At 55.4% G+C, this 251,468-nt stretch overlaps 8 protein-coding genes and 2 long non-coding RNA genes across 58 annotated transcripts; 2 read left to right on the forward strand and 8 right to left on the reverse strand.

Moving 5' to 3' along the window:
- Positions 1 to 16,646: 16,646 nt before the first annotated feature.
- Positions 16,647 to 21,566, reverse strand: HYAL2 (hyaluronidase 2). Of its 4 annotated transcripts, none has more exons than XM_005547225.3 (4): positions 21,474 to 21,566; positions 18,396 to 19,362; positions 17,788 to 17,877; positions 16,647 to 17,373 (listed from the first exon to the last, which is right to left on the reverse strand). In XM_005547225.3, exons 2-4 carry the CDS (start codon positions 19,314 to 19,316, stop codon positions 16,963 to 16,965), a joined length of 1,422 nt encoding a protein of 473 aa, XP_005547282.2. In that variant the 5' UTR covers positions 19,317 to 19,362; positions 21,474 to 21,566; the 3' UTR covers positions 16,647 to 16,962. The 4 variants fall into 4 exon arrangements, with proteins under 4 accessions (XP_005547282.2, XP_015301424.2, XP_005547283.2 ...); XM_015445938.2 differs by having other exon boundaries at positions 20,395 to 21,566; XM_005547226.4 differs by lacking the exon at positions 21,474 to 21,566 and adding an exon at positions 20,187 to 20,300.
- Positions 20,355 to 54,593, forward strand: CYB561D2 (cytochrome b561 family member D2). 4 transcript variants are annotated; one of them, XM_065540636.1, is made up of 4 exons: positions 20,355 to 20,523; positions 51,977 to 52,128; positions 52,575 to 52,612; positions 53,765 to 54,593. In XM_065540636.1, exons 2-4 carry the CDS (start codon positions 52,002 to 52,004, stop codon positions 54,266 to 54,268), a joined length of 669 nt encoding a protein of 222 aa, XP_065396708.1. In that variant the 5' UTR covers positions 20,355 to 20,523; positions 51,977 to 52,001; the 3' UTR covers positions 54,269 to 54,593. The 4 variants fall into 4 exon arrangements, with proteins under 4 accessions (XP_065396708.1, XP_005547267.1, XP_065396709.1 ...); XM_005547210.4 differs by lacking the exon at positions 20,355 to 20,523 and adding an exon at positions 51,445 to 51,554; XM_015445946.3 differs by lacking the exon at positions 20,355 to 20,523 and adding an exon at positions 51,734 to 51,854.
- TUSC2 (tumor suppressor 2, mitochondrial calcium regulator) lies at positions 23,727 to 27,274 on the reverse strand. 2 transcript variants are annotated; one of them, XM_074032302.1, is made up of 3 exons: positions 27,002 to 27,274; positions 25,194 to 25,286; positions 23,727 to 25,005 (listed from the first exon to the last, which is right to left on the reverse strand). In XM_074032302.1, exons 1-3 carry the CDS (start codon positions 27,145 to 27,147, stop codon positions 24,996 to 24,998), a joined length of 249 nt encoding a protein of 82 aa, XP_073888403.1. In that variant the 5' UTR covers positions 27,148 to 27,274; the 3' UTR covers positions 23,727 to 24,995. The 2 variants fall into 2 exon arrangements, with proteins under 2 accessions (XP_073888403.1, XP_045242148.1); XM_045386213.2 differs by having other exon boundaries at positions 25,166 to 25,286.
- RASSF1 (Ras association domain family member 1) lies at positions 29,482 to 40,874 on the reverse strand. 4 transcript variants are annotated; one of them, XM_074032295.1, is made up of 7 exons: positions 40,584 to 40,874; positions 37,928 to 38,034; positions 37,178 to 37,454; positions 31,747 to 31,851; positions 31,259 to 31,556; positions 31,034 to 31,149; positions 29,482 to 30,433 (listed from the first exon to the last, which is right to left on the reverse strand). In XM_074032295.1, exons 3-7 carry the CDS (start codon positions 37,322 to 37,324, stop codon positions 30,287 to 30,289), a joined length of 813 nt encoding a protein of 270 aa, XP_073888396.1. In that variant the 5' UTR covers positions 37,325 to 37,454; positions 37,928 to 38,034; positions 40,584 to 40,874; the 3' UTR covers positions 29,482 to 30,286. The 4 variants fall into 4 exon arrangements, with proteins under 4 accessions (XP_073888396.1, XP_005547278.2, XP_005547280.1 ...); XM_005547221.5 differs by lacking the exon at positions 37,178 to 37,454; XM_005547223.5 differs by lacking the exons at positions 37,178 to 37,454; positions 37,928 to 38,034.
- Positions 41,137 to 45,745, reverse strand: ZMYND10 (zinc finger MYND-type containing 10). Of its 5 annotated transcripts, XM_005547218.3 has the most exons (12): positions 45,512 to 45,745; positions 45,142 to 45,250; positions 43,762 to 43,878; positions 43,591 to 43,644; positions 43,335 to 43,472; positions 43,146 to 43,234; positions 42,946 to 43,046; positions 42,422 to 42,594; positions 42,040 to 42,165; positions 41,836 to 41,957; positions 41,599 to 41,724; positions 41,137 to 41,510 (listed from the first exon to the last, which is right to left on the reverse strand). In XM_005547218.3, exons 1-12 carry the CDS (start codon positions 45,601 to 45,603, stop codon positions 41,435 to 41,437), a joined length of 1,323 nt encoding a protein of 440 aa, XP_005547275.2. In that variant the 5' UTR covers positions 45,604 to 45,745; the 3' UTR covers positions 41,137 to 41,434. The 5 variants fall into 5 exon arrangements, 3 of the variants coding, with proteins under 3 accessions (XP_005547275.2, XP_045242147.1, XP_073888381.1); XR_012431204.1 differs by lacking the exon at positions 42,946 to 43,046; XM_045386212.1 differs by lacking the exon at positions 45,142 to 45,250.
- Positions 48,076 to 51,356, reverse strand: NPRL2 (NPR2 like, GATOR1 complex subunit). 26 transcript variants are annotated; one of them, XR_012431210.1, is made up of 11 exons: positions 51,150 to 51,356; positions 50,514 to 50,605; positions 50,248 to 50,416; positions 49,975 to 50,083; positions 49,464 to 49,600; positions 49,302 to 49,373; positions 49,118 to 49,154; positions 48,908 to 49,001; positions 48,715 to 48,832; positions 48,347 to 48,489; positions 48,076 to 48,261 (listed from the first exon to the last, which is right to left on the reverse strand). XR_012431210.1 is itself a non-coding variant. In XM_074032290.1 (11 exons), exons 5-11 carry the CDS (start codon positions 49,532 to 49,534, stop codon positions 48,194 to 48,196), a joined length of 654 nt encoding a protein of 217 aa, XP_073888391.1. In that variant the 5' UTR covers positions 49,535 to 49,600; positions 49,975 to 50,083; positions 50,248 to 50,411; positions 50,514 to 50,605; positions 51,150 to 51,356; the 3' UTR covers positions 48,076 to 48,193. The 26 variants fall into 26 exon arrangements, 15 of the variants coding, with proteins under 15 accessions (XP_073888391.1, XP_005547270.1, XP_073888393.1 ...); XR_012431207.1 differs by having other exon boundaries at positions 49,114 to 49,154; positions 49,276 to 49,373; XR_012431215.1 differs by having other exon boundaries at positions 49,251 to 49,373.
- A 679-nt stretch (positions 54,594 to 55,272) lies between the features above and the next one.
- On the reverse strand, positions 55,273 to 60,034 carry TMEM115 (transmembrane protein 115). Its single transcript, XM_005547227.4, has 2 exons — positions 58,727 to 60,034; positions 55,273 to 56,065 (listed from the first exon to the last, which is right to left on the reverse strand). The coding sequence occupies exons 1-2, from the start codon at positions 59,575 to 59,577 to the stop codon at positions 55,861 to 55,863; spliced, it is 1,056 nt and encodes a 351-aa protein (XP_005547284.1). The 5' UTR covers positions 59,578 to 60,034; the 3' UTR covers positions 55,273 to 55,860.
- A 3,230-nt stretch (positions 60,035 to 63,264) lies between these two features.
- On the reverse strand, positions 63,265 to 203,497 carry CACNA2D2 (calcium voltage-gated channel auxiliary subunit alpha2delta 2). Of its 10 annotated transcripts, none has more exons than XM_065540622.1 (40): positions 203,068 to 203,497; positions 176,745 to 176,826; positions 134,208 to 134,324; positions 121,289 to 121,429; positions 94,738 to 94,797; positions 88,254 to 88,298; positions 84,909 to 85,050; positions 81,738 to 81,869; positions 81,491 to 81,548; positions 80,711 to 80,761; positions 80,468 to 80,567; positions 80,175 to 80,333; positions 79,808 to 79,915; positions 79,631 to 79,709; positions 79,003 to 79,052; positions 78,727 to 78,816; positions 78,452 to 78,523; positions 78,187 to 78,261; positions 76,840 to 76,914; positions 76,689 to 76,760; positions 76,535 to 76,606; positions 76,370 to 76,431; positions 75,436 to 75,512; positions 73,811 to 73,831; positions 71,099 to 71,159; positions 68,610 to 68,707; positions 68,290 to 68,380; positions 68,120 to 68,182; positions 67,838 to 67,941; positions 67,457 to 67,555; positions 67,277 to 67,365; positions 67,026 to 67,073; positions 66,702 to 66,773; positions 66,446 to 66,598; positions 66,244 to 66,296; positions 66,068 to 66,123; positions 65,791 to 65,917; positions 65,534 to 65,643; positions 65,354 to 65,436; positions 63,265 to 65,272 (listed from the first exon to the last, which is right to left on the reverse strand). In XM_065540622.1, the coding sequence occupies exons 1-40, from the start codon at positions 203,280 to 203,282 to the stop codon at positions 65,132 to 65,134; spliced, it is 3,603 nt and encodes a 1,200-aa protein (XP_065396694.1). In that variant the 5' UTR covers positions 203,283 to 203,497; the 3' UTR covers positions 63,265 to 65,131. The 10 variants fall into 10 exon arrangements, with proteins under 10 accessions (XP_065396694.1, XP_045242137.2, XP_065396699.1 ...); XM_045386202.2 differs by having other exon boundaries at positions 67,026 to 67,076; XM_065540627.2 differs by lacking the exon at positions 203,068 to 203,497 and adding an exon at positions 202,658 to 202,798 and having other exon boundaries at positions 67,026 to 67,076.
- LOC102115073 (uncharacterized) lies at positions 65,134 to 68,669 on the forward strand. The gene is made up of 5 exons (XR_274660.4): positions 65,134 to 65,264; positions 65,553 to 66,374; positions 66,732 to 66,766; positions 67,881 to 67,965; positions 68,274 to 68,669. It is a non-coding gene; the product is annotated as an uncharacterized lncRNA (long non-coding RNA).
- LOC135969723 (uncharacterized) lies at positions 155,820 to 156,111 on the reverse strand. Its single transcript, XR_010585129.2, has 2 exons — positions 155,974 to 156,111; positions 155,820 to 155,884 (listed from the first exon to the last, which is right to left on the reverse strand). It is a non-coding gene; the product is annotated as an uncharacterized lncRNA (long non-coding RNA).
- Positions 203,498 to 251,468: the final 47,971 nt, after the last annotated feature.

Genomic DNA, 251,468 nt, shown 5'->3' on the forward strand with positions numbered 1-251,468 from the left:
ACCGTGCCACTGTGCTACTGTATTCCAGCCTGGGTGACAGAGAGCGACTCCGTCTAACAACAACAACAACAACATATATATCTATATCTATATCTATATCTATATCTATATATCTATATATATATATATATAGATATGGCTATAATCTTAGCACTTTGGGAGGCTGAGGTGGGAGAATTGCTTGAGCCCAGGAGTTCGAGACCAGCCTAGGCAACGTAGCAAGACCCCATCTCTACAAAAAAATTAAAAATTAGCTGGGCGTGGTGGTGTGTACCTGTAGTCCCAGCTACTTGGGACACTGAGGCAGGAGGATTGCTTGAGCCCAGGAGGTCATGTCTGGGTTACACTATTATATATTAATTATTAATATATTTATATTTATATTATTCTTCTGATTAAAAAAACATTTTTGTGGGCCCCTGAAATTACTGTGGCCCTAGGCCTTGGGTCTATTGTGCTTAGTGGATAAGTCATCCCTGTTGTAGGGACCTGTTTCTGAAAGGCACTATGTTCATGAAGTCAGGGCTGTGTCATCACCCTTTGTATATGTGCTGGGTCAGTGACTGTCTTTGTGAAGCCCTGTTTAGTGACCATCTGAGCCTCTGCACAAATTCCAGTGGCAAGTAGGTGTGAGTGTGGAACCCAGTGCCTGGGACTGGGTGTGTGTGAGCCCTGCTGTCTTGTGAGCATGAGACCCTGTGTTTGTGTGACCATGTGTATGAGCTGTCAGTGAGCACATGCTTGTTCATTCATTTGTGGTTTCACTTGTTCCATGTGTGAAAGGGAAATATCTTGGGCCCCTTCAAGCTGGGAACCGCTCAGAGCAAATCTGCCTTCCATTCTATTCAAGTCATCCTTTTGCTTACAGACATAGATGCATATTATGATTGCCTTCATTGCCTCTTTTGGAAAGACTTACCAGAAACTCCAAAGAATGCAACCATCTATCTCTCACCTGCCTGTGACCTGGAAGCCCCCAGTGGGTGGCCTTGCTTTGAGCTGTCTCCACCTCTCTAGAGAGAGCTTATGTACTTCTTTTTTGTTTTTCTGAGACATTGTCTCGCTCTGCAACCAGGCTGGAGTGCAGTGGCGTGATCTTGGCTTACTGCAACCTCTGCCTCCTCGGTTCAAGAGATTCTCCTGCCTCAGCCTCCAGAGTAGCTGGGACTACAGGTGCATGCCACCACATCCAGCTAATTTTTGTATTTCTTGTAGAGACAGGGTTTTACCATATTGGCCAACTGGCCTTGAACTCCTGACCTTGTGATCTGCCCGCCTCGGCCTCCCAAAGTGCTGGGATTACAGGCATGAGCCACAACACCTGGCTAATGTACTTCTTACGTATTGATAGATGTCTCATATGTCCCTAAAATGTATAAAACCAAGCCATGCCCGGACCACCTTGGGCACGTGTCATCAGGACTTCCTGAGGCTGTGTCTCGGATGCATCCTCAACCTCAGCAAAATAAACTTTCTAAATTAACTGAGAGCTGTCTCAGATTTTCTGGGTTCACATTTGGTAGCTATGGATGGATTCTGAGTGGAGATGTCCTTGACCTTTGACTAATTGCCTATCTATGCTAGGTACCAGCACGAGCTAACTTTATGGCTCAAACCAACAGGACGATTTGCTGAAGTCTGGGAGCACCCCCTCCAGAGAATCCTTGATCTCTCAAAATTTGGTTGAGATCTAAAGTTTATTTTGCTGTACAACTTTTTTTTTTTTTTTTTTTTGGAGTTTTACTTGCTCCCAAAAGGAAGGCAAGTTTTCCTGCTTCCATGATGACGGAAGGCAGGTAACTCCTTTATGGAGTTCAAGCTCACTTCCAACAGGAAAATTATTATTATTTTTTCCTACTTCTAGGATGGTAGAGAGCAGTCTACAGCCTGAGACCATCACTAGGTAAGAAACTGGATTGGGATTCTGCCTTGCAATTTCCTTTAAATGACTAAAGTTAGCATTTAACAGCCAGCTGGTGTTAATTTCTGCTTACACTTACAGCGCTCAGAAATCGTATACTTTGGCTGGGTGAGGTGGCTCACGCTTGTAATCCCAGCACTTTGGGACGCCGAGGTGGGTGGATCATGAGGTCAGGAGATCGAGACCATTCTGGCTAACATGGTGAAACCCCGTCTCTATTTTAAAAAAAATACAAAAAATTGGCTGGGCGCGGTGGCTCACGCCTGTAATCCCAGCACTTTGGGAGGCCGAGGCGGGCGGATCACAAGGTCAGGAGATCGAGACCACGGTGAAACCCCGTCTCTACTAAAAATACAAAAAATGAGCCAGGCGCAGTGGCGGGCGCCTGTAGTCCCAGCTACTCGGGAGGCTGGGGCAGGAGAATGGCGTGAACCCAGGAGGCGGAGCTTGCAGTGAGCCAGGATCGCGCCACTGCACTCCAGCTTGGGCGACAGAGCAAGACTCCGTCTCAAAAAAAAAAAAAAAAATACAAAAAATTAGCTGGGTGTGGTGGCGGGCGCCTGTAGTCCCAGCTACTCGGGAGGCTGAGGCAGGAGAATGGCATAAATAAACCCGGGAGGCGGAGCTTGCAGTGAGCCGAGATGGCACCACTGCACTCCAGCCTGGGTGACAGAGTGAGACTCTGTCTAAAAAAAAAAAAAAAAAAAGAAATCATATACTTTGTGTGATCATTGTTAATTTAGCAGCATTTTGTTCTAGCTGTAATATGGTAATAAGATTTTTTTTTTTTTTTTTTTTTTTTTTTGAGACGGAGTCTCGCTCTGTCGCCCAGGCTGGAGTGCAGTGGCCGGATCTCAGCTCACTGCAAGCTCCGCCTCCCGGGTTCACGCCATTCTCCGGCCTCAGCCTCCCGAGTAGCTGGGACTACAGGCGCCCGCCACCTCGCCCGGCTAGGTTTTTTTTTTTGTATTCTTAATAGAGACGGGGTTTCACCGTGTTAGCCAGGATGGTTTCGATCTCCTGACCTCGTGATCCGCCCGTCTCGGCCTCCCAAAGTGCTGGGATTACAGGCTTGAGCCACCGTGCCCGGCCGGTAATAAGATTTTTAAAAAGGCCAGGCACGGGGGCTCACGCCTGTAATCCCAGCACTTTGGGAGGCTGAGGTGGGTGGATCATGAGGTCAGGAGATCAAGACCATCTTGGCTAACACGGTGAAACCCCATCTCTACTAAAAATACAAAAATTAGCTGGGCGTGGTGGCAGGCACCTGTAGTCCCAGCTACTAGGGAGGCTGACGCAGGAGAATGGCGTGAACCTGGGAGGCGGAGCTTGCAGTGAGCCGAGATCACACCACTGCACTCCAGCCTGGGTGACAGAGCGAGACTGTCTCAAAAAAAAAGATTAAAAAAGGCCGGGCGCGGTGGCTCAAGCCTCTAATCCCAGCACTTTGGGAGGCCGAGACGGGCGGATCACAAGGTCTAGGAGATTGAGACGATCCTGGCTAACACGGTGAAACCCCGTCTCTACTAAAAAATACAAAAAACTAGCTGGGCGAGTTGGCGGGTGCCTGTAGTCCCAGCTACTTGGGAGGCTGAGGCAGGAGAATGGCGTAAACCCGGGAGGCGGAGCTTGCAGTGAGCTGAGATCTGGCCACTGCACTCCAGCCTGGGTGACAGAGCGAGACTCCATCTCAAAAAAAAAAAAAAAAAAAAAAAGATTAAAAAAATTTTTTTTTGGCTGGGAGCGGTGGCTCACACCAGTAATCCCAACACTATGGGAGGCCGAGGTGGGTGGGTCACCTGAAGTGGGGAGTTTGAGACCAACTTGGCCAACATGGTGAAACCTATCTCTACTAAAAATACAAAAATTAGCACGGCATGGTGGCAGGTGCCTGTAATCCCAGCTACTCAGGAGGCTGAGGCAGGAGAATTGCTTCAACCTGGGAGGCGGGGGTTGCAGTGAGCTGAGATCACGCTACTGCACTCCAGCCTTGGTGACAGAGCAAGACTCCATCTCAAAAACAACAACAACAACAACAAAAACACAAAAATTATCCAGGCATGGTGGCCCACACCTGTAATCCCAGCTATTCAGGAGGCTGAGGCAGGTGAATCACTTAGAAGGCGAAGGTTGCAGTGAACTGAGATTGTGCTACTGCCCTCTAGCCTGGGTGACAGAGCAAGATTCTGCTAGAAAAAAAAATAAGCCGGGCGCAGTGGCTCACACCTATAATCCTAGCACTTTGGGAGACCAAGGCGGGAGGATCATTTGAGGTCAGGAGTTTGAAACTAACCTGGCCAACATGGCGAAACCCTGTCTCTACTAAAAATACAAAAATTAGCCAGGCATGGTGGCGTGTGCCTGTAATCCCAGCTATTCAGGAGGCTGAGGCAGGAGAATAACTTGAACCTGGGAGGCAGAGGTTGCAGTGAGCTGAGATCATGCCACTGCACTCCAGCCTGGGTGACAGAGCGAGACTCGGTCTCAAAAAAATAAATAAATAAAACAATAAAACAAAATAAGTAAATAAGAAGGAGGGATGTTCAGAACAAATAGGAAAGTCCAACCATGTCATGAACAGTCACTGTAAGTCACAAAAAACCCAAAAACATTTTTTTTTTTGAGACAGAGTCTCGCTCTGTCACCCAGGCTGGAGTGCAGTGGCCAGATCTCGGCTCACTACAAGCTCCGCCTCCCAGGTTCACGCCATTCTCTTGCCTCAGCCTCCTGAGTAGCTGGGACTACAGGCACCTGCCACCACGCCTGGCTAATTTTTTTGTATTTTTAGTAGAGATGGGGTTTCACCATGTTAGCCAGGATGGTCTCGATCTCCTGACCTCGTGATCCACCTGCCTCGGCCTCCAGAAGTGCTGGGATTACAGGTGTGAGCCACCAAGCCGGGTCAAAAACCCAAAAACTTTTTTTTTTTTTTTGAGATGGAGTCTTGCTCTGTCGCCCAGGCTGGAGTGCAGTGACCGGATCTCAGCTCACTGCAAGCTCCGCCTCCCAGGTTTACGCCATTCTCCTGCCTCAGCCTCCCGAGTAGCTGGGACTATAGGCACCCGCCACCTCACCTGGCTAGTTTTTTGTATTTTTTAGTAGAGACGGTGTTTCACTGTGTTAGCCAGGATGGTCTTGATCTCCTGACCTTGTGATCCGCTTGTCTTGGCCTCCCAAAGTGCTGGGATTACAGGCTTGAGCCACTGCGCCCGGCCCCAAAAACTTTTATATAATCAAGTTGTCATATACTTTTTTTTTTCAGGGTAGAGTCTTGCTCTGTGGCCCAGGCTGGAGTGCTGTGGTGCAATCTTCACTCACTGCAACCTCTGCCTCCCGGGTTCAAGTGATTCTCCTGCCTCAGCCTCCCCAGTAGCTGGGATTACAGGCATGTGCCACCACACCTGGCTAATTTTTGTATTTTTAGTAGACATGGGGTTTCGCCATATTGGCTTGGCTGGTCTTGAACTCATGACCTCAGATGATCCTCCCACCTCAGCCTCCCAAAATGCTAGGATTACAGGCGTGAGCCACCATGTGAGGCCAAGTTGTCATATTATTATTAAGCTTTGGTTTGCTAAGGAAAAAAATACTGAGATAATTTTTTTTTTTTTTTTGAGATGGAGTCTTGCTGTGTCGCCCAGGCTGGAGTGCAGTGGCAGTGGTACGATCTCAGCTCACTGCAACCTCCGCCTCCTGGGTTCAAGTGATTCCTCTGCCTCAGCCTCCTGAATAGCTGGGATTATAGATGTCACCACCACACCCAGCTAATTTTTGTATTTTTAGTAGAGATGGGGTTTCACCATGTAGTTCAGGCTGGTCTGGAACTCCTGACCTTGTGATCCGCCCACCTTGGCCTGCCAAAATGCTGTGATTACAGGCATGAGCCACCATGCCTGTCCAAATTTTTTTTTTTTTTTTGAGATGGAGTTTTACTCTTGTTGCCCAGGCTGGAGTGCAATGGCACGATCTCGGCTCACTGCAACCTTCACCTCCCGGGTTCAAGCGATTCTCCTGCCTCAGCCTCCCTAGTAGCTGCGATTACAGGCATGTGCCACTGTGTCTGGCTAATTTTGTATTTTTAGTAGAGCCGGGGTCTCTCCATGTTGGGCAGGCTGGTCTTGAACTCCCGACCTCAGGTGATCTGCCCACCTTGGCCTCCCAAAGTGCTGGGATTACAGGCATGAGCCACTGCTCCTGGTCCAGATTAACAAGGTTTTCTTGAGGCATTAACAAACTCCTTAATAAAAGTTATAAAGGTTTTAAAAGGCTTATGGGCCGGGCGCGGTGGCTCACGCCTGTAATCCCAGCACTTTGGGAGGCCGAGGCGGGCGGATCACAAGGTCAGGAGATCGAGACCACAGTGAAACCCCGTCTCTACTAAAAATACAAAAAATTAGCCGGGCGCGGTTGTGGGCGCCTGTAGTCCCAGCTACTCGGGAGGCTGAGGCAGGAGAATGGCGGGAACCCGGGAGGCGGAGCTTGCAGTGAGCCGAGATCGCGCCACTGCACTCCAGCCTGGGGCACAGAGCAAGACTCCGTCTCAAAAAAAAAAAAAAAAAAAAAAAAAAAAAAGGCTTATGGAAGTTATATTTTATAACCAAGATTAAATTTCATATTTACAAAATTTTGAAAAACAAATTTAATTGGCTTTGTGCTGTTTTTACTAGGGTTTCTCATTTAGAAAATAAATCTCCTCTATCAGAGAATGAAGAGTTTTGCTTTTTTTGAAATCCTTGAGTTAACACTGTGGTTAAATAAATGACTTCACAATTACCTGTAATCCTACTTTGTAGTATCAAGGGTTTTAAACCTTTTATATTTGACAAACTTTCCAAAATCCAATTGTAAATTATGTCTTTTTCCAACCTAACTAATCCTTTAAGACATCAAGTTCCCTAAAGTCCAAAAAAAAGACATAATCTGGCTTATTTGGTATAAAAATTATACAGGAAGCATTGTCAAATATGAAATAGTGTTTGGTGCCGGACGTGGTGGCTCACGCCTGTAATGCCAGCACTTTGGGAGGCCGAGACAGGCAGATCACGAGGTCAGGAGATTGAGACCATCCTGGCTAACATGGTGAAACCCTATCTCTACTACAAATGCAAAAATTTAGCTGGGCGTGGTGGCGGGTGCCTGTAGTCCCAGCTACTCAGGAGGCTGAGGCAGGAGAATGGCGTGAACCTGGGAGGTGGAGCTTGCAGTGAGTGGAGATTGCGCCACTGCACTCCAGCCTGGGCAACAGAGCGAGACTCCGTCTCAAAAAAAAAAAAAAAAAAAAGAAATAGTGTTTGGTTTTCTTTGAGCTGTATTTGTATAAATATGTTATTGGTATGTGTTCCAAAATTATGGGAAACTCTTGTAATTCTAACTTAGTGTACATTATCAATAATAATCATAATTATGTTAAAATTATTGTGTGCCATAGAGGTAGCAAATTTCCTCCTCAATTTTTTCTTTTGACTATGGCTGCCTTAAAACTTTTTTTTCATCCATCGACAACTGTTGTCTTGTTTTGGTCCTGTTTAGAAGGTGGCTTTGTAATCAGCTATAAAACTCCAAAAGGCGGCTGGGCGCGGTGGCTCAAGCCTGTAATCCCAGCACTTTGGGAGGCCAAGACGGGCGGATCACGAAGTCAGGAGATCGAGACCATCCTGGCTAACCCGGTGAAACCCCGTCTCTACTAAAAATACAAAAAACTAGCCGGGCGAGGTGGTGGGCGCCTGTAGTCCCAACTACTCGGGAGGCTGAGGCAGGAGAATGGCGTGAACCCGGGAGGCGGAGCTTGCAGTGAGCTAAGATCCGGCCACTGCACTCCAGCCTGGGCGGCAGAGCGAGACTCCGTCTCAAAAAAAAAAAAAAAAAAAAAAACTCCAAAAGGTGCTCTTAAATGCAGGTTTCTGATAACTTTGGAGACTGTGACATCAGAATACAGGAAAAACTTTCAGGACTCATGGAGAGCTAAAATGTTCATGAGTATCAAGCAGAACAGGAATTAACTGCATGGAATGAACCAATCTCTTTGACTTTTTGCTTAAAATGTTTGCTAATCCTGCCAGGCACAGTGGCTCATGCCTGTAATCCCAGCACTTTGGGAGGCCAAGGCGGGCAGATCATGAGGTCAGAGGATCGAGACCATCCTGGCCAACATGGTAAAACCCATCTCTACTAAAAATACAAAAATTAGGCCAGGCGCGGTGGCTCACACCTGTAATCCCAGCACTCAGAGAGGCCAAGGCGGGTGGATCACAAGGTCAGGAGATCAAGACCATCCTGGCTAACACAGTAAAACCCCATCTCTACTAAAAAATACAAAAAAATTAGCCGGGCATAGTGGCAGGCGCCTGTAGTCCCACCTACTCCGGAGGCTGAGGCAGGAGAATGGCATGGCGTGTACCCGGGTGGCGGAGCTTACAGTGAGCAGATATTGCACTACTGCACTCCAGCACTCTAGCCTGGGTGACAGAGCGAGACTCCGTCTCAAAAAAAAAAAAAAGAAAAAATACAAAAATTAGCTGGGTGTAGTGGCGCATGCCTGTAATCCCAGCTACTCGGGAGGCTGAGGCATGAGAATTACTTGAACCCAGGAGGTGGAAATTGCAGTGAGCCGAGATCACGCCACTTTACTCCAGCCTGGCAACAGAGCATGACTCCGTCTCAAAAAACAAAACAAAACAGGTCAGGCGCGATGGCTCACGCCTGTAATCCCAGCACTTTGGGAGGCTGAGGTGGGCAGATCACCTGAGGATGCGAGTTTAAGACCAGCCTGACCAACATGGAGAAACCCCGTGTCTACTGAAAATGCAAAAATATTACCCAGGCGTGGTGGCATATGCCTGTAATCCCAGCTACTCAGGAGGTTGAGGCAGGAGAATCACTTGAACCCAGGAGGCAGAGATTGCAGTGAACCAAGATTGCGCCATTGCATTCCAGCCTGGGCAACAAGAGCAAAACTCTGTCTCAAAAAACAAAAAACAGTTTTCTGTTGAGCTATTGACAGCATTTTAAATTTTTTTTATTTTTTTGAGATGGAGTCTCGGTCTGTCGCCCAAGGTGGAGTGCAGTGGCACGATCTTGGCTCACTGCAAGCTCTGCCTCCTGAGTTCACGCCATTCTTCTGCCTCAGCCTCCTGAGTAGCTGGGACTACAGGCGACCGCCACCACACCAGGCTAATTTTTTTGTATTTTTAGTAGAGATGGGGATTCATCATGGTCTTGATCTCCTGACCTCATGATCCACCCGCCTCGGCCTCACACAGTGCTGGGATTACAGGTGTGAGTCACTGCGCCTGGCCAATTTTTAAATTTTTATTTTATTTTATTTATTTATGGGTTTTTTTTGAGATGGAGTCTTGCTGTGTTGTCCAGGCTGGAGTGCAGTGGCATGATCTCAGCTCACTGCAAGATCTGCCTCCTGGGTTCATGCCATTCTTCTGCCTGAGTCTCCCGAGTAGCTGGGACTACAGGTGTCTGCCACCAAGCCTGGCTAATTTTTTGTACTTTTAGTAGAGGGGTTTCACTCTGTTAGCCAGGATCGTTTCAATCTCCTGACCTCATGATCTGCCCACCTTGACCTCCCAAAGTGCTGGGATTACAGGTGTGAGCCACCGCCCCCAGCCTATTTTATTTATTTATTTATTTATTTATTTGAGATGGAGTCTTGCACTGTAGCCCAGGCTGGAGTGCAGTGGCACAATCTTGGCTCACTGCAAGCTCCGCCTCCCGGGTTCACACCATTCTCCTGCCTCAGCCTCCCGTGTAGCTGGGACTACAGGCCCCCACGACTATGCCCGGCTAATTTTTTTTGTATTTTTAGTAGAGACGGGGTTTCACCGTGTAAGCCAGGATGGTCTCGATCTCCTGACCTTGTGATCCGACCTTGTGATCTGCCTGCCTTGGCCTCCCAAAGTGTGGGGATTACAGGCATGAGCCACCGCGCCTGGCCTAATTTTGTTTTAGACGAAGTCTCACTCTGTTGGTCAGGCTGGAGTGCAATGGCACGATCTCGGCTCACTGCAACCTCTGGCTCCCGGGTTCAAGCGATTCTCCTGCCCCAGCCTCCCGAGTAGCTGGGATTACAGGTGCACGCTACTACACCTAGCTAATTTTTAAATTTTTAGTAGAGACAGCGTTTCAGCATGTTGTTCAGGATGTTCTCGAACTCCTGACCTCGTGATCTGCCCGCCTCAGCATCCCAAAGTGCTGGGATTACAGGCGTGAGCCACCGTGCCCGGCCGACAGCTTTTTTTTTTTTTTTTTTTGAGACGGAGTCTCGCTCTGTCGCCCAGGCTGGAGTGCAGTGGCCGGATCTCAGCTCACAGCAAGCTCCGCCTCCCCGGTTTACACCATTCTCCTGCCTCAGCCTCCCGAGTAGCTGGGACTACAGGCGCCCGCCACCTCGCCCGGCTAGTTTTTTGTATTTTTTAGTAGAGACGGGGTTTCACCGTATTAGCCAGGATGGTCTCGATTTCCTGACCTCGTGATCCGCCCGTCTCGGCCTCCCAAAGTGCTGGGATTACAGGCTTGAGCCACCGTGCCCGGCCGACAGCTTTTAACAATTTAGTATACTCCTATGAACAAAATTTGGAGCATATTTGTTTCTCTACCTGACTTCTCCAGAATTGGGAAACTATGTGTGAGTATTCTTAACTTATGGCAATACAGTTATTTGCATAACTGCAATAAGAATCTGTTTTCACCTGGCATGGTGGCTTACTCCTGTAATCCCAGCACTTTCGGAGGCCAAGGTGGGTGAATCACCTGAGGTTGGTAGTTCGAGACCAGCCTGGCCAACATGGCAAAACCCCATCTCTACTAAAAACACAAAAATTAGCTGGGCATGGTGGCACATGCCTGTAATCCCAGCTACTCAGAAGGCTGAGGCAGGAGAATTGCTTGAACCTGGGAAACGGAGGTTGCAGTAAGCCGAGATCGCACCATTGCACTCCAGCCTGGGCAACAAAGCAAGATTCCACCTCAAAAAAAAAAAAAAAAAAAAAAAAGAATCTGTTTTCATTTGTAACAGGACACAGTTGGAGGAATCCGTTATTTGACCAAGACTTTAACTGGAATGGTGTGCTTTCATTTAAGGAATCAAACTTAACTTACGGAGCCAATAAAGCCCTTGGGAAAATTGGCCTCCTATTTTGTGTACACAGTCCCTGTACAGGGTTTCTTACCTCTAGTAAGTAAAGAATGTCACTTTCTGGGGCCAGGAGCTGTGGCTCATGCTTGTAATCCCAGCACTTTGGGAGGCCAAAGTGGGCAGATCACCTGAGGTCAGGAGTTCAAGACTAGCCTGGCCAACATGGTGAAACCCCGTCTCTACTAAAAATACAAAAAATTATCTGGGCGTCGTGGTGGGTGCCTGTAATCTCAGGTACTCGGGAGGCTGAGGCAGTAGAATAGCTTGAACCCAGGAGGCGGAGGTTGCAGTGAGCCGAGATTGCACCACTGCACTCCAGCCTGGGCAACAAGAGCGAATCTCCATCTAAAAAAAAAAAGAAAAAAAAAAGGATGTCACTTTCTGACAGGCGCAGAGGCCCCAGGTTTATCTGTTTACGTTGCAACTTGAAAGGACAGGAAATTCCGCCCAACTCATGGGTATTTGATGGCACAAATCCATGGCTGGGCAGGGCTTTAAAAAGTCTTATCTGAGATTCCTCTTATGGAACAAAATAAATTATTCTTGCTGCACTGTATACAAATATTTAGGCCAAGTATAATAAGCAAACAAGTCATATCATGATTTGTCTTTAGTAAAATGGGAAATTGGAGAGAATAAAATTATGTTTCAAAACAAATGTACACCTGTTGTTAGATTCTAGTCTTAACTGTTTTTTTTTTTGTTTCCAATTTTTATGATTTTCTACAGTTTGGACTGAATTTTTCTTGGCTACAAGTCTTCAAAATAAAGTTTTCAATTTTTTTCTTTCTTTTTTTTTTTTTTCATTTTCCTAATTTGGAGTCACTGAAAACTAAGCTGTGGTTTCTTTCTTTTTTTTTTTTTGAGGTGGAGTCTCCCTTTGTCACCCAGGCTGGAGTGCAGTGGCGCAATCTCAGCTCACTGCAACCTACGCCTCCTAGGTTCAAGCGATTCTCCTGCCTCAGCCTCCAAAGTAGCTGGGACTACAGGCGCTTGCTACCATGCCTAGCTAATTTTTGTATTTTTAGTAGAGATGGGTTTCACCATATTGACCAGGCTGGTCTCGAACTCTTGACCTTGTGATCTGGCCGCCTCAGCCTCCCAAAGTGCTGGGAGTACAGGCGTAAGCCACCGCAGCCGGCCCTAGCTGTGGTTTCTTAAAAGCGTGTGAACTAAAGCCAGACAACTTACACTTCAGAAGAAAGTAACAGTAACCTGTTTACATACATAAGCCACTTTCATACCTGCCTACCAATGTATGGACTTCAGAGTAACGTGGCCTATATTTTTCCAGGATTTTTTTTTGGAGACAGAGTTTCACTCTTGTTGCCCAGGGTGGAGTGCAATGGCAGGATCTCAGCTCGCTGCAACCTCCACCTCCTTGGTTCAAGTGATTCTCCTGTCTCAGCCTCCCGAGTAGCTGGGATTACAGGCATGAGCCACTATGCCCAGCTAGTTTTTTGTATTTTCAGTACAGATAGAGTTTCTCCATGTTGGTCATGCTGTTCTCGAACTGCTGACTGCAGGTGATCTGCCCGCCTTGGCCTCCCAAATTGCTGGGATTACAAGCATGAACCACCCCGCCAGGCCTTGGATTGTTCTTTTGCTGTTTTTTTTTCTCCCTTCCTCCTCCCTATTTTTCTCTTCACTGCATGAGACTTTACAACCTGCTAAAAATGAGTTTTCAGGACCTACCTATCTAGCAATGAGAGATCAGATGAAACCTGAGACCAGATACTCATTTTCTTGCAAAATGCTTTCTCCAAAAGATTTTTAAAAAGAAAATGGGGTAAATGTGAAAGGAAAGTATCCTGGGCCTCTTCAAGCTAGGAACTGCTCAGGGCAAATCTGCCTCCCATTCTATTAAGGTCATCCTTTTGCTCACAGAGATGGATGCATATTCTGATTGCCTCCTTTGGAAAGACTTACCAGAAACTCAAAAGAATGCAACCATCTGTCTCTCACCTATCTGTGACCTGGAAGCCCCCAGTGCTTTGAGCCTGGGAGCCTTGATTTGAGCAGTCTCCCCCTTTCTTTCTGGAACTAATGTGCTTCTTACATAATGATTAATGTCTCATGTCTCCCTAAAATGTATAAAGCCAAGATGTGCCCCAACTGCCCTGGGCACTTGTCGTCAGTTCCTGAGGCTGTGTCACCGGCAAGTCCTCAACCTCGGCAAAATAAACTTTCTAAGTTAACTGAGACCTTTCTCAGATTTTGTGGGTTCACAGCTGATTCAGAAGCTGGTTATTGACACCTGCTACGTGCTTGGGCCCAGACTTGCCTGCCAGAGTGGGGTGAAGGAAACACCATGTCCCTGCCCAAGTGAAAGTGCTGCCTGGATCTGAGTCAAGTCTGAGACTGAGCCACTGCAGCCAGGCCACCCCTGGCACGGTGGCCACTGAAGCAGTGAAACTCACAGTTAACTACCATCTGGGCTTGGTCCTCCAGGCTGCCTGGGATAGAAAAGCTGACAGGGCTGAGGGAAAGAAGGGCCCAGGGTGCTGGGGACAGCATGAGACTTGTACACAGGATCAAGCCCCAGAAGTGGTGGCTGCTGATCCTGTTCAGGAAGCAGGGTCCCAGAGTGATGACCATGTAGGACCAGAGAGCCTGGCACAACTCTTGAGGGCTGAGGGAACAGAACATCAAGGCAGCCCCCGGCCCCTCTCCTCGAGGATTCATGCCACCTCCTGGTGCCCCCCAGAAACCTAGTGCTGCAGTTGGCACGATCCAGGCAACCACCAGGCCAGCATTCTCCAGCTGGCCTCAGTCCAAGGGAGAAGCTCTAATGGTGGAACCACAGGAAGAAGCCAAGGGTGCCTGAAACCCTCTTCCACCCCAGGGCCCTGCCCACAGGCCTGCTCCTACTGGGCTGGTCCAGTAGGATTGGTTCAAGTGGTGTGTGTGCGTGCATGTGTCTGGGGCCCATCAGCTTGATGGTCCAGTCCGGCCTGCTGTCTCTGGCTGTGCAACACTTCAGACCTCTGAGCCGCATCACTCCCCATTACTTTACTCCTACACACTCCCTGTCTTCCCCACAGGACAGTGCTGGCTCTCCCTGAGTTGCACTTTCCCTAGGACTGTCTTTTAGGTCCTCTGGGGGAAGAAATGGAGGTTCATAAAGGTTTATATGGAGGGGGTCACAGCTCGATGGGTACTGGTCACAGCTGTGCAGGGAAGGTCGCAGTTGTGGAGGAGTCACAGCTATTTGGAGAAGGTAACAGTGGTGTGGGGTCACACATGGGAGGGGTTACAGGTATGCAGGGGTCATAGCTAAGTGGGAAAGGTCACAGTGGTGTGGTCTGGATCACCTGTGTGTGTTGGGTGTGGGTGGGGTAGCTCAGAGGTATGCATGGTCACGTGTGTGGGGGAGGTCACAGGTGCAGGAAGTCACAGGTATGGGGGACAGGCCACAGCTCCTTTCTCCTTTCCTGCTCTCCCTTTGCTGAGCACCATTATCTTATTGTGGCAACTTTTTTTTTTGAGACAGAGTCTTGCTCTGTCACCCACGCTGGAGTTCAGTGGCGCAGTCTCCGCTCACTACAACCTCCTGGGGTCAAGTGATTCTTGTGTTTCAGCTGCCCAAGCAGCTGGGACTACAGATGTGCACAACCAAACCTAGCTAATTTTTTTTTTGAGATGGAGTCTCGCTCTGTCGCCTAGGTTGGAGTGCAGTGGCGTGATTTCGGCTCACTGCAACCTCCATCTCCCGGGTTCAAGTGATTCTCCTGCCTCAGCCTCCTGAGTAGCTGGGATTACAAGCAGGCACCACCATACCCGGCCAATTTTTGTATTTTCAGTAGAGATGGGGTTCACCACATTGGTCAGGCTGGTCTCTAATTCCCTGACCTTGTGATCCGCCTGCCTTGGCCTCCCAAAGTGCTGGGATTAGAGGCTGAGCCACTGCGCTCAGCCTGTCCAGCTAATTTTTGTATTTTTAGTAGAGGCAGGGTTTCAGCACATTGGCCAGGCAGGTCTCAAACTCTTGCCCTCAAGTGATCCACCTGCCTCAGCCTCCCAAAGTGCTGGAATTACAGGAGTGAGCCACCGCACCCAGCCCATCATTTTATTGACCAACACCTGAATCTTCTCTCCAGCCTGGCCTCCCCCACCATGGCCATGAACACCTGGGACTCCTCTACTTCTGTGTCCACCTCATTCTTCACTGCGTGAATTTACCACGTCACCTTTCCAGTGCTACCACCTCACTCTCTCCTCTCCATTCTCTACCCATTAGAGGTGAGGGAAGGATGTCTTTACAGTCTGGGTTGGCACTGGCTTGGCCGGGCTTGTTTCTGTCATCTGGCATCTTGGTCTTTGCATCTAGTGTACATCTACCTCTATTTTGTCACTCCCACAAGGACAGGGGTCTGTGTTGGTGTGGTTCACAGATGCATCACGGATGCATCCCCAGCACCTAGCCCAGCACAGGCACACTGCGTGCTCAGCGTTTACTGAATGAGTGAGGCAGTCTCCACCATTAGGCGAAGTCAGGCCTGGTGCTGTTCCAGGGCTGTCCCTCCTGCCTCTGTCCACAGCAGCCCCTAAGCCACACCCCAGCCGTGAACTGTTCACCTTCACCCTCTCCAGCTTCCTTTAGCCTCTGCCCAGGATTTGTTCCCGAGCATCGAGCTGCTGCCCTCACCTTTCAGAACCCAATGTGGGAAGCATCTCTAAGGGCACCACCCCTGCTCCCCTGCTGCTGGCTGCCCTGGCCACTCAATGGCTTCTTGAGTCTGTCTCCCCAGAGCCAGAGCCTCCTGAAGCAGGGCTGCGTGGTGAGTCATCACGGACATGGGCGGGACCCCAGGTGGGGGGTTGCTGGCTGAGGGGAGGGGCAGAATGCACTCCTGTCAGAGGCAGGGCTAGTGAAGCAGCTCAGAGCTGGTCTGGCAACTCCAGCTGCTCCTTCTTTCCTCAGGGACAATCAGAGACTAGCCATATTCTCTCACAGCCAGGACGGAGCAGACCTTAGAAGATGTTCCTGCTCCCAGGCCCAAGATACCACCTCCCAGCCCCATCAGGCATCTCCAGAATGGGACAGGGACTGAACCTCAGGATTCAGATCCCAATCCCCTGCCCACCTCCCACCACCAGATCCGAGGGAGGGCTGTGACCCTGATGAGAGGTGTATGTGGCTGGTGTCCACTGCCCTTGGGAGCAGGGACTGGAGGAGACACCCTTGCTTGTGGAACAGCAGGGAAGATCAAACGTTTCTCCCTGGGTTGGCAAGGAGGCTGGCACTGGTCCAGCTGAGAAGACAGGGGCAAGTGGCAGAAACACAATGAGCCCCGTCCCTCACACAAGGGCTGGGCCTGACTCCCTTGCAACCAATATGGAGAAAGCAAGGTCACTGGTGTTGGGATGGAATGTGGGTCCCCCCACTCCCAGTGACTCGTGCTCCAGCAGAACAGCTCCAGAGTGGGCAGCTCTGGGCCCCCAGTCTTGGTGAATACATCTTACACGAGAAGTCCCCAGCAGAGGGTTTCATAGAGACAGAGCTGAGCTCAAACCCCATGAGAGATTCTGGAATCTCTCACACACTCTAGCCCACATACAAAATCCAAGCAGAGAAGCAACTGTTTTATGTTTAATTTACAAAAGAGACCCCAAAATAATAATAATAAACTATCCAGGGCAAGAGAGTAGGGTCAGGTCCTCCCTAGCCCAGCTGTACCCTCCTTCCCCTCTGGCAGGGAGAGAAGGGGCCTCCCAGGGGACTTCCCCTCCCCCTTAGAACAGGGGGCTGCGAGCTGGTATGGATGCCCTCCTGGGCTTCGTGGGGGCTCTGCCCACTCCAGACTCCAGTTTGTCCACCCCCTGCAGGATCCTACATGCCTAAGAGAACCCTTGTGGTAGAGGCCAGCTTGCTGGGCAGCTAGGCAGGAGACCCCTACAAGGTCCAGGTAAAGGCCAGGGCTGCCAGAGCCAGCAGACTGGTGAGGTGGAACGCAGCCCAGGCCTCACTGGCACCCCCAGCTGCCTGCCTATGGTCCCACTGGCATTGCTCACCACTCCAGCCCAAGTAGCACTGGCAGCGGAAGTGTGTCTGCAGGTGGTCAAGGTCGGCCCAGCTGAGCTCCCCGACAGGTCGCAGCTGGGGTTCACCGGGTGTGTGGCTAGGCACTAGGCGGAAGCTGTTGGTGCTGAGATGCAGGAAGGTACTGGCACTGGGGTTGCGGCGCACACAGCGTCCGTGTCCATGGCACTGGGCCCGGCTGCAATATTGGGTGGCCCAGGACACATTGACCACGTAGGGGACCAGCAGCCGTGTCAGGTAATCCTTAAGATACTGGCAGGTCTCCTGGAGGCAGAAGCCAAGGACCACAGGTCAGGGTCAGTGACCTCAGCCCACAGGCCCAGATGGAAACTGTGTCCACACTGTGATGACTATGCCTTATTTTAACTGCACACATTTATACATTCAATCTGCACCTGAGCCACACAGTCCCTGCTCCTGACGAGAAGTGGGTGGGGGCAGAGACCGGAACCCTGTTGGGCAGATGGGGAAGGGCGGAACTCAACAGCTGTTCAGGAAAGCATTTCCTCTTTCCTGAGAGCAGGGTGGGGGTGATCTCCTTTTCTGTCGTGACCACGGATGCCTTGGGTGGGAGACAGACAAGGGGACTAGACTAGGAGTGCCCACCTGAGATTGGTAGCCAAATGCCCTCTCTGGTTGTCCCGTAGACTGAGCTCTAGCAGGGTGGGTCTCGCTTACCGTGCTTGTGGTGTACCCTGCGTCGCCCCAGAGGATGACACCAGCTGCGCCCAGGGCTGCACTCTCGCCAATGGTAGAGATGAGGTCCATCTATGCAGGAAAAGGGATGGTCACTGGGGAAGACTGAGCCCACGGGGTGAGAGGAACAGATGGGGAGGGCAGGCCCCAGCCTGTTTCAACCTACTGAACTCACAGCTCAACCCCCCTTTCACCTCCAGGCAGAGACTCATCTGTTTTGCTTCCTTTTTAAATGTTTAAGTCCATTTCCACCCCACTTTTGGGCCTCAGTTTCCCAAGCCAAGGCACACTTGAGCCTAGGTGCAGCTATCAAGATGGATTCCAAAGTTAGAAGGCCTGGGCCCCAGTCCCAGCTCTGCTCTGGATTTGCTGGGAAGCTTTGGGCAAACTTCTCAGCATCTCTGTGCCTCAATTGTTCTCATCTGAAAAATGGGGATAATGATGTCGCCCTTTCAGGTTACAGAGAGAATGATTTGAGGGAATGTGGAGCAGCCAATAAACTACAGATATAGTCCTATAGTGGCCCCTGATAACCCAAATGTGCAGTGGATCCTCAAGGAGGAAAAAGGCAGGGCCCTGGAGACACATACCTCACTAAGCCCCGTGAGCCTGCGGCTATAGGTGGGCCGTGTGAAGACGTAGACTGGGAGTGCATGGTTGGCATGGTGGGTTCGAGCCACACGAAGGGCCTCCTGAACACGGAAGCTCACAAAGTTGCGGCCATGGCGGGAGGAAGCAAGTGTCTCGTCCAGGTAGACAGACGGGAAGAGGGCCGTGCTCTCAGCCCACAGCCAGGCCAGCTGGTCATTGCGGGCCACCTCAACATCAGGACAGCGGCCTGTGTAGCTCTCCCAGTTCTGCACATAATCATGATTGTAGCAGTCAGGAAAGAGGTAGAAGCCCCAGAGGTGCCGGGGCCGCACTGCCTTGACATAACGCAGTGTCTCCAGCATGAACTGCTGTGCTGCGAACTCAAACTCATATTGTGCCTGTTTGACTATGCGGTCTGGAGGCCAGTCAGGGTGACGACTGGCCACCAGCTGGCGTGATGACCGGCGGTACACATCTTTGTCCTGCCAGTTGCGTACCCACACAGGTCGCCAGTCCTCCCAGTCGATGACTGCCAGCCCCTCAGACTCCTGTGTCCGAATGTAGTGCTCCACACGTTTCTGCAGCATCTTCCGGTGTGCCCAGAGGCTGACATTCTGTGGCACACCACCATGCACAGACCTTCCCGCGGAATCGAAGCGTGGATACAGGCCTAGACGGTCGCGGTAGAAGATGGTGATATTCTGGTTCACAAAACCCTCATTAGGTGAGGCCTGCACATCAAAGGCATTCAGGTCCAGTGGCACCTTGAGGCGTGGGCCACAGTCCTGTGTGGGCACATCCCACGCTACCACAAAGGGCCGGCCTGTGAAGATGGGTGGTGCTGTGGGCTTGAGCTCCATGGCCCATGCCACCGCCAGCACCAGGGCCAGTGTAACGGCGGGGCCTGGGCCTGCCCGCATGCTGGGGGCTGCAGGAGGTGTCACCTGCCTGGCACCAGCTCAGGAACTGGAAGAAGGGTGGGGGAAAACAAGTCAGTCTAGGGAATCCTGGAAGTGCCCCCCTCAAGCCCATCTATGCTCCCAAAGCCCATGCTGTGTGGGGGCACTGTGCTTTTGGCTGTAATAGGTTTGAGAGACCACAGGCCACTGCACGGCAGGCAAGGCACCCTGGGAACTCACTGCCAGAAACACACGGCTCCTTTGTGGAGCAGGTAGCCTACGACTCGGGAGAAATCTCTATTAGGTCTGTGACCCTTCTCAGAACTAAATAATCTAGGCTCACCAGAGTGAGCATGTACTGCATACCATCCACTACATGGTTTCAGAGAACCCTGAACCCCTGATGCCCACCCTGTACACCGTGAAGAACCCTTGATCCAGAGAAACTATAGCATTTGGGTAAAGCAGCGAACAGCTCATTCAGAGGATAGGAAGCTGGAAGGAACGCAGCTGCGAGGCTTCTATCCGTGTAACACCCGCCCGGCAGAAGAGTGAGGCTGTCCGGACTTTCGAGAGCTGACACTCTCCCGGCTTGGAGGAGGCCCCGCGGGGACAAAGGGGCAGCGGACCTCCCACGGCGGCGCCGGCCGACCGGCCCGTCCCTCCACCGCCACCGAGAATGCGCGCGCCCGCCTCCCCCGCCCGGCAGCTCAGGGCTAGAGCGCGCTCCGCCGGGTCTTTGTGCGGGACCCCGCCCCCGCCCCGCACGTGGGGCCAGCGCCCGGTCGGGTGGGGGTGGGGTTTGTGGGACGCCTCTCCGCGAGCACCCCCGGGGATTCAGGCCCCAGCCCAAGGGGAGAGAGCCGCCAGGTTTGCACCGCCCGCCCTCACCTCGCGCGGGGCGCCACCGGGACCCGCGCCAGGGACACCGCCATCCCGGGCCCAGCCCAGCCCAGCCCTCTCCGGCCGTTCGCCCAGGCGCGGCCCCGGCTCAGCGCCTCTGCTGGCTCCGCCCCTAGGCCCGCTGGCCCTTTAAGACTCCAGTGCGGAGGTGGGCCCGGGACTGGACTTGCGGCCGAGGCGGGAAGGTGTGTTTCACCTTTCTCGGTGCCGGTGCCGCGTTTCGGGCTCGAAGATCCCCAGGTCCTCTGCAGAGGAACGTAGCCACCCATCTGGGACCCTAATGGCCCTCTGAGCTGGGTTTTCTCTGGGAGTCTCAGCCACGAGCGTAAGTCAGCCTGAAATGTTCCCCCTGCAGCCCGAGGCCGGTGGTTCAGTCCTACCCGCTCCGCGGCGCTGCCAGCCCCTTAAAGAGACAGTGTGAGGGACGGGGCAGGGGGACGGGGAGAAAGGTGGGGGAAATGGGAGGAGGCGTTGTCCCGCTCGACCATCAGGAGGTGCTGCGGTACTCCGAGGTTGGCGGGGGGGCAGCAGCAGATCTGGCTCTGCACCCCCGAACGTAGACGCCAGCCATGGGGCCCCTTTGTGTGGAAAAAGGGACTTTGACCTGAGGCGACCTCTGGTCTCCTGGACAGTAATGCCCCGCCTCCCACGAATCAGGGGCCCCCTTGTCAGGTCCGCGGTGTAAAGGGAGGCCCCGCCCCCTGCAAGACTGAAGGAGGGGGCCAAGCACCGCTTCTTAGCACGCCCGGGAAGGGCCGAGGCAGTCGTTATCCTGGCAACCCGGCTGTAGGTCGCGGCGTGGCCAGTAGGGGTTGGGGCAGGGAAGCTCAGAGGGGTCTAGGAAGTTGGCCGCCCCCTCTCCCTGACTCGCATCAGGGAGGGCCAGTCATCCCTGGGATCCCGTCCTTTTCTGCCCGGTCTCTGAGGTCCTTTGGGAGCCCGGCTCCCTCTCAACCCCGAGGAGGCCCCCATCCCCTGCAGCAGTTTCTGGCTGTACCTCCAAGAAAGCCAGCAAGAGGGGTCTCCCAGGGCCTCCATCCCGTATCCAGCGACCCCTACGCTCCACCGGCCCCTCCCAGTGGGGGACAGGCTTAGAGCTGGACCCTGGCGAGCCCCGTGCGAAACCACATCGGCTCTTCCTACGTCCGCTCCCCAGTGCGAGACTCAGCTCCCCAAAGGGCCCACGTCTGCGCCACCAGCCCCTAACCCTCCCAGGCGCCAGGAGAGGGAGGGAGTGCTGTGGGGGTGCAGACCAGCCGTCTGCGCTGGGCTCACCTGTGTGGGAGTCCGTCGGCCCAGTCGGTCGGCGGCCTCCCTCCTTCCTGGGGTGAGCCTCTCCAGCTAGGCTACTTGCGCTAGCTGCTGCCCGTTGGGCAGCCCGTCGAGGACTTGATAAACCCCATTCCCTCCCATCCGCTCCCGCCTCCCATCCCAGCCCTTTCTCCTCACTTCCTGCTGCCCCCTGAGAGGAAAGGGCCAGGAACAGGCGCGGGGGAGGAGATCGCCTTGACCCTGTTTCCCTCCAGAATGCCCTGCTGGCTGGCTGCCCTCCCCACCCTTCCCCAGTAGGATCTGGTCCCACTAGCTGCGCCAGGTGACAGGAAGGCTATGGGCTCAGGATCAGGTGCCAATCTCCCCCACACCCACAGCTTCCAACACTAGGGAACCTCTTCACTCCTTCCCTAGGGTTGGGGCCCATCCTCAAATCCAGTAGGGTGTGAGAGGATGGGGTCAGGTGGTGGTGCTTTTGAGAGTCAAAATACTTGGGGTTGTTCAGCTGAGGGTCCCCCAGAGCAGGTGCCAAAGAAGGGAACTAGCCTTGGGAGGAGGGTCGGGGGGACTTCCAGTAGCTGAGTCCATTTTTTTTCCACTGAGAGCTTCCGCATCCTGTGTGACAGGACAATGTGTTGGTGTGACTGTGTGGGTTGGGAAGGAGGGGACCAGCTGGGAGGGTTCTGCTGAGTGCTTTCCTGCTGGAGTTCATCCCTGGGTGTATTTCAGAGTTCACTACACAGAGTAGGGGACTCCTTACAACATGGATGAGGAAAGGGGTATATTCCTCTGGGAGGGGTGTTCCTGTGGCTGGCCCTAGGGAGGACTGCAGCGAGGTTCCAGCAGACCTCTCCAGGGGTGCAGACAAATCTACCTACCCTCAAGTCACCCAGAGCCAACCCCTCAGCAACCCAATGGCCCAATGCCCAGGAGCCTCTCCCGCAACAGAAGGCTGTGTGAGGGTTAGGTGAATGCCCTGGAGTCTGGCCCTGAGGACCAAGGAGTCCATGACATGGTAGGGGAAGGTGCAGTGTCCCTGTACTGTGCTGGCTTCACAGGGGTCAGAGGCCTTGGAAGCTCCATGGGTGGGGACCCCTGGGGAAACAAAGGCTAGGCCAGACTGTCCCAGGGCAGGGACACTTCCTTAGGCAGCCAGCAGGAAGGAAGTGAGCACAGCCCAGCGGGAGAGAGTGAGGAAGTGCTGCCTGACCTCCATTGTTTCCAGTGTTGGGGTCAGCTGGGCAGGCCCAGCACAGGGAGTTCCCCCAGGCTGGGACGGTGGTGGTAGGAGATAGGATGCTATCTGGCATGGGAGAGTCCTGGGCCTTGAACAGCCAGTAGAGGGGGACCATGGAGGATGACAGGGCCTCATGTTTGGCATCCTATGGGGGGTATGGGGAGGCACCCCACAGAACTGCAAGTCCAGGCTGGATATGGTGATCCTGCTCTAGGCTTGACAAATTCAAACCTCCGAAAGACTGGCAAACCAACTCCCTACAGTCAGAAGCCTGTCCCTGAACTCTCTCCTCTCTAACTGGGAATTGGACTGATAGTCAAAGGCTAAGCCTAGCAGAGAATCTGCGTCATAGCAGCCCCTAAGAAGTGCAGGCAGAATGACCACAGTAGGCAGGCTGCAGGTGGTGACAAGATGGGGGCAACAGAGAGCAGGGGCAATACTGGTGGGCTGAGCCTTGCTTGCTGAAACATAAGACTGAGCTCATTCTCCTATGGTGTCCACAGGCAGGCCTCAGAGAAGGCACATGAGTTTGGGTTGCTGAGCCTGGCAGTAGGCCAAGGGTGTAGGGACACCTATCTGGCTGCTGTCCATTAAAGTTGGGCTTTTGAGGTCCATGGGGGTCAGGCCATGACCCCACTTAGGGTCAGCTGGCAATTCTGCAGCTAACACAGATATTCCAGAACTATCTGGGGTCACACTCTCTCACCTTAGGTCAGGCAGGTAGGGCCAATCCTCAGTGAAGTATCCCAGGGCCTTCTGATTCCAAGGGTCACCACCACATGGATCACAACAGATAAGTGAGTGCCCTCCCACCCTGCAGGAGGCCTGCAGTGAGGTCTGTGTGAACACACAGCCACCTGCTGGCCACAGCTGGGATGGCCACAAGCTGAGCTCAGACTTACCCTTGGGCTTTGCTGGTCATAGGGGGCCTGCCAGAGTCCTGTGCCAGGCCTACCTATTGAGCCCAGGTGGTAGTCTAGACACTGGGTGTCACAGCCCCACAGGATGCCACTCTCATGTGCAGGATCTACAAATCATTTTATTGAAATTGAACAAATAACACAACAGTCTTCCTAGGCTGGGGGCCATCTTCCCCAAGCCACTTCCCACATTCTAGAAGCACAGAGCTTGCACAGTACTTAAAAAAAAAAGTCACCTCTATATAGAAATCAGACTCTGCCACGACATCATCATGGACTATTTACAAACCTTCACATTATAAGTATTCCTTTTATGGTTTTTCTCTCCTTTCTTTCCCTACCCAGGGGCTCTAGTACTTTCCCTTGACTGATCCTGAAGGGGTGGCGGTTACTGTAAGGGAGGGGGTGGCAGGCTACTCATAACTACTGGCACCAGCCTTAGGGTGTTGTCCCTTACCACAAGGTGGTGAACAGTCCCCTCCCAATTGGAGGGGTGGAGGATTTGGTGCAAAGCCATGGGGATTAGACAGAATAGGTGGGTTGGAATAACTCCCCATAGGCACAAGCATCCACAGCATGTCCTGACCCCAGCCTGCACCCTCTCAATTCCTCAACTGGGGGTTTGGGGTGCAGGGGGAACAGTTAGTTGCAGTAGGGGGATCAGCCCAGCCCTGGGTAGAGGGAGAAGCCCCCACCCAGTCCCTACTCCTATCAATAGCCAGCAAACTGTCCATCCATCTGAAGGCGGGAACAAATGGCAGGTAGGTTGGAAGAATCAGGCTGGCACTGCCCCCAGCCTCTGTCCAACACAGGAGGAATCGAGGTAGCAAACGGCTGAAATGCTCTGACTAGGGGTTAAAAGGGAAGTGAAGGAAAGGAAGTTCCTACTTGTATACAGTGCCCACAGCCTAGGGGCTGGAAGAAGGCATACCTTGCTTGTAAAGTGCTGTAGCCTCTAGCAGGGCTAGGCCCCAGGCAAACTTGGAAGAAGGCAGACCAGGCAAGGAACCAGGTAACGGGCATTCCTGACTGTTATATGCCCTGCCGTGCTTCTTGCAGGGGTGGCTGGGGAGAGTGGGGTGCTAACTCTGCCATTAGCCTTCACCACCCACCAACCACCTCTTGTCCATACAAAAACCAACACCCAACTAATATTGCGGGACTGACCCGCTCACAGCTGAAGGTTATGGGCCAATGGAGTTTATTCAGGGTTGTGGCCCCAGCCCGGGCTCCTCAATGGAAGTCACACCTTGACTGAGCCTGGGAGTTTCTTGCTGGGGCAGGGGGTGCTTCCGTCTGCCACCTCTCAGGGTCACACCTCATAGAGGATCACAGGGAAATCCACGTGGATGCGGGGGGGATCCAGCTTCACGATGCCCTGCCATGGAAACAGAGGCTAGTGAGGGTCAGCGCAGGGCCTCTACTTCAGGAAGCTTCCTTGTGCCTCCCAGATCCCCCCTCACCATGACAACAGATCCCATCTGGGTCTACCTCCATACGCTTACTGTAGGCTCTGTGACCACTGCCCAGCCCCTCACCTGAGGAATCAGATTCTTATGCACTCGCCTCAGCTTGGCCCGCTTCTGCCCGTTCTTGGTGACGATTGTCTCCTCATAGAACTCGTGAGCGAGATCCCCATCCTCATCATAGAACATAGAGCTGCGCAGAGGGAGAGGGGAACAGGCTGGGTTGGAGCCCCACACCTAGGCATGGCAAATGTCACAGGCCACAGGGAGGTCTGTGGTCTTCCTAACTCAAGTGGGAAGAAAAGAGGATAATATGCCTGGAGAATCCTTTTTTAAAAAAATTTTTGCCGGGTGCGGTGGCTCACGCCTGTAATCCCAGCACTTTGGGAGGCTGAAGCAGGTGGATCACGAGGTCAGCAGATCGAGACCATCCTGGCTAACACAGTGAAACCCCGTCTCTACTAAAAATAACAAAAATTAGCAGGTCGTGATCGCGGGCGCCTGTAGTCTCAGCTACTTGGGAAGCTGAGGCAGGAGAATGGCGTGAACCCGGGAGGCGGAGCTTGCAGTGAGCTGAGATCGCGCCACGGCACTCCAGTCGCTTGGAGACAGTCTCACTCTGTCGCCCAGGCTGGAGTGCCGTGGCGCGATCTCAGCTCGCTGCAACCTCTGCCTCCCGGGTCCAAGCAACACTCGTGCCTCAGCCTCCCAAGTAATACTGGGACTACAGGCACGCACCACCACCCTGCTAATTTTTTGTATTTTAGTAGAGACGGGGTTTTACCATGTTGCTCTAGCTGGTGTCGAACTCAAGAACTCAGGCAATCCACCCGCGTTGACCTCCCAAAGTGCTAGGATTACAAGCGTGAGCCACCATGCCTGACATGCCTGGAGAATCCTTTGCCTGAGGTTTGGGGTCTACTAGAAGAAACTGGAAAGAGAGGTGATGGGTGGGCAGTGCTACTATGTCAGACCCCCAAGAAGAGAGGCCACACCAGAGCACACCATCCAGGCAGCCACCAAGGCCAGTTCTCATCATTGATTTGTTCAGCAAGGGCAGCCATTCTAATATCAGGCCTTTGCCCTCACCCAGGACTTCTAGAGTGGGCAGGGTGGTGGCCTGGGCATGTTGGTCTCACTGCAGAAGATGCTGCTGGCCCAGTGTCAAAGACTGAAATAGCAAATGCCTAAGCTAGGAAGGAGCCCAAAAGAATGAAGGCTGTGTCTCCCCTGACCCCACACCCCAGGTGGCTGGTGAATTGCCACTGTTGGGTCTTCCTGGTGTCTACAGCCAAATCTCCAGCACGGGGAGCGCCCATGTCCAGGAGCCCACTACAGCCAAGCCAATCTTGTACTCTTGTCCGGGCCTCTGGGAGACTGGGGTGGGGACTGGGTGGGTAGGTCAGCGCTCTGGATCTGGAGAACATAACTGGGTGAGGATCTTTTTCCTCAGCCTCACCCCCAGTACTGGGGCCTATCCCTGCTTTCCCAGCCATTACTCTGAGAGGTTCAGTCCCACTACTGTCAGGAAAAACAGCCTAAACAGAGGATCATTATCCCAATTGGGGGGAAAGGGAGGCTAGGAGCCTTCAGTATGCAGGCTGAGCCGGAAGGGATGAAAGGAAGAGATCCTGAGGTCTTATGGAGGCCCTAGCTTAGCTTTACCGTGCGGAAGGTCTGCCCAGTGACAAGCCTCAGGCCCACTCTTCCCTAGGGAGACTTCCAGAGTGGCCAGGCCGCCAGGAGACCACTACCCGGCTTTCTCCACCCCTAGCTCCAATGGGGCTCAAAATATGGGGGTCATCCTGGCTTGGCTGTAGTGGGGTACGGCGGTGGAAGTTCCCCCGTGGCGCGGGCCGCCTGGCCGCCTGCCTGTTCCCCCCGCCAGGGTGGAACCCATGCCCTTACCCGCGGCGCGTGAATACGAAGGGGGGCACAGCTCGGCCCCGAGGCCGCACCAAAGCTTGCTCAGCTCCTGCTGCCTCTGAGCCGCCGCCTCCGGCCGCCGAGGCGAAGGGCCACAGGCCCCGAGCTTTGGACCCGCTGGCGCCCATGTCAGGGCCGCCGGCGCATGGCGGGCCCCGCGGCCGCTCTGCTCACAGCGCAGTCCGCTCCACCATAACCTGCCCTAGCCGCTGCTAGCAAGTGCCGCCGCCGCCGCCGCCGCCTTCCGCAGGCTCTGCTGTCTCCACGGAAACCTCACTTCCGCTTCCGCACGCTGCCCCCTCTGATTGGCTGTTGCTCAAGGCGTGGGGACGGGACCAATGGGCGCCCTTAGATGCTGGGCATCCCAGCATGCGTTACGAGATCTTGGGTCCCAGCAAGCCGCGATCTGACCAGCTGTGACAGTTCCCACGGAGGAAAGTGGTGGCCGTGAGTCCTCCCGCTCTCTTGGGTGTATTTGGAGGCTCCAACGTCCCCCAACACCTGAGTTCAGGCCTAGCAGGCCTTCTCAACCACCAATCCTCAACCAGCACTTCAGGGCCTAAGGCCAGACCGCTGGGTGCCCATCTGGCTTCTATTTTCACAGCTGTATTTTTGCGATTGCCACGCTTATGTGAACTAACAAAGTTGAAGGAAAATTAAGGAACTGGCCAGATTCATATAGTTATATTCAGGTGTGAAGAACTTCGAATTCAGAGTTTTCAAACCCAGCAGAGTCCATGCTTTAATGAAAGCAAGAATTGTTTTTTTTTTTTTTTTGAGACAGAGTCTCGCTCTGTTACCCAGGCTGGAGTGCAGTGGCCGGATCTCAGTTCACTGCAAGCTCCGCCTCCCGGGTTTACGCCATTCTCCTGCCTCAGCCTCCCGAGTAGCTGGGACTGCAGGCGCCCGCCACCTTGCCCGGCTAGTTTTTTTTTGTATTTTTTAGTAGAGACGGGGTTTCACGGGGTTAGCCAGGATGGTCTCGATCTCCTGACCTCGTGATCCGCCCGTCTCGGCCTCCCAAAGTGCTGGGATTACAGGCTTGAGCCACCGCGCCCGGCTGAAAGCAAGAATTGTTAACAGCTATACCCTGGGTGCTATGAGCAGTGTCTGGTCCACGGTGGCAGCTCAGTATTTGGTGAAGGGGTTATGTCACACCTTCTCCCAGAGCGTGTGGTGTGTGTGTGTTGAAGGGATGGTTTCTCGTTTTGTTTTTTTTGTTTTGTTTTGTTTTTTTGAGATGGAGTTTCACTCTTGTTGCCCAGGATAATGTGCAGTGGCACGATCTCGGCTCGCTGCAGCTTCCACCTCCAGGGTTCAAGCAATTCTCCTGCCTCAGCCTCCCGAGTAGCTGGGATTACAGGCATTCACCACCATGCCAGGCTAATTTTTTTTTTTTTTTTGAGACGGAGTCTCGCTCTGTCGCTCGGGCTGGAGTGCAGTGGCCGGATCTCAGCTCACTGCAAGCTCCGCCTCCCGGGTTTACGCCATTCTCCCGCCTCAGCCTCCCGAGTAGCTGGGACTACAGGCGCCCGCCACCACGCCCAGCTAGTTTTTTGTCTTTTTTTTTAGTAGAGACGGGGTTTCACCGTGTTAGCCAGGATGGTCTCGATCTCCTGACCTCGTGATCCGCCCGTCTTGGCCTCCCAAAGTGCTGGGATTACAGGCTTGAGCCACTGCGCCCGGCCGCCTGGCTAATTTTTAAAAAAATTTTTAGTAGAGACAGGTTTCACCATGCTGGTCAGGCCGTCTTGAACCCCCAACCTCAGGTGATCCACCCGCCTTGGCCTCCCAAAGTGCTGAGATTACAGGCGTGAGCCACTGCGCCCGGCCTTTTTTTTTTTTTTTTTTTGAGATGGAGTCTTGCTCTATCGGAGTGCAGTGGTGTCATCTCCACTCACTGCAACCTCTGCCTGCCGTGTTCAAGTGATTCTCCTGCCTCAGCTTCCTGAGTAGCTGGGACTAGAGGTGCCCACCACCACGCCCAGCTAAATCTTTTGTATTTTTGGTAGAGATGGGGTTCGTCATGTTGGCCAGGCTTGCCTCGAACTGCTGGCCTCAAGTGATCTGCCCGCCTAGCCCACCCAAAGTGTTGGGATTACAGGTGTGAGCCACCATGCCTGGCCAGTTTCCCTGAGTTCTAACTGCAGTCCATTCTTGTCTCCACCACAACCTGAGCCCCAGGGAGCTGAGTGATGACTGAGTATATATGCATACTACATCTGCTTCACAGACTGGTCCATGGTGACTTTGCAAGACACCTGTGAGCCTGTCCATAACCCTTGGCAACTTCCGGCACCATGAGGGGCAACTGCAGCTCTCCACCTATAATAAAGAGTCCAGGCTGGGCAGGGTGGCTCACACCTGTAATCCCAACACTTTGGGAGGCCAAGTTGGGAGGATCCTGGGCAACACAGGGAGACTCATAAAAACTTTGTATGTATAAAAGATTCCAACAGTAGGAGGATCTTTAAATCTTTATTCAGCCAATTCCCTTAGGCCCCAGGCCCTGATGATGACTGTCACCCCTACCCCTTTCCCCACAGGAGGCATTCAGCTGAGGCCACCACACATTACATACATTCATACACTTCATGAAAAATACCTGAGGGAGAGACCCTGGCTTTGATTAGCAAATAAGGTATGAACCTGGGCCAGTGCCCACATTTACACAGACCCTGGCCCAGGGACATCCTCCTCATATGAGGCATTAAGGCACTTGATGCACTGTGAGCCAGCACTCCCTGACCTCAGGGTGTGTGAGGAGTTGGCACTGCAGAGAGAAACCAAGACTCTTCCTCAATGCCTGTCTTATTCTGAGCACCTACCCTTAGCTCTGATAAGGATATCCTGAGACCACATTCAAAATCCAAAACCTTTCCCCATAGATGAGGGCCCTCACCCCTGCAAACACGACCCTGTTCTGTTTGTAGCATCTCCAAGATTCTCACTTCTGAGACACAAATTGAGGAGACTTCTGTCTGCTCCACTCCTGCTGCAGGCCTGGAGCAGCTTCTCAGGGCAGCCCTGGCCCACCAAGGCCCAGTAATGAGGGGCAGAGGGGTGCAAGGGGTGCAGAGCCATACCCGGCTATACCCACAGGTGGACACAGGGGGCAAGCTCCTTCGCTGTTCTCTGGGCTCATTCCCCCAGCAGAGGAGAGCCTCCACGCACACTCATTCCACAGGCCCCACTGGCCCTGTCACACTCACACGGCATGCACTTGGTGCTGCCTGCTCTCCGCCTTCCACCTGGGGGTACAAGAGGTCACCCGAGGGGGCAGGCGTGCAGGGCCTCTTGGATCTTCTGGCGGCAATAGGAGTACTTCTGCAGGATCTGGCGGAGGTGCTCCTCCTCCTCCCGCTGCAGGATACGCAGGAAGTTATGTAATTCAGGCATGCTGAAGGCATCCCACTGCAAGGGGCGAAAGGGGAGTGTACAGGCTGCAGAAGGGATGGCCAAGTCAGCAGACCCTCCCCAGAGAAGACTAGCACCTTATGTTCACACAAGCTAGGACTAGGCTTTCTGATGTCAGGCTTTTGGCTGAATGATCTCTGCTAGGATCCCTGACAGCAGTTTGTATGGAAGATGGGCCCTACAAAATGGTCACCTTACTGAGGCAACCAAATCAGATGTTCCCCAATTACCTGTGGACAGGTCAGGCATATTCTAATTCCACTCCACAGGCCTAATACCTTGGAGCCAGAAAGCTTCCAGGTAAAAAGTCTGAAGGGGGCCTCCTCATGTCATTAGATGGACTCCTGCATCTCCAGATTTTCCACACCAGGAAAGACCAAAGCACCAAGACAATTCTTCCTGGCTTCTTGGGACAACCCTAGGCTTTGGCATGAGTGGTCTGGAAGCCTTTGCTTTAGTTACAATGCCTATACACTCCTGGAACTGTTTTGCAGGGCTTGTCCTCCAGCACAATTCCTCCTTCAAGCCTTACTGTAGCTATAGCCCATCAGTCCCATCTAGTGACAACCAAGAAACTAAGGAGAACTATGTACTCACGTTCACCTCCCCAGAGTCATTTTCCTTCAGGACGAAGCTCAGGGCCTTGTCACTGGGCCCTGCCAGGAGCCGCAGCCGCAGGGGCTGCTCATCATCCAACAGCTTCCGCAAGTACACTGTGAAGGGGAAGTAATGATCAGAGACAGGGCCAGCTGCTCAGCCCTTGCATGCACAGGTGCATGTGTATATACTCTCACATAGAGCAGGGTGGGGTGGGAATCCCACCTTGGCCATGACGCTCAGCCCGCTCAAAGAGTGCAAACTTGCGGGGGTCATCCACCACCAAGAACTTTCGCAGCAGGGCCTCAATGACTTCACGTGCCTTTGTGCGTGACAGCACATGCAGGTGCTTGACAGCATCCTTGGGCAGGTAAAAGGAAGTGCGGCGCCTGACACTTGTGCCCCGTCCTGGGCCCCGCCGGGCATCCTGCAAGGAGGGTGGCTTCTTGCTGGAGGGCACAGAGACAGGGCGCACCAGCTTCAGCTGAACCTTGATGAAGCCTGTGTAAGAACCATCCTTGTTCTAAAGAAATAGAGAAATCAAACGATAGTAGGTTCCAGGTGAGATGTCAGTCTACTTGGGGCTAGGCTGGGTATGCACAAATTACTGCTTGGGCCCACCCAAGAAAACCTCAGTTGTGACCCTCTGGGTATCAGGCACACAGCTGGGTACCTGTTCCTCCCCACACTCCTTTCCTGCACAGTCAACTCACCAAGCTCATGAAGAGGTTGCTATTGATCTGGGCATTGTACTCCTTGATCTTCTGCTCAATCTCAGCTTGAGAAAGGTCAGGTGTCTCCCACTCCACGGGCTCGTCCTGCAAGATGGGCCAGCATGGACACAGGGCCCTTGAGGAACCCAGAGCTTCTCTGAAAAATGGCCTCTGGGGCAGTCCTTAGAAACTGACTGCCTTTGGCCCCCCTGTCTCTGATGTATCTATACATAGCTGCCAGCTGGTGCCCACCCTGAACCCACTACTGCTCCTGGTTCTGCATGCTATGGGTGGATAAGGGAAAGGCAGAATCATTTGGCTTCTCTCTGCTGCCTGCCTAGGGCCTCAGCACTGAATGTAGCCCTAAGGATACCACAGAAGCAGGGGCAACTGAAGGAGCATGGCCAGGGGACAGGAACAGATGAGGGACTCTGAAGAGGGACTCTCATTTAAAGTAAAATCTGGCTGGGTGTGGTGGCTCACATCTGTAATCCCAGCATTTTGGGAGGCCAAGGTAGGAGGATCACTTGATCCTCAGGAGTTTGAGACCAGCTTGGGCAACATAGCAAGACCTCATCTCTACTAAAAAAAGAAAAAAACAATTAGCTGGGTGTGGTGGTGTGTGCCTGTAGTCCCAACTGCTCAGGAGGCTGAGGTGGGAGGATCGTTTGAGCCCTGGAGATTGCAGCTACAGTGAACTATTATTGTGTCATTGCACTCCAGCCTGGGGAACTGAGTGAGACCCTGCTTCAAAAAACAAAAAACTAAAACAGGCTGGGCATGCTGGCTCATGCCTGTAATTCCAGCACTTTGGGAGGCCAAGGCGGGTGGATCACCTGAGGTTGGGAGTTCGAGACCAGCCTGACCAACATGGAGAAACCCCGTCTCTACTAAAAATACAAAATTAGCCAGGCGTGGTGGCACATGCCTGTAATCCCAGCTACTTAGGAGGCTGGGACACGAGAATTGCTTGAACCCGGGAGGCGGAGGTGGCAGTGAACTGAGATCGCGCCATTGCACTCCAGCCTGGGCAACAAGAGCGAAACTTGGTCTCGGAAAAAAAAAAAAAATACAGTAAAATCACACCCCAATTGCACATTCTGATCACAGCACCCTAGTTGAGTTGGAGTGAGGGTTTGTCCTGGAGAAAGCAGCCCATTTTTATCCTCTGCCCCAGCACAGGGCCATGACCCACTGCAGGTGAGAAGAGTGGAGAGTGGTGCACATCAGTAGTCCAGCCACCAGTGGACAGAGTAGTACTTGGAGCCAGCTCTCCACGTCTCATACATAATGAGAAAAATCACTGTGACATGATGTTTAACCTTGACCCAAGCTGCACATAAAAGCAGCTTTAGGCCAGGCTCCAATCTGCCAGAGGTACACAGGCAGCTTCCTGGTGGGTTTCTGCACCTGCCAGTGCTGTCCGGGGATTTGGCCGAAAGATTTTTTTTTTTGAGACGAGGCCTCACTCTGTCGCTCAACCTGGAGCACAGTGGCTGGATCTTGGCTCACTGCAAGCTCTGCCTCCTGGGTTCAAGCGATTCTCCTGCCTCAGCCTCCCGAGTAGCTGGGACTACAGGCGCACGCCACAACACCACCCAGCTAATTTTTGTATTTTTAGTAGAGATGGGGTTTCACCACGTTGGCCAGGATGGTCTTGAACTCCGGAGACCTCAAGTGTTCCACCTGCCTTGGCCTCCCAAAGTGCTGGGATTACAGGCGTGAACCACTGAACCCGGCCCAAAGATTTTTAACTCCACCACTCACTCCCCATCTCATCTAGGGACTAGATTCTTGCCGGAAGGGTGGAGTGTGGGACAGGGCAGCCAGGCCTCTGAACTGACTTTCTTCTCCCAGACTCCCTTGGTTGGCCCCATTGCATCAGCCTAACTTCCTGTTGATGTCAGACAGGCCCTAGTTAGAATGGGAGTGTCACAGACACAGCTAAGCTCAGCACTGACCAATATTTTGTCCCAGAAGAATTCCCACAGGGTTTCCTGTAGAATGATCTTGTGCCCAGCCCAGGAGAGCCAGGGTTCTCCCTGACTCCGCCCTGAAGTCCCCTTAAGCGCTTAAACCATCTGATGGGGACAAATGGAGAGGACAGATGAGGGAGCAGGGTGGAGCCTTTTAGCAGAATGCTCCTCACCCAGAACCCGCTGCTATTCTGCAGCCAGCAAGGATGTGGGGCTGAGAACTGAGGCCAGGGCCTCACAGGAAAAAGGTAAAGGGGGAGGGGTGGGAACTGAAGCTCATTTGCTTCCCCAAGTATCCAAAGGTCTCCTGGATGGAGAACAGCATTGGAGTGAAAACCCCAGCACAAACCTTACTGGGGACAGTGGGCAACCTTGTCGGGTTAGTAAAAACAAATGGTGTGGCCCTGGAAAAAATGAGGGCCAGAGGCTATGAATAAAGCAGTGGATGTGTTTATTCAGTACACCAATGGGAAGAAGCACCCAGATGGGAGGAGTACTAGGGGTAGGAGAAATGCCAGGCAGATTCTAGTGCCAGGGCAAGAAGGAAGATCACTTTGTTTGCAGAACAGGGAGGGCACAGGGATGGCTCTGAGCTCCTACCTGAGAAAGCTTGCTCCTTCTTCCCTTCCTGGATGACCCAGGAGCCCTGGGTTGGGATGCAGTGACCTCATTTCCAGCCCCTTCCCTTCTGGAAATGAACCTCCCTATCTTCACTCAGAAAACAAGGGACTTGGACTAGAGGCACTACACAGCCCTTCCAGGATTCTAAAGGAGGAAGAGTTTCTTCTTCTGTTTCCAAAGTTGCCTGCTAGAAGAGGACTTCAACAGCCATCCCAGTTGGACGTATAGCAGGACCATGGAATTTCCCTTCTGCACCATAGGGACCCACCTTCCACTCTACCACTGTCCATGAAAACTGTTTTTGGTTTTGTTTTTTGAGACGGAATCTTGCTCTGTTGTCCAGGCTGGAGTGCAGTGGTGTGATCTTGGCTCACTGCAATCTCTGCCTCCTGGGTTCAGGCAATTCTCTGCCTCAGCCTCCCAAGTAGCTGGGATTACAGGTGCCTGCCACCAAACCTGGCTAATTTTTTGTATTTTTAGTTGAGATAGGGTTTCACCATTTTGGCCAGGCTGGTCTTGAACTCCTGACCTCGTGATCCACCCACCTCAGCTTCCCAAAGTGCTGGGATTAAAGGTGTGAGCCACTGTGCCCGGCCTAAAACTGATGGTTTTATTTTACATACGACTTGGGACTTCTCAGCCTCCTTTTCTTTCTTTCTTTCTTTTTTTTTTTTTTTTTTGACAGAGTCTTGCTCTCTCGTCCAGGCTGGAGTGCAGTGGCCCGATCTCGACTCACTGCAACGTCCATCTTCTGGGTTCAAGTGATTCTCCTGCCTCAGCTTCCCCAGTAGCTGGGATTACAGGTATACAACACCATGGTCAGCTAATTTTTTTGTATTTTCAGTAAAGACAGGGTTTTGCTATGTCGGCCTGGCTGGTCTTGAACTCTCGGCGTCAAGTGATACGCCTGCCTTGGCCTCCCAAAATGCTGAGATTACAGGCATGAGCCACCAAGCCCAGCCTTCTTTCTTTTTTTTTGAGACAGAGTCTTACCCTGTCACCCAGGCAGGAGTGCAGTGGCGCGATCTTGGCTGACTGCAACCTTTGCCTCCCGGTTCAAGTGATTCATAGTCTCCCAAGTAGCTAGGACTACAGGCACACACCACCATGTCCGGCTAATTTTTATATGTTTAGTAGAGACAGGGTTTCACCATGTTGGCCAGGCCGGCCTCGAATTCCTGATCACAAATGATCCGCCTGCCTCGGCCTCCCAAAGCATTGGCATTAGAGGTGTGAGCCACCGCACTTGGCTTCCTTTTCTATTTTTGAGACAGTCTCGCTCTGTCACTCAGGCTGGAGTGCATTGGCACGATCTTGGCTCACTGCAATCTCTGCCTCCCAGGTTCAAGTGATCCTCCTGCCTTACCCTCCCAAGTAGCTGGGATTACAGGTGTGTGCCTCCGTGGCTAGCCCTCCTTTTCTTTCTTTTTTTTTTTTTTTTGAGACGGAGTCTTGCTCTGTCACCCAGGCTGGAGTGCAGTGGCCCGATCTCGGCTCACTGCAAGCTCCGCCTCCCGGGTTCACGCCATTCTCCTGCCTCAGCCTCCCGAGTAGCTGGGACTACAGGCGCCCGCCACCTCGCCCGGCTAGTTTTTTTTTTTGTATTTTTTAGTAGAGACGGGGTTTCACCGTGTTAGCCAGGATGGTCTCGATCTCCTGACCTCGTGATCCACCCGTCTCGGCCTCCCAAAGTGCTGGGATTACAGGCTTGAGCCACCGCGCCCGGCCTAGCCCTCCTTTTCAATTGGTTAGTGTCTTGTGGTTTTCCCACCTTCCCACAGTGGAAAATGGCTCAGGACTGAGTGACATGAAGACAAGCCCAGGGGTTTACACTCAACCCTTGCACCCAAGCTCTGGGCTAAGATTTTGGGGTGCTGAGCACCACCCCTTTTGTAAGGAATTTTGTAAAATTTTATCCAAAGCATCACTCACAACTCCACTTTCTTCACTTAAATAAGGATTTCCGCCCCATTGCTGCCAGGCATACTGAGCTTCACATTCCCTATTTCTTTTTCCTGGTGCCTGGGCCTGGTTCTCTGAGCCTGGTGGTCACACCCATGGCATCTGGCACAGAGTTCTCTAATAATGGGGATACCTAGGAGGTTCCGAGACACCTTACAGTCCTGGGTTAGTAACCTGGATCTCTTTCCACCTCTTTAGGCATTTTATAATCTACCCTTCCCCCTTCTTGTGGGTAAAGTGCTCCTGAATGCTTATGGTCCAAAATAAGACTTCTTTCCTATCCTATTTCCTATTTCCAAATCTTTCTCCAGATCCACCCTAGAGGAAGGGATCAAAATGTTTCACATTCCAGCAGCTGGTGACAGGCCAGAACAGGGAAGAGGTGAGGGCTCAGCTGGCTCCGTAAAGGAGTGCAAATGGAGGAGCAGGATCTCTCTCTGCCTCTCAGTTTTCCTAAACATACTTCTCAATTCCTGGCGAGGACTCCTCCCTCTCCACTTCCTCCCCTAGTCTCCCCAAGGAGGGAGCAGGAGCATCTGAACGCGGAAATCGAGGTGCTAGTCCAGACTGCTCGGTCGGCTTTAGTCATAGCTTGATAATGCCCGGCTCAGGTCTACCACAAGCCACACAGCTGCTTTCCCTGTTCAACCTGTCTGTGACAGAAACCATGGGGGCCCAGGCAACCAGTATCGAGGCGGTGGAATCGGGGTCTTACACACGGTTCTGCGGGCAGGCCACCGGCCAGGACACGCGGGGAGCCACGTAGCCGGGAGGGTGGGGCTGCCCACCGACCCAGGACGCGGCAACGGACCGGGGAGGGCGGAGCTCCAGCAATCGCCTCCCGTCCCCCGCCGGCACCCCCGGGCTCCCACCTGGTCCCGGCGCGGCCTGCGCGCTAGCGAGGTTCGCGCGGTGAAGTACTGCTCGAGCTCCGAGTCCGAGTCCTCTTGGCTGCAGTAGCCACTGCTCGTCGTGCTGCTCCAGGTCATCTCGAAAGAAGGCGTCTCCGCCTCGCCCATCGCCGCACCCGCCCGTCCCCCTGGTCCCGCGCGTCCGTAGCCGCCAACCACCGCCCCGGTCGCGTGCGTGCGTGTACGCGTGTCAGTGTGCGCGTGCGCCCGGGCCAGCGCCGCGCCGCAACCGTTAAGACTGAAACGTAGATCGCCGGGATCTAGCTCTTGTGTCATTGGGGGAGGAACGCCGGGGCGGGGACACGCACACTTAGCCCCGAGGAATGACCTCATCGCTCCGGCAGCTCCACTCAGAGACCCCACCTACCACAGGGAACGGGGCGGGTGCCAGCGTCCGCGCAAGCGCACAAGGGTGGCCTCTGGCCGGAGGCGAGGGCGGGAAGGTGCGGGAAGTGCGCGTGCGCGGAGCCTGCGTCCGCCTTGGCCGGGGACTGCTAGCGGCTGGGGTCTGCTAGCAGCCAGTGGAGGCCTTGCGGAGCCGGCAATCCAGGCACCCCTCTCAGCCCTCGCTCAGAATTAGCCTCTCTCTGCCGCCGGGAAATCGGCACTTAGAACGCTCCTTGCGCGCAGCACCCAGGCAGTCTTCGAGAATGCCTGCGCTGTGGCCTGCCCGTCCTCGCCCTTCCCATACGCCCTCGGCCCCGCGCTCACCACGTTCGTGTCCCGCTCCACCGCGGGTTCCCAGCCCAGGTCCCGGGGCCCGCAGCAGTCCAGGCAGACGAGCGCGCGGCAGCGGTAGTGGCAGGTGAACTTGCAATCTGCAGAGAGGCCTAGCCGTGAGGCGGAGGAGCCCCAGGTCGGGGAAATGTCCGGGAGATTGAAGGGAAGCCCCAGGAAGAGGGCCGTTGCCCGCCAGGCTCCGCAGGCCCGGCTTCAGTGTTTTACCTCACACTGCTATGCGGACTTTAATGTTGGCCACCCTGGGTGTCTGGAAACCGGCCGGAAGGCCACAGCAGAGGCCTGCTCAACAGTTGGGATCTCTGTCGCCTAGCACAGAGCTTCCCCTTTCCTCATTGGCAATTAAAAAAAAAAAACCAAAAACCGGAGTCTTCCTTTTGTCACCCAGGCTGGAGTGCAATGGCGCGATTTCGGCTCGCTGCAACCTCCGCCTCCTGGGTTCAAGCGATTCTTCTGCCTCAGCCTCTCGAGTACCTGGAATTACAGGCGCCCGCCACCACGCCCCGCTAATTTTTGTATTTTTAGCAGAGACAGGGTTTCACCATGTTAGCCAGGCTGGTCTCAAACTCGTGACCTCAGGTGATCCACCCGCCTCGGCCTCCCAAAGTGCTGGGACTACAGGCGTGAGCCACCGCGCCCGGCCCTTCATTGGGAACTTCTATGGAATACATCTGCCCATTTACTTGAAGGAAAAACTAAACACCTTTAACCTACCTCTGCCCTCTGGTTGTCATCTGTCTGTACTCCCCTCAGACCAAAACATTGGTCTCTATACACTCTAATCCTTCGCCTTCACTCTCCCATCTACCCACTTCAGCCAGGCTTGCCTCTCCCTCCAGGAAACTGCCCAGGACAGGGTCCTCAGCCATCTATGTGCTGCCAAATGGAATGCAGTGTTCCATTCTCCATTCTCACCCACTCAGCATCATTTGAAGCTTGCTCCCTTTGACTCCCAGGGGCTACACTGCCAGTTTTCCTCCTACCCCCCTGCAGCTCCTGCTCAGCTCCTTTGCAGATTCTGACTCAACTTCCGTATCTCATGATGAAGTCTGGGCTCAGTCCTGATCGCTGGCCTGGTCTGTCTACACAATCTTCTGCCCCAGATCCACAGCTGAAACACTGACCTAAACCCTCAGATTAGATCCTCCGTGCCAGTACCTTCACTAGGATGTCTAAAAGACGTTTCAAGTGAACATGGCCAAAATTTAATTCCCTTTTCTTCCACCTCACTGCTACCCTTGCCCAGCTTCCTCTTTGCAGCAAAAATGGCCACTATGCTCCCGGTTACTGGAAACAAAAACCCAAACTTATCGTTGATTCCTCCCTTGTCTCTACCTCTGATAAACATGCCCAAATCATCCTGCTTCTTATCTCTATGGCCACTTTATTTCTCTTTGAGAATGCTGCAGTGTCCCAGCCTTTTTCTTCCTTCCTTCCTTCTTTCTTTTTTTTTTTTTTTTTTTGAGACAGTCTCAATCTGTCCCCAAGGCTGGAGAGCAGTGGCGTGATTTCAGCTCACTGCAACCTCCGCCTCCTGGGTTCAAGCAATTCTCCCACCTCAACCTCCTGAGTAGCTGGGATTACAGGCACCCGCCACCACGCCTGGCTAATTTTTTTGTATTTTTTAGTAGAGACAGGGTTTCACCATGTTGGCCAGGCTGGTCTTGAACTCCTGACCTCAGGTGATCCACCCGCCTTGGCCTTCCAAAGTACTGGAATTACAGGCCTGAGCCACCGTGCTCGGCCCTTGTTTATTCTTTGTATTCTGTCACAACTTTGTGCTCCCCCCAGCTGAATTTGTGATGTCCTCTTGTACCAGATGAGAGGGTCTCCATGCACATACAGACCTGGGACACCATCTATCCACTAGTTCCTAAATGGGTCAGAGCACTGATGCTCAACCCAGACTCCATGTTACAATAATGTGGGGATTTAAAAAAATTTACTGCTGCCTTGAGTCCACTCCCAGCAGCTGATTCAATGGGTCTGAGGTGGCATCCAGGCTAGAGGGTGGGAGGGCTGTAAAAGCGCCCCTGGTGATTCCAGCTGGTGTCTAGCTAGGGGAGAGCAACCTTTGCTTGCTGGCGATTCCCAGGGGTGCAGAAGGACTGCTGGGTGTGTGGCTGCCTTCCATATTTTAGCTTCTGATTCAAGGGTGTTTGCTAAATACTCAACAAAACTCCTGCTTGCAGGGGGCACACCCAAGGTTCTAACTTTTTCCAGGCTCCCTCCCATAGGTGGGTAACTTCCCTTCACCCCAAAGGTTCTGGAGGGGGTCACAGTGAGTGAATGTTTGAGAAGAGGCAAGCCTGGGAAGATGGACTCCGAGGACAGTAGGCACAAACCCTTTCTCAAGAAAGGCCAAGGCATTTTAAAGATAAGAAACTTGAAATCAGCATATTTTTACATATAAGCTGCCACCTCTGCTCATCTGTGCCCCATATACGAGTGGAGTGCGACAAGGGATAAACCATTTTCGCGCACTCTTCAGCGATGGGGCGAAAGTAACGGACCTAGTCCTCGGGAGCTGTCCCCACCGACCACCTCTGCCGCGACTTGACCCGCGGCGACGGCGCTGCCCCTTGGCTGCCCCTTCCGCTCTCGTAGGCGCGCGGGGCCCGCTACTCACGCGCGCACTGCAGGCCCTTGCGCACGACGCCCCAGATGAAGTCGCCACAGAGGTCGCACCACGTGTGCGTGGCGGGCCCCGCAGGCTGGAAGCGGTGGCCACGGCCCGGGACCAGCTGCCGTGCGGGGTTGCACGCGGTGCCCCGCGCGATGCGCAGCGCGTTGGCACGCTCCAGCCGGGTGCGGCCCTGCCCAGCGCGCCCAGCGGGTGCCAGCTCCCGCAGCTCAATGAGCTCAGGCTCCGCCGACATGGCCCAGTCGGGCCGGTGCTTCGCTGGCTTTGGGCGCTAGCAAGAGCGGGCCGGGCGGGGCCACAGGGCGGGCCCCGACGTCAGCACCGCCCCCAGGATCTAAGTTGGGAGGCGGGAAGGAGCTGAGGAGAGCCGTGCAATGGAAACCTGGGTGCGGGGACTCTGGGGCCCGAAGGCGGGGCTAGGCGCGCTCTCGCAGAGCCCCCGCCTTGCCCTTCCTTCCCTCCTTCGTCCGCTCCTCACACCCCACCCCGGATGGCCACAAAGACGGCGACCGCAAAGCACCACACGGAGATACCCGTGTTTCTGGAGGCCAGCTTTACTGTGCTAGAGGAAGAGGGTCCCCACATCCGGCCTTCGCCCTCCTGGCCCAGTTTGCTGAGGCAACGCACTTGGCCTGCCCACCAGGTGGGGCAGGAAGTCTCGAGCCTTCCCTTGGGGTGGGGAGGAGGGGGATGGGTCAGCAGCTTTACCGCTGGCTCTGCTCTCCACTGCGGAGACTGGGGCTCCGGCAGAGGCTGGACCGTGATCTTGAGGTTCAGGGGTGCATTCTGGGTGGATTCCCTTGGCATAGGTGGTTGGCCCTCAGCAACTGCAACCCTCATTTGGCTCTGTCACCCTGGGCTGCCAGGACACAAGTCTTTCCATGCTTTTCCCAGTGCTTGACTTGGCACTCCCTGCAGGCAGGTGGGTGTTGAGGAGGGCAGTGCATGTGGGGGATGTGGCAGTAGGACTTAGGGGTCCAAGGTCCTAGGATACCCTCACCTGCAGCAATACCACTCATTCTGGCATCGCGAGCAGCGCTTAGAAGCCTCTGCACTGCAGTAAGCACAGCGGGGCCGCTCTGGAGCCACTGCCTCTAGCACGTCCAGCCTGTAGGTCTCAGCCCACCTGGGGGAAAGTCAGGAAGGTCTGACTGGCCTTGGAAGGTGGGGGCATCCCTGCCCACATCCATGCCTCCTGCATCCCATCCACTCCTCCTGCCAGTTCCACAGGACTTACCTTTGTGCCTGCAGCCGCAGGTCCTGCTGTGAGGGGCTGAACACATGTTGGAGCTGGTGCTTGGCAATTGCCTGCCACTTGCCTCTGTTTTCTCGCTCCAGCCGCTCCCAGATTTCTGGGATCTAGGGAAAGGAGTGGAGAGTGGCAGGAAGGTGCTGGTAAAGTAGGACAGTGGTCCTGAGGAGCTAACTTTCCAGTGTCTACCTGTTCCAACACCAGGTCCTTCTTAGGGGGCTGGGTTTCAGTCAGGGCCAGATGGGCCAGGAAACTCTGCAAGTGGGCCAGGTTGGGCAGCTGGTCCAGTAGTGTGTCTGTGAGGAAGGCCCGAAGCTGCAAGAGTGTCCAGTGGAGGCCAGTGTGATGCAGGTGCTGGCCAGGGGGCCACGGAAAAGGAAGGGGCTGGGTTGGGCTGAGCATGCCTGTGGGGGTCCATGTCCCACTAGCTGGTGTGTCACCTGAGGCCCAAGGACTGAAAAGAGCACGGGGGTTGAGGTGGGTGGGCAAAGATAAACAGCAGGGACAGGGTCAGGGTAGGATGGGGAGGGCGGTGCTGGGGCTGTGGGGGCTGGTGCAGAGGGAGTCCGACCTTGAGTAGCTGTCCCTTGGCAAAACTTGTGAGGCAGTAGCGCGCCTGGGCCTCAGGGCTTAGCAGCAGGTTGTACAGGGCTATCCACACTTGCCCGTCCAACTTGCTCAGCTTTTGCTGCTCTGAGGGGGCCACAGTATGCCAACGGCTGCCCTCGAACTGCTGCAGCTTGCCTGGGGAGAGGAACCAGCACACTGGGTACAGGCATTGCATTCTCTTCAAGTGAGCCAGCTGTGGGGCCTGGGAGACTGACCACTGCCTGGGAATGGTGGGAGAACCTGGGCCACAGGACTTGCCCAGGCTATAATGCTGCTGACCCCAGAGCAGAGTGAGCCTCAGTAGTGGACACATGGGCCTGGCCTGCTGCAGAGCTCAGGTCTAGGCCACTCTTGGCTGAGGCATCCTGGTATCCTCAGATGGGCTTGGGGACGGGGTTTGTCTTCGTGTGTGCAAACTGCCCCCTCTATCAAAAAGATATCCTGAAGCAGTAGCCTGGGGCTTAGGCTGGTGTGGGAGGACCCTACCTCCTTCCCGCCGGTTCCAGGGACTATGCTCCAGCAGTTCCACCAGGAGGCAGGGCAGGTTGTGTGTGCTAAGCATACGGCTCAAGGTGCTGAGAGAGAGGCTAGGGGCAGGGACGTTGTGAAGGAGGTGAGCAGAGGCAGGCTACAGGCCCAGTCTTCCAGCCCTCCACGGTAGGCCCAGGCCCAGTCGGACTGCCCACCTGTCCACACAGTCTGTGATGTAGCGCAGTACTGAGAGGGCCTTCAGTGCAATCTCAAATTCCATCAGCTCTGCCTGCTTCTGCAGCTCCTGCGAGGTCACACAGTGTTCATGCTGGGCTACCCTTGCCTGTGCAGGCCTTGGGGAACCCAGACCTAGGCTTTCACAATCCTAGGTAACCTCAACCCACCTGCATGGGGTTGCTGTCCTGGGACCCCTCCCCTTCAGGGGGGCCACCACAGCCACTCCGGGCCACCAGCAGAATCAGTTTGCGGTGGCAATAGTCTACCAAGTCCAAGACAGTGTCTTCTGCTGACTCACACACCTCCTGGGGAAAGGGGGAGGGAAACTTTCTGTGTCTGATGCCCTCCCCACACAGATACAACCTCCCTTCCTGCCAGGCCCTGACCTGAAACTGTGGCCCATGGGCAGAGATAGTCCCTCACCTTGTGGAAGAACACTGTCTCCAAGAGGTTGATGATGGAGGCCTCGTGGTGCACCTGACAGACAAAGAGAGGGACAGGGCCTGTGGTAGGGATAGGGGCTACCAGCTCCCCTCCCCAGTCCAGAGCCCTCTGAAGGAGTGGGAGGAGGTATGAACCAGGGGCCCAGCTCACCACCATGTAGATGGGAAAGGTGTTCTGGGGCTTGAAGTCCTCCACCCTGCAGAGCACGGGGAACACCTTCTGCTTCCACATCTCCACTGCGATCAACTCCTCCACCAGTGTTGGGACCTTTGAAGGATGGGGTAAAGGACAGGGATGAGATGGGCCTACCTTTGCCTGGCAACCCTCCCATCCCCAGCTTGGCTCAGCTCAGCCCAGATCTCCCCAAACACTGCTGGGCCCCTAAACTATCCCAAACCCCATGGCTATCCTTCCTGACTTTTCTCTTGCATTTCGGACCTTCGTTTCCAGCTGCTCCCAACACCTCTGTGGATGTCCCTCATGCTTATGTGACTGGCTCCTGCCCAGTTCCCAGACTGCCTTGCCCTGCCTGCACCTGCCCCGTTATCCTCTCCCCGCCCATTCAGGCGTCCCTTTCAAGTCAGCCCTTCTGCTCATGCCCTCCCTCTTGTCCCTGTCCTGTGGTTCTCTAAGGCTCTTGTGTGCCTTTGGCCTCACTCTTACTCAGGACCCTTCACAGTGCCCTGTTCTTCTTATCCTATCCCCTTGTATGAGTTCCACCTTTCTCTTGCAAAGGAACTCTTTTTTTTTTTTTAGACAGAGTTTCACTCTTGTCACCAAGGCTGGAGTGCAGTGGCACGATCTCGGCTCTCTGTAACCTCTGTCTCCTAGGTTCAAGCGATTCTCCTGCCTCAGCCTCCCGAGTAGCTGGGATTACAGGTGTGCACCACCATGCTCAGCAAATTTTTGTATTTTTAGTAGAGGCAGGGTTTCACCATGTTGGTCAGGCTGGCCTTGCACTCCTGACCCCAGGTGATCCACCCGTCTTGGCCTCTCAAAGTGCTAGGATTACAGGCATGAGCCACCATGCCTGGCTTTTTTTTTTTTTTTTTTTTTTTTGGTCAATTGATATCTCAGGTCATCTGCTGGTGACACTCCCTGGTCCATGTTCCAGCCAGCCATCTCATTGGTTTCTAACTTTCCCCTCTCATGTTAGGAAGGCTGCCTCCTTCCATGCCAAAGTTCTACTTCCAGTTAAGTTATCTCCCCTCCCTCCTGCCCTCCCCACCCCCTCCCCAGCCTTACAGTCAATTCACAGATGCCTTTAGCATTTGGGCCTTCCCCTCGAAGCCTAAGCTGTTTTAGGACCTACAGCTTTCTCCCTAATCAACTCATGCCCTGTACCTAGCCTGGTGTGCCAGAGTCCTGTCCAACAGCGACACAAAATGAAACATGTAACACATTCCTCTCTCCCCTTCAGGGAGGACAGGTGTACCAGGCCAGAGGGGAAAAGCACACAGGGGACTCCTGAGGGTTAGAGTAGGTGAGGTATGGGGGAAGGCAGGAACCCTGCCTGTGACCTCGGGGTACCTTCCCATGGGTGACCAGCAGCTCCTGAATGGGCTCGCCCTGGCTGATTGTGGCATCGAGGATGGCTTGCATGTTCAGCTTCTCCAGGTTCTCGTGCTGCTGGTTCCACCTGCCTCAGAGGGTTGTGTAAGTGCATGTGGGTCCACGTGTGTGCATTTGGAGTGGGGATGGGGGCTGGATCCTATTGAAGCCTAACCTGATCCTGAGGGGACACAGGGGGCTCAGGAACAATTATATTCCTGTCTCGGAACACTCTGCTCCCCCATTTGGGAGCCCCTCCACACTGGGCAGCCCCTCCCCCCATGTCAGGCTCCAGCTCCCCCACTCAGGGACAATGACTCCGTGACTCCGCCTGACCCGGGTGCCTCACCCTTCGGAGCCCATCTCGCGTAGCGGGAAGCTGCGCAGACCCCGCACCAGCACTTCAGCTTCCCCGGGCAGCAGCAGTTCCAGGTCTCCCATATCGAGGCCGGGGTCCGGCGGATCCTGGGCAGCAGCCGGGGTGGGGATGCTGACACACTCGGGGACGACGGACCCCGACGGTGCCAAAGTCTGGGACAGGACAGTTGTGGGACGGTTGGGGAGCGTGAGTTCTCGCAGCCATGGAAACGGGTTAGCCGCGCCTGCGCAGTGCGGCTTGGGCTCCGCCCCTGGAGGTGGCTCGCGCCTAAATCCGGGCGGGTCTCCAGCCCGCCTCGCCTACGGGGCTGCCAATCGCCACAGTATTTGGATTCCCACAGCTTTCTCGCGATGTGGACCACGAGTCTCTCCTGAGCTCCAGTTCCTTGTGGTCTGGACTCTGCCCTCGGACGCCAAGTCGGCTTGCACGGGGATGGGGGTAACCCCGACCCCACGAGCTCCTCCTGCTGCTGCTGCGGCATCTTGACCCACCCGCTGCTCCACCTCCTCCTTATGGCTTCCTGATTCCTCTGTTTCTCGCGTCCCGGCTCCATTAGTTGGCTCCTGAAATACTGCCAGGGCGCACGACTTCTCTCCATCCTCCCTATGTCCAGACTGTCATCACCTGTCGTGGGTTAACTGCGGCAGCCTTTTCTGTAGACTTACTTCCACGCTTGATCCTCACGGACAGCCCCGGAGCCTTAAAAGTGTGTATCACGCCGGGCGCGGTGGCTCACGCCTGTAATCTCAACACTTTGGGAGGCCGAGGCGGGCAGATCACTTAAGGTCAGGAGTTTGAGACCAGCCTGGGCAACATGGTGAAACCCTGTCTCTATTAAAAGTACAAAAATTAGGCCGGGCGCGATGGCTCAAGCCTGTAATCCCAGCACTTTGGGAGGCCGAGACGGGCGGATCACGAGGTCAGGAGATCGAGACCATCCTGGCTAACACGGTGAAACCCCGTCTTTACTAAAAAATACAAAAAACTAGCCGGGCGAGGTGGCGGGCGCCTGTAGTCCCAGCTACTTGGGAGGCTGAGGCAGGAGAATGGCGTAAACCCGGGAGGCGGAGCTTGCAGTGAGCTGAGATCAGGCCACTGCACTCCAGCCTGGGCCACAGAGCGAGACTCCGTCTCAAAAAAAAAAAAAAAGTACAAAAATTAGACAGGTGTGGTAGCACACACCAGTTGTCCCAGCTACTCGGGAGACTGAGGCAGGAGAATCGCTTGAGCACAGGAGGCGGAGTTTGCAGTGAGGCAAGATTCCACCACTGCACTCCAGCTTGGACAACAAAGGGAGACTCTGTCTCAAAAAAAAAAAAAAAAAAAAAAAAAAAGTGTATAGGCATCATTCCCTCACATGAGAGGGGCTCTGCAACTACCTCTGGCCCTCAAAATGCTAGGTCGGGTGCTGCTTACCAGCAGCTCTGCAAGACCTACTTCTTGCCTGTCTTGTACCTCGGGACTTGGATTCTTTCCTCTCCTCCTTTCTTCCCTGGACCTACCTCATACATTCCAAAGAGGTTTTGCCTCAGGGTTTTGCACTTTGCCTGGAATACTCTTCCTTCAGGGCTCAGTTTACATCTCAGTATGGCCTTTCTTGGCCGTTTAATCCAGAGCAGTCCCTGCCTCCAACCCCCTTTTTTTTTTTTTTTTTTTTTTTTGAGAGTCTCAGTCTGTCACCCAGGCTGGAGTGCAGTGGTGTGGTCTCACTCACTGCAACTTTCACCTCCTGGGTTCAAGCCATTCTCTGCCTCAGCCTCCCAAGTAGCTGGGATTACAGGCACCCACCACACACGCGGTTTTTTGTATTTTTAGTAGAGACAGGGTTTCACCACCTTGGCCAGGCTGGTCTTGAACTCCTGACCTCGTGATCCACCTGCCTCGACCTCCCAACTCACTCTTGATCACATCTGTTCCTTTTTTTGAGATTGAGTCTCCTGTCACCTAGGCTGGAGTGCAGTGGCATGATCTCGGCTCACTGCAACCTCTGCCTCCCAGGTTCAAGTGATTCTCTTGCCTCAGCTTCCTGAGTAGCTGGGATTACAGGTGCGCACCACCACACCTGGCTAATTTTTTATATTTTTTTTAGTGGAGATGGGGTTTCACTATGTTGGCCAGGTTGTTCTTGACCATCTGACCTCAGGTGATCTACCCGTCTCAGCCTCCCGAAGTGCTGGGATTATAGGTATGAGCCACAGCACCCAGCTACATCTGTTTCTTTCTAGGTTTATTATTATTATTGAGATGGGGTCTTGCTCTATCACCCAGGCTGGGGTGCAGTGATGGGATCACAGCTAAATGTAGCCTCCAACTCCTGGCCTCAAGTGATCCCCCCACTTCAGCCTCCTGAGTAACTGGGGCTACAGGTGAGTCACCGCGACCAGACGATTTTTTTTTTTTTTTGTAATTAACCGGCACTTTTACTTGTCGATTGTCGGTCCTGCCCACCAGATGGCGATCTAGAGCACAGCTCGTAGCTATTTCATTCACCGCTGGGTCTCCGGTGGCTGGCCCAGAAGCAGCACTCAATAAAGGCTGTTTGAAATGGATGTCTTTATTTACAGAACTAAGAGTCAAGCTCTAGACAGTATGACAAGCCTCCTGGTAGGAGGGACTACCCACAGCAATGTGTCCATCCAGCCACCACCAGCCTCACTTCCAGCAGATGATAATGTTGGGGTCATTTTCAAGCCGCTCATCCAGCTCATGGTAGCTCATGCCTGGGTGGGGTGGTGGAGGAGAGGTCGGTGGCCTTGGCCTGGCCACCCTACCCTGACCCCACCCTGACTGCCCGCCTGCCTCCACCTGTCTTGCAGCAGATCTCGTCATAGCTGTGGCAGCCTGTATAAAGCCGGGCAGGGTGGCTCTGCTCTTCCCGAGACACCCGCACAGGATACTTCTGTAGTCGCCTGATGAGGTTCTTCATAAGCCCGAACTGGATCAGCTTCCTAGGGTGAGGATCAGAGGACAGAGGGGTGACGCCCTGGCCAGGCCTTCTCTCAGGCAGGCGAACCCTTTCCTGTAGTGTCCCTTCAATTTTGTCTTTGTAGCCCACCATCTCCAGGAAGCCTGCTTGGATTGGCAGTGCCCCATGACCCAGGGCTCCTGAGAGACATAAAGGGTCTAGCTTTCCTCAGGTAACTCCCAAATGCCCCAGCGAATTCTCCTCTGACCGTTCATCAACGTGCTGCAGCTGCTGGGGGTGGCGGCCAATGAGGTCTCGCACAGTAGTGCCAGGGCTCAGGCTGCAGTATAGCTGGAACACATCCCGGAGACTGGCCCTCTTGTGCCCTGTGGGTGCCAGGGATCAGTTCACCATGTGGCCCTGCCCTCCCCAAGATGGCTTCCCCCAGAGCCCACCACTACCTTGCTTGGTCACGTAGGATAGACATGCCTCCTGCAGGGACTTGTCATCTACCAGGTCCTGGACCTTGGGCGTTGGGCAGTATACATTGGAGTACTAGAGGGTAGCAGAAGGCATAGGGGCCTGAGTGAGGGGCTTGGGAAGGTGACACAGCCCTGGTCTGGTCCAGTCACATGGTCCACTCTCCACTTAACCAAACCCAACTCACCTACCTGGAGGATGGACACCAGTGTCACAACGCCATAGTACCTGAGAGAGAGAGTTGTGCTCAGCTTCTGAGGACCATGCCTTCCCAACCCTCACACCCAGGGCCCCTGAGCTCTTCCCTGGCTGGTGACCTTGTACCGGGTATGACTGTAGGCCCACTCACAGCAGGTTCTGGATAGCAATGCGCACCAGGTTGAGCTCCACGTCTGCCTCTGCTGAAATCTTCTGGACGTGGCGGAACCCATCAATGTAGGGCAGGATCTGGGCAGAGCAGGACAAGGTCAGAGGAACAGGATGAGGCCAGCGCTGTGGCCAGCCCCAGGTGATGATACCCAGGGAGGGATGGCATACTTGTTGTGTAGTGAGGTCCCACTGTGAGTTGAAGAAATCCTCCTTGTCTTTGGTAAAGACAGGTACATCATACTCCTGGGCCACCGGAGGGTCTGGCCGCTGCTCAATCACCTTCAAGTGGATGGTGTTGGACTCATCTGCAGGGGGTCCCATCCATATCCTCAGTGCCACTTCTTCCAAGAGGCCCTCAATTACCATCCAGGCCTCCCAGCATCCCTTGGGGCAAGCAGGTGCCTCTGGGTAGGGCTAATCTTTTTCTTTTTATGAAGTGAGAAACTGAGGCCCACAAAGAGGAAGGAATTGCCCAAGGGGCAGAGCTGGAGAGCTCCGCTTCCCCCCATCCCCAGTCCCAGCTCCCTCATGCATTGGACCCTGGACATGGGCACCTCAGCCCATGGCTATTTCCTGCCCACCAATGTGTTCATGAGTCTTGTCCTTCTCCCTGACTGGCTGGGCTCACTTTCCCATCTCTCCTCTACCCTTCTGCTGTCCTTGCAGAGGCTGGCCATACCAATGGGCAGAGTGCACCGGCCCGAGGCATTTAGCTCCTCCAGCAAGATGGTCATGATGGGCACCAACTTCTGCTTGCTCTCCTCCGTGGACACGAAGCTGCTCTCTAGCTAGATAGAGCATGGACAGCATGGTGGGCACATCCCAGGACCCCTGGCTGGTTGGCTGCCCTGAGTCCTGAGCTGGTTGCCAGGGTCTCAGGTTTGGGGGACTTAGGAGACATGGGAACACCTTCCCCAACTGTCCGTAAACCCAAGCCCATCTCATTGCAGACCTCTAGTGTGGTCAGATAGCCAGCCAGCTTTTTAACAATGGGCTCGAGGGCGCAGGTCTTGGCCTGGGCATCACACACGAAGCCCAGGTTGAAGAGGAGGGCATTGCGGCTGTACTTCTTGTGTTCGATGCACACAGGACAGCCGATCAGCTTCTTTTCCATGGCTGTGCTAGATAATTGGAACAGAGTCAGGCCCCCAAGCCTGTCCCTTCCTCCTCCTGGGACAACCCCTGCTGCCCACCGCTCACCCCGAGCTAGGGCCTCACACAGTGATAAGCTTGTTCTGCAGCTCTGGCTTGGTGATGATGTACACTTGGACTGTGTCAAACAGCTCTCGGGAGATGAAGTCTTCAGGGACCTGGGAAGGGGAGTGGCAATGGGCCCCTCAGTGGACATCTGTACTCGGTGTAGTACAAATGGTGACCTCCTCATGCCTCCCAAGCCCAAGTCCTCTTGTCCAGCGTTCCCCTCTCTCCCACCCACTCAGGCCTATTCTTTCTGTTTCCAAACACACGCTATGATCTCACCTCCTTCCTGGCTTCTGCATATTTGCTCGACCTGGAACACTTTCTCCTCCCTTATCTAAACTTCCTATGCATCATTTACTCTTCACTCAGTTCAGGGATACTCATGGGTCACCCACCTCACCTTCTGTGGGACCTGGAACCCCTCAACCGGATCCTTACAGCCCAATATCCTACAAACACTGTCAATGTGACGTATGTCTTCCCTGTCACACTGGGAGCCGGGGGGCCTGGGTCTGACTATCCTCTAGCCTCACAGTTGTCTGCGAATGAAGTAGCATGCCTGCGTACAGCACGGGAAACTACCGCCTTTAGGCAGCCTATTGAGCTCTCGAGAACGTCCCTCTCCCCGCCCAGTCCCGCAAGTCCGGGTGGCACCTGATAGGTGATCTTGGGTCCCAGAGTGGGGTGGAACTCGCTGAAGAATATGCATTCGATGCGGCAGCCGCTGCCCATGGCAATAGCCAGGCCCAGGCCCGTAGCTCCTCGTTCGTCGCGCAGGGGCGTCCCCACCTCCTGTGAACACTTGTCACAGACAGCCCCGAAGCCCGTGTCGCTGGGGCACGCAGGCTCGCGAATCCCTCTGCCTAGCGGCGCCTGCGCAGCCCGACTCAGAGGCGTGGCTGCTGGGGGGCTCGTCCCAGGAAGTCTTGGGTGCGTAGACGTCGCACCCGGAAGTAAAGCGGCTCCGCGACGGAGCGGAGGTGCGCGCTGCAGGGCCCGGAGTATCCCGCTTTCTTTGGAGGAAACAACCGCATCAGATCTGCGCTGCGGCTGAGGCAGGCAAGTCCCTAGCGTGGAGGGGCAGCATGCCCGCAGCACTTGGGGAGGCGGTGCGCTAAGGGATTCACGCTGTAACTGGGACCGCAGCAGGGAACTACAATTTCCATAGTGCCCCGCGCCTTCCCAGCGGGCTCTACTGCCGGCGACGGCGTGGTACACGCTGGGATTTGTAGTCTTACATGGCTTTTCGCATCCTACCTGGAAGGCGGGCCAGCGTTTGGTACCAGTTCAGATGAGTACACGCTGACAGGCCGCCGGCCCTCGACTGGCATGTTGTGATCATTCCTGGTGCTGGTCTTGGTACTGTTCTTTCCTATCATAACTTATTGGAAGAGGGTGGCATGCCTGCCTTGCAGCCTTTTCTCCAGTGAGGAGTGAAGAGTGGGCACCTGAGACCCTGGCCCTCGCTACTATGCTTTCAGGCTACAACCACTGGCACGGCTGACCATGGCCCTTTCTGCGGAGACCGAGTCACACATCTACCGAGCTCTGCGTACTGCTTCTGGAGCTGCCGCCCACCTTGTGGCCCTGGGCTTTACCATCTTTGTGGCTGTGCTTGCCAGGCCTGGCTCCAGTAAGTAGAATTCATAGCTGACTTCTGGGAAGGGAAGGGCCGCTTTTCCTGGGGAGGAAGGGCTGTGGGACTCCCGGTAACAGGCCTGGCTGGCTGAGGGAATTCGGTGCCGGAGCGATGAGTGGGGTGGAGCAGGTAGGTGTGGCCAGGGCACACAGAATTCCTGGTTTCTCTTTCCTCGTCTGGGTGCTCCCTTTGGCTGGTTCTCAGGAAGTGTAAGGGAAGGAGGGAGGACTGCCAGAGGAGTGGCAAAGCATGGCCTCTGATCCAGGAAGGGGCCAGGAAGAGGATAGGTGTGGGGTCAGCTTGTTGCAGAGCAAGAGGGGGCTCACAGTTTGGCAGCACCTCCTTGGGTGATGGGCCGCTGGTATTCCTCAACCCTTAAGGATTGGTATGGCTGGTTTCTTCTTGCCTCAGCCCCATGAGGCTTCCTCTTCTCATTCCAGGCCTGTTCTCCTGGCACCCGGTGCTTATGTCTCTGGCTGTAAGTAGTGGACCTGGGCAGTTCTTAGGGGTGGGAGCATGGGCATGGTTGGTGGCCCTGGCAGCCTCTGGATCTTTGTCTACATTTAATGTTTGTTTGGAAGAGTTGCATGCTCCAAATACTCCTGCCCATGGTATATATCTGAGACTTGAGGCCAGGCATGGTGGTGGCTCATGCCTGTAATCCCAGCACTTTGGGAGGCCGAGGCGGGCACATCACCTGAGGTCAGGAGATCGAGACCATCCTGGCTAACACGGTGAAACCCCGTCTCTACTAAAAATACAAAAAATTAGCCGGGCATGGTGGCACGCTCCTGTAGTCCCAGCTCGGGAGGAGAGGCAGGAGAATCACATGAACCCAGGAGATGGAAGTTGCAGTGAGCCAAGATTGCGCCACTGCACTCTAACCTAGGCGACAGTGCGAGGCTCCATCTCAAAAAAACCAAAAAACCAACCCCCCCACAAAAAAAAAAATTAGCTGGGTGTGGTGGCAGATGCCTGTAATCCCAGTTACTCAGGAGCCTGAGGCAGGAGAATCGCTTGAACCCAGAAGGCGGAGATTGCATTGAGCTGAGATCATGCCACTGCACTCCAGCCTGGGTGACAGAGACTATCTCCAAAAAAAAAAAAAAAAAAGACTTGAATCAGAGTAATTAAAACCCAGGTCAAATGGGTAAGGTTTGTCTAAGCACGAGGCTTCACCCACCTCTAGGTAGAAAGCTGAGACATTGCATTTTGATGTACTTCTGTCCCTTTTTAATTTCTGGTGATGCACCTAACTTTCCCTGAAATAGTGCACCCATGTGGCCAGCTTTTGCCAAGAAATTGTATCCAGCCCCACGTTAGGGAAACAAAGCTTGTGAATCATTTATAACTGCCACATCTCAAACCTTGTGTTTGCTTGGTAACACAGCACAGATGACATTTCAGACTGGCACCTAGGAGGAAGTGTGGAGATTATTCAGGGCACATATATCGTCCCAGATGGGGTTTTCCACTCTTGCCCCACCAAATGGATAGTCTTGTCAGTGGGGACAGAAAGAAAAAGGGGAATCAGCCCAGGACTCACTGGCAGCTGAGGGTTACATAAAGCCCTCTTCCCCTCTTCTGGGGCAGCACCCTCACTTGAGCTTCCCATCCCCTGTCTCCTCAGTTCTCCTTCCTGATGACCGAGGCACTACTGGTGTTTTCTCCTGAGAGTTCGCTGCTGCGCTCCCTCTCACGGAAGGGCCGAGCACGCTGCCACTGGGTGCTGCAGCTGCTGGCCCTGCTGTGTGCACTGCTGGGCCTCGGCCTTGTCATCCTCCACAAAGAGCAGCTTGGCAAAGCCCACCTGGCTACGCGGCATGGGCAGGCAGGGCTGCTGGCTGTGCTGTGGGCAGGGCTACAATGCTCAGGTGGGGTGGGGCTGCTCTACCCCAAGCTGCTGCCCCGATGGCCCCTGGCGAAGCTCAAGCTATACCATGCTACTTCTGGGCTGGTGGGCTACCTGCTGGGTAGTGCCAGCCTCTTGCTGGGCATGTGCTCACTCTGGTTCACTGCTTCTGTCACTGGTGCAGTCTGGTACCTGGCTGCACTATGCCCTGTCCTCACCAGCTTGGTCATTATGAACCAGGTGAGCAATGCCTACCTATACCGCAAGAGGATCCAACCATGAGCTCTTCCCAGCCTAGGGGAAGCCTGGATTTGCCCCTCCCTGTAGGAGCTGGGGCTAGGGACCTCTTGAACTCTCTCAGCTGAGTCAGGGGACACCTCAGGCACTGGGACAGTTGGGCATTTGGAGGCCCATATGTGAATTCCTGCTCCTCATGCTGGAGTGCCTCCCATTTCCTTCCCCTCTCTCCATCATCCCAGAGGAACTTATGCATCATGTGTCTGGATGAAGCTAGGTCTGCAAGACTGTCTCCCCTGCAAGGCAGCTCATACTTGTACTGTATGTCTAGAAATTTCAGGAGAGAAAAAAGTAAAAATTTTTATAAAAATGACTGAAAAGATTGATGAGAGAAGCAGCCCAGAGTTGGGGATGGTTCTTGTTAATGCCATCAGCATGGGAAAATGGGCAGCTGGGCAAGATGGGGACCCCTCCGATCCCTGGCTGTTCCCTATGGGGCTGAAGCTCTCCCAGCACACAAATCCCCAGGATCTAGCTGCTGAGCCTCCGAGGCCACTCTGGGCCCTGGCAGGCCCTAGAGCTGCAGCTGTGAATGGTACAGCTGTGTGTCCTTTCTGTCCCCCGGCTGTCCACTGTGCTGGAGTCTCCAGACTGTGAGGGTTAGATACATACAATAACAGGATGGGAGCTGGGGCTGAGTTGTCTCTAGAGGTGGCAAGCACTGAACATTCTGTCTTAGAGGTAAACCATGGATAAGAACAGCGCCTTATGATGGAGAGGCCCTTATTATCAGATCTAGGCAGGGACAGAAGGCCTCCCAGATAGGGGTTCGAAGGGAAAGAAAAAAGGAGTAAGAGTCTGAGGCAATAGCTCTTGGAAGGTTACTTGGCAGTGTGCATGTGGTGGTGGCGGTGGTGGGGAGCTGGGGCAATGGGCTTCTCTATCCAGGTGGAGTTACCATGGAGACAATCAAGTCCCTGTCTAACTTTGCAGTTGAACGTGATGAAGGGGCTGCACAAGGTGGCCTGACAAGAGCCCAGGAGTCATTCGTCAGAGAACTGCTTTATTGATACTGCGAGCCTGGGCTTGGCTGCCCACTCAAAGTGGTCCTGTAGAAAATACCTGGGAGCCGAAGCTGTTCTGGTCCAGAAGCAGTCACGGCCACAGCAGAGGGAAACAAATCCTGACAGGAACAGTCTTTCTGTGGATGGGCAGGGATGTGCAGCCCCAGGTCGGCTCCTGCATTTGCTGGGCCCCCAGAACATTTTTGGCAAATCCTTGCCTTGGCTCAGGGCTCTCGGCAACCAGTGTCAGATGTGAGGGCCGGCCCAGGAGCTGTGGCATCAGTGTCCCTGCAGCCACTTGCTTGGGGCTGCCAGCTGATGTACATTCTTACCTCAGATGAGGACCTGGACTGGCCGATGCCTCAGAGGCTCCAGGCCTGGCATAGTGGTTGTCTGGAGTTGGAACCAGGTAGCAGGAGTCCTGGGTAGTGTTGGCGAGAAACAGCAGAAGGCCATAGAAAGCCCCAGCAGGCCTTCTTCCCTCTCCTCAGAGCAGTCAGGTGCCCTGGAGTAGCTGAGAGGATGTCAAGGGGGGCTCAGGAGGGGAGGTGCCACACTCAAGGTGGTCTGGAGTTACAGCGTCGAGGGAGCTGCCTCGAAGGTGATTAGACTGGATTCTGGGGCAGCCCCCTTCCCTGGGGGTGTAGGAGCTTTGTCTGAGGGCAGGGGGCTGTCTACCTTGGCCCCAGACTCCTCTTCATCATCATCCATGCTGGGCCAGACGGACTGGTCCTCCACTCTCTTCAGCCGCTCATTGAGTGCCTTCAGGGCCAGTTGCCTGGGGCCAGAGGAGAGAGGACAGGTCACTCTGGGTTTGGCGTTGGGTCATGCTCTCTGCCCTTCTGCAGCAGGCTGACTCCTCACCGTACCACCTAGACTCCTCCCCCAGAATCCCATGTTTCCCCTTCACCATGCAGAGCCTGGGACTCCCCAGAGATTGGTTTAGGACCCACTCTGCCATCAGAATGATAACCCAAAGGCTCTAAGAGTCTTCCCTCCATAGCTGAGGCACCTCCAGGGTGAGAAGGTCAGCTGGGTGTCTGTCAGACTGCCCACCAGGCCAGCCACCAGGAATGGTTCTGAGGGAGGTATCTAAGGGTGGGTGGAACTAGTGCCCTAGGGCAGCTGGGTGGAACGGCAAGTTTTGGAGTTTCCAGGAGTTTCTGCCTGGGTGCGGGCATCACATCCAAGGGAAGGGTTATTAATTCTCCCCGTCTCCTGGTTAGGGGTATCTTGACCCTCCTGCCAAGGGTCAATGGGGAAGGCTGGAACTCAACACCTCCCTTGGCGCTCAGCCCAGGAAGCAGGGCCAACCTGGGTAAGTCTACCCATCCTAACTGATGCTAATATTCTCCCTCTCAGAAGAACCCCCAAAGCCACCAAGGCCCTTGTTAGAGCAGGGACTTTGAGGAGCCCTTGCAAGAGGAGAAGGAGAAACAGCCCACATGGGTAGGCACAGGCCAGAGCCTACTGCTTCCACAGGGTGTATCCTTAGGGGCCCCACTTTGAGGGCAGGTGGGAAAGTCCAACAGAAGAAGGTTTACACATGTGCTTGGGACCCTGGCTGACCAGAAGGTGGAGTGCCGCAGCTGCCAGGGAACCGTTTCAACAGTGACCACTGTGGACTCCTATGCCTCAGCCTCTCTGTGCCACCAATGTGGGGACAGCTCGTGTAGCCTTTCAGGTTCCAGCTGAGAACCAAAATCTACACCATGCCAGGGAACATGACAAGAGAGGCAACAAGGACACGGGTGTAGAAAGCCCTATCACACTTCCACCCTGCCCGTCAATCTCACATGTGACAAGTTGGCATAGACAGGACAGTCCTTCCCTGCTGCTACCCAGGCTCCCATCCTGGTGATGCCCTTGCCAGTTCCATCTAAAGCCTGCCAAGGCAGAGAGCGAGTGTCACACTAGTCACTTCCTCACAAGGACCAGAGAGACAGGAAACCCTGCCTCCCTCTCCTGGTAGCCCTTTGGAGTAGGGCGTGGCCATGCAGTCAGACGTCAAAGTGGCTGGAGGAATAATCCCCACCCCCATGTAAGCTAACAACCATAAGGCTATGCCAAGAACCCGCCTCTTGACCCTCCCTTCCTCCCCACCAACCTGCTTCCCCCCCATCCATTTTCTTGGGCCTGGGCAGAGGTTTTTGAATGTCCAGCCAACCCTAATAATCCAACACCTCTCTGTGGAGGAGAGGTCCCCACTGGCCTGGCGCCACCTGAATAGCTCTGGGGGACAGTTCAATTCCTACCAGGCCCAGCTCTCCTGGCCCCAACTTTAATACCAGCTAAGGTTAAGAGAGACTTCTGTCCTTAAGGCTTATCACCTATAAAGACCCAAGCTCTAGAGCCCAGAATTATGCTCTACAGCATGCTGTATATACTTTTCAACATCTACCACACCTTGGGTCCATAGTGATCTGTGGCCCTTCCCCAGCTGGAACTCCTTCAAGAAAGGAATGTGTCCCACACTCAATTCCACAGCCCAGTGGAGAGTAAATACAGGGATAACTGCAGCTAAATTCATAGAGCTTTCTGCCACGACCCCATTCACAGGTGAGCAAAAGCAGGAGCCTTGGCAATGCAAAGGACAAAGCCCGCCCCAGATTTTACTACTGAAGTAATTGCCTCAAAACACTCAATAATAATGTTGGAAATGGAGCTGTGGATCTTGTGAAAGCTGGGACCACTTTGCTGGCTCCACAGATCTGGGGGAGAGAGAGAGAGCTGAATTTAAAAAGACCCCTCCTGCCCTGGCCAAAGTGCATTTAGTGAAGAATTCAGCTGGGACTCCTGATGCTGTGGATGGCTTGGTTTATAGATAATGAAAGGGTCATCGCCACTCCCTGGTGTAGTCAGCAGGCTCCCTCAGTGGGTCATGTAGCCTGTGTCTGGTTTTGGTGACACATGCCTGCTGGAGACGGAGGTAAATGTGGCAATACCCCAAGCTTCCCTCTCGATAAATAAGTGGCAGAGAAGCACAGCATCTGAGTTAAAGCCCAGGAAGAGGACATAGCATTTGGAAACTGGAGTGGCCCAGATCACCTTTCGAGGACCCCAGGCCTCCTTCCCTTTCCCTTCCTCACAGGGAAAGTACCAGCAGGTTGCTTCTGGCTCCCAGGCCCAATGTCTAGGATTCTGAGATTCTGAGGCAAGGCCGGGGTTCTGTGTGCCTCCACTGGGCATTCACAGCACCAAAGGAAACTGCATTTCTTGAGACTTATTAGGTGGCCACAGTGGTGAGGAAAGTGCCTCGTGGACCCCAGACACCTAACTGCTGAGTTCCTCAAGGCCAAAGACTGATTTTATTTTTCCAGATCTGCCCCAACACCTGACTGTAGGTCTCCACCTATGTACGGCAAACACCTCAACAGATGGTATGTGACTCGACCAGTATGCTCCTAGCTTGACAAGATTTTGGAAAATTTCACAGTACCTTCTCCGCTCCGCGTCTTGAGGGTCTGTGCCTGGCAGGCTGATGGTGATGGAGGATGGGGCACCCACATCGTAGCGCTTCACCGTCTTCTGGCATATCTTTACCTTCACCAGAAGGCCGTGCACCAAGTTCGCCAGCAACCCCACCACAGGCTGCAGGATCTCAGGGAAGAAAGTGGCGAAAGCAAAATGGTCAGCCATGTCCCCTCGGCCCCGGCTGTGGCGCTGGTAGAAGCGAAGATACACCCAACTGGAGAGCAATCCGAAGCCATAGGAAGCCAGTGCTGGGCTCTGGAGCAGTGTGGCGAGCCGCAGCAGGAGCAGCAGTGCCAGCAGCAGCATGGGCATCACACTGACGCGCACCTGGGGCACTCGCAGGACCACACAGTCCCCCATGGTTTGCTTGAGTGCCACCAGGACACCACCTAGGAAGCCCAAGGCGCCGTGGATACGGACAGTGAACAAGTAGACCAGGTTGAAGGAAGCCATGTAGGTGAGGAGGTAGGCGAAGGCCCCCAGCAGCCCTACAGACACATTCACCACTGAGAAGAAGATGAGCAGCTCCAAGGCCCCCCAGAGGGGCTCCAGCAAACGCCCAGCCACCACCACCGTGGTCAGGCTGATGGCCACGTCCCACACATGCTGCTCCATCAGCCCATGGGTGGCCAGGGTCCAGATCCAGAAGTTGGGGGGAAAGAGGTAGCCCGGGGTGACCGCCAGGCAGCCTGTGTCCACGGCGAAGGAGAGCAGGTAGAGGAATAGTACCGCTGCACACAGAGCCTTCACCACCACGCTGGCGCTGGCCAGGATGGCCCCCAAGTGCTGGCGGGCGCCTGGCAGGGCACGTTGCATCTTCCCGGCGGCTGTAGACCTGAGGAAAGGGTCTGGTAGGCCAGGGGCCTCCCCGGGGCCTCGTCCCAGTCCGGCCCCGATGGGAGGCCCAGGCCCGGCCTAGTCACTGGCCTATGGCCCTGGTAAAGGATCCGCTTCCGATCGGGTGGGGTTCTGGTCCCGAGGGGCCGAGTCGGGCCTTGTCGCCGGGCCGCAGTGTAGGTCCCTCGCCCGGGACCTGAGGGAAGGCCCTGGACGGCTTCGGCACGCCCGCCTGCCCACCCTGTAGGCCCCGTGCCAGGCTAGCCTGGCTGGCGTTGATCTCAGGGCTGGGCCTCCTCCATCCACTCCGAGGCCCTTCGGTTCGCAAGGGGGCTGATGCCTAGTTCCGTACCCGAGTCAAGCCTGGTCAGCTCCCGCTGGGCCTGGCTCCTGGCTTCGACCGTACCTCTTTCTCGGGGGGCCGACAAACAGGGGTGCTGCGCCTGCGCGCCCCCGGCGGCCGCGGGCTGTTCTCTAAGCGCCTGTGTTCCGGCTCCTCTGCATGCTGGGATACGGAGTCCTTGGTTGCAGCCGGGGAAGAGTGGAACAGGGTTCTGGCTAGAACTACAAGTCCCAGGAGGCCATGCGCACGGATTGGTCCCGTCGTGGTGAGAGGGGACTGTGCTGGGACTTGTAGTTCTCAGGGACCGTTTCCGTCGGTTCTCAGGAGGTGGGAAGGGCTGAATTAGCATCTCTAACCCCTGAAAGCGGCGGTGGGGGTTCGGGAAGCAACACAGCTCTAGCGCCCACACTTGCTGAATTCCCTGGGAAGAGTAGCTCTATTTGTGCATGTACCTCTGAGCGAGTGTGTCCTTGTCTGCTGGCGTGTGGGTGTGTGTCACTGTGTGAGAAACAGAACCTCCGTGGTCTGTTGAATGGCACCTGACCCAGGCTGGAACCCTTGCTCTGCCTTGGCGGCTGTGTGGCATTGGTTAAGTTCCTGAACCTTTTTGAAACTCAGTTTCATGGACCGTAAAATATAGATGATGACATGATCTTCCTGTCCTAATAAGTGGAAAGGGGTGTAAAATGCCAGTCCACCCTGGGTACTCAGCGAGTGTTGCCCATGTTGCCTTTGTTTGGTTTCTCCCACTTGGAAACATTTTTTGTTATTTCACGTTGCCTTTTTTCCAAGTGAGGTGGGCCTGGAGCACGAACCTAGGACTCCCTCCGGCACACGGACGAGGCTGGGCTGCCCTCAGTGACCCTCCTCCCCACTAGAGACTTCTGATCACTGCGGAGGAAGAGAGGTCTCTCCACAAGCCTGGGCCAGAAGTGTTCTGGCCCCACTTCACGCCACAGTGGCTTCTGACAGTGGTTGTGTTCTGTGTCTTTTTTTTTTTTTTGTATATTGAGTTACTTAAAAAAAAAAACTGTACATATAGGCTGGACATGGTGGCTCATGCCTGTAATCCCAGCACTTTGGGAGGCCAAGGCGGGCGGATCACCTGAGGTCGGGAGTTCGAGACCAGCCTGACCAACATGGATAAACCCCGTCTCTACTAAAAATACAAAATTAGCCAGGCATGGTGGCACATGCCTGTAATCCCAGCTACTCGGGAAGCTGAGGCAGGAGAATCGCTTGAACCCGAGAGGCGGAGGTTGTGGTGAGCCGAGATCATGCCATTGCACTCCAGCCTGGGCAACAAGAGTGAAACTTTGTCTCAAAACAAAAAGCTGTACATATAATTAAAACAATTTTTGACAAAGTACTTTTATAAAGCACAGAATCCGTTCCTTTCAGCCACTGATTTCAGTGTGTGCCGAAGTGTGCATGGCCTACAGGTTACAAAGGGTGCTGATGCTTTTTTTTCTGGGGTCTGGGTTCCCACTGGTTGCCACATCAGGGTAAGGTTGCCAGTTTTAGCAAATCAAAATACAGGATGCTCAGTCAAATTTGAATTCCAGATAAACAATGAATAATCTTTGAGTATAATCATGTCCCCCCCCCTCTTTTTTTTTTTTTTTTGAGACAGGGTCTAGCTTTGTCCCAGGCTGGAGTGCAGTGGCACAATCATAGCTCACTGCCACCTCAAACTCCTGGACTGAAGGGATCCTCCAGCCTCAGCCTCCTGATTAGCTGGGACTACAAGCACACACTACTGTGCCCAGCTAATTTTTCAAAATTTTTTATTTTGTAGAGACATGGGCAGGGGTGGGGTGGCCATCTTACCCAGACTGGTCTTGTGAGCTCAAGCGATCCTGCTGCATCAGCCTCCCAAAGTGTTGGGATTACAGGCATTAACCACTGTGCCCAGCCCCCAGTTTTTCAGTATAGGTATGTCCCACACAATAGTTGAAACACATCCATACTAAAAACTCGTTCATGATCTGAAATTCAAAATTGGGTGTTCTGTATTTTATCCGACCACCCTATCCAAGATTGCAGGGGCTGTTGCAGGCCATGGGAGCTGTCTTGGGGGTTGTGGATTAGACATTGCTCTGCAGCAGACCCCTGCAGAGGAGTGACAAAAAAGTCCCCATCTTGGCTGCGGCCTGGAAGCCCCTTCATCTATTTAGCATCCAAGCCCCCCAACCCCTGGTGGCCAACTCCTCTCTAAAATCTTTGCTGGTTTTTAGCCTTCTCACCTGGGGGGAAAGGCTTTCTCCTCTTAGTTTGCTCCTCTGTGGTATGGGGATACACTAGTACCCACCCCAGAGATTGTGGTGAGGACTCAGCCAGGTGAGTAAAGAGTGAGCAGAGTGTTGGGAGGAGAGAGAGCACTGCGGTGGGAAGGCAGGGACACGTGTTCTGGTGGTAACAGGTTATAATTCTCTCCACATGAGAAGACTGTGAGGGTCACACTGACCAGGGTGAAGATGAATTTGGGCCTAAGCTTGAGCAGATTCACAAAAACGAAGTTTGGCCTATGGCTCCATTTTAAGCAGCTGCGGCCTCAAGCTCCTCTGGGCCAGGAGGGAGCCGTTGCTGCGCTTGTGGTCATGGCTTCTTGGAATAACAGGACTGGGTCCTCCAGCGCTCGGTAGGGACACTGGCCGGGTGCTCACTCATAGCTCTAGGCAGAGGACCTGTCAGGCCCTGGTGGTCTGACCAGACTGCCAGATTCACCTCCCCACTAAACCAGCATCTCTAATCTGTCTTCTTCCCTCCAGGGTCCTGGCTTTCAGGCTCTGGGAGGGTGTTTTGCTTTTTTTTCTCTGAGACAGTCTCGCTCTGTTGCCCAGGCTGGGGTGCGGTGGCACAATCTTGGCTCACTGCAACCTCCGCCTCTTGGGGTCAAGCAATTATCCTGCCTCAGCCTCCCAAGTAGCTGGGATTACACCATGCCTGGCTAATTTTTTTGTATTTTTAGTAGAGACAGGGTTTCACCATGTTGGCCAGGCTGGTCTCGAAAACCTGACCTCAAGTGATCTGCCCGCCTCGGCCTCCCGAAGTGCCAGGATTACAGGCGTGAGCCACCGCACCCAGCCTGTTTGGCTTGTCCTTAAAAGACAGCTTTTTGAGATGATATGAGACAAAGTATGTCAAGGGCCTGGCACCTGTTAACTGGTGGAAGCAAGTATCATGCCCTGTGGTTGCCAGGGACCTGGGCTACCATGGTCTTGACCCCCAGCAGAGCACTAAGTGAGACTCTGAGGTCTTGGCCAACTGTCTTCATAGCTACCCAGTCCTCACCCCCAGGCTGATACAGTGGATGGGAACCATTTGAAGTGAAAATATGAACATTATTTAATAACTGATCTTCTGTAATAAACCATTTGAAAATATTTTACAAGGAATCACACACACGGTATTTTACAAAGTTTCTTTTTTGTCGCTGTTGTTTTTCCGACTTGTCTGTACAAAATAGAACAACATAAAAAGGGCAGAGAAAAGGAAATGGCCCCCTAGTCCCCCAACCCAAGGTGAGGGGCAGCCAGGTCGGGTGGGTAATGAGAAGGATTAGACCCAGCTGGGGGTTAGACAGCTACCTGATGGGGATTGTTTTGTCTGTTTTTCTGTTTTTTAAACTTAAAATATATATTTTTCTGTATATGTTTATTTTTATATTCTCCATTGAGCACCTGACTACACTACAGTTACACGCACGCCCCTGAAGGACACAGCTGGCATCCAGGCCGGGTGCACATGGACACCCACCCTGGCACCGGCAGTGGGCATGGACCATACACACACACTGAGAAAGCGACAAGCAACATGACATTAATTAACGAAGCCATTAATTAATGCATCACCCTCCCCCCTCCTCCCAGTCCATCTGAGCCCCATCACTACATCCCCTTGCCCTCAGTTCCCCACTGGCCCCCAGGCTGGGATGCCTTTGGGGGAAATGACCAGAATGAATGGTGTGAAGAGCTGTGCCCAGGCCCACCTCTGTGTGTGCACAGTGTGTGTGTGTGTGTGTGTGTGTGTGTATGTTCAGCAGGGGAGGGGCAGTTTGGCCTCCTATGAGCAGGGAGCGTCTTTGTGGAAGTGGGAGGGAGATAGGGAGTGGGCACTGGCCTGAGTGTGTAAGGGCCAGATTGGGGGAAGGATGGCCCAGCCAGGAGAGACCAAGTCACCCCTGCTAAGGCAAAGGGTGATGTCTGGTGGGGGTTCCTCTGCCGAAAGGTGCAGGCAGTGGCATGTGGTCCCACTGAGGGCCTGACACTAGTGAGAAATGGTTACAATGCGCACCTGGAGAGGTGAGGGACACTTGGAGGACACTGGTGGTTAGGGGTGGGACAGAGGATTCTTCACCCCCTGCCCCAGCATTTGGCACTGTTTGACATTCAGCTTTAGAGATGGGAGGACCAGCCAAGCTGCAGCTCAGATTAGAGGCAGGTGGTAAGCAGGAGATGGAGTGTGCAGGTGCCAACCCTCCCACCAACCCCTCGCCCTGTGTAAGGCTTTGTAAGCCCCACCCCACCCCATAGTGTGTGTGTTTGTGCGTGTGCCCAGTGGGGTATGTCTGAGTCCAGTTTCCATCCTCAAGGTTCCAGGTGTTTATGGGGTAGTGTCTAAACTGGTATCACTGACTATCCTGACACCCAGTGGGTTTGGGGATGTGGCTGTAGGCCTGAAAGGGGGAGGAGCCCATGGGGGCTGCCCCAGAGCCTCTCTCCTGCTAGGATTTAAGCTGGGAGGCACAGGCTTCAAACTGGCCATCTCACCTTCCTCCACTATTCTCACAGAAACCAAGTTTGGGCTTGGGTGGGGCAGAGAGGCCGGGTCAGGAGTCCAGCTGAGGCAGGGTCCCCCCGCACATGAGCCTCTAGGCAGGGCAGCAGCAGAGGCCTGGTTTTGGCACCAGTGCGTGTGGCCTCCCTGTCCCATCCCACTGGGGGGTAGCCCAGCAAGGAAGAAGGGTCTGGGGACACTTGAACAGTTCAGAGGTGAGACGTGATTTGGGTGCCAAAGACCTGCGGCATCCCGCTTTGGGACTCCCCATCCCAAGGCGCAGACCAGACTCTCAGGGCCTGGCCAGCTCAGGTCCTTCAGTGAGGGAGGGATTAGGCCCTAAGGTGGGGAGTGTAGGGCAGGAGGGTGGGAAAGGCGAAGAGGTCAGGTGGGGTGGGGGGGGCGGGGCGCTCAGAGGCGGCGAGAGGCGTGGACGAGGACTTGAGGCTGCGGCCGGGGCGGCAGGCCCAGGAGGAGCAGCAGCTGCAGGGAGACCAGGACGCCCAGCGACGGCGGGAAGGAGGCCCCGCGGCCACAGTCTGAGGTATCTTCCTGCGGGGAGAGACAAGGAGCTGGTCGGCCTGGGCGCGCGCAAGGCCGAGGGACTTCGGGTCCACCGCCCCCTCTCCTCACCGTCGCGTTGTAGTCGAAGCAGATGTGCGGGCCTCTCCGGTATCGCGGTCTCTGCACTAGCTCACACTGCTCCGGGCCGTCCGCTGGGCATGGGTGGGGAGTCAAGGAGGCGGCGGCGGCAGGGAGAGGGCGCGCGGGGCATAAGGGGAGAGGGCGGCGGGGAGGGCGGGGGCAGGATACAGTGTGTCTCCTTCTGCAGCAGCCGGCCAGCCTCGCACTGGCTGCACAGCGGCTTCTCGGCCACCACGAAGAGAAGGTTGGTGTTGGTCAGTCTCTGCGCGTGAAACAGCCTGCGGGCAGCCCGGAAAGTCGGGCGTCGAGCTTGCCCCGCCACTGACCCGCCCCCGTACTGCGACCCCGCTCCTTCCATCCTCCCGAGCGTCTCGCCCCATTCACAGGCTCCGCCCCTGGCCTCTGGTCCCGCCCCACTGCCGCACCTGGAGCAGTTTCCGCAGTCGATGATGGCGTTGTAGGAGGCGTTTACCGAGCCGAAGTAGTACTGGGTCTGTTTCATGACGCAGCTGCTCTCGCGCGTCTCGGGGCTCCCCTCGGCCTCCGCGGGGTCTGCGAAGGCCCAGAGCGCCTCAGCTCCGCCCACAGACCCGGGCAAGGTCTCCGTCCTCCCTCAGTCGTAGGCCCCACCGTCCCCTTGGAGTCGTCTTTGCTCAGACTGGGGACCCGGACTTGAGGAGGCGCCTCCAAAGCCCTACCTACCTGCTTGGAACCAACTGTGGTAGATGAGGCCGTAGAGAAGCTGCTGGAACAGGGACCTGCAGGGCACGGAGAGGCGAGTGCAGGTGGTCAGCAGAGAACGATGCCGTGCCCTACTTCTCTTCTGAGCCCTACTGACCAGGGAGCATTTCTTTACCCACCTCCCGCTCAGGACTCACCAGGCGGCAGCAGAGGTCCACCAGGCCAGGTTAAGGAAGTCTGCAACGGTGGGCTGCAGTGGAGAGAGGGTCGTGGACTGCCACTGCTGCCCCTCGCCCTAGGTCACCCCCAGCTCTATCAAATATCAGAGGTAGGGGGTCATCTGTGGGCAGGTCTCCCAGTCCCCCCCCATCTCCAGTCCAGGCATCTCTGGGGACTCACCACAAAGACACCCCGGGGTGCAGCACCCAGGTTGCCAGGGGGCTGAGGGGCACAGGCTGCCTGATAGTCATAGGACTCCTTGCGGGTGTAGAAGGAGTTATTGTAGAGTGCCAGCATCAGGTTGGCATCCACCTCACTGAAGAACCTGCCCACCTGAGAATGCCAGGAGAAAGCCATGGTCACAGGGCTGGCAGTGCTACACCCCTAGAAGGCTCAAATCCCTACTCTCTTCTTCCACTCTGTTCCTGATCCTCACCTGGTCCCACTGATGGTTCTGGTTGGACAGCACCAGGAATCCTCCATCATCAATGAGGACACAGAGTAAGTCCTAAGAGGTAGGGAATGGGGAGGAAAATGGACTGGGGCTGGGCCCCAGACCTTCCGCCCCAGACCTTCCACCCCAGGCAGTCCAGTGGTTCAGAGTTGGGGGCATCACTCCCCCAGTCCTGGAAAGGCTGTGAAGTCAGGGTGGGGATGTTGAGACCCACAGGCCAAGGGATGTGCTGGGAGTCGCAGCTGGGACTAGGAAGTCTGAAAGTGGGATAAGCTAGGGTCCAGGGTAGGTTCAGGGCATACACACCTCATTGTTAACCTCGCAGTCCATCTCACAGTGGCTGTTGGGGCCGCACTGCTAGGCAGAGAGTGAGGACCGTAAGCCACCCACCAGTTTTCCTCCCTCCCATCACCTGTCATACATCCTGTTCCCCAGGCCATCTGCAGCTGCCCCTGCCTCCGTGTAGGTGTTGGAGCCAGAGCGGAGGGTTGGTAGGAGTTCCAGGGGACTCCAGGAAGGGCACTGCTGGGTTACTGCTCCCGCCCCTGCCCAAATACCTGCTGAGGCTGGTCTTGGTGGGTACGGTTGCTGGCTAGCACCTTGAACTTCTCAGCCCAAGCTTCTAGGTCCAGCTTGACGCCCACCACTTTGGGGGAGAGCAAGGGACCATCAGTGCTACCTGCCCAGGCAGTACCCTGTCCATTGCCTGTTTCCCCGCCTCTGTCCCAAGCATTCACCTGCTGGCCTCAGTGTGCGCCTCCCTAGGCTGAGCTCCACAGCTGTGCTGACGAGGATGCCCACGGTGTCATTCTCCAGCTCCAGAGGCCTCAACAGGGCTGGGGGTTGGGTGGGGAAGTCAGGAGTGGGGTCTGGCAGCCACACTGACCACTCTATGCTGGGCCCTACAAACCCAGGAGTCCAATCCAGGGATGACTCCAGCCCAAGCACCCAGCACTCAGGACAGTGTTTGGCACAGTCTATCCCTCTCCTCACGTCTGCCCTGCCCTCAGGCAGCCTTGTGTTGCAGAGGGGCCTCAGAGAGCAGAGCCCAGTTCTCTGAGCAGATAGGGAAGCTGAGGCTCCCTGCCTGCTACTGGGCACACTGGGGGGACACTCACCATCCTGGTGTGGGGGCTTGAAGACATAACCGTGGTTATCCAGGCTGCGGCGGTAGAAGCTGGCATTGAAGGGCTCAGGGTTCTCTGTCCAGTCCTCAGCTGCCCTGGAGCACCCAAGAGGCAGATTGGTAGGTAAGGGGTCGCTTGTCGGGGACCACAGGTGCAAGGAGGCCTCCACACCAGGACCTGTGTGGTCTCCACAGGTGCAAGGAGGCCTCTGGGTAGAACAGATGCAGGTTCCCTGGCAGGGGCAGGGTTTGGGTAGTGGGATAGGTCACTTACTTGTTGGGGAAGACTCGGGTGATGCCACCGTCTGTGGCAGCGAACACGGCCAGTAGGCTGTACCTGGGGGTGGCAGGAGGGTGGGGTCACAGGCCTGCCTTCTGCTGGGCAGGGCCAGGGCCTCCGGGCCCATCCCAGCCTTCTGCCCCCACAGGCTGGGTGATGCCTACGTGTTGAGATCCTGGTCCCTCCACACACGCTCTACCAGCTGCTGCGTGATGCCCGTGTCCAAGATCAGGTTGTGCAGAAGAAAGTTGTTGCCTGGAACAGGAGGGGAGGGCTGGGGGTGGGGGTGTCTTCTTGCAGCTCCCTGTCCACTCTCGCCCCCACCCTCAAGGCTCCACCAGGAGCCTCCTCCATGACCTGGCCCAGGCCCAGCCCTTAGCTTGTGCCTGCTTATTTCCACACCTCCCCGGCCTCTGGGTTCCTCTGGGCTGGCCCCATGCTGCCTGGGCACTGCCCAGAGCCACCTGCTCTGCCAGACACTCACACTGCTTGGAGTCTGGAGTCACTTTCTCCATGAGCTCAATAAAGTTTTTCAGGAACTCGGTGTTGTTGTCTGAAGCATTCAGGTCCTTGCAGTACTCTCTAGGGGTGGGGAGGGGCAAGAAGAGTGGGCTTACGGGGCTGGACAGGGCAATGGGGTCAAGGCTTCCCAACAGGCCCACCTGGCCATTCACTGAGAAGCCCAGGCCTCAGGGAGGGGCACGTGGGTTCTTCCTGGCTGCAGCTGCTACATGCCTGACAGGCTGCTGGGATCTGAGATGGGGCAGAGCTGACACAAGAATGAGGGTCGGCTGGGCGCGGTGGCTCAAGTCTGTAATCCCACCACTTTGGGAGGCCAAGACGGGTGGATCATGAGGTCAGGAGATTGAGACCAGCCTGGCTAACACGGTGAAACCTTGTCTCTACTAAAAAAATACAAAAAACTAGCGGGGCGAGGTGGCGGGCGCCTGTAGTCCCAGCTACTCAGGAGGCTGAGGCAGGAGAATGGCGTGAACCTGGGAGGCGGAGCTTGCAGTGAGCCGAGATCCGGCCACTGCACTCCAGTCTGGGCGACAGAGCAAGACTCCGTCTCAAAAAAAAAAAAAAAAAAATGAGGGTCTACTTCCTCCATTCAGGCAGCTTCTTTCTCCTGGGCATGGCTCTACAGAGCCTCCCATCTCTCTGGTGTAGCTGGACCCAGATAGTGCACCTGGGAAGCCCCAGGAAATGCCTGGCGGCCAGCTCATCCACCTGTATGCCCTAGAGCATTCCCATGGGCACCAGGTGGGACCCGGGTACAAACACTGGCTTTTTGTCAGCCTAAGACCCCACCCTGCCTCTTCCTGGCTATGTGCCTTTAGGTAACTCACTCATGCTCTCTGATACTCGCTTTTTTCATCATAGCACAGAGGGTGTCAGGAAGTCAGTGGGAACATGTGGGTCCTTGGACTGGCTGTTCCCTCTGCCTGGAATGCCCCTCCCCTCAAGACCCTCACTGCGTTCAGGCTCTGGGTCCAGAGAACATGGGGCTGTGGGGCGTGAGGGGGGTCTGCTTGGGCTTGCTGCCTAGGAAGTCTTGGGAGCAGTCCTTCTACTCTGATAGGTGGAGCTCTCTCTCTTGCCCGACCCCTCATTCATACCTCTGCCACCAGGGACCACTTCATTGTCCTATATGGCACTAACTGTGGGGTTTTTGAACATGTGCCACTTTCCCAGGCTGTGGTAGGGCTCGTGGCTTGGTAAGGGCATGTGGAACTGGGTCTCAGGCCCCACTCACTCCTTGGCCCCCAGGGCCTTTGTGCAGTGTACAGCCTGCACCTCTATGCCTAGAGGCCACACTGGACACACCCAGGGTGACACCCACACGACTGTGCTTGAGATACACCAAGTCACTTGCAGACTCTCCTGTACACACAGTATGCACATTCACATTTGTGGGGTACTTCATTCACTCACCCTCCACATATTTATTGAGCTCTCCCGAGCCACAGACACAGAAATGGCAAAAACAAATAGGGTCCCTGCCCTCAAGAGAGCTTTCTCGGGGGTCACGTGGGCCACACAGGCTTTTTCACACCTTCCCACATTCACTGACGCACAGAGCCACCCCCACATTTATGCTCAGACTCTTACATACGTACATGGTGACTCACAAATACATCTACAAAGAATCACAGAAAAACTGGGTGCATGCACATACGTGCACACACAAAGGTGAGGCATGTCCAGAGCCCCCGTGTGCTGCCTTCCAGTGACCCTGGGGTCTCTATCAGCTGCATCCACCCACCTGCCCTCATCCCAAGCCTGAGTCATGGAAGGGCTTCAGCACCCAGGGGACCCGGCCTCCCCAGATGTGGGCCAAAGGCAGAGGGTGTGTGCATGAGAACGTGTATGTACACATTGAGCATGCACTCCTGGATGGTCCAGGCCTGGGCCTGCTCTGGGCCCCGACTCCTCATCTGCTGGAGCAGCTCCTTAAAGCCCCTGCCCTCCTCCCCCCATCCCCCAAGTGAAGTACCACTTCTAGACCTGGCACTGCCGACAGGGGCTCTGGCTGACTCAGCCCCCAGACCCACATGAACACCGACTGACACAGGACAACGATGGGGTGTGGGGTTGGGGGGATGGGCAGGACACCACAAACCAGAGCAGCAGTTGCCTGGCAAGGGGTGGGCATGCCACAGACAGCCACCCCGGGGCGGGAAGGGCTCCTGCCTGGTTGCCTGGGAGGGCAGAGAAAGTCAGCAGATGAGTCTGGAGACTTCCTGCCCCGGCCTGGTGGGAGCTAGGGCCGTGAGGCCGCCGGCCACTGCTGCCTGGTGCGGTACATGGCCTGGGTATGCACACAGCCGTGCATACCGGGCAATGTATGGGGGCCGGGGGATGACACTGCACAGAATACAGTCACACAGAGCTCCAGGCAGCAGTGCAGGGGGTGGGGCCGGGGCGCTCAGGGTAGGGGAGGACACCTCAGCAAGGCCACACGCAAGCTACCTGGGAGCAATGAAAACATGTCCTTCAGACTCAAAGCTGCTGGGGAGCAGGAACTCAAAATCTGCAACAGAAACGGGGGGTTATCCGGCGGGGGCTGGGGAGGTGGGAGGCCAGGGGGCTCAGAGCTGACGGGGCTGGAAGGACAGGGGAGAGGGGGGCTGGAGGGAGGGGGAGACACCAGCAAAGAGGAAACCCGCCATTTCCATGTCCAGGAGCCAAAGAGAAGGGACGGGCAGGGAGGGTAGAGGGCCTGTGGAGACTACAGCATCGCAGGAGGAGGGCAGTTATAGCCAATATGTTGCCCGGGCCTGGTCCTCTGTTGGCAGTGAGTCCCTTGGCGTGGCTGTATATGCTTCCATACGGCTGTATAGCACATATACACGGACACACACACACACATATATATACACACACTGCTATATATATGCATGGTCTGGGGGAGGCGCCAGTCTCGCTCTTATCACATCCATAATGGAAAAAACCGCATGCTGAGCTTCCTTCGCCTCCAAAGAGACTTTGAGGAAGGGAATTGGCTTTTGGCTGCGGATTTTTATCTCTCTTTCTTTGCTGCAGCTGTTTGCGTTTTGGTAGGTCTTGCTTTTGTTCTGTGTCAGGCATCAACATGGCCAAACCGAGGGGGTTTCTCACGGGCACAAACAGTCCAACCAGAGACGGGCGGGGACAGCTGAGGGTATGCTGCAGTGCATTGTGGGGGGGCTGGTGGTCCTCCCTGGGCCAGGAGGTGAAGGGAGACCCTCAAAGTGCCAGGGACTGTTCCCACAGTGTGGGAAGAAAGTCTGGGGCGCTGGAAGGAGTGCTGCTGGAACCTGTGTACCTGCTTCCCTTGGCTGAGGGCGTGGAGATGGGCTGGGTCTCCATCCTTACTAAAACTTGTCTGGGCTCCAGGCAGCCATGGGGGATGCTAGGGCTCCAGAGAGGGCACAGGGCTGCTGTTGAGGCATCCCCAATTGGGCCTGTGCCCTGGGCTTATGAGCTGTGCATGTGTGTGTGAGTGAGCATGCATGCACTGAGTGTGTGTGTGTGTGCCCGAGTGTGACTATCTCTGTATGGGTTTGAGAGTGAACCTAAGGATGTGGCCGCTGGGGCTCCTCTATGGCCTTTCCCTGCCCAGCTGGACTGGCCACCTTGCTGGTCTGCACCTGGGAGGGGTCCCTCTGCTCTTGGCCTCACTGTGGGTGGTCCACCTTCTTAGCCTGTCTCCACTTCTGAGCTCTTTTGCTCCCAGGGCTTTATTTGTATAGAAGAGGGATTGTCCCTGCTCCCAAATACTCCCACAATGCACTGCAAGATTCTGGGGAGGGGGCACTTGGGGTGCTTGGAGGGGCTGGGCAGTCACTGGTTGGACTGTTCCTTCTGATAGGACTGTGAGGCAGGGTCTGGACACAAGCCAATGGGGAAGGGGTTGGGGGAAGAGGAGGAGGAGGAAAAAGAAAAAGGAGGGCGAAGGAGCAGGGAAGGAGACTATGCTATGTTGTCATTGTTACCAGGGCCCTGCATTTCTGGGGTCACTGGGTGGGATGTGGTAGGGTGGGGAGAAAAAGACAACTCAAGTCAGTGGGAGTAGGGCACATCCCCCACCCCCGCCCAGGCCATCGGAGGTGGCTCTGGCCCCTTTATCCCCTTTGCCCCTGGGCTTCTTGGGTGCCCCTGCTTCCAGGTCATGGGGACATCCCCTTGCCCCATCTCCATGCCCCATCTGCCCACGGGTTCCCTGGGAGAGGTGGTTCTCTGAGACCTTTGTAATGCTGTCCTCTCTCACTCCCCTTACTCTCTGCCAGGGTCTAGGGGTTCACTACTGTTCACTACCCACCCTTCTAGAAGTCTCCTTGGCTTAGGCACCCCAGCGTGCCAGAACCTTTCCTTTCATACCCAGCCTGATTTCCTCCAAACACCTTTGCTGGCTCTTAGAGTCTAGACAGATCCCATTCCATCCCTGTCCAGGCCCCTGGTCCCCAAAGCTGGCTTTATTTCCCCAGGGAAACAGCTTTTCCATACTGCCGAGCCACTCCAGGGCTTAGCAAAGCCTCTGGGAGCAGCGGGCTGGTGGGACACGGGGACGTCAGCACCTATGTCAGTGCCCAGGAGGCACAGGTCAGCCCTGCTCTTCAGTGGCCTAGGTGCCTGCCCTATGCTGCCCTTTGGCCCCAGCATCGGGGCGTGAGGCTTCCGAGCCTTCTGCCTCCCTTCTTGGAGGACTGCCAGCTTCTGGAGCTACTGCCAGAGGAGGGAGAGCTTCCTCAGAGTAGGCCTTGTGGGCTGGCCCTTTCCCACAGCTTCACATGAGCCCCACTAGGGGCTGATCTACCCCTGCATCTCAGGCCTCCTGCCCTGCTGAGTGGGAGGTGGTGGAGAAGCATCCAGGCTGTCCCTACTGTTGAGTTGTCTTGGAGGGACAGAGAAGGTAGGGGAGGCAGGGGCCTTCCCAGAGAGAGTGAGGGGTCCAAGGAAAGGGTGGGCCCTGAGAACACGCTGGAGAACACCCTGCAGGCAGGGCCAGAGGCACAGGCCACTGGCTCTCACAGGGGCTAAGGAATCAGAGGAAAGGCAAGAACTAGAGGAGCCAGGGGGATGCTGGGAGGGGGCCCTGGAGAGCAGGGGTTTGGCTGGTCCTGGGCAGGGAGGGGGGCAAGCAGGGGCGTGAGGGTGGGAGGGGTGGGGAGAGGAGGGTGCACTGGTTCTGAATATACTTGCCCTTCAGTTTGCTGATTGGCACTGGGACAGTCCACCAAGAGAGAAAGCGAGGAAAACAAAAACAACACAAACACAAAAACAAACGAAAAGGGGGAGGGAAAGGGGAGGGGCACAAACAATATTTTATTCAATGGCTGTTTGAATGAAAATATTGTGTCTCATCATCATACCGAAAGGAAACTTCTTGCAAAAAACGACATGAGAGAGAAAGAGAGAGCGAGAAAACTCAAAGGAGATGAGCCCCCAGTCGGCCAGGCAGGTGGGGGGCGCGCGGTGGGGCCGGAGCCCCAGCCTCCCTCCCAGTGGCCTCGGGCATGGTGGGCAGGCAGGGCCACAGGCTCTAGAGACTCTCTCAGGAGAGGCCCAGGATGAGCAGGGCATGCAGGGGTGAGCCACAGGCAGAGGACTGGGAGAGGCAGGGGAGGAAGGAGGGGGGCCAGGGAGAAAGCGGGGAGGGGGAGAGAGGAAGGGGGATGGGGAATGAAGGAGGGAGGAAAGAAGGTGAGGAGGGAGCCAGGAGGCAGAGCAGAGGGAGTGTGGGGAGTGGAACTGAGGGAGAGAAGGTGCTGGGGTGGGGAGAGCGGGAGGGAGGGAGAGTAGGGGAGAGAGAGAGAGGAGGTAAGCAGGAGAAAAAGGGAGATAGAGGAGATGCAGGGAGAAGAGAAGGAGGGAGACAGGGAAGAAGAGAGGACAGCACATAAGGGAGGGAGGTTGGATGCAGAGGGGAGAGAGGTAGGAGGTGAGAGGAGGAGGATGAGAGGGTAAGTGGGAACTGGGTGAGGATAGATGAGGAAAGAATGGAGAGGAGGGGGCAGAGAGAGAGAGAGAGGGACCATGGGAAGGGGGCACCATAGAGGGAGAGAGCTGAACAGGAAGAGGAAGAGGGGAGGGGAGGGAGAAAGAGGGGAGAGAAGGGGAAAAGGGGGGAGGGGGGAGGATGGGAAGGATGGGAGGGAGAGGAGGGGAAAGAGGGGGAGGAGAAGGGGAGGAAAGGAGGGGGAGGAGGGGAGGGGGGAGGTAAGGGGAAGAAGGAAGGAATTGAGGGGAGGGGGAGGAGGTGAAGGGAAGGGAGAGGAGGTGGGGGTAGGAAAAAGGAGGGGGAAGGTAAGGGGAGGGGAAAGGTAAGGGGAGGGGGAAGGTGGGGGGAGGAAAGAGGAGGGGGAAGGTAAGGGGAGGGGGAAGGTAAGGGGAGGGGGAAGGTGGGGGGAGGGGGGGTGGTGAGGATGGAGTAAGGGGAGGGGAGGGGAAAAAGGGGAAGGGAAGGGGAGGGGAAAGGGGAGGGGAAAGGGGGAAGGTAAGGGGAGGGGGTGTCTTCCAAGAATGCAGCCCCCAGGAGTGTGTGGGGCAGGCAGGCTAAGAAGGGAAGACACGGAGTAGGAGAAACCAAAAACAGCAACCTCAACAGAAACCATGAAAGAATGGCCTGGAACCGAATCTAAGAAAAGGCAAGCATGCAGATTTCCACAGACTTTCAAGGTGCCCCAGCCTGCGGGCACCTGAGGGTGGGCAGACTGGGCAGGAGGGACTGCCTCGCCGGCAACTGGCGCTGGCTGTGCTGCCTGGGGCCGGCCGGGGTGTGGGGCAGAGGCAGGGTGCAGGGTGCAGGCAGGGGCCGGGCCACTTACACTTGACCTGCAGGATCTGGTCACTGAGATTGGCTTGGAGGTAGAAGGTGCTGTAGGGTGGGAGCACCAGCCCCAGGCTGAGGGGGGAGAAGCGCGGGTCATGGCTGGGGGAGGCGGGCCACACTGGCACCCCCTCTCCATGGCCTTGGAGTTGGGCAGAGGTCCCAGCTGTGGCATCCCCTCCTCCCACCACCAGGGGCTCCTCTCCCTGCTTAGCTGCGGGAGGTTCATGGTCTAGGGGCTGGCACCCTGGAGGCTCTCCACTTCTCAAACTCTCCTGGAGGCCACCAGGCAACCAGCCCCAAAGCAAATCCGCACACCATCTCCCCTCCCAGCAGCCTCTCACAACAGCCCCCTGCCCAGCCAGCCTCCCTCTGACCCACAAGGGGCAGATGCTGCCGTGAGCTGGCTGCAGTGCCAGTGCTGCTGTGGGAGTGGGGTCACCAGCCCCCAGATACTCAAAGCCAGTGGAAAGCAGGGCTGGTGCAGATATGGCGGGGGGTGAGGGGTGGCAGTTGTGGGCTGGCATGGGCTGTAAGGATGCCCGGCATTTTGGGATGGACTAGCTGTGTGGGGCACGCAGAGGTCAGCCTGCACCGACCCAGCCTGACACACAAGGGACCCGCTCCGCCCTGAGGCTCTGAGGCAAGCTGAGAGCAGGCAGTGAACGTGCCAAAGGCAGTATCCTGGGTGCAGATGGCCGTAGTGATGAGGAGACTTTGGATGACCGTCCTGTGCTCTCAGACCTGCTGCTTGTTCCTTAAAGGCCAGGGAGTCTCTTGGCAGACTAAGCATCCCAGGGTGAGTAGTGAGCAGCCCTGGCCACTGGTCTCCCGCTGGGATGGTGGTCACAGTGGGAGAGGGAGGGGGCAGCTGGGCTCAGATTCTGGGGCCGCCCCACCCTCTCTGCCTGCCCAGCCCTGGCCTCACTTACCTGTAGTTAGTGCTCCTTATGGGCACCCAGGTGTAGTTCCGTGTCACCTCATCTATGTACCTCTGGGAGAGGAGGCTGGGTCAGGTACTCGGGCTAGCAGGCAGGGGGCAGTGGGGTAGGAGGGTGCCCACCCTGACTCCCTGGTCCCCAACCCTGCCTCCTTACCTCATCCAGGGACTTGACCAACGTTCTGATCTGCTTGTGGCCCTTGTTGCCATCAATCATGCTCCGACGGATCTGGAAGGGCCAGAGATGTGAGGGGCAGGGCCCCTACACTCCTGTGCTCTGTCCCCCACCCCTTTTCTCCTCCTCTCCTTACCTCTTCCTTGTTCTCATCCTCCAGCTCCGCATCTAGGAAGTCCAGAGTCACAGGCTCCCGGAAGTTGGTGGTCTGTTGGAGGCAGGGCGGGGAGTCAGAAGTCCCCATTGTAGAAGGTTTGCCCACCCTCCAGGTCACCCATCTGGCTCACCTGGGGCTTGAGATTGGGGTGCAGCAACACGTAGCCGTTCAGGTCAATGGCAAACACGTAGCCGTTGGCTCCAAGCTGGAGGCACAGATTGGGGGCTCAGGGTCTGGAGGGATGGGCTGGGGTTCCCTGGGCTCCAGAGTTCTTCCCTATTTGGTCTTCCAGCGCACTGAGAGATGCTGTTTGCCTGCCTTGGGCTAAGGGCCCCCCATGCCATGTGGCCCTAAGTCTGTCTCTTCAGCCAGGCCTGCAGGCGGGTTGCCCCTTGTGCACCAGCCCTTGCCAAGGCTAACTGGCATGTGGGCTGCTGCTCTGCAGTCCTCATCCTCTTCCCCTGATTCTTATGAGCTGTCAGTCAGCCTGACCTCTCTGCCTCCACTGGTCCCACAGGGCTGCTGCTTCTGTACCCCTGTGGCCGTCCTCTAGCCACTACTGCCCCTGATTTGTGCCTCGTCCTTGTTCCCATGTCAAGAGAGAGCAGCACGATGAGTGCACCCTTGGGAATCCTACCTGGGGCTTCCCTTCCGGGTGGAAGGGAAGTAGGAGTGAGACCAGGACCTAGCCCTTACCTCCCCTAGTCAGTTTCTTACTGTACCTGGAGGCCAACTGCCACAGCCCCTGCCCGCTCAGGACCAAGCAGGGGCTTTAGGGGGCTCAGGCTTAATGATGCTGTTGTACATACCACACCTCTCCCCATTCCACAGGCGAAGACGCAGACTCCCTGACCGCAGGCGCTGGGCCAGCCACATTGCCATCTTGCCCCTACCCTGGTTTATGATTGTTTTTCACCTTTGGGCCCTTGGCCAGAGAATTCCCTCTGCCTCCAATGTATGCCATCCCCTCCTTTCCTTTCTGCCCGGGACACTCCTACCTATGTGCATGCGCCAAGTCTGGCCTGCTGCCCATTACTATATGGCCATGAGCTAAGAATGGTTTTGTTTTTAAATGGTTAGAAAAAACATCAAAGGAAAAATTCTATTTTGTGACATGTGAAAATTATCTGAAATTCAAATATCAGTATCCACAAATAAAATTATATTGGAACATAGCCATGCCCATTTGTTTATGTTTTGTCTGTGGCTGCTTTTACAATACAACAGTGCAACCAAATAAGAGATGGGTATTTAAGTCTGCAAAGCCTAAAATATTCAGTCTGGCCCTTTACAGGAAGTTTGCCAACCCAAGGTCACCTTGCTCTAGACCCAAGGTCACCTCCTGGGGAAGCCTTCCCTGACCCCCTGAACTCAGAGGTCTCCGTGGAGGCGCTGTAATACCCATCAGTCTTCTCTGCTGAGCCTGCCTGCGTCCACATGGGAGGCAGGGTAGCCGGATGGGCGGGTGGATGCTCACCGTGTAGTTGGGGGTCAGCCTCTTGATGTCATTCAGAGCCACATCAATGCCCATCACGCCCAAGATCAGCTGGTTCTGGGAGCAGAAGCATGGGGGGCTCTGCAATGCGCTCAATTCCATGGGGAACCACCCTCCACAAGGCCTCAAGCTGCTCTCACAGGCAGTGTGAAGGCCTGCCCTGCCCCTCCTCCACCCCCAGACCTGCTGTGGGCGTGCCCATCCCTCTCCAGGCACACCCATAGCCCCGACCCTCCCCTTTCCTCACCTTCTTTTCCCCAGGGCCATCCTGTGTCAGATTGAAAACAGGGAGGGTCCCTGTTACCACCAACCCTAGTCCCTAAAGGGAGAGGAAGATGATGAAGTCACCTGTGGCCAGCACTGACCCCACCCTGAGTGTTCAGAGCAGGGGCTCAAGTGCAGGCCACCTCTTTCTCCTGTGCTTGGTTCACCCCCTAAGGGGGCCCTCCAGGGTCTTGACCTGTGGGCACATCCCTGGGGGAAGGGTGCCAGCCCCATCCCTTCCTTGCCCAGAGGCCTTACCAGTGCATCCTCATACACGTTGGTCCACTGCACCTGCTTGGCCTCCTTGCCTGCCAGCACCATGGGCCTGCCCAACACATCTAGATACTCCTGGGGAGGGGGCAGTGGTGGGGGTCATGAATGCCTTTCCCAGGCACTGCCTGTTCTGTCTCCCCAGGCATTGGGACTGTGCCCCAGCCACCGTGAGGGGGCGCCCTTGGTCCACAGCAGCCCATGGCACACAGCGTCCCTGCAGGGAAGCCAAGGACTGGGAGGAGGGGCCTCCCCCAGTCTTACCTGTGTGTTGATGCGGATGGCTCCGATGGAAGGGATCTCAAAATAGTAGCCTGTGAAGGAAGAAGAGGCAGAGGTGGGCCTGGCTGGCATTGCAGGACCCATGTGCAGAGGGCCCTGCCCCTGGGGTGTGTCTGCAGCCCTGCCTCGCCTCTTGGGCTCCTCTCTCTTTGGAGTCCTCTCCCTCTAGTGCTCCTGGCCTCTGCCCTGCCAAGGGCGGTGCTATGGAGAGGGAGTGAGTGCAGCAGTATCAGGAAGCACAGCAGGGGGCAGAGATGAGGAGGGAGGAGCCTGAGGTCTGAGGTCCCTCATTCTAGGGTGCAATGCTATTCAAAGTCCACCCAGCAGCCAGGCCCAAGTGCACAGAGAGATGGACGGACCAGCAAACAGATGCAGGAGTAGACAAGCTGGGGGACGGTTGGACAATGGACAGATGGACAAAAAGAGGCTCAGTCAGGTGGACACGTTAGCCTCCAGATAGAGTGAGGGACAGCCTCGTGGATGGGAGGAGGCCCTGTCTCGCAGCAGGTGAACACACAGCTGGACATATGGATGGACAGTTGAACAACATACGCAATCGACAAAAAGAAATGGCAGGCAGGCCCCTGACAGTGATGCACAGGGGAGGTACCTTTGTTAGCGCAGGCCATCCACTGCAGCGGTGTGACGTCGTAGTTATGCTGCCCCACGGAGAAAGTAAACACGCGCACCTGTGGGGGGTTTGAGGTTACTGCTGAGGCCACCAGGGGACAGCCCTCCCCTGTACTGGGCCAAGGTCAGGGTAGCCCCTGCCTCAGCTGAGCCTCACCGTCCGGTTTGGCCAATTGTACTTCTCAAAGACATCCTGCACGCGATCCTCGCCACCATCCGTGAACATCATGATCATCTTGTTGCAGTTGGCCCGAGTGATGTTGGACTGAGGGGAGTGAGGCGAAGGCAGGCAGCTCTCAGCCCCAGCTCTCAGCCCCAGCTCTCAGCCCTCCCTGGTCCAGGGGCAGGGCCTCCCTCCTGCAGTGAGCCTGGATCTCTGGCCCTCCTCCCCCATAGCATATGGTGCTATCTGTCCAAGCTGCCTGTTTGGTGCTAATGAGGCCATCCATCTTGATTTCCTGGGTGTCACCAAGCCTGGACCCTCTCCTCCCCCAGCCGCCCACTTGCCCACCCACAGGGCTCACGTTCTGCAGCTGGTCAAAGGCATACTCAAAGCCGGCCTTGTAGCCTGTGGTGCCCTTGGCCACCATGCCCTGCACAGCTTCCTTGAACACCTTCTTGTTGCGCACATTGGCCTGCACCAGGTGTGTGAAGCATGACACAGGCTGCGCCTTCTCGTTGAACTGCAGGAACAGCAGGGTGGTGACTGGCCTCAGGCTGGCCAGGGCAGGCAGCTATTGCATGGGGCTGGTGGTGGTCACAGGAGCAGGGCAGGTGGGGTGACCCATTTTGCCCTGTCTGCCACCTTGGCACTCACCGAGGCCACATTCACATAGTCGTCATCAGACAGCGTGTCCAGCATCTCGCAGACAGATGTCTTCATCAGCTTCAGGGTCAGGCCACTCACACTGCCACTCCTGGAGAGGTCAGGCAGGGGCCGTGGAGGAGCCAGGGGAACCTCAAGTGTTCTCCTGCCCATCCCCCATGATGTTCAGGGCAGCAGAGTCTAGCCCGTTGCCCGCCCCTGCCCCAGCCCCACTTGCCAGCACTGCTCACTCACACATCAACGATGATGACCATGTCCTTGGGCGATGAGGCCCCCTGGATATACCTGCCCAGGAGATGCCTCTGTTAGGGTAAGACCCACTGGGACCATGTGGGTCCTTCCTTCCGTCACACACATATTGACTCAATACATTTCTCCTGAGCATGCACTGTGTGGGCCAGGCAGGGTTCTAGGCACTGATGACACCACATTTAATGAAACAGACACAGTCCTTGCCCATGACATGAATGGTCTGGCTCCTCGGCAAGGAAAAAGTACCAGGGGTATATATGAGCAGGTGATCCCCAGAGGGGGCAGGAGCCACATTTCCTGGCTTCAGTGGCTTGTTGTGTTCTCTGCCTCAGGTTGGGGCCCCGAGGGCAGAGTCTAGCTGTGTGTGGGATGGCGCAGGTGCCAGGGAAGGATACTCATAGGGAGCTGCCGGAGGGGCAGAGCAGAGGGGAGGGGTATCTGCGGCTCAGACGGGTAGGGCAGGGGCTGGCCAACCCTATAGAGGCTACATCTGCCTTTGGGGACCCCCTCTGGTCCAATCTCTCTTCCAATCTCTCAGCCCTGAGTGGGTGGGGGTGCTGGGCAGTGGACGGGGGCATGACAGCTGGGAGGCCTGCCTGGGTGATGGGATCCATTTTCCAGTGGCAACGATGTGTGAAATGAAAATTGGATACAGCTGGCTGCGCCCTGCTAGGAGGCTTGGAAATGGGGAGGTGGGGGAGCAGGCAGGAAAGGTGGGGAGCTGAGGGGGTGTCCCTCCCCAGCTCCTTCTTGCTTGCTCACCAGGGTCTCCTTCGGACATCATACAGGTCGATCTTCTTGGGGGCTCGCCACGGGGTGGCTGAGGGAGGAGAGAAAGTGAGTGGGACCAGCAGGAAAGGGCTGACCTGGGTAGGCAGGCCTTGCAGAGGTGACTGGGCCACCACAGACTACAGGGCAGCCACTCCATCCCATGCCTCCAGGATGGGTGAGCTGGCAGATGGAGAAAGGAGGGGTGCTGGGCAGACAGGGGACAGGGGCTGGTACCTACCCGGGTAGTAGCGAGTGACTCCTGTGGCACTTCCGAAGACCTGCCACAGCAGCGTGGGGTCTTGCCTGCGGTTTTCCATGAACACATTCTCCAGGGCCTCTGTCCAGTTGAGCTCATTGAGGATGACGGTGGCTGGGGGGAAGCGGGGAGCTGGGGTGGGGAGCACCTGGGCTGTGTCTTGCCAAACCCACCACCACAACACTTATGCCCGTGCCCCACTCAGAATGCTCCACCTGTTCTCAGCCTATCCAGACCTTCCCTATTTCCCAGGGCCCAGCTGTGGCTGCCCCAGCTCCTCCAGGAAGACTTCCTGATCCTCACCCCTCCCAAGCTGTGAAAGGAACAGTTCAGCCTACTCTTCCTCCAGGCCCCGCATGAGTAGGCAGGGCAGCTGTGGCTGGTAGCTTCTGGAGAGGGGCTGCCCAGGTGGCAGGGTGCTGGGAGCTGGGAGCCCTCGGTCCAGCACGCTGCCTGGAGCTAGCGCTCGTCCCCCAGGAGCTCACCCATTCAGCATGCACTCCAGGCTGCAGCAACAAGAAAGCAATTAAGGGCCCGCTGATGGGGCTGGAATTATTCAGCTATTAAGGTACCTGATAAGCTGGAAGCCACTCAGCTCCATGATTAATCAACTGGGGCCAGAAGCAAGCAGGGGTGGGGGCGGGGGCTCTTAGAGGGGCAGGGGCGGTGCCAGATCCTGCTCCAACACAGGCACGTGTACTTGTACACGCATGCACACACGCACACAGCCTGCACCCCGCCAACAAGTACACCTGTGTCTAACCTGTGTGTTTCCAGCCAGATGGAACCCACCTGCCTAGCAACCCAGCTGCCACCATGGGCACGAGGGCACACACGCTCATGCCTACACACCACTCTGCACCTACAGGGGACACTCGTGGGTCCTGCTCACTACCCGCTACCATCAGTTACCCCATTCTCCCTTCCCCCCAACCCTTGTAGTTGCGCATGTGTGATCCCCTGTCCAGATCTATCCCTACACACACACACAGAACAAGGCTCCAATGGACTCCATCCTGCAGACCCTTCAACCTGGGCAGAGACCCAGGATGGTTTGAGCAGTACCCTCAACCCCCAACTCGGGGTGGCCCGATGTGTGTGTGTGACACATATTCTCATGTGTGCAGTGACCCTGTCCCTGGACACTTGGACAAAATGGCAGGAGCAGGACACAGCTGCTTCTGCCAGGCCTCTGTGCCTCCTTCCTCCTCCAGGGACATCCACCCTCTTTCTTCCCATGTAGAGCCCAGCCACTGTCACCCCGTACAGGGATCCCCATCAAAAATCTACCTCAAGTGAGAACCAGAGACCACCTTTAGCAGGCAGACAAAGGTAGAAAGCATGATTTACAATTCTCAAGCCTCTGCCCCAGCCCTGGGCACTGACACACTCCTGGGCACTCTCCTTCTGGCAGCCCCTCTGGAGCGTGGGGCCTCTGCTGTGTCTGCTGCCTGATCCTTGCCCCTGCTCCCACTCCCTTCGCTGTCTGTTCCTGTGGCTTCCCGTAACTGACCATAATGTGAAAACAAAACACATTTCGAGCATTGGCTGTGCTTATTGAACAGTATGTTATGGTCCTGTTTCTAATTTAGAAACTTAGTGAGTTGAACAATTTCTATTTTTCTCTCTAAGGAAAAAATAAAGCCAGGCCCTCCAGAGTTTCACAAAGTACTGTTTGCCCTGAGACAGTCTGCCCGGCAGGTCCCACCCCTCACTGTGCCTCAGTTTTCCCATCTGCACAATGACAAGCTTAGAGCAGAGGGGTGTCCCTGGTTCAGGTCAAGGGCCAAGAGGAGACCCCTGCTCTGCGTGGGCTGTCCATGCAGGTACCCGTGACCCCACACGCGCATACCCATACACGGCAAGGCACATTCATGCAAACACCCCTGCCCCCACCTGCAAAGGGCCTGCTATTCAGCCCCATGCGCACAGACCCGCACCCAGGTGCACATACTCTCAGATCACGCTGAGCTGGGAAAGGGGACCATGCCCCCTCAGGCAGGTGATTACAGATTTAATTAAAAGTGACACAGTAAATAAAAAACATATAAAATGCAATTTGTGTGGGTAGCGAGGGGTGACTGGAGAGGGCGGTGTGGCTCCTGTTTTAATTAGCATGCCTGCCTGTGATAGTGCCCCTCGACTGGCTCAGGCAGGTGGCCTGCGGGCAGCCTGCAGGGAGCAGGGGGGAGCATCCTTCCCCACCCTGGCCTGAGGCTGCCCGGAAGGCGTAGCTGACCCTGAGGTGGAGAGGGCCTCCCTGAGGACTCTGGGAATTCCCTGCATTCTAGAGCTGAGGCAGTGGCTCTGAGGCTTTTGAGTCCCAGCCCAGTGGGCTCCTTGGATTCCAAGGCTACTCTGTAGATGTTCATAAAACTATGTCAGAAACAACAGGCCTCAGTGCTTTCAATCCTGCTGCTGGAGCTCCCCATCCAGTGTTTGACTCTTGGCTTCCTCCCCCTTTACCTCCCAGGAGCTTCAGGAAGTTCCTCCTCATGTCTGACTCAAATCCTTCTAGCTATAGTGACCTCGTTTCCCCATTGTGTAAAACTGCCTTGTCCCTGGAGCTTGGACTGTCAACCACCCTCTTCCACATCCCCCTTCCCCACATCCCCAGCTCCTGGCTGCTCTTGGCAGGAAAACTTCCTACCTCCTTGGTTCTATGCCCAGGAGAAGTAGGGCAGTGTCATAGGGTTGGTATCTGTGAGGAGTGTTTTCCTGTCCCCCTGCCCTCCGTGTCCACCTGATGGGTTGCAGCTTCTCAACCACTTCTACTTGGGGGCAGGGAATGGGGAAGGGTGGTGAGGAGTTGCTTCAGGGGCAGGCGGGCACTCAGTCCCACATGTGGGGAATGGTGTGTGTGTATGTGCATTCGTGTGGGTGCCTGTGGACACGTGGGCAGGAGACCATGCATGCACAGGCATAGAGGCTCAGTGTTTTGCAACTTCTGAGTGTTAGGGTGAGGCTCTGCCTGTGAGTGCTTGATGCCCACAGGTGGGTGAATCTGAGAGGTGCACAGGAGTAATCTCAGGTGCAGGAGGCTGGAGGTAGATGGCACTGGCCTTCTGTCCCCAGGGACTCAAGAATGCCCTGGCAGTGGGCCTGCCCCCATGGCAGGTAGGATGGGCTGTCCCGATCGCTCTGCACACTCACAGCCTTTGTAGATGTCCGTGGGGATCTGTACAGCCGTGTATGAATAGTTGACCTTGTTCTTGAAGTTTGGGTCCTCGATGAAGTCCAGCCTTAGGGTGCTGGCCTTAGACCCCCTTTCCACATCCTCACTCTCAGGGTCGTCCTGCAGAAAGGGCAGCCCCCAGCAGTGTCAGGGGTTGTAAAGGCCTGCAAGTAGGGGCAGGGAGGGCCAGAGTCCAGGAGATAGGGGCATCTCAAAAAGAGGGACTATTGCAGTAGGAGACACAGATGGAGAGACACAGGGACAGATGGACACGGGGTTGGACCCCTCACCCAAGGGGCCTGTGACTCCCACTTCCTCCTGCCCACCCCACCCACCATCCCCACATTTGCTAAACCCAAATTCTAAAACCAAAACGAAACCAACCTCTTCTCCACATTCTTGAAAACCAATTAGGGAAGGAGGCAAATCATGGAGCCAGTCAGAAGGAGCGGGCTCCAGAATCTGCTTACAAGGATATGCCTTGTACAATGACAGGCAGGCCTCAGCAGTCCCTCCAGGAGCTCTGGGCCCCCACAGCCATCACTGGGCCCTGCCCAGCCCCTTCATGGAGTTCCTCTTGGAGCAGGGAGAGGGCCCTAGCCCTATCTAAGGCAGGGCACTATCCCCTGCAGCCTGACGGCTGTAGGGTCTGAGCTGGGGAGGCTAACCTGGGAGAGCTGGGCTGGGGGCTACCATTCAGACCTGCTGACCTCCAGAGGGAGGGTCTGTGGTGCCTGGTAGCAGCAGGACTGAAAGGGCCCCTGTTGATTTTCTAAAATGAGCCACAGCGGCCTGACAGGTGCCAATTATGGCATCTCACGGCCGGGCAGGCTGGGCATGCGCTGTACATCCCCGCCCACCATCACAGGCTGGCAGGAGTGGGTCTGTGACTAGTGTTGATGCCGCAGCCGATGGGAGTGGGGCAGGCTTGGGTGCAGGTGTGCAAGGGGGAGGGGAGGGAAGAAAGATGATGGTAGAGAGTGAAGGCAAAGAGGAAAAGCCAGACTGGGGAGTCAAGGGAAAGGAGGCTAAGGGTGGAGAGCAAAGCTAGGGGGCTTCCTAGGCTGGTAGGAGGGAATCATAAGCAGCTGAACACCCCATACGCTCCCTCACTGCCCCTCAAGGCCTCTGTGACCACCCTCAGCCCAGGCTTAGCTCATTCATTCTCCCCCATGGGTCCACGTGGGCTGACCCCCGCTGCCCACTATGACCTGGGCATGCTCCTCCCCTGTGTTTCTTCCTCTAGGCATTTGACCAAGCTGTGTCCAGTCTGGGGAAAGGGTGACCATGCCTCTCCACCCAGCCAGATGAGCTCTCCACACCCCAGGGGCACAGCTCTGAAGGGCCTGTGGCAGACACTCTTCATCTCTTTGAGGGTGGATTTTGTACAGCAGAATCCAAGCTGTCTGCTGCCCTCCCACTGCCCTTCTGCGGTGTGCCACCCGTCTGCCCACCCCTGGCACACCCTAGAAGCCCTCAGGTGCTGGGTAAAGCCAGGGCAGGCAGCTTTGGAACATGGAGGCCAGAGTGGGAGCGGCCGCCTGTGAGGCGTGCGCCACTCACGTTCCGCTCAGGAGGGGGAGGCGCGGGAGAAGAAAGCCCCCGAAATGTCAGCGGCAGATGAAGGGCACTAGAAAATGTAATCTCCCAACTTTCCCAACTAATGTGACATTTGGATTCTGTTCTGATAAGCTATCAGCTGGCAAACTTTTTCCTTCCTTTTCTTTCCCCCACCCCCACCTTCTGGCTGGTAATTTAAAAGTAAATGGTCTAGAAAGATCTCTAACTGTACCTCTGGCAAAGATTAAAAAAAACAGAGCAACACAACAAGCAGGGGAGTAGGAAAATGTGTGCGTGCTGTCATTTATACCAGGCGTTTGGCCTAGCTGACCCTAGTCTAGCCGGGCCCCAGAGTGAAGCTCCCTTGTCGGGCAATCTCTAGTCTCCCAACAGAAGTCCAAGAGGCTAGGGGCAAGGAGTCAATGATTTAGAGTGAGGGGCTGGGGCCCTGGATACAGTTGAGGCTGCTGGAGGTAGGTTCAGAGCATCCTAGTAGGGGCTGGGCACCAGGCTGGCCAAGAAGTCCCTCAGTGCCAACCCCCAGCCCAGGGGCTTTGTATGGTGGGCAACTATAGTCTCCTGGTTTATATTTAATGCCCTGATTGCTAAAATTACAGCCCGCTGCCAAGGGGGGTAAGGAATTAGATTCAGGGTCTAATTAAAGGTTCGTTCTTCATTTGAATTTCAGATTCCAGCTTTAATTTTAGCAACTTCTCTGGGAGCCACAGAGCTCAGCCAAGGGGAAGCACACCTGCTTGAGCCCACCCCGCTCTGTCTCGGGCCCTGTGCCCTCCTGTGGCTCTCCCAGGCCAGCCTGGTACTGCGGATCCTGCACAGGGATCCTTTCCAGCCTTCTCACCTCCTGGTGTCATTGGGTACCTCTCACTTGCCCCGGAAACCCACCAAGCCCGCAGGCTTGGAGAGGAAGACTGGATCTTGGGTCCTCCGAATCAGCAAGCAGTCCAGACACTATGCTGCTGTGACACCTCTGTTTACAGAGGGGACCGTCAGGTTCAACTATTTTTGCCTTAAAGTCAGGCAGAGGGTCTTGGGCCTTGACAAGCTCAGCAAACACTGTCTACTTCAAGTGCCCTACACCCTCAGACTCGTCTTCTCTACAGCCACCTCCCCTGCAAATAGTCATACAGCTTTCACACGAGTCTTCTGGTGACGGGGACCTCACTACCTCACAGGGCAGCCCAGGCGGACTTGAGCCAGTGAGTGATATGGAGGCAGAAGGGTGGTGTGGCTTTGGGCTCTCTGGTCAGTCCCAGTGCCACTACTTCTGAGGTGGGTGACCCCAGGTGAGCTCAGGGTCAGGGTCTGACGATGGGCCAGGCTGTGGGGTGCTTAGCACAGGGAAGGGAGCTGGCCTAACCTGGAAATGCACCTGGACATCAATGCATCCTGCTCACACCTGCTCACCTCCAGGAAGCCTTCCCAGCTGCTCCCTGTCTCCCTCCTCTCACTGCACTTAAGAGAGGCCCTCTCCATCTGGGACCTAAACTGCCCCATGCAGGGAGGGCCAAGCGCCTCACCACCTGCCCCACACTGCAGTCAAGTTCAGCCCACTAGTGCTCAGAGATGCAGCCCTGGAGGGGTCCGGACTTCTAGGGAGTTGTGGGAGGTGGACGATGGGGCCTGTGTCAGCACGGCTCTGCAGGGTTGAGCTCAGAATGCGTGGCGCTGAGTCCTAACATCCATTTTACAGCTGAGGCCACCAAGACCCAGCAAGGAGGTGTGGCTCAGGAGGGGGTGCTCACCAGCTCAGCGTCAGCCTTGGCGTCATAGTACACGATGTCTTCCTCCTGGTGGGGGGAGAGAGGCCTCAGCACTAGCTGCTCAGGGTCCCGAGACAGACAGGACTCCTAGCCTCAAGGCCTGCAATGGCACCCTTAGATTCCTTTGGGGCAGAGACTGTCCCTTTCCCCCACCCAGAGCCACCCTCCTGGAAGGGCTGGATGGGTCAGGGCTGGGAATGCAGCCAGGCCCATCTTCAGAGGCCCTGCACAGGCTCCAGGAGCATGCAGTACCCCTCAGCTGGAATTCCCTGGGCTTCCCTAACTCAGGGGCCAAGGGTCCTGGGTTGCAGCCTTCTAGGCTCTGTCTGCAGAGAGGCCGCTGAGGCAGCACCAGGGAGCGAGGAAGACAGAAAACAGAGCCGAGTTTGGGCAGGAGGGAAATAATGACTCGACGCTGCATCTTCCAATTTCTTCTATTAAAAAGCCTGCTCATTACGGGCATGTACTTATTAATTATCTGTGATTTGTTGTGAAATGCGAGGGGGTTTCCACAACAGGAGCGGGAGAAAACAAAGCCCGGCCCTGGCGCCTGCCTCCCGGTCCTCACCCGCCTGTGTGTGCCCCGCCCGTCCCTGGCCCATGTCTGCTTGCCAGTCGCCTGGGTTCTTGGCCATCTGTGCGTCATAATCACTGGCCGCCCCAGGGACCCGTAACACAAACGGGCTAATTTCATGTGTAATGATCTTTAATCAGAACCGAGCACGGCTGACAGAGGCCGCCAGAAGGTGAGCCCGGTGTCAGCCAAGTGCCACTGGCTCAGGAGGGGCTGCCACACTCTGCCCCCGTGGGCTTCAGGGCCACAACTCAGGACAGAGCCACTGTCCAAGTCACCCTCTCCAGGTGCTCCTCAGCCCTGTTCTGTACAGCAAAAACCTGCAGCGTGGCCCTGGTGGCCCCTTACTCACTCAGGGCTTGTTTCTTTGTGGTCTGCAGATGGGAGTGGTGACCAAGTCTGCTCCCCAGGGCCTGGCTGTGAAACAGCAGGCAGAGCCAGCCCTCACTCCACCAGGGCAGATGTTACCCTGGACACTCGCTTCCCAAGGCCCAGCTGGGGCTCACTCAGTGTGTGACCCCAGGACTAGACCACTCCCTCTCTGAGCCCCAGGCTCCCCAGACTCCCCAGGCAGGACTCTGGGAAGAGGCCTGGCTGTGGTGACTGCCCAGGGGCTGCGTCAGTACCTGGGACTGTTTCAGGGAACAGTCCTAGTCTGTCTCTCACCAGGGGTCTAGGGGCTGCAGGCCACCGGCTAAATGTGCAGGCTTAGTCCCAGCATTCTGGAATACTGACTGCATGCCTGGCACCACGAATGGGCAAGACCACAACTTCCAGAGGAACGTAAGACCAAAGGCGGCCCGAGAGTTCCAGCATCCGGGGCACCTGCCGCGTCTGGTGCTTTCTTACAGCAGCCCTATGACCCCATCAGTCAGACGCTTCGAGGGCAGGGAGAAGAAAGCCTTCGCACCCTGGCTCCAACCTGCCCTCCCAGTCTGTTGCCGACCTTGCCCACACCCACCACCCACCAGTGCAAGAAGACTGCGGCCCTGGTGGGCCTGGGGCGGGGGCGGAGGCCAGGCCCAAGCTGCAGGGGGCTCGGTCTTTCCCTGCGCCTGGCTCCAACCAAAGCGCGTAATGAAAGCTGACATTACATCAAACACAATAAGGAGTTTCAGTTGATGAAGATCATTCCTGAACACACAAACCCATTAAACTGAGGGAAAAAAATATCAATTCAACACACTCGCTGTGAAAAGAAAATGTGATTTGTTATCTAAAAGGGGGTTATAAACACAGCTCTGATGCTCTTTCCCTCCATAATGAAAACAGGCGGGTGCGGTGGGAGGACTGCAGATTACAACCTGGGGCCTCACTCACTTCTTAGGCAAACCTTCCACAAGGATGGGAAAGGACACAAGCGGGGGCTGGTCACTTGCAGCCCTCAGGAGCCCTGGGCTCCCCTCACAGGCTGTGGCTGGGACCTGCCTGCACCTGAGTCAACACTAGGCACCTCAGTGTTCACTGGGGCCACCTCTCCAGCTGCTCCAGGTGCTCCGCTTCTCTATTCTCCCGTTTCATGGTCTTAGTGGAACATCAGATATTGGTGGCGTCAAGGACATAGGGGGACATGTCACCCAGGAGGATTCTTAGCCCCCTGCAGATGACAGATGAGGCTCAGGATTCTGTATGGCCTCCCTGCCCCCCAGGGCTTGATGCATGTGGGAATGACCCCTCCCAGCCTCTCCTGCCTCTAGGAGGGCGAGACCATGCCCCTTCCTTGGTAAGAAGAGCATGGATGGTGGCACACAAGGTCATACATGTGAAAACATATCATAAATACATGTGACTGCTATGTATGAAGTGGTGTGGAGCTGGGGGTGTGGCAGGAGGGGGCCGTCAGGGTCAGGATGGGAGGGTCCCCGAGAAGGCCTCTGTCTGCTTGGGCCAACACAGTACCTGGGTTAAGCAACAAGGAGACAGTATTCTCTAGTGACTGAGTACAAGGGCCTCAGCAAAGAGTCCTGGCCTCAAATTCTGACCTGGACATGTGAGCTCTGGAATCCTGGGCAGTGAGTGAAGACTGAGGCTGAGCCAAAAAGGACCCAGCCTACTGGCTTGTCCCAGTGGCCCCCTGAGGAATTCCATGGGTCACCCCCGAGGAGGCAAGGCTGCCCAGTTAAATCATGCAGCCTCCATGAGGCTTCACCTCTGGGTCTCTATTTCCCCACTCGTAATATCCTCTGAGGGCGTGAAGAGAACAGGGAGCTGGGCCTCCCCAGGGGTAGGGACAACTCTGCCCATGAGTGAAAACCTTCTGTCTTTGCAACTCCACAGCCCAGAGGAGAGGCTGAGTGTGGAAGAGCCCCGGGTGGGGTGAAACGGGTGTCCCTAATGTCTGGGGTCCACTCCCCTGACATACCCTGTGTTACCTCATATTTTAGGGGCCATTTTGCCCAACTGGGCAGGAATTGGGGGAATCACCCACTCTGAACTCACACACATGCCCTCCCATGTGGACTTGGGTACACAGATAACAGGCGAGGGGCGGGGCAGGAGGGTCCATGTGACCCTTGTGTTGGTGACATACATTCTCCTTAGCAGGAGCCAAGCCCAAGAGAGGTGTGAGGAGGTTGGGTCTCAGGGAACAAGCTGAGGAAGTGAGCACGGGGTGAGCGGAGGAAGGGCAGTTGCCATCCGAGTTCAGTGCTTAGAAGGTGGCTGCCAAGGCCTGGCCAGACATGACTGCCGCCTGCCCACCAGCTGCCTGTGCATGCCCAGGCCAGCCACCCGCTGCACCAGTGAGGACGCTTGGCCTTCCTGCCCTGGCCTAGTGCCAGCTCAGCCCAGCCAAGAGGACGTTTTCTGAGACAGCCGTCTGTCGCTGGCTTGGCAGAGGCACGCAGGGGCCCTATGGTTGGGTCAGACCCTCAGGCCAGGAAGGCCACCTGTCCTGTCCAGCTGGCTCTTCCAGCCTGGACCAGCCCCCACACAGCCCTCCTTCTAGTCCCTAGGCAGAGCTCCGTCCACTCCCACCATCATGTTCCCCAGGGCAGGGTTGTGTCCTTCCCTTACACTTCCCAGGGGAGGGCTGTCTCTTCCATTCAACTCCCAGTGCATGGCTTTGTTTCCTGTAGGCCCTGGTGTTGGCACTGAGGCCCTGGGGCCAATGGTCACTCCCCCCTCCCCTACCCATGCCCTGGCCCAGCTCCTCCCTGGTGGTGGTTTCGGTGGCACACAGTGTTGGCATAGTATGGTGCTGGCACCAAGTGTGGTCTGGCAGGTGGCACCTCTTCATCTATCCTAAGCGTTATGGGCACCAGGGCACCTGCTGCCCGCCTGTGGGGGCATGTGAGGCATTGTCTGCTAATCAGGGCCATCGTTTCCCTAGTGTCCCAGGGTCTGGGTTGGCCAGGGACGAGGAAGGGGGATAGGAGTTTTACATCCAGGCATTGCCCTCTTGATCTCTTGTCCCAGCTCTGACCCTGCAGACTCCAGGATCCCCTACCCCCCAGGCTGAGGTCAGTGGAGTTGTGGGCATGTGGATATGGGTTATACCACTGATACCATTGTCTGTTCCTCAGAGGTTTGCACCTGGACCTGCTGTGTGCTGTCAACACAGGGACGGCCACACCCGGCTGATGGTGCAGTGGATTCCTGTCGCCACATGAGCCAAGCATATCCTCTGTGGCCAGAACAGTTGGGCACCATCCTCCCCATCTCAGAGGTAAGAAGACTGCTTCTGGTCACGCTGTCACTGCTGTGGGCAGTGGGGGCCGATCCTAGGGTTGGGGCTAGAAAAGGGAGTCCTAGGCAGAGATCTGGAGAGAGAGGCTTTGCACTGAAGGAGGGGTAGTTAAGGGCATTCCTAGGAAGAGGGCCTGAGTTTGAGGCTGGAATTGTGGCACAGGCCAGGTGCCTCTCCTGAGTGCTGGGGGAACATGGCTCCTTGTCTGTCATCTCCTGAAGGTCGTTGGAAGGATGTGGTTTCAGGGGTGGGTGGTGTGCCTGCAAGGGACAAAACAGCATCCCTTCCCAGCCTCAAGTCCCTGCACCTTCCCCTGGCATGGACAGCCCCTCCTGCAGCCACTGCTGCCAGCTCTCCCTGGCAGCCCAAGCATAGCTGGCTGGTGTTGGGCTCTTGGACACACCATTAGCATTGATGCCTTTCAGCCTGGCAGTTGTGGCAGCAGCAGTGCTTCCTGGGAGGAACAGTGACCCAGTAGATGGGAAGGAGGGAGGTGACTACAGCCCCACCCACCCTACCTGAGACACCAGTGGGATAGGCCAGCAGGCATCCAGCGGGATGTGGCAGGGAGGGAGAGGAACAAGGCCGGGCGCAGCTGGCCCTGTGGTCAGGGCTGCCTGTGGTCACACCCACAGCTAGGGGCACCTCAGGTCAAGCCAGGGGGAGAGGAGCAGCCAGGGCCCTTTACTGCCTCATCTCAGGACAGAAGTACTTAGGGCCCAAGGGCTGGTGTGGCCAGAGATGCGCCCATGCCATTAGCGGCTTGGCACCCATGTAGCCTGACATGTACAGTGATTCCTTCACACCCCAGAGCTGAGCTCACAGGCAGCACTGGCACCAGTCAGTCCTTTGCCAAATGGGGAAACTGAAGCCCTTGCCTGGGTCCCACAGGGACTGTGAGCAAGTAGCACTGGAGTAGCAGAGAGGGAGAGAAGGGTCAGTCCTGTCTCCTGGGGAAGGGGGGTTGGTTTAGGGAGTAACTAGCTCATTCATTTGTTTACCTTAGAAAATCACCTTTCATTTCTAATCTCATGTGAACTCCCTGAGGGCAGCACCCAGCACCTGCCAGGGGTAAACGAAGAATGCCACGGTGTGGGCAAGGTGAGACAGCTCAGCATGACCTGGGGGATGGGGACTGGGGAGGAACAGATTTAGAGCTTGGATCATAGGCATGAGCCCCTGACACCCGATAGCCGGCTGTGAATCTCTGCCACCAACAGGTAACCTCCGGTAGGTCTATCCACTCTGTGCTTCTATTTTCTTGTCAAATAGGGACAATAACCCCACTGCTTCCTAGAGCAGATGTGCCTGGCCCAGAGCTGGAGCGAGTCAAGTCTGCCACCCCCAGCCTGCCCCTCCCTGTGTTTAGCACAAGACTACTAGGAGGCGCGGCTCAGACACCCGAGCAGCTGTGGAGGACACAGGAGCCCTGCCAACTAGTCTGGTTCTCAAGGGTTACATCATCCTTGGCACTGGGGCTTCCTTGAATCCAGGAAGAGCCCTGCCTCCATCTGATGCTGGCTGGAGGGCAGGTGTATCTAGCCCCAGGCAAAATCAAATACAGCAAGGAACTGGCGAGGGCAACTCAGGCCTAGGCTGGGATGGGTGAGGCTCCCCTTCACTCCCCCATGCACTAGGCCCTCTGCGCTCAGCTTCTTGCATCTCTGCTCCAAGAAGCGAGCCTGAGCTCCTTCTGAGGTGGAAGGAGAGGCTTTTGTGACCATGGCAGCCCAGTCCCCTGAGCCCAGACTGAGGGCCTCCTGGGTGGACAGGTTGCTGTTCAGGGAAGTCAAGGAAGGAAAGTCGGGGAAGGGCATCTGGTCCCCTTTTCCCAGCATCTCCTGCAGGTCACTGTATTAAAGCCTCTGACAAGTCCTGAAGTCCAAAGGCCTCTGACCCAGGGTCTCTCCAAGAATCTGAACACCTTATCTGGGGAACACAGGGAACACCACTTTCAAGCAGCCTTCCCACTCACGGGTGACTCCGCAGCTCCTCTGGAGTGAATGTGGACTCATATCTCACTGTATGCCCAGCAGTGAGGGGCACCTGGAGCAGCTGCTGAATGTTGGACACAGACTTCTGGCTCTGTTCCACAGACCCCTCCGTGTCCCTCATGTGTCTGCGTAGCTCCCATCCCCCCGGCATTCACACCCACCCATGGATGGGCATGCCCTGAGTGCTGGGCAGGGTGCTGGGGCTCCTACCTTGATGTTGTCCTGCCAGCGGTGTGCTTTCTGGAAGTTCTCTGCAGCATCAGCCAGTCTCTAAGGGACAGAGCACAGGGAGGTCAGAGGCTGAGGAAGGCAGCCTGCCCTATGCCCACCCCAAAGCCTCTCCATCCCCAGCACTCCCTGGGGCCAGGCTGGACTGGGGACTCCCTTCCCCTCATCCTATGAGACCCTCAGAGATTCTCTGCCCCAGATACTCCCCAGCTTGCTGTGTGGGCACCTCCTTGACCACAGCTGGGTCCATGCAGGAAAGGTGAAGCCTGTGCAGTGACCCCAGTGGCATCTCCATGGGACTCCTTGTACTAAGCCAAGCCCCAGTGCCACTCTCTACCCCCCACACACTTGTATCACCCCAGTGCCAAGAGGAAGCTCCTCTGGAGCCAAGGTTGAGCTGCAAGTTAGAGAGTGCTTCGCCTTGCCCTGCCCTTCTGCCAGCTACCCAGAGCCCCACAGGAGGGGCCCACAGCCCACCCTGCCCACCCAGGCCCATGGTCCCTCTCCCAGAGTTCCTGAGCCCCTTCCCACAGGGCTCCCAAGCCCCCTCTCCATAAGAGCCTCTCCTGTTCTTTGGGGCTGGTTCCAGTGGCCTCTTGCAACAAAGCCCCTGTGCCTGAGAGCAGAATGTCCCTCAGGGCATAGCTGTGTGCCTGTCCATCCTACACCTGCCACTGGGCACACTGGGTGCCAGACTGCGCTGACTGGTGGAGGTGTGACAGGCCTGGTCCTGCCTCTCACAGCTCACAGGCACGACCTCGCAGAACCACCATGGCAGGAGAGGTTGAGGGGCAGGAGGCGCAGTGCTGTGGAGCTAGGGACCTCAGGGAAGGCTTGCTGGAGAAGGCACTGGGGCCTGGCCACCCTCTGGGCCTAAGCCCAGGTCACCCAGACATTCTTATTAGGTACTTTCTAAGGATCTCGTCTCTACAGGAAACCTTGGGGCCCCCAAGGATGGAACTGAGTCTGGCCCTGGGGGACTTCTGCAGAGCTGAAAGCAGTGGTGTCCTGTCAATCATAGTGACAACCATCACTATCAACTGGCCACCTACTGTACACCGAACCCTCCCCTGGCCAGTGACTCGTGTGCTGTGCACCTTGTACCATTCACAGTGTGCCTGGCGTGGGGCCATTGTGGCCCTCCTCAGATGAGGACGGCCAGGCACAGAGACGGCGAGCAGCCTGCCCAAGGTCACAAGGTGAGTCCGGCTCAGGCTGGGTCCTGGAGCCCAGCCCTCACCATTGCATTTGTCTTGCTCCGCCAATGACCGAGATCCAAGGACCAGCCTCTGTTGGGCCCGCCATGCCCAGTGAGGCGCGTGGCTCTGGTCTCTCACCCCACCCCACCCTGTCCCACGGTGGAGCAGGCGTGTCCCACCTCCAGGCCTACAGCCCTACTCAGAAGGTCCTGCCCCTTGGTATTCAGGACACCTCAACCCCATCTTTGAGTCCAGGCCTGATATGACATGTGGGCTCCGGAGGGGACGTCCTCCTAAAGCCTGTCAGCTGCCCATTAGGGAGAAGTGGGAGTCAGGTCATGGAGGCCGGCGTTTCCTCCTCTGAAGCATGGACTAGCAGGGCAGGCAGCAAGGTGGGGCCTCCTGTGGAGCTGTGGTCTCTGCTCTCCTGGGGCAGGGTGTCACACCCCCATAGTTAGAGTGGCTGTCCAGGGCCATCCCCAGTCTCATTGGGCCGGCTCCCCCTCCTCAGGCCAAGGACACTGAATGGTGGGGAGGCTATGAGGCTGGGGTCCCGGGAGCAGGGAGAGAAAGTGCCTCTTGGGGTCAAACCCTCTCACCCCACAGAGCTTGGCCCTCCTGGCCTCTGCTTCCCTCTCCTTTGTAGGCTCAGTCCTCTGTCCCCCACCACCCTTAATTGCAGGGCCTGCTTGGCTGGGACCCACACCCTCTTCTCTCCCCAGCCCAGCCTCACACTCCTAGGGTTTCGGGGGCCCCAGGTCTCTCTACTCCGTGACGCCTCCCATGTCTTGCCTCCAATCCTGGCCCTCCTGAGCTCCTGGACACTTCCCTGGAGTGACCCTCAGACCCACCTGAGCTCAGAGTGCCCTCTGGGGCAGGCCACCCACCCTGGCCCCTCTGCCTCCTCCATTCCACTCCTGGCATCCCTCACACCACCTCCTGTGCACCCCCAGCTCAGGCTCCGTCCTGCCTGGAACCTGTGTCCTCTCATCCTCGTCACCTATTCTCCACACAACACCTGGAGCCTTTTCTCCAAATATAGATCTGGTCATGTCACCATCCCCTGTGCTGAAACCCTTCAATGGCTCCCATTTCTCTGCACGTAAAAGGCACAACCTTCTCGAGGTCCTGTAGGGCCCACCAGACTCCTCTTCTTGCTTTTCAATCCTGGAGCCTCCTCTTGGCCTAAACCACAAATGCCCACCCACTGATCCCAAACCCAGGGATGGATGAGGTCCCCAATTCATAAGCCTGCAGTTCCCTTGTATAGAGGGCATTATTGTGTGACTTGTACGGTTCACAACACTTGTCACCAGAGTTAGTCGAGCACCTGCAGTACAGCAGGTGCTGGGCTCAGTACTTGGCCTGGAGGCTGTGTAAAGCCCGACGAGGCAGTGCGTGGGTCGAGCCTTTGTCATCACTGTGCCCCTCCTTCCTTACCTGGTGACCACTACCTTCCCAGGGACACCAAATCTTCCTCAGAGTGGGGCTCTGCTGAGGCCCCTGTCCTTCCCTGAGGTTGAGACTGGGGCAAAATGGGAGAAGCAGATGCAGTCTCTTGCCGCAGAAAAGCCAAAGGGTCGATGGGGCTGCAGATGCTACACTGACACTAGTGGGAGTCTCCAGGCTGAGCCATGACCCTGAGGAACTGTGTTCTCCTGCCCCTGCCTCTACTCCTGGCCAGGAGGTGCCAGCTCCTTCACCCTCTGAGGGCTCAGCTCTGACCGTGAAACCTCTGGGCCCCAAAACATGGGGCTACAGGCCCCTCTGGCTCCAGAGCCTAGCAGACAGGGCAAGGGAGACCCAGAGAGGGAGGCCCCAACCCCCAGCCTCCTTGAGCTCATGGAATCCCGTGGGCTCAAAGGCCTGGGTCAGCTCACTGACTCATGAATAACGGAGTCGTAATAGCCACAGCAAAAGGATTACTTTTAATCCTCAGTAACGATCAAGCCATTATTATTTTTTCGGTGTTACAGATCAATCAGTCCATCCCTGGGCACTGGACGTGTGGAAATTGCTAAACAGGCAGGCCCAGTGGTGGGGGAGGAAGGGCCGAGGCAGCTGGTGGGTGTAGTGGAGTGGGCAGGCTTCGGCCATGAGGTTCCATCAGGCCTGAGGATGAGAGGACTGGGACCACCCCTGGGGTGCATGAGGGACCCTGAGCAGAGATCAGAGCCTGGACCCTGGAGTCCCCGAGCCCTGGCCCGGGTTCAAAGTTTGACTTTCTAGGAGCAGGGTCTTCACCACTCTGGTCCTCAACATCCTGCCTATAAACTGGACATAGTAACTGCACCCACTCAGGGTGGCTAGGCTCTTGGCAGCCCTCTTCCTCCAACCCTCAGCAGCTGCACACAGGCAGCCAGTCCCCTGAGGTTTCTCTTGCTGGCTCTTGCCCAGCTCTGGGACCTCCTGCTATCTGTTCTTTCTGCCTGGTTAGCCCTATCAGACTGTGTTACCTCCCCTGGAAACTTCCTTTTAACTTTAACCAGCCCTCTGGACAAGGTGGGCTTCCCTCCCCTCTGCCAAGCAGGACGTGTCCTGAGGCAGGGATCTCCAAGCTTAGCTCCAACTGCCTGGCCCAGGCTGAGCACCCAGACCTTGGGCTCCTGTCCCCATAGAGCTGACAACAGTCAGGCCTGCTGAGGGCTGGCAGGGAGACCGTGCCCACCCTGCCCCACCCCTGGAGGTTCATCCCTCCTAGCACTTCCCTTCCACCTCTCCCTGGTCCTCCTGATGGTTTGGGGACAGGCTGGAAGGGGCAAGAAACTGAGGCCCAGAGGCGAGGGAAGAACCTATTAGGATACCACGCAGGGCAGGGACAGGGCGCCTCCCTGTCTCTGGAGTGCCTGCCTGTCTTGGGGAGATGCACTCCATTCCTAGCCCTGACCCCAAGTGCCTGGCCCCCTGGGAGCGATTCCTTGCTTGGGCTCTGGGTTCTGCTCCTGGAGCTGCCTGCAGTCTCTGGTTGCCCTGCTACCAGGCCCTACACATGCTGCTGCCTCCCAGGCCACTCCTGCCCAGACTCCTCTAGCTGCATCCACTTCCTGACCCTGACGCTCAGCGAACCCTCTTCCATGTCTGCTTTCCCCTTGAGCGCTGGGTTTGGTGGGTAAGTGTCTAGTGGCTGTCGAGTTTATGGTAACTTGGCCCTGGGCATACAGTAGGTGCACAATGAATGTCTGCTAAATGAAGATTGGGGTGTCTCTGGACCTGTGTAGAGGCCTGGGCTTGAGTCTGGCTCTGCCCAGCCAGTTGTGTGACCCCGGGTGTGTAGTTTAACCTCTCTGAGTCTATTTTCTTCAGCACATCCTGGGGGATAATGGCTACCTATGGCAATGCTATGAAGTCACTGATGGTGCCTTGTCTGGCCCGTGACGTCCCCATCATGACCAGGGTATTGGAGGGAACCTCAGTGGGACTGTTGAGTGGGGATGCTCACAGCCAAGTCCATCATGGTAACAGCAGGCATTTCAGAGGCAATTATCAGAGAGTTTCACTTAATCAATTTCCCTCAGCTCTGGGAACCGTTCTTACAGGAAAAGGCAAGAAAGAGGAGGACTGGTCATGCACTGGGCTGGGGACAACACTCCCCTGGGGAGCAGCCCCTGCACAGATACCTGCAAATCTCACTACATTAAACAGCTTTCAATTGCAGTGGGAGCTGAGACAGTCAAGAACCTGAGATCAGGGACCTGGGGCCAGGATGGGCACCCCTCAGAGCCCAACACCTGGGATAGGAAGGCCCCCTGCATGCTAGGAGGGGAGGGCCTTGGGTGATGGGGGGCTGGGGCTCTTGGGTGCTCTCACCCTCTTAGAGGGCCTGCTCACCCCCACCCCCAGGCTAGGGGCTCCCCACTTTTCCTTGGCCTACTCTCCTCACCAGCCCTCACCTGGGAGTCCCTCCATGCCCAGTGCTGGTGGCTCAGAAGGGTCTGAGGAGTAACTGCCCATCAAATAGGACTTTTTCTGCACAGCCCAGAGGGAAAGGCTGGAAGAGTTCTTTGGTCTTAATTAGTTATGGTTACTCCCACTTCCTAGAGGATATGAGAGGCTTAGAAGAAAAGGCCCTGAACCCATGGGGTGCAGGATGTTGAGATCTAGGGCAGTGAGGGCTGAGCCAGGCAGAGCTGTGATGGAGTGTGGGCTCCAGGGTGGAGGCTGGGGGTAGTATGCCCTGAGAATGCTGCTGAGGGCTGCAAGGAAGGAAGCAACGACAAGGTATCACCAGGTGTGGTCCAGTGCCTACCGTGGGTGAGGGCTTCACTGCTGCCTCCCCAGCAAGACTCACGAGAAGTAGATTCTCCTTCTCCCCTCCTTTTACAGCCGAGGGAATTGAGGCTCAAAGTATTAGTGTAGCTGCCCCAGACCCCTAGGGAGGAAGAGGGGGCATCAAACCCAGGTTCACCTGATGGTAAAGCCCAGCAGTGTTGGACAGTGACTGTCCCAGGGAAGGACCACCCCTGGCCAGGTGGGGGCCTGGCTGGTTGGGCTCAGGTCCCTCCTGCCACCCCTCAGAGTGGTCCCTTTGCCCTCCTAGGAGAGGGGATCAGTAACTGGCCTTCCAGCTATCCCTCTGAGTTGCCCCCACAAGCCTTGGTATCACTGGGTCCAGGCCACGGGAGGGGGAAAGTACCAGGATGCCCAGCAGCCCCTGCCTAGCCCAGCACTGGTCCCATTGCCACCCATCTTCCCTCCCCACCTGTGGGTCCTGCGTTAGCTGTGTATTGTGCACAGAAAGATACTAAATACAGATTTCCAATTTCCAGAGCTGTTATGGTCTAATGAGTAAATAATATACATATTTAAAACTGTCTAAAAACATATCTGCATAATTAAAATATCTGCATAATAATGAAGCAAGATGCAGCTCTGCAGGAGGGAGCTGAAGCCCCAGGGCTGACAGTAGGGACAGAAGTGCAGGTGGGGTCAGGGGGCCGTGGCTCTGTGGGCCTCTGCTGCTGCTGCTCCAGCCTTGAGCAGACATTTGTCTGTTCATCCACCTCCTGCTCCAAGCAGGTGCATCCACAGTCAGGGACCAGGAGAATCGCCACTTGGCCCTGTCCTGGCACCACTTGTGGTCTGAGGGAGGCTTTGTGTGGACAGACAGTGCCTGCTACGTGCATGATGGCCGCCTCAGCGACTTTGTGGCCCTCACACGATGTGCTCAGAGCTTTATGGACACAATCTCACTCACTACAACCTTCTGAGGGCAGGTCTTGCCCTGACCCCACATTTTGCTGGGTTCTGAGGCATGAAGAGAAATGTAGCAGGATGGGCAGCGAGGGTCAAGCAGGATCCGTGACTTACGCGCTGAGGGTGATGGAGACACGCCAGTGGCTGTGCTTTCCTGTCGGGTGCACTGCTGATATGCGTGCCTCCTGGGACAGGACAGGTGCCCAGCCTTACCCATCCCTCAAGGCCCCTTCCTTCGCCCCTTGGCTGCATCTACGCTGGACACACTTGGCTCCTGTCCCATCTGTATTTTTTCCTTAAAAATTTTGTTATAGTTTTTATTAATTAATTATTACAAGACAAGGTTGCTCTATGTTGCCCAGGCTGGTCTCAAACTCCTGACCTCAAGTGATCCTCCTGCCTCTGCCTCCCAAAGTGCTGAGATTACAGGCATGAGCCACCACGCCCAGCCCATGACACATCTTAAAGTTCAAACCTACTCTTTTTGTATTAACCATGTTTACAACTTAAAGATAAAATGACCACCAGAGCAATAAAAAACACTCAAACTCCAGACCACAATTCCAGCAAACAGAAGCCTGCAAAGAAAATAAACATTTCTGGCACAGAGGGTGCCTCAGGGGAAGGCTGGCATTGGAGGTCATTGCCGCTATTGGCAGCAACAGGCTCCCTGACCTTTTCCCTCACAGGACTCATGCGTCTTCTGCGAGTTGATAAAAAAAAAATTAGTAAAATGGATTTTTATTTATTTATTTTAAAAAGGTCAGAATCCATGTAACACGGAAAAACCCATTCGAGTTGTGGTCTCCCTCTGCAGCAGGGCGGCCGCCACTCCACCCGGGCCCAGGCGTGCTGGCTCCCTGTGGGCGCCATGAGCTTGGTAATCAGTGCCTGCACCCCCTCGGTCCAGCCTGGAAGGGGCAGGCTGTGCTTCAATTTCCTAGGAAAAATATGAAGAAATGAGGGGTGGCCTATGATGGAGATGCAGAGGGAACAACTGTGACCAGCCAGGGTGGGGAACCTGGTATCCCAGAGGCTGGAATTTCAGGTCAGACAGAATTTCCCAGAATATCCTGGGCTCCCAAAGATCCTTGCTATGTTGTATTTTGCCAAGAGAGGACACTTTAAAAAACTCCCACTCTCTCTCATTACTGTTATGTTACCAAAAAGTGAACATTTTATTTTTATTTTTATTTTTATTTTTGAGATGGAGTCTTGCTCTGTTGCCCAGGCTGGAGTGCAGTGGTGCGATCTCAGCTCAATGCAACCTCTGCCTCCCGAGTTCAAGCAATTGTCCTGCTTCAGCCTTCTGAGTAGCTGGGACTATAGGTGCCCACCACCACATTTGGCTAATTTTTGTATTTTTAGTTTCACCCTGCTGAAACAGGGTTTCACCATGTTGCCCAGGCTGATCTTGAACTCCTGACCTCAGGTCATCTGCCTGCCTTGGCCTCCCAAAGTGCTGGGATTACAGGTGTGAGCCCCTGCACCCGGCCAAAGTGGGCATTTTAATATCAAGAGGAGGAAGGCCATGAGCTCTGAGATCCCTTCCCAAGGAAGTAAACGAAGTGGCACTCACAGGTGCTAACAGGTATTCCACTGGCTTTCATTGCTTTTTTGCTTTAAACTGGAACCACAATCAATAAAGAGAAGGTCGGGTATGTCCTGGGATAGGAGCCAAATGTGTCCAGTGTGAACAGGGAGGGGGTGAGGAAAGGGGTCTCTGTGGCTGGGCTGAGCATTTGCAGAAACCAGCTTGAATTTACAGGCCAGTTTTCTGGAACTGGGCGTGAAACCCACCCTCTGGAGATTTCAACTCTGCAGCAGCAGGCTGAGTCAGAAGGAGGTGTGGGCGGATCTGGACAGCCGCATGCTGGAAGCTGCAGGAAAGGTCTGGCCTCAGGGCTGCAGGTCTCTGCCTTACCTAGTCCCCTGGTGAGCTCCCAGGTCTCCTGTTGAGCACTTGCAAGAGGTGCCCCAATGAGAAATAAATCAATACATGCAACAAACTGCTTCAGGTCCACATTTGGACTGTGGCTTCAGAACCCAGCTGTATGGAGGCACCTCACCCCCAAGGAACCCAAAGCTGAAGGCTACTCCAGGCTGCTGGGGCTCTTTCCAAGATACTGCCCTGCTCAGCCCCATCCCACAAGGGCTCAAATGGGTGGGAATCCACCAACCTAGCTGGCACCCCTCCTTAAACCCCAGCATGAAACTTATGCATCTCCACAGGTCAGTCAGTCCCTGGGAACCCAGGTGGAATTTCTCAGAATTTTGCCAGTTTTGTGTCAGTTTTCCTCCCTCTAAATTATGATCCATAATTCATCAACATTTCTCTCATCCTTAGAAAAAACCATGCAGATAGCATTGGGTGAGGGTACCCATACGGGGGCTGTCAGCCACTCTGGGCAGGGGAGCAGGGACACATCCTTATCTGAGTGCTCTCTGGAGCATGGTGCTGCATCCTGTCCCCTCGTCAGGCCCCATTCTAGAAATGTGTGTGGGCATGGGGGTGGGTGTTGAGTGTGACAGTGCCCTCCTTCCTTGTTCTGCCACAGAGGCCAAGGAACCCAAGTTCCTGGGGCTCAGCAATTGACCCACCACATAATTGGGGGAGCACTGCCCTCACCTCTCTGTACCTTGATCTCTCACTTATAACAGGGAGGGAACAAAACCCTGCCTGGGCCCCTCCCAGGGCTGCGAGGACATGGATGGAGAGCAGGGCATAGACAGGGAACAGGATGGGGACTCACTTTGGAAACTGAAGACAACTCCAGGTTCTGGGCTGCACCTTCCCTTACCTCACTCCAGGGGCCTCCTGACTGGTTCCCCCTCCCCCAAACTCAGCTTCTCTCTTGGGCCTTCTGAACTTGGCCTGACCTGTTTTCTTCTGCAGCTTGTGCCAACGGGCTGCCCTTCTCCTCAGCACCAACTTCGCCGAACATTTTGTTCATTACCCCACTGCGGCCCTGCTTGGCTTCCAGCCCCACTTCCGAGACCCCCTCCTTGCCTCGCTGACCAGACCTCTCCTGAGCCCACAACCCATCTTCAAACTCTCAACCCAAGCTGATTGGCACGAACTCATCTGCCCGGGCCCCCACACCTTCAGGTCTCCCCAACAAGTTCTGTGACCTGTCCGTGTTTCCTGGATGCCTGGACCACTCCTCCCTTCCTAACACTATCCTTTACCAGGCCCTGACAACCTCATCTCTCTTCCAACACACTGATCTTGAACTTTGCCTTCCTGCTATGCTGCAGTTCCAAAGCCTTGTTTGTGCTGCATCCCAAGCCTAGAGTGCCTTTTCTCATCCCCTCCCCTGGCCGGCTACTCCTCATCCTGTAGGAGTCACTGCTCTTCTGCCTCCTCCATGAATCCTGGTGCCCTGTAGGGCTGGGTTCCCAGAATTGCTCTGGGGTTTCCATCACTGCATGTACCTGACTCCCTCTCAGATGTGGTCCCTCAAAGGCAGGGACTTTATTCATGGATCTGTGTGGCCCCAGTGCTGGGCAAGCCAGCTCAGTGAGGAAGTGCTAAGTGACCTCGGGCTCCCATCACAGTCAAGAGGTCAGGGGGTGGATCAGGAGGTGCCCTTGGGGATATGCTGGTTTGGAGGCCCTGGGTCTCCTTGGGATAGAGATGGTAGAAACCAGGTCAGAAATGGTGCTGATGACAGAGAATAGGGATCCAAGATGGCATTGGGGGTGAAGGTGTAAGTGGGGTGAGGCTGAGTCTAAGTACAGGCCTCACTGTGTGCTCCATGAAGAGGCATCCGAGGGGCAGCCTCTGGGGTCTGAACTGCTGATGCCTGCTCTCCGGGACCACAACCCCACTCTAGACCTTGTGAAAATGTTACCCATTAGCCCCACTCAGCTGCTGCCAAGTCAGTAATAACATGGTTATTAGCATAAGCCCCCATGGCTCTGCTGGAATGAGAGGCAGAGGGTGGTAGACAGGAGTGCCTGAATTCCCAGGGAGCTCAGCACCCCTGCCCTGGTGCCAGATCAGTGCATTCTCCTGACATGCCCCAACATTCTCCTCTAAGAAGGCTGCTCAGATGCCTCTATGCTCCGCTGTGGCTCAGGGGCAGGACATGGGAGGGTGATGGTTCCCATGGGAAGAGGCTGATGTGACCCTCCTTCCTTCCTGTCAACTCTTGTTTACTGAGCACCTACTGTGCGCAGTAAACTGGCCTGAGGAGGTTAGTGAGCATTACAGACACAACCCTGCTCTTACATGGGGTGCCAGCAGTAAGTTCTTCTTTACATCTCACCTAACTTCTTCCCACTGCAATTCAGTCCCACTGTCTTGAGCAGAGAACTTGCTAGAGGCCTCTATAGGAAGAGCTGCCTGGGATGGCCCCATCACTGGAAGAATTTAGGGTGCTAGGAAGCTGCCCTGCATGGGAACGTATTCCCACCAGAAAGCTGAGAGTGAGACCCCACCCCAGCTAGAACAGGAGAGTCTGAGTCCCAGCCCAGCCTCCAAGCTCCCTTCCCACGATGTTATTTTTATACTTTTTCCTAAAACACAGCCTGAGCGGGCCCTTTTCGGCTCTATTAACATTAGGAATCTAATCAGTAATCAGGCAGCTCATAATTTTCTGATTAGCTTTGATTAGGCCCAACCTCAGGAGAAGGAGTGGGACAGTGAAGAGGGAGGTGGGGACAAAAGGGCCCTGAAATGTGCCGGAGGGGGCACTGGTTGGGCTTGGGGGAGAGGGCAGTGGAGAACAGCCCCTAGCCCCATTGTTGCCTGTTTTGGGGAAGGAACGCGGAATGGAGTCGTGGGTTGCACCAGGTCAAATGGGTTGCAGGGTCAGAGAGCAAGGGCAGCGGAGCAGGGTGGGGAGGGCAGAGCCCAGCCCACTTAAGCAGCAGGAACACCAGAACAGGTTGGCCCAAGACTTTCAGCACCATGGACAGAGGCAGGGAGGAGCGTCAGGGCTGGGTTTCGGCAATGACCTGGGTGTTACCTTGCCCAGGCCCCCTGGGTGGCACTCGAAGAATGATCCCAGGCATAACCTTGAGTAATGGTGACAGTGACAGAAGGGCAGGCCTGCTCAGTGGGCTGCAATATGTGACCTCGGATATGGAGAACTGGCCCTGGCCACTCTTACTAAACACACCATAGGCAGGGCCTGCCTTGACGATCATCCCTTCAAGGTGAAGACAATGAGGTCAGGGGCCCACTGGCCCCCCCGTACGAAGGGGGAGCTGAGGCCTGGAGGGACTGTCAGGCCACTGTACCATTAGGGACAGAGCCTGGACCCATACTGAGGCATCCCAGGCCAGGGCCAGATATCTCTCCTGTCTAAGGCCTGTTTGTGGCTTTTGCATCACATACTCAGATGGAGCCATGGTGCTGGCCAAGCCAGACCTCCTAGGCCTGCCACTCGTGGGCTCTGACCCCTGCTCGGACCCTGTTCCTGGTGACCATGAGGACTCTCCAAGCCCTACCCTCTATCAATTGCCCTTCCCCACAGATTCAGACTTCTTGTAGCCACATCCTGGAGCCCTATTCAGGTCAGAGTCAGAGTGGCTCTGCCCCTGCTCCTGGTCTGGGATCACAGGTCATCGCCCTTTGTCAGATGCAGCCATCCAGGTGACCGCTGATGAAATACACGAACCTGTTGGAGAAGACATGCACAGCTAATGCCATGCAAATTGGCACAGAGGCAATCAGCCTGACTCTAAAAGCTGCCCCACTGGCCGCAGGCTGGCTCATTGTCTTTTCTGTCAATTTGCATCTCATTACCCAGAAGGCTGTGCTCACTGGAGGTTAAAAGAAAAAAGCACCAAGCAAGCCCCACTGTGTCCTGCCTCCAGCGAGGGCACAGCCCATGAGTGGGACAGGGCTGCCTGGAGGATTGCCCCTTAGAGGTACACTCCACAGGGAGCCCCCATCAGCCCTATCACCCCCAACACCCACCATCAACATTATCCCTGCACCACCAGAATGCTACTCCATTCACCATCATCCCCATCATCACTGTTGTTCCCACTGCTTAACCAGCACCAATGTCCCCATGTTCACTGCCAATATTATTCCATCATCGTCAATGTTACTCCCATCACCATCAGCTCCCCATCACTACCTTCATCCCCATCATCACAGTCTTCACTTCCATCATCACCATCATCATCTACCACCATCAACTCCACTACCAATATCACCTCCATCACTACCTTTACCACCACTGTCACCACTACCACCATCACCCCACTGTGGTCACCTCTGCTAGCGCTCGCATCTCCTCGTCATCACCACTACCATTACTGTCCTCACTGCTACCTGCATCATCACCTCTGCATCCCTGAGAAGAGTCTGATGAAGAGACAGAGACAACTCATTCTTCACCTTTGTCTGCCCGTCGCCCTCCAGCATCATCAGAGGGTCGGGGAACTTGTAAACAAATGACTCAGTGACCAGAGAGCTCATAATCAACCTGGATATTGGTGCTTGAATCTAGGTACCTCAGGAGGAAAGCCCTCAACGCCCGGAGGTGAAATGGGTTCTTGTCCACTTTACCAGGGCCCCTGAAGAGACTGGGGCTTAGCTTACTCTCCTGGTTCTAGCAGGACCTGGGGCTGGGCAGACAGTGATCAGCAGCCACAGTACCCCGTGGGGCAGAGCCAGGAGCTGCATGTGTAATGCACAGAATTGATGCCATTCTCTGAATCCTGATAACCTCCTCTCTAACATGGGGCTTCTACTAGTCCCAGCCTCATAAGACTGTGGGGATGAAGGCAGACATGAGAGGAGAACAGTGAGCATCCAGGGCTGTTTCAAAGGGCACACAAACCCTATGGGAGAGAATTATGGTTAGGCTAAGCCAGGTGGGCTTTGGGAAAGGGAGCACTAGACAAAACTTGAAGGGCAAGGTCAGACGAAGGGGATAGGGGAAGTAACGCCCAGGGGGCTAAGATGTGGGGGTGGGAAGGAGGGTAGTGAAGGCCAGGGGAGCTGATGTGGGCCTTCGATTCTCCTGGGCCTCCCTGGACTCAGGGATTGGTGCAGTAGGTGTTTGTGTTTACGTGGCCAGGCCTCTTCATTTCATTATCTGTACCTTGCTTCACACACATGTTCCCACAAAGCCCCAACAAGCCCAATCATTATTCCCATTCCCCCAATGAGGTCACCAAGGCTCAGAGAGGGTGACTGACCCACCCAAGACTGCACAGTGGTCAAATGGCAGAGCTCAAACTGAATGCAGCTTCGTGCATGCCGGGGATGGGCTCTGACCACTCCCTGTGTCCCTGGGCAGCAAGGCAAGATATGAGGCTAGACCAAGACAAAACCAGGGCTCCCTGCACAGGTCATCCAGAAGAGTGGGAGCAGGAGCCAGACTCTTCCAGCTAGGCTGTCACTCTGCTGGATGTGGATGCTTGAGGCCCCACCCTGTCGCTGCCCACCAGCTTTGGGACACAAAGCCAGGCACTGGCTGGCCCGGGGGCGATGCTGAGGGCCCAGGCAGAGGTGACAGGCAGACAAAGGGCTGGGGGTGGTGGGCGGGGTAGGCACAGCCTGGCTGCCAGGTGGAAACGCCCAGGGTAAGAGCTACTCTGAATACTAGCTGCATCCTGCTGCTGCAATCAGCCTCGACACTTGGTTATTATGAGGAGTAAAGGCGGCCGGTGGGACAGCTGGAGCCGTGGTGACAACATTTAAGGCGTTTGTCAGAGCCGTGGGACACGGACTGCCAGGCGCTAATGGCTTCTGCTTGCTGCTGCCAAGTGAGAGGAGGGCGGGCCAGCGGAGGTGCCTTGCTCCTGCCTGGGCCCGGGCCCACCGCACACTGCACAGCCGCTCCACGACAGGTAGGGCCCACCTGGGCCTCACAGATGCCTAGCAACGGCCACAGAGCCATGGCACCAGCTGGAGAGGGCGGGGCAGCGGTCATATACACGTGCCTGCAATATTTGGGGCATCATTGCTGCCTCTCCCTTCATTCAGGCTGCAGTCTCTCTCCCCTGGGACAAGGGTCTGTTATCTACCACGCCATCTCCCAGGAAACAGACCCCTGAATCCCAGTTGGCTTAGCCCCCAACCTCCTCAGCCCTTTGGGCTGGACTTTCTGAGGGACAGACCCTTCTAGTGATGAATCCACACTGGATTCAGATCTACCCTGACTGAGTGATTTTAGCTTTCCTGGCCTCAGTTTTTCTCCCTGCAAAATGGAAAAATGACACCACCCACCCAGGCAGACTGGCCACATTAATGATAAAACAGAGGAACGCTGAAGTGCTGGCCACATGGAGGCCAACAGCACTTGGGCTCATGAGGAAGGGCTGGAGGTAGTCAGACAACACCCAGGAAGTGGGGTGTGGACCCTGGGGGCTACCTGAAGGAGGGGGCAGCCTGGAGAAGGAAGCAGAGCAAGCTGGAGGGAAGGTGCAGTGGTTTTCCAGGGAGAGGAGCCCCATGGCTGGTTGATCAAGTAGGGCTTTGAACAAAAAGTACTCCTGAAATACAAGGGTTGGCAAGGAATTCCTGCACCTGCAGAGCTCCTATAGGACCCAGCACCAGCACCGCCTGTGCTGCACATGGAGCTGTCATCACGGGCGATGCCACTGAGCACTTGCTGTGGCCAGCATCGCTCATTAATCCCTACAGCAGCCCCTGCAGAGCAGGTCCCATTTCTACACCATTTTGCAGATGAGGAAACTGAGTTCAGAGGTGGTTCCTCAGCTTGTCTGTGGCCACAGCTCTCTGAGGGCAGGGTGGAAGGTTAAACCTGGGCTATGTCATCAAGTCCCCCTCCCCTACTTGCTGATTAGCCCAGGAGACACCCTGAGCTCTCTCTGAGGAGGAAGTGGGCCTCTGGCTGGCTGTGGATCAGATACCGTGGAGTGGGAGACACTGTGTGGCTGGGGAGGGACCCAGCAGGCACGAGGAGACCTGAGCGGATCTGAGCTCTGCCTCAGATTCCCTCCACGATCTCAGAGCACTTATATTCCCATGTGACCCTGGAGTTCTTGCTACTTTCCCTAGGGCCCAGACTGAGGCCAGAGGAGGCAGGAGGGGTCCTTGAAGAAGGTAGGGAGTTGTGTACACCCTCCAAGGCCACCCAGGGAGCTCTGGCCCCCAAGAACCCTCTTCTACTTATGGTTAGCCTGCTGCCAGGCTCAGGTCAAGCCCACATGGCATCAGTGCTGGGGACACTGCAGTGGGTCAGTGTTGAGCCCAGTGACCCTTTGGGGGTGACTGTGCTTGGCCCTGCCTAGATCGAAGACTGTTGTCTGGAAAATGGGCTGGGAAGGGCAGAAACTCTGGGACAGGACCATCCCCCTAGAAGGCTGGGCAGACCCCAGGGGCCACTCTTGCATGGAAAGGCTGATAGAAGTTCTGCCGTGAGCCATCCTCACTCATTCTCACAGGTGAAGAAACCGAAGCTCTGTAGGAGAGGGATACCCTAGTTTGAGCAGGAGGCAGTGAGGCTAAGCATGGAGCATGCTCACCACCTTGGGGTTGGTGTCCCTTCCCCGAACCCACAGACCTGGGTATTCCCTGGGGTTGGGAGGGGGTGTTGTCTTTGTGCCCCAGAGTCAGCCCAGCCTCAGCCCACACAAGGTATGCAAGGCCTCTGGGCAACCTGATTCCCAGCCCACCGCTCTGCCTGGCCCAGGTCTGCCAGCCCACCCCTGGGTTAAGCTCTTTCCAGCACTCTGGAGTCCTATTTTGGTCCCCTGCCCCCAAGGCCACTCTGCTGCAGGACTCCTCCAAGGGAAAGGGGATAAGTGAGACCCCTGTGACTAGGCCTCTTGGGTGTCCACTGAGGGAGTTGTTCCAAATAAGGTGATGTCAGAGATCTGTGGCTTTAGTGGGGGTGAGTGAGGAGGTTTCTTCCATCTGACTTTGAGGTCAATAGCTTTGCAATCCTGTGGGTGGAGGGCCTGGAGTTAGAGGAGGAGGATGTATGTGTGTGTGCATATGCAAACACATGTGCACATGTGCAGACATGGGAAAGCACATCCATGCTGCCAACATGTGGTCAGGCACAGGTGCATATGGTGGCTGGGTCCTCGCTTTTCTTCCACCAACAACTTTAACATCCAGAACCCCCTCCTGAGGCACAGGCAGGGCAGGGCTGTTCCTGCTGGGGCTGTGTGTGGGGTGGCTCACAGGGCTGTGGCTCCAGGACCTATAGGCTCCACCACCTGCCCACTCATGCCTGGCCAAATGGATCTTCTTGGCTATGACCTGTCTGGCCCCCACCTAGGGGACCCCTCCTCAAATGTGCCCTTAATTTGTTCACTGCTTCACTTCCCTCCCAGCCCTCACACCAGCCTGTGATCATTTTGTTTTGTGTTATCTCAACCAACACCACAGTGTAGAATAAAAGGAAAGGGCCTCAGTCCCCAGGGCCTTTCTTCTTTCTGCTAGCATGTCCGTGGTCTATGTTCGGTACCAGAGACATAGGGTGACTCAGATCTGGCCCCACCAGGGTGGAGGGGAGGGGCTTCCGCTTGTCTCCATGCTCACTCTCCCCCACCTCCATTCCAGACACAGTGCAGCCAATACCAGGTTAGACCAAGGAAATCTTGTGCGCCAGCTCCCAATCGACCGTCCACCAGATGCTTTTGTGATTCCAGTTATCACTTATGGGTACCTGTTGTCCACATGTGACTGTCACAATCATAGCGGCACAAGGCTGGTGCTACTTAATGCATTTTTCAGAAGGAGGAGGCTCAAAACAATATAGTGAGTGCTCCAGGTCTACAAACCTGGCAGAAGGAGAACCTGGAGCCCACACCTAAGTCTGTTCAGCTGCTGAGCCCAGGCCTTCCACGCTGCAGCCTGAGATGGTCACACCTGTGTGACCAGGACTCCCAGCACTGCCAGCAGCCTCTGCCTGTGGCCCCTGGGAAAGAACGAATGGGGCTCTGAGGTTTGGGGAGAAGTGACATGCCCAGGGTCACACTACAGTCCAGGTGCCAGCTCCCCGACCCTGCTCCTAGCAAAGATGTATGGGCTGAGGGGCACCATCCTGGAAATCCCCCCAAACATCTTCCCGTGGCAAGCCACGCTGGGCTTCTCCTCTGGTTAGAACACAAAACACTGGGTAGATCTCCCTTGACTTTTGGGAGGCTTGGGGTGAGCCTATGGGCTCAGCTAGACCAAGTGCCTAGTCTGCAGGCTGCTCACCTCGGCCTCTGCCCCATCATTGTTATTCACATTTTGCATTTTTACTGGATGTGCTTTTGAGAAGGGCTATTGAATACTTTGCCAAATGAGTTGGGGAATCAGCCAAATTAAGCTATCTCTGCCCCCAAAGTCCACATCTGGGCAGGGTGGGTTGCCCTGTGAGGCTAGGCTGGCTGTGGGCCCTGCTCAGAGCCACTACCCCAACGGTGGGCATGCCAGCATCTGGCAGGCGCAGCCGTCTCCCTGGAAAACGAGACATTTCTTATTGAGATAACGAATCGCTCCATTTAGATCCAAATTAACCTCCCCCAATTACCCCATTTTCTACCACATTTCACCAGATCGAAATCCCCTTCTGCCTGCACAGTCATGTGCCCAGCCCCTCCTTGCTCCCAGGTCACGTGCATCTCAAAGCCATGGGCACTCAAACAGCTCTAGATGGCCAGCAGGTGCCTTTCCTCATTGGTCACGTTTTTCTTTTCTTTTTTTGGGGGGGGGGTGGGGAGGGGAAGGATAGGGTGAGGGAGGCTTGATACAGCTGCTGCTCTGAGGAGTGGGAATTTCTATTTTATTTTTCTAGCTCGTTCTTTGAAATAAGGATGCAATATGGGATCAATTTTTGATGACAGTGAAGTAAAAGGGGAAAATAGTAGCAATTTTCTCTTCTGAACATGCCCTATTTAATGGAAGGATGTCACCGTGGAATTCTATCCGGAGGAGAGAGGGCCTGGTTGTCAGGGACACATGGTCAGAGATGCCTGGCACCATCTCAGCCTGGGCACCCCCTCCCTGGTCTCCCAGTGCCATCTATTAGGGTGACTGCCAGGGCCTAGGACTTGGGACAGGGAGAGGCCGAGTCTCCATCTTCCCTCACCTGGCACAAGGGTGGACCCTTCCTGCCTTGTGCTCTGCTGGTCTCAGGCTGCAAGGGAGTCTAGAGCTAGGGCCCCAGGGAATCAGGGTTAATTAGGGTTATAAAATCCCACCCAGCTGCTGCTGCTGCTGCCACCTCTGTGTTAAACCTAGGAAGCAGAGCTGGTTGGGGTGCAGGGGGGTGGAGTATGAGGAGGGGGAGGGGACAGGCCTGAATCCTGAGCTGGCCAGGACTGGGGGCAGTCGGGGTACCTGGTCCCTTGTCTCAGAGCTCAGGAAGGAGAGATGGGGGTAAGAATAGGGCAGAAGTGAGGGTGTTCCTCAGTGGGGGTGGTTTTCAGAGAATACTGCAGGAGGAACTGTCGCCTCCTCTACCAACTGTCTCCAACCCCTGACCTTCAGCCCTGGGTCAGAGACCATTAACTGGAATTGGGCCATGGCTGTGTGGAGTCAGGAGGCCCCTGGACCAAGCACTGCAGGACTCTTGAGGCCTCTGCTGGGAGGGTGGGGATGCTTCCCTGTTGTAAGTTGCCCCAAGTGAGGTTGAGGTCCCTGGGCTGGCTGAGCATGGTGGCTCACCCCTGTAATCCCAGCACTTTGGGAGGCTGAGGTGGGTGGATCGCTTGAGGCCAGGAGTTTGAGACCAGCCTGACCAACATGGCGAAACCCCATCTCTACTAAAATTACATAAATTAGCCAGGCATAGTGACGCACGCCTGTAATCCCAGTTACTTGGGAGGATGAGGCAGGAGAGTCACTTGACTTTGGGAGACAGAGGTTGCAGTGAGCCGAGACCGTGCCACTGAATTCTAACCTGGGTGACAGATTGAGACTCCGTCTCAAAAAAAAAAAAAGTCTCCTCAGCTGAATGAAGCAGAAGCCAGTGTTTCAGCTGCCAGGGCCCCATTTCCCCCATGAAATTCACCCCCTAGTCAATTTGCCATGGAGCCCCCTGGAAACCTGGGACATCCCTGAAGTAGCTAAGCCAGTTTTGGCCCATCCCTTCTGACATCTAGTGCCCTCTGGCCATCTGTCTTCCAAGGCCTCCTCTACCTTGCAGTGCCGGGACAGAAATGAGTTAGATAGAACCACACCTCTGAGGCCCATGCAGCACAGCTACGGACATCTCATTCACAGATGCATGCAGTCATGTCAGGCAGCTCCAGACCCGCAAAAACAGCACACAGTCATGCTCAACCCCCACAGGCCCGCACAGAGCCCAAGGTTAGAGAGCCACCAAGCCACATGCCCGCACTGTGCAAGTGTGGCCAAGCCCAGGTATGGTCCTTACAGTGAACAGCTCCGGCTTCACACTGGGAGGAAACCACTGGGGTCTCTGTAGTCTTCTCATCCACAACCCGTGGACTCTCTAAACGCACAAGCAATTTGAGACCCCACAAGTACCTTCCAGAGTCCTCACCATGAAGTCAAAGCAGGGCTGGCAAGAGCAGACCCTGCTGCCTCCTCCAGGGTAAACCATGAAACAGAAACCAAGCGACAGGGCAGCCCCCCTTCCAAAACAATCACAGATCCTGGGAGGCCAGTGGAAGGGTGGCAGGCTGGGTCTCTCATCCCAGTGCCTGCCTAGCCCTGTTGACAGATGCTGCCCAAAGCTGCACCCACTACCGCCCTTCCTTCTTTGGCTGTGGCCAGGCCTCTGAAATAATTAGCAATTCTGCTCTACAAAACGCTGGCCCGATGGGATAATAAACTCCAACATCTGTCAGAAGAGCGAGCTCCTATGAAATTGCCAAGAGAAACATTTTTCTCCTCATTCAATTCACATTTAAATAGAAAACAACCCCTCCAAGTCTGTGCCAGGCCGGCGGCGCAGGGCTCCGGGAGCCCACAAGCTGTTCCTAGGCCTGCAAGGAGGCTCAGGCGCACAGTGATCACTCACTCAAATTAACAAATCATTTTATTTAGAGATGAAGAGAATTTGTAAGTGACGGATGGCTTCAGAAACACTGAGGAGGGGGGAAAGCCAGCCGTGGGCCCGTCCCTCCTCAGCAGAAAGGCCTCAGCAGAAAGGCCTCCCGGAGAACACAGGTCATGGGGGCCAACACTCCCCATCTCCACAGCCACCCAGTGTGATAGGCAGGCTAGGAATCCTGTTGCCATTCTGTGGTGGGACACTGAGGGTCAGTGAAACGCCAAGGTCCCCAGTGGCTCCTGCTAGACTGAGGGCACAGGCTCTGCTGTGAGGGAGCCCAGTTAGGGCTGGCTCTGCCCGAGAAGCAGTGTCCTGGGTCTGCAATTCCACTTTTGGGCTTTAGAAGGTGCTGTGCAGAGAGAACTGAGCCCCATGTGGGTCCAGGGTTGGGTTTGGCTATGGATGAGCTTTGTCAATACAATTATACTCTGGAAACAGAAGTCCTGGAGACTTCAGTTCCAGGCCTAGGGCTGCAGATTCACCATCTGTGCAATGAAGGACACAGACTTGGACTGCCAAGGGTCCTCTCACCTATGAGAGCCGCTGAAGACCAGATATCAAATACTGACAAATGAAAAAAAAGTTGCTGATAAACCCTGGTCCCGCCCAGACCCCTCCTTGGGGTTACCATGGGCTCCTGATGTGTCTGTGTGTCCCCATCAGGTCCTCTCTTCCAGGCTCCCACAGTGCCTGTGTGCCCCTCACCAAGGAACTCACTGCTCTGTCCTGCAATTTCCCAACAGGCTGTGCACTCTCTGAGGCAGGAACAATGCTGTTTGTTTTTTCTGCATTCCAGAGGGTGTCCAACACTTGGACACTATTTGGTGAATAAACAAGTGAATGAATGAATGAATGAATGAATGGGAGGACCCTGGCTGCAGACACTCCAATGCATGAGAAAGGCTTGATGAATGTCTACTATGCTATACTGTCACACCTCCGTGCTTTTGCACACACCATTTCCTTTGCCCAGAATGTTGTGGGCATCCCCCTCCTCTGGACGGACAATTAATGGTTTTCAACTTCTTGCTGCCCTGCTCAGTTGCCCTCTGCTCTGGGCCTCTTCCTGCTTAGCTTCTGCCCTGCACCCTTGTCACAGTTGTGGTTACAGTGGTGCAGGCATCAGTTGATTTACAGGGGTGGCCACTCTGCACCAGATTTTCTTGAGGTCATGTTGGAGACTGATTCTTCCTTGTCCCTCCTTTGGCCAGGGCTGGGCCCATTTGGGGCTTAAAGCATGGCCCATCTCTGAGAGCTTCCCAGTTGTGAATGTCAGGAGCTGCTGAAACAAACACAGAAACATCCCTCGAGGGTAGAGAGAATTTTGGAGGGGCAAGACAGAAGACAGGGCTGGAAGGATGCAGCATGAGGGGAGAGATTCCCAGGAAGAAAGGAGGAGGGTGAGAGAGAGCTAAAAGCTAGGAGTGATGGGGCTGGCAGCAGAGGCCTGGCTGAGACCTTTATTCCTCCTATAGGCCACCTTTAGGTGGTGCACAAGGCCCAGAGAAATGTTTCTCCTTCCCAAACTGTTACGGTTGTGAGCTTAGAGTTCCACTGTGGGGTGACCCCTGATTTGGCACTCCCCACTCTGGGCTCCAAGGTGCCCCCGCTGAGGGGAGGGCAGACAGGGATGGTGGGGGGCTCTGAAAACCCCTGCTCTGTCTTGGGCCCCACAGGCTCTGCAGAGGAATGTGGAGATCACAGCACATGCAGTGGGGCCATGTTCGATCTAGCTAGGAAGCCAGAAGACCTGGGTCCTGGCTGGAGCCATGGAGCCGCTGTGTGGTCTTGGGCAAGTCTCTTTTCCTTTCTGAGCCTCAGTTTTCCAGTCTGTAAAATAGAGATCTTCATCTTGGACCTGCCCACCTCTAGGTGCAGAGGTGAGGCAAGTGGAGAAAGGGATGAGACAGCTGTGATAGGGCTGCACACCGGGAGTGACAGTGTGTGCCTATGTCCATCGGGTGCACACAAATACATGTGGGCATGATGAGCTGAGATGCACATGTGCACATGTATCCCATTCATGTGTGTGTACATGTCCATTTGCAGGTTCCACATGGGGACATGGGCTCTACATGTGCTCCTGTGGTCGCAGACAGGGGAAGAACGGGGAGAAACGTGGGCCCATGGGTTTTATACATGCACGTGTGGGTGCCTGAAGCATGCCCACATGAGAGCCTATAAGTGAGATGGAACTGTTGGTGCAGCAGGAACTTTGAGGTGGTAGAGCTCTCCCTTCTCCTCCCGCCCCATCTCCTCAGACTTCTGGTGTAGACACATGTCTCACTCACACACCCCCGCCATGCATGCAGGCTCTTCCACGGTGGCCCTGGCTCATGCCTTAGCCATACATACAGGCACATCCCAGCATCATGCCTGACATCATGCCTGACATCCACAGGGGGCACATCCCAACCACATGACAACCCCCATGAGCTGAGAGGCACCCTGCTTGTTTCTGGCCTAGGCAGGCCCTGCAACCCTTGCTTGTGGGGTACTTGGGGGTTCTCTTTTGCTGACATCAGCAGCTGCTCAGGGTGGCCTGGGGCTGGTAACCCAGGATGGTCCAGCACCGTCTGCAGTGCCCACACTGCACCTTTCCCTACCTGCTCCCTCGCAGCGCTGGGCAGTGGGGAGGACCCCACAGATCATCAGGAAGCTGGGTCACCGGTGGGTAGGTGGGGCTCAGACCCAGAGCCAGGAGGAAGGCACGCCTCCTCCTCCTCCTCACTGTCTTCATGCCTGTGCGGGCTCCAGGTTTGCACCTGTGGATGTGGGGAGGGCGCCAGCACCCTCTCCTTGCCCCCCCGCTGCTTATCCTCTGGCACCCGTGACATGCTCATTATGTATTCTCACATTACTCATCTACTCTGCTTCCTGCCTGGACCACAAGGTCCCTGAGGGCAGAACCAGGCCGACCTGTCGCTGTGTAGTCCCCAGCAACTAGTGCAGGACCTGGCACACAGTAGACACTTAGTGTGTACATGGGGAATGAATGGATGGGTGGAGCCTGGCAGATGGGGTTCAGGGAGCACCAACATGTGCTACCTGTTGGGAGGAAGAGCCACTCATCCCTGCCTGTATCAGGTTTGGAAATTAATGGGCCCACAAAGAAGCCAGCTAGAGGTGGTGGCAGTGCTGTGAGAGGCAGGACTGTACTTGTGCTCCTATTGGCCCAAAGAGACAGCACCCTGCCCTGTGAGGGATCACAGGCTCCTTCATTGTGATCACCCCCACCTTGCCATCTGCAGAGCCACAGAAGAGGGCACTGCCTGGGGCTGGACCAGGGAAGGACACACAGTAAGTGCTCAACGTGTGTCTGTAAAATGAACAAGTAACATCCCTGCCTTACTCAAGGGGCTGCCAGAGTGTCCAATGCCAGCGTTGAAATCCCTGTGTGATGTTCAAGGTTCCCACTGCTCTTTCTACCTTCTTGGCCCTCCACTGCCCCGACCTCCAACCAGGCCCCTGTGCAAGCCCCTTCCTGCGTTTGCTTGTGCTATGCCCCTATGTGGCCTGTCCTTCCCTCTTCCTGGCTAATTCTAATTTCACCCATTCACAAATCTTGCCATAGCCCCACCCCACTCCTTGGGGATGTCTCCCTGAGCACTCCCAGGGCTGGTCAGGGTGTCCTCAGGGTCTATGAAGCAGGGCATGTGCAGGGAGCCTCAGGAGGGGAATGTAGGGCAACTTGGGGGGCCAGTGTGCAGGGATCCTTGTTCTAGCTCCACAGGGCCATGGTCACCTCTTCTCTTGGCATCCTGGTGTTCCCCATGATGCCCAGCTGTGTCCACCGGCTGCTGCAGGGTGGAGAGGGAGAATGAGGTGGAGGGATGGAGGAATGGAGGGGTGGGGCCCCTCAGAGGCCTGGGCCTTGAGGGGGTTCCCCTGTTTCTCTCTCACAGCTGGGGCATGGCTGGGGTTTTGAGTCCCCGAGCCTTTGGGGGGGTTTGGAGGGGAGCCTGGCCTCTGGGGGAGGGAGATGTGCAACCATGGGGAGCGGCACCTCAGTGTGGGAGTGAGGGGATGATCCTGGATGAGTCTGTGTGCTCTGGGCTGTATCTGGAAGCCCTAAGATGGAGGTGCTCAGCCTGCAGAGGAGTGGGGGAGGTGAGAGGAACATGGGGAGCTGGTGACTCAATCCCTATTTCCTGGGCCAGGGAGGGATTATGGGAGGGGGAGTCTCAGCTGAAGTTCTCTAGAGGTGGAGCCATGGAAAAAGGCTTAGCCTTCTGCAAGAGGCATCATGGTCTGACACAAGGAAGAACTTCCATTTAGTGGGCTCCCTCTCTAAAACAGCGACCTGAGGACACAGTGGCATCTCCCTCCAGAGTGAGGGATAGGCTAACGGATCACTGCCTGGGAAAGGGGGATGGGCCAGCCCTTCTCCAGCCCCATAATTAGAGATGTTGTTCTGGCTCCCTGAGGTCAAGGACCTGGGTCTCTAGCATACCTGGGGTCCTGACCATGTAAGCCAGGACCTGACACCATGGCTGGAGCTCTGAGTTGGGAATTCTACAAGGGAAACACTGGTGACCCAGTTGGTGACCTTGAGGCCCACGACACCAACCTGGGCTGCTTCTCACTTGATGAGTAACCCTGTGGGCACGTCCCCATCCTGTGATCAGTGGGCTCAGGAGTGAATCTGAAGCTACCAGAGTTAACAGCACCCTTATGGGAAAGTGGGGGCCCCTTCTACCTGGGGAAATCCCGGCCTGTTTAATGGACACATGCCGTAGCCTTGAGTGAGTATGCAGGATGTGGCAGGAACACATATAGGGCACTCAGGAGCTGGTGCCGTTTCCCACATCTGACAGCGACACCTAGGGTTGGAGCCCTCAGATGCCTCTCTGGACATCTACGGCTGTACCACTCTGAACGTGCACTATCTCTTCTGATCTCAACAGCTAAGCAGGGTCAGGCCTGGTTAGTACTGGAATGGGAGACCACATGGGAAAACTGGGTGCTATAGGCTTTAGGGAAAAAAGAAAAGAAATGCCTCCCCTAGCATGATGGGAAGCCACAGAGGGTGCCCAGGGGAGAGGGTGGCCAGCAGTTCCCTGGGGCCAGGCCCTGCTTCCCCAGGTCCCTCGTGGAGACCCAGAAGGCCTAGCCTCTGCTCCTTGCCTGCTGTCTCTCTTCCCTCCACCTCTCCTTCTAACAGGAAAATCACAGGGAAGTGAACCTTGTGGGGAGAAAGGAGAGGATTTTTAATTAAAAGTTTAAGAGAATTCACGTCCCGACATCCCGAGAGAGTCGCAGCAAGAGAAGGCGGGGAGCTGATGGGGCAGCGAGGGGCAGAGCAGAAAAGTAGGCCATGCCAGCTGAGGGCTCCAAGCATGGTCCTCCCAGCTGCCCCTGCCCGGCTGGGGTCCATCACTGTGCCAGGCTCTGAGCCGCACGGGGCCCTCTGTGCAGACACGGCTTCAGCAGCCTCTGGTTTTCCATCTGGGGAGTGGTGGGGGCTCAGCAGTGGTGCTGTGGCTAGGGCAGCACCAAATACTGACTCGAAAACAGCTTAAACTGCTGTGCTGCTCCCTCTGCCTGGCTCCACCTCTGGGGGTAGGAAGGTGAATGTTCCTGCTGCCAGGAAGGAGGATGAGGCCTCGTGGCCTGGCTGGAGTTGTGATGCTTGGTCAGGGCCAAGGCTTGGGCCACATGTGACCCAATGCAGGGCTGTACACACACCCTGTGTATAGTCCACAGCCCCTGGCAGCCCCTTCCTGAGAGACAACAACACCTTGGTCAGGATGGGAGAGTGGGAGGGTGTGGGGGCTCTGGGCAGCCCACCAGCTATGGGAAGTTGTTTGACAGGTGGGTGGACGGATAGGTGATGGCGACGATCACTGGGGTTCCTGTTGGCTGTGTTTGCTGCATGCCTGGTAACTGGCGCAGCCCATCCATGCGTGGCTATTATGTGCTGTGTAGAGGCAATGCTGGCATCCTGGCCCCCTCGCCCCTTCCTCCTTGCCCCCAGCCTGCCTGTCACACACATGCCCTCATGTGCCAGGCTGTGAGTAGGAAAGGCCACTTAGTATCTCATTAGTCTTAGCCCAGCCTGGGTCCGGGCAGTCCCTGGGTGTAAATAGGGTACATGGGCACTCCTGGGGCAGGGCTCAGTCAGGCCTATGCCATCCCTTCCCCTGGATTCTGGGAGGTCTCTGACACCCTCGGGCCCTGCCCACTAACCTTCATTGGCTCTCCAGGCTCTGAAGCTGAGCTGGGACATGTGTTGAGGGGGCATGTGTGCAGGGGACAGGCCAGAGCTGACCTGTGAGGTGGCCCCACGTCCAGAAATCTTTCTTCATCCCATTCCCTCTTTACCCTTTCCTGGGAAAAGAAAAACATGGAGGGGGAACTATGACAGACATCATATTTTGCAAAGTGAGCTAATTACAGGGCAGTCACATAGAGAGATGAGATTAGCAGAAGGATATTTGATAAAAGGGAGCCCGGGTATGCACATGGGTGGTGGGGAAAGGTCAGGATCACCCTGAGGAGGTTGTGGGGCCTGGTGCTTCTGCCTGGGCCATGGGGAGTGGAGGCAGTTGCCTCCCTCACTCAGGCCACAGTCACAAGGCTGGAGTGTCATTGCTGTCCATAGATGAAGCACAGATTGGTCTATTTTCTCTCTTCAAATGCTCACTACTAATCTGCTGGGCCTGGGGACAGGGTCTTCCCAACCCTCCCACCTGACTCGTGATGGGGACGCATCAGCCCAGGGCACTCCTGCCACTCCATGGTGCCCTGCTCCCCAACTCTTCAGCCCTTGGCACTACAGGGACACAGGAAGATGATCTGGGAGTGGGAAGCCCAGCAGTCTAAAAACTATCCCTCAGCAGGGCCCTGAGGCCCCCAGCACCTGGAGCTAAGGGTCCAAGGTACAAACTGAGAAAAGCTTCAAGCCCCTCAGAACTCCAGCCAGGAACATGATGCTACACTTGTACCAGGACCCCAGGATGTGAGTGAGTCCAGGGGAAAGGCCAATGCCCTCTGACCCCCGGTGACTGGGAACTGCTCACTGCTGTACCCCACCAGCTCACTGGCTGCCTCCTGGGGACAGGTCAGCAGACATCTGAGGAGGGAAAACAAGCGGCAGGCAGGAGGCACTGCCTGCTTCCCGACCACCCACGTTGGTTCCTGGGGGTTCTGCCTTCTCACCCTGTAGTCTGCTCCTGCCAGAGATCCCCTGGCCCACAGGCACTGCTTCCACCCTCCCTTCTCTTCAGCAACCAGGAGTTGTTTCGGACTATCCCTCCCTGGCTGCCTCACCTTATCCTGAGTCAACCCCAACATCCCTGCAGCCCTAGCTCTGGCTGCAGGCCTCTGACCCCTCCCCTGACAACTACAATGGCCTCCACTTCCTGTGGATTGGAGTCTAACTGCCCACCCCAGTTCAGAACTTGGAGCCTGGCTTCCCCTACAGTGGAAGCTGGCGGCCGCCCTGGATTCTGCCGGATCTTCCACTCCACTCCCCCAGATTGCCACAGGCTGTTCCCTTTGTCAGAATGCTCTTCTCTGTTCTGAGGTGCAAACTCCCTCCTTCCCTCTAGCCTCAGCCTCAGCGCCCCTTCCCTGTGCTTCCAGGTAACTGGGACACTTTTCCACAGAATGTCAAAGCGGAGTCAAGTGACAGGGATCTTCCCGGCCAAGCCCCCTCCTGGAGCAAAGGATCCAAGATGCAAGCTCAGAAAAATATGAGGCCTCTTCTTTCAATAGCGATAACCACACGGCACAGGCGATCTACACGCTGGCTATACCTCCACTCAGAAGACCCCACCGGCAGTCCCACCAGGTGGACTCTTACTGCCCATCTACAGATGGGGAAACTGAGGAGAAAAAGGAAATCACTGGCAAAGGCCACAAGGCTGATGGGTCAGTGCTGTAGCTGCGATCTCGCCTGGCACGTCTCCCTCTTCATCCAGTTGCCTGGTCCACGCTGCCCTGGAAGCCGAGTCACCCTCACAGACTCATTTCTGGAAACCCTACTTGTGAAGAGGCTGGGGGAATCTTATTTCAGAAGCAAACAGGATTTAGTTGGCCCAGCTCTGCTACGTGGCAACAGACCTGGTCCCTAAGTGGTAGAGCAGCTTTGGCTAAAGTGAAAGAACCTGGGTTCCCCTCAGATCCAGGGTAAGCTGCTTCCCCTTTCTGGTCCCCTGTTCTCCCGTCTGTCTCTGACAGCTGCCCCTCAGTGCCAGTCACTAACCAAAGCTGCTCATTTCTGCCCTCCCCAGGGCTATGGCTCCTTGACCCCTGGCCCATGCCTACGCAGCTCATGGATGGATCTCAGCTTGCCTGGTTCCTGGTCTCCTCAAGCCCTCTCCCATCCCCTGCCCTGACCCTGTCTCAAGTCTATCTGTCTGTTCATCTGTCCATCTGCTTGACCACCTAAGGCTCCTCTCCTCAGAGGCTGCCAGACCTGATGACTGGGGACACAGGGGAGGAGAGAACCAGGGCTGCTCAGAGAGATCGTGAATAGAAGGCTGGGAAGCCCCACACTGAATCTTCAAAGGCTTCATGACTGCTGTGCCAGGTGGAGACTGCGTGCCCTGCTGACCTTTTCTAAGTCCCACCCCATTGCCTAGGGCTGCCCCTGCTGGTTTCAGATGCCTGCCCAGCCTGCACTTGGCAGTCCTGTGGGATGAATATGTGAACTGAGAATGGAGAGTTGCCCACTTATCCACCAACCCTGCCCAGGGAGGGGCTGGACCCTAGGCACCCAGGAGGCTGAAGGATGGGGCGTCTTGCCCTAGCTGAGCTTCATAACTGGGCTCCAGCTGGTGTTGACACAGCAAACATGCTGCAACTCCCATTTGTCGAGGCACAGAGTGGGCAAACACAGGAGGCTGCAACAAAGGGCCCGACAACCGTGACCAGCCTCTCAAACAAGGGCCCCCAGGCCTGTGCCAAGAGGCAGGAATCTTCGAGCAGCTGGATACTCTGGCCCTCAGAGGTGAGAGCTGGGGACAGGGCCCTTGATGAGGCCCTCAGAGAGGGGAAGGCTGGCAGGAGGCCCTGTAGCCTAGGATTGTTCTACACATGGGGCGGAGCTAAAGGAGGACAGATTTGTCTGTCCGTGGGGCCTGTCCCATGTGCTACCACCGGAAGCATCCCTCCCTGGACTGGTGTCACCAAAGCCTGGGCATAAACTCTGATGACAGATCTGTACAGCCACACTTGTTCCAATTGTACTGGTAGGGAAACTGAGGCCCACAGAGTGTGAGGTTTGCCAAGGGCTCAGTGCTGCTCAAGTGTGAGGGGGCTGCAGCACAGGATGTGTGAGGGCTTTGATTCTTGGCCACCTTCTATGCTCTGGTTCCAGTCATGGGCACCCCGTGCCATGCTGCACCTGCCTAAGAAGGAACCTTGGCCACAGGTTCTTTTTTGGGGCAGTGCAAGGTCTAGACTGTGTGGGATGTGGTCTCTGGATGGGGTCTCAGCTAGACCCCAGGGAGCCCCGTGTACCCCAGGGAGACCAGCCTCACACTGCATCTGCACATGTGCTCTGTGGAGCCTGCCAGTGGGCAAGACCCTCCGCCACTGCATGCACGCACCCCAATACACATACATGCGCTCTCCACCTCAGGACCTTGGGCCCTCTTGCTCCCTGATTCTCCCTTGCCTAGCTAAATCCTCCCTCCCCCCAGGTCCCCTGGGCCTGGTCGAGTATCCCCATGGGCTTGCCCCATGGCTCCACCCTTTGTGGCATGCATCACATCACTGCCATCTTCAGCAGACTACACTCCTCAAGGGAGGGGCCCAGCAGGTCTATTCGTGCTGTCCCCGTACCTGGTAATATACTATCATGCCAGCACACAGCAAGGGCCAGTGCTCAGTAAACAGAAGCTGAAGCAAGGGAATCTGAGGCACCTAGTATCCCAGGACAGGAGGAACCAGGGTCAAGGTGGAGTCTCCTCCAGGAAAACCTCAGGTGCCCCTGCACGGGTCACCACAGCACCTGGGGACGGTGAAACCTCAGGTATTAGCTTGGGGAAGACAGCTGAGGGTCTAGGAGGGTCCCAAGGGCCTTCTTGCCACCCTATGGCCCCTACCCTGGGTCTGCAGCACTATGCCTTCCCCAGCAGCACCTCTGTGAGCCTCAGCTTCCTTCTCCCATAGACACCCACTGCCACAGAGAGGCATTGCTCACTATGTATTTTAGGGCACAGAAAGTGGGGCCAAAGAAGTGACTGGCCGCTCCCAGGGCCATGTTCCATGAGGCCAAGCTTCCATATGTGGATATGCAGCTACCACCCCCAGAAATCAGGTGGAGAGCCCTGTGCCCTGCCTGTCATCCCCACGCACCCTCTCTCCTGCAGTGGAAACTGATGCACAGGCCGAACCTTCCAGGTTCCCCTCCCAGCCCCCAGTACTCCCATCTCAGTGGATTCAGACTCAGTTCTGCTCACTCTCACTGCTAGGCCAGTACCCAGGCTGGGAACTCTACTGAGATGCCTTCCTTCTTCCTTTCTTCTACCTTTGGAAATTCTACCTGCCTTCCAAGGCTCAGCTCAAATGCTACCTCCTCCAGGCTGTCTTCTTAGACTTGCCTGTCCCATGTTAGCTGCTCCACACATTGGGACCCCACAGCCTGTTGCCCGTCTCCTTGAAGTCTGGGCCCCAGAGCAGACTTGGGGCCACTGGCTTGCCCTTCCTCACATGCACCTACCCTCCCCTAGCCTTGCACATGAGGATTTCAGAACAAAGAGCCAGACACTATTAAAACTCAATTAAAATTCTTACTTTTCTGATCCTAAATTAGGCTGATTTGTCCCTGTGGCACCTGCAGGCCCTTTCCCTCCGCCTCCCTGCATCTGCTCCCTTCGCCAGCTGGGACCCCCGGAGAAGAGGGCACCATCAGGGGATCCTCCCTCTACACAGGCCTTCTCTGGGGAGTGGAGACACATATATCTCCTTCCCTTGGGGTTCATTTTCTCCATTCAATGGACTCCCATCTCCCTGTCCTGGATTCTTCTCCTCTGGAGGTGAGGTATAAGGGTATTAAAAAGGAAACTCAGGGCAACAGCTCCCAGCCTGCACTTGGAGCCATCTCCTGGCCATCCTCTCCAGCTGCTCCCCAGCAACCCCCAGTCGAGGTCCTGCCTCTAGGCCCTTGTTCATGCTCTGCCCTCCACCCCGCATTCTCACCTTCCCTTCCTGCCCCTGGCCTTTCCCTTTGCCCCAGCCAGAACCACTCTGCTTCCTCCCAATCCCTGGGAGCTCTGGGAGGGGCAGGTACACAGGCTCAGGAGCCAGGGTAAGCAAGGGGTACTGAGACCTTGCCTCACCCAGACAGTGACCACGGCTGACATCTAGTCTCAGACTCTGTTCTCTCATCTGTAAAATGGGCATTCTGCCCCACAGCAAGTAGACATTGGAATCACACCTGGCCTAGGGCCAGGCTGGGGGCAGCAGAGGTTTGCTGAATGACTGAGTGAGCAAGTGAAAGACAGGGAGGCTGCATGGCACTCCCAGGGGAGGCACCTGGCATCAAAAGCAAGGCCATAGGGCGGGAGAGGCTCTTGCAGTGAGAGCTGGGCCTGGGGCATCTCAGCCAAGGTGTCCCCACAGGTGGTGGGGTGACACCAGTCACGACACCCAGGGTGTTGAGCTTCTGGGCCTGACACATGCCTGCAGTCAATCCCTTCCTCTGACCTTCAGCCACTAGGGAGAATTGGGTGGCTGGGTACAGGTGTCTGGGGCTGACCCGTCAGGCTCTGTGGGCCTTGGGGTGATGCACACCAGCCCCCCTAGACCCTTCCTTTGACTAGCAGGTGCTAGTCAGGAATGATCACAGTGCTTCTGACCCCTCCTGAGGTCCCCGCATCTTGGAGGAGGTCCCAGGAGAAGGGCCTGCTCCACAGGAGCAGTCTCAGGAGCCAGAGAAGCTCAGCCCCAAATCCACAAGCCAATCTTTCCCAAGGCCTGGCAGGCTGGGCCAGGCCCTTATCTGACCACCACTAGCTCAGGCGGGTGGGTGAAGACAAGAGAATGACTATTTCTCCTGAGGACCTTTGGCCATGCCCCAGCCATGTCCCACCAGAACTGTCTCCCTTGACCTTCCCAGGGAGACCAGCTCCCAGCTGGAGGCCTTCAAGGGGTCTTGGGATTCTAGACCGCCAGACAGAGATGCAGGCAGGGGAGGCTGTCCCCACACTCATGTCCAGCTGTTGGGGGTAGCGTCTTTGCCCAAGGCTCATGCTGACCCTAGGGACCCTTGGGTTTACTGTCCCTTCCGCATACATCCAGGCCACCTCGTCCAAGGAGCCCTCTCTGATGCCCATTCCTTGGTGATCACTCTGCCACCTCATGCTCCCTGGTCTCTCCTAGCATTCACCACCAAGTCCCTTCCTTATCTCCTTGCCGGCCAGCTCTCTGGCTGCCTCCCTCTGTAGGCGGAGGGCCCCAAGGGTGCCCACACAATGGGTGTCCAACAGATGCCCAATCCCCAATGCTTCCCCCATCCCTGGGGACCCCCAGCTGGCTCCTGTGGGCGGCACCTTGCCAGGAAGCAGCGGCACTGTTTGGGTGAGGGGAGAATAATCAGCTGTAAACGCCGCAATCAGGGAGAAAAGGCTGCTTGGGCGCTTGGCGCCCACGCGTGCGCCTAATTGGCTCCACGTGTCTGCGGCTCCTTTCAAGAGCAGGAGAGTGGAAGGGTCAAGATCTCTTAATGTTCATAATGGAGGGGAGGCAGAAGCCATCGCCAGCCCCACATAAACACCTTTTAATTGCCCCGAGAAGGGTGGGCGGAGGCAGCCAATGCCACAGGATTTCCTGCCTGTCCATCCACCATTACTGCACCTTTTAGAGCTTCCCTAGCGTGGAGTCAGATCCCAGGGGCTGAGCCCCAGCCACAACCCAGAGCCACAGCCCTGGCATCTGTTCTACAAATGTTCACGAGTTTGCAGAACTCGTGTTCTGTTCCAGGCCAGGCCTTGGCAGTAGGCGACACCCATGGCCTGGTCCTCCGGGGACCAACCTGTTTGTCTCACCCTCATCAGTGAATGCACCAGTGGACCCGGCTGAACTGCCCTCCAGCTGCCTCAGTGCCAAACTTTCCCCCACATCTTGCTGCCTCCTCCAGGCAGCCTTCCTGTGACCTCTCTGGACTGAAGGGATCTTTCTCCTGCTGGCCTTTCCGCCTGCACCTCTCCGAGGCCCCCAGTATCTCCCTGCTGTGGCTCCCATGGCTGCATTTCTGTCCTGTTAGGCCAGTGGTTCTCAACTGGGGCAACTTTGCCCCCAGGCCACATTTGGCGATACTTAAAATTATTTTTGGCCGTGACAACTGGAAGAGTGGTGTACTGCTGGCATCTAGTGGGTAGAGGGCAAGGGTACTGCTCAACATCCCACAGTGCAAAGGGCAGACCCATCACAAAGCAGGATGCAGCTCGAGGTGTCAGCAGTGCTGAGGCTGACGCCCTGCTTTAGATAAGGCTTTAGAAAGGAGGTGGGAGCTGGGCAGGATGGTCTCCTTCCTGACAAAGGGAGCAGTCTGCTGTCCCACAGTCCCTGGCTCCCTCCCTGGCTCGCACCTCCTGCCCCTCTGAATGCCCAGCCCAGAGCCCAGTTCCTGAACAGACCCAGTCACACTGCCAACAATGCATCACTTTAATTGGGTTAAGTGGCCATTAGCAGCAAAAGCAGGGCGGCTGTGTGCAGAAGGGTTTTTAATTTTACTCTTTAAATGATGCTCATTCCCCAGAGAGGCCACCGATGGTGGGAACAATGCCTGCTGGAGCCCCTAGAACCAAGGCCAGAACTGCACGCCGCCCCTTCCCATCCATGTGAGCCTCATGGGGGTGTGGGAGGGGTGCTCAGTGTCTTGTCTTCACTGCCTAAGGAAGAAACTGAGGGGGCAGGGACTTGCCCAAGGTCACTAGGTCATCAGAGAGCAAGCCCCTGTCAGAGGAAACCAGTGCCCCATCTCCTGTTCCCTCGACCCTGTCCCACTGTGGACAGCAAACACCACATGGCCACTAATGGTAGCAGAGAGGAGGGCAGTGCCTGGGGAGCCATTTGTGGGGTCTGGAGCCCAACTATCTGGATTTAAACCCTGGTTTTGGCCTGATTATAGGCTCACACCTATAATCCTAGCACTTTGGGAGGCCAAGGCACGCAGGTTGCCTGAGCTCAGGAGTTCGAGGCCAGCCTGGGCAACATAATGAAACCCCAGCTCTACTAAAATACAAAAAAATAGCTGGGCATGGTGACATGCACCTGTAATCCCAGCTACTTGGGAGGCTGAGGTATGAGACTTGCTTGAACTTCGGAGGCAGAGGTTGCAGTGAGCTGAGATCCCACCACTGCGCTCCAGCCTGGGTGACAGAACAAGACTCTGTCTCCTAAATAAATAAATAAATAAACCCTGGTTTTGCTGTGAGACCTGGAGCAAGTGGCTTAAGCTCCCTGAAGCTCAGTTTCCTCCATGTGAAATGGAGAGAAGAGAGCAACCCAGCGACCTGTATGAGGATTCAGAACAATACAGAGCATGCAGGCTCACTTCAGGTCTGGCACTTGGTGGGCACTCAGAGGCCAGTAATCCTGGGAAGGAAAGATTTCGACCATTTTTTTGGGAAAAGTCCCGAACTCTGAATCTACACAGAATCACCTGTGGCACATTAAAACATCCTGATGCCCTGCCCCCCAGCCCCCTGGCCCCCCAAGAATCTGATGCGCTTGATCTGAGGCAGGGGCTGGGTGCCACGATTTTAGAAGCTCCTCAGACAATTCCAATGTGCAACCAGGGTTCAGAAATGCTGCACGAAGGCAAAGGTTTGACCCTTAGGACAACAGGAGGGACCTGAGGGGGAGGATGGGAGGCACGGGCATGTTAGGAGGGGTTCTGGGCTTAAGCCTGGGGCTGGGGTCTCCAGGTGCTAGATTCCTAGCAGGGCCTCCCACCGTCCCTGGTTTGAGGAAGGAGGCAAAAGGGCCTCCAGGAAAGCAGGTTTCCAGCCACCACATTGATGTCCTTCCGGAACCTGCTCTGGTCTTGCTGTCCTAGCCCTGGGCTTCCCTTTCTCTAGGAACCAAGCCCGTTGAGCCTCGATACCCTTGGCTGTGTCCCTGAGAGGAGACTGGAATCTCTCCCACTTGGGTCACCCCTCACCTAATCCTGGGCAGGGCCTTCCCTTCCCCCATGGCCTCTCCTCCGAGCCACACAGCACAGGATGGTGCTGCAGGGGCACAACCTTCAAGGGATTGTCCACACTGTGGTTATAAGTGACACTCCTGGAGTTGTGAAACCAGAAGTGCTGGGCAGGGAGGGTACTCATGTCCTGATTTCACAGGAGGAGAAACTAAGGCCTGGGACAGGACTGGACTGAGAGTTCCATGAGGGCAGAAACAGGGCCTGTCCTTCATCACTGCACCCCCAGCACCTGAACAGGGCATGGTACACAGTAGCCAGTGGCGGATGTTGGTGAATAGATGGAGGAGGAATGTAATGATGAGGGGGTGGTCTTCCCGAGAGCCAGGCCATAGGCCAGGGCCCAGCTGGGAGGGCAGGAGAGTCCTGATTTGGGTCCAAGTCTGCTATAAGAACTTATGTACCTCCCTGTTCCTGCTGGGACTCAAGACTCTGAGAGAGTGGGCCCTATTTCAGAGGCCCCCATCTCCCTAGGTAGTCAAAATTCCAAGACAGGTACCCCTCCATGTTTCTGAAGCTGAGGGCCCAGCCTGTTTCCCGGACTTGGGGATGCTGGTTGCTTGCGTTGCAAGGCCTCTGATCTGGCCTGCTCTCTCCTGACTCTTGGCCCCAGCAACCACCCTTTGCAGCTTGGAGAAACTCGTTACAAACATCTGATTGTCCCTGATTAGATGAGACAATGAACTTCCGTCCTGTGTTGCTCAGCTCCCTCTTTGCAAGCCCCCAATTAGAATTCCAGACCAGAGCAAAGGATTTAAATTGGATTACTGGATGGGGTACACGGAGAGAGGAACAATGTAGTGGGGGGTGGGGGGTCCAGTCCCCCAATAGCCCTCCCTTCATATACACTCAGGCTACAAACCAATATGAAAAAGGAGAAAGGGACCACAACTTGATTAAAAGCACATTTAAAACATAATTAAGACCAAAGCTCATCTTCAACAATTAGGACCAAGCAGCGGGAAGGGAGGTCCTCCCCTTCCTCTGGGGATATGGGCAGGCACATCTTGTGTGTCTGGAGCTGGGGGTGCTGCAGCAGGAGGAGTTCACTGCCCAGAAGTGCTGGGAGGCCACGGGCTGTGGGCTCAGTGCACGCCTCAGGAATAATGTGGGGAGTCAAGGCGCTGGCTCAGAGTCAGGGAGACCTGAGTTCAAATCTTGGCTCTGCCATATCCTGGCCTGATGCATGGCACCTCTGAGTCCTAGTGTCCCCCTCTGTGAAGCGGCGGTAGCCAGGGCTTCCTTCTCCGGGTTGCTGTGAGAATGAGGCAAGATAGATTCAGCGCGCGGTGTGTCTGTCTGGTCAGTGCATGCCTTTCTCCATCATTTCTCATAAAAAATAATTTCTGGGCCGGATGCAGTGGCTCATGCCTGTAATCCCAGCACTTTGGGAGGCCAAGGCGGGTGGATTACCTGAGGTCAGGAGTTTGAGACCATCCTGCCAACATAGTGAAATCCTGTCTCTACTAAAAATATAAAAATTAGCTGGGCGTGGCAGCGGGCACCTGTAAACCCAGCTACTTGGGAGGCTAAGCCACGAGAATTGCTTGAACCCAGGAGACGGAGGTTGCAGTAAGCCAAGATTGTGCCACTACACTCCAGCCTGGGTGACAGAGTGAGAGTCTGTCTCAAAAAAAAAAAGAAAAAGAAAAAGAAAAGAAAAGAATTTCTGTTTAGTGCTGGCTATCTCAGGCCATGGCTGGGCTACAGGTGCAGTGGAAGGGAGAGATACCTGTCTGCCTCACATGGCAGAGTCCAGCAGGGGGGGATGCAGGGAGAGGGTTGGGACCAGGACCTCAGGCCTTCAGCTGCTCCTCCTAAGCTATCAGAGTTGATTGTTCCTTTAGGGGTGGGGAAAGTGGCTTGGAAAGAGACCCCAGCCCTGTGATTCCCAAAGGGCTGGGCAGGAGGCTGGGTCCTGGGCTCCATGCATGGAGGGTGGGTCAGGCATCTGTCTCTGCCACCACTCACATCCCTGCTGTCCCATGGCCTGGGTGAGTGGCAGGCTGAAAGGCCTGAGGGCTGCCCCTTCCCACATTTATCAGACAGTTCCAACACAAGTTTGGGGCTGGGTGCCCACATTTGTAAACTGGACAGGGGGCAGCAAAGCTGGGAAGTAGTGTGCAAATGAAGGATCTGGAAAGAAGTGGGGCAGAGACAGAGTCGGAGAACAAGGGAAAGGCAGGAGAAGGGCATCCAGGCCCGCCCAGTTCAGAAAGGCAAGAAGGTGGGGAGCGATGCACTGGCTGAGAGAGGCATGAGTAATGGGCTGCTATCCCCGCAGAAGGTGTGGCTCTGCCTGCTCTCCGCTGTCTTCCCACACTCATGACCAGGAGATCCTGAAGGTTGGGTGGGGCCCTGCTCTGGGTCCTCTGGGTGGGAGGTCCTCAGAGTCCACCTTCTCTGGGAATCTGGCCCCAAGAAGCAGCCTCCACCTATTCCATGGCCCCAGGTCACATAAGGACAGGCAGGGGATCCCATGGGGGACAGCAGGGCTCAAACTCCTGGAGAAGGAAATTCTGGTTCTCTCTTGGGGACTGGATATGGCAGGGTGTGGGCTGGGGTGGCCACCCCAACTTAACCCAGCCAGGACCCTGGCCTGAGCCTGGGCACAGCTTGTGTAGACTTGCTCATTTAAAAAAAACTGCTTTATTGAGAAACAATTTATACACCGCAAATCCACCCAAATAAAGTATACAATTCAGTGGCTTTTAGTATATTCAGAGTTGTGCAACCATCGCCACAATCTAATTTTGGAATATTTTCATCACTCTGAAAAAGAAACCCTGTACCCATTAGCAGGCCTTCCCTATCCCTTCCCTTCCCAGGCACCCATGCATCTACTTTCCATTTCTATGGATTTGCTTATTCTGGACATTTCATAGAAATAGGATCACACAATATGTGGTCTTTTGTAACTGACTTCTTTCACTTAGCCTAATGTTTTCGGGTTCATCCATGTTGTAGCAAGCATCAGGAGACTTCATTCCTTTTTTTTTTTTTTTTTTTTTTTGCTTTTAAAGAGATGAGGTTTTTACTCTATTGCCCAGGCTGGAATGCAGCAGCACGATCATGGCCCACTGCAGCCTCGATTTCCTGGGCTCAAGCCTCAGCCTCCTGAGTAGCTGAGACTACAGGTGTGTATCACCATGCCCAGCTTCGTTCCTTTTTATTGGATTAGTTTGTCTTTGACACAGGCTGGAGCAACTGCAGGTATGCTTCTGATCTGGGGGAAGCTTGGATGCCTCTCATTTACATACGACCTTCCCTGGTCACTTGGCAGCTGAGAAGCCCCATCCCACCTACTCTCCCTTGGATGAGCTGATTGCCAGGGGTCCACCTGCTTTGTCATGGCAGCCCAGCACGTTCCTGTTACCCCTCAGAACTACAGTGGCCTGAGGCTGACAGGCACAACCTCTCTGAATATAGGGGCCCAGATGAGGGAGCAGAGAAACATTCAAAGCCATGGGCAGAGCAGCCCCCATCCTTATGTGGCCTTCTCTGTGGGGCTTGCAGAGCCCCTCAACACTCCCTCCAAGAGAGCCTGCAGCCTACCTCAGCGGCAGACTCCACTAGCAGCAGGTCACTATCCTGACCAGGAGCCCATCCAGGGCACCACCCATAAACAAACCTGGGGACCCAGAAGAATGGGAAAACCCTAGGCCCAGAAGGAGGGAGGGGTAGGGCCTGCCCCAGTCCCAGCCTCAGGCTCACACAGAGCCTCAAGACTCCAAGTCACCACCTCTCATGCAGCTACTCCAGAAAATATCATCCTGTTCCTGCCGCGGCTGCCCACATTCCACGTGGGCACAGCCCTGCTGATGCTGGCCCAGCTGAACTCAGCAGGGCCATGTGATGAAGGCTCGGGACACTGCCCTCATGGTGCAGGACCTCTCCACCTGGCCCTCCCTCAGCGCCCCCCCAACCCCCGCCCCCAACACACACACCTACCTTCAGGGCCTGCACCTTCCTGTCCAGCAGGCTCTCAATGTCCCCCGCCACCTTCTCCACCAACTTCTGAGGCTCATTCTCCTGCACCTCGAACAGGTTCCGGTTGTCCTTGTAAATCTGGAAGGAAGCAGAAGCCAGGGGTGAGACCAGGTGGTCCCATGTCCCCATGCCATGGCCCCTGCATACCACTCTGCACAGCTCACCTCAGCACAGTCCTCACCCGCACCCAGACCCTGTCTTTGGCCTCCGAGAGAGGGCATGGAAGGCCAGCGCCCCCACAGACTTGAAGGCAGGGCAAGGCCAGGGGCTCCGTAGCTTGCATCTGGGATGAGAGCCCAGTTTAGGTTGGTCGTTGTGGTTGGTGGGATGGGGTTGTCACGGCCTTCTCTGGGCCTCAGGGCCCCCCCTTTCAGGGTCATGAGCAGCCCCCCCTGACTAGCTCAAGGTAACTGTGAATAGCAGAGGGGAAGGGTGGGCTGAAGAGGAGGCAGGAGGTTGAGGGGAGATGGAGTCAATAAGCACACACTACACACCCCATCCCAACAAGAAGATGCTCACATCCATGCATGTGCACACACACAGCCATGGCTCCGCACTGCTCAGGCATCTGGACCCCTTTTAGTGGGTGCTGCCCCAGGGCTCTTGCAGAAACTAACACGAGCGCTGGGCAATCCTACCGGCTCCTCTGTCATTCAGGGCACAGAATATGGGGAATGGGGACCAGGGAGGAAGGGGCAGGTTGAATCTGCCCAGCCTTACTCCAATGGGGGTGGGTCGGTGCGCAGGCACATGTGGCAGTGTAAATCTGATGGTGTGTGTGTGTGTGTGTGTGTGTGTGTGAAAGAGAGAGAGAGAGATGGCTCAACATATCCATTTGTGTGCATGTGCCTGCATGTTGGGGCTGGGGTGGGGTTAGAATCTCCAACCCCCCAGGGGCTTGTGAGTCTTAGGAGCAGATTTCTGCAAGCGTCTTTGTTCACGGCTGGGTCTTGGGTGTGTGTGTGTGTGTGTGTGTGTGTGTGTGTGTGTGTGTGTGTGTGCATTTGTATGCATCATATACCACGGCATGTGTCTCCAAGCCTGACTGGGTCCATGTGTTCATTCAGGTGACCCAAGGAAGTCTGTGCCCCAAGCACAGGCTCCTTCACCACCAGAGGTCACAGAATAGGCTGCTGTGACTGAGCCGTGCCACCAGGCTGAGCAGAAGTGGAGGGATGTGGAGCGACAGAGAGGAGGTGATGAGGGGAGATAAGGAGGGGGGAGAGGCAGCCGATGAAAGACAGACAAGCAGTGAGAGATAAGGTCGGTAGAGTGACAGCGAGAAGGCAGGGAGATAAGACCTTGTCATCTGACAGGAGGACGGGGTGGAGGGGGTTGGGTGCTGCCAGAGCCCCTGCCCTGCCGCTACCCAGTGCCTGGCAGTCCAGGGGTTAAAGCACCGCACAAAGCCGGCTCAGGCAATCTTCTCCTCCTCCCGCCACCCCCATCCCTCCCGGCTTCTCTTTTCTTTTTGTCCTTCTTTTAGAACAAAATAATTTGTGGTGAAGTCGCTCCTTCCAGCAGAGCAGTGGCAATCAGGGGGCGAGACTTGAGGCCTGGCCACATGGCCAGGAAAGAGACAGGCCCTGAGTGAGTGCCAGGCCAGGATGTTCCCTGGGCCCCTGGGCCCTGCCTCAGGACAGAGATTCACAGAGGCAGACAGTGATAGAGACAGAGGGTGAGGAGGGGTTGGACCCTAGGGATCACTGAGGAAAGGCAGGGAACCTAGAGCCTAGCACCTTACTGTTGGGGAAACTGAGGCACAGAAACAGGAGAGGACAGGTCAAGGCCAGGTGATTGAGTGGCAAAGCCAGATACCCCATCGGCTTTCAGCCATCCTTGATAGATCACTCTGGGGTTTGTGTGGCCATGGTCTCAGTCACATCCACCGATGCCTCTGGAGAGTGGCGCCGTGACCCACTTGCACCAGCAGGGGGCACTGCTGCCCGGCTTCTCCTGGCCTGTAATGAAGTTCATACCTCAGCCTCTGTCAAGGTCATTCTCAGGTGCAGCCACAGTCTGGCTGTCCATGGCTGTGTACAGCCCCAAGATCTGAGGCAGGACCATGTGGTTCTCCTGGGAAAGTCCAGGAGTCCCTCCTCTTGGGCTCCAGGGTGCCCCTTGCAGCCTGGCATGGTGACTGTGCCGGGGATTAGGGGGCCGCAGAGTGAGCGGGTCTCTAGGTGGCAGATCCACACCTCAGGGCACCAACAGGTGACATGAGGCCTTGGAAGCTGAGTCTCTACCAAAAGTCACTCATCTCTGAACCTCCATGACTAATCTATTAAATAAGAGAACAGTAGTCCCCACCTCTTGGGCTGGGGACAGCAAACCCATGCCTTGAGCAGCCTGTGCTGTTGTTACTGCTATTGTTTGGGATCACCAGAATTCTGCAGATGGAATCATAGTCCCTCCCTGCCCCCATTCTCTCCCTGCTAGATCTGTACACTTGGGGCTGTCCAAAGCCATCGGCTGCATTCCTGAGCTGGTAGCCTCAGTCTCCTAGGGTCTGCCCACCTCTAGCCCCACCCCCTTCTCCCAGATTGGCCTGGGCAGTCTCCCACACTGGAGCCACCCTGTCCTTGTCTCCGACACCTCAGCCTCGGCCCCAGAGGTGATAACGGTGGAGCCCAGACACTGGGATGCCACTAATAGGGCACAGCCATGGCCAGCTTCCTTTTCTCTCTCCCAAGCACCATATCTGTGTGCTGTGGACACTTGACAAATCCATATGCTGGATTCTATGTCCAAAAGCAGAGCTCTGGGGCCAGCTGGGCCCAAGTCTGATTCCTCACCTTCTGCCTGCAGCTGCAAGAGCCCTCAGGGCCTACGGATGCATCCACTGTGCTTTCTTCCTCTTCTATTTCTACCGGAGGACCCACCATAGCATCTTTCTGCCAGCCCTGGTGCCATCACCTGGGGCCCATCAAGCCCACTGACCTATCATGTGACTGCAGGCTTCTGGGTCTCCAGCCCACGCCAGTTCCCACAGCTATACCTTGACTCACACTGTCTCTGCATCCCCTCCACGTTGCCCTGCTGTCTAAATCCTCTCTAGGGCAAGGCCAGGGAAATGGGCTGGAAGGGGTTTCTGGTGAGAGGAAAGCAGAATCCCAGAAGTGCAGGGGCTGGTCACACTGCCAGCCAAGCCTGCTTCCCAATCCCAAATGAGCCCTTGAGGTACAACAGTCCTCGAATGATAGCCCCTAGTGCCACAGCCCTCCTCTCAACATTCCCCTGAACTTGCCCCGATTGTCCCTATCTTCTAGGGTGGGCCCTGAGCTGAGCCCCAAATCCCCAGGAGATCTAAGTGACACAGCCCAGCAGATGGTCCCACCCTGGGAGAAAGGTCATCTCTACATTGATGTGGTCCAGGGAGGTGTTTTCCACCTGCAGGCCCAGCAGGAGCCCAGAAGAGCCCAGGGCAACTCCAGTGCACAGACTCTGCCCAGGGCTAGCCCCACTCCAGCCCCAGCCTCTAGCCCTGGCTCCTCGGGCCAGCTGGGAAGTGGCAGAAAGGTCAGGGTGCACCGGATGCAGGGCCTCAACCACCACAGCAGGATGGCAATGCCCGCTGATGTCCTTGGCCCAGAGAGTTAATTAGAAAAAGCCAACTGCTCCCACAGCAGCACAGCTGGCACAGCCCCACCTCTGCTGGACTGAGGAGCACGACAGGGCCCAACCGATCCCAGGGTGCCCCAGCTCTGTGCCAGCAGTGATAGGGAGGGAGAGGCAGCAGCTTTAACCCACAGAGAATGCCAGGATGCTGGTGGGACAGGGTGGCAGACTGGAGCCAGGTGGAGATGCGGGAGAGGACTGAGGAACAGGGAGAACAGGGGTGGCTGATGTCCCAAGGGACAATTCAGGAGTCTGTTTGGAGCCCCTTGTTCCCAGGAATCCTTGGTTCCCCACTCTGTTCCACATACTGGTGACCATGGCTCAGCTGGTGCCCTCCTCCCTTGAGGGCACTTCTATCCCACCAGTGATGGAGACCTGCCCCTCCACCTCTCCCCTCCCCCAGGGCTGGCTCTAGCCCCAACCCTCTCTCAGCTCTAGCAGTTCTTTAGTTAGGCATCAAGGCAAGTCTGGCCAGCTCTCCGGCCTAGGGCTTCACAGGGCTTGTGGGGCTGATGCCTCCTTAGAAGCCCTGAACCCTCCGCCCAGCCTCCTGCTTCCCCCATGACTCTGCATAAGTGGGAGGCAAGCCTGGAGGACCCTTGCAGGAATGGTGACCTTGGACAGGAAGCCTGCATGCTGGCAGGGGCAAAGGGAGCCAGCCTCGTTCCCACAGCTCCTAACAGTCCTGCCTGGGAGACGGGAGTCCAGTCACCAGCCCCAACGTGTCTAGAACATAGACAGCCACCACAGGAAGCTAAAGGCCTTAGGACAAGTGACCTGGACAGGCCCCAATCAGAAGGTATTTTGCAAAGTCTCAGAAAGTCAGCAGCAGGACACCCCAGACCTGAGCTACCACCAAACTTGCCTAGGGCAAGGGGGAAGCTGGAAGGGGAGAGGAAAAGGAGAGAGGAGAGGAGAAAGGAGAACGGGGAAAAGCAAGGAGGAAGAGCCAAGGGGGCTGCAGGAACAGCCCTGTTTGCCCCGAGTGTTAGCTCTGGCTGCTCTGGGGCAGGTGCTTTACACACGTGACCTCACTGATCTCCTACGACCCCTGAGGAGGGTCCATTCTGATCATCTCCATGTGGCAGGGAGGACACTGAAGCCAGAGAGGTTAAGGCACATGCGAAACTGGGGTTTGAACTGGGTCAAATCCAAAGCCCTTGCTTTAGGTCATACTCTTTGTACAGTTCTGTTCCCTGCCTTTATCCCTAAACTTGAAGGCAAGACCACGGGAAAAGAGGCATAGGGATGAACTTCAGGCACAGGCCTCAAGGGTTTGGGGCGGATGCAGGCAGACGCTGAAAGACTGTGGCCCCTGGAAGGTGCGAGGGCCATGCTAGAGGGGAATGAGGGGAAGACTGGCAGGGCCAGCCCAATCGACTAAGCACCCACCCAACCCTGGGAGTCAAAACAGGCACTCGCACGCGAGGCTCTTCTCCGCAGTGAAGGCCAACAGCCCTAATCTCTGGAAAATTAAATCAGAAAGAAAATGGAACAAGAAAGATTTGACGCAGGCTTGGCCCTGCTGCCAGCTGTCTCCTCAAAGACCCAGCTCACCTTGGGGCTTTGCCAGGTGCTCCAGCACCCCTGGCCTAAGCCCTGAGGCATGACTCCGGGGAGACTGGCGCTCCACGCCCCCCTCACCACATTTCACCACAGGGAGCAGCCAGGTCAAAGTCTTAACTGCCCATTAGGCCCCTGTGGGGAGGACAGCCAGTGGACGAAAGATGGTGGGCGAAGCCTCCTGAGGCCCGACCCAAATGAACAAGCCCTGGGGAGGAAACCACCTCAAGAGGCCACAGGGTCTGCAGTTGGAGGTCGGAGTCAGCTGCCAGACTGGGCTACACTCATGTCAGGGATGTTGGGTGGGTGGCTGAGGGTTTGTGGTGGCTTAGGAAGCCTGAGATGGGCCAAAAAGGAGGTAGGGGAGTTGGGGACAGGTAGTGACCAGTTCAAGGACCTTAGCCCGTCAGGGCAGAGCCAGGTCCGGGTCCCCCACCTCACCCACCCCTTCTAGGCTGCTAACCTGGCCTTCTGCCTCCGTGAGAAAATACAGGGTATTGACATAACTGAAAATCCACCTTGAAGACTGGAGGGTTGATGGGGTAGCCAGGCAGCTGGGAACTCTCTACCACTGACAGCTCCTGGGACAGATCCAGGACAGGCTGCACCCCTCAGGGCTCCCCTTATAGCCTAGTTCTTGATGGGACTGAGGGCCTGCCCCAGGGTGGGTGCACAAAAACCCTAATCCAGCCACAAGACTGGGTGTGTGACTGACAGCTCCCCAGGTGGGGGCTGAGGCCAGTCCCTCACCAGCCTGGCACAGGGCTTACAGTAGGGCAAGGGGCCCCTGGAGCCCTCAGGGCACACTATCGGTGCCCAGGCAGGGGGGTTGTGTGCCACTCAGTTACATGCTTCATCAGCTGCTGACATTTGCCAACCACCATGTTAGGTTCCTAAGTGGCCATGCCACACTGCCACCATCCCAGGTGGGGTGGCCCCATGGTCAGCTGTATATGGTGTCCTGTCACACACAGGTTTTGTACACTGTGGTGATGGTTGTCCCATTCATAATTCCCCTTCATATCTAGTAGAGAATACCTGGGATGAACACTCTCTCTAGAGGGCATCACAAACACAGAACCAGGCCATTACAATCGGCCTGCACAGGCTACAGTGGAAGTCACACAGCAGTGTGGAAGCAGGGAGGAGGGTGCCTGGCCTGGTCTCCTGGGTGGGCGGCCCATTCATAGCACTATCCTCCCCTACCCCCACTTCCTTACATCCCCACTGGAACAGCAGAGATAGAACAGACCTCATCCCTGCCCTCCTGGGACTCTCTATCCAGAGGGGACAGATGCCCAGACAGGTGGCAGCAGAGGGAGGTGTGCAGGAGACACTTGGGAGTGGGGCTAGTCTGCTCCGGGGTGGTAGGGGGCAAGAAAAAGCCTGAGGAGGGCTTTCCAGGGGAAAGGACATCTGAGCAGTCTGAAAGGCTGGGCAGGGGTTTTTGTGGGTGGATGGGGCAAGGGACGCTTGGCAGCAGTAGCGCCAGGTGCAAAGGTTGGGAGAAGCAGGGATAAGGGACTGCTCAGTGGCTGCAGAGGGACTTGTTGGGGAACAGAAGCTGGGGAGACAGGGTGTGAGGGCAAGGGGAGTAGATACCCAGGTGGTGGGGACAGGGGGATCCTCCAGGAAGGAGGGATACGTGACTGACCACAAGGTAAGAAAGGCCCGGTGGCTGTGGTCCCTCATCCTCAAGAGGCAACTTCTAGGAGCTTTCACCAGGAGGATTCCCTTCACAAAACTCACAGGGGCCTGACGCCCCCACCACCACCCCCAACAACGCCTCCCTGTTTTTAAAGTTAAAGTTTAGTTGACTGTCATCCATTACCGCAATTAGTACATTATGTCTAATTATGCAATTAGTGTAAAAAGTGCACTTGCCGCTGAGAATGGGAAATTACGCTGCCTCGTTACGCTGTAAAATCCATGTCATAAAAAGGCTCAATCTCTTGTTTTTCAAAAGACACAAAACCCAACACAAAACAATAAACCAAATCCTCCCAGCCAAGCAAGGGCCAGTCTGTGCCAACCTCCCTGTGCTTGCCCCTGTGCAGAGCCTGCCTGTGAGGCCTGCCCTGAACATGCCCCCAGGCAAGGTGCCACCCACCAGAGACACTAGGCATGGCCCATTCCTGGGTGTAGCCCTTTGCTTCTCTGAAACATATGCGAATTTCCAAACTGACTTGAAAACTGTGGCAATCCTGATTATCCATTTACACCAGGCCTGACTTGAGTGAGGCCTCCAGTGTTAAGGCCTGTATCTCAGGGGAGAACAGTTCTAGAGGGAAATGGTATCCACCCAGCTCTAAAATGAGAGGCCCTTTCTCCAAGGTTCCTGATAGCTTCTGTGAACAGGGTTGCAGATTCCAGCTCGGAAGCGGGAGGAACTTTCTCACACTTAGGGCTCCCAAAGCCTGAAAGCAACACCTGGATAAGTAGTGAGCCCCCCCGCCACAGGGACTATTCCAGCCCAGCTGTCAGGAATGCTGAGAAGGGATTCACCCATCATTAGCCAGCACTGTGGCTGGATTCCAGGCTGCCATCGTTAGATAACAGCATTCCTATGGCCGTGTGCCTATGTGAAGCTTGCAGTCTGTGACTTTATCTTCCCTAAGTTCTGGCTCCCTTTGTGATTACGGGGATGCTCTGGGGACAGGTTGGGAGTGAGAAAGAATCAAATGAGGTCTCCCTACTACAGAGGTGACAATCCCAAATGGCCCTGGGCATGGGGGCTAGAGAGGGGGCACACTCCAGTGTCCCTGTCTGCCTATGCCAGCATGAGGTGCACTCCTGTGTACCTCAGAACAAATGCTGCAGGACCAGAGCCATCCATGATGTTATCTCCAAAGTCACAAGTTAATGCTCTAGCATGGGCTGCTGAGTGCCTGCCCAAGAAGCACTCTCCCCAGGCAGCTTCCCTGAGCCCCTGCCTCTGAGCTCCCATCACTCCTTGATCTGAGATGCTTGACTCAGGCCTTGGGGTGGGTGGCACAATACCATGGAGACAACTTCACAGCCAAGAATCTGCCCTGACCTCCTGGGATGATGCATGACCTCCTGCAGGTGCCACTGCTGAGTGGACAAGGTATTCACAGAATTCACAGAGCAGAGAATCTGAGGCATGGAGACCCACACATCCCAGGGTCCATGAGGCACTGGTTCCCTACAACCTCACCCATCTGCAATTGGCATCCATTGGTTCTGGGTGTGCTGAAATATTGGAGCACTGACCAAACCCCAGAGAGAAGCAACTACTGAGAAAGCAGCTGGGGTAGAAGGGAGGAGGGCATGGACCCCACTGGAGGGGCATCTGTTGCCTGAACTCAAGACAAGTGTCCCTGGACAGCTCCAGCCTCCAGGCCTTTGTCTACTCAGATGGGCTGGAGAGCAGGGGAGACAACTCTGGCATAGCACAGCCACATGGACACCAGCCATGGAGACTCTCGGGGACCCTATCCTCTCAATGTGGCCTGGAATAGCATCGGGTGGGGAATTTGAGCCCAAGGTGAACCAAACTGCAGGCAAGAACCAGGGGCCCCTGTTTGCTCCCCCTCCCTGAGTTGGGAGCCGCCGGCTGTCGAGGCAGCTGGGAGGGAAGCTGTGCCCAGCATACCAGCTGGCACGGGGGAGTGCGAGTAAACATACCCGCACTTTCCCAACTCACAGAAGTCGCCGGGTGGCGGCCGGCTGGTGTGGGCGCCCATGTTTATGGGAAGCAGATTGTTTGTGTCGGCGTCTGGGCCCCCTTGCCACCCACCCTGGCTCTGCTCTCTCCCGCTGCCTCCTCACCCAGTTGGCCCTGCCTTCCTTTCATCAGAACTCTTCAGCCTCTTAACTGCAGAAGGATGGGGATAGTGATGACAGGTCCTCTGTGTGGCCAGACAGGGCTCAGCGCATAACCCATGGAGTCCTCGTCATTTGACAGCTCTGGGAAACAGAGAAACTGGCTGCAGAGTACAGGCAGTGAGTGGAGGTGCCTGAGGCACTGGGCTTCTGAGACCCCAGCCATCTGTTCCAGGACCCCACTGCCGCTCAGTTCTCTGGCCCGCAGACAAGCCTGGCCTGCCCTTCAGTCCGTTCACCACCTCGAGCAGCCCTGGCCCAGCTTGGCCTTGGACAAGGACCCTGCCCTCGCAGCAGGACAAACGGCCCCCTCTACCCTACAACAGCCCAAGTAGACAGACCCAGAGTCGGGCCGCTGCCTTGCCATCTGGCGTCTTCAGCCCCTTCACTCTCATGCCTCCATCTTCGGATATGTAAAATGGGCTAAAGCCCCCCTTACTCACCTCTCAGGACTCAGGGACAGTGGGCTGGGAGGGTGGGAGTGAAGGGCTCTGGGAGCCAAGGTGGGCAGAGGCTCCAGTGGACCCTTGGTGGGCCAGAGGGGACGCCCAATCATGTCTCAGCTCCAGTGGGTTTCTTTTTTTTTTTTTTTTTTTGAGACGGAGTCTCGCTGTGTCGCCCAGGCTGGAGTGCAGTGGCCGGATCTCAGCTCACTGCAAGCTCCGCCTCCTGGGTTTACGCCATTCTCCTGCCTCAGCCTCCCAAGTAGCTGGGACTACAGGCGCCCGCCACCTCACCTGGCTAGTTTTTTGTATTTTTTAGTAGAGACGGGGTTTCACCATGTTAGCCAGGATGGTCTCGATCTCCTGACCTCGTGATCCGCCTGTCTTGGCCTCCCAAAGTGCTGGGATTACAGGCTTGAGCCACCGCGCCCGGCCTCCAGTGGGTTTCAATGGGCCATAGAGCTCTCGTCGGAGATGAAACAGTCACTGTGGCCCAGAGTCCTTGTAGCCCAGAGCTGGTAGAAATTCACCCCGTAAGGGAGGCGGAGCTTGCAGTGAGTCGAGATTGCGCCACTGCACTTCAGCCTGGGCGACAGAGCGAGACTCCATCTTAAAAAAAAAAAAAAAGAAATTCACCCCGTAAGTGCCTCATGAGATGGAACTGAGGCCAGGGAGCAAAGGGCAAAATCTGCTTTCTCTGCATCACCACCATCCACCCCTCACAGCCCTGATAGGTCAGGTAAGTAACCTTCTTCAGGGGCTGGGCAGGTCCCCCAAGGACTCCAGAGTGGCCAGAAACAGACCTTGTCCCAAAGCCACCAGTCAGGCCCTGGGGGTGGAGATTACTGTAACAAGGGCACCCAGAAGGTGGTGAGCAGCTGGATGGCTTTTCATCTTTCATCTTACAGATGAGGACACTGAGGTAGACATCTTACAGATGAGGAGGGTCAGAATCTGCCCAGAGAGGAGACTTCCCAGTCTCTTGCACCCACAGCCAAGAATGGCCAAAAGCCATGGGTCTGAATTTCCGCTCTGCCCTTAAGCAGCCTCGTGGTTTGGCTTGAGCCTTCACCCTCACAGTCTGCAGAGACCTGAGCTACCTCAGCTAGGCCATCTTGGCATTCCTCAAAGATGGAAGGTCAAGTGTGGGGTGCTGGTGGCTTTTCATGGGACCGCCTTCCAGGGTCGCTCCCAAGGCCCTGAGCACCTTCCCTGATCCACTCTGTCCTGCAGGGACCAACTTTCCTGGCCTCACAGGCTGGAATTCTGTCCTGTGCTGCTGAGACTTGCTAAAGATGTCACCACATAATGACAGCACCAATGACAGCCCCGATCACAATAAGAGGTGCTGCTGAGGCCCTCGGGCTGGCTGCTCTTGTGAAAACATGAGATCTTAGCATGGCAGGTGTGGGAGGTAAGGGTAGAGAGATGAAGGTAAGCCCAGAAGATGAGCCCATGGCCTTTCATGGTATCAAGGGCCTCTTTTGGGGCAAGGTGATCCCAGGGACCTGTCCTGTACCAGTGCACAAATGCAGCTGCAGGCACGTGCACTTGACCTTGCATACCAGGTCACATGCACTGACCTCACCATATTCACACCCAGGACTCAGGAAACCCCTTGCAGATCTTGCTCAAGTCTCACACTTAGGCTCATAGAAAAGGCACCAGAGCCTAGATGGGCCTGTCCACTGTCACTGGATATATGGCAGCCCCAGGCTTGCGTGAGGTTCTGTGGGTATCCATTCATACCTCAAAAAGTGGTCTGTGGCCATCTGAAATGTTTTAAGTAGTTGAACTTTGCTGTCTCAGATGGTTGGGGCGACCTCAAGGTCATGACCCTAAATCCTGCTGAACACACCATTGGAGGGGCTCCTAACAGCATGGGTGCTGGACCTGGTTGGGGCAAGGGCATGGCCTGACACACAGTGGCCTCTGAACCAGAGTCCCAGGAGAGCCCAGCTAGGCTCCCCCTTCTGAGTTCTTGATGCAGCTGACCACAAGGCACCAATAAGGCAGTAGGCAACAGAGTCATTGTGAATGTGCAAGCAAGTGTGCAAGGGGTCACACCATGCCTGGGCCATCTCATTTACCTCCTCTGTCAGCACCTCCTGACGCCATCTTACTCCTTCCTCTAATTTTTCCTTTTTCTCCTACTTCCAAATTATAGGCTCTTCTTAAATTTTATGTATCCTTGTAAGTGCCCTTAAATCTACTGTAGAACAAGTCGAAAGCTAAATAAATAAACAAACAGGACCAAGACACGAAGGCTTTGTATAGACTGAAGATACGCTGAGGACAGGCGCACATTAGGGACATGTATGCTCTGAAAACACATGCACTCTGGGGACACACACCCAAGGGAACTCAGCCTCTCCCATCATTTACAGCCTCTCCTGGGCTCTCACAAGAAAGCTCCCACTTTGGACCTGAAAAATGCAGGGGTGGGGTTACCACCCAAAGCTTTCCCAGAGCTGGGGTCAGTGATCTCTGGACCCAGTCCATAGGGGTGCTCCTGAGCAGGCTCTGGCCCTTCTGTACCTCAGTTCCCCCTTATTTCACTTGGGGGGAAGAGGGACAATCCCTGGCACCTCCAGCTCCAGGTTCTCTCTCGGTATATGCAAAACTCCAGTAGCAACAGGGGCCAGCATTTACCTTCCTGCATCCGTGCACAGTGTTTGCCATGCAAACAAACTGTGCAAACAGGACTGATGGCCTGGCCACACTGGCAAACACCATGAGGGCCCTTAGCCTGAACAGCCATGAACTTCTAAGTTAAGTGTGCTACACTCAGGGGAGGCAGACGCTGTGCCTGGGCCCCGACTCCAGGTGTGCCACCTCCTTGTTGCCAGGTTTGGGGGCTGTGGGGTTGGGTGACAATTATAACGGGATTAGCTGCCATTACTGGTGGGTCAAAGTGAGCCTCCACACCAGCCATCCATTGCATCAAATTCTCACAAGCCCCAGTTGTCCTTATTTTACAGATGAGGCAATTGAGGCACAGAGAGTAATTGGCAGAGCTGGGATTCAATGACTACATGGACTTACCACGTGCATGAACACAGACCCTGTATCAGACTCTGCCTCCATCTCCCCAGCAGCTGGTCTCCAGCCTGTGGGATCCTGTAACTCCTCCTCAGGCCCAACCCTGCCCCTGACCCCTCCTTTAGGAAGCCACTCTGACTACCCCCTCAGCCGTGTCCATTGGGCCACCTGCCCCAGGGCTATGAAAGTCAGTGGTGTCAGGTGAGTCTCGGGTTCACAAACCCCATCCTGTTTTGAATGTCCATCAAGAGCTGTTTCTCAGACAGTTGGGTGAACTCTCCCAGGAAGCCAGCCCCTTCAGGATAACAAGCCCCTGATTCATTAAACTGGTGCTGTACACCAGACCCCAAGGGCTCATTCACCCAACATGTTTGCCCAGACGGATTGCAGGGGCAGGGAGAGCCAAGGACAGTTCTGAGCTGGCCCAGGGGTAGGTGGACTTCAAGGGGGTGCTTCTACTTGTAGGAAACCATCTTTGTTTGTAAGGTTGGAATTCTAGGACCCTAGGCTACAGGTGCGTAAACTGAGGCCCAAGTGGGCAGGGTAAGCAGGAGTAAAGAGCCAGGATGACCCAGGCTCCAGCTTCTCACCTCCTTCTGTGCTAGGAAGGTCAGAGAAGACATTACAGGGAAAGGTGTAGCTGGATGGGCCAAAAGGGACTGTGTACCTTCCCAGCAGGGGAGCAGCATGCAAAGGTGGAGGGGAAGGAAGGCTGGCGAGGAGAGCTGCCTGGGGAGGTGATCCACTAGCAGGCAGGGGCAGCTCTGACCCTGACCCTCACCAGGAACTCACTGCCTGTGTGAATTCTGAGAAACTGTAGGGTCGTCTGGAGGCTGCAGGCTGGAGGACTGGATCCCCACATGCAGTTTGACCTTGTCTCCCCCACCGCCCCCTTCTCGTGGCCAGGTGCCCATGGGGTCTTGGAGGCGATGGTGCCCTGGGCTTCCACATCATCTGTCAGCAACCTCCAGCAAGAAGGAGGGAGGCCTGCGCTTCTAGCTCTGTCAAGGGCTCCCTGAGCAAGGAGGCGGTGAGGGCAATGACGCCAGGAGGACACGAGCGAAACAAATTGCCCTGATTATGTAAGGCAGCTCTACTTCCTCCTTCGCAGGGAGAAAACTGGGAGCTAGGTTCCTCCCTGCCCCATGTCCCTCCCATGCCACTGGACCTGCTGGGAGACCCCTCAACAGAGGCTCACTACCCTGGGGCCTGCAGGGACAAGTGGCCTGGGTTGGTCCTGTTCAGTCATTGCTCCTCCAGTGTCTTTGAGCATACATGAGCCCCTCCAGGTTTCCTGCCTGCACCCTGAGCTGGCAGCCTCCCTGCCTGCTTGCCCAGAACTCCACACCCCAGGCCTCTCCCTGCCCCAGTTACCATGGAGCCTGGGGAACTCTGAGCTCCTCCGGAATCCAACCAAGGTCCCTGCCATGCCACACCTTGAATGGCTCAGGGATCAGGTCTGCTCTTCTAAGTGCCCCACCGAGGTCTAAGCAGGAAGCCCTCCTTTTTAGGCCCCAGAAGAGGCTAAGAGTCAGACCAGTCATATCCTCAACCTGACTCTGGTCTGGACTACCCTGTCCCCTCCATGAACAAAACCTAGCCTCCCCCAGGGCCTTAAGCCCTCTGAGTTGCTATCACTTCCCCTACCCTAGGGCCCTTAGGGAATGCTGGAGATGCCCTAGGCTGAAGCTCCTAGGTGGTAACCATGTGGCCCCTCCCTGGCACAAGGTAGGCAGTCCCTGGACAGGTTCTTTAACCAGTCAGGCCTGGGTACGTTCTGCTCTGCAGGGCTGCCCTGCAAAGGAGGCTGGGAAGCCCTCTCCTATACAGTATTATGCTTTGTGGAGTCACCAACGTGCCTGGAAGCTCTGGCTATCAGGCTCTTTGAGTTTACAATGTTGGGAGGTTTAGAGTTCCTAAACTGCAAATTTATCTCCTGCCATAAACCCAGATGATGCAGGAGCCAGTGTGTGCCTGAGTGTATCTGTACATGTATGTAGGAAGGCATGCGCATATGGTGCATGGCAGTTTCTGTGTGCACAAACGTTCACTGGCGTGCAAGTGGGAAGGGTGATGGTGCTCCCATTGGCAACTCAGGCCCAAGCACATGACCCAGTGTATGTCTCCACGTACTCACATATCCCGGTGCCTGTGTGTCCAAGCACATATGTATCCTGGCGCATATGTCCAGGTTTATGGTGCATGCTGGGGGAAGGCTCGCAATGAACAAAGTAGGATGCATGCGCTCCTGAGCTCAGCCCCGAGCTCCTGTGCTCAAGTACAGCACACAGTAGGTCTTAGGGAACATCTATGTGTGTGTACAGGCCCAGGGTACCCTCAAGCAAACCAGTCCTTGCCCTTCTGCCCACCATTTCAGAGGGACTAGAGCCCTGCACTGGTCACTTCCCCAGAGCCAGGCCATCCACACTGTGCTGGTGCCTCCTTCCAGCCAATATCCCCACAGACTCTGAGAACAACCCATTGATGGCCCAGGCTGCAACAGAGAGAGTCTGCGGGCACAGATTCCCTTCTGCATGTGGAGGAGAGCCGCAATGAAGCCCTCAGGCAAGGGATCCTTCCTGCCCACCCCCATCCCACAGACAAGAGGATCTGGAAACATCACGAAAACTACTGATCTCCCTGCTGATGGTGGGCGAGAAAAAATTATCTTTCTCTGAACACTAAAAATAAAGCCCAGTTTCCTAAAAGCAGGGCCCTTCTTAGCCAGTGGCTTAGAGAGGCTCCATCACTGAACTCCTAAGGTAGATTTGTTGAAGGCAAGAGAGTGACAAACCCTTGGCTGCCTCATTGAGGGGCTCAGACTCGGAGCAAGATGGCCAGCCCCCCACAGCTATGATCCAGCCCTGGACCTAGGACCTCGCCGTGAGCCCTGATGATGCTATTAGAAGTGGGCAGGAAGAGGGCAGCATGAATCGGGTCCATATGCTGCTCGTGCCCAGCTAATGGGCTGACAAATTAGCAGGTCTCCCCTCTAGGAGGTGATGAATGAGCAGTCGCCCAGGAGAACTGGGTGATGGGCCACCCTCCATAGCACTCTTTAGGCTCAGCCCTGATGCCACCTCCATGGGTGCACAGCCCTGCTGAGCCTCCTCAGGGGTAGGGGTTGGAACCAGGAGGTGACTGTGGATTTTGGGCATGGGGAAGGCAGAAAGGGCATAAAAGGGCAAGCCCAGCCTCAGAAGCCATCCAAAAACAAGCCCAGCCAAAAAGGCCCAAATCAAGGCCAGGGATGAAAATAGAGTCAGCCTGAAAGGGCACCATTAAGGAGGGGCTTAAAGCGTGGCCTTGTGACGTCTCCACCGCACCACACTCACAATGACCTCGAGGTCATGAAGAGAGGGTGGCCTGGGGTGGGGGGAGCCTGTACTCCCAGGACTGCCCACCACCACTCCCCACCAGAGACACAGGCATCCAGCCCAGGCCCCAGGGACTGAGTAGGCGGGAGAGAGACCTGGGGCTGGGTTCTGGGGCTTCACCCATGAAGTGGAGCTGCTTCTCCCACACAATGACAGGACTGTCACCTCCCAAGCTCACAAGGGCTGTGGTGGGGACATAGTGGGAGGTAAGGCTCCATGGAGCCTGGCTCAAAGCAAACTGCAGCCTCCAGAGTTTGTGAGCCCCACGCCACAGAAGGGGGCAAGCTGAAGGTGGCCCCCAGGTCTCAGCCAGTCCTCTCAGTGGAGACTTAGGCCAACCTGAGAGTCCAATATTCTTGATTTGCCCCCAAAATCATTATACAGCCCCACCTTCCATGCACACAGGACATCTAAAATGGGGCAGGATTCACACATTCTTTTGACAGCGGATCGGCATGGCTCCCTTTGAGGGCCCTCTGGCCAGGCGAGGCAGTCCCTGACCCAGTTCCTGTGTGGGCTCCCTGTGCAAATGGGCCCCAAGCCCCACCTCCACCCGCACCACCTCCCCCACCCCGCCCCCCGCCCCGTGTAAACAGAACCCGCCCGCTCTCTCCCAGGGGCTGCTAATTCCTCGCCAGAACTGCTCGGTCGTGAAATTGGAGTGAGACAATGTGTGTTTAAAGAAATGAATCTCGAATCTTAAGAGGCTCCGGAGCCCGCCCTGCACTCCCATCACCCTACTCTCGCCCACCAGAGCCAGGAAAGGAGCACTTGGCATCAGGGAAGAGAAAAGCGGAGGTGACATTCAGCGCCAAATTAGCAGCCGCCACAGCCAAATATTGTACTTGCCTCCAATCTTCTTTTATTTTTCCAAAGAAAAGGCTTTTACAGAGTGAAAGAGGCTGTTGGAACACTGGGGCTGATGATGGTTTGTAAAAGGCAGGCCCGCTGCGCGCATGCCCGACTCGGAGTGGAGCCTTCCCTTCTCGTTGGCAGGCCTCCCCTCCCTGCCCACAGCCACACCCGCAAGACGTCCGCCGACGCCACGCCCCACCACACCAGCCACACTGGCCGACGCCACGCCCCACCACACCAGCCACACTGGCCGACGCCACGCCCCACCACACCAGCCACACTGGCCGACGCCACGCCCCACCACACCAGCCACACTGGCCGACGTCACAGGTGTTCTTGGCCAACAAGACCCTGAGGCTCTGACCCTGTACCAGTCCTGGACATGGGACCTGCCTCTGAGCCGTCTCCCTGCCTACGTGGTGCCCTTGGAAATGAGGAGTCATTTGTGGTGTGTACAGAACCACTGTGCCTACAGAGGCCTCAGAAGTGACCAGTCCATGACCTCTGTAGAGAGGACAGCTACCCTGCCTCAGCCATCATCACTTCTATCCCTCTCACCAGGGGCTGTTTTTTTTTTTTTTGAGACGGAGTTTCACTCTTGTTGCCCAGGCTGGAGTGCAATGGCGCGATCTCGGCTCATGCAACCTCCGCCTCCCAGGTTCAAGAGATTCTCCTGCCTCAGCCTCCTGAGTAGCTGGGATTACAGGCGTATGCCACCTGTAATGCCCAGCTAATGTTTTGTATTTTTAGTAGAGACGGGGTTTCACCATGTTGGTCAGGCTGGTCTTGAACTACTGACCTCAGGTGATCCGCCCACCTCGGCCTCCCAAAGTGCTGGGATTACAGGCGTGAGTCACCACGCACGGCCCAGGGGCTGTTTTAAGGCCCTTCCCCAGGCTGCCTGATGTCACTCTGTTGAACCAACACTACCAGTCGTCCTGGAGTTCAGCTCCCTGAACCCAGCCTGCCTCCATCCACACTAATTAACCCACTGAGCAGGCTGAGCAGATACCCTCTGCATGCCCCTCCACTATTTTCATCCCTGGCCCTTGACCAAGCACTTGGACAACTAACTTCCATGGGTTTTATCGATGGTACAGACTTAGCCCATGTCTCCCATTTCCTCAAACCTGGCTGCCAGAGGCCTGTCCAGAGACTGGGGAGACTGCTGAGAGGCCCCCTAGCTCCCACCTGGATGGTGACTGGAACCTGGCCCTGCCCCACACGTGTGCCCTTCAAGGTCACGCTGTGCCTCAGAGTCCGCCTCAGATCCCACTCCTAACCAACCCCAGGAGGTGGAGGCATGGCAACGGTCCATTTTGCAGGTGGGATACTGGGCTTAGAGAGTTCTTGTGACTCACCCGAGGCCTCAGCGCTGGCAAGAGGCACAACGAGAACCTGGGTCCAAGCTGTACGGGTCTCACGATGTGGATGCTGGGGAGCATCACCCAGATTCCCCCTTCAGCATGAGGCCCTCATCCCCTCACTTCCAAGGGTGTTGCCTGCTGACTCCTCTCATCCGAGTCCCTCCCCAGGCTGTGCCCCGAGCAGATGTGGCCCCACTGTCTGTGGTTGACACAGAGGTGGAGTGGGGGTACACAGAGGTCTGGTCCCTTGGCCTCAATGGGGACAGCTCTGATGGGCCAGCTTGCCTCCAGGGCTGTCTGTGGAATTGGCTCAGGCTTGAGAATGTCTCACAGCCCAACTTCTGCTGCCCAACCTTGCGTCCTTCACCCCTCACAGGCGTGGTTCCCAAGAGTACTCTCCAGTAAACACCTGCACATGACCTCCATCTCAGAGTCTGACTCCAGGGAATGGACCCTATTGGAGCTGGTGCCAGAAGTGGTCCCAGAAGGCCAACCCTAAAGTGGGCATTGTTGTGCTGACAATGAGAACCTCACCATGGAGGCAAGGGGAGCCCTGACAATCCTGGCATGTGATGGATGCAACTGCTCACTGTGAACCAGCTTGGGATACCTGTGAATGGGTGCAATATCTCAGGTGTCAGAGAGGCTCAGGGAAGTGTAATTATAAGAACTATGGAATGGGATGGCTGTGGCTGGGGGCTATCAATGCTTTGGAGAAAGACAAGGAAAGACTGAGCAAGATTCAAAACAAATTTAAGGTGAAATGTGAACATCAGAAGCCCCCTTGGCAGGATATAAGACAATTCTCATCTGCAGCCAGAGACAGAAAAGCACAGGACTTTATTGCAAGAGTCAAAGGTCCTCAGGGGGTTGTAGTTTCAATCCCAGCAGGCTGGTTACACCAAGGCCAGGCCAAGACCCTGACAGCAAAGGAGTGGGGCCCTGGGTTGTAGGATGGGAACATCTGAATCACCACACTCAAGAACCTTGACCCCCGCTAAACTCTCTGAGCCTGCAGAAGTGGCTCCTCATCCCTGCTAAAAGCTAGGATTTCCTCTTTGAAGATGATGCAGAGGCCTCCTGTGTGCAAATCTTAGAGTCTCAGAGTCTTTTCCCAGGAGTGTGACCTCAGACAGAAGGCTCAGTTCTCTCACTGGGTCCAGAACAAGCTCATAAGCCCATCTCCACATCACTGAGATCCTAACACCAGCCTCTCCTTTCTTCCCCGCTGCCTGCCAGAGTTGTTCCCACTGCTCAGCCTTTGTCCATGCTTCCCCAGAAATGCTCACCCCTCAGCTCCCTGCTTCCTCCAGGGAGCCTTCCCTAAATTCCCTGGTGAGCTCATCTGTGCCACCTCCCGAGTCCTAGCAGCCTCTCCATCTGTAGTGCACACACACCACACAGCCTACAGCAGGTCACCTGCTTTGGTCCCTGTGCATCCAAATGTTCCCTGAATAGGACACAACCATTTCTGATGGCCCAGGCCCATGTGCACCCACCAATGCCAAATCCTGGACCAACCTACAGAAGTTCAAGAAAACCCTGTCATGGGGGTGGCTGGACTTCCGGGTCCCCAACCCTGCCCTTCACACCCCCAATCCCTGCACTCAGGCCTCACCCCTTTCAGGGAGGCGTGATTATTAGGCCCTTCTCCACTACAGATAAAGAAACTTTCGAGGGGAACTACATCCTAGAACTGGGAAGGGGCTGCTCAGGACTTGCACCCCATCTGTCTGAATCTTCCTGACCACCATTCTCATGACTTCTGTAACTCCTGGCAAAGGAAGAGAGAGGGGCAGGTGAAGGCTCTGGGAGCTTGGCGAGGTGGGAATGGACTCCATGGAGGAGGTCTTGAGGGCTTCAGACAGGTAGATGCGCAAGGCAAACCACTGCAGGAAGAGGGAACAGTGAGAGCCAAGGCTGGGAGGTAGGCTAATGTGTAGGGGAGCCCCTGTTTGGAGTGGTAGGTCAGGAAAGGGAGGTGTGATCTATGTGAAGGTCGGGTGGACACAACCAGGTCCGGGTCCTGCATCTGTTCTGCCCTACCCCCGCCTCGCGGAGCCCCATCTCCCCCCTGGTTCCGGTGCCTGCTCTGAATGGCCAATGAGGCCATCTGATTGGCTCATCAAGGGCAAATAATAGCTTTTGCTGAATTCAGCTGCAGCCAATCACAGGCAATCAAGCACACAAGAGGCCTGATGGGCCACACGGGCGCACCCACAGGCACCAGAGCTGCCCCTCAGCCAGGCTCCGGAAGCCTCCCCCGCCCTCTTGTGTCTGAGCACTGGAAAGGGGGCTGGGAACTGAGTCCAGGAGGCCTCAGGAAAAGAAGGGGAAGGGACCCAGCCGGACTCCACAGCATTTGCTTGGCACCTGCTGTGTACGCAGAGTGCCGGAGAAGCTGGGCATTGATAGGGGAGACTTGAGCAGAGGACGTGCACCCTCCCTGACCCACTCACAGGCCCCTGGAGGGGCCCCCACAACAGCCCCCCAGCCACCCCCAACCTGGCCTCCAGCATCTCTCTCTGCCAAGTCCTTGCTTCTCCCCTGAGGAGAGCGGAGCCTCCAATCAGGCCCTGGGAAGGCAATTTTTCAATCTCCAACTGCAAACACTAATACCGCTGAAGCTAATTTTACAGATTTCCACTTCGAGGCCTCGCCTTTGTCCCAGAATCCCTCAGCCCGGGAGATTAGCAGTTTAGAGACTGGAAAAAATAAGGTATTTTAAAATTCAGCATAAAACTCTCTCTTATACTCGGTGAGCTAAAAAAAAATTTTTTTTTGATTGGAAAAGAGCCTGTTAGTGAAGGAGGAGCCAAGTCCAGTCCCTGCTCCACAGGGTGGCTGGAGGAGGGGTGCTGCCTGGCCAGCCTCTGCAGCACGGCTCAAGCCCACAGCCTGTGGAGAGGCAGAGAAGGGGAAGGGCCAGCTCTCGTACTGTCCTCCGTGCTGGGAACACTGCCTGCTGCACTGGTAGGCCCTCTGCTTCAGGCTCTGGATGGCATCCCCCTTGAAGCCACCCAGCATTTCCAGGCACCCAATCCCAAAAGTCTTCCCAGCTGAAAAGAAAGGCTTCAGCCCTAGGGATAGAACAGGTCACAAGCCTGCTGCTCACTGCCACTGCCAGTGAGGCTGATTCCACTCCAAAGCAGGCCATCTCTGGGCCTTGGTTTCCCCATCACTCCAAAGTCCCTGGCCACATGCTCTCCTCGTATACATGCAGCTGAGCACTGCACGCCCCCTGCACACGCACACTCCCAGCCACACACACTCGGACCCTCACCCATGCGGACAAGCACGAAAGGCATTTGGTGGCGCTCACTCATTGAGCACCTCTCCATTGCAGCTCTCACAGATGAGCAGCATAATCACTCCGCTCTCCGGGGGCCACGAGCTCAGAAACGTCCTAATGAAAAATAAATGTATTTACAGGGAGACGTCAAAGCAGCCAGGACGAGTCAAAGTAATATGCCTGCGACCGGCACGCAGACTTTTATTTCTTCTCCCTCCACGCTCCAGAGCTGCTCCTGCGGCGTGGAGAGATAAATATTTTAAATAGCGACACTTTGGCGATGCACGGTTATGCAAGACAAGGAATAATTAGAAAATAAATTACTTTTTTTAAACACAGTGTTACAAACATCGGGTGCATCAGATTACTGTTCTCTGCAGGCCAGGGCCACACAGCTCAGGGAGGCCAGTGCAACAAGGACCTCAGGGAGCAAGCACACACCAGCCTGTCCCCACAGCCCCCAGATGGTGACACCCCTCCCGCCTGCTCTGGGAGGCTCCCAGAATCAAGCTGAAGACCACACTTGGCAGCTTCCAGAAGATCTCGGCGATGGAAAGGCTTCCTCCGGCGTCTCACCAGCAGTAGCGCAGACTAAAAATAGTTTAATCTCCTTGAAAGCAAAAGGAGCAATCAGCAAAACAGACACTCGGGCCCACATGCTCCCCCCATTCCTCTCCACGTTCTGCCCCCATCCATCCAAGCTGTCCCCAGCTACGCATCGTCAACTTCTACCCGTTCCAGGATAGCGCCCCACAGCCCCCGAGGGGGGCAGCTATTGCCCATCGTCCAGGACTCCTCACGTCTGCAGCCCTGCATCTGCTCAGCATGTGTCCTTTAAACCTTGTGACACCCAGAAGGGAGGCAAGACAGGAAGTGTTAGCCCTCCTTTACAGATGAAGAAATTGAGGCATAGAGAGGTGGAGTCATTTGCCTGAGGCTAGCAATAGTAGACAAGTGCTATGTGCAAATGGAGGGGCTCAGCCTCTACAGAAAGGAGGTGGGTAGCTTTCAATTAGCACCTAGCCTGAGTTCTGGTTGGCTCCCAAGGCACAAAAGCTGCCCAGGGCAAGAAGAGGCAAGGGCTAGTAGAGTGGTGGAGGGGAGAGGCTCACACATTTCAAGGATGGAGTCAGCTCCATTCACAGCTGAGTGGGTCTATCACACAGATGTGTCTTGCCCACTGCAGCCAGACATTGTGACTTCACAATTTTCACTCACTGGCCTGGGATAGGGTCTGGATCCTTGAGAGTCTGTCCCAATCTTCTCTGGGCCTCAATTTTCCGAGATTGGCCAAGGTAGTCAGAACGACCATTCCCCCCAGGGATCCCTGCTTAGGACCCACTAGGAACCCTGCTGCCCTCCCAGGCCTGCCCCTCACACACACTGCCCTTTCACTCAGTCCTAATTCTCAGCGTCTGTCTACCTGCCCTCCTTCCGTGCCTAACTGCCTGAACTAGGAACACGGATAGTGTCCTGTCCCACCGCCTGGTTTCACAGGAGAAAACTCAAAGACAAGGAGGGGAAGGTCATGCACACGAGGCCACCCCTGGAAAGGTCAGAGGAGGCAGAGCAGATCAGGAACCAGATTCTGAGCCCAGTTTCACGCCGTTCATGACACTCCTTGTGGCTCCCCCAAGGACAGTACTGTCCGTTCAGAGTTCACTAGTGGAATGAAGCCAGCAAATAAAATGATAAACTGGAGCCAGGTGCGGTGGCTCATGCCTATAATCCCAGCACTTTGGGAGGCCGAGGCGGGCAGATCATTTGAGGCCAGGAGTTTGAGACTAGCCTGGCCAACATGGTGAAACCCCGTCTCTACCAAAAATACAAAAACTAGCCAGGCATGGTGGCGTGCGCCTGTAACCCCAGCTACTCGGGAGACAGAGGCATGAAAATTGCCTGAACCCAGGAGGCGGAGGTTGCAGTGAGCAGAAATTGCACCACTGCACTCCAGCCTGGGTGACAGAGTAAGACTCTGTCTCAAAAACAAACAAATGAACAAACAAAAATGATAGACTAGGCTCTGGCGGGTGATCCAGCTCACACAGTCTCTCGAAATGCCATCAGGGAAGCTGGAACTGAGGCTTCCTTTTCTGCTAAATACCGTTCCTTGTAACCAGCAGCTACCTGCAAAATATCACTCCATAACCTGGGCTCTGAGTTTTTCAAAAACTGTCTAGAAGGTGCTACCCTGCTCACCCTCTCTCAGGGGCGAATGTCTCCCCGCAGCTGCTGGAAACCTCTGCTTTGGCTCCGCAGTCCATCCCTGGCCCCAGGTGCTCTGGTCCGGCTGTGTCTCCAGGTCCAGTCCTTGCCTCCTGCTCCAGCCTTTGGCCCCAGGTCCAGCTCTTGCCCCCACAACCCCACATACCTCTGCCACTGCCTCAACACACCTGAGGCTCGGTTTCATCACTTGCAGCAATGATGCTGAGTGCAGAGACTTCCCTCCACCTTTTATATATGAAGAAACAAGACCCAGGTCACCTGATTTCTGAGGTGCTTCTTTTTGTCTGTTCTCACAGTCCCACTCTCCTACTCCCTCAGCTTCAGGAGAATGAGCTCAATCTCAATAGGTGATGATGGGGACTGAGGAAGGCAGCCCAAGTGGACAGACTAATAAGGGTAAGGGTATGGCCTTGGGGAGGCTCAGAGACCTGCTCTGACTCACTCAGAACCAGCTGTCTTTGGGAGCTGCCCCAAAGGGATGAGCCTCAGCCACCCGCCAGGTTCAGGATAACGCCTTCCCCCAGCCATGGGTGCCCCAGGTAACCCTACCTGCTAGATTATGAGCACAGGGAAGGTGCTGGGTGGGAGAGCCATCCAGGGAATAGCTGGCCCACTGTCAGCCAAGGCAGAACTTGCTTTATCAGCAAAGCCCTTCCCCACCGCTGGCTGTGTAAGCCAGACCTGCCAGGGCTTCCCACCATGCAGACGGGGAACTGAGACTCGGGATGAGGGGCACCTGGCCACAGGGAGAGAACCAGCTGCTCAAGTGTCCCTGTGAGGCTAGCTGAGCTGCCTCTCTGCACCTTCCCCCAATCCCAAAGACTCCCTGCTTGCTAACTCCAAGCCAAGCCCTGTGCCCAACACACTCCCGTGTACAGAGCAGCAGTTCTCAAACTGTGTTCCCTGGAGTCCTCGGCAGCAGACAGGGAGTCTCTGGGCTCATTGGAGGGTCAAGGGTAGTGAGAGGGTGGTAAGAGACCAGCCCGGGCTTGCCTATCCACTTAGCCAAAGGACCTCCTGTTCATCAATTCACTGTCCCGGGCCCAGCATAGATTTCACTTAACCAAATAGTAAGGACTCAGCTGCTACAAGAGAAGTGAAAGCAATGGTGCCTGGCGAACTTTCTTTCCCCAAACTCCCTGACACAACTGTTAAGGACTATTCAAAATGGCAAAACCCACAGAAACAAAGGAAATATGCAAGAGATACTAGGAACAACATTTTGGAAGCTGGAGCAGACAGACTATGGTGATTGACTTACCAGGCCCTGGCAGGCTCACTTCTAGCAGCAATGGGTTAATGCTGGGGAACCCCAAAGACTAGGTCCTGAAACCCCAGCTAGAAGACCGGGAGAACCTTTTCTGGGGAACTTGCTCAGTCAGGCCTGTGCCATCCCTTCCCCTGGTTTCTGGTCCAGCCCACTGACCTCCATCAACTCTCCAGGCTCTGGAGCTGAGCTAGGGCATGTTAGTGTATGTGGGGCCCTGTGTGCAGGGGAGGGGGCCAGAGCTGACCTGTGAGGTGGCCCCATGTCCAGAAATCTTTCTTCATCCCATTCCCTCTTTACCCTTTCCTGGGAAAAGAAAAACATGGAGGGGGAACTATGACAGACATCATATTTTGCAAAGGGAGCTAATTACAGGGCAGTCACATAGAGAGATGAGATTAGCAGAAGGATATTTGATAAAAGGGAGCCCAGGTATGCACATGGGTGGTGGGGAAAGGTCAGGATCACCCTGAGGAGATTGTGGGGCCTGGTGCTTCTGCCTGGGCCATGGGGAGTGGAGGCAGTTGCCTCCCTCACTCAGGCCACAGTCACAAGGCTGGAGTGTCATTGCTGTCCATAGATGAAGCACAGATTGGTCCATTTTCTCTCTTCAAATGCTCACTACTAATCTGCTGGGCCTGGGGACAGGGTCTTCCCAACCCTCCCACCTGACTCGTGATGGGGACGCATCAGCCCAGGGCACTCCTGCCACTCCATGGTGCCCTGCTCCCCAACTCTTCAGCCCTTGGCACTACAGGGACACAGGAAGATGATCTGGGAGTGTGAAGCCCAGCAGTCTAAAAACCATCCCTCAGCAGGGCCCTGAGGCCCCCAGCACCTGGAGCCAAGGGTCCAAGATGCGAACTCAGAAAAGCTTCAAGCCCCTCAGAACTCCAGCCAGGAACATGAACCTGATGGTACACTTGTACCAGGACCCAGGGATGTGAGTGAGTCCAGGGGAGAAAACATGCCCTCTGACCCCCGATGACTGGGAACTGCTCACTGCTGCACCCTACCAGCTCACTGGCTGCCTCCTGGGGAGGGGTCAGCAGACATCTGAGGAAGGAATACGAGAGGCAGGCAGTGCCTCCCAACCATTCCATTGGTTCCTGGGGGTTCTCCCTTCTCACCCTGCAGTCTGCTCCCACCAGAGATCCCCTGGCCCACAGGCACTGCTTCCAGCCTTCCTCCTCTTCAGCACCAGGAGCTGTCCCATCCCGTCCACCTCACCTGATCCAGAGTCAACCCCCGATACCCCTGCAGGCTCCATCTCTGACTACAACATGGAGTTTTTAAATACTAAATAAATACATAAATACATGAAAAGTGAATTAAGCCTGTTTTTTAAAATTAAAAAAAAATAAAAGAGACTAGGGAGACAGAACTAAATGCAGACTGGTTCCTGGAACCACAAAAGGACATTAGTGCAAAAACTGGTAAAATCCAAATAAGGTCTTCAGTTTGGTTTACAATATTGTGCCAATGTTGATGTCTTAGTTTTGATATTTATACCACGGTTATGCAAGACGATAACTTAGAGGAAACTGGGCAAAGGGTTAGGGAATTTCTGTACTATTTTTGCATCTTCTCTGTAAATCTAAAATTGTTCTTTTTTGTTGTTTTTTTCTGTAAATCCAAAATTATTTCAAAATAAAAAGTTTTTTTTAATCTATAAAATTATACCATCCTCAGACAACTAACAGACATTGTGGCAAGAATGAAACAAGAACAAGATATTATTCTTAAAAAGGTCCGGCCAGGCTCAGTGGCTCACGCCCGTAATCCCAGCACTTTGGGAGGCCAAGGCAGGCAGATCACAAGGACAGGAGATCAAGACCATCCTGGCTAACATGGTGAAACATCATCTCTACTAAAAACACAAAAAATTAGCTGGGCGTGGTGGCAGGCACCTGTAGTCCCAGCTATTTGGGAGGCTGAGGCAGGAAAATGGCATGAACCCAGGAGGCGGAGTTTGCAGTGAGCCAAGATCATGCCACTGCACTCCAGCCTGGGCGACAGAGCGAGACTCCGTCTAAAAACAAACAAATAAATAAATAAAAAAAAAGGTCAAAAAGACATCCTGGGAATTTAAAATGCAATGGTTAAATGTAAAATATGATGAGAAGATTGGAAGATCAAATGGAGAAATCTCACAGAAAGACACAGAGATGGAATAGTGGAGAGAAAAGAAAAATAAAAAAGAACAGGGCCTGAGTTAAGGTTTCTAGAAAGAACAGAGAAATGAGAAGGGAGGAAACAGTCAAAGAAACCATTCAAGAAAATGTCCCAGAACTGAGGGACACAAGTAGTTTGAAAGTGTGCACTGAGCGGTAAGAAATGAAAAACTGCGCAAAGGCAGATCAGTGTGGAATTTCTGAACACGGGAAAAAGGGAGAAAATTTACAAGTTTCTGATAAAAACCAGGTCATGTACAATGGATCGGGAATCTGAATGACTGGAGACCTCTCCATAGCAACTTAAGAAGCTGGAAGTAATGGAGTGCTGCCTTAGAAAATCTGGGGCAAATGGTTTCCACCCTGGACTTCCAACCCACCTGAAATCTCTATTGAGCGTGGGGGAGAAGGAAGGCTTTCTGAGACATGACAGTCTCCAAAGTCTGGCTCCCCTGTACCTGTCCTCAGGAAGCCAACTGAAAATGTTCTCAGCTGGGCGTGGTGGCTCACACCTGTAATCTCAACACTTTGGGAGGCAGAGGCAGGTAGGTGGATCACTTGAGGTCAGGAGTTTAAGGCTAGCCTGGTCAACGTGGTGAAACCTCATCTCTACTAAAAATACAAAAATGAGCTGGGCGTGGCGGCGCACATCTGTAATTCCAGTTACTCAGGAGTCTGAGGCAGGAGTATCACTTGAATCTGGGAGGCGGAGGTTGCGGTGAGCCGAGATCACGCCACTGTACTCCAGCCTGGGGAGTCTCAAAAAAAAAAAAAAAAGAAAGAAAGAAAAAAGAAAAGAAAGAAAATGTTCTCTACCAAAATGAGGGAGAAGTCTAAGGAAGAGGAAGCTACGGGATCCATGAAAGAGGGGACTCCAACCCCAAGAGGGGGAAAGGAAATCCCAGGGACACATCAGTGCCGCAGGCTGGGAGAGCAATCTTCCCTGGAGCAAGGTGGGAGGCTCTGGGCAGGACTCTCTTGGAAGGTGAATTTAATTTAACAGAAGCCCAGGTGTATGAGAGCCAGGTCAGATAAAGTGGTGGGGAGTTGGGGGCAGAGTGAGTAAAGGTTCCCAGAAGACTAAGCAAATAAACTAACAATAGCCGGGCACAGTGGCCCACATATGTAATCCCAGCACTTTGGGAGGCCGAGGCAGGGGAGGTGGATCACTTGAAGTCAGGAGTTTGAGGCCAGCCTGGCCAACATGGCGAAACCTCATCTCTACTAAAAATACAAAAACTAGGCAGATGTGGTGGTGCGTGCCTGTAATCCCAGCTACGGGGAGGCGGAGGCAGGAGAATCGCTTGAACCAGGGAGGTGGAGGCTGCAGTGAGCTGAGACGGTGCCACTGCACTCCAGCCTGGGTGACAGAGCAAGACTGTCTCAAAATAATAATAATAATAATAATAATAATAAAACTAACAAAATTGAGACAGTTTTTACCTGTAGGAAACAACTAAAAAATTGTACCCAAAAGTGTTCCACAAGGCGCAGTTCTGAATAGCATTTGCCAGGCCAGGGCAATGTCAACAGTGAGCCTCACCATATCATGTTATGCACGAAAGGGCAAGGGATGGGCTGGGGGAGGGGCGCAAAGCCCTCCTCTCCCGCAGCAGGATGCCCACGGATAATGCCTAAAACGAAACAATCAAGAAGTAGCGACATAAGTATGTCATTTAGAGATATGGAGCTCAGAGATTAGAAAGTGACAGCCTCTGGGGAGTTGGAAATGGAGAGGACGGGGCTGCTGTGCTCCTAACACAACTCGCCTGGTAAAACTATGACTTTACACCAGGCGCCTGTGTAACACTGATTTGAAAACCCTAAATTTAAAAATCCATCTAGAAATATAAGAAAAAGAAAAAAAAAAGAGAGAGGGAGGCTGGGAGGGGAAGAATAGAAGGATAGAGAGAGAAGAATGTAGGCAGAGGAGTCAGGGACAGGAGACTAACTGCTTTGACTCCAGCCTCTGGCCTCAGGACAGTGGCCGTCAAAGGGCAGCAGGCGACATCACTACTTCTGTTTACTCTCATTGCAATGAAGACAGTTCAAGGTTTCAAATTCCCTGATCAACTGAGTACACAGACCAGGCTACTTAGACTGAAACACTGAATTGGCATTGGTGATCCCTGGTCAGGGGTCCTACCCCAACACTCCCAAAAGTTGGCAGTAATCACAAAGCAACTTGAGGCACAGCAGCCACAGGGGTCTGAGAGATAATGCCATCCATCCTAGGGGACAGTGGGGGACAGTGCCAGGTGGTAAGGAGGAAGCTCCAAATTTCTTTCTTTTTCTTTTTTTTTTTGGGACAAGGTCTCATTCTGTCACTCAGGCTGGCGTGCAAAGGCACGATCACAGGTCAATGCAGCCTCGACCTCCCAGGCTCAAGCAATCCTTCCACTTCAGCCTCCCAAGTGGCTGGGACCACAAGTGTACTCCACCACGCCCAGCTGATTTTTGTATGTTTTGTAGAGATAGGTGCTGCCATGTTGTCCAGGCTGGTCTCCCCCAGAGTCTATGCAGCCACGGAAGCACAGTCTTTGAACACACCTCTGTTTAAAGCTGTGCCATTTCACCCTGATCCACAGACAGCCCTGCCTAGGAAGGGACAGGAGTTAGAGGAGGGCTGTCTGAAAAATGGGGCTGAGTGGGCTGTAAATGTCTTTGCCACCTCTCACACCCTCCCTGGAATCCCCAACTCTTTGTGTAACTTTCAGGAAATGCACTAACCAGCAAGCCCTCAACTCAGTGGCCTCCTTGTGTCCCAGCAGGAGAATGAGGGCCGGGCGTTGAGAGAACCCCTGAATACCAGGGAGGAAGGACCCTCGTGTGAGCCTGCACTGCAGGCCTCATGCCAAGGGCAAGCTCAGCTGAGAGGAGTCCAACACAGTTTGGAAGAAGCCCAGCGCACCTGGCTCCTCAGAAGAGGAGATGCTGAATCCAGACCCCCTGGGTGGGCTCGGTTGCCTCTGCAGATCATGCAGAGGGAGTATGGGAGCTCCTCAAAAGGCAGGACGGCAGGCCAGGTGAGTACCCTGGGAGAACTCCCTCCATCACCCAGGCCTTGACCAGGCCCAGGCCATGGCTCATTGAGACTGAAGGCCCCCCAGCAACCCAAGAACCTGTTGGCACCCCAGGATGTGGGGTTGCCCCAAATATTCACCTTTCTACATCCCACGTTCACTGAGTACTCACTTCAGAAGTGACCCAAGATTATTGGGGCACTCCAGGATCTGTGGAGGAGGCAGGTCAACTAGCTCAGGAGTAGACATGACCTTCTCTAGTTTGCCAAGAGTTTCTAAGGCTGTAAGTGAGTGCGCACAATCCTGGAGGGCCCCAGTGCCCAGTCGCTGCTGAAAGTCATGCAGGTGGGAGACGCAGACCTTCCTGGGCAACACAGGGGCATGTGTCCTACCCCAGGAGCTGGTCTGAGTGGGAAGCAAAGCCTCAATCCGGTGGCCCTGTTCAATGAGGGAACCTATCCAGCCTCCTGGGAACCCCTGTCTGCTGTGGGGGTGAAGCCATAGCTCACATAAAATCTGTGGTCTGAGGGGGAGATGGTACGCCAGCTTCAGGGGTCCTAGTCTAAGAGGAGAGGCGGCCAGACCCTTCTTGATGCAGAGGATGAGTTTTCAGGGCCTAGTCTCTTGCTTTCCCCCTAGAAGGCTCCAGACCTGCTCCCTCGTTTCCCCTGAGTGGCTCCTCTACCACTTAGCAACGGAGACAATTTACATAATGCATCGAGTGTGAGAGCAATAATGGCTGGGGAAGCAGGGTGCCCGTTAGTGGCTCCTTGGAGGGAAAATACCTGCTCCCACACCACTGCCTCCTCCTCTAGCAAACTGGGCTGTGAGGCTGCAGGAAAGCAGGTGCCTTTAAGTGCTTGGCTGCTGCCAAGAAGGGCCCAGAAAAGATGTGCCAGCCCTGGGACTGGGGCTGGAGCAACCTCAGGACAGAGATGCACACGGGAGGAAATTTCCAAAGCACCTGTTCCACCCAGCTGTACTCCTGGAGTCCATACCCCTGCTGGGCCTAGGCCCTGCATCCTGATCCTTTCCGGAGAAGGAGGCCACTCCAGCAGGCAGGACGCTGTAGTCGGGAGGCTGGGAGCCAGGCTGCAGCTGCCCAGGAGGTGGCCACGTTCGATCACAAAGGCAGCGATGGAAGGGGTAGAATACATACAAATTACTGGCACGGTAATTGCTTTTTATATAAATGTTCTTTTCAAAAGTTTTCCCCGGTGTGAAAGTCCCTCTTTAAAAGGAAAAATTCACTGTACACCAATTTATCCCACACCAGTAGATGGAGCATAATGAAGGCTCCTCTGTCAGCACCTGATCAAGAGGCAAGTGGTGCCACTTGACCCAGCTTCTGGGTCTCCCTGCATGATGATGTGGTGCAGTGGCAGGGCCAGGGGTCTTTGAGGGGCAGCAGGCCTGCCTGCCAGGAGTCAGCATCAAACCCAGACTCTAAGACTCAGGTACAAGTTCAACAGATCCTATCAGTGTCCCAGGAGCTGTGCTCAAATGATGAACATGAAACAGGGGCAGCTGCAATCACAGCAATTCATGCTGATGGGGAGATGCATGGGGCTATGGGAGCTGGGGAGCATGGGGGACCCTCACTTTCTAGGGTCAGGTGAAGGGAGGTGTTAAGAAGGCTTCTGGGGGATGAGGCCTCCCTGGCCTGCCTGCAAGGCATGCAGAAGAAACTGGATTGTGACAAGCATCTAGGGGTTGTAAGTGGGAGTGGCTTGTCTTATACTGTAGAAAGCTCCCTGGTGGACATTAGCTCTCCTCTAAGCCCAAAGGAACCAAGACAGGTCCCTCTGCCTTTGGAAGGTAACTCTTCAGTGGATCAAAGTGTACTGGAGAATCATCTGACCATGCCTGCAAACTCTGGAGGATGCCCCACTTCCCCAGGAGGCCCCGGACCTGGAAACGAGGCTCTGGCTCCTTGCTCCTTACCAGCCACAGCTCTCTCATCTGTGAAATGGGGACAAGGTCTTAGGTGGCCTCACCATCAGCCTCTGTGGGCACTGGATTAGGGATGAGAACTGCCCTGCACAAGGCCTGTGATCTCCACAGTAGGCATGTTTGGTCCAGCCCCATCCCAGGGTGCACCCCCAACCACCTGGCAGCCTGCCCCCATGTAGGGCTGCTGAGCAGTGTCAGGCAGAGTGAGTGGGGGGATGCTCACCATGCATGTGGGAAGTGTGTGTGTGTGTGTGCGCGCGTGTATGTGTGTGTGCTCCTCCCCCACAACTGAGATTTCTCAGCTTTGCTAATTAATCAGCTAAGCAGTTCTCGCCTGCTCGGGTGACAGCTCTTCACACTTGCCTCCTTACAGTCCCACCCTACCCTAATGTGTGTCTGCTCATACTTCCACAGGCAGCACTCAGAACCGCGCATTTGTGCACACACACGCACATGCTCACCTTCTATGACCACTCCCATCTATGGACACACAAACGCTCACATGTTACTTACAGCACTGACACACACAGGTTCACTTGTTCTCTTCTCCATGTGCAGGCATGTGTGCTCACATTCCCCATGCAGCACCACGCATCTCTCATGCACCATGATCAGCCCATGTTCCATCTCACATGAGCCTCAGCAGGTCAGAAACTGTGTCTACAGTGGATCACAGGACCAAGAATCGCCAGGACTAGCTGCCTTCCCAGTCTGACCGCCTGCGTTCAGGTGGACTCCCGGAGAGCCTGGGCATCACTCTGCCTTCTGGCCATGGTCTCTGTACCCCATATGATGGGAACACTGGATTGGGGCTGCCAGAGATTCCTGGCAACTCCCATCTTCTGTCTGTACCTGAAAGATGCAAAAGCTGAAGGCAGCAGCGAGTATCAGACACCACTGGCCTCAGCATTGATCTGGAGGGATTCCTGGAGGAGGGGAGCTGTGGGCTGGGTTTAAAGCTGGGGAGAGGCCTGTAAAGGGGTGAGGGGAGTGAGGAGAGTGGCAAGTGGACTTGAAGAAGCTGAGCAGTCTAGTGAGAGTGAAGGGGAGGACACCCAAAGGCGTGAGAAAGGCTCCTTGCTACCCCGGCCTGGCGCCACACACCTGGGCCAAGCCTTCAAGTCACTCTAGGAATGGCCAGCCTCCCTGGCTCCAGACCAGTATCTGGGTAGCCAGCACATTCTCACATCCAGCTCCTCTCCACTGCTGCTGGGCCCTCCATACCCTTATAAAGGGTAATCCAGGGATCATCTATGTGGGGCTGAGTCCTGGCAGATGCCCCATGCCTGCCACATCTCCTAGGGCATCTGGCATCAAGGCTCAGTCAACCCTGATGCACTAATCTCAGTTTCTCCATGGGGGTGGATGGTTCCCAAGGCCGAATGGGACAGAATCAGAGCCCGGATCTGTCCCTTTTCAGTCCTCAGAGGCCTACTGCTTTGCTTCTGCATCTACTGAATAGTTACTAGCTGGGCACCTCATCTGTGTCAGCCTTGTGGACACCTATGGACATGTGTACCCTGCAGGCATGTGTCCACACCTGCCCACCTGTGTGTGTGCAGAGCCTGCCTCTCCATCCAGACAGCACACCCTTGCATACTGAGATCAGGTCCTCAAGCTCCGATGGTCAGTCACTTGGTTCCCTGCTTCAGGAGAACCCAAAGACAGACAAGGAGGGGGTCTGCTCAGGAGCCAACCCTTGCTTCAGTCTCCCCCCACCTCCAAGGAGCAGGCCAGCTTCTGTTCAGAACTGTCGGGTCCCAAGGAGACAGATATAAGAAAGAGAAAAGGTTTATGGCTCCGTAACTTTCTCCAAACATAAAATCTCCGCTTACAAGGTGAGGGCAGCCACACTCAAGAGAAGGTGGAGGGAGGTCATGCTGAGCCTCCATCTCCTGTCTGGTTGTGGGGAATGCTCCTCCTGCCGCCCCTGGGGCTGGCTGTGGTTTGTCAGAACCAATTACTTCTCTGCCTCCGCCAAGTGCTTGGGGCTTCACGAATCTGAGGCAAGTGTCCCCGTGGCTGCCACTGATCCAGCAATGGAAGGGAGTGAAGGATGGGGGAGGAATGCAGATTGGGTCAACTGTCCCTGGGGGGGCCGAGCATGAAACCTATTCAGCCCTCTGTCCCCAACCCCCATCTCCCACCCTCGAACATGCAGACCAGCCTCCGGCTCTGGACATGGCAGCCCTATCCCTTTTCAGAGACGGATGCAGAGTCCAGTTGGGGTGACAGCAGACCCTGTCTACTCTTCAACAAGATGCAAGGGCTGGCCGCGCGATGGCTCACGCCTATAATCCCAGCACTTTGGAAGGCCGAGGTGGGTGGATCACGAGGTCAGGAAACTGAGACCATCCTGGCAGCACAGTGGAACCCCATCTCTACTAAAAATACAAAAAATTAGCCAGGCATGGTGGCGGGCGCCTGTAGTCCCAGCTACTCAGGAGGCTGAGGCAGGAGAATGGCGTGAACCCAGGAGCAGAGCTTGCAGTGAGCCGAGATCGCGTCACTGCACTCCAGCCTGGATGACAGAACGAGACTCCATCTCAAAAAAAAAAAAAAAAAAGATAGATGCAAGGGCTGAGTTCGAGCTGACCCTCTGCTGTCCCGCTATAAGGCCAGCCTCCCTAGGGACCTCTGAAGAGAACCAGCAAGTTCATCAGAATACTGTGTGTGTGTGTGTGCGCATGCGTGTGTATATATGTGTGTGTGTGTGTGTGTGTGCGCGCGCATGCGTGTGTATGTGTGTGTGTGTGTGTGTGTGTGCAGGGCTTTAGAAAAGTTTCACAGACAAACTTTGCTGATCCCCAAGATGGAAGGATTGAGCAGCCCTCACTTCAGAGAAGGGCCCTGCAGCAAAGCCAAGGGTTAGCGACTAAAATCTTCCAGGCAGAGCAGTGCTGTCTGCCTAGGGAGGTTCTGCTCATGGCCACTGAGATTGTCTCCTCCTTAAACTGAGGGACAGAGAACCCAGACAGAGAAACTTCCAGAGATCCTGAGAGATTCCATCCTCAAGAACCCCCAATCCTCATCTCTGGCCTCAGCCACTCTATTTTCTTATCCACTAACTTCCCCATTCCCAACGCCAACATCTAGGCACAGGTCAGAGTTGGGTGGCTTTGTATGACCCCCTACTCCATTCCATCCCCTTCTCTCTCTTTTTCTTTTTTTAAATTTTTTTTTTTTGAGACAGAATCTTACTCTGCTGCCCAGGGTTGGAGTACAGTGGAGTGATCTCAGCTCACTGCAACCTCCTCCCAGGTTCAAGCAATTTTCCTGTCTCAGCATCCCAAGTATCTGGGATTACAAGCACACACCACCATGCCTAGCTAGTTTTTCTATGTTTAGTAGAGATGCGGTTTTGCTATGTTGGCCAGGCTGGTCTGGAACTCCTGGCCTCAAGTCACCTGCCCGTCTCAGCCTCCCAAAGTGCTGGGATTACAGGCATGAGCCACCACACCCAGCTGTCCATCCCCTTCTTTAAGCCCATGGGGCCTGAGAAACAAGGTGTCAACTTGTTGACTGATTGTAGAAACTGACTCACAGTTTTCCAGGGTATAGGGGCCCTTCCTTTTGCCTCCACTCATCTCCTCCCCAACAGCGTCTCTGCAGCTAGCTCCCTGGATTTCCAGCCAAAGAAATCACCTACCCTTCCCTGGTCCACAGGCCCTGTTTTTTCAAGCTCTGCCCCAGCTTGGTGGCCTTTGTGCCTCTCTTAGGGAGATGTCCCTAAAAGGTGTCATGATCAGCAGAGATGAGGGGACCAGTTTCTAACCCCTGGGCTGAACCAAGCAGAAAGGACACCTTGAGCACGTGAACTTTTCTAAACTGTGATCAACCTCTGGAAGGGCAGGAAATTGACAGTGGTTGTGGGGGTGGGGGTGGGACAAAGGCACCCCACACTTATGCAGGGCTGTCTGCAGCCATTCCTTGCTCCTGCTCCCCTGAGATCTTCAGGTACCCCGTGAGACAGTACTTCTTGGATCCCCATTTCCCAGGTGAGGGAACCAAGGCTCAGAGGGGCAGGACAACATGTCTCAGGTCCCACAGTGGCTGCCCTTCCTGTCTGCTTCATCCTTTCACCACCTCCCACCATCCAGCTGCTGCCCCTGGCACAGGCCCTAGGTTCAAATCCAAATCCAGCTTGGCCTCAGCTGTGGGACCACAGGCAAGTTCTACCTTCAGAAGGTACAGCTTTTCCTGCCACTTCTTTCCCACTCCAAGCTGTTCCCATCCCCTGGGAACTGATCTTGGAAGTGCCCTCTGTGACCTGTTGGCACAAGCTGGAAGCTGAAGGCCCCTCTCCATGACTGCACCACCAGCTGATCCGACCCAGAGATGCTGCCCCCACAGACCTGCCCCTCTGCACCCATGGCCTCCACAGAAACCTGGGGGGCAACTCCCTGCTGAGGCTGCTCAGAATCCCAGAAGCCTCAGAGCAGGGTTCCCTGCCCCAGCCCTGCCCTGCCAGGACTGTAGGAGCCAGGGGCCCACATGCAGCCAGGCCTCTCTGGGGCCTTCCAGTCACTGCATCTCCACCTTCTCTAGGCTGTTCTGACACAATACCCTCATTCCAGGGGGCAGGAAGAAAGGAAGCCTGGCAGGGAACAAGGGACTGAGAAGGGGACCCATACCTGGCCCAGCCTCAGCAGCCCTGGGGGAGCCACTGGGGTGGGGGAGGCTCCAGGTGGCTGGTGCCACAGAAGGGGTGGCCAATATGACCCAGGGTCCCTGGGGCAGGCATCCCAGGACAGTTCCCCTGCCCACACAGCCCCTCTCTGATGAGGGTATGTGGAAGGATAGGGGAGACCTAAGCCAGTCAGCTGGCCCAGGCCAGATGCCTGCCATGGATGAAATGGTTTTAGAAAAGCTTCTCAAAAATGGAATTTTCTCCTGCCAGCAACAACAGAGCGTGTGTGTATATGGGGGGAGGAGGCAGCGGGGAGGTCAGGATGGCAACAGCCACTTCCCATCCAATCCTGTGTCTCCCCACACAGTGCTCAGGAGAGAACATTCCCAGACTTTACAGTGTGCGGGGAAGGGGGGTACCAGAAGAGGCTGCCCCCAGGTCAGGGCCTGGGAAAGAAAGAGGTAGAGAGCAGGCTGGGTTGGGGGGACACAGAGGGGGTCTAGGCAGGGCTTTGGTCAGGTTCCTGTGTATCTGCCTCTCTCTACCCAATTACGCTCGAGCAGCGGCCTCACCACGTCTCACCCTCCCTCCCAGGAGCCCCCCCTTTAGCCCCACGCATCCCCACTGGGTGCCAAGCAAGAGGACCATATGGAGGGAATAATAAGACAATTAACTTTCCATTAAAGAATAATATATGTGCGTTTTTAGGGAGGCAAGTGACAACAATCCCTATCCAGCGGCATATTTCACACCCGCGCTTCCCCATCGCCCCCCACCCTGATGCGCCCCACATCCCCATCATCTACAGCAGGAGACGAGGGCGCCGCTGGGCCTCACCAGGAGGTGGCTGGGTAGAGGGGTGGAGGCTGCGTGATGAGCAAATGCAGAGCCCAGAGATGCTGGCTCCGAGGCTGCAGGAGCCCTGCAGAGGGGCTGTGCCGTGCTGGCCACCCCTCACCTGACTCTCGGTGCGTCAGTGCGACAGCCTGTGCCATTGGGGGACCTGGCCAAGTAGCTGCATGCCTGTCTCCAGGGGGCACATGTTAACCACAGTGCTCTGGTGAAAGGACCTTCTGTGGGGTCTAGGGGGAACAGCTTCTTGTGCTCCTCCTGCCTGGCCCTCTGGGCGCCCCTCCCCACCAGCTTCCTTCTTCCTCTTCTGCTCCAGCCCCTCTAAGGTTCTGAGGTTCCCTGGCACTTGTGGGCACTGCTAACCCCACTTGGGATGCCCAGATGCCCAGAGGGCACCCGCCCAGGGTGTACCCTCCCTAGATGGGAACAGAGTGCAGCCTCAGTCAGCACCCCCAGAATCAGTGTGTGAGTGTGCATGTGTTTCAGAAGTTGGTGGTGCCAGCGGAGGAGGAGGATGGAAGGGGACAGGGGGAGGCCTGCCTCAAAGGCACCTGCAGAGGGACCCTGTCCCACCCACCTGAGCCCCTCGGGAAAGGGGCCCTAGACATGGCCAGATTTTGGTCCATGCCGGGAGCCAGCTCCAGATGTGGTACTCCACAAATATTAATTACACATTCCTGGGAAGTGCTGAGCAGACGGGGCACAGAGATGGCGGGGGCAGACAAGATGGAGTAGCTGGAGTAAGGCTGTGCTGCTGTCACTGGTTGGAAAATGCCATTCCTGGCCACCCACAAGAAGTGGAGACACACAGACACCATTGACCTGAATCACCATGACTGTCCAGAGAAGCACAGAAGTGGGGAGGGGAACAAAAGACTCAGGTTGGGGATTTCCAAGTCCTGGGGTCCCATTCTCTATGAATGCACGCTCAGCAGTCCGGGGGAGTGGTGGCCCCAGGTAGCTCCTCTGCTAGACAGCTCCCCTGCCACCACTCAGGACTGGCCTGTCAAGGATCCACTATGAGATTGGCTGGTGGAGACAGCAGCCAGGGTGTCGGTTTCCCCATTTGTATGATAGGATCACAGGAATAACTAGCAGCATATAGCTGGGGTTAGGCCATCATGGGGTTGAGGCAGGCAGGACATGGGTCACGCTGTACACCATTCCTGCCCTGACTGGCAGGCAAGCTATGAGTGGTTGATGAGGACTGGGAAAGGCTTCCATGGGTCCAGAATTGGCTTGAGTCTTCCCAAAGGGTAGCCTGTGGCCTCCAAACATGGCTGTCCTGGGTTCCTGCTCCTAGCCCAGCCCTGGCCAGGCAGCTCTAGCCTCAGCCCTAACCCCAGGCAGAGAAGCTTCTCTCCTTCTGCAGAGATCCTCCAAGGAAAGTGTCTCTCTGAGGTCAGGAATGCATCCCGGGCTGGCATGCCTCAGGAGCCAACTGATTCTTCATCATGTCTGACTATAATCTCTCCTGCTTTGCTTTCCCACCAGGTTCCCAGCATTGCTCCCCCTGGACCCTAGATACCTAGCCAGAAGAGGGTAGGTTCCTGGCTGTACCTATCAGAGTGACCTGGGCTTCAGAGAGGGGAGACCTGTCCCAGCTCCACATCCTCCCCACCCCCATTCCCCATGCACCCCCAGGCAACTGATGAATTATTCATCCTGATCAACCTCATTATGTAAATGAGCTCAGAGCCCATGCATATGCTCTCTGTTCTCCCCGCAGGATGGGACAATATGGTGCTGAAGGGGGAGAGTGGAAAAGAGGCTCCAGAGACCTTGCTCGGGCCCTAGGGGCTCTGCAGGGGGAGATCACAGTAGGGTCTATACTTTCACGGCCTATTCAGGGCAAGAGTGGGCCACAGGCTGGGGCAGTTGGGCTGGGGAACCCAAGAGGATGCGACTCAGGGTGTCTGGCCAAGCGTGGGGGTGGGGACAACACGTGAGCACCAGGCCACAAGGAGAGCTCCAGCTATGCCCTAGCTGTGATGTTAGATGAGGAAATGAGATGGGGTCTTCACAGGGAGTGCCCACCATGCCACAGAAGTATGCCACAGTTTCAACCTGCAAATGGGCCAGTCTGTACCCAGCCATGCCTCCATGGGGTTTATGGTGAGGTCAGGAGAAGGAAAGTGCCAAGGCAAGGAAAACATTCCCAAACGCTACTGTCTGCAGTTTCTGCACTCTGGCAGCTGCCAGCCCTCGTGGCCCCAAGCTACTGGGGGTGGGTCAGCCTCTAGGATGGGGGCACGCAGGCTGGGCAGCCTTTGAGGGGAAGAAGGCCAAGGGGCCCGGATGCCAGATCACCCCAGCTGTTTGGGGGCAACTCAGAATCAGCTCAAGGAGGGCTGAGGAGGAGCAGCCCCAGTGGCGGCCGAGGCTGTCAGCTTGGCACAGCTGGTGCCAGGGTCTGCAGCAGTATCACAGCTGGGTCAGGGCTTTGCTCCAAGCATCCTCCTGACCTATCAGGGCCAGGCATGGGCTGGGCACACGGACTGTCTTCGTGTGCATTTGGAGAGCAATGGTGGCTCAGTCGGGGTCAGGGGTGAGTTGTGGAGCGCTAGGGAGCCAACCGGTTGGCTCCTCCTGCTCCCACAGGGTTGCCCTCTTCCTCTAGAACTCTATGCCTCAACCCCCAACTCCCACACCCACCTCACCAGAGTGCCCTGTGCCAAGAAACAGCCCCAGAGCTGTCGGAAGTAAGAGGCTGAAGAAGCAGACAAGGAAAACTAGAGCAGGACAGAGAGCCACTGGAGAGCTGGCAGCCATCGGCAGGCAGAGGCACTCCACCAGAGTGCCAGGAGGAGCTGGGGACGCTAGGTCAGCACTTCTCTGCCTGCCTGCCTGCCATGCTGAGCATGGCCCCGCTCTGGCCCAGCTCCCTATTGCCCCAGGCTCATCTTGTCCGCCCTACCACGAAGGGAAGTGGAGCCAGAGCCGGAGCTGCACTTTGGAACAGGAGTCAGGAGCACTGGGTCCATGCCCCAGCTCTGCTACAAGCCAGCAGCATGACCACCTTGGTGACTGCTGGGCGGGAGAGGGTCGGGGAGACATGCTCACTGATGAAAGTGTCTGGAATCTCTCAAGTCCTATCAGAAAGGAAGGGAAATGATCCTGGGAGTGAAAATGATCAATGAGGGAAACTCAAATTTGATTTCCAAAAAAGGGGCGTATCTGTATCACCCTGTCCATTGCTGTTTTCACCACTTCATCCTCCAGTCAGACTTCCCAGCCGTGTCACAGGTCAAGAATGAGGATCAGAGAGGATCCAGCGCTCACCCAGGGGCACATGATGGTATGCTGAGCTGGGATTCCATCTCTGGTTCTCACAATCCAGCAAGGTCACTGGTCCAGACAGACCTTAGGCATGACATATGAACATTATTTTCTCATTGCCAGATATTCAGAGCCTGAGTTGCCCGTAAGTATAAAATAAACAACAACCTCAAGCTAAAGGTTTGAGTCATGAAGGATTATTGACTAGAGGAGTACAGTTAACTCCTGATGTGGTGTATAGTTTATGTCCCGATATGAAACTTGGAAAGGTGCTAGATGCACACATCAGGGAGCTATCATCCCTTCATTAGCCCACACAGCTATCCTTGGCAGTGGCTACTTGGAGCCTGGTTAGTGCTGGGTGCTATTCCTGAGCCTAAATTGACTCCTGTTCCGGAACAGCTTTTCCTACAGCACTTTCTCTGGAAAGCTCTGCCGGCCTCCAAGTGTGGCTGAGTCATTGAGAGTTCACAGGAAGAGAGTGTGATGGAGGCTGCTGAGATCCAAGTCCAGCAACCAGGAAAGGGGTGTTTAGTGTTGCTGGGTCACTGGCAGGGAGGACACAGACCTCCAGACCTGGACTCTCCCTCCCCATGGCATTGCCACATCCTTAGCCACCCCTGACCAGCCCCAGCCTGGGCCAGAGGTCCTACGTTCACACCCAATGTCAACACACTGGCTGCCACCCCCACTTCCTGGGCACCAGCTATAAGCTAAGTGTGAGGAAGGGATTGAGGACAAGCCCCATGGTCCCCACTGCACCGAGGTTACATCTGCTGACCTTGGCCCTGACCAGCAGGGACAACAGGAATACAGTGGATATATAATCCCCAAACCCTGGACCTGGACTCCTGACTGGACCAGCAACAGTAGGTCAGCTTACTCTGCTGTTCCCAGGCAACTCTCAGTGGGAGACCCCCATTTAATCCCCTGCTCAGTTCTGGTCAGTACCTCCTGGCCCAAGCCCCTGACAACAAGATCCTCAAAGACCACACGTACCCTGGGAGTCGCAGCTCCATCACTCCATGAGCTTGGCCCTCCCAGCCTCTGCATCTCCACATAGAGAGCAATGGCTCAGGAGCCTGGGGCCTGACAGCAGCACATTTTGCAGCTTCTGGGGGTGACGGATGGCCTGCTCTTCACATCACTATTTCAAACATTAACATAATCTCCCAGGATGGATGTGGTGGCTGGTGCCTAATCAATCACCCCTCCCGCACCTTGATCCCTCATCCCGCCAGGCATGGGATTTCCACTGTCTCCTGCTACAGCGCCTCAAGCACTGCTTTCAGGCTGGTGCGGACCAGCCATCCCATTGTTTCCTGGATTCCTTCAGCTCCTGTTCACCCCTGTATCCACTGACCACTCCTGGGCCTGGGCTCCCACACTAGGTGTGCCTCAGACACAGACCTCTCCCTCCTGAAAGCCCAAAAAGCTCCAAATCCCTTTCAGCAACAGGGTCATCATCCAAGCCAGGTGGTGGCTCTGATCATTGCCTCAGGAAGAGCAGGCCAGGCCCCAGAGGAGCGCTGCCCATCCAGTCATGTCCCCACCTGCCCCCATGGACCCATCAGGTCTCACCACACCAGGACCTCCATTAAACCAAATCTTTCTCACTCCTTATTTCGGAAGCTTTCCCCCTTCCCTTGGAAGAGGGTCCCTGAAGAGACAGCAAATGGCACCAGGCTCACCTCACGGAGCTGCTGGACACCTCCAAAAATCCGCATCACGCCGTCGACCTCCTGCTCCAGACGCCGGGCCCAGTGCTGCATCCTGCGTGCAGAGAGAGGACAGAGGTGTCAGGAGGGCCCGCCCAGAGCTGGCACAGCCCCGCCCCAGCCACCCGGGGGCACCAGGGGCAGCCATCCACTCACACCCCAATTTTCACTAGAGGAGGACCCACAGCAAGGAGCCAGCAAGTGCCTGCGATTCCCCTTTGAAGTCCAGACCCAGTGGCCCAGGTGCTCCTCATGCACTGTGGGGCGGCAGGGAGGAGAGAGGACTGCATTGTGGATGTGCTGAAGGAGCTCAGCAGCTCGGAGAAGCCTGCAGTGAGGCTACTTTTCATTGTGAAGAGCCAGCCCTTGATGTAGCTGCTCTGAACATGGGGACTTCTGGACACCACAGAGGAGGGGGACATGACAGAGCCTCAGGGAGTGAGGTCTGCTGGATCTTGGAGCCTCCTGTTTCCAAGGCCAGGTGGGGCCTAGGGAAGGGGAGGGAACACTGCTGTCACCAAGTCATTGTGTAACTGGGCAGGTCCCTGCCCCTGAAGGTCTCACCTGAGCAGCGGACGTGGAGAGTTCCAGATTGGGCAGCCCTTGCCTACCCAACACCCTGATAGACAGACGCTTACCCGAGGCTCATTGCCGATGTCCAGCAGGAACCACCCACTCATGAGTCCACTGCAGACCATCCTGCCCCACAATCCACCTGAGCCACATCCTGAGCAGGTCTCCCTCACACTGGTACCACCCTGGGATTGTTTTAACCCATTTGCATCTCAGCTTCCTTCTCCGGAACACGGGGATAATTTGGGGCCACCTCTCAGGGTTTTATAAAAACACATGAGAATAGGTAAGTCAAGGGTGCTTGCTGCACAGGGATCTTTGTGAGTGGACAGGATGGACAGTTGGTCACATGGCCCTCTATTCTCAGACCCACAGCCTGGAAGAGGGAAGGAGTCTGGGGCAAGGCCTCGCCTGGGTTCAGATGTGTGACCTACACCCTTAAGCAGAGCCAGATCAGGCCAGCAAAACCACACTAGACCTTGCCAGCGGCCAGCCAGAGAGAACCACACAGACCCATGCCCTCATGCATCTGAAAAGGTATCTCAACTTCCCCATCCCACTTGACACACTCCCATTTTACAGACCAAGGCCTTTCCAGGAAAGGCGCACAAAAAAATTACCATGAAGATTTAAATAAGCCATGGGTCAAACACAGCCCACAGGGTACAGTAGGGGCAGGGTGATGTCAGCTCCCCAGCCTCTGGAGGTACCCTGGGAGCCATGGGGTCCAGAAGATTGCATCTGGCTCCAACTCCCTGGGCCTGCTGCCTCCTCCAGTGCTGTTCTGGCTCCATGGGTCAGAGGAGCCCAAGCCCCTACCTGGCCTCCTGCCCCGCCTCCCCCACTCAAGCCTGTGACTAGGGGGCTGGGCCCATGCCACTGTATGTGCCTGGGTCGGTTGGCATGGGAACTCAGAGCAGGAGGCAGGCAGATCACTAATTGCAATTTGCCAAGCTGAATGTCAGGACCATGATGGAAAAAAAAATCAACATCAAAAGAAAGAGGTATTAGCTTCGGCTTGTTGCTGGCTGAGCCACAGCCAGATTCCCTCCTCCGCTCCCCACCACAGGGGAGAATCTAACCCTGAATGCGGGAGGAGGCCAGGCTGCAGGCTGAGCTAAGAAGGGCAAGCAGGCCTCAGCTGCCAGCCTGGCGAGGGCAAAGGGCAGCAGAAAATTGACAGCCTGCGTGATCCCTGGCACCTGTCCACCAGGCACTCATCTCTTGGGCCTGGCTATAGGTGGACAACATAGCGGATAGCTCCTTCGTGCTTCTGCGATGGAGCCCTGGGGTTAACGTTGGGATGAGCTATCACAGTCAGCCAGGCAGGGGGCAGACAAATGGGCAGAGTGAGGATCTGATCCCCGAAGGGAACCATTAGCTCTGCCCTGGCCCTGACCCTGACCTCAGCCACTCACTGGTGTAGAGGACAAAATGCCAGTCAATCCTTCCTGGGACTTATATGTGCATGGGCATCCACTACATATAAGGTGCAGTGCCAGCATATCACCTACTTTCTTGCTTCAGTCCTCGTAAAGAAGCAAACATTATCATCCCACCTTACAGATAAGGAAACTGAGGCATAGAGGGTTCAACTGAACTGCCCAAGGTCACCTATCCAGGAATTAGTGAACACAGGACTTGCCCCAGAAGTGTGCTGGAGTCACAAGAGCTGACTCACAAAAGCTGATTCTGTGCACCTCTTCCCAACTCTGCATTCGGTACCGTCACCTGGGGAGCTTGAAATAGGTCATGGTGGGAATATTTGCACCACGGGAATTGGCAAATGCTAGAAACCATGTTTTTCCCCCTGGAGAGCAAATTGTAAACATTTACCAGCACATTACTGGTTCCACCCCAGGCTGTTGACTCTTCTAGTATGTCTATAGGTCTCTGCTTCTAGGATTTCACAGTTAAGTAAAAGAAAATTAATTGGGAGAAGAGACATGGATGCCAAGTTTTATTTTGCTCAGACAACACATTATTATAATCATCGTCATTTCATCTAAAAAGGCTATTTCAACACTAAAATAATTTTTAGAAGAGCCAAGTCTCAGGATAAAGTCCAATCCTTCCCCAAGACATACACGCTCGTTCTCCCTCCCTCCTTGTCTCTCTGTCTTACAAGCACAGTCTCCTCACTCCCACCCTGAGGCTGAGTAGCTCTAGGCTCTGCTATGGGCTGCAGGAACTGGCCTGCTATGACACAGCAGGCCACACACACCTCCTCCCAAGGTCTAGGGGTGGCTCCGGCCCTTTGCCTGGCATCCTGGACCTGCTGGGCAGACCCCAGGCCTAGCACATTGCCCATCAGCACAGTGCCAGGGAAAACAAGTTACTCTGATTATTCACTTAAATCAAACTCAATTAGGAGGCAATATGCGTGTCTCAGTGTTAAAAAGAAAATAATTCATTCCATTGTCACAGAGATGCAACTTTGTGGGTTCTAGGATTTGGCCAGTGTCCCAGTGCCAGCTCCAAGGGTGACACAGAGGCACTGAGGGGGCCAGGAGTTGACTATGTACCTGCACTGTTCCTGCCTTGTGGCGGAGAAGCCACCCACCAAGCCAGGTCCAACCCTGGCCAGGCAATCGTACTCACTCCAGCAGAAGGGAGAGGGCCTTGGAAAGACAAGGGATACATGGGAATCCCTGCCCCCACTGGGTCAAAGGTAAGCTGATCAAATCCTGCCCAACTTCCCTCTGCTTGGAATCAAGTACCTGGCTCAGCCAATGCCTCCCTGACCAGACAATGTTGCCCACAGGCCACATACCCAACAGGGAGGTAGACCTGCTGGCTCCCCACATCTTTGTAATTTTCCATGCTCTTCATAGAGATGACACTGCTTATCCCTAAGTGCTTCTAAGTGCCAAACTAACAAGACAGTGAGGGGAGAGTGGCCAGGAGGAGACGCAGGCATCTAGGGGCTGCAGTGGCTTAACGACTGGTGTGGGCACAAGAGACTAGGGACCAAGTCACGTCCTCTAATGTGCCCGACCCTAGGGAGATGAACACATTGTGGCTCCATTTCCCAGACAAGAAAATTGAAGCCCCTGGCAAGGATGGGTACAGGGTCACACACTTAAGAGAGAAGCAGACCTGTCCTGACTCCATCTGTTCCATGACCCCATCTTTCCAGGACATTGTAGCCTTTGGGAAGCCTCAGGGGAAAGGCACTTCTGCCGCTGTGTGACCTGGAAGAGTTCTGTCCCTCAGAACCTCAGCTTTTCCATTGGTAAACAGGGGTAATAACGACTGGCTGAATAGTTTTTAACGGGCAAATCCACAGGTTTTTACTGGGCAGTCCCCTGAGGGTTAGCAGCTCCTGCAATACAGCCCCTCCCCTAAGATCTAAGGACTCACTGAGGGCTCAGGACGCCTACGAAAGCTTGTGTGGGGGGTGGGGAGGCTTGTGGGGAAGGGGCGCTGCAGAAGAGTCCCGGCAGGCTGAGGCAGCTCTGCAGGTAAGAAGATGCCACCCTGTGTTGCAGGATGCCAGGCCTTGCTTTCCAGGGCATGGTTCAGAACCAAGAGGTGTTGGGGAGGGAGAGGGGATATCACTATCAGGCAAGGGAGTGACATCATCTGTGCGTGGGGTGAAGAGCTGCAGCTGAGGACCCCTTTAGCAGACAGAATCATTGAGACCCCAGCTAGAAGGCTGGGGAGGCCCCATGTCAAACTGCAGCGCATTCAGGTGGGGGCCTCCAGCTTAGGGGCAGCTGCAAATGCTCAGGGGAGGGGGTGGGTAAAGAGGAAGGGGGAGGAACCAGGAGGGGAGGAATGGGAAGGAAGGGGAGGAGGGGAGGAAGGGGAGGAAGAGGAGGAAGAGGAGGAAGGGGAGGAAGGGGAGGAAGGGGAGGAAGGGGAAGAAAGGGGAGAAAGGGGAGAAAGGGGGAGGAAGGGGGAGGAAGGGGAGGAGGGGATGGGGAAATGGGAGAAGAGTCCGTGTGCAGATGCAGCAGCACAGATTAAACTGTTGCCAGTTGTTAATTTTATATGTGAAGTTGTTGATCAGAATGTGATTTAATTGTACAGTATAATCCAGGCTTTTGGAATAAATTATGCAGAAAACTCATCTATAATTAAACAAATCAAAAAACCAGAGACAGGTGACACAGCAGGTTCACCCTCAGAGGGCACGGGTGGGTGTGGGCAGCTGGACCCAGCAGAGGGGCAAGAAAGGATGGGGCAGGGGCTCTGTTCAAGAGCAGACAGGGGCAGGCCTGGGAAGGGCCAAGGCCTGGTAGGGAGCCAGGGGCTCTGAACGCCGGAGCGCTGCCTCTGTGGGCCTTCTCACCACTCACATGGAGGCATTTTTTGTCTTCAAAGCCCTGCTGCCTCTCCCAGATGGCCTGTCTGGATAAACCCTGTTCCACTGGGCACCTACAATCAGTCTGCAGCCTTCCCTTCAGCTTGGCAGTTCAGCCACTGCGCTGGGTGAGGGAGTGAGGGGTGGATACTAGGGGTGGGCAGCAGGGGAAGCAGGAGGGCTGGATGACAGGACAGGATGAGGCTGGGGCAGGTGAGGAGTGTGAGAGAGCAGGGACAGCGAAGGCCACTGCTGCCAAGTGCACGGTGAAGCAAACTTGGCAATGGCGGGGTCCCAGGTCTCTTGCTTCTCTCATGATAGGCTGGCCAATTATTCTCCCAGCTCTGGGGAAGGCAACAATTTAAAATAAAGTGCAGGCCAGCTTTATTTGGTGGCTCACCCCTGTAACCCCAGCACTTTGGGAGGCCGAGGTGGGCGGTTTGCTTGAGCCCAGGAATTCGAGACCAGGCTGGGCAACACGGTGAAACCCCGTCTCTACAAAAAATACAAAAATTATCTGGGTGTGGTATCATACACCTGTAGTCCCAGCTACCCGGGAGGCTGAGGTTGGAGGATCGCTGAGCCTGGGAGGTCAAGGCTGCAGTGAGCCGAGGTCATGCCACTGTACTCTAGCGTGGGTGACAGAGCGAGACTGTCTCAAAAAAATAAAAATAAAAATAAAAACTATAAAATATAAAGTGCTATTTAATTATTCTGGTTATTTCCACTGGCCTGCTACCTCCCACCTCAGCACCTTTGCAGTCTTCTGAAGGGGAAAGACAGACAGGGTGGGGAGGCAAGCAGGCCACTCCCCCATCCCAGCCTGGAGAAGACTGCTTCCCCCAGCAGTCACTCCAAGCTCCGAAAGCAGCTGAAGCAGGGCTTGGAACAAGACTGGTTCCTCCCCTAGGCCCTCACCCTGCTGCAAACAGCAGGAAGCTCAAGGCTGCACTCCAAGATGGCGGCATCTCCTGGGCCACCTTCCCTGGGGAGTCCTCTCTGACCGCTCCGGTGGATGTCCCTCTGTACCTAGTGCCTGAGTGTACTGAGTGCCTAGATCTAGCCCTGGCTTTTGCAAGACCTTGAACTAGACTTTTCCTATTAGGTTTCCATTTCCACATTTGGAAAATGGAGATAAAGTTCATCATTCCTTTCACCTCCAAGGACCAAAGAGGAGGTAAGTGGAAACCACAGCCCCACATGTGGGATGCTAGCAGTGATGGCTGCCGCACACACTCATGGCACACAGGCCCATCCAGAAGGCGGGACTGCTCTCACCACAGTCCAGCCTCCCTCCTCAAGCCTGCAGCTCCCTAAGTGTGGGATGGTTGTGCCTCCTCCTTAGACTGTGGCCTCCAGGTGGGCTGCAGCCCCCACTGCACTGCCCCTAGAGACCCAATGCAGCAGAGACCTGGTGGGGTGCCTTGTCCAAGGAGCCCTGGGGAAGGGCAGGGCCTCCTGTGACCAGATCTTCCTTCCTGCTTGTCCATGCAAGAGAGAAGACTCTCAGGTTTTGGCAGCTTTAGGGGCTCAAAGCCCAGGGCAGGACCTCCCAAAGATGACAGGGCTGGTAGACGGCAACAGTCTAGCCGAGGTCACTCACTCCCCAGAGGCCACCTGGGCCACGAGATTACAGTGCCTTCAGGTGTGGGAGCAAATCATCACTGGCCTCACACTACAAAGACCACGGAGGGGACACTGAGGCCAGAGTGACAGGGAAGCATGCTTGCTCAGCTGATTCATGGTAGAGTAAGGCTCCCCAGCTAGCCCCCCACCACTTCACAAGCTGGCAAACCGAGGCACAGAACTCAAAGGGGCTGGCCCATCTTCAACCTATTTCTGATTCAGTTGAAGGGACCCTAGAATGAGCAGCATGATGCCTCCAGGAGCACCATCCCCATCTCACCCACTCATCCCATGCACATAGGAGCCAAGGCAGCCCAGTTAGCACAGGGACCTTGGAGATCCTGAGGACCTGGGAAGGGGCAGGTGTTGCCAAAGCATGAATGGGTCCAAAGCCATCTCCCTTGACCACACGTGCCTTGGGACCCTGCCCAGATAATTCCTGGTCCTTCATGAGGTTATTAATTAAAGGGCTATCCCTTCCCTTTCTTTACCAAGAAAGAGCTTTTCCTTCTAATTGGTGCTCTGCTGGGAGGCAGCAGTCTGTGCCTTCCCCTCAGACTAACGGTAAGCCATCCTCCGGCATTAATTAGGGCACCAGGTCCAGCCCAATATTTACTCATAGCAGCCTGCTGGGTTGCGGGGAGTGGAGGGAAGCAGCACAGCCTGGAGCCAGGTAGCAGCACTACCCAGGAATGGGAGACCCCAGGCGGCCCACTTGGCTCTGCTTCTTGGCTTCTGCGGGTCTCAGTTTCCCTCTCTAACCAAGGAGGGGTAGCCTGAGGCCTCCATGGACCATTTAGGGATCCATATCTCAAGGGATCTGATGGGAGCCCTCCCTGCCTGAGGCCTGAGCCAGTGGTGACAGGCCAGGGATCTCACTGCACTGCCTTAATTCACCTGCAGAGCAGCCAGATCACTACCCACAACCCTCAGAGGGAAACTGAGGCACAGAGCAATTGAGTGATGTGCTCCAGGTCACAGAGGTCACAAGCACCTGTCAGGCTGCACATACCTCAACTCAGAACATCAGTCTTCAACGCCCAGCTGCGGGTGTGGCTAAGGGGCCTCTCGAACTGAAAGTGTCCAAAACAAGATCCTGAGAGTCCCTTGGGACCGTCTCCACCTCTTCTCCCCACTCCCTGCCTCTGCTGATGGCAGCTCCCTTGGTTCAGATCAAAGACTTGGGGTGACCTAGAACCCACTTTCTCTCACACCCACATCCAATCTATCAGCAAGTGCTACAGGTTCCACCTTCGCAATGTGCCCGAATCCACCCACTGCCGACTGCCTCCCTGGCCGGGCACTCTTGAGGGTTCCTGCACCTCTGCAGCTGCCAGCTCACTCACCAGCCTCCACCTTCTGCCTGGCACCTGCCTCCCCAGTCTGTTCCCTTCTACACATGGCTGGAGTGCCCTGATGTCATGTCCCTCCTCTGTCAACTCCGTCGCACTAGGGGAAAGCCCAAGTCCACCCAGTGGCCGCACCCCTAGTAGCCTCCCTGACCTCACCCCTTGGTGTGGCCTGAACACGCCCCTACAGTCCCTGCACAGGCTTCAGCACATGCTGTTCCCTCTGCCTGAAACAGTCTCTCCTCGGAAGTCCAAGGGCCTCTCACTTCCTTCCGGTCTCCATACATACGTCACCTGCTCCGTGAAGACCTCCTTGCCCCTCCATTTGAAATTGCACCCCACCAGCAGCAACTGATCTCCATGTCCCCTCCTGGGGTGATTCTTTTGGCAAGTATTTCATCAGACATCCTCCCTCTTGCTTACTGTTAGCCTCTGCCTTGGGCTGTGAGCCCTGAGCCAGGAGGTTCCTGCTCTCCAGCCTGGAAGAACAGGCCATTTGCTGAGTGAATATACCTCCCCAGAGTCCTGCTGACCTCCCAGCCCTCCTGCCCAGCTTGCGTGTGGCCGGCCACTGAGTAGGCAGGCGGGGTGGGCAGGAGGAGCCTGCGGAGAGGTTGGCAGTGTGGTGGCTGCCCCAGGGCTGGCCCAGGAGGCCCTCCCTTCCCCTGGCTCCTTTCCATATGAATTATTAAGGCTCATTTATGAAGGGCCTGCCCAGGCCTGTGGCTTCCGTGCATAATTCATGGCTCTCCCTGAAGGCCCTGGCACTGGAGCAGCCACTTCTTCCAGGAAGCAAGAAGAAAGTGCTGAGGAAGAGTGACCCAGACCTGGGCTATCCTCTCTATCTCTGCCACCCTGTCCCTAAACACCAGCCACCCAGCACCTGCACCTTCCCCCACCCCCACCCCATGGAGCTCTCTCCTGCACACTTGGGTTCTGGTTCCCGGGACCAGAGTCCATGGGCTCTGCGCAGGCTCACCTGCTCCCCTGTGTGTGGCTCGGTTTCCCATCTGTGGACTGACAAAACTGAGCCACCCTAGTGGTTTTCAAACTGCTCCAGCAGCAAGATCATTCACCTTTTATTTTTCTAACAAAAAACTATGTGGAGCCCTAATATGTAACTGGTAAGGTAGTTATAAATATAAATGTATTTTAGAAGGTAGCGCTGTAAAACATGACTCCATATTGAGTAAATAACCATTACAAACGTTGAGGCTGTTCTCAAGTATCTGGATTCAGGGCCCATAGGGACCTCAGTAGCTCCCACCACCCAGCACTCAGTTTATTCCTGTGTTTTGCACTCTACTGAGAAACTCCTAGGATACGGAGACAGGCAACCACACATGATAACAGTGACTTACAGCTCACTATGCAAGGGTAGGGGGAGAACCCTTTCCTGAGGCCCAGGGTAAAACCAGCAACTGCCCTGATAACTGAGGCTCAGGGGTCGCCAAGGTGCCAGCACCAGTTTTCACTGTTTGTGAATTTCTCAGAAGTCGAGAGCTGGGATATAGCAGTAAGCAAGAGGCACTAACAAACCAGCCTGGGCCTCCCAGGGGCAAGGCAAAGGGTCCAGGCCAGGGGCACAGTGACAGGAATCTAGAAGGGGAATCCAGGGTTCTCCAGGCCTGGAACCACCCACCCTGGCCACAGACTATGGGCATTTTAGGGTCTGCAACACCTCCTCTCCCCAGCACATTCCTCAGGTAGTCAGGCATGATGGGAACACAAGTCCTGCTCAGGCCCATTTCACAAATGGGTAAGCTGAGGCTCAGAATGATCGGCTCTCAGGAGGTGAACATCACTGCAGTCCCTGTGTGCCCAGTCAGTGCTAAAATGGGGGAGCCATGTCCAGGCCTCATCTCAGAGAGCACAGTAGGGTTGGGACACCTGTGGAGGTCACCAAGTGGGTCAGGGAGGAACCCAGGAGCTACAGCCTTCTGTTCCTGCCCCATACCAGGAGATGAAGCTGGACTAGAGGTGGCAGGACAGACCCTGTCCATGTGTCACCAACCATTCTGGTCTGATTCGGTGATTCACACACCCCCATCTCCCCTCCTGCACATCCTCCCCACCCCCCAGCATGAGTCAAATCCTCGCTAAGCCACAAATAGCTGTCCTCTGTGTGAGTCCTCAACATGGCCTCCTGCCTTGAGGAAGACAGAGACCCCCTCAAGGTCCTCTGTTCCCCTTCAGAGCAGAATCCTCTGTGGAAGCTTACAGGCCCCCCAAGGACATCCATGTACAGAGGAGAGGCCAAGCAAAGACAGAATTCAACCCATCAAGGCCAGCTTTGTTCTCTGGCCTTGTCCTTCTTCTACCTGGCCAAGTCACCTCTGCCAGGAAGCCTTCCTAGGTTTCCCCCACCCTCTTCTCAAAGCCACAGTTCTCACCACACTTCACCAAGCCTCATCTTAGGCTGGGGCTGCAGTCTAGTCCCATCATCAAGCTTCCTACAGAGCTTAGCTTGGAGCCTGGCCAAAAAGAGTTCTGGAAACACCTGGGGATAAATTTACCGGAACATCTTCCCCCTACCAGACTGGCCTGCCCTGACCACCTCACTTTGCAGTAGGACAGAAGTTGGAAGACAGGGCTGGGAAAGGGGCTCCCACTTCAGCAGGCAGCCAAGCACCAGGGAAAGGCAATGCTGACGTGGAGCGCCTCTGCACTGGGCGCTCCGTGTGATTTCCACTGCAGCGATGGTACCTCGGCCAGGCACAGGCCAGTTCATGCCCACTTCACGGATGAGCACTCTGAGGCCTGTGGAGATGATGCAACTTGCCCGGGACCACATTGCTGAACCAGAATCTGAACCCAGTCAACTCAGCCACGGCCCTGTCCCCTAGGCTGTCAGGCCTCCTTAACCTTAAGGTGGACTCCAGTAGCCAAACAGGAAGTAGGTTGCAGGTAAGGGCCGCCCCTCATATACAGCTTTTCCCAACTTTGAGAAGGGGGCTACCTCAGGAACTCACTGCCTCCACAAGCAAGTCAAAGCTGAGTGCAATGGGGAAGTCCTTCCTTATACCCCGTCAGGGCTATCCTGCTGTAGGAACGTTGTCGCAGCAGGGCAGAGCCCCAGTTCTCTCCAATGCCCCCACCAGGGAGCCTGAGCCAGGTATGGGGAGAATGCCCGCTTCCTCTGGGATCTGCTTCTTGCTAGTGCCTGGACCCTCAGAGTACGCCAAGCTGCATGTAAATGGAATGTGAGTGCTCAACCTGCCTTGACACACCATGAACCCGTTACTCTCTGTGGTGAATCCTTTAGCAGTGCAAATCCCCTCTGCAGGCTGTGAGGGATCCACAGCTGCATGAGGAAGGGGCTTCTAGTGTAGCCCCAGCTACCACACCTTTCTGGCCTCCCCAGTCCGAGAGGAGCCACCCTGCCTGGTGAGCCTCAGGATTGGCTTAAGGGGAGGCAGGTGGCTGAACCAGCAGGTCTCATTACCGGCAAAAATACTTTGCAGGTGCTTCCAACTTTCCGTAAATTCCCAACTAGCTCGCTCACTCCCCACCCAGTCAGTCACTCACTCACTCATGCATTCATTCCAATGGTAACTATGTACCCACTATGGGCACCTGGAAGGGATTTGGCAGCAAGCAGGGCAGATGCAGGCCTGCCCTTGGGAGCCTGGAATCCAAGCAGAGGAAGCTGATATCTGATCCGGATTGCGGCCTGATGAGAAGAAGAGTCCAGCAAGCCTTGGGGACAGGATGCGTGGGATGCATGGGAAGGGGCCTGACCTGGCCGAGGGGTTGGCCAGGTGAAGGTGGCACAACAGAGCAGGAAGCCGATCCAAACGGAGGGCACAGCATATGTAAGGCCCAGCAGTGGGCTCCACACACAGTGATGCCCCATGAGCACCCACAGACTGACCGTGGGCACCAAGGCAGGCTGCTCCCACACCGAGGTCTGCAGAATTCCTACCCTCGTACATGGGAGCACCTCTACACACTGGACGGAAGGGCAGTGAGATGGCTGCGCCCAGGGAAGCTGGGCCTCTTTCAGTGGGAGCTCAGTCTCTCAGGAACTGATTTCCTTCATTCACTCCACAGAAACGAACCAGTACCCGTCACAACTGGGCCCGGGTGCAGAGCCTCCTGGCCCTGGCATCCTGACACTGCCCTACACTTTGTATCTTGCAATCTTGACCCCAGGGTGAGGGCAGCAGAGAGTACTGAGGCTCAGCACAACAAATGTTAGAGGCTGGGGATTTTGTTATTACCCACCCCACCCCCCCGACACCTCTTCCCTCAGCTCCATGGGAGCTCCCTCCTGCTGCAGCCCCTCTACCACCCCCCTAGTAAGAAGTGCCAACAAGTGCAAAGCATTCGCCATTTTCCTGGTGTTTTTTGACACAGATATTGTCACTAGAATATCATCTCCTGAGAAGAGCACCTGACAGGCAGAAGGTGCTCAAAAAATGCTGGCCAAATGACTGGCTGTTCCATCCTTACAACTATGAAACATAGGAAATGTGATCCCACTTTAAAGATGAGGTAACTGAGGCACAAACAAGGTCACATATGGGGTTCCCTTTATAATCCCCAGAACCAGGCTTTCTACCACACAGCAGGCATATGCATCAGGGCCCACAGCTCCAGGGCCCTCTAGATGGCCCCATGAAGTCCCCATCCTTCTTCTTTTTAGAGTAATGGCCTCCTCCATATGCCACCAGTCTGGAAATCACCTGTGAAATATACTTCCCCCAGCACTGGCTCAGGAACTGAGTAAATGGCTAGGCTTAATGGCCTTTGGGATTGTTCCCCACAACCCCCTCCCCCAGCTGCTCTGTGCCAGGGAAGTTGGGGCCGTGGGGCGCCAGATAGGCAGGGCCACAGTCATGAGGTCTGGGCAGCCCAAGGCGTGGTGGGTGCTAGGAGGCACTGCCCAGGGAAGAGCATCAGAAAGACAGGGGTGGGGCTGCTGGGAGCCTCCAAAACTGGGGCTGGGGCCGGATCTATACGCAAGGCAAGCCTCTCCCTTACTCAACCCCTGCCCCTTGCTTTGTCCCCCCATCAATGGCTTATCCATGGAAAAAGGTGGGTCCAGGTGATCTCCCCAGGACCTCCACACCCTGATTGGGGAGGCCCAGGGCCATGGTAATGGCAAGGGACCCTGGGGGCCTACAGCAGGATGTCTCATGGCCCCTTGGATGCTGCTTGGAGCACCAACCATGCATGGTGTGATTTATTTGGCCTCACTCCCATGTCTTCCTAACTGTTTATCTCCCCCATGGACTGAGTGTCCCAAGAGCAGGGACCTAGTTGGCCCTTGGAGACCCCGGAGCCCGGTAAGGTGTGGAGTGGATTCAGCTAAGGTGTGGGAGTGGATTCAGGTGGGGAGGGGATGGTCAGGAAGCAGGTCCTGAAAGATGGGCAGGCTGTGGAGCGGGCGGCAGGGCAGATGGGGCATGGGCAAATGTCTATGCAGAGGAGCAGTTTGGAAGGAGCGGGGCAGCCGGCTGGGAAGCCAGGTGATCTCCTTGGGACAAGCCGCCGATTGTGGCAACTGGCTGCATGTACAGGCATTTGGGTTCAGCTGGCTCCCACAGATACCACGGTCAGGACATTGCTCAGAACCAATACACACCATCCCCCGTCCCTGGGAACCTCAGTGCCTCCTTGCTGGGCAGAGGGTGGGGATCCTGTGTTTACCTTCCTATCCCCCTAAGGCCACAGTTGTGTACCTTGGCTCAACTTAGCTGGAAGAGGGGGCTCTAGAAAACATGCTAATGCCTGGGCCCTGCCCCCACCCCATTAAATAATACAGCTCAGTGGGTCTCTGGACTCTCTGGACACCCCCTTCACCTCCCTACCCAGGGCAGCCCTTGGAGGCAGCCCCTGGGCTGGGAAAACTCCTTGCAAAAGCCACAGGAAGACATGTGGGAGTGGCCTATGCCCTCTGTCCCTAGCAAAGCCAGGCTCTGTCCCAGGTCGTTGTGTAAACGGTTGCTCCATTTTCCACAGTCATGACCAGCTTGACTCCGTGGACACCTGCAGACCATGGGCTCCCTGCTCAGCACACATTTATTGAGTACTTGGTGTATGCTAGCTTGGAGTTCCAGCCAAGGGCAACTGACCACCGCCCCCACCCCTCCCAGGCACACAGCCCCTGAGCAGCCAGGCAGCAAGGTCTATTTCAGGACAAGAATGGGGAGGAGAGGGGCTTGAAGCAGGCTAGGCGGCCTCTGACCCAGACAAGGAAGTCAGGGAAGGTTTCAGGGGACAGTAACTCCAAGTCAAGCACCAAAGGACAGGTAGAGGTCAGTGGGACAACAGGTGGGTCCTGCTTGGGGTTGGTAGGGTCCTCAGCAGCCCATCCAACCTCTCCCCAGCTTCCTCCATGCTGAGTGCATAGTAGGTGCTTGTTAAGCCCCCATGGAAGGAGATGGCTTCCGTTCTGTTGGGCACTCAGTTCTGAGGACAGAGATCCCACTCTGTGCCCACCCCCCATGCCCATCAGAAGCAGCCTCCCTGCTGAGATCTCCACAAGCACCAGTTACAGGGCAGGACAGAGATGACAGTTATACAGACGAGGTGGCAGGGGGAGCACCACTGTCACCTGCAGAAGGATCCCTTTCTATGGAGGGTGCTGAGAACAGTGAGGACACTGAGGCTCAGAGGAGGAGGGCAGGAGGCTTGCCCCAGACTACCACAGTGAGGCTAAGGTGGGTTAGGAGGAGACTGGAAGAGGAAGGGCCAAGGGGAGGCCCACAGACCCTGCTGCACAAGCCCCTAGGGTTTCTGGGGCCTGCGCCAGCCAAGGTGTGGCTTAAACAATTAAACATGCTGCTTCCCTCCCCTCAAGTTGCTCTGCCCAGGTACCACTAGGCACAGCCCAGGGCGTGAGGCAGGCATGGAGTGGGGAGGAAGAAGGAGGGTGAAGGATGGAGAGGTGGGAGAATTGAAAGTGAGTTCAGACTACCCTGCCTGCCTACTCTGTGAGCACAGGCGACAGTACCACCAGTTCCAGCATGCGATTGGGAGAAAACACCAGAAGGAGACCCAGATCAGAGGAGGATTATCAGTCAGCAGACTCACAGTCATGGCCAGTAGAGGTCAGCTTCTTCCTTTCCCTGACCCTTGGACAGCCCCAGAGATCCCTGTTTCCTCATGTGACAGGTTGGGAACACTGGCCAGAGGGGCATCCAATCCAGAAGCAGGACAGAGCCCAGGGTTTACCCCAAGACCTGTGCCCTTGGCTGACCGGCTCCTGAACACTGCCCAACCTGGACCCAGGATTGGTGCAGAGAACAGAGCCAGAGAGTAATGGGAAGGGCTAGGCTCCCGGCCACGTTGAGCATGGATCTCATCATATTCACCACTGGGTGCTGACCAATGACACCCAGTCCTCTGCAGTATGTAGGCAAAAGTATACCCCCACTATAGGCAAGTACACCCCACCCTGAAGCCATCCTCCCCATAAGATGAGAATGAAGTCTCACAGGCAGCACCCAGTCACATCTGGGCCTTCCCCATGGCCATGTCTACGCGTCATTTCCGTGGCTGTGGCCCTCTAAGGCCAGGTCAGTTGCGCTGTTTCACAGCAGCAGGACATGTCCCTCTGGCCATCTCTTGGCCCACTGATGCCAGCACTATCTTCAGACGTCATCTGAACCCGCAACTCACTGTTGTCCTAAACAGTCTGCCTAGGCCCTGCCTGACCACAGCACAGCACGGCAACTTGAGGGCAGTGGCTGCTCCCCCAAACTCCAGGTTTGGGTCTAGGCTATGCCTCAAGTGCTGAGAGGCCCACGGAAGTGTCCCTCTCCAGGCCTCAGTTTTCCCATCTGTACCACATGGGAGTTAAACTGGACCAACTGGTCCCACAGTTCCCACTGACCCACATCTATCACACAAGTAAGGGTGGGACTATTCTACTGGGAGGGGGATTGGGAGCCAAAAATCTCCTACTTCTGGTCCTGAGGTGGCTCCAAGGAACCTGGGGGCACCAGAGGCCCGGTGAGAAATAAACCCTCCAAGGACGTCAGCCTGGCCAGTAGGGCAGCTCCTACGGAGGGAGAAGCATGGCAGAACACTATGGGAGTGTAGGGACACCCTAAAGGTCCTGTGGCCAGGGGTTGCCTGGAGGAGGTGAGATGCAGGAGGGATGTACGGGACAGGGCTGAGTGTTTGAACCCCAGCACTAGGAGGAATCCTGCCCCTGCCACTTGCCATCTGTGTGATTTTATCCTTTAGCCTGGCTAAGCCTCAATTTTTCTCATCTGTGAAAGTGGGATAAAAATGGACTGACCTAACAAGTATAAAATATACCACCCGGGGCCCAGCTTGTAGTGATTGATATGGTTAAAACAACTACTTCCTTTACAAACATTTCCTTGGCATGGTCACCCGTCCCCTCATCTCCCTTCTCTTCCTTGGCCCCAACTCCCACCCTCAAGCCTCTCCTCTGACCCAGCAGCAAACACTGCTTCCCCATCCTCCATCACTCCCTGCCTTCTGCAGAATCTCCACCTCCAGCCCAAGGTGACCCCATCCTCAGCTCAAGGGTAAATCCTGATTAGCCTGAACCAATCACAGTGTACTATTTAGATTGCCAGTGATTGGTTCAGAGTGGACATGTGACCCAGTGCCAGCCAATGAGTGTGACAGGAAGTCGGCTGGGGGCTTCTGGGCAAGGTTTCCTCCCCTCTTAAGAGAAACCCAGAGGAGACATGCCTAGTGCCTGGGTGTGCACATGATGCCTGGAGCTGTGGCAGCCATCTTGTTGCCATACAGGAAGTTGGCCAAGGACAGACAGCTACACCAAAAACGAGGCCATCAGGCCAAGCACAGGTGACCACTTGGTCTTTGCCAACAGCCGCATCACACACCTGTTGGCTCCCTGTCGGGATAAAGGGCCTACCATGATGAAAACCCACCACACTAAGGTTCCATGATAAGCACAGAAGCAGCCTCTTGTTGGCAACCAAATGCGCTCCTCAGACTCAGATCTTGAGGGGGTGGCAGTCAGCTCAATGCCTACTCCTCAAGGGCCCCATGACCCGGCACAGAGCTGGAGGAGGGGCACGGGGCTGGAGGAAGGACCCACAAAGGGCAGGGAGCCTGTTGGTAAGGAAGGCTCCTGCCCAGGGGCCCTGGGCGGAGCCGGCAGCCTGGAGAGGGACACGGTTCACAAAAGCCAGAGGTAGGAAGCCAAAGCTCTTCCCAGGACCTTGAAGTGTCCCAGATAGTCCCAGGGCCAGAGGCTGGAGCCAGCCCAGGCAAGGCCTCAGGGGCCAGCCAGGGAAGTGGGGCTCTGCCCACGGCAGGCTTCTGGGGTGTAAGGTCCCAGCTAGCTCGAAAGGGAGACACTCCAGCAAGCCTTGGGACGGGGGTGGAGGGGGGGTCCAAGGAGAGACACAAAGACTCCCAGGGCCCTAACACACCCACCACGGACTCAGTTCACAAGGAGAAATGCCCATTTGCAAGGGCCCTTAGCACAGAGGCCTGCTCTGCCAGCTCATTCTCTTTTCTCATAACTGAAGTGGGGGCAGGGCAGGGGTGGGTTGTTTAGTTGCTTGTTTGCTGGAACTGGTGGCAGCACCAGGCCTGACCTTTAAGGTTTCAAATGCAGCGTTTTAGGCGGGGCCAGCAGGAGGAGAACGCGGGCTGCCGAAGGAAGTGATCAAGACTGAAATGCCACATCAGGCTGGAAACTCACGGCAGAGCACCGGCCTCTACCGTCTCAGGAATACGCCAGCCCCTCCAAGCCCACACTGCCTGGTGACAAAGTTGTCCTTCTCAAGGGGACCCAGAAGGCTTTCGTGTCTCTGAAACAGCACAAGGACATCAGAGTTTGCCCCACAGAAACCCCAGGAGTTGGGGCCTCACACCACATAGACATCTTGCCCTTCGAGTTTGCCAAAGCAGACCTCAACTTGCCCCCCGACCCCATGCCATAGATTTTATTTATTTATTATTCATTTATTTATAAATGAAAGGCTCTCACTCTGTGTCCAGGCTGGAGTCCAATGGTACCATCACAGCTCCATATAGCCTCAACCTCCCAGGCTCAAGCAATCCTCCCACCTCAGCCTCCTGAATAGCTGAGACCATGGGTGTGCACGACCTCACCTGGCCAATTTTTGTATTTTTTTTTGTAGAGATGGGGTTTCACCATGTTGCCCAGTCTGATCTTCAACTCCTGGGCTCAAGCGATCCTCCCACCTCGGCCTCCCAAAGTGTTGGGATTACAGGCATCAGCCACTGCACCTGGCCGGATATTTTTATTTAAGAGAAACAGCTGTACATCAGTGCAAGGAAGGCTGCACAGGGAGTCACCCTCCCCACAGTGTATACTGATCATTAGGGATGGGGGCTGGGCCCTGCCCACAGAGTATGTGCAGCCGCAGATATGTGGGGCTTGAAGGTTCCCTTCCCCCATCTTGGGCCTCAGTTTCCCTGTGTATATGATGGTGGCATCAGGACCTCAGGGATTTCTGTGGCTGTGGCATGTCCTTTCCAAGTCAGGGAAGCATGCAAAGCCCATAATGCCCAAGGAGACGGTTGCACCCAGGCTCCCTGCCCCCATAGGAACTCCTCCTGGCCTGTAGGCTCCTGAGACCCTCACATCCACTTCCCAAAATGCCAAGGGCCCTGGACAAATCACAGCACTGACAACACACAGGCAAGTCCTGAAAATTCCAGGAAAGCAAAACTTACGGTTCTCTCAGACATCAGAACCCACAAGAACTGGGTCCACACAGCTACTGGGGCCAGGGCCCATCATAGGGCACCTGGACAGCCTTATTTATGAAGACTCAGTAGACAAAAATCCATCCTTGAAGGAAGTGTCTTCGCTGGAGATGCTCCAGATAGAGAACATCTGGAGGGATCATCCCTCCAGATCATCAAGGGATCATCAAGCCAAAGTTTTTACAGCCCAAATCATGCCCACGGTGTCTTGCTGCGGGGAGGACCCAAACCCACAGCAGATACTCAAGGGCTGCCAGTCAGCTGCCCTTCAGTGTGCAAATGAGAAGCACCCACTCTGAAAGGGAAACATGCCAGCCCAAGGTCACACAGCAAGAGCTTCCCACTCTGCCTGAGCCCGGGCTCCACACCCACCCTCCAGATTTTCCACACGGGGAACGGCTGTTTGCAAAGATGCTTCACTTCACAAAGGACTCACGGAGCTCCTCTGAGTCCCAAGTCCTCCAGTGAATCCAAATACCATTCAATTTGCAAAAATTTGAATTACAAGGACGCAGCCTCTGTTTCCTTTGCAGACTGTCACCACGCCAGTTGGTAGAAGATCAAACTTTCCAGCTCAGCCTTAACTCAGGCTGTTTCTAACATAAAAGTTTGCAAAACACTGTTCCTAACAATCAGGATGCTTTATTTCCTACTGCCAGTGTTTGCCCAGACGAGCCCTGGCATTAACCTCAAAGGCGGGTGGTGAAGGTGGGCACTAGGAGCCCATTCTGGCCACAGAGATAAACAACACGTGTGCCTGCACTACATAGGCTCCCAAGCACATGCCCACATTTGAATTCATATGCACACACACGCACACACCCACTACTGCCTACACGAGAATGCCCGTGCACACACACCTACACACATGCATCCATGTTTGAGTACAAACACACGCACACAAGTGGGTATAGGCACAAGCATGCTTAGATATGAACACATCTGACACATGCACACACACGAACACACAGGTGTAGACACGCCCACATACAAGCTGACATGTGCACACAGGCAAAGGCAAGGGCCAAGCACAAGAGGAAAGACTCACAAACCACAAGTGGGTCCCAAGTGCCTGTAGGGCCTGGATGGGAGCTGGGTGCTATGGATGAGGGGACAGTGGCTAGCACTTGGAGTGCAGGCCCAGCTGGACTGCAAATCCCCCTAGATCCAGTCGGGATCCACATGCCCTTATCACAGACTCCCTAGGGCCAGGCCCATCCCTCACGGTCTGTCACACCCCAACCCTATGTGGCAGTACAGCCATGGAAGCCCTGTTTTACAGAAAAGGCTCCAAGACCCAGAGAGGCTGTGGAAGTTCCCAAGGTCACACAGCTGTTGAGAGGTGTGGCAGAGTCTCAGTGCACAGGAAGAGGGGGCTTGTTCAGAAAGAACTAGCCAGCAGGGAAGGCAGGCATCAAAGGGGAAGAAAGAGGCCCAGGGTCTAAGGGGCAGGGGGGAGACAGGCAGAGGGAGTCACTTCTCACCCTTTTCACCCACCCCTTCCCCTTTCTTTAATGAGGATCATTTCCCTGGTGGGAGAGATGGATACTGATCAGCAGGAAAGGCTTCCCATGCCCCTCCCTCTCTGCTAAACAATTAGGCTGATCAGAGCTCAAAGTGGGTCAATCTGAAAAGCAGCCATGAGACACCCAAGATATGGCCAAAGGAGGACGAGAGGTCCAGGTACCCTCGCACTGGAAGAGATAAGGCCCAGCGGCCACAGCTAAAGCAGGGCGTGGTGAGGAGCAGGAAGACCCCAGATCTGTCTTCTTAGGGAACTGGAATGTCAGAGTTGGAAGGATCCTGGAAGAGAGGAAACTGAGGCCCAGGGGGAGGAGGGGTTTTGTCCAAGGTCACAAAGTAAGCTACCCAACTGAGAAGATCAGGCTGGGCTTGCCCTTGACAGAGGCCCCCTGACCTAAGATGGGGGCTTTCAGAACTCGTTTGTGAAGATTCTCCCCACCTAATCCCAGCTAGACAGTCTCCTAGTTTGTGAGGCTCTCCCCTCACCAGGCTCAGTCACGGGTAACAGTGGTGGCTGGGGACCCAGCAGGGCCAGACCAGATCCAGAAGGAAAAGCACTGTGGGGGCCCAGGTGAGATGAGCAGGACCAGGACCAGGAGCACCAAGCCAACAGCCTGAGTCTTACGGTGGCAGGGCAGGGCTTGGCTGAGTCTGCCCCTTAGGTCCTGACCATATGTAGACTTGAATGACAGAACCTTGACTCCTTTAGGGAGGCACCAAGAGACCCCTGTGGGGACCCTGCAAGCCAGCAGGGCCATCTCAATCTCTGTGGTCACCTGCACTGCCCCCTCCTTCTGCCCTTAGCCACAGGCAGCTCTGGAGGCTCTTCAGGTTACACAGGACAAGAGAAGAAGGGAAGGGAAAAAAAGCAAAAACCACACACACACTTCCCTCGGGGAATACGAATATTGATTCTGTAGCTTCTTGTTTAGACAGTAGGCACCAGAAAAAAAAAAAAAAAAAAAAAACCTGACATGAAGAGAATCTTCCCAGTTGGCTGGAGGGCTGTAGCCAGCAATGGGAAAGCCCCTCACCCTCAGCATGTCCTCCCTAGGCCTGAGGCCCGCAGCCCATTCACTTAAAGACAAGGCACCAGGTCTGGAGGCAAATCTCTGCATGGGAGTGGGGTAGGTGGCTGGAAGGGGGAAGAGAGGGAAAGACCACTCCTATCCTACAGGTAACATCACACTGCCAAACAGGGCTCAGGCCCACCTGCCTTGACTCCAAACCTCCACTGCCCCTTGGAGAGTTTCCTAGCAACGAGCCCTTGAACGCTGGTTCCCAAAGCCCCCAAGTCCCACCCGTCCAGATGGCACGAGGCCCCCCAAGCATCTATAAGATCCTAGCCCTGTGAAGTCCCCTCAGACCTGGCAAAACTGCCAAGGGACTAGAGAAGCCAGCCTCAGGTTTCCACGAACAACCCCTAGCCCCACCCCCACCTCCATGACCTTTCTCTCCGGAATCAGACTGGAATCTGGAGAAGGAAATGGCATCTCATCTCAAGATGAAGCCCTTCCTGTCCTCCACCTCTCCACACAGAGCAGGCCTGGCCCATAACTCAAAGCTCGGGGAAGGAAAGCTCTGGGCTGGGGGTGCTCCATGATGGCCTGTGTATACGTGGGAGGTAGATGGAGGTCAGCATTGGGGCTATAAGCACTGGGGCTGGCAGGGCAGCTTCGTGCCAAGGAAGGCCCCTCAGGGTTGCCTGAGACCCAGAGGAGGAAAGAGAGACAGATGGGGCAAAGTCACAGCTGGAAGCCCCAGGCCCAACTCTCACATCCTAGGCCTCTTCATTTTCTTCCCAAAGATTCAGGCTTTAAGCCCCCCTCCACTTTCTGGGACCACTGCCCAGATGTCCCTAGCCCTCTGGCTGGGCAGCCAAGTGTCTGACACATCCATCCTTTCCCAGCCCTGCCTCTCATGGTTGTGGGCTTTAAGCAGGTCCCTTCATTTTTCTGAGGTCAGTCTCCCCATCTGGAGGATGGACATGACCACGGGCTCTGAGATCAAGGCACTAATGTGGTTGAGGGGACTGGCCTGGGCTCAGTAAGGGAGATCACCTTTAGCCTAGTGATGTCCCCCACCACAGTCAAGCTGTGTTGCAGGGGGTGAGAGAGGGAGGTGGCCCAGTGTCTTCCTCAAGGAGGTAGAATCTGACGTGGGTGGGCACAGCCTGATAGAGTGGCACAGCCCAGAGCTGGGATGGGAAGGCCTCTGGAAGGTGCAGGTGTGAGACCTTGAAGGAGGGGATCTAAATCCGAGAAAAGAGCACAGTCAGGGCAGGGCAGCATGAGCAAAGCAGAGAGACAGGTGGCCACCCAGCCTGTGGGAGCCCTGGAGACTGGCGAGTCTCGCAGTGAGACTGGCTACCGCACGGCTGCAGCATCTGGGCTTAATGCTAATGTTAACAGTGGCAGCCATGGCACCTGATGGAGCCCTCCCTGCCCACTAGAGGCGGCATTGTCTCTTGTTAATTCTCACCACCAGCCTCTTAAGCAGATTCTATCATTTCAATTGTGGAAACTAAGGCAAGGTCATCCCAATGGAGCCTGCAAAGTCTACAACTGACACCCAGCATGTCCCCAAACTACATCCTCCCAGGAGCTGGCAGTGTCCACCCATACACATCCAAGGTGCCAGAAGCTGGCAGTGCCCACCTGCACACAGGCAGAAGGAGAAGAGGATACTCTCTGCAGAAGTCCACTTAGAGGCTAGCTTCACTCTGGAGTCAGTCTCTCCATGGGGACATGAGTGTGACAAAGAATCTGGAGTGAGATTCACCTGCAGACTGTGAGGGGATTCATCCTATAATGAGCTTCCTCCTTTCTCAGGGGTTAGCCTGGCACAGTTGACCAAAAGGAGGTGCCTGATAAAGATGGAGTCCAGGGGAACAGCAGCCAAGGGTCCCCCCAAAGTCCTCCACACCAGAGGGCTGTGAGCACCTGGCAGCTCTGCATCTCAGTGATGGCAGCAGCGGCTGGGAAGCCTTACCCCTCCCTCCTGCAAAAGCTGCGGCAGGTTGTTGGGAAGATGGGGGACCCAGATGTGTGATGCTACCTCCCTCCAACAGGGAGAGCCACAGGGAGGTGGAGACAGGGGCTGGAAGGCCCAGACAGACACACGTCACCCACCATTAACCATAGCTAGACTGACGCATGCCCTGTTGTAGGCACTGCTCCCCATGTGTCCACTCAGGAGAGGAGCACGTACTCTGGTTGTCATTAATCTGCTGGTGGTTCAAACCCCTCAGGCCCCTCACTGCTTCTGCCCACCCTCAGAGGCAGGGAGACGCTAGCCAACACCATCACTGGAGCAGAGCTGGGCTAAGAGGGTACAGTCAGGTGGGCCAGCTTAGCTGGGTGCTCCACCCAGCACTCAGCCGGGACTCCACAGAGCAGGGGACAGAGAAACCCGGGGGCCCCAGAGAATGGGGCACAGAGGCCCAGCAGAGAGGACAAAAGCAGCAGGCAGGGAAGGATAGGTACAGCTTGATGAAAGACTCGAAGAAGGAGGACAGGGGAGAAGGGAGGGAAAGACACAAGGGGAGGCAAAGCAGTGAGGGCTGCCCCTCAGCCAGCGGCGGTGGCCTGATGTTGCGGAGGGCATAACTGGAAAGAGGAGGAGGCAGGTGAAAGGTGTGCTCAGACTCAGGCCCCCCACACCCAGCCAGACAAGTGCACACACGTGTGCATACATGCGTGCACACATGTAGCCTCCTCCTTGTTTGAAACTCTGAATCAAGGTCCAGGTAAGGTGAGAGAGCCCACCCCCTCCGCCCCCAAAAAATCCCCTGAAGCCCTGTCCTCCCTTCAGCGGTAACCCCTCTGCCCTTCTCAATCCAGCAGCAGCCTTGGTCCATTTTGCCTGGTGGGCAGAGAGCCATGCTGCCAGAGAGCCATTACAGAAATCACAGTTAGCGGACCCCAAACCCACACGTGCTTAAAATCCAGTAGCTTGTGAAGCTGGGCCTCTTTGCACTGGCAGACACTAACAAGAAAATGACTTTCTCATTGAGGGCCTTCCCCACTGAGGGGTTGTCACTCCAGTGCCATGAAGCTGGGTTCCACTCTTCTCCTTGGAAATCCACCTGTATCAAAGTGTCATCGCAGCCTGGTCACACTGACCCAGCAGAAGGTTCTGGAAGGCCACCCATCCCTGAGCAACCCCACAGAACCTTCTGGCCCCAACGACAGCCTAAACCTTTCTTATCAGTTCAACAAAAGCACCAGTTCCACTGGCCATGGTCATGTGTGGGGAGCTTCAAGATTCCCTCCCCTTCCTCCCTCCAAGGATCAATGGGCATCCTCGTCTGCGGGACCAGGGCAGCTGAAGGGCGCTGGCTGTCACAGCAAACCCTCTGTGTCGTTGTACCATTAGTCACCTCCCCCTGGACCCTCAGAGCGGCACAGACCCCACCCCACCTCCACCCTCATTCTCTAATTATGGTTTTCAAGACATGTCCCAAACCCTCAAATTAGCTCCAACTATATGGACAAGAAAAGAGCGTCCAGCTGGAAATGTGCCACTGCTGTCACACCCGTCTCCCCATCTTCTGGCTGGGGACAGAGGGACAGGTGTCTACTCTGGTCAGGGTCTCACATCGGCCTTCTAGAGACTCGTGCAGGCCCAGAAGCCATCTGACCAACTGCACGTTGCAGGGAAAGGGAGTGAGGTCGGGTGAGGTGGAAAAAGACATCTACTTAAACCTTCACTCAAGGAGCTACGAAACGGCTAAGAAAAAAATAATTGTGGCTTGGATCGTGCTGGGCTTTGAGGAAGAAAGAACAACAACAAAAAAATGCTTTTGCTCTTTTTAAGCACTGTGATTGAAGTCCATTTCCATCACAGCAAATGAAAGACAAAAATGCACCCACCAGCCCTGAACTTCCATACGATTACTTTCTCCCTGGGCACCCCACACACACACACACATATGAAAAATCCAGACAGTTGACAGAGGACACGTCCGTGCAGCACCTGTAATTTGCCAACTGATCACCCGCCTGAGCACAGCCAGGCTGTGCTGATGACAAGACAGAGAGAGAGACCCAGAGAGGCGCTTTTCCTGAGTTTGTTTTTCCCTCATCTTAGAGAGCCTACGAGCCGGAGTCGGCAGGTTTTGTAGCAGAACCAGGGGCTCTTACCCTTGGGCAGAGCTGGTCTAAATGACGCAGAGCCAGCCTCTCCCTTTCCCTGAAGCCAGACCCTTCCCCTTGGCCACCAGCAGCCCGACGACTCATGCCCCAATCTCCAGGCCAGGACACTAGTGAAGAAGTCCAGGGACAGGTGGCTCCTCAGACCCGGAGACAGATAACAGAAGCAGGGTGGTCACCGTGCCCCAAAGGGGTGTCTGGGCACTGACATAGGGCTGAAGCACAGTGTCAGGAAACTGATATGTCCTAAAGGCCACATGCACTGAACATCCACTCCCAGCCCCAGACACATCGGGCTAAGCTCACCGGGAGGAGGCAACCCGAGTTTGCTGGCTCTTGGGGAGGAGGAGAAGGCTCAGAAGGACCAGAAAACCTGCGGAAGCTGGCAGAGCCAGGAGAGGCTATTATCCTGTTGGCAGCAGCAGCAGGCGCAAACAAGGGTCCTTCCCACCATTCACCTCCGCCCGGACCCCAACGCCTTCACCTCCCAACTGGGCTTTCCAGGGGACTCTCTCCTCAGGTAGAGGGGGGACCAAGAACAGGGGACACTGCCTCTGTGGTACTGGCCACAGCAAGAAGGTGCTTGCATCCTTGGCATACAGATCCCCACTAAAGGAAAAGGCCCTTGAAGGCAGGTGTGGAGATGTCCCTCACCTCTGGCTGTAAAGCGCCGGGTTCCCACCAGGGAGGGAACGTGGGGCAAATGCGCGGCTCCAACTCCGCCGGACAGGGGTCGCTGGCCGCCCCCTCACCCAACCCGGGTTTCTCTCTCACCGGGTCAGCGGCAGGGGAATCAGCTGACAAGCTCGGACCCCCCTCCCTACGCCTCCCGGGGCTTGAAGATCTTGCGTTGCCTCATTTGGGGGATTTGGGGGAAGCAGGGGCACCACGGGGAAGTTTCGCGACGCAGCCAGAGCGCCTGGACCGCTGCTGCCAGCCTTCGGGGCTTGGGGCCGCCGCCCCCGGGCACAGCGGGCAGCCGGACTCAGCGCCTCTGCCCTGGCGCGGGGCGCAGGGAAGGAGCAGCGCGGACCGGGGGGCAGAGCGGGGCGCAAGCCACTTACGTGTGCTGCTGGGGGAAGCTGTAGGCAGAGGCGCCGGGGGCGGCGAGCAGCGGTAGAAGCAGCAGCGGCGACAGCAGCAGCCACAGCGGGCGCGGGGGCCCGGACGCCGGGCGCCGGGCGCCGGGGCCGGGCTGGGGGCCGCAGCCCGGCCAGGGGCACGCAGTCTGCGCTGGGCCGGGCCGAGAGGCGCCGCAGGTCCGAGCCGGCACCGCCATGTTTCCATTCAAGATGCGGCGCCGCGGGGAGGGGGGGGCAGTGGCGGCGGCGGCCGCGGGGTGGGGGGGCGCGGGCGCGGGCGGCGGGCGGTAACTCGGCCTCTCCTCCGCCGCCGCCTTCTCCGCGCGGGGCCTCCGGAGCTGCACCGGCCGGCCGCAGCGCCTCTGCGGGCTGCGCGCTGCGATCTCCCTACAGCGCTGGCTCCAAGCGCTCTGAGCGCCCGGCCCGGGACCTGCGCTCAAATAGCAGCCGCAGCCGACCTGCCGGCGCCGCCCTCTTCTCTGCCTCCCTCCCGCTTCCCCGGCCGGCCCGCCCCCGCGCGCCCCCGCCGCGGCCACGCGCCCACCCGCGCCCGCGGCCGCGCGCTCCTCGTCCCCGCGCAGCCCGAAGCCTGCCCTACTGACTTGGGCGTCCTGCGCCCCAGCCGCTGTCCGAGGCCCCGGGTGCGACCCCGCCCCCACGCCTCAGACCGCTCTCTCTCCACCCAACCCGCGGGAAGAGACCCGGGCCCCGCGGCCCAAGGCAGGAGCATATTTGACCTTTCTGGGGGCTCGACCTTCAACAGGCTTAAGGCCCGGAGTCACAGGTTTAATGGTGGAGTGACAGCTTCAGCGGAGACCAGAGAAGGAGGCATGCTGAACTCAACAGCCCCCGTGGCCCTAGCTATCTTCAAGATTTCTCTCTGTTGGGGGCTTGAACGCCCGGCTGCTGGCAGAAAGGGCCTGGACCTCCTGGTTCCCTAAGCAGAAACCTGGGCCCGGCTGTACGGTTGTTGGGGACTGGGGACGCGGCAGGATGCAGCCCTCTGCAGCCACTTGCTTCGCTTCCCTGGGCTGAACAGGCACTGTGTGCTGGCCGGTCCCAAGCCCCAGCTCCCGGGGTTTGCACAGCCTCTTATTTAGATTCTTCCAGAGCCAGGAAGCTCATGTCTGCACAACCCAGTCCTTTCTGTCCTGGAGGCCCCTGGCTCTTCCCTGCTGTGGGGAGAAGACTGGGGCTAGTGTCAACCTTAACTCCACAGCTTGTGGCCCTGTCAGAGTCTCAGTGTCAGAGTCTCAGTGTCCTCGCTTGTGAATGCTTGTGTGGGTGCCCACTCCCATTTCCAGGATGAAGTGATAATGGGGAAAATCGCTTGGTAAACTGAAGCATTCAAAATGAGGGAAGACCATCCCTAGGATTCTATTGAAGTTGCTCTGGAACCCACCTCTGCCTCTGGTGCAAATAGGATGAGAGAATGCTCCCCACCAATTTGACACAGGGCAGGACCCCCTCAGCAATAACTGCCCACAGACCTGGCCTATCACGAGGAATGAGGGATAGTAACCAGCTGGGCAGGATGTTTCAGAAACATCCAGACGCCCCACCTCATGGTATCAGTGGCTCTCCTGTCACCCACTCACAAGTCAGCCCAAGGAGGGCTTGCAGTTGAGAGGGAATAGTAGCCCCTGGACAGAAAAGGGTAGGGGTAGGGGCTGGAAATAGGGCCCAAGACAACCTTCCCTTGCTGCCTAGTCCTGCCTTGGCTCCTCCAATCCCAGCAAACCAGGGCTTGACAGGGAACAGTTCCTTCATTTCTTGGAGTGTCCTCCTTCCTTGACCTGAATGAGCCTTCAGGGGCCAGACTGAGGTTTGCCAGCGATCCCAAACCGTGAGACCCCAAAAACAGTATCAGAGGAAGGCAACACAGGGACCAGGGGCCTGGTGAACAGGTGGAACCTGATGGACTATGGGAGACGATAGTCCAGCTCTATGGGGGAACAAGCAGGGTCCTCACTGAGCCAGTTGCCCCCCAACCTCTGGACACAATGGGAGGGCAAGGGGGCAGGGGATTCTGCCCAGGAGTCGACAAGCGTGAGCTAAACAGCCACTCTCCCAGCCCCGCCTGCTGAGACCTGTCCCCAGCATCTCTGTCTTCCTTATGCCCAAGGTAGGGCTGGCCTGTGATATCCTCTCTTACCTGCTTGCTGGACAAATACTACCTGTGCCCGTGGCCCTAGGGGACCAGCATAAAGGACATCATTCCTCTTGGGTGCCCTGTCGGGGGCGGGTGACTTCCCAAGGCAGACTCTGCAGTGGCCTGAGAAATGTGAGGGCCAACCTCCCTGCCCTCCAACACCAGGGTAGCAGCACTATCCCCAAAGTGCCCAGGCCATCAGGCACATGGAGTCAGTCTAGGAACAGTGGGTGGGTTTTGGCAGTTGGGCATTTCAGTTCTAGCCTCCACAGATGTGCACCTAATTGAGGCCGCTGGCGCCAAGGGAAAGGCGGGAGATTTTGGTTGACAGGCTGTTAAAGGAAGACAAATAAGGAGGGGAGGTAATTAAGAGTAAACGAGTGGTAAGTGTTTACGCATTACAACTTTTGAGGCTCACAACATCCTCGGCCCTCTTGGCGGCTGGCTACAGCCACACATTAAGATCTTAGGAGAAAAATTTGAACCTTCACAAGGAATAGGGGGACTTCCATGGCAGGCACATTGGTAAATTGGGTAGGAAAGGCCTGGGGCTGCCCATCTGGCCCAAGTTGCCTGTGCTGGAAGACGTAGGGTAGCAGGGGCAGGTGAAGCTGCAGTAAGCAGAGAGGGCCCTGGCTCTGACAGGGGGCCTGGTAGGTGCCAGCTCAGCAGGTCAGAAGAGACTGACAAAGCCATAGGGAGAACCTACTATGTGCCAAGCAGGCCATGGGCTCAGTTGTGCCACTCGAGGGAAGAGGAAACCCATCAGGAACATCCAGGATGCCTGTGGAGGCAAGATTCTCGCCCTAGCCTGCCTCGTATCCAGTCGCACATTTTACCAACAGGCTGGACAGCTCCTTATTCAGAAAAAAACTCCTGCCTCAGACTTTACTCCTGCAGTTCCTCCTGCCTGGAACACCCTCTTTTGCCTCTACCATTTGAACTCAAGATATTTACGAGCCCATTAATACACTTATACCAGGAAGCCTTCCTGGGATACTACTACCCCCAACTGGATGGGCCTCCTCCTCTTGGTCCTGTCCCTCTGCTTCCTGCCCCAGCCAGTAGTATGCTGTGGCCTCTGCCTTGGGTTCAGAAACACACCTGCACTCTGGACTCTTTTTTTTTTTTTTGAGACGGAGTCTCACTCTGTCGCCAGGCTAGAGTGCAATGGCGTGATCTCGGCTCACTGCAACCTCCAACTCCCTGGTTCAAGCAATTCTCCTGCCTCAGCCTCGTTAGTAACTGGGATTACAAGCACCCGCCACCACACCCAGCTAATTTTTGTATTTTTAGTAGAGGCAGGGTTTCACCATCTTGGGCAAGATGGTCTTGAACTCCTAATCTCGTGATTCACGCACCTTGGCCTCCCAAAGTGCTGGGATTACAGGCATGAGCCACCATGCCCAGCCCACTCTGGACTCTTGTCAAGCTGAGCCCTGAAGGTCCCTAGTCCTTGTCACTCCCTCCAGGCCTCAAGCAGTGCTTAGCCATGGGAGGGCCCAGGAAGTCTTGACATATAGAATCATTTGGGGCCAGGCATGGTGGCTCATGCCTGTAATCCCTATCATTACAGGAAGCCCAGATGGGTGGATCACCTGAGGTCAGGAGTTCAAGAGCAGCCTGGCCAACATGACGAAACCCCATCTCTACTAAAAATTAAAAAATAAAATAAAATAAAAATTAGCTGGGTGTGGTGGCCGCCGCCTGTGGTCCCAGCTGCTCAGGAGGCAGGAGAATCGCTTGCACTTGGGAGGCAGAGGGTGCAGTGAGCCGAGATTGTAACATTGCACTCCAGCCTGAGCAACAGAGCAAGACTTTGTCTCCAAAACAAACAAACAAAAAAAAGAATCATTTGATGGCATGTGGCATGTCAAGGAGCCCAGGGGTGTGCCCAAGAAGGGTGGTCTGGCCTGGGCATGAGGTGTGTCAGCTTTGATATCAGACATCACAGGTTGTGTAAGCAAGTCATTTTGCCTCTGCGAGCCCACTTCTTCATCCATATAGTGGGAGACACCCCATGTGGCAGGGATAGTCTGAAGACCCAAAGCATCTAACACCCTGAGGGAAGACTTGGTACTCAGCAAGGGCTTAGCGAAGGGGAGACAACAGACTCGGCCATCCCAGCCATCCCCAAGAAGGGCAGGCCCTGTATGCAGACAGACAGGGAAATACTCCTGGAAAAGGGGGAGGGATTCCAGCTCAGTCTTGCAAGGTGAATAGGTTGGGATGGGCATATTAGGGAGGGGAGGAGGGGACATTCTTTTGGGTGAGCATGACTTGAGCCAACATTTGCCCTTCTGAGCCCTGTTTACCCAGCTCTGCCTCCACCTGGGCCCGTTGAACTGGCTCCAGCCTTGGCCAGTGTTCTGTTGTCCCTGCCTCTTTCAGCCTACTCTAACATACCTATTCTCTGCCTTCTTTGGGCTGTACTCCGTGGTCCCCAAGGGTCCCCAGCTGGGATTCATTCCACATGTGGGCTGACTACCAGCACTTGCACCTGCCAGTGGCTGCCATGGCTAGCCCATCAGTTCCTTGCAGATACCCAGAGATGCAATGCTCCCCAAAATGCCCCTGTCTGAGCATGGTGCAGATGCTTAGTGGCCTCCAGATGCAATCAGGCAGGACCCTACCTCTGGACATGTCAATAATTTTTCGAGGATCCTTGGCGCATTATCAACCGATAGGCAGTTTAGTACCATTTACTGTAATGTATGGAAGGGGCTGGAGTTTAACCCTTTCAGGCATTGCAAGCTATCACTACCTGCACATCAAAGTTAGAGCCAAGTCCCAGGTTATAAACAGTCTGAACCTATAGGACCTCCTCATTAGAAAGAGGGGAAACTGAGGCCTGGAAAGGGGAGGAGACTTGCCTGAGGCTGCCCAGTGGTCAATGTAGATCAGAGTGTGGAGCTTTGAGTCTGGAGACCTGGGTCATCATCCCAGATCTATCTCCCTATGAACAAGGATAAGCCAGTCAGAGCCCCCAAACCACGTGTCTTAATGTCCCCACCCTGGCCTCTGAAGGGAAGCCCATAACCCAGCATTGGGCCATGGGGAAACCATGCCTCCCTGTACTGCAGTGGAAGCCCCCTGGTTAGACCTCCATCATCCCAAGAGTCACGGAACTCAGATTATTTGAGCAAGGGAGGATGCTGGTTAATTGAGTAGGTTCTAGCAAGTATAAGAGGCTTGATCCTTGGCCCCTGGGAGCTCCCCATTTGGTGGGGCAATGTGATACACAGGAAAAACATGGTGAGTACCTCAAACCACATATAATTACACCATGTTGGGGAAAAACAGCAAGTGGTCTCTCAATGTTCTGAGGAGGCCCAGGTGATCAGGGAAGGCTTCCTGGACAAGAGGACCTTGAAACTGGCACACAAGGGTAGGAAGGGCTTGGACAAATGGATGGCTGGAAGTGGGAGAAAAGAGTGTCCCTGGCAGAGGGTCAGAGCAAAGGTCTGAGACAGAAGTGAGCTGGCCCTCTTCCCTGGGGACAGGCACAGCTCCCCTGGGGTGTGTATGCCTGAATAAGTGAGCTCCTGGCAGAGGCAAGGAGAGAGGTGGTATAGCCTCACAGGCAGCATGGGGCAAGGCTCAGCTGGGCAGTATTAGGACAGGACAGCCTGCTCACTCCTGCATCCAGGACTCCAGGACCCTGGGTGGCTTCATCCTTAGAGAAGGAGGAGAAACAAGTTGATCATTGGTTGTGTGAGCACAGGGAAGCTCGGCCTCACCTTCACTGCCTCGGCTACTCTCACAAAACTCAGGTCCTCCCAGCTTCAATAGCTTCAATAGATGGAGATAGGCACAACTGCTCAGCTAGAGGATCTGCTCCCACCGGAAGCCCCTGCCTCAGCTGTTCCCATTGCCACTAGCAGCTGCTCCAGACAGTCTGGAGTTTTCTTCAGAGAGGTCAGGATCAACCTACTCATTTTATAGATGCAGAAACTGAGGCCCATGGAGGGGCAGGGCTGGTCTCAGGCTTCCAGGAAGCAAAGAGACACAGGCTCCCGGCTAAGGTCTAAGTTCCATCCTCTGTACCTGGTCCCAGTCACTGGGGTCTTCAGAGCCCTCAGAACCCTCTTTGAGAGGACCCTGGCCCAAACATCTGTGCAGGGGAGGAGGAGGCCCCTTGGTGCCACCCGTGTCCCACGTGCCTTGATACGTGTAGTGCAAGGGCCCAGAGCTGGTTTGCCCCTCCCCTAAGGCCTTCATCCCGCTCTGGCAGGAGAAAATGAGGACAAATAAAAGAGAGAAATTCTCCCTTCAGAAGAGCATTAGGTGTCTGAATGGCTTCCAAATAAATAAAAATCTCCTCAGAGCCCCCGGCCAGCACTGACAGCAGCTCTAACTCCCCACAAGATGTGTTTTTCTGCCTCCAGGTGGAAGCGAAGAGTGTCGGTGGTAGGCTAAGCCAGGCTGTAACAAGGCAGCCTTCCATCACTGCCCAACATCCCATCAGCGCCTCAGTGGAATGGCCATGGCAAATTGCCTCCTCTGATAGCTGCCCCTCGAGGCCAGTCAGAGAAGGGTGAGAAGCGGGACCAGCCTCCCCCACCAAGGGGGTTCAGGGAGAGCTTCCTGGGCGGTTCCCTTCCCTGCCCAAGGTTGAGATCCAGTTGTCAGTAATTCTGAAGACAACTGTCCCTAACTTACTCATTTTGCAACTGAGAAAACTGAGGCACAGAGGATTTTGGTGACTTGCTGAATGAAACGAGAGGGCCAGGGATGCATCTCATGAATAAGTCAGCTCTGCCCACTGTGTCAGGAATGAGGGGTCTGCTTCCTGAGAGGAGGCTCCCTGAGGGCAGGGCCACACCTCATGCCATCCACCTTCCTGTTGGTAACAACAGAAGGCACTTGAGTGACTGCCCTAAGTACGGATGGATGTGAAATGGCAGGAGAGATCAAGGCTGTAGACCCAGTGAAGTATCTTCTTCAGCACACAGGTGGGGGAAGCCACTGAGGAAAGTCCTCAAGTCTTTTGCTTCTGCAAAAAGCACCTCTTGACTTCTGCTCATCAACTCTTTAGGGAATTAGCCTCTGCTAGGCCGCTGTGGGGAAGGCAGGACCTGGTTCTACCATCACTTAATTTAACTGATGGCTGCTGTTCCTGTGAGGGGCAGTTAGCACTCCATTTGTTGAACCTGGAAGATGAATGAAGCTAGGTGGTTCTTGGAACCTGCAGGGGAGGGTGGCGCTGTGTGGGGTGGAAGCAGGGCCAGGAGGAGCATCATGTCATGGGAGTCTGGAGGGCTTGAGAGGCAGCCCTGCTGCATTTGGTGAGGCGCCTGCCTCCTGGGGGTGCTGGCACTCAGGCCCCTCCACCTGAGTTTCTTGGATACCGGGCAGGGAGGGGAAGGGACGCTCTCAGCCAATAATCAATCCAGCTTTCCTATTAGCACGGGTGTAGATCTCTCCACCCCAGCATCATGGCCCCATCTGCAGTCTTCATTGCTCTCCCTAGAGCTGGGGCCTTTGAGACCTCTGCCTGTTTCCAGGTCCGAAGTGAGCTAGGGTGGGGGAGCAGAGAGCAAGGAGGCGTGGGGCTCCTCCCCAGCTGGTTGGAGTAACCTAAGGATGTAAACGCTGGAGGAGCCCCTCTCAGTCTGGATCTATTGCCCCAGAAGCCAGGCCACCAGCCTTGAACATACTCCAAATGGAGGAGGGCATTTTCCAGCCCAGGCCTCCATAAAACCTTCAATGCTGCTGACCCAAGGGGGAAAGGGTAAGCCCCTGCTGTGGAAGGTCATTCTGGATTGGAGGCTACATTGCTGCCTCGGAGGCACAGTTGAGAGATGGGCCCAGGCAGGGCAGGCCGCAGGGCCGGGAGTTCTGGCTCTTCAGGCCACACAAAGGGGCAAAGTGAGCAGGGCTGTCCCTCCCCAGACTTGGTGGAAACACTCCTCTCTCTCATCTGCTAGCATGAAGTAGTACCTAGTTAAGCAAATGCAAGGAGCATCTGCTCAGGATGGAAGATGCAGGCCATGTGTGGTATGGCAGGAAATGAGGACAGGGATGGGAGTTGCGGGGGATAGACAGGACAGGGGCTGGCCTGGGACCATTGCCCCCAGGTGGGCTAGCTGGGGGAGGGGCATCATTGCCCCAAAGGTGTGGGGTGGGGAAGGGGAGGCTGTCCAGGGTACAAGTCCAGAAATGACTATGCCTTGTCGGAATTCTGGGTCCTGTTCCGCCTGGGCCCTGAGTATCTGCAGACAGGAAACATCCTGGCCACTCTGGAGATGACTGAGCGGCAGAATCCCTTTCAAAGGACAACAGGACCTCTGTGGACCCCTTACTCCATTCCATAGTTGGGCAAACTGAGCCTCAGAGGTTTGGGGTAGGCCCAAAGTTACCCAGTAAGCAGTAGAGACCAGGTCCCAGGTCCCCCTGGGTCATTGCTTGGGGCCATCCATGGCCTTGTCTGATGGTTAGAGCTGGCCCATGTTCCCATCCTGGGTGTCTGTTTTCCACTTGCTGATAAGGGGCTTATACTGAGGCCAGCAGAGCAAGGCAGGTGCCAGAACAAATGCAGAGAGCAGAGGGCCCCTTGGTGGCCTAGACAGACCCTACAGGTCTGGGAGCCCCCAAGGCAGAACTAAACCCTCTCTCCTCCCAGAGAGTTTTGCTGGGCTCTAGGGCCCAGAGGGGATGCTTGGGAGGCTGTACCTGCATAGACTAGTGAGAGGCCAGAGGAGAGTGAGGAGGCTTCTACCTACTTACATTCCCACCAGCTGGAACCCCTTACCCTCCCCCCGCCATGGCCTTCCTGAGCCCTGCTTGGCAGCTCCAAAGCACCATCTTGCTGAGGTCTTAATTTCTAAATGAGTGAGGAGGAGCTTCAGGGAGGCAGAGCCAGGGGGGAGGGTGAAGGCTCACTGAGAGAGACCTCAGGGAGGATCAGCATGTGGACTCAGCAGTTTGCAACAAGCCACCAAGGTCTTACCTGAAAATCTAAGCCGGCTGCCATGGGGTGGCTGGGAGCAGGCCATGGACAGGAAAGACTGGCAGTAAGTCAAGCATGGAGCAAGAGCGGAAGGTAGAACTCAAACACCAGGGCAGCGGGTATGCCAGGCATGCTCACCCCTCAGAGTGTAGGGCATTATCAAGTGTTGGTGAATGAATAAATGACTATGTAATCATACATCACCTCCATCACACTGGGGCCTGGGGTCAGGCCTGGTATGTGACCCCTGCCAGTCCTGCAGGTCAGATCCCTGGGAATAAGATGAACCCTGGCCGGGCGCAGTGGCTCACGCCTATAATCCCAGCACTTTGGGAGGCTGAAGCCGGCAGATCACTTGCGGTCGGGAGTTTGAGACCAGCCTGACCAACATAGAGAAACCCCGTCTCTACTAAAAATACAAAATTAGCCGGGCTTGGTAGCGCATGTCTGTAATCCCAGCTACTCAAGAGGCTGAGGCAGGATAATTGCTTGAACCTGGGAGGCAGAGGTTATGGTGAGCCGAGATTGCACCATTGCACTCCAGCCTGGGCAACAAGAGCAAAACCCTGTCTCAAACAAACAAACAAACAAAAACAACAACAAAAAAAGATGAACCCTGCCTTCAGAACTCCATGTAACCTCCTCCCAGGTTGCCCTGCTGTTCCCTGCCAGCCACATCTCTCTGATTAGATTCAGAGCTCCCTGTAAGCCCCAGCCACTCAATGGCCCCCTCTCCCAACACACACGCACACACACTACTGCCATTCTCCTGGACATGCCAGGGTAGCTGCTGCCCATTCAGGCTGGTCTGGCTGCTCGCATAGAAAGCTGGACAGCTCTAGGGTCTTCTTACCCCGGGCTCTGCTCACCCCTCAGGCCCCTAAGCCTGTTCTTGGCAGAGGCTTGGGACCACAGGGACCACACTGTGACCTCTCTGAGTCTTGCTGCAGTATCCCCATAAGTAGGCCCCGAGGGGCTGGACCCCAGGCTGGAGTGCCCCTGTTCCCAACCTTCTCTGGGGACTGTATGTTCACTGTACAGAGGAAAAGGGCTTGCCCCAGGTCGCTGGGGCTTGTGATTTTCAAGTAAGAATTCCTGATGTTTCCTCCAGAATAATAACTCCCATCACCACTTCCTCCTCTTCAACCCCTTCATCCCCACTTCCTACCAGGAACTGGGCCAGAAGGATGTCTAATTCTCAAAACAGCTTTCCAGGTAGGTAGCATTAGCCCCATTGCCCCATTGGGCAGATGAAGAAACTGAGGCTCCAGTAGTTCTGAGTGGCTTGTTTAAGCCTGGCTGGGAAGCAGCAAAGATGGGCTCCAGCTCCCGATCCAGCTCCTCCTGGGTTGATTCATGAGGAGCATATTGTAATCTTTTTTTTTTAGCAAGCCCATTTTATCTCAATATGCAAAACTATGCACATGGCATGCAAATTATTAGAAAAGCTCCCAGGGTGACAGTGCAGGCTTTGAGTTTCACTAATGATCCAACAATTCGGGGGCCTCTATCTCGCTTTAGCTGAGCCTCTCTACTCTGCCTCCCCACCAAGGTACCTCTGGGGAGGGCGTTGCAGGAGAGTTGAAGGTTTGTTGACACATGGCCAGTGAGGTGAGCAGCCTCAGACCCCATGAATGAGGCAAGGGTCTTATGCCCAGCCCCCTTCCTGCCTCCCCTGTCCCTTATTGGACTCCTTGGGGCTCAGCAGAGTTGAACATCTGCACTTTGGTGTGCACGAGGACAGGGGCTGCTTTCTGCTGCCAGAATATAGGAAGGCTTTCTGGAGGTGGAGGAGAAAAGGACATTCCAGATGAAGGGAACACTGGAGAACTAGTAAAAGGTGTCGAGGTAGGATCTGCTCCAGGGAAAGCCAGTGAAGCATTGAAGGTCTGCTACGTTTCGAGGAATGAGGCTTCTCCATGATGAAAGCCCTTTCCACCGGAGCAGGCAGGCCAGGAGGCTGGGAGGCGGGTGGCCAGGTTAGATCCAGACTGCGGCCACAAATCATGGGAGAAATGTCCCATGCGCACAGGGTGGAAAGGACAGTCATCCAGCGCCTTGGCCTGATTCACGGCTAGGGAGGCAGTGGGCATCCACCGGGCCCAGGTAACCTTGAGCTTGTTAGCTAACGTCACTGCACCTCAGTCTTCTTGAAGGTAAAATGGGCTCAGTAAATTCCTCATCTTCCTCTCAGAGCTGCTGGGAGGCAGCTGGGGCCTTCACCCGTTGCTGAATCATAAAGCATTTATGGAAAGGCTGTACCCATGGTGTCCTCCAGACCTGCAGAGGGAGGCAGGGCAGGAGTGCCACCACCACCCCTACACACATCACTCCCCAAGGCGATGAGCCAGGCCTGGCACCTGCCAGACACCCCTAGCCAGCTAGGAACAAAGCCCCAAGCCCAAGGTTAGGGCCGGGCTCAGGGTCCATTTCAGTGATAGGTCAGCAGGGAGGGCAGCACGTGGAGGCCACCCTGCCTGTTTCTGAGGTGCATAGGGAAAGTGGGGTGGTCTGTGGTGAGCAATGGTAGAAGCAGAGTCTCAGAGAGAGAGACTGCAAGACAGACAGACAGACAGGGCCCAGAGGTGGGTGGCTGAGCTCAGTCTGGAACCTTACCTGCTGTTAGAAAGGCCCCAGGAGTGTCTGGTAAATTGATCCGACAGGGGCAGCTTCCAGGTAGGGAGGGGATCCATGGAAGCTGGGTCTACCCCTTTCAGGACACTGGATTTCAAACTGGTTTTAAAGCAACAAGGAATTCTTTTTAAACTAAATTGGATGCAGATCCCTAATATATGGCAGATCGAAGTAGGGTTGTTCTGATGGAGGATGGTCGAGAGTCTCCCAGGACAGAATCAGGGTACATGCCCTGCACTGGAGGTGGTACGGGTGCTGGGCAGAGGCTTATGCCCCTGACAGGGTCTGGACTGTGGTTTCCACTCTCCTAGGACGACCTTGTGAAAAGCCTTTTACAGCCGTGGGCTTCATGTTCTCATCTGCAGAATGGGAGTTCTTGGTACCCCGGCCCAGCTTGCCCCTTAGTTGCCAGAACAACTGTGGGGGCAGAGAGCCCTCTCTCTCAGGCTGCCCCACTTCATGGAGAGGGGGCAGGTATTTATTCATCCTCCCTAAGAACCGAGGTCTTGGCGAACTCATCTGCCTCCCGGCTCAGCTAATTGGAATCACTTCCCCACTTCTCCTCTGCCTCTCAGTAAATTATGCGAATTCCCCCAGTCAGAGGCCTGGGTGATGGACAGCCCTGTCACAGCAGCCTAAGTGTTTAGAGAGCAATTGTTCTGGGGAAGGCTGCCATTCCTCAAGCGTGTGCTGTGCAGGGAGCCACGAGGAGCGCTAGCCCAACCCTGCCGCTGCCCCCGTCCCTGCCCCTGTCCTTGCTCCTCTGCCCGCCCCTGCCCCGCCGCTGCCCCTGCCCAGCCACCAGAGCTTGCTCCGCCCAGCCTGCCAAGCACGGGCTTCCGGTATGTTATCCTTGTCATAACAATCAGAGCAGCCGAGAGGTATTGCTCTTAAACCCTCAACACACATTTTTATAACCTTTCTGTTTAATAAGAAAGAGACAGCTCCAATTAGCTGGGAATATTCTGCCGAAATGGGATTATTTTAAAAGCTCTGGCAATATTATAAAATAGCTTCAGTAAGTGAACAGCTGTTGCCGGGCCCTGCCCGCCATGCGCACTGCGCCTCCCACACCCTCGAATCAGGGCTGGGCCCCTTGCCCCTCCCCAGGGGCTCCAGAGTCCCTGAGAACAGTGCTCTGGCCAGCAGCCAGGAGCCCCTCTTCAGGCAGCAGGATGTAAGTTGTGGGTGTGGGGCATAGTCTCCATGGCCCAGACTGGAGGGGAGGGACAGTTCACACCATGCCCTGAGGCTGGACTATGGCCTTGCTGGAGTCCTGCCTGTCCCAGAAAAAGTCATGTGGGGACCCCAGCATCATCTCTAAAAGGCCTGCAGCCTGTTCTGCTGCCCCTGTAGCCTGGACATGTTCCCTACTTTTAGCAGGACTCCCGTCTGCTGCCCAGGCCTTCGCAGCCTCTCCGGCTCTCCAGTCAAGGGGGCAGGGCAGGCTGCTTGTGAATCCATTTCTCCAGATTGTGTGTTCTGAGTCCACTCCCCAGGCCCACCCCTGGGCCAGGTAAGGATGCTACCGAAGGGGTCCCTCCCTCTCCTTCTTGGGGCCAATGCTCATCTCCTCTTTGGCGCCTCCTCCACTCTCCCCAGGGCCCTCTACATTCCTTCTCTCTAGGAGGGGCTGTCTCTGTTTCTTTGCCCATTGCAGCTGGCAGCTTTATCAGTTACTGTGTCTAAGCCCCCAGGGCTGAGAGGCAGGGACCTGGAAGTCCTGGTCTTCCCCCTTTTCCCATGCCTGCTAGCTAAGCTCTGCAGAAAGGAGGCCTCCGCTCCCACCTCCCAAAGCCCTGGGGCTGGATCTTATCCACAGACTCAGCATTAGCAGCTGCCTCACCTGGGCCATTTGAGGCAGCAGACTGATGCCAGCTCCTCCAGGAGCCGGCCCGGCCTCTGTGGGGAAAAGCTGGGGCTGGGGCCTTCTAGGAGGCCCTGGGTCTTCTTTGGCCTGCTGCTTCCTGCCCACTCTGTCCACTTGCCACTTGGCCCACAGCTGTGGTGCCCGCATGGTGCTGGGTCCCCCTGAAGGCTCAGGCTGAAGAGTTGATAATGTTTGAACAACTTTCAGGGAAGGATACAGTTGAAAGGGACCTCAGAGTCTGGCCCATGGAACGGGTCACTGTATAGTTGGGAAAGCTAAATCCAAGTGAGAGGAAGCTCTGAGGCTATATTCTAAGACAGGATGGGAAGCAGGACTCAAGCTGTCAGCTTCAGCCCTGGTGTTTGACCCTTATTGGCCCTGGCACTGGTAATGATGGGATTTGAACTCTTGGCCCTGGTGTGGTGGAACTAGATGAGCCCTGCCTTAACTGCACAGGTAATGAAAGGTAACTGCCTTCCCTCTGAGGCAGGAGTGGGTGAGGCCCTGCTGTGGGGCTGAGGGGGTGCAGATGGGACTCTGGGTCAGGCTGCTTGACAGGGAGACCCCTGTGGGTACTGTGTGGCAGAACCAGGGCAAGGACTGGGCCAACAGAGGTGCATTGAGGTGCCCAGATACTCCACTCATTTCTCCCACCAAGTGCCCTCCACGCCTGGCCAGAAAATATGGGCATTCAAGGTCTCCCTTGATGCTGCCAGGAAGAAAACCTCATGGCCAAGGGAACAGCTGCTGTGGCCCCAGCCTCACCAGGCCTAGGTCTTAGAGACCCTGCCTGGGGAATGGGAACAATTTTGGGACATCCTTGGGAGGAGACCGCAGCCTGGGAACTGCAGCATGATGCAAATGAACCATGTGCTAAATGGGGAAAAATGAATTTTACACCCAGACAAAGTGACTTTTATCATGTTAACGACCATGGTTTGCTCATCGTGTCTGGCGCAGTGAAATGGGGCCTGTGGATGTTTTTCTTTTAGTTCTGCTTTTAAATGGAGGCATATTCCCCCGCAGAGCAGACAAGCCAAGGCCTTCAGATTGGGATGACAGAAGTGCCTATTCAGCAAAAACAAAACAGAATTTTTTTTTTTTTAATCTTCATCTGTGCCTTCCAGCAAAAATAGAGCTGAGAATGAGGAGTTGGGGTGTGGTGTGAGGAGCCCCGGCCAGGAGACAGGAATGTGGCCCTGGCCAAGCTCATCCTGGTATGGCCTGGGACATGCTTCACCCATTCCCAACCTCAGTTTGCCCATCAGTATCAGGAGTGAGATGGGCTGGAGGCAGACGCTCTTAGGATCAGAGAGCTGCTCTGGCCTGGCCCTTGCTCAGATGTCCATGTCAAGCACATCACACTGGGTATGTCTGAGTCTGGAACTGCCTCCTCTCTCAGACTGGGACTCCCAGGGGGCCAGGCAGGGTGGAATCATTTCGGAATCCATGGTGCCCTCAGCGGCCAGTGCAAGGTCCCACATGGAAGGGGCAGAGATTTTTGCTGATGGAGCCAAGGCTACTTCCACGACATCTGTAAGGAGCATCCAAGGGTGGACTCTGTTGGCCACGTCCCTGAGCACCCCACCCCCACAGACTGCACCCGGCACACATCACTGGCACATGGCAACTCCATATTGTGCTCATCAAGTTTCAGGAAAACACCATCTGATGCCTTGTATAGTTGCCCAGCACAGCACCCAGCTTCCCAGAAGGAGCCTGCGTTGTGTGCAGTGAGGGGCTGCTCATCTAAGGCTAATGAAGAGGACACGAGGCTGGCATATCTGGAAAACCCCTGCCCTGACGCCATGCAGTACTGCTCTGGAAGCCTTGCCCAGGTCAGGCAGGCAGGGCAGAGATCAGTGGACAATCAGCCAGCTCCAGCAGAGGTAATTAATCAATGTTTGGGGCCTTCCATCTGGGAATGCTGTGATCACTGCCACGCCTGTGCTCTGGTGGAAGTCAGGGCCTGGGCCAGGCTGACAGGCAGGGACTCAGATACTGTCAGCACCCTCACTGCCAGCACAAACACCATTGCGAACACTGCCTCTAGCAGTTCAGTGCTGCTGTTCCCATCATGGTCACACTGCTGCCACCCTTATGGTAGCAGTGACTCCCCCGACCCCACCCTGCCTCACCGGGACTCACTATCACCATCCCCACCCACAGTCACCTGTGCTTACTCTTCCCCTACTCAAGACACTTTTACACTGTTCCCACAATCCCAAAAGACACACAGGCAGCTTAGTGGTAGGGAGACCAAGGCACAGAGAGAGAAAGGGCCATGCCACCTAAACAAGAGAGAGAAGCCGGCCCCCTGGCATATAAACTATTGTCGCTTCCATCCGACCCCTCCCCTGTTCCGATATCAGCTGTTCCCAGGGAAGATCCTTCCTCCTCATACCAGTCAGGATGGGTTCAGTTAGGTTGCAACGACAACAACTCTAAAATCTTACTGGTTTAAAATAATGAAGGTTTATCTCTTTTTCCTGCTCCGTGCTCTTCATGGGTCAGCTGAGGCTCTGTTCTGTGTCATCTTCACATTGAGCCCCGGCTGGCCAGACAGCCAAATTCTGGAAAACTGACTGTTGTCATGGTGGAGGGAGAGCTGGCCCCTAAAGGTCCCATGCCAGCGATTAAAAGCCCTGCCCTGAAAGTGCTGCCTCTGCTCACCACTCGTCGCCAGAACCAGGCACACACCCCGCATGACCACCAGGGGGCAGGAAGGTGCAATCCTACCTTTAGCCGGGAAGCAAGGAGATCAGGTGGATTTGGCACCCACCAACAGTGGAGATTTCTCTTCCTCTCCCTGCCTTCACTCCTTGCTCCACCTACCCATGTCCTCCAGCCCCCTGGTCCAGCAGGATTGTGAGGGTTCAGGTGGGGCTTCCTCGGTCCTGCTGGGATCACAGGCTGGGCTTTCTGCTCCAGGTCCCGGCTCCCAGATGCCAGACAGCCTTTCCTCAGGAGGCAGATGGGCAAGGCTCTTGGGACTCCAGGAAAGAATGCCCCTGGAGATGAGGCTGGGTGAGCCAGCAGCACGTGGGAGCCTGTCCTGTCCCAGGGAAGCCTTGTGGAAAGGGAGGGAGGGGCTAAGCTGGGCTTTGGACAGTGGCTCTGGCCATGGGTGTGGTGAGAGTTGCAATGGGAGAGGCTGGGGCAGGAAGCAGCTGGGATTGTCTCAGGAGTGTGCAGAGAGGGAGAGGACGGGCCAGCTTCAGCAAGAAGGCCAAGACAGAGGAGGAGGGTGAACGAGGTACGCACAGAGAGGAATGAGGCCTCTGGATAAGTCTGGAATTCTGGGGTTCAGATCCAGGGCTCCAGTCCTGCAAGGCAGGTCATCTTGGCTGCCCAGGAAAGGAGATGTCAAAGGCAATGGGTATGGAATGGCTGGTGTGGGCTATGAGCCTCCGGGTCTGTGCAAGCATCTATCAGGCACCAGCTGGGGCACCCTAGTCACATGCTGATCCTCCAAATTCAAACCTGGCTGAGGGTCCCTGCAGTCTGGTCTAGCCCCAGGGTTTGGGCTGTAGGAGAAGATCCGAGGCTAGGGATTGCAGGGAAGGAGAGAGATGGCTTCCTGGGGCCTCTGAGTAACAGTCTGGAATTCTGGGGTTCAGCCCCAGGGCTCCAGATTCCCAATCTGGGGCTTATTTTGATCCATCACCACAGGCCAAGGCCAGGAGAGGGGCAGTGATGTGTCAGGATGGGGATGGGTCCAGGCAAGCCCACCTCTGATTCTTCCGGTACTGGGGTGCCTGTGCCCCGGCAAGTAGGGCTCTTCCCACATCATCCATCACTAGGCCACAGAAGGCTGGTCAGGATCAATAAACAAACAATTATCCTGTCATTACTGATTGTAGGCCGGGGGCAGGGTGGCAGCTAAGTGGGGAGCACCCGGTAAACAGTGGGGAGCACCCAGTGAACGAGAGTTTCTGATAAGAACAACCCCCACCTCAGGGGTTGGCTCAGGATGGGGGTGCAGGGGAAGAGGACTGTGGAAGTTGCCAGGCAAGGCTGCCCTACAGTGGGGGCAGGGCCCAGGAAGACTGAGCTCTGTCTGGTAAGCCACCCCAGGGGGCTGCCTGAAGGAAGCTAGAGGCCGTACTGGACCCACCCCTCACCCTCTCCCCTCTTTCTGATGTTTCCCTCTTCCCTTTTTCCCCAGCCACCTCAGCTAGGGACAGAGGACACATCAGGAAAGTTAGTAACTGAGCTATTCCCGCCACAAATTAAGAGTCCTTCTCTGCTGGTCTATTGTACTTCCCTCATCTTGGGACGCCTAAACAGTCAACCAAAACAATAATTTGTCACTGCTGTCCCGCAAGGCATGTCATCTTGGTTGCCCAGGAAGGGAGATGTCAAAGGCAATGGGTATGGATCTGACTGGTGAGGGAAGCAGGAACACCCACAACCCTGTGGCCTGGGTCCCAGCTTCTAAGAAATGTTTGGGGTCTGACCTGGGAATAGAGGAGTTGCACCCTGAGCTCCTTGGTGGGTGGGGCAGGGCCAAATCTGCAGACTCAACGCAGAGGAGCCAGGGCTGCACATCTCCCCCAGTTCTGTTCCCTGTCCCATTCCCAGCCCCATGGAAGGGAAATCTCTCTCCATCAGAGGAAAGAGACGAGAGGAGAAGTGATTTATTATTCTATTCCATTATGCCTGTTTCCAGAGAAACTAATTATGGTGCATTGTTGTATTAGATACTTTCAGAAAGATTACATTTTCTTACTTTGGCCGATAAAAAAATTAAATCCATCAGTTTTCCTAAACACATTACAGTAAAGACAGACTTGCTCCTTGTAATTATTAATCAGTCAGATTTGGGGACGCAAAGCATTTGACTTAAGCTCAATGCAGTCACGAACAATGTCCCGGGATCGCATGTGGTATTGAAACAATTTTTCAATTTATTAAAAAGTCATTAAGGCAGTTGGGGTGGGAGGTAAGGAGAGCTGGACTAAGCCGCTGAGTCAGGGTTGTGGATCGGGGGTGTAGAGTCATCAAGGGGCTTCTGCAAGTGGGAAGAAACCCAGTGTGTCTTACTCCTACACCTGGCTCTGAGGGGCCTGCTCAAGTTGAAATGGGACCCTAAGACGTCAGCCTCAAGGCTGGGTGCGGTGGCTCACACCTGTAATCCCAGCACTTTGGGAGGCCAAGGCAGGGGGATCACTTGAGGTCAGGAGTTCAAGACCACCCTGGACAACACGGTGAAAACCCTTCTCTACTAAAAATATAAAAATTAGCCAGGTGCAGTGGTGCATGCCTGTAGTCCCAGCTAGTTGGGAGGCTGAGGCAGGAGAATCGCTTGAACCCAGGAAGCAGAAGTTGCAGTAAGCTGAGACTGTACCACTGCACTCCAGCCAGGATGACAGCTCAAAAAAAGGAAGTCAGGAGTCAGGCCCTGCCCCCATCTCAGTGACCTCACACTATACTCATTCATCTGTCCAGAGTCCACTCCTTCAGGTTGTGAGCTCACGGGATGGAACGGTGGCAATAATGTAGTAATGGGTCACTCGGGGGAACAATTTGCCCTACGGAGTCCTAAGCCCACTCTCCAGTGGTCCTGCACTGACGGCTGACAGCCTGACTCCCACCCCTGGCAGGGAGACAGGCCCCTCCTACCAGCTCAGGCCCTTGGAACCCCCAGCTGGGGACATGTGGCTATTTGGAAGGACACCTCGTGTGGCCGAGTGCCTTGTTCCAGTTGCTGGGCTTGCTCACTCAATCATTTAATTACTCCTCTGACACTTCCTGCTCCCAGGAGGGATTTACAGGGGTTTAGAAGGCTGGCAGGCTACAAGCCCAGCTTAGCCTGCATCCTGGCTCAGGTGGGAGCCGAAGGGCGGCAATAGGACCCAGGCTCAAGTCATAGCTCAGCCACTTGCAAATTGCTGACCTTGGACAAGTTAGTTAAACTCACTGAGCCTCAGTTTCCACTTCTAGCGAAAGGGGTCCTGTCTCCTCACACAGGACAAGGAGGTCATGAGACCTGTGTCTGCCCCTCCTGGGCGGGAGCTCTGTCACATCACCTCTCTCCCTGTCTGCCATCAGGGCAAAGTTTGGCTCCCCCTCAGGGGCTGCTTCATTCATGTGGTTCCCTCTGACTGGAATACCTACCCTCTCCCATGAGCCTTTCTTCTGAATTCCACTCACCCTTCTTCAGGTGACCTTCTTCAAATCTGGGTGGGGCCCTCTGGGTATTCCTGCCCAGACTAGGGGAAGGTCATTAAAGCAGAGGCCTGAAATTAAATCCATCAGTTTTCCTAAACACATTACGCTAAAGACAGACTTGCTCTTTGTAATTATTAATCAGTTGCATTTGGGGATGCAAAGCATTTGACTTAAGCTCAATAGAGTCATGAACAATGTCCCGTGAATGCATGTGGTATAAGGCATGGGGCTCAGAAAGGCCAGGTCTCGTCCCTGACATCCCCCAACAGAGCCGAGACCTGTTACCCCCAAGCCCCATCCACACGAGACTCCCACGAGAGACTTGAACCTTGCTGGATTGGGCAGACCACTCTTTCTGTAGGTGTATTGTGAGGGTCCAGGACCTCAGAACCAGAGGAACAGGCAGTGCTGAGCCCTCATAGGCTCTCTTGATCCAGCACTGAATGACCCCATCCAATTTACGGCCATGCCGCTCTGAACGTGCCCGATCTCGTCTGAGAGACCCCATCCAGCAACAAGACCTGCCAGCTCTGCTCTCTGCCACCAGCTGAGTGCCCTGCTCTGGACCTGCTGCCAGCCCCACTCTTGAGATACCCACACCCTCCAAGAAACTCAGGACAAGGCAGGGGCTGGGGGCCAGGGCTTGCATTGCCACTGACTCCTGGGTGATGTGAGCCAGCTCTGCCACTGTGTACCTTTGTTTCCTCGTAGGTACAATATCCCCACCCCCACCCCATTAGCAGAACAGAGATTGGGCTGGAGATGAAATATCTGAATGGAGGGGAGGACTCCAGAAGAGGAAGGAGGCCCTGGGAGGGCTGAGGTTTGAGCATCAGCATAATTGGGGGTGACTGGTGAGGTTGGGGCGGGGTCTGAGCACAGCTGAGCTTCAGGCCTGCCCTGCTCCCAGCTGTCACAGGCCACAGGGCTGCAGAGATGGGCTGCTGGGTGCCTCGCTCCCTGGCCCTTGCCCCTGGGTCTCTCACCTGCGGGCAGGTAGAATTGAGCATGCTCCAGACACTCCATTTCCGGGGGATTTATAGAGGGCTTTATCTTCCCTCCTTGATCACTGGTGAGGGGATAGAGAGGGAATGCTTCATTCTTTCCCCTTTAGAGGGGCAAGGAAGAACAGCCTGGCCACCCTCAAGCTTGCAAAATACTGTCTGAACCCCATGTTGGCTAACCCTCCTTCCCCACATGGGGCCTCGTCAGGGCCTGGCGGGTACTAGGAGGGGATGGAAGCCATTTAAGCTGTCACCAGCTCCATCAGAGGATTTAAATCACTGACACAGAGTAACAGCGCCGTGGATTACAGTGCGGGAGCCACGCAGGCACAGCACAGCAGAGGCGGGGGAGGGGGGCAGTGAGGAGGTCCGGGCCAAGAGGCACCTCCTTGGCACCTCAGCTGGGGGGTTTCTCTGCAGCTGAGGCCATCCCAGCAGGGAACCCCTGAGCATCCCACCTCCCCCTCCACCCAGACTAGTTCCCCACAGAAGCCCCCACATCACTGGGCTGTTTCAGGGCAGCTGGGAACCTATTCTTTGTGTCCTCACGTAAGGGCTTGAGGTCTTAACTCATGCCTGCCTCCCCACCCTGCCCATGGACTTTGCACCCAGAGGTCTCACAGTCACAGGCACCCTAGAGAGTGGTGGTGGGGGCAGGGGCACCTGGCAGGGAGCCTGCCTGCTCTCGCTCACAGGCACCCAGCCATTGTCTCTGATTGCATGGTATTAGCCATAAATTACAGCCTTTGAGAGGCCGCATGTAAAAATAAAATAAAATAAATGTCAAAAGACAGAGAAAATGTTGATTCTTCAGGGAGAAGAAAGGATGGCTTGGTTAAATTAAAACTTTGAGAGGAAGTGGAGTGTGGGAAGATGGTCCCTGGGACCCAGGAGCTGCTGGGGCATAGTAGGGGTAGCCTGGAGAACATCATTCAGTCAATCAGCAAACACACTGGTCCTTCCTGAGGTCTTGGCCTGTCCAGGCCAATGTAGGGGAAACACAGGAAAGATGGGGCCCCACCTATTGTGGGCAGCATAGCCCTGAGACTCAGCAGGAGGAACCCCAGGCACTGGCTCAGCAGACACGTGGCTGGGCTCAGGCTGGGGCCTGGTAGGGTTGTGGGAGCTCTCCGTGGTGCTGAGGCCCATCTACCAGGTGAGAGGGCTGCTACCCATCCTGCCCTTCCCGCAGCAGGGTCAGGGGCCCCTCCTTCTCTACCTGAGTCTGGGACCCAGAGAGAGGCCAACAGCTGACGTAAGAGCCCAGCTTGCTCTACCTTCTGTTTACCCTCTGCAAACACTCCTCTTCTAGTCCCTCCTCACCCTCTTCCTTGACTCTCCCACCAAGAAAGTTAGGGAGATTTTCCAAGGCTGCCTCAGTCAGGGCAGTGGAAAGAGAGACTGATGGATGGACAGAGCCCCTGACTGCCTGGCAGATGGACCACGTCCACAGTGATGTTTCCCCGGTGGGTGGCATTTCTCACTGGAGTCTGATTCAGACCCCAGACCCACATACCTGAAGGCCTAGGCCAGGAATACAGTCAACAACCCAGTACTCCTGGGCCTGTAGGGTTGAACTGGGGCAGGGAAGACACTCAAAGAATGAGGGATATCAAGCCTAAGGAAACAGATAGGATCCCCTGGGAGGGCTGGCTAATAAGGGCTGGAGTGGCAGAAAATACACACCTCTCACCTCCCCTGCCACTCCACCACACACAACCTGTACTCCCAGGCTGCCCCCTTGGAGGGGCCAGAGCAATTGTGAAGCTGCAGCTATTTTTCTAGAGGTTCTGGTTGGGGGACCCATTTGTTTCTTCAATGAGCAAAATACACTAAAAAGGCATCCCACTCCCAGCAACAGCCTCCAGGCCCTTTGCTCGCCCACCACAGCCATGGGGAGGAGGGATGCTCCAGGCTAGCTATGCTGGGTGCCTATTCCTGTTCTTAAGGGAGTCTCAGCAGGGTCATCTATGGCACACTTGCCATAGATGGGCAGATGACCTGGGTGCAGCAAGGGCTTGGTAGCTGGACAGGGCCTGACCTGGCTCCTGCTGGAGGTGAAAGGGGTTCCTGCAGCAAGGGCACCTCCTCACCAGGCCCAGGAGCACCTGCCCCCACTCATCCAGCTGCTCCCTCATCCTGAGACTGCTGCCCAGTCCTGCTTGACCTCAAACCATGGCAGGACAGGGCACTGAAGTTGCTCGGTTGAATAGGCCCCAGCATGACCCCAGAATGGCCTTCACTCTGGTACCTGCTCTTCCATCAGCAAGTGAGCCCAAGTGTACTGTGGCCTGAGCCCCTGCCTGGCAACACCTCCTCTGGTGAAGGTGCCCACCTGGCACCAGGCTTCTGGTCTGAAAGATGCCTGCCTTCTTCAAGGTGGGAAGGGAGCTGTCTCTGGTGCCAGGAACCCCCCAGCTACCTTCCTGCTCAGCATCCCTGTGGCTGGCAGTGTTTGATTCTCTACTGGCAGTCAAGGCCAAGGTCTAGCCCTGGCCTCCTCTCAACACTTGGGCTTCCCTGAACTTGCAACCCATATCCAGCCACCTTTGTATGCCCATGCTGAAGATAACTCTGGGACTCAGGAGGTGCTTGTAGTGGTGACTCCCCAAGGGTCTCACAGGGACCAGGCCTAGAAGCCCCTTCCTCATTCAATGCCTGCATTCTCCTCAACGTGTTCATCCATCCCTGATGTCCCTGAGTCATCCTCGTCTCCCTGCAACTTGGCCCCCAAGGTGGTCTTCCCCCACCCCTCCTTCTCTCAGGCTCCCAAATTCCAGAGCCTCTGAACCTCCTCCTTTTAGCCCCCTCCCCTCTCTGAGCTCCTCTCTTGGCCAACCCAGGGGCCATACTGACAGATTTCACCTTGAAGTTCCCTTCTCACCATCTCCATCTCCTGCTTGACCTTAACTGGAGAAAGTCATTTTCTTTGTGCCTGCCCCTAGCAGTGGGGCCAGAGTGAGTGCAAGGATGGGAATGGGCCATGGCAGGTGGAAATTCAAGTGCTGACATCCACGGGCCTCTTCTGTCCCCTCTTCCTGCACCTGGACCCCATGCCAACCCCTCCACTCCTAGACCCCAGGCACAAGCCTGGCCTACCCCAATCTACTGCTCATACCTACACTTACTCTCCCCTCTCACCCTGGACTGAGCTTACCAAGCAGACCCTTGGGACACCCCCCTACCCAGTGCGAACATACTCCCTACCCCACTGATCACACAGCATATGCCTGCATACCTTTGGACCCCTACTTTGCCTTGTGCTTTACTCTGAGCACACACTCCAGACAAAAATGTGTATCCACAAACCTGTGCATTTGTCCAACATAGGGCTCCAGAAGATCAAAGCCTAGAGACTCCCAGAAGCCTGCCACCTGCTAACCCAGTCCAGATGCCCTGCTGTACAGGTGGTAAAGCAGAGGCCTAAAGAGGAGGAATGGAAGCAGTCATTCTGAGTGGGAGGTGGAGCTGTCATGTCCCAGGGAGGGGATAGGGGTCCAACTGGTTCCCCTGACTGCTTCAAAGGCAGGTCCCTCTGCTGGGCCACTTGCCTGGCCACATTCCCTCTCCAGCCTCTTTTCCTCTCCAGAGCAAATAAGATTTCAGTGCTCTTCCCTGGGGAGACTCAGCACGCCCCTGTCCCTCAACCTCTGCCCTCTACCAGCTCTCTTTCAGGTCCATCTCATTAGGAAAATCATCTCAGGCCCAGCCATGTTCCAGAGTCCCAGATCCAAGCTCTAGCTGTGTGACCTCAGATAGCTCACCTCACCTCTCTGAATGTTCATTTTCTCAGCAGATGAGGAAATAATAATAACAGCTGACCTCACATGCTGTCCAGAGGCTAAAAGGCTCACCTGGAAGGAACTTAGTGCAGTGGACAGGGCCCTGTACCAACACAATAGTAACACCAACAGCAATAATAAAGCCTCTGCCTTTCCCTACATCCCCCTCTCTGGATTCTCACCCATAAAGATCTTTTTTTCTCTATCAGACTTCTTATAAAAGCTGCCTGCATACTAGCTGCCTCTTCCTGTCCAAGCACAAACTCCTACACACTCAAGCCTACCCATGGGACATGCCCGTCACGGGAATAGGCCACAAATCCACACCCCCCAACCTGGCACATACACACATGCTTGAACACATGCATGCACAAACAGTACACAGAGTATAATTCATTTGTAAAGGAGACTCCAGTCGTGCTATCCATCTTGAACTAAAATTCAATACTTCCTGGCATGGCCCGCTGGGCCTTGATGGAGAGGACAACACTGTCCCACGTAGCTGGCTGATCCTTCCTCTCTGAAACAATGGAATGCCAGCCACAAGGGCCCAGTAGGGATGGGTGAGGTGCTGGAGGGGTCATCCCAGCTGTCTCAAGGGATGGATTCTAACGGTCTAGCAGCAGATGTGGGCCCAGAGCAGAAAATGTTCTGCCTTAAGTCATCTCATCTGCAGCGTCCTGGAGGGTCAGACAGTCCCTCTCTGATGCGCTATTTTTTTTCTGGGTCTTTTGGGAGCAGTGCAGCCTGGATAGGGAGTAGACTAAGCCACCTCCAACTTCCTGGAAGCCAATCCCCATCTCAATTCCACTTCTCCATCCCTAGTCTCTTCCCCTCCCTCAGCCACAGCGGCAATTCATCAACTCCCTCCCTAATAAAATTTCCCCCATCCCTTCCTGAACTCCACCCCTTTAGAGACTGTGGTCTCCTCCCAAGTACCGCTGCCCTTTGGATAGGCTGTTTCCTACCCTAAATCAACATTCCTTCCCTTTTTGACCTGGAGAACTCCACAAGATTCAAGGCCCAGCTCAAACACTTCTTCCTCCAGGAAGCCAGTCCTGACCCTCCTGGGAACAGCCAAGTCCAGCCAATCAGGGAGGCTAGAGCCATGGGATGGGGCACTGAGAGAGAGGCCAACTGTCCCTGCCCCACCATGCAGTCCCCTGCAGGTGGGTAGGGGACTCAGATTCAACCCAGGCAATGGTGAGCCATGGAAGGGATTAAGGGGGAGCGGTGTAGTCAATGCACAGTGCCTGGGTGCGGCTTTAAAAGGACATGCCAGGTCCTTTCCTCACCCTTTCCCTGGGGCTTCCAGTATCTCTGTGTTCGGGCCGGCTCAGGGCTCGCTAAGTGAACATTCCTCGGCTGGGGGAGTTTTATGGCCCGCGGTGCTTCCTCCGCAATGGCCTGTGCTGTTTACTAACCCCTCTCCGGCTTGGAAATAGACTGTCTTTCCTGAACGATTTTCTCTTTTCCCATTTACTAAACATTGATTTCCCCCCTCCTGCGCCTCTAATAGAGCAGAAACCAATACGTCTCTGTTTGCTTTTCTCTGCGTTTGGGGCGCGGGCGGCGGCTGGGGGCGCCGGCTGCTGCGGCGGGGCCAGGCGGCTGCTCCGCGCATATGCACCCGTCCAGGTGGCCCTGCTCTCCTCTGCGGCGCTGGCACGGCAGCCCCGGGCCCGCAGGGTGCCAACATCGGGCACGCAGGGACGGGGGACGGGGCACGGGGCACGGGGGTGGCGGAGAACACATCGGGTAGACAGGCGGTTAGTACCAGGAGCCTGAGTCGTCTGGGGCTGCTGCGAGAGCCGGTAGCAGGGGCACCAGGAAGACAGCCCGTTCCCGCGGATTCCCAACTCTTCTGTGCCTGCAATTTCATTAGTGATGCCTGGCCTCCTCCAGATCCTCCTTTGAAGTCCAGGTGCTTCTGAATGAGAAGCCCATTAGCGCCTGGGGCTGCATTCAGTAGAGGCCAAGTGGGGCTGAGACATTCATTTCTTCTCTCATGTCTTCAGTCACCGAACATATCAGACCACCTGTGGCTTGTTCCCACTCACAGATGAGAAAAGTGGGAGCTCAGAGAAGGGAAGATCTTGCCCCAGTCACTCTGCAGGAGAGAGGCAGAACCCAGAACAGAGCCCAGGCCTCTGACTCCAGGTTGGGGAGTCTGTGGTCATTGCATGGATCAAGGGGAAGAGAGGGCACATCTGGCAGAGATGCCTGCTGAGTGTAAAGGCCTGGAGGCAGGAATGTGTGTGACATAAGCTGGGGCAAATGACGGTCAAGTTTAATTTTGAAACTTCTCAGGAAGCTGGCCTTGGCTGGTTGTTTGTGACCAAATAAAATACAGGAGGGGCCTTCGCAGAAGGGAAAACCAGAGGTTTCAAGGCAGACACATGGGAAGGACTGAGGTCAGGGCAGATGCAAAGAGGGACTTGCGGCAAAAAATCCGACTAGGAGACTCATAGACAGGCTGATAAGCTCAGGCAGGAGGACAGAGGGATGAACAGATGAATGAGAGGATGATGGACAGAGGGATGGACAAGTGGACAAGCCAATTCGAACAGTCAGAGAGCACTGAGCAGGATTCAGCAGAGCCAGGAGGAGAAACAGCATCCCTAGGGGCACTGGTGTGAGCAAAGGCTTGGAGGGGAGGCTGCAAGTGACCTCTGGGCTAGGAGCAGTAGGGGAGGAGGCTGGTGTCCTATTATAGTACATTGCAGAGGCCCAAGGCCATGAGGAAAGCAGAGCTGGAGGGGCAGGTGGTTGGGAGGTGGCTGTGATCCCCCACCTCCCAGTGCCCCTGCCTAACACAGGCAGCCCTCCCACAATAGAACAAAGGCAGCACTCAGGTGGGTCTGGTTATTCACATCCCCCAAGGATCACTGCACCCTGTACAGTCAGTGACCAATGTGTGTTTGGAGCATGAACTTGGATCATGATGCCTTTGCTGCACCAGGGGCCAGGTGTATGGCCTGCCTCTGGAGTAAGGCTGTGACCAACTCGGACAGACTGGGGGCAGGCAGTGGGCAAGCCTTGGCTACCAGGAGGGAACTGGTCACAGCCACAGGCACAGGGAGCCTCAATAGGGGCCTGGACCAATTAGGATGGAAGGGGAGGCAGCAATAATTAAAAATTAAAAACCAGCAAGACAGTGGTTTAAAAATGAAAGGACTGAGTAAAAACAATTAGCAGAGATGAGGCAACAGGGCTGGCACGATACAAATGGAGCCGATCACAAAGCACTAATGACATCGGAAAACCTAATTTTTACAGTGTCAGGACTGGGTGATTGAAGCACTGGGCCTGCTCCCGAACCAGGCCGTATGCTGCCCTGAGGCCGGTGGAACTTTATCTCCCTCTATACATCTCAGAGGGGCCAGCAGGCAGGTGCAGAGGCTGGTGGGAGAGGCTTGGAGGCAGGAGGCCTAGGGATGGTGCTGGGAGATTGGGAAACCAAGACAAGGGCTAGAGGGAGGCAGATACTGCCCCCTTGGAGTGTCCCCACTAACGAAGGCAGCAGTGGTGAAGTCACAATCCTAAGGCACTCGGTTGCCGCGGAGACCAGGCGACCCTCCTGGCAGGGGGAGGCTGAGTCAGTTTGAGTAATGGCGGAGAACGTTGCTGCTGATGGGGAAAAATACATCTTCATAACAGGGTGAACCTTTTGGAAAATGGAATAAGTAAAATAATTGAGAGAAAGAAAATTGAGTTTTTATTGCTTTTTAAGTGTTTAAGTGGAGGTTTCATTTAGGGAAATTATCGTTGCTTTTATTTTTAGCCACCCGGTGGGGTGGGGAGGGGTGAGGAAGCATTGATTTAGGGAGGGGCTTGGGTGTCCTGTCCCTCCCCGCAGGAGTCGCAGGGCACCCTCATTTCACAGAAGAGAGAAGCTGGAGGCCAGCGGAGCAACTGAAACTGGCCACAGGGCATGGCAGAGTGCCCTCTGGATCCCCCTTGCCTTTTGGGGGTCTCCTGGGCCGGCCGTCAGGCCGACCCCTGGGCCTCCTCTCTCGTCAGTCCCCTGACCCAGTCCCACTTCAACTCATTCTGTGCTTCTGCTCTTGCTGTGGCCTCAGTTTGGAATGCCGCTTTCTCCCTGGAGCCTCAAAAGCTCTTTCTGCCCTGCAACCCCAGTCCCTCTCCCCAGCCTGGCTCCTCCTCCAAGCTTCATGCTCCCCTGAGTCTCCTGACCCTTCTTTTAGGATTTCCTGCTCCCTCCTGCCTGGTCCTCTGCCTCCTGTCCCCAGCCCTGGCAGGATGGGTGAGGAGGGACTCTCCAGAGAGTCTGCAGAGCCCATGTCTGTGCCCGTAGTGTGCTGTTCGAGCCTCCCAGCCTCCTCTGCCGAGCCCTGGTGTCCTCAGCCTCATCCATACTTATCCCATTCTTCCTCCTGGCCAGCCCTGGCTGTGACCCTTCCACACACCAGAACTGGCTCAGGCCAAGATCACCAAAGACCCTACTGGGCAGATTCCATGATGGGTGAGGTGAGCTGCTTCTCCAGACCCCACTGCCCTCCCCTAGGTCCATGTCTGGCTGCTACCTGGGTCTCTGTCCTGGGCCTACTCTTGTACTCCCTTTTTTGCCTCTAGGATTAGCCTCTTCAAGGCTCTGTTCTTCCTAAGATCTCCTAGACGTCCTCCTGGTCCCAGGATGGAACCCTGTGCTGGCTGCCCCCTTCGTTTTCTGCTGGCCCCACTCACTCCCTGCTCACACAATCCCCTCTTGCTCAGCCAACCCCTCATCCACTCACTCCACGGACCCCCTCATCTCTGGCCAAGGCAGCTGCTCTGGAAGCTCCTGGCCCACCACCATTTACACTCCCTGCCCCAGCAGCTACTTCCAATTCCTCAGCAGCATGGAGCTGTTTTCAGGCTGGGGCCTCTGCCCATGCTATTCTCAATGCTTGGGAAGCACTCTCTCCCCTCAGACCATGAGTCAGGAGGGAAAGACCAAGACTCAAGTTACTTCAGTCACAAAATGGAATTTATTGGCACAAGTAATTTAAAAATCCAGGTCTGAGAACTTCAGGTATGGCTGGGTACAGGTGCTGAAACGTTATTACCGTGACTTGGCCTCTTGCCTGTCATACTTACCTGAATGTGAGCTCCATGCCCAGCCAGGCCTCCCCGGTTCTGCTCCTCAAGGCACCTCATTCCCTGATCCCCCAGCTGGAGCCCCAGCCTTGAGTCAGCCACATGCCTGTCCTGGAAAATCACCGTGGGCCTGGAGATGAAGTAAGCTGATTGATTGGCCAGGCCTACGTCAAGGGGGAGGCATGTGACTATTCCCAACACATAATGATGGGGTCAGGGGTTCCCCAAGGACAACTGAGAGTGAGCACCCGAGCATGGCCCGGCCTCTGCTGAACCTCCACAGGTGCCTCAACTCCCCTTTCTTGGTTAACTCCTTGAGAGAGTTAATTCTCTTCCCGTCTCACCTCCGCCTAGGCTGTGAGCCCAGAGGCAGGAACAAGGCTGTCCTATTTACCACAGGATTCCCAGTGTCCGTGAGTGAGGGGGAGCCCTTTATGGTACAGAAGGGGAAACTGAGGCAGGGGCTTAACTAAGATCACATATCCATGTTCATGCCAAGGCATCCTGTGCTCTGTCTTTATGCCATCTTCAGTGCACCAACCCTCCATCTCCCACAGCTCTATGTCATCTGCCCCCACCCCAAACCACCCCCATTCCTCGTGTGGCCTCCAGCTCTGCCTGTCCAGGTATCCCTCTTGCCTAAACTCCTGTGGTGTCCTCTCTGTTCTCCACCTCCTCAGTGCCAAAGCTGTCTCATGCTAGCCCCTGCCCAGCCCGCCCCTGCTCCCGAGGCCCTGGCGGCCCCATGGACGCTGGCCTCTCTTGTCCCCACAGACAAGATGCCATCTCTGGGGGATATTCTCGTAGGTTCTCTGCCTACGCTGCCGCCCTCCCCAGGGCCTGAGTGCCTTTCTTCCCTGGCCTTCTGCACCAAGCGCTCCTCCTTACCAGGTTAGCTGCCCTTATTCTTTAAGCTGTAGCTCAGGGGTCACAGAGAAGCGTTCTGTGGTCCGCCACTGTCCCCTCCTCTGCTGTAGGATATCTGTCTGTGTCTGCATGTTCTCCCCAGGCACACTCTGCCCCCTTGAGGGTGGCCAGTGTGTGATTCCTCCTGGAGTCGGCCCATGTCAGACCCTGAGCTGGTGCTCAACCGCTCTTGGTGCGTGTTCATTGAATGAATGGATGACCTTCCAGTGATGGGGCCTTCACACCTGGGGCCAGTTCTGCCGGTGAACAATGGGGCATGGTCAAAGATCCTCCTGGGCCACGCCCTACAGAGCCAACAGGGGCAAGTTCTGTGCACATGCTCGGGGCTAGCAGGACCATTGAAGAGGTTGTGAGCCGTCTGGGAAGCTGGGTGATAGACCCATCCTGACCGCTGGCCCCTGTCCCACCAGGAGAGAACTCCTGGGAAGCTGATGAGACACAAGCTTGTCCTCTTGCTGGCCTTGGTTCTTCCTTACATCTTTCCTATTCTCTGTGCCACCAGCCAGTCCCCTCGCCCCCTTGGTCAGTGGCCTTGGTCCTCATAGTTCCTTTCCTCTCCTTTCGGCTTCTGCTCCCCTCTGCAGGGTGCATGGCACATCCTACTCCAGCGCCACCCCCTCCCATCTTTCCCTGCCAGTTCCCCATCCACTCCCTGCTCAGGCTCAGCCTCCTGAAGCCCTGTCTCCTCTCCACTAGGCACGGCTGCTTTCCTCCAAGTTAAGTTGAGTTGATCTTCTATTTAATTACCTGATGTGTTCATTGCCTGCATGGCCTATTGGCAGAGGTGGGTAAGCTGGTGGGCAGATGGACAGCTGGGATGGCTCAGACCTTCAGTGGCCACCTGCCTGTGTACCTGGGAGTACAGCAGTGTGGGTGTGCTTCCCTGGGATGCCAGGGCAGCAGGAGAGGAGTGCATGCACCCACCCACACACGCATACACACACACACACACACACACACCCTTGTGTTTCCACACGTATAACACACTAGCACAGTCACATCCCACATCCCACGTAGCCAGCCATGCATGCATACATGCACACACACACAAACACACATCACCATCTCCCACACACACATCCGTACTGGCTGACTGTGCTTCCAGCTACAGCCAACAGCTGTTACTACTATGCCTGTCCTGGGCCTGATATTCGAGGCCTCCATGATCAAACCTCAACAGACCATGCCAGCCACACCTCTCTGAGATATCCCTGGACACAGCAGGGGCTGAGGCACCCTCAGGACAAGGCTGGAGGGGTAGGAGCTTGCCAGCTTCAGGCCTGGCCAGAGAAGTGGAGGCTGTCCATCTCTATCCATCAGTCTGTGTGTCTGTGGGGGTGTCAGTCACCCTGGGGGAGCCCCTGGGGCAGACACTCTGAGCAAGTCTCCCACTCAGGCATCATCTCCCCTCCTCTGACACCCTGTGCCAGGCAACACCTGGACTCTCACCTGCCCCAAGCTGATCCCAGGAACTGGAGAAGAGGTGGGGCACAGGGAAGGCACCTCCTGGAGGAGGCAGAACTCAGAGGACAATGAGCCCTCACTGAGTACCTATTATGTGCTGGAGCTTTCACACCGTGGTTGAAGTTGGTTGTTATCACAGTCTTTCCAGTCTTTCTGTCCCCTGCCCACACATCCCTCATTTCTCCCTCCTCTTGAACACAAGGAATGAGCTCCTCAGGGAGGGAGCACACTTCTCAAGTCACACCCAGACTGCTGGAGCCTCTTCAGTTTCCCTGGCTGTGTTTGCAAGCTGCATCTCTTTTTTTTTGGTGGAGGTGGAATGTCATTGTCCTTTCTGCTCACTGCTAACCTAGGTTCATCTTGCTGCTTTCAACAGTGATACTCTCTGGTCCTGACTCCTATGGGCAATGTCTGGTATACCAGGCCACCGCTGAAGTCTTCACATGCCCTGTGGCAGAGGCATGCCCCATGACCCCATTGAGCGATGAGGAAAGTAAGGCTTTGGGAGTTTAAGTGACTTACTGGGGAGCTCCTAGGTAGAAAGTAGCTGTGGCAGCAATGGATCTTGGTCAGGTCACCAACTAGGCTGGGTCTGCACCCCACACCCTGGTACAGATGGGACGACTGAAGACCTGAGGCCAAGAAAGAAAGCTGCATGGTGGCCCCTGGCACTGAGATGCTCCACGGTGTGTGGTGTGTGGTATTCAGTGCACAGTATTGTTGGGGTTCAAGAAACATGACTCCAGTCAGACGTGGTGGCTCACGCCTGTAATCCCAGCACTTTGGGAGGCCGAGGCGGGAGGATCACCTGAGGTCAGGAGTTCGAGACAGCCTGGCCAACATGAAGAAATCCAACTAAAAATACAAAATTAGCCAGGGATTACATGCCTGTAATCCCAGCTACTCGGGAGGCTGAGGCAGGAGAATTGCTTGAACCCAGGAGGCGGAGGTTGCGGTGAGCCGAGATAGCGCCATTGCACTCCAGCCTGGACAAGAGCGAAACTCCATCTAAAAAGGAAAGAAGGAAAGAGAGAGAGAGAGAGAGAGAGAAAGAAAGAGGGAAAGAAAGAAAGAAAGAAAGAAAGAAAGAAAGAAAGAAAGAAAGAAAGAAAGAAAGAAAGAAAGAAAGAGAGAAAGAGAAAGAAAGAAACATGACTCCAGAATGTGGCACCTTGCAGGTCACTCTGCCCTTCTCCAGCCCTCCTTTTTTCCCACTCCTTTTTCTCCCGGAAAGTGGTCATAGGAACTAGAACCCCTCTCCTGGCCAAGCAAACCATAAAACCTAGAAAGGTCACTTTCTGACCTCCTCCCTTCTCTTGTACAGATCCTCATGAGACAGGGGTTCTGGCCCTGGGCAGGGGCGGGGGCACCTCTATCATGCAGAGACCCAGGAAGAAACCTGAACAAATGAGTCTTGCTGAAGCTTTGCTCCCAGCGTATTAGCATTAGGCCATGCCCTTTTGCTTTAAGCATTTTTCCACAACTTCTTTCATCAGACTTAGCATAAAAATATTCTGTTTTCCCAGGCCCTTGGATCTTCATTTCCTCAGGCTCCCCAGTCACTTAAAACTTTGGTGAAATCAATGTGTTCTGCTTTTCTGTCAATCTGTCTTTTGTTATAGGGGTATCAGTCATGACTTTTGCAATGGGTGAGGGAAGATGTTCCTTTTACTCTCCTGACCTGAAAGACAAAGCTTCCTCCTGAATCCTCGCTGAGGGCTCCAGCTGTGAGGGAACTCATTCAGGCTGCCAGGCCAGACACAAACCCTTTGGGTCCCAGCCCACATTTGCTGGGTAAACGTGCCCCTTCCTATACCTTCTCATCTTCACCATAAAACAGTCTGGGGGCCTCTCTTTGTTGGGTGTAATTAGCTGTTTCTCCCTCACTTGCTCATGATTATATTCTGGTTTAGAAGAAATCAACCAAAGGAGTCTTTGTGCCGGGGCTTCTTAGGCTGACCTGGGGTGACTGAGTGCAGTGGCTGCCCCCCACCCTGCAAATACTTCCTCTCCCCTAGGGAGGACTGGGGAGGAGAGGATGAAGGAAGGAAAGGCAGGAAAGGGAAAGAAGCAGGGGAAGCAGGGGGAGGAAGAAAAGAAGGAGACAGGGAGATAGGAGGGTAGGTTGACTCGGGGTGGGGAGGAGGAGAGGGAAAAGAGGAGGAAGGTGAAGGGAGGAGAGCAAGAGGGAGGGGAGGAAACAGTAGGGAGAGGACACACTAACCTGACCTTCGGGGAGGCTGGAGGGAGGGGGAGCCCGGGCCACAGGGGAGTCGACTATGGCTGCAGGAGACAGATAAGGTTGGGGAGAAAGGCGCAGACGCTGATGGGAGGGCAGGGATTAGGGGCTCAAGGGCCTGTCCTGGGCCTGTGGGTGGAAACCCAGGAAGAAGGGCAGCTGCCCTAGTGAGATGGGAGGAGGGAAGAGGAAGCTATCGCTTTAGGGTACCCCTGTGCCCTTGGTGAGCGAGGAGAAAGGCCTCCCACCCCTACTCCATCTCTGCTGCACAGTGAGCTGTCTAAGCAGACCCAGGCCTCTGGACCTGGGCAGGACCAAGAGGGACAGGACAGATTCCCTGAGCTCAGGGCTCTCCTCCAATCAAAGAAGACAAGTCATGACCCATCCCCCACGAGCCTGGAATGATCACACATCGATGGGCATGCATGTCAGCTCACAGAGACAACAGGGACTATCCCTGCCCTGGTGGAGACTGGCCCATTGCGCACGTGTCCTTTGCAGCCATGTGCTCACACACGCTTGGCCACATCTGGTCTCTCAGATTCCCACACTCAGCTTGGTGCCTGTAGCCTGTCACCTGGGGCAGGTGAAGATAGGCCCATATCAGCATGTATGGCATGCTGTTATTCTCAGAGGCAGATTTTGAGGACACCCCCATTCTCCCCCTCCAGGGCAGGGCAGTGGCCTCTCATGGAGGCCCATGGCCACTGGGCCTTGGGCTTGAGACAGGTCTGAGGCTCCCTGAGCCTGCACTGCTCATGTGGCTGGGCCTGGGGAACCAAGTCCCTCCTGGCCGGGAGAATATAGCTCTGTGTGGGTGGTGGGGGAACCCTGACCTTGTTCACCATGCTGAGCCCAGTGCCCAACACATGGTGGGCCTGCAGTGGGCACTTGCAGAGGTCTGGGGGTGGATTAACCCTGAGGTGTTAGAAGCTGGGTCTTCTGGGGGCTTGGAGGGAAGGGGTCGCTCCTTGAAGCCCCTGCAGACTGTGCAGGGGTTTGGCCTCCTCCTAGGGAGTCCAGCCAATGAGACTGAGAGTGGAGGAAGGGCTGCCCAGTGTCAGCCTCATGGAATGGAGATAGGACATGCTAGCCGAGAGCCTGGCTGCTGGGAGCAGCTGATGGAGATAAATGGTTCCTGTCCGGGGTGGAGGTCAGGGCCTGGCAAGGCAGTCTTGGGCCTGAGAGACGGCTCTGGGCTGGGCCAGGAAGTCAAAGAGACCTCTTGCTGGGACCCAACTCTCCGTAGCCTGCCTGGGCCATCCCCCGCCACCCCCCCGCAGGGGCTGAGAGTATCAGCAGAGGTGGGCTGGCTCCACCCTGTCTCAGGTTGGAAAGCTGAGCCCTGCCAGGCCCTCAATTGCTCTGTGGGCCAAGCCTCCGCCAGAGCAGGGAGTGGTGGGTTTTCCCCATTTGTCAAGTGGACCAAGAAAGACCTCAGGGCAAGGGCTAGGCTGATGGAAAGGCCTGGTCCCAGGCCTTGTTCATTTCTTCATTCATTCATTCCCACATCTGCCCCTGCTGTCCTTTCTGGCCCCTCCACCCAGTGAGGCCAGGCCCTCCCCTCTGCCCTGGGATATCCTTGCCCATGCCGCTCCCCTCCTGCCACGTCAGCTTCCTGCTGTTTCCCCAAGAAGCTTCTGGAACTTTGCTTTTGCTGTGTTTTTTTTTTTTTTCCCTCATCTGGAACCCTTCTGTCCCAGATCCCTGCATGGCCAGCAACTCTTGACATTCAGGTCTCAGCCAGTGCTGAAGTTGCCCTCCTTCCTTGATCACCATCAGAAGCTGCCCCCTCCATTTTTATTCCCATGCAGTCCTGGTTTGTTTCCTCCAGAGCCTGAAAATACCTTGTTTATTGACACACCTGTTTATTATCTATCTCACCAAGCCCTGCATAGGAGCCAAGGTCCCAGCTGCTTTCCCCAACCGTCCATGAGTGCCCTAGTCCCCAGGGTCATTCAGATCAGCATAAGGCAGGCCCTGGTCATGGACAGGAAACAAGAGGAGTGTTTCCAGGGCAACAGGCTGCCCCATCTCTAAGGGACTCTATGTAAAGGCTTATGGGTTTGGATCTAGGCTCTCAGAGGGGGTTCAGATGGCCAGGACCCAAGGACCTTGCACACCCAGAAAGCAGGTTCCTTGAGCCCTTCCTGGGCTGGCCCCTGTGACTGGAGCCCAGAGTGGGGTGCATGTAGACATTAGCAAGTCAGGGCACCTCCACCCCCAATGATGGAGACAAATGAGAGGGGTGTGGAGCTGTAGTGGATTATGAGGAAGTTGGTGCAGCCTTATTGATGAGGGGTTATGCAGGAGGACAAGGCGGGGCAGAGGAGGGCACAATATGTTGAGAGAATCCATAAACCCTCCTGGACACCGCCCTCTATGGGGAGGAGGGAAGGTGTGCTCCACAGGTGTGTGTGGGGTGGGGGTAGCTCTGGGGCCCAGCTCAGCTCAGCCCATGGGGGGCCAGTGCCAGAGCCTTTAACACCACCCTGTGCTGAGCCCTGGGTGGGTAACCAGGCAGGAGAAGTGGAGGAGCCAGCCAGGTCCTGGCTCCTCTTCTCTCCCTCTACACTCCCTGCCTCCTTGGGCTCCAGGAAGGGTCCTCTCTGGTTGACATCTGAGAATCAGTGGGCCTGGTCAGTGTGAGCATCTCAGGGCGCCTAGACCCTGAGGCTCACCCTAGTAGCACCCAGTCTGTCCCTCCAGCCCAGCTACTGCCCCAGCAGCTTCTACAGAGGTGGGGCTAGGAAGGGAGCCAGGGCCACAGGCCCCTCGTTCCTCTGAGATGGAAGGGGTTCCTGTGCCTCGGGGAGTGGGGGGGGGCATGACCCCATCTTTCCTCAACTCTTGCATGTCCAGGGCCTCTAGATAACCTCAGAGTCTGTTGGGAGGTTAAATCCGCAACTCCAAAGGGTCCGGGAATGGAGTGAGGCAGAGTATGGCTTGCACTGCTGCCACCTGGTGGCTAAAAGAGGTAAAGCACCTAAAACACCTGCTCTTCCGATTCCCAGAAGGAATTGAAGGCTGTGGAGGGAAGGGTGCTCCTCAGGGAGCAGAGGCACAGGGAGATAGAATATGCACTCCTTGCTCCAGGTCAGCATCCTGGCCTGCAACCTTTGCCCTCACTCAACTTGGCTCAGAGCTTTCCCAGGTGCCATCAGACATTTGCCCACCAGAGCCTTCCAGAATGCTAGCAAGGCCAATCTAGCATCAGGGATGCCTGTTTGGCCTCCGCTATACTGAGGGGGACAGAGGGTCCAAATGACATCCAGGGGCACACACAGTGGGTCTTGGTGTCTGGAAGAGAGGGAATAGTGGGATATGGGAGGGAGGCAGGGAGAAGGTGGAGCTGGGAGGTGGGTGCAGCCTAGCCAGGCCCTGCCTCCCCTGTCCTCGCCTTACTCACAAATGCTGCTGGTCCTCTTCTTGCAGGACCTGGAGTGAGTCCCATGAGGCTCTCTTCCACACCCAAGTGTCACCTACTTATGTCATAATACACTGCCCCCAGTTCCAGAGCAGGGGCAGGGGTGGGGGGAAGAGGGGAGGCTTGATCACAAGCCCCCAGCAGAGGGCCCTCAGGAAGGAACATAGTTCCTTTCTACACCTCAAGCTCAAGATTATGTCAAGGGGCCAGGCATGGTGGCTCACACCTATAATCCCAGCACTTTGGGAGACCAAGGCAGGTGGGTTTCTTAAGCCCATGCGTTGGAGATCAGCCTGGGAAACATGACAAGACCCCATCTCTCCAAATGAATATTTTAAATATTAACCAGGCATGGTGATGCATGGCTGTAGCCCCAGCTGCTTAGGAGGCTGAGGTGGGAGGATCGCTTGAGCAGGGGAGGTCAAAGATATAGTGAGGGGTGATAAAGTGAAACCCTGTCTAAAAAAAGAGAAAAAAGAAAAAAAAAGATTATGTCAAAGTCACAAAGTCTACTGAAGGAATCCTGATGTGGCAGGCAAAGTTAAAATTGGGTACAAAAATGAACTGTTCCTGGAATCCAAGGGGAAAGTCAAATTCAGTTCCTCCCATGGCCCTTTACCTCCCTTTCCTCAACCTCCAGGAGGTAAATCCCACCCAGCTCACCCTGTCCTACTGGGGATGGTGTCCTGACAAGGTTTGCCCCTTTCCACCCACCAGGCAACAGGATGCACTATTTCCCCTCTCATTCACTTCCTAAAGTCTCAACAACTCAGTCAAGCATAACCTCTGGGAAAACATGGTGTTGAAATCACTAGATGATAATCAGGGGCAGGGGGCGGGGGGAAATCCACTTGGATCCCTGCCTCACGCCTTAAAACACCAAAACAAGTTCCAGCTGGATCAAAGGTATGGGGACTAAAGAATGAAGAAAAAATCCCTAGACAAGTTTGATTTAGTCTAGCCTTTTCTAAATATAACAAACAACAGAAAAGCCATAAGAGAAAACATGGATACACCTGACTCCATAAAAACCAAACATTTCTACCCGGAAAAAAAAAAATAATAGCCAGGTGTGGTGGCTCACACTTGTAATCCCAGCACTTTGGGAGGCTGAGGCGGGTGGATCACAAGGTCAGGAGTTCAAGACCAGCCTGGCCAACACAGTGAAACCCTGTCTCTACTAAAAATACAAAAATTAGCTGGGTGTGGTGGTGAGCGGCTGTAATCCCAGCTACTCAGGATGCTGAAGCAGGAGAATCCCTTGAACCCGGGAGGCACAGGTTGCAGTGAGCTGAGATCGTGCCATTGCACTCCAGCATGGGCGACAGAGCTAGACTCCATCTCAAAAAAAAAAAAAAAAAAAGAAAAGAAAAAAACTCAAAGTTTAAAGACAAACTACAAGTTAAGGAAAAAATGCAAATTTCATAATATATAAAGGGTCCTTATAAATTGATAAGGAGAGGATCAAGAATCCCATTGAGAAAAGGGGCAAACAAGATGAACATACAATTCACACAAAAAGAAATCCAAAAGTCTCAACCACTGAACCCATGCTTACCCTCATTTCTTTAAGAGAGATGCAAATTAAATAGGCAAAGCCATGAAAGATTGATGCACTTGCTGGTGACCATGGGGAAAATCAGAAACTTAGAGTTGCTCATTGGAATGTAATCTGTGCAGCCTTCATGAAAACAATTTGGCAATATCTATCAAAATTAAAAATGCATAGACCCTTTGACATAGCACTGCCCACTTCTAGGAATTTATTTTACAGACTGACACACATGTGAAATTATGCCCAAGGTGTTCACTGCATGATGTTTCTAAGAGCAATCGATTGGAAACAGCCTACCCCAGGAAGGCTGACTGAGTGAATAGGGAGCTTCCTCACCAAATATACTCTGCAATTACTGGAACCAATGAGGGGGAGGCAGAGCCACATGTAGGGCCATAAGGACAAGGTGTAGTATAGGTATAGGATGGTGAACTCGTGTTTTTTTAAAAGGAAGAAGGTAAGTGTTCCCAAATACTGCCGGTATCCCCAAGACCTCTCGGCCCCCATCTCCCAGAAAGCTGAGCTGCACATGTGGCATTCGTCTGGCTCTGCCCTCTGGCGTTCAGTTGAATCTGGACAATGGAGACCCCCAGGAGTTTAGCAGGCAGGATGGGGAGGTCGTATTTATTCCCTTGGCCCTTTCCAGTCCACCCTCCACTTGATTTTTCTGACCCTGAGATCTGGCCACATCTCTCCCTGTTCAAAACACTCTGTGGCTCCCCATTGCTCTCTGGATGGAAGTCAGGAGGAGGTCAGATCCCCACCCCTGCTTTTTTTTTTTTTTTTTTTGAGACGGAGCCTCACTCTGTCATCCAGGCTGGAGTGCAGTGGTGTGATCTCTGCTCACTGCAAGCTCCACCTTCAGGGTTCATGCCATTCTCCTGCCTCAGCCTCCCGAGTTGCTGGGACTACAGGCGCCCGCCACCACGTCCTGCTAATTTTTTGTATTTTTAGTAGAGACAGGGTTTCACTGTGTTAGCCAGGATGGTCTCGATCTCCCGACCTTGAAATCCTCCCATCTCGGCCTCCCAAGGTGCTGTAATTACAGGCATGAGCCACCATGCCTGGCCTTTTTTTTTTTTTTTTTTTTGAGACGGAGTCTTGCTCTGTTACCCAGGTTGGAGTGCAGTGGCCTGATCTCGGCTCACTGCAACCTCTGCCTCCCGAGTTCAAGCTATACTTATGACTCAGCTTCTCGAGTAGCTGGGACCACAGGCATATGCCATTATGCCCTGCTAATTTTTTTGTATTTTTAGTAGAGACAGGGTTTTGCCATGTTGGTGAGGCTGGTCTCAGACTCCTGACCTCAAGTGATTCGCTCACCTCGGCCTCCCAAAGTGCTGGGATTACAGGCACAAGCTGCTGCGCCTGGTCCCCACCACTGCTTTTGAGGGTCTGCTTCTGTGGGCCACTCATCCTGTAGACTCCCTAACCTTTCCCAGGATCCTGGTCTCAGCCCGGTTCCTGCCATCTGCAACCCTCCTCCTGCGCACTTTGCGGGGACAGCCTCAAAGGACCTCCCTGGCTGCTGTGCTCATGCCATCAGTGTCAGCCCCCAGTGTGGTGCCTGTCCTGAAACTGGGCTCTCCAGGGCACTGAAAGCAGGAAGCCCATCCCCCATCCCACCCAGGTGCTCCTGGAATGCAGAGGTTGACTAAATGCACAGAGGTTTTCCCAGGGCTCTTGGCCCTGAAGCCCTCTGGGGTTGTGCTGTGTTGCACAGCCCAGCTCTGGCCCTTCCAGACTTCGGGAAGAAGGTGCCCTGCTTGACTCACCTCTGGGAGGCTGGACCAAAAGCGGCAGGGAGGACCCAGGACACTGGCTTCTGGCCCACCAGAAAGCAAGACTCAGGGCACTGGCAGGAACAGCTGTCGGCTGAGGCAGGGTAGGAAGGGGACTGTGTGTAATCAGTAAGAAGCCATGTTTTTTAAAAAAATAACTCTGCCGTCAGTAGTGGTGAAACAATATAATAAATATGAGAAATAAATCTCGTTACCATATAATGAACTGCCTTATTAATGTGTTAAACTTGTAAGAAATGCTTAAGTGTTTAATTAGCAACTAATGAGGGTACCAATTAGGGATCATTATACATTTCTTTAAAACTCCTAATTGGCAGGGGGGCATTTCAATCAATGCCATAGGGCTGGCTCCACGGGGACCTCGTCCTGGAAGTACATCTGTTGGTTGTACCTGTAGGGCTACACATCTGGTAGCTAGCCCCACTGGAGCCCACAACAAGGCCAGGGCCACTTGAGTCCAACCCAACTGGACACCAGGACTCAGTTTCTCCTCTGCCACTAAATCCTGCTATTGATCAAAGCCCACCTGAAATGGTGCCTGTTAGAAGGCTGCCCAGTCCCTCTCACCAGATGGAAGGACTTGGCCTGTTCCGAGGCCTCAGGAGGCTGTGAGCTCACTTAGGACCATGGTTCTCCACCAGTGACCAGCTCCCCCAGGAGCCTGGAGGAAGAGTCACCAGGAGGCTGAGCAAAGGCTGAGCTGGTGCTGGGGCCACAGTGTGGGTAGTGAGTTCCTGCAGCTAGAGACAGGCTGAGAAACAATGCTAAGGTGCATCCTGGGGCACCCTCAGAGGCAGGACCTGGGTCTCTATCTCAGCTGAATCCTGGGCTCCTTTGCATGCAATCCCTGACCCACGGCTGCTGCAGGGCCAGGTAATGGGACTCAGAGTGGACCATCTCTCCTGCCTCCAGGGCTCAACCCCCCTTCCCAGGGAAAGTCAAGCCAAGTAGATCTTTGGCCTGGCTGGCGGAAGGGGAGCATCCTAAGCAGCAGAAGCATGATTAATTACCAAATTAATTGCCAAATTAATCACCTGGGTAATTGCCAGAGAGCTGGAAAGATGTCAGGGAGGCAAGGCCCAGCCAGGGGCAGGGTGGGAAGTAACCCTGGCACAGGCATGGGCAGAGAGCGTAGAGGCAGGAGACTGGCTGCTGTCTGAGCAGATGGCCTGGGCACGATGGGAGGCAGCACGTTGAGGACTCTGGAGGCCAGGCTGGGGCGTTTCAGAGTTCAGAAGAAGTCTTGCAGGCCTGAGTGGAGGATAGAGGGGCATTGGCAAATAGGGTGTGTCTGGGAGCTCCGTAGGGGAGGGTGGGAGGCCCAGGAAAATCTGACCAGGTGGTACTTATGTCATTGCATATGAGTCTTGTCGGGAGGAGAGTGACTAGCCTTGGGGGCTGAGGGCTGGGGGAAGACCCTGGTTTGTGGCCTGGGAACTAGGAAGACAGTGGGCATCGTTGAGCCAGACACAGAATTGGCTGGGGAAAGGAGCCAGCCTCTCCCCTGCAGCCTGTGGACTCCCAGGCCTCCTAGGTCCTGAGCCCTTCTGTGGCTCTTGTATTAAGGAGTGATTGGGGAAGTGGCCAAGTAGCCTCAGCCACCCACCAGGTTTCATGAATTTTTAGGAGCCAGAGGGCTCACCTCATCCTCCCCGGTGGAAAAATACTCTACGACCTTGTGGCCCAAGGCTGCTGCTTAGAGCCAGGTCAGAGGGTTCCCTGGCCCCAGAGCTCAGAAGATGGGGCCCATCCTTCTCACCTGCCCCAGCTGCCCCTACTCACCTCTCCCAGGCTGGATCCGAGTCTGGGCTGTGTCTTCAGGAGGCTCCAGGTCAAGCCAGGTGTAGAGCAGGGGATTGCCCCATGACCCTGCCCCCACCTGGCAGTGGGGGACTTGGTGAGGGCACATGCACTGCTAGGTAGAGGCAACTTTAGAACTCGGGGCCACTTCAAGGGTTAGACCTTCCAGACTGTGGAGCCAGGAAGTGTAACCTAGAACTGGGTGGCCCCGCAGCCCCTGTAGACCTCAGGGCTGCCCGAGGGCTGAGCCCATGTATGGCTCAGAGGCCCCACCCCTGCAAAAGCTCTGTCCCCCGTGGGCCACCTTTCAGACCTTTAGCGTGTCATTTACTAAGCAAATATTTACCTAGTGTTCCTATGTGTCAGGCACTGTTCTAGACCCTCTACACATATGAACTATTTTATTTTATTTTATTTTTATTTTTATTTTTAGAGACAGGGTCTTTAAAGTGGAGAATGTGACCCAGGCTGGCCTTGACTTCCCATGCTCAAGCAATCCTCCCACCTCAGCCTCCTTAATAGCTGGGACTACAGGCACATGCCACCATGCCTGGCTAATTAAAAAAAGCTTTTTTTTTTTTTTTTTTTTTTTTTGTAGAGACGGGGGTCTTGCCGTGTTGCCCAGGCTGGTCTCAAACCCAGGGCTTGAACTCTTTTTATACTTTTTTTTCCATATCTTGGTACACTGGCATTGAACTCTTAATTCTGTCAAGTAGGAAGACTTGCCCACTTTACAGATGAAGAAACTGAGGCAAGAGGTTCAGGGACTTGCCTGGAGTTGCATGGTGGCTTAGCTGTGATTCAGATAAGCTCATTCATGTAGCAAGGGGCACTCAGGAGAATGCAGTTACCCCAGGCCCCTTGGACAGGGGTGTCTGGGACACCTGGCACCAGAACCCATGTTATTATAGAAGGCAGAGCTGACTTGCCGTGAGGTATGCCTCTTCTGGAAGCCCAAAGAGGTGTGGGGCCAGTCGCAGCTCCTCCCTAGAGTCCAGCCACCTGCTGCGCTGGATCACCAGGAGTCCCGGTGCAGCAGCGGCTTGCTTCCTGCTGTCTGCCTTGCTGAAGATGATATATGGGGAAGAGGTGGTACAGTTCCTGCCCTCCCAGTCACAGCCAGGTCGCTGGAGGTGGCAAATGTCCCCATCTCGCTTGTTCGTGTTGGGGGATGCAGGAGCCAAAAAGAAGGGGCCCTTGGTGACACACTCAGGAACCCACTATAAGGGATGCAGAGATAACCCAGGCCTGTTCAAGACTGCTGAAGGAGTTCAACAGAGCTGGGTGCAAATCCTGTGTGACCTAGGACAAATCACTCAACCTTACTGAGACTCTGCGTCAGGCTCATGAGAGCTCTGTGGGGAGGACCTGGGGGAGGGTGGTTGGCGTCTGAGAGCGGCTTTCTGCAAAATGCCTTGGGTGGGCAGGGAAGGGAACCAGGATTTGAAGTAAGAATGAGACAGGCATTTACAGTGGAGGTCTCAGGGAAGGCAAAGGTGTGCAACGAGAAAAGCCTGGGAGGGAATGATCAGATCACTCTGAGAGCCTGGGCCCTGACCACTGAGGGGCATGCCCCACCCTCATCCCTCCCTAACCTCCGGCTAGCTAACCCTGCCAGTGGCCCAGTCCTGACAGCACTTAGGGGACAGTAGCAGGTGGCCTCTCTCCCTGCTATGGAAGCTGCATGGTGAGGCCTAGGGGCCTGACCCCTGTGTGCCATCCTCAGTGCTTATGACAGGCCCCTTCTGTCCCCCAACTGCCCACAGGGATGCTGCATCGAGTGGTAAGGCCTTGGGGTCCAGTCTTTATCCCCTGCTGGCGGAGGCTGTCCAAATCCCAGGGCAGGGCACGAAGTTTAGATGCCCTGAGCCCAGATAGGTGGGCCCTGATGAGAAGAACCACCCTCCATAACAAAAGTACAAATAGCTGCACACTTTCACTGATGGCTCTCCATGTGCTTTTAATATGTTAACTCATTTAATTCCCATGAGGACCACTTATTCAATTCTCTATTTGATAAATAGCCCTAAGCACCCACTATGTGGCAGACTCAGGATACAGTGGTGACCAGACAGTGTGCCTGACCCAACCCCAGTCCAGACCTGCTTCTGGCAGGGAGGAAGCAAACAGCTCCAATGCAGCAGCCTCCCAGACTCCAGGGCCCTGAAAAAAGCCTCAAGGCCAAATTTCAGGCAAGCCCCTGCCTGCTCCCACCTAATAATCTGGGTCTGCACCGCCACCTGGTGTTCACATTCAGAATGGCTCCAAACAGTGTGCCCTTGCCTCCTCCACCAAGGAAACTTGCACCCACCCCACCCACCCAGCTTTGGGATGGTCACCATTTGGGCGATGGGAACAGGCCTCCTGGGCGCCTTTGGAGGGTGTGGAGGCAGGTGCGGTCTCTCTGGGGGAGTCATTTAGCAGCACCTGTTGTCCTGGTGGATCTTACAGAGCAGTGTCCAACAGATCCACTCCCCACCCAGCACCATCGTCTGCGACAAGGGCCTCAGCAGAGCAGGCAGGATGAGTATCGCACGGCGTGCTGGCCCAGCACCATGCGAGCGCTCCATGCCCGCCGGACTCACCTGGTGAGGTCACCATCTTAGTGTCCTGGCTGTGGGGAAGTTCTCGTCCTTCACCCCTTGCCCCCTGCCCAGCCTGAAGCATCCACCACCACCTTTTATCAAACCCAGCAAGAGGTCCAGCACATGAAAGCCTTGCCTCACCCCCAGGCAGTGGTGTCGGCTCCTCTGGAGTCCCCTGTCCCCAGCTGCCTCTCTGGTCACTTCTTCCTGAGGGGGCTGTTGTTGCTGTCAGTGCTGCTGTCCTGGCTTTCCTGCTGGGGGGTCTCTTCCAAGTCCAGCACCGACCAGGTGCCCCTCAGCACCAGAGCCCAGCAGAGGGCCTGCTGTGGAAGAGCTGGGAACGTGTGAAGAGAATGAATGAGTGGTGTCAGGAGAAGCCAGCTCTGTCTTCAGAGGATATTCTTTCCTTGTTCGGGAATGTGAACTCGGGTTCACCCACCTGAGATCAAATTCAGGCCCTGCCTTGTGCTGAGCAACCCTACTGCCCTGTGCCTCAGTTTCCCCATCTGTAATGTGGGAGCACAAGGGGTGCCCACTCTGTGGGTTGCTGGGGAATTAAATGGGCTCGGATTCTGTCTGTGAGTGCCCCAGGAGGTCCACACGCACACAGACTCTGGGTCTGACTCATCTGAAGGGATTTATAGCATGAATCTTCCTGCCTCCTTCACCTGGAGTTTCAGAGTGTCATTTTTATTGACCCATTATCGAGCCGCTGAGAAATCCCTTAAATCTCTCATAATCTGGTGTTCTCAGCCTCCTCTGGGTAAAGAGCTTCCTGATGAGCTTCAGCTGGGGCAGGGTTTGGCCCACACTCTCATTGCTTGGACCTCTGGGGCCTCCAGCCTGCTAGCAGGGTGTGGGAGGAGGGTAGGGGTTTAATATCAGCCTTAGCTAGGGAGGGGCCTGAGATTCGGGTGAGTGAGGTATCCAGGGCATGAGATTTAAGGAGGCACACACATTAATGTTGGTGAAAGTGCAGTGTCAGTACCTGAGAGTGAGTGGCTCCTTAAATTTTGAAGCCTAGGCCCTTCATTCACTTGGCCTAGTCCTGGCCCTGCCAGTTGATTCCCACCTCAGGGCCTGCAGTCTGGGGGCTGCTCTTCATGCCACATGTGGGAGAGGCCAAGTGCAGAGATCTGAGGGTGGGACCACAGAACCCCTGGGCCACCAGACAGGTGACCTGTCTGAGAGCGGCAGTGCCTGGAACTGCAAGCAGGTGGCAGAACAGGCTGGCATGGAAGGTTAGTGGGCAGATTGGGGAGTGAAGTGGATAGTGCCTGCTGGGTGCCCTGTCAGGCCCCTGCACCCGCAGTCTCTGAGGCTTATCTTATCTGAGGCTCCTTTCTAGAATGGTATGGGAGAAGGGCCAGGTCCCTGGCTCTGAGTCTGATGCCTGCAGTCTCTGGGTGCTGAGTCTCCTCCTCTGCAATAGGGGTGGCCGTATACCCTCCCAGGGGCTACTGAGAGTAAAGTGAGATGGTGCCAGATTGCACCAATCAAGGGTAACTTATTAGGACCAGATTCTAGCCGTCAAGGTAGCCAAAGGCCCACTACCAAGGCCCTTCTGGCAGCTCTCCGGAGTTGTTGGCTGGAGCCCCTGGAAGTGCATGTATGGAATTGTTTTGTTTTTTTTTTTTTGAGACGGAGTCTTGCTCTGTCACCCAGGCTGGAGTACAGTGGCCGGATCTCAGCTCACTGCAAGCTCCGCCTCCTGGATTTGTGCCATTCTCCTGCCTCAGCCTCCCGAGTAGCTGGGATTGCAGGCGCCCGTCACCTCGCCCGGCTAGTTTTTTGTATTTTTTAGTAGAGACGGGGTTTCACTGTGTTAGCCAAGATGGTCTCGATCTCCTGACCTCGTGATCCGCCTGTCTCGGCCTCCCAAAGTGCTGGGATTACAGGCTTGAGCCACCGCGCCCGGCCCTCATGTATGGAATTGTTATACATGCCTGGCACCACTCCTGGTTGGGGATACAGGGGCCTGTGTGCAAAACCACCTTACAGGGCTCTCAGTTCAGCATATAAGAGATGTCCTGGGCGAGGTAGATAGAATTGGACTGAACTCTCAAACCAGCCCCCATCCCACTAGTGTCCAGAAAGGTGCCATGGGAAACCATAGCCAGGAAGAAACCTCAAGGTGGGTAGTAAACCAAGAGGGAGCTCTAGGGTCCCAGGATCAGCCAAGAGGTGGTCATGATGAGGCTTACCTGGGGTGAGGGGCTCTGCTGCTCTTTGAGGAGCCCAGGTTTGGGGAGTCCCATTTGCTGAGTGCCTCACCCGCCGCACCTGGACCAAGGTTAGGGGTCCTATCTCTTTGATGGGGATCTCCACGAGCAAGACCACTTAGTTAGAAAATGGCCTGGAAGATTGTGAAATTGGTAGCATTCCTGGGTGCCAGCTATGTGCAGGGAGCCGGCCTTGTGCTCAGGCTCTCCCCGAGCTCTGCCCTTGTGACCTGCCATCCGTGCCTTGCAGCTGCACAGCCAGTCTCACTGCTTCTCTGAGTCCCCCTGTGCTTTGTCTATAAGAGGGGGCTAATGTTTATCACAGGGATTAAATGAGATGATGGGAGGGGGTACACAGCAGGCAGTAGGTGCTGTGCGGTGGGGTAGGAGTAGAGTCCCCGTGGACAGCCCCTCTCAGGGTACCAGGCTCAAGACAGGCATGGGCTCAAGTCCAAGTGGGGACTAGGGACTCAGACAGGGCTTAGACCAGCCCAGGCACTTGCCTTCATTTAGAGTAAAGAGAGAACATTGGCCAGGACAAAATTCAAAGAGAAGGTGAAGATGAAGGGGCCAATGCTGAGGAACCTGAGGGATCAGGGAGAGCCATAGGTGAGGGACGTCCCAGGGAAAGTCCCCATGAAGTTAGCCTGAAGCCAGGGGCTTCATGTGTTCTCTGTGCCTTCCCTGCCGATGG

This window comes from Macaca fascicularis, chromosome 2 (assembly GCF_037993035.2).
Source record: "Macaca fascicularis isolate 582-1 chromosome 2, T2T-MFA8v1.1".
NCBI classification, from domain to species: domain Eukaryota; kingdom Metazoa; phylum Chordata; class Mammalia; order Primates; family Cercopithecidae; genus Macaca; species Macaca fascicularis.

Excerpts from the sequence above, each read along its gene's own strand:
- RASSF1 (XM_005547221.5), bottom strand. The coding sequence starts at position 40,833 with ATGTCGGCGGAGCCTGAGCTCATTGAGCTGCGGGAGCTGGCACCCGCT. Across the intron at positions 38,035-40,583 it reads CAAGGGCCTGCAGTGCGCGC|ATTGCAAGTTCACCTGCCAC; the intron begins GTGAGTAGCGGG and ends GCCTCTCTGCAG. Across the intron at positions 31,852-37,927 it reads TGGAGCGGGACACGAACGTG|GACGAGCCCGTGGAGTGGGA; the intron begins GTGAGCGCGGGG and ends CCCATCTTGCAG.
- TUSC2 (XM_045386213.2), bottom strand. The coding sequence starts at position 27,147 with ATGGGCGCCAGCGGGTCCAAAGCTCGGGGCCTGTGGCCCTTCGCCTCG. Across the intron at positions 25,287-27,001 it reads TTCGTATTCACGCGCCGCGG|CTCTATGTTCTATGATGAGG; the intron begins GTAAGGGCATGG and ends CCCTCTGCGCAG. Across the intron at positions 25,006-25,165 it reads ATAAGAATCTGATTCCTCAG|GGCATCGTGAAGCTGGATCC; the intron begins GTGAGGGGCTGG and ends TTTCCATGGCAG.
- TMEM115 (XM_005547227.4), bottom strand. The coding sequence starts at position 59,577 with ATGCAACGTGCCCTGCCAGGCGCCCGCCAGCACTTGGGGGCCATCCTG. Across the intron at positions 56,066-58,726 it reads CAAGACGCGGAGCGGAGAAG|GCAACTGGCCCTGAAGGCAC; the intron begins GTACTGTGAAAT and ends CTCTGGCCCCAG.
- CACNA2D2 (XM_045386202.2), bottom strand. The coding sequence starts at position 203,282 with ATGGCGGTGCCGGCTCGGACCTGCGGCGCCTCTCGGCCCGGCCCAGCG. Across the intron at positions 79,916-80,174 it reads CCTTTGACCAGCTGCAGAAC|TCCAACATCACTCGGGCCAA; the intron begins GTGAGCCCTGTG and ends CACTCCCCTCAG. Across the intron at positions 76,761-76,839 it reads ACCCCAATCTCAAGCCCCAG|ACCACCAACTTCCGGGAGCC; the intron begins GTGAGCCAGATG and ends TGCCTCCAACAG.
- CYB561D2 (XM_065540636.1), top strand. The coding sequence starts at position 52,002 with ATGGCCCTTTCTGCGGAGACCGAGTCACACATCTACCGAGCTCTGCGT. Across the intron at positions 52,129-52,574 it reads GCTTGCCAGGCCTGGCTCCA|GCCTGTTCTCCTGGCACCCG; the intron begins GTAAGTAGAATT and ends TTCTCATTCCAG. Across the intron at positions 52,613-53,764 it reads CGGTGCTTATGTCTCTGGCT|TTCTCCTTCCTGATGACCGA; the intron begins GTAAGTAGTGGA and ends CTGTCTCCTCAG.
- ZMYND10 (XM_005547218.3), bottom strand. The coding sequence starts at position 45,603 with ATGGGAGACCTGGAACTGCTGCTGCCCGGGGAAGCTGAAGTGCTGGTG. Across the intron at positions 42,166-42,421 it reads CCAAGGGACAGCTACTCAAG|CTTCGGGCCTTCCTCACAGA; the intron begins GTCGGACTCCCT and ends ACACTCTTGCAG. Across the intron at positions 41,725-41,835 it reads CTGCGGCTGCAGGCACAAAG|GTGGGCTGAGACCTACAGGC; the intron begins GTAAGTCCTGTG and ends ACTTTCCCCCAG.
- NPRL2 (XM_015445942.4), bottom strand. The coding sequence starts at position 50,679 with ATGAGGAGGTCACCATTTGTACTACACCGAGTACAGATGTCCACTGAG. Across the intron at positions 49,374-49,463 it reads GGGACCTCACTACACAACAA|ATCCTGCCCTACATTGATGG; the intron begins GTATGCCATCCC and ends TGCTCTGCCCAG. Across the intron at positions 49,002-49,117 it reads CACTGGTGTCCATCCTCCAG|TACTCCAATGTATACTGCCC; the intron begins GTAGGTGAGTTG and ends GCTACCCTCTAG.
- HYAL2 (XM_005547225.3), bottom strand. The coding sequence starts at position 19,316 with ATGCGGGCAGGCCCAGGCCCCGCCGTTACACTGGCCCTGGTGCTGGCG. Across the intron at positions 17,878-18,395 it reads GGCTCACGGGGCTTAGTGAG|ATGGACCTCATCTCTACCAT; the intron begins GTATGTGTCTCC and ends TTTCCTGCATAG. Across the intron at positions 17,374-17,787 it reads CAGGGTACACCACAAGCACG|GAGACCTGCCAGTATCTTAA; the intron begins GTAAGCGAGACC and ends TTCTGCCTCCAG.